Genomic DNA, 288,358 nt, shown 5'->3' with positions numbered 1-288,358 from the left:
AGTTGGTGGTAGGCATATGGACCTCATTGACACAGGAAACCATACATTCTGAAAACGTCAGTGAGTTCAAGAGGATTTAGGGGGCAATGATCCATAATTTGTCTCATCAAACATGACAAACTTTTCCTCTTGTAATCATACAGACCTTTATCTGTATATGTAGATTGTCTAATATATATACATAAATATTTATATATATATATATATGTGTGTGTGTGTGTGTATATACTCGTGTATGTATGTATATGTATGAAAGAAGCAGTGTGGCTCAATGGAAAGAGCACGGGCTTAGGAGTCAGAGGTCATGGGTTCTAATCCTGACTCTGTCGCTTGTCCGCTGTGTGACTTTGGGCAAGGCACTTCACTTGTCTGTGCCTCAGTTACCTCACCTGTAAAATGGGGATTAAGACGGTGAGCCCCACGTGGAACATGCTGATTACCATGTATCTCCCCCAGTGCTTAGAACAGTGCTTGGCAAATAGTAAGCACTTAACAAATACCACCATCACCACATAGTTGTGCTTTGTTTTCAGAGAAGAAGCCACTGACAGTGAAATTCACCCAAGAGTTTGTATGTGTGTGGGGGGGGGGGGGGGGGGGGCGGGGGGGTGAGATGGAAAAAAATCAATGCAGGATTCACAGTCCCTTTGTGTACACAAAATAACTATCCCTTATAATACCATGCTTAATGTTTGCCACACCTGAGGTTGTTCCATATTTTACCTACTTGTTTCTGGTTCCTTATGAGAGGATGGAAGTTGGATGGTACCTTCCTGGACCTTAGGATGAATTTCCAGGAGAGGGGCTTCGCTTCCACAAACATCTTTTTGTCACTGCTGGGGTTGAATGACCTACTGGGTCTGATCCACCGATGACATTTCTGATTTCTTATGCTCTTATTAATTTCCTTCTCTCGAAGTCTTCTAAAATCTCTTTCCCCAGGGGTCTTTAAAATTAGGGTAATTTTCTCTGTTTCTGGAATGGTGTAAGATTAGGGGGGTAGACATGGATGATCTGTTCAGACCACTTCAAACACTGCTATGATGCCATAATTAAGGCATACTAGACAACCCGAAGTCCAGACAATAGGTCATGACTTGTCTAGAATGCTTTTCATCCTGTGGGAGCTCAATAACACTGTGACTGTCCTGATTTGTCTCCAAACCGATCATTAGGATTATGTATTCATAAATTGCTGCTCTTATTTCTTGAATTCCTCCTTCGGAAAAAGTTTCGGGGATTGAGCATTGAACACATAATAATGTCTTAGGATTTCCCGTCCTTTCTTGATTTTCGTGGGTTTAGACACTTCCGCCTATTAGGGTCTCTGTTTCATAAGGCAACAAATGTTAAGTTTCTAGTGGAAGAGATTTCTTTAAATCCTTTTAATAACAAAAGAAGTAACTCAGTCAATTACACACGAACATTTTCATCAGGTTTTCAGAACCCATACTATACCAATTCTGGAAACTGGAATGGAGACAAGGATTACTTCAGCATTCAGTAACCACTGCCATCGGAAATAAGTAGAAGCATAAGGAAAGAAAATAAAAGCCATAATGAAATGGAGTTCCTCTCATTAAAATATGGTGTAGAGCTCATTATGCTCAGCTAGCTTTTGCAGACCTGGGAACAAATGTGAAATTAAAGCTCCTTGTACAGATTTCTGCATCCATTGCTTGACAGTTTCTGGCATACTTTAATATTTGATGAAAGGGCCCAGAGTAACAGAGCAGGAACCCAATTCAGAAATCTCCCATTTCCTTCCATGTCTTAAATGCATACTCTCCTCCAAATAGTCTTTTGTGCTCGTATAAGCTGCCTTGTACAATTAGTCTGTTCGATATACCTCACTATTGAAGAAAGTGAAGGATTTTGCAGAAGATTTTGTTTTTTTGAGTCCTAGAAGCAGAACTTGACCAACAGCAACAAAAAAATCTAAAAAAAGAAATATATGCTCAAAGCAGTGCCCTAAAGTTTAGCCAATAGCTAGCAGGATGGAGTGAAACATGGAAAGGACATTACAAATGTCATGACAGAGCTTCAGAAGGAATAAAAATAGAAACTTTCTTAAATTTTTAACAAGAAACTCAATTCGAAACAGATCAATGAAAGGAAAAAGATGTGAAACTTGCTGAGAACTGGACTTTGATTTTCATCCATTTTCAGTACTTTGTCTACCATACTGAAAATATTTCGCAAACATGAATCGTTTCATAAGATTTGTATCCAACACAAAGTGGGAGTGTCTAATGTAATACATGATTCTGGTACAAAAGATTTCCCAGACCGTAAGTTGAGGAGAATTTTCTGTTTTCTTAGAGGGCAGGTTGTCAGAATGACCTTTGTTTGAAAGACAGCCTGTGCCAGTTATTTTGTCATCCTATTATTGGACTGAATTTTTCCCGAACATTATGTTGCTTTGGGTGTCCTCTGACATGCCACCTGTAAGCAAAGTTGGAAACCAGACATGAAGAATAGAGTGGGTGGAGATGTTTGAAGCTTTTAAACCTGACATCACTTTTCAACTATTAAATCACTTTTTGCTCCCAAATTCACATTTTTCTGAGACAGGGTGTGTGATTGATTGGTTAAAAAGGGCCGACTTGGATTCAAAAGGATTGGGTCAGCAGGCTACTTTCCCAGTAGTGGCCTTGAGCAATGGACTTGGCCTCTCTCTTTGAATCGGTTTCCCCATTTTTAAAACAGGACCCTCTCCCTACCACCCTGACAGGTTTCAGGAAAGAGAGAAGGTTTTACAAACACCTTAAATATGCTGATACTGAAAGGACATTCGATAGCAAATGGGAGAGTTTTGGTATTCGTAGGGAATCTTCTGGAAGAGGAAATAACTGTAATTTGTCCACTTGTTACATCTCAGTCAGGATCCACCAGTAGTGAGCCATTTATGTCTACTGCCAATATGTTATTTGTTCAGCTACAGATGACTATTCTGCATAAATCCCAAATCTAATTAAATTGGCAGTCACTTGAAGTTGAGATCAGCCTACTTCAACATTTCAAAATTTCAAATTGACCCACTGATGTCATACCAATTTAGCGGTAGCAGAAAGAGAAATGACAAGAGCAGAAGTTCAAGTGGCAATCCCCCTAATGGGTTGCAAGAAGAAATCAGTAAAAGGCATTCAATGAAAATATCCATCAGCTATAACAACAAGAGCATGGCCTAATGGAAAAAGCACAGGATGGGGAATCAGAACATCTAAATTATAATCGCAGCTCTGCCACTTCACTGCTGTATGACCTTGGGCAAGTCACTTAACTTCTCTGCCTCAGATTCCTCGTCTGTGAAATGGGGATTAAATGCCTGTTCTCTCTCTCTCCCTTAGATTGTGAGCCCCATGAGTGATAAGGACACTATGTCTGATGTGATTGTACCCACCAATAGCTCTTTATTTGTAACCATAGTAAGTGCCTCACAGCCATTATTATTATTATTTTTATTTTTATTATTATCATCCTCATCCTCCTCATCCTCATCATTGCTGTGGTTGTTAAAAACCATAATGAAAAGGTTTTCAACCTCAGTTAAATAAATATTCCTTATCATCCTTGGTAGCACTCATGGAGTGGCAGTCAACATGTTTCATCTCCAGCAGTAAGCACAGTGCCTGGCACGTAGTAAGTGCTTAACAGCGTGGCTCAGTGGAAAGAGCCCAGGCTTAGGAGTCAGGGGTAATGGGTTTTAATCCTAGCTCTGCCTCTTGTCAGCTGTGTGACTTTGGGCAAGTCACTTAACTTCTCTGTGCCTCAGTTACCTCATCTGCAAAATGGGGATTAAGGCTGTGAGCCCCACGTGGGACAACCTGATGACCTTGTAGAACAGTGCTTTGCACATAGTAAGTGCTTAACAAATACCATCGTAATTATTATTATTATTGACAAATGCCATAATTATTATAACTTTAATTCTCTGGAAATTTACATATGCTGTCACCTCCTTTAAGCCCCTCTTTTGAACATCCCCAGACCATTTTGTACACAAACTTCATATTACTCTGTGGGGAAATCAACCCCATCTTTGCATGTGGCTAATCAATGAATTCAATCATTCATTCAATCAATCATATTTATTGAGCACTTACTGTGTGCAGAGCACTGTACTAAGTGCTCTGGATGGTATTTACTGCACAGTAAGCACTTGGGAAACTACAGTAATAATAATAATAATAATGATAGCATTTGTTAAGCACTTTACTATGTGCCAAGCACTGTTCTAAACACTGGGGGAGATACAAGGTAATCATGTTGTGCCACGTGGGGCTCACAGTCTTCATCCCCATTTTACAGATGAGGGAACTAAGGCACAGAGAAGTTAAGTGACTTGCCCAAAGTCACACAGCTGAAAAGTGACAGAGCTGGGATTAGAACCCATGACCTCTAGCTCCCAAGTCCATGCTCTTTCCTGTTGAGCCATGCTGCTTCAGAGTTGGTAGACGCAATCCCTACCCACAAGGAGCTCACAGCCTAAGGGAGGAACTTACAGTCTACAGGACTAATGGTCATCATCAGTTAGATCAATAAGGACAGACGATCTGCTGAGGCTATCATTTTCCACTCATACGGCCTTTCTGATTACCAAACTGAAACAGAATTTCCTTGTCGGCCTCTGAAATAAACTGAGTAGACCAGAGGGAAATTTTTCAAATTCGTAGGATCCAAGCTGTTGTCTGATACACATAACAATGTAGCAGGAAAAGGAACAGAACACCTGGTGACATCACCAAAGGCTGATCCGATCCCTGTTCGGAACTATGGAGAAGCAGCATGGCTCCGTGGAAAGAGTCCAGGCTTTGGAATTAGAGGTCATGGGTTCAAATCCCACCTCCGCCAATTGTCAGTTGTGTGGCTTTGGGCAAGTCACTTCACTTCTCCGTGCCTCAGTTTCCTCATCTGTAAAATGGGGATAAAGATTGTGAGCCCCACGTGGGACAACCTGATCACATTGTATTCCCCCAGGGCTTAGAACAGTGCTTGGCACATAGTAAGTGCTTAACAAATACCAAAAAAAAAAACTACGGCTGGTAAGTGGAACCATGGAGAAGGGTGGTATGATTCCCTGCTCCAAAGAGCTTTATTACAATCTAATGCAAGATACACAGGTAAGTATGTAACAGACTATTTTAGAAAATGCAAGCATTTCAAGCCCATTGTTTTCCAGAGGGGGATATTTTTGTACCCTAAGCATTCCAGTGCCCTCTCAGGGTCAGATCAAGAGAATTTCCAGTACTCTACCAGTCTCGGCTAAGGGAGGGAGTGTCAAGCGGAAGCCTATCCATTCCATTCCTAGCTTGGGCAGGGGCTAGCAAGTGGAAGGCAATCTGCCACAAGTCAAAACTCCCCCTTGCTGGGCAGTAGCAACATGGGAGAGAGTCAAGGGCAGAGACTCGAGTTGACTGCGTGGCAGGTGGCATTGGTAAGCCACTTCCATATTTTTACAAAGAAAACTTTATGGATATTCTACCAGAACGACTTGCAGATGGAGAGCGGGGCGTTTTGGGAGATATGTGTCCGTGGTGTCCCTGTGAGTCAGAAATGACTCAACGGCATAAGACAAGACAAGTATTTCAGAGGCCAAAAGAACATTTATCTTGAAAGCATAACTTTCACAAGTCAAGACATCTGAACAAGTATTGTCCTCTTGGAGACACACTCACCCGTAATTCAGGATTCCTAGTATTTTAGTCAATCAGGAATTACCCTTCTTGCCCACCTCCAACTATAGTCGATGCTATTCACCTGGGGGTCAAAGCAATGACTAAGCTATTCCCATTTCTCTCCCTGCTATCCTGCAAAGATCTGTTCCATCCCAAACCCTTGGAAGCACATATCTCCATTGTCAGCAGATCCTGAAAATCTGAACCATCTAAGTTAATCTTCTACTGGAGGATCATGAAGAGAAAAAGGTCAGTCTGCTCCCTACCATGGTTTGGACTTCTAAAATGCCCAGTGGTGTTTTAACCTGACAACCTGATCTGCTTTGGGTTGGGGAAAGTTGGGAGGAATATGGAAGCAAGAGAGGAATGGTAAGGGGCAGAAGGGGGAACTATTAGAAGAAAGCTTTTGCTTGGGAAAGTAGGGATGAAAGTTCTCCAAAGAGTCAGTGTGCACCACCAGGATCCAGAAGTGATGGTACCGTAAACTCCTCATGGGTAGGAATCATGTATACCAATGCTATTGTATTCTCTGAAGCATCTAGTACATACAATGCTCTGCACACAGTAATCATTCAATATACTACAGTTAACTGATTGGGAGAGGATCTACCAGGGAATCACAGGCTGGATCAGTGGAGCTGACAAAATCAGTGAAATTTATTGAGTACTGACCAAAGGAGTTGGGAAGAATCAACCCTCACTTGTCACTCCAGGGAGGAGGTGGTAGATCTAACAGCTATTCATTTCATCTTCCTGTAGGAGAGTGGCTCATTACAACAGTGGGACTAAGATAATCCTGTAAAATAAAAGCTTGTTACTGCAATACAAGCCGGTAAGGTCAGGGTTAAATGAAAACAGTGACATAGATAAGCACTGGAAGTGACCAAGACAATCCATTATACAGCTATCTTTTAAAGAAATCATTAGAAATGTTTCCCTGACAAACTAAAGTTTTGAGCTCCTGCATCTCCTTCCTTTTGTTCCGGTTGTAAATTTCAACAAAATTCAAAGCTTCCACAGGACAAGCCCCAGGCTTTTAGACTTTGAATTTTTATGCACTTTAATGGAGCTATGGGAAATGATTATTCTTTCTTTCTACCATCTTTTTACCTGTAGATTGGAGGCAGGCTAAGTACAGTCATAGCTGGACACAAAATAACAAAGTGAGAAGCAATCACTGATACGGAAAACAACGAAGGCTTTACAAATGTTATTTTGGCAAATGTTATTTGCCAAGAATTTGATAAAAAAAAGGATCCTCACAAACCCTTGACTACTCCCAGTTTCGAAAGAAAAAAAAAATTCCACGTAAGCTTCATAAGTTTCAAAGCGACTGCTTGTCCAAACAATGCCATCACTGTCCAAGAAAACATATTTAAAATATTTTCAGGGTAAGGATTTTACATAATAATTTTGCTGTAGGCCACACTGTTGGATGAGTTAAATTAACACATTGTAAGCCTAACAAAGATATTGGCAGGAAATGGAGTGAAGTGTTGTAACTATTCCTAGCGTCTCAGCAACAAATCTTAAGCATTGAATTATTCGAAGGACACCTATTCCAAAAATGACTTTCTCCAGATAAGAAGAGTTATTTGCTTCAAGATGCAGAGAATTTGAGGAACAGTTCGTTTTCAAATTTGAAGGAAGGCCTAGTCCCCTGAAACATCAGTCAATCACTAGGTGTTTCCTGAGCACCCACTGTGTGCAGAGTACTGTACTAAGCTCTTAGGAGTTTGCAGGCCTTCAAGAAATTTATAATTTAGCAAGAAGGCAGGAACTAAAATAAACTACAGAAAGGAGGAGGTATTATCATATATAACTATGTACATAAATGCTGGGGGAGAGCGGTGAGTACAAAAGTGCTTAAGTGATGGAGAGTGATGGTAGTTGCAGGGAATATAGAATAGGGAGGTGCGAAATGAATAAGGGAGGCTTCCTGGAGGAGAAGTAGTTTCAGAACAGCCTTGAAGTTGAAGAAAGCAGTGGGAGAGATGAGACTGAAGTGCAGTGAGTAGGTTGACTTGAGAGGAGCTACGTATATGAAGAGAGAGGCTAAGTAGGAGGGAGAGAATTTGGAGTATCTTAAAACTGATGCTCAGGAGGCTGATACTGTATTCAACCTCTTATATAATTGGCAAGTGGCTCATAGTGGTGGTCATTTGGATAGGAAGTGTCAGATTCAGGAAATGTTGCAAAGGATGAACTAAGAGGATTTGCAACAATACTGGGGGTGAGAGGTAGGAATCAAGAAAAATGTCATGGTTACAGATTTGCGAAATGAGGACTTTTGCAATGTTGTCAATGAAGAGAGGAAAAGGAGGTGGAGCAGAGGAATTGGGATGGAAGATGAAGTGGACTGTACTTAACCTAGGGAATGTGTTTGTTGGTAGACAAATGAGGAGGTGAGATTGCAGGTATACAAACTGCCATACTAGAAGGCTGAGTACAGTCAAAAGAAATCTTTAGACATCTGATCAGAGGAACAGATTAGAAATGTGAAAAAAAGTGTACAGAGAAAGTTGCCCCTGTACAGAAAGACATGAGAGAAATTAGACTGTGAGCCCACTGTTGGGTAGGGACTGTCTCTATGTGTTGCCAATTTGTACTTCCCAAGCGCTTAGTACAGTGCTCTGCACATAGTAAGCGCTCAATAAATACGATTGATTGATTGATTGATTGGATGAAAAATAATAAGCAGAAAAAAACCCCAGCAAGTTCCCTGAAGTATTCACAAAATAATGAGGGTTTTTTTCTTTATAGAGGATGTCCCTTAGTGGGACAGCATATTTAGTGGAATCATAATAATCATGCTATTTAAGCACTTACTATGTGCTAAGTGCTGGGTTAGATCCACGATAGGTCAGATGCAGTCCCTTCCCTCATGGGGCTCACAGTCTAAGTAGGAGGAAGGGCAGGAATTGAATCCCCACTTTGAAGATGAGGAAAGTGGCAACAGAAAAGTTAAAAGGCTTGCCCAGGGTCACACAGAGGGCAGGTATCAGAGTTGGTATTAGAACCCAGGTCATCTGACTCTTAGGCCCATGCTCTTTCTTCTAGGCCACTCTGCTCCTCACAAACGTAAAGAGCAGAGTGATGGAAATAGCAGTTAAATCATTGAAAGTGGCAACAGAAAAGTTAAAAGGCTTGCTCAAAGTCACACAGAGGGCAGGTATCAGAGCTGGTATTAGAACCCAGGTCATCTGACTCTTAGGCCTATGCTCTTTCTTCTAGGCCCCTCTGCTCCTCACAAACGTAAAGAGCAGAGTGATGGAAATAGCAGTTAAATAATTGAATCTTACTTCGTCGATCGGTGGTAACTTCCCCTTGAGGAAACTTGGCCTCTGTTTCTAAATTATCTAAGAGCTGGAGGCAGAGAAAGGTGACTAGACACACAAACACATACCCTTACCCCCCCCCCCCCGACACACACACACATACTTGCATACACACTCTGTTGCTTCACAACATATTGCTAAGGTCTCCCCGCCCGTCTCTTTTTAGAATTATAGAGTGCTAGTGAGCTGTGCTAGCAATTCTAAGAATTGTTCACCTGCAGTTGGCTGTACTTAGTGTCAACCAAATAACCCACGAGGGCATATTAAAACCCCAAAGTCAGGCAGGGGATACCTTATAAATTCTGTGTATGGTATTGACTCAGGAAATTACTTATGTAAGAGTTTACTAAAAGTTTATAACCCATTTCCTTAATTTAAAATACATTTGGGTATGTGTGTTTTTTGCCACAGGAACTATGAGATTGCACTTTAATAGTTTATAATTTAATGGCAATGAAAAAGTTGAATGCGATATCCAAATTTAATATTGAATATACTTTTCTGTTTATTTGAGATACTGTGGAATTATTGGCGCTCTCGGCATTATTACTTAGAGACCATTTATTTCTGCCTTCTAAATTCCTTCAGTTACAGCTGCATGTACCAGTAGAAAGCCACTGTTTTTATATCTTTTGTGAAATGGACTGAAAACTTCCCCAAAATGTTCCTTCTCTGTTGACTAACATCTTCTTTCCCCTAACATACACCCACCCAAAAATGCACACTATCACAAACAAAAAGCAATCAATCAATTAATTCATTAAAAGATATATTGAGTACCTACTGTGTGCAGAGCACTGTACTAAGTGTTTGAGACAGTACTAAGGATTTAGAAGACATGATCTCTGTCCTCAAAGGAATTTACAGACTAAAAAAATAAATGATGGTATTCATTAAGCTCTTAATATATGTCAAGCACTGTTCTAAGCTCTGGGGTAGATAAAATACAATTGGTTCCTGTCCCACATGGGGCTCACAGTCTTAATCCCTATTTGACAGATGAGGTAACCGAGACCCAGAGAAGTGAAGTGACTAGCCCAAGGTCACACAGCAGACATGTGGCAGAGCTGGGTTCAGAACCCAGGTCCTCTGACTCCCAAGTTCATGATCTATCCACTAGGCCATGCTACTTCCTTAGTGGGTAAGATAGTCATAGAAAAGAAATAACAGGAGGAAAAAAGATGAAAAGAGATGAATTTTGGGGTGACTAAGTGGTCAATCAAGCAATCAATGATATTTATTGAGTACTTGCTATGTGCAGAGCACTGTACTAAGCACTTGGGAGAGTACGATAACAATAATAATAATAATAATGGTATTTCATTCATTCATTCAATTGTATTTATTGAGCGTTTACTCTGTGCAGAGCACTGTACTAAACTCTTGGGAAGTACAAGTCGGAAACATGTAGAGACCGTCCCTGCCCAACAATGGGCTCACAGTCTAGAAGGGGAAGACAGAACAAAACAAAACATGTAGACAGGTGTCAAAATTGTCAGAACAAATAGTATTTGTTCAGTGCTTACTCTGTGCCAACCACTGTCCCATTATTCTACTGGGGTAGATACAAGGTTATCAAGTTGGACGTAGTCCCTGTCCCATGTGGGGCTCACAAGTCTTAATCCCCATTTTTACAGATGAGGTAACTGAGGCATAAAGAAGTGAAGTGACTTGCCCAAGGTCACACAGCAGACAAATGGCAGAGCCGGAATTAGAACCCAGGCCCTTCCAACACTCAGGCCCGGGCTCTGTCCACTATGCCACACTGCTTCTTGTACAACAGAACAACAGAATCAGCAGACGTGTTCCCTGCCCACAACCTTACAGTCTAGAGGGGAAGACAAACGTTAATATAAATAAAGTATTTATAATGTATTTATAATGTATAAAGGTATGCACAAAAGTGCTATAGAGGTGAGGGTGAAGCGAATATAAAGTGCCCAAAGGTCACAGATCTAAGTGCAGAGATGATGCAGGATGGATAGGGAGCTGGGGAAAAGAAGGTTTAATCAGGGTAATAATAATAATAATCGCATTTATTAAGCGCTTACTATGTGCAAAGCACTGTTCTAAGTGCTGGGGAGGTTCCAGGGTGATCAGGTTGTCCCACTGGGGGCTCGCTGTCTTAATCCCCATTTTGCAGATGAGGTAACTGAGGCACAGAGAAGCTGTGACCTGCCCAAAGCCACACAGCTGACAATTGGCGGAGAGAGATTTGAACCCATGGCCTCTTACTGCAAAGCCCGTGCTGTTTTCCACTGAGCCACGCTGCTTCAAGAGGCTAGGCCTCTTCGAGGAGATGTGACCTTTAATAATGCTTTGAAGGTGGGGAGAGTGGTGGCCTGGAATATACGGAGGGGGAAGGAGTTTCAAACTAGGGAGAGTACGTGGGAAAGGGGTCAGTGGAAGGATAGTTGAGACTGGAGCTAGAGGAGCAAAGTGGTAAAATATAGAAACTGATATGTATAAAAGTGTTATTGGGAGCCTTCAGCAGCGTGGCTCAGTGGAAAAACACAGGCTTTGGCGTCAGAGGTCATGGGTTCAAATCCCCGCTCCGCCAACTGTCAGCTGTGTGACTTTGGGCAAGTCACTTAACTTCTCTGTGCCTCAGTTACCTCATCTGTAAAATGGGGATTAGGACTGTGAGCCCCCTGTGGGACAACCTGATCACTTCATAACCTCCCTAGCACTTAGGATAGTGCTTTGCATTTCATTCATTCATTCAATCGTATTTATTGAGCACTTACTGTGTGCAGAGCACTGTGCTAAGCACTTGGGAAGTACAAGTTGGCAACATATCGAGACGGTCCCTACCCAACAGTGGGCTTACAGTCTAGAAGGGGGAGACAGAGAACAAAACAAAACAAATTAACAAAATAAAATAATTAGAATAAATATGTACAAATAAAATAAATAGAGTAATAAATCCATACAAACATATATACATATATACAGGTGCTATGGGGAGGGGAAGGAGGTAAGGCAGGGGGGATGGGGAGGGGGCGGAGGGGAGAGGAAGGCGGGGGCTCAGTATAGAGAAGCAGCGTGGCTCAGTGGAAAGAGCACGGGCTTTGGAGTCAAGAGGTTGTGGGTTCAAATCTCGCTCCAACAACTGTCAGCTGTGTGGCTTTGGGCAAGTCACTTAACTTCTCTGTGCCTCAGTTACCTCATCTGGATAATGGGGAAAGTGACTTTGGGCAAGTCACTTAACTTCTCTGGGCCTCAATTCCCTCATCTGGAAAATGGGGATGAAGACTGTAAGCCCCACGTGGGACAACCTGATTACCTTTTATCTACCCCAGCGCTTAGAACAGTGCTTTGCACATAGTAAGTGCTTAACAAATACCAACATTATTATTATTATTATTAGTATGGGAAGGCCTCCTGGAGGAGGAGAGCTCTCAAATGCCATTATTATTATTATTATTATTCATTCAATCATATTTATTGAGTGCTTACTGTGTGCAAAGCACTGTACCAAGTGCTTGGAAAGTACAATTTGGCAACAGATAGAGACATATTATATATTATACATGTATGCTGCTGAAGTCAGGTGCATTGGAAACCTATTCCAAAAAAAAACTGTGCTTTTCCCTATCCATTATTAAGGTCAGAATAGGGGTGCACAAGATATGAAGAGTGCTGCTAAACTTTCCCAGGATTTTGTGGTCTATACTAAGGGGCTGAAACGTTGTGGAACTCAAACTAAGCCTGATCTGGACATGCTCGGAACGACGGGTGAAAATGCAAGCATTTCACGTGAACAAGAACAGTTTGATGGTCAGCGAGCAGTACGCTGACCAGTTTAACAAAGGTTTCACCAATTCCAATTATCAAATTGAGCAGGTCTTCCTCTAAAATTTCAGGATCCAGTTATATGGTGATATAAGGCTCGTGCAGACACATAAACACATTTCAGAGACAGCATTCCGTTACTGAAATATGATTTCTGATGCCCTAGACAAGAGATAAATCCTTTCACATTTATTTGAGAAGAATAAATCCACGGAAAGGTCCTTAATTAACAATGTTATTGTCGTCAGGTGGTAGCACAATTACCGTTAAAAGACTATCTCCATAATGGCAATTAAAAGATATTATAAATTTTCCAAAAGGTTTTCAAAAGAAATCTATAAAATACATCTTGCACTGAGATATTGTCATTTCTTGAGTAATTAACATTTCCAAATGATTATTTAGAGACTATCGGTAAAGAAGTGAACTAAACTCAACCATCAGTTCTAACCCCTCTATGGTGAGACACAACTCCATATTTATGCTAGAGGATACAGGCCCTGATTTGTTAAGTACCTGGCCCTGGATCACAGAATGAGTCAATGGTACAATTCATAGCTCCAACTTCTGCCCTAACCACTTGTTAACCCTGCCAGGAAATCTTAATGTCTGGAAAAAAAATATGAAGCAAATTTGAATTGAGGTTTGATCAGACTCCTCGTGTGTGTGTGTGTGTTTACAACTATCAAATTTCTTCTTAAAGGTTTACCTTCCACCAAAAAGTATCCAATGCTGGGCATAGAAACAATTTAGAATTTAGATAGAAACAATTCCAATAGACAAATCCAGTAAAGGTTTCAAAAAGTAGGATTTACATTATTGAAAATAACAAATATAGTCTTCAAATCCAACTTGGGGAAAATATCTTTTAAGTAATACCCCTTGAAATCATGCCCTCTTACTTACCTTAACTACTATTGCAACCAACATCCTAGTAAGTTCTTCCTTCCTGAAGACAGTTTCTTTGTTCATTTTTGGACTTGGAGGCCCTTTTATTGGATCACATTGCGAAAGCACCAACTGCAAAAACATACAGTATTATTCCATGTGGCACATTGTCTAAATTCATGGGTTTTACTTATCCAAAGAGAAATGTGCAAAAAACAAAAGTAAATTTAATTTTGACTAACTCTGAAATATATTGGAATGGTTAAAGAGAAGACGGTGAGAGCCATCCGAATTCTTAAAAGCCCTCATTATTTCAAAGAGCACGTTACATGCCAGTTATAATACATTTTTAAAAGCCAAATGCTGGATGAGTTTATTGTTCCATACTGGAAACTCATTCTATATCGGGATGGTAAAATTAGAGCTGTGGGAAGGTGGAGGGGCCTTCCCAGAAGGGGCAATATCTCAAATTCTCCAGGCTTCTGTCATTTTCTCTTCTCTGACTGCTTTATTTTCTTTTTATTTGGATTCCACCACAGATGGAGGGCAATGAATATATCACCCTAAATTGGTGGCCACTTTGTTCTGTGCTCCCTCACCCGTAAAGCCTAAACAAAACTGGCTCTTTTCCATTCTTGACACCCAAATGTTCCTATTGCCAGATAAAGAGAGCACTGTCCAATGGAAAGAAGTTACGATCGTTAGAAGATCTGACACCCAGATGCAAAGCAGTTACTATTTACATGGCACTGAGTATATCGTCTCTGGGAAAAGCACTGTTTACTCGTGGAAAGAGCACAGGACTGAGACTCAGTGGACTGGGCTTCTGCCACTTACCTGCTATATGACTTTGGGCAAGTTTATTAATTTCTCTGTTCCTCAGTTTCCCTCTATGCAAAATGGGTTTTAAGTACCTGTTCTCCCACTCCCTTGGACTGTATCCAACTGGATTATTTTGTACATACCTGAGGGTTTAGCACAGTGCTTGACAACTACAAGTTCTTAACTAATACCACAATCGTTATTATTATTGAGTTAAGGCTTCTCAGTGAGTTAACACAGGGTTTGTTGAAATGGTGTGTGAGAGAGATTTGTTTGTCGTAGTCTAATTAGGAAACTTTATGGGCTTTCTTGGACAATTTCAGACAAAATATACATGTATTCTGGAAAGGGTATTTTCTGGCTAAACTGGTTACCTACTTTGCCGTAACTCACAGTTAACTTGGTTCATTTTAAATGCTTAAGATTTCCACATCTGGGCTGGTGTCTGCATATACAATGTTTAGATGAAGCAGCCCTTTGCCAGTTAGAGTAAGGATGAAACAAAATGTCGTGGGAATTATCTTCTCTCTTCTCTTCCTTTGACCCTTTGCCACAAAGTAAGGCAAGATGCACAAGCTAGGGATATCAGATGTCCTGGTTTTCAACTAAAATAGTAAGATCAACATAGCTTAAATATTTTATGCTCCTCAAACTATGGGGCTTATGTCAACATAGACTGAGTTTAAAGAACAAGTGATTTGATTCTCATTTACTTTCCCCAAAAGCTTAGTACAGAACTCTGCATTTAGTAGGAACTCAGTAGATAATGTTGATTGATTTATACATTGTTTTTCCCTGTCCCTATGATTCATGCCCTCAGGAAATCCCATTTACCTTGGGGAACGACTATCCGACTATCCCGACTATCTGACTATCCGACTATAGAAGGGGAAAGAGAAGACAAAAGGGGAGGAGGAGCTCTTAGAGGGCAGAGATCATGTGTAGCAACTCTATTGCACTTTCCCAAGTGCTTCATTCAGTGTTGTGCTCAGAGTAAGCACTCAATAAATACCACTGATTGGTTGAGAGGGGCATCTCCCCATCTTCAAAACCCTCTGAAAACTTCATCCTCTAGAGGTATTTTCCAAGTAATTTCCACCATCCCTGCTCATGTGACATCAGCACCTACCCAAACCACTTAAACGTACATCGATTTACATCCTCTGTTTATTCACTGATTCCATCCTTCCATACTTTTGCTATTACTAAGCCATTTCTATGCTTCTCATCCTACTCCTACTCCTGCTCTATGTGTAGTATTTTTGCCTGTCTTGCCCATTAGGTCTGTAAGTACCTTGAGAGGAGGAACCATGTCTCTATTTTTACTGTACTCACCAAATGTTAATAATAATAATGGCATTATAAGTGCTTACTATGTGTAAAGCACTGTTCTAAGCACTGGGGAGGTTGCAAGGTGATCAGGTTGTCCCACAGGGGGGCTCACAGTCTTCATCCGCATTTTACAGATGGGGTAACTGAGGCACAGAGAAGTTAAGTGACTTGTCCAAAGTCACACAGCTGACAATTGACAGGGCTAGGATTTGAACCCATGACCTCTGACTCCAAAGCCCGTGCTCTTTTCCACTGAAAATGTTCTGCACAAAATAGGTGCTCAATAAATACGAATGACTGGCAAGTGGAGAAGGAGAGGGCAAAGGAGGAAGGGAGAAGAAGTAAAGAAATGAGGAGTACAAATCAACTGGCTCTGTGAATTCTTCCTCTTCCTCTTCCTAATCCTAATCTCAATCCTAATCCTAAACCTCTTCCTTTGCTCTTATCCAGGGGCTCCATCTTCCTGGGGCCACCTCCATCACTGCCACCTACGACACAGTAGCATCGAAAGTGCTGGCCCTAGATCAACTGAACAGCCTCCTACTCCTCTCCACGGCAACTGCTATTGCATTTGTTGCCATCAACACCCCTACCACTGGGGTTCTTCGCAACAACCAGCTTGAAATCAATCATTGGTATTTACTGAGCACTTACTATGTGCAGAGCGCTTAAAAGTCCTGGGACTTCCCAGGGACAGGATTGGGATGGATTTCAAGAGCTTAGTTAAATAAGAGTAATCATAATTATGGCATTAGTTAAGCACTTACTATGTACCAAGCACTATTCTAAGCGCTGGGGTAGATACAAGGTAATCAGGTTGTTCAACGTGGGACTCACAGTCTTAATCCCCATTTTACAGATGAGGTAACTGAGGCCCAGAGAAGTGAAGTGACTTGCCCAAAGTCACACAGCTGACAAGTGGCAGAGCCAGGATTAGAACCCACAACCTCTGACTTCAAAGCCCATGCTCTGATGGTGCTTATTAAGTGCTTATTCTGTACCAAGCACTGGGCCAAACACAAATCAGACACAGTCCCTGTCCCACAGATTCCTTTATTTACTTATATTAATGTGTCACCCCCTCTAGACAGAAAGCTCCTTGTGGGCAGGGAATGTGTCTTTATTGTTGTATTGTACTCTTCCAAGTGCTTAGTACTGTGTTTTGCATGCAGTAAGTGCTCAAAAAATATGACTGAATAAATGAATGAATGCATGAATTAATGGGCTCACAGCTTAAGAGGGCAGACAGGTATTTTCATTTCATTTCAGAGATGAGGAAACTGAGGCAAAGAGAAATGAAATGACTTACCCAGAATCACACAGCAGGCAACTGGTAGAGCTGGGACTGGAACTCATTTCCCTGAATCTCATTCCCGTGTTCTTCCCAGTAAGCTTGTTGCCTCTCATGAGAGAAGGTAAAAATATTTTAGCATTAAATCTTCTAGTTCCTTCCCTCTGGTTAATGTGCACTTCTGTAATTTTAAATATCTCACTTTTTTAGTGCTGCTCAAAAAATGCCCCATGATGTTTCCTTCAAGAATATTAAATGTTTCATTGGGCAGAATACATTCTGAGAACCATTCAGGTTCCAATTTCCTTAGTTACAAACTATATAATAATCCTAATTGCCAAAAGACCACAGCCGTAATAAATGAGAACAAAAAGAAGAAAAGCAGCATGGCTTACTGGAACGAGAAGAGGAATCTATTATGTTGTACTCTCCCTTGCACTTAGTGCAGTGCTCTGCACACAGTAAGCACTCAATAAATACTATCGATTGACTGATAGGAAACTGCCAGCTGTGTGACTATGGACAAGTCACTTGCCCCAGTTTCCTCATCTGTAAAATGGGGATTAAATGTATGTCCTCCATGACCCTTGAATTGCGACCCTTATATGGAACAGGGGCAATGTCTGGTTTGATTGCATTTACCTCAGCATTTAGCTCAGTGCTTGACACACACTAAATTTTTAACTGATATAATAATTACAATTAAGTATATTTATGTCATTAATCACAAAAATGAAAGACTACCATTACCAGCTTTCCATATCAGGCTGAGAAGCAGGATTCCCTAAAAGGCTCAACTTGCATTACAGGAAACTAAATATTAGTAATTAGCAAAAGACATTGGCTGATGTCCTCCTTGAAGACAAACCCCAGAAAGAGAGGATTAGGAACTAGTCCATTTTTTGTGTGTGTAAATTATCACTGTGGTTGCTTGCACTGTGTAGTATTTATGTCTGTATGCTAATCCTAACAGGAATCCCTATTTACCCTGTTGACATTAAACATAATCCCATCCTATAGATGTTTAGACATTTATGAATAACTGCTCCTGCTCCTTTAACTGCATGTAATTTGGCAGTCTTGTTTCCCATAAATGCCACGACCATGTTTTATGAGATTTTAAAAAGGTATAGAGAAAGTATTTGGATGGGGGTCAGCCTACTGTACGAAAGTTGGAAGGGGACCTAAGCAAAGCTTCCGATGCCAAGAGAAAATCAAGAAATGATTCATGGTGTGTTTACACCACGCAGGGGTTGGCAATCTGTGGGAGACAGCTTTCTGCTAGCAGACTGGAACTAAATTCTTAGACATCACTGGCCTGCCAAAAAATTTCATCATGGGGTTTCCTAACGAAACCTTGAATTGAATTCCAGTGTCTTATATCTGAAAAGGGAGGTTGTGTCAGAACCCAGGAGGTCTCCAGTGATACCTTTTTTAATTAAGGAGACTTTTCCTTCCTGTTGCCATTGACACCTACAATGGATTAGATGATTTAGAGCATAGAGAAGATCAGCAGCTGATTATCTCGGCTCAGAATATTGCTGTCTACCTGGCAATGGACAGCTTTTCTCCTTTTAGACTGGCCTATAAATCACCCTCCTTATGGCTCAACATCCCTGCCCCTAGGGCTATTCTTCCCCTCCTCTGACTGACTCCTGCTTCTCCAATGTCCGAGTCAGAACTCCCAGCTAGGTCAGAGGCTGATCTCCTCTCCTTAGTTTTTGAAAGCAGGGTACTTGGTGTTTGTAGGTTGTGGAAGTCTCATCTGGACCACTATCCCTTCTTCCAAATTGAAAATGCATAGCTCTTTTGTCGATGTTATTGGCTCCTGAAACCCTAAGTTAATTTTTATTTTTATATATATATAATATATATTTATTTATTTATATTTATTGAACTCCCACTGGAAACTTGACATTCTACTGGGTCTACCATTTCTCCTGTGAGGAAATATGTAGAGATTTGGATTGAGCTCTTCACCGAACACTCCTGGTTTCTTGAACAGAAGAGGTTACAGTTGATGCTGCTGAAAAAGATTCGCTTGATTTAGAGGACTCTAGACTTGGTTGAATTGACCTTAGGTTTGGCCATAGTAGAGAAGGATTTGTGGCCGTTAAGAATTCAGGATACCGAGAAATAATACAAAATCACACGCCCCTTAAATTTCCTGTCTGCCTGAATGGATTTAGCTAACCTTAGTCTTCTTTTTGTATTTTTTGGCTGGCCTGTCTAGTCCTAATTTTCAGTAATGAGAGGTCAAAAATCAGGGTGAAACATTGTTCATGCTGCTAGATTATAAATTCCTTGAGCGCCCGGATCCTGACTAGTATAAGGCAACTATAGTCTGCGAAGCACTTAGTATTTGCTCTTCACACAACAAGCCCTCAGTAAATGCCATTGGTTGATTGACTGCTCAAGATCAATTCCATCACAGCTATAGCAGCATGGCATAGTTGATAAAGCATGGGACTGGGAGACAGAAGGTAATGGGTTCGAATTATGGCTCTGCCACTTGTTTGCTATGTGACCTTGGCCAAGTCACTTCACTTCTCTGGGCCTCAGTTCCCTCACCTGTACAATGGGGATGAAGACTATGAGCCCTATGTGGGACAGAGACTGTGTCCAACCTGAACTGTACTTTTCAAGTGCTTAGTACAGTGCTCTGCACACAATAGGTGCTCAATAAATTCATTCATTCATTCAATCATATTTACTGAGTGCTTACTGTGTGCAGAGAACTGTACTAAGCGCTTGGGAAGTACAAGTTGGCAACATATAGAGACAGTCCCTACACAACAGTGGGCTCACAATCTAGATAAGATTGAATGAATGAATGAACCCAATTTGCTTGTAACCACCCCAGCATTTCATGCCTGGAACATAGTAAGTGCTTAAAAAATACCATTATTATTATTATCAAATCCATGAGATGCCTGAAATCTCACACACACACAGAATACATATTAGGAATGTACACTTGTTCTAGCCCCTTTCGGTTGTTTTTCATGAACTGTCCCTTGTGACATCTCTGAATGTAACCTGAAGATAATGTGTAGGGATAGAAGGAAGGTCAAATGCAAACGAAAGGTTGGAGATGGCATGTGTAACTTTGAGTGGGGCCAAAACAAATTTTGTAGGAAGCTGAATTTTCAAGTCTAAAGACTACAGTCATCATCATCATCATCAACATTTATTGAGCTAGTTTATCCTAGTCTTAAATGTCTCTAGGGAAGAAAATTACATAGTCATGTTAAAGAGCACATTGTGTGCATTTAAGATACTCTACCTCTGAAGTGAAGCTACTTCTTTGCTTTTTCATCATGGCTCTGGAAATTGTTTCTTTAAAATATGAAATAGTAAGGCAAACAGTTTTGACAGCTTTGAAAGGAAAATATCCAACTTGAGAAAGCCCTAATGAGAATTTCTTCTTTCTTCTCACTAGTCCTCATTCCCATAAATTCAACAAAGATCTATTCTGGGATGCTTTGCAAGAAAAAAAAAAATAGGCTTTAGTACCAGACTTGGAGTGAGATTTAAAGTAGTCAATCTCCTAGGCTACCTCTATACAACTCTGCAGCTGTAGGTGATTAGAAATGGCAAGAGCATCTTGGAGAGGAGAAGTGACAGGCCTTTGTTTAACTGAAAAGTTAGGAGGGCTGTGAAAATCTAAAGGTAGATCCGGGGGCTAGAAATGATGTACTGCTATTACTAATAATAATGATGGCATTTGTCAAGTGCTTACTATGTGCAAAGCACTGTACTAAGCGCTGGGGAGGATAAAAGGTGATCAGGTTGTCCCAAGTGGGGCTCACAGTCTTAATCCCCATTTTACAGATGAGGTAACTGAGGCACAGAGAAGTTAAGTGATTTACCCAAAGTCACACAGCTGACAACTGGTGGAGCCGGGATTAGAACCCATAACCCATGACCCCTAAGCCTGTACTCTTTCCATTGAGCCACGCTTCTTCTCTAATGAGGTTAAGAATGGTAGTATGAATGGTCTGGTGAAATGTTTTGGCAGGCTAGTCGGACTAAAAATTGTCTTCAAGCCTACATTAATAATAATTGATATATGCCACATAACCAAGATGCTTTTAAATGCTGAGACTCAGAAAAGTTTTATTTTTTAGGTGGGGAGGGGAGAGTTGCTCCCTTTATCCAAATTGGTGTGATGTGAGAAAAATTGAAGTTGATGAAGTTTCTTTTTAAAAAAAAAAGCAAAATAGTAACTGCTTTAACAATTAGGGAACCACCCTAGTCATCAGGAGGGATTTTCCAGAGTATGTTAAGTGGTATTCCAGCAATCAAAGTCCAAATCCTCTACATGCTCCTGGCCTCATGAACTATTATGCTTGGGAGCTGAGCTGATTCTCACTATTTGAAGACAAAGTTTTCTTTTAGCATTTCTTCTGAGCTTGGAAACAGTTTTATTTGAATTAGCTCCTTTAAAATGAGCCCCTAGGGATGGTTGTCATAAAATGAATGCTAAGTTTTATTGACTAGTCTGCTCATCTCCTTGCCTAAACTATACTTCCATGCAAACAGAAGTTGAAATTTACTTTAGGTAATGTTAGCTTTTCGGTAAGAAACCCGCTTGCCAGCATCATTGACAGAAAAATTTACTTCACGTAGTGTTAGTTTTTCGGTAAGAAACCCACTTGCCAGCGTCATTGACAGAAAAGAGTTCCATTCTAGGGACGGATCTGAAACTTTGAGTTTCAAAGTCATGGAGAGTCTCACCAATTCCACAATATAAGGGCACAGTTTCCTGACCAGTGAATCCAGATTAACAGTGATTTATTTATATGCTCACCCAGAGTCCCAGCAGGTGAACAGGTAAAGCCCTGCCTCTGAACCAGCTCTCCCCTCTCGGGTCTTGGAAAATTCTATTCCCAGCTCCCGAATCCTTTGAATTCAACCACCTCTCCCTGCAACTCTTTCCTTGGGATCCCAGGGGAGGAAGGAGGCCCTAGAGGGTAGCAGCAATAACCCTCCCTCCATGCTGCTGCTTCCCTTTATTCATTCAATCATATTTATTGAGCACTCACTGTGTGCAGAGCACTGTACTAAGCACTTGACCTTTACCACACCTTTACCACACTTTACCACCCTTACCACACTCTCTCCAGGGAGCTCCTCTACTTAAATGGCTTCAGCTATTACCTCTAGGTGGATAATTCCCAAATCTATCTCTCTAGGCCTGACCTCAAATGTCCTAACCAAAAATCAGTCATTTCTTCTTCTACCTAGGGCATTTCTACTGGAACATCCATTGGCAACTTGAACCTAACGTATCCTAAACTGACCTTCTCATCGTCCCATATTTCCCATCTTTATTGGTAACACTGTCAGCCTCCCTGTTACGAAGCCCGTAATTTTGTTGTCTTCCTCAACTCTTCATTGCCTCAACTCTCACATTCAAGAGACTGCTAAATCCTTCTGCTTCTTTCTACATAACATTTCCTGCATCTGCCCATTCCTAATGATGATTATTATTGCTAATATTTATGAGCCTGAGTCTCCAGTCCAAATTCCTCAAGGGCTTGACAATCCATTTTAGGGTGCAATAGAGGAGGTCACATTTTTTCTCTGTCCCTATCCCTATCTGCATTTCTCAATGAAGGTCTGTTTTTTTGTGGGAGAGTGCAATATTTGTTAAGTGCCAGATAAGGTTCCAAGGCCTGGAGTAATTATGAGGTAATCAGGTTGAACACAGTTCATGTCTCACATGGGGCTCATAGCCTTAATCCCCATTTTAAAATGAGGTAACTGAGGCACAGAGAAGTGAAGTGACTTGACCAAAGTCCCACAGCAGACAAATGGCGGTGCTGGGAATAAAGGCCAGATCCTTCGGACTCCCAGGGCTGTGCTCTCTATTAAGCACTTGGGAAATACAATTCAGCAACAAATAGAGACAACCCCTGCCCACAACATGCTCATAGTCTAGAAGATGGGCTCACAGAGAGTGGTATATTTTGTGATTCGGAGTTTGGGGAGCTGAATTATAGTTTCCCTACGCTTTCAGTGTGCCCTGGATACCAGCAAATAAACCCAGGTTCTGATTAGCTATTTAAATGTCTTTGGTATTTTTCTTTGGTATCTTCATCCTATTAAGCATAACTGGGATTTAGCATTATACACTTCACCACCAGAACTATATAGAAATCCTCAGCCCTCACATGCACAGTGTGAGTGAGATGGACATAATTCTCTAAGGTGTTAGCTGATAAAAGTTAAGCCTTGTAACTTTTTCCTAAGCTTCTTTACCCCACAGTGTCCTTTGTTGCCTTCGAGTCTATGAACAAACTGTTCTTGCGGAAAAGGGAAATAAAATTCATGGAGGTAAAGGAGAGACAAACAAGAAGAAAATCTCATTTCCCCATCTTGAAGTTTGCCGTAAGTAAAACAAAGTAAATTCAAAGAGTGATGTTACTGGAGGGATAAAGGTATTTCTTTAACTCATGTAGAGAACTTCCCTTACAGTGCAATGAAATACAATGGAATGCTTCTTGGAATTTGCGTGGGAATAATGGATTTCAGTTTTAGGACTAGAGGGCACCCTGCAGGCTGATTTCACACCCTCTAAAGAGTAAGATGAGCTTGGGTCATTTTAATAAAAAAGGAAAATGATCATTTCCTTCCTCTCTGATCTTTCCAAGAAAATGGAATAATGCCACAAAGTCATCCAGTAAACTTAAGCCCAGAACCGAGCTTTAGGATCTGCACAAGTCATCATTCTTGGGGTTGTTTTCAAATGATAAAAAGTTCAATAATGCTAAAAATAAGTACGGGAAAATGGGTCACTTAAAAATCTCTGGAAAACCATACTGATCTTCTAAGATTTAATCCAATGCATTTAACACTAAGCATGTTTTTAAGAAACATTACTGTAATGAGATGATAACGTAATGAGAAGCAGCATGGCTCAGTGGAAAGAGCATGGGATTGGGAGTCAGAGGTCATGGGTTCAAATCCCAGGTCCGCCGCTTGTCAGCTGTGTGACTTTGGGCGAATCGCTTCACTTCTCTGTGCCTCAGTTTCCTCATCTGTAAAATATTGGGATGAAGGCTGTGAGCCCCATGTAGGACAACCTTATCATTCATTCATTCATTCAGTTGTATTTATTGTGCACTTACTGTGTGCAGAGCACTGTATTAAGCATTTGGGAAGTACAAGTTGGCAACATATGGTCCCTACCCAACAACGGGCTCAGAGTCTAGAAGGGGGAGACAGAGAACAAAACAAAACATGTGGTCAGGTGTCAAGTCATCAAAATAAATAGAAGTAAAGCTAGATGCACATCATTGACAAAATAAATAGAACAGTAAATATGAAAAAGTAAAATAGAGTAATAAATCTGTACAAACATATATACAGGTGCTGTGGGGAGGGGAAGAAGGTAGGGTGGGGGAAGGGGAGAGGAAAAAGGGGGCTCAGTCTGGGAAGGCCTCCTGGATGAGTTGAGCTCTCAGTAAGGCTTTGAAGAGAGGAAGAGAGCTATCACCTTGTATCCTCCCCAGTGCTTAGAACAGTGTTTTGCACGTAGTAAGTGTTTAACAAAGGCCATCATTTTTATTATTATTATTAATCGATTCTTCTCACACCTAAACTTCACAAGGTAACCTTTCAAAATGTTGACTCTTTATCCTTAATCCCCACTCCTTTAGTATTTAAAACATTTAGAACATAATCATTTAAAATAGGACAGCTGTTAGACCTTAGTACTTTCCTTGAATAACTGTAGAGAAAAAAATTAAAAGTTGTTCATTTTAGAGATGAACGTAGTTGTCTCTACTGCGTGGAACAAATTAACCTTCAAGAGGAGTATCTGAGTAGAATTTCAGGAGATAAAGCCAGATGTGCCTGGAGAAGTCTTCGCAAAAGTCACCACATGAATTTAGGGAAGTTCATGAAGTTCAGGAAGGAGCGATCATCTTTGAACTTCAGGAAACTAGTCTGGGCCTACCTTGGGAACTCTGTCATCAACACATCTTTCTGACTGACAAATGGCCCCCCTCTACTGCCATCAAAGGCTAAGGATGAGAATAATAATAATAATTATGGCATTTATTAAGTGCTTATTTTGTGCAAAGTACTGTTCTAAGCACTGAGGAGGTTACAGGGTAATCAGGTTTTCCAACGGGGGGCTCACAATCTTAATCTGCATTTTACAGATGAGGCACAGAGAAGTGAAGGTAATCACTTCTGAGGCACAGAGAAGTGAAGTGACTTGCCCAAAGACACACAGCTGACAAGTGGTGGAGCCGGGATTTGAACCCATGTCCTCTGACTCCAAAGCCCGGGCTCTTTCCACTGAGCCACGCTGCTTCTCATCACAACTGTCAGCAATACCTGTCAGCTGCTGTCAATAACAGTAATAACAACACTACTTGCTAAGTGCTAACAATGTGCCAAGCACACTGTTAAACACTGGAGTACACCAGGCTGGGAATTAGCAAAATTAGCCTGAGGTGAAATGAAAGGCATGTAAAAGAGTGCAGTCCAATAAAGAAAATACCCTGCTTGTACCACCCCTACACAAGTCTTCATTTGCTGCATTTTAACAGAAGTTTCTAGTAACAGATTCTCCCAATATTAACAGGTTAACACGTGAGATATTTGGAGGCTATAAAGAAACATGTGGATTTTGTATGTTTTTGTCATCTTGTCATTAGATTATCCGGAGAAGACTTGACCGTGGCATGGTAAATCAGGTCCGGTGATTAACCGCTTCGTAACTTATTATACACGGGGTCAAACTTTCTTAGGCTACATAAACCATGGCTATCACAAAGACCATTTGTAAGCATTTTGAAAAAAAAAACCCATGAATGGGCTTTCTTATTTATCAAAAGCTGGAGTTATTTGAATAGCAATCAATTGGAAACGTTTAAATCTACCACTTTCTCATGAGAACAGTGCCTGGCACATATTAAGTACTTGACAAATGCCATTTAAAAAAAGTACACTTAGAAAAATACAACTTACTGAGTGCATAACTGTCCCCCCTCCATCTGCAATTGTTCTGGTAGTGGATCCATAGAGTTTCTCAATAAAAATATGGAAGTGTTTACCATTTCCTCCTTCCGTGCAGTAAATTTGAGTCTTCACTCTTGATTCTCTCCCATGCCACTGCTGTCCAGCACAGGTGAGTTTTGACTTGTAGATTACCTTCTACTCGCTAGCCACTGCCTAAACTAGGAATGGAATGGATATACCTCTGCCCGACTCTCCCTAATATATTCAGGTTTTCAAAAGCCTTTGACAATTGTTCATTTACGTATTCATTAGTACTTAAGCAATTATTCTTCTTTACTGCCCTTGAATGCATACAATTAGATTTTAGTGAGTCAAGAAGGAAATTGGAAGAGAAGCGGAGGCAGTAGGAGTCTACAACTATACAGCGTGGCTTAGTGGAAAGACTACGGGCTTGGGAGTCAGAGGTCATGGGTTCTAATCCCAGCTCCGCCACTTGCCTGCTGTGTGACTTTGGGGAAGTTACTTAACTTCTTGGTGGCTCAGTTACTTCACCTGTAAAATGGGGATTAAGGCTGTTAGACTCATGTGGGACAACTTGATAACCTTGTATCTACCCCAGTGCTTACTTAGAACAGTGCTTGGCACTTAGTAAGTGCCTAGCAAATACCATTATTATTATTAACTCTGGTCAGGAGTTGAAGCAGGAAAGTAGGGCAAGAGCTGGAAGGGTCCGTGGGATGGAGAGAAGACATTTTTAGCTTTCCAGTGGTTCATGTGGGGACAAACTGTGGGACGATTTCACAGCCTTGATGAATGAACATAAAGGGGAAAAGATGTACTTCATTGTGAGCAATTGCAAAGTAATGATTTAGGAAAAAATAATGCAGGCTACCACAAATGATGATGGGCTGTGAGCCCTAAACTATGATTCTTGGGTCAGGAAAGAGACATTGGATTCATTGTCAAATGTTTGCTCTAAATCATCAGTATAATGAGTGATGGAACTTAGAAGCTAACAATATGCTAGACATCTTCTGGAAGAGTATAGGATTTTTTTTTTTTTACTAAAGACATGAGCATCAGTAGGAATGATCTTTCAGGGAAAAAACTCATCTTCTCTGGGCAGAAAATCAAATCTATTACTCAAGGAGGTATTTTGAGATTAAGAATAATGTTTTAGAGACTTGAAAACAAGATTTTCCCAACAAGTTTTATCAAAATGGCTATCAATAATACTGGGGAAACATGTTTCAGAAGAGAGGAAAAAACAAAACAGGTTGTGTAACATATAAAACCATTTTTACCTACTACAGTGAATCAATGCCCAACCTCTATCAAGCAGCTAGTGGCTGAATCCCAAAGCTGGATCTTACTGAAACCATTCTGAAGTCCATTACTGACTTGCTACCCTGCAGAATTCACAGGCCCTGAAAAATGTCAGGCAGCTAATTAAACCCAACTAGTCACTGAAAGCCTACCTGTTCTATTCACAGAGCCTTAATTGTACTAAGCATTGTTGACCTGACCACCTTACTGCTTCAGGGAATATATTCTAATACAATTCTCCACAATATCTATGTGAACTGGAAAGGAGGTAAGTCTCATTATCCCGACTTTACAGATGGGTGAATTCAGAGGTCAAGAAGCAAACTAGCTAAATTATGGATATTTTGTCTAAGTCCCGAGCACCTCAGTGAAGAAAATGAATGTAAAATGTTCACTTCTTGTTCCCGAGCCTCCTGTGTTATCTACTAATTCATATTCAGGCTCAGAAACAGCATGAACTTCAACACTGAGTTGGCAAGAGCTGAATGCAGCACATGGAAGGTGTTCTTTTAGAGAGTTGTCCTCTCTCAACAGCTATCTTTCATAGTCCAAAATGTTGCCACTGATGGTGTCACTATTCATGGGCACTGGCTGACAGTGACCAAGTGTAGCAAGCAGAACCCTTTCCAGAGACTGAAGACCAGCACGTTCTGTTCAATGGGCGGTAAAGCTGAAATTTTCTAAACTCTGTCGAGAAAATGTTTTCCTTAACTGAGGATCGAATATGAAATAGAGGTTTCTTGGTCCTATGGCAAACCACTGTGACTCATGAATGTTCATCTGCGTTTTCACTCTCCCTGAGGAAATGCTACAAGAGGTTATGGACTCTCTCTCTAGTGGGCCCAAAGTCAGCATCTTTAATATCATGCTACATGATACATCAGACAGACCAGGATGACAGGCTCCAGAAGGGGAAGAGATGGAAGACAGTCAAAGGATTTCTTTGGCCAAATGATGCTGGGTAATTGGGAGGAAAGAAAATTGTTGGGAAGGGAGGTGTGACCAAGAAGTTCCCAAGAGTTAAGAGCTCGGAGAGAGGAGTTGCATGGAAGGCTCAGAGGTAATAAATATCTCTATGAAATGCTACACTAAACACGGCACAAATTCTAGGGGGTCACAAGACTGTATTCATAACCACATTTCGATTTATATTTATCTGTCATGTACCGGTATTAGAGAAATGATCTTTCCTAGTCAGTGCCAGCTGTTTCCTAGTTTGTGATTATCTATTTCACTGGTATATTTTTGTTCTTATAATTATCCCAAAACCCCTAATGAAATCAGTGTTCTGATTTATGATCATCATCAAGGAATACCATGCTAGCAAAAAGTAAGTTAGGAAAGCCCATAGTAGTTTCCATCTATCCTGGGGTGAAGAAAGAGGAAGAAAAACTGTTTGAGGAGCATTCTGGAGTAGTTCCAGAGGAAGATTATAAAAGAAAAGAAAACATTTTTTGAGGGTCTCATTTGCAATCTAACTGGGTCTCTGGACTAACTGGACCACATACTTAACAAAAACTATTTCAGTTTCCTGCTGTCCATCGGGGGGGTTTTTCATCCTAACACTGTGAACCAAGTCTAAAGTAAAATTAAAACTGAGTTTGTGTGAGTGATTGGTGAATTGGAATTAGGATGAGATGGTTCCTTACTATAGGCTTTCTTCAGACACTTTCCCATCTTATTGAATTAACCATTTTGAATCCCTGGGTTTCCTGAAAGTATATAGGGATGTAATGTTAGTCTAATGAATCATGTCCCCTAAAATCCTAAGCAATTTTGGCTCCAATCAGAGCTGTAAATAGTTTGACTAAAATGGAAAGACAAAAAATGTCTAAAATGATAATAAACAAACTAGAAGTTTCAAAGCTCTCCAACCAAGTACAAAAGTACAGCTAAGTAAAGGACTTGCATTTGCCAAAGTTGCAGTTTTGAAACCAGTATTAAGAACATTTTTCCATCTTTAGTGGGATTTTACTTAGTCTGAATTACACTGAATCCAGAGTGTTTCACTGCAAGATTCTGAATGCATTTACTTTAATAATGGCCTATCTCTGGGGCTGTGTCAACCCAGGCAAGCTAAAGATTTGAAACAAATAATTGTCTTCATCATTCAAGTAAACTTGATGTTCGAGTAAAGGGTTTTTTGGTATTTATCTTGATAGGTTTATCCAGCTCAAATTCACTGGTTAATTTACTTTCCACTCACTTTCCCTGTGTAATTCAGAACATAAGTAGATTTAAGGAGTTTGCTCTAAAAGAAAGTACCATTTTAGTCTTGTTCAGCTAAACTCTTTTCTTATTTGGTATCATTTTGTGTGGTTTCTTTGACATTGCCTTCCACTCACTGTCTTTTCATGTATTTTTGTTGTTGCAAATCACCCCAGGATTTTAGAATGCAGCAGTGGGCCTAGTGGAAAGAGCTCAGAATTAGGAGTCAAGAGACCTGGGTTGTTGTCGGTGGTGGGTTTTTTTATGGTATTTGTTAAGCACTTACTAGGTGCCAGGCACTGTAATGAGCATTGGGGTAGATATGATCTAATCAAGTTGGATATAGTCCCTGTCCTACACGGGGCTCACAATCCTAATCCCCATTTTACAGTTGAGGTCACTGATGCACAGAGAACTTAAGTGACTTGTCCAAGGTCACACAGCAGAAAAGTGGCAGAGCCAGAATTAGAACTCAGGTCCTGCTGACTCCCAGGTTCATGCTCTATCCACTAGGCCATATTGCTTGTCTGTTGACACTGCCGTAGTCTAGCCCCTTGGAGCAGTATGGCTGAAATTTTATTTTGTTAATATGTTCTGTTTTGTTGTCTGTCTCCCCCTTCTAGACTGTGAGCCCGCCGTTGGGTAGGGACCGTCTCTATATGTTGCCAACTTGTACTTCCCAAGCGCTTAGTACAGTGTTCTGCACAACAGTAAGCACTCTATAAATATGACTGACTGACTGAATGAATGAATGAATGAATGAATGAAATAAAATTTTCTAATAAAAAAAGCGGAGGCTAGAGTAAATCACTTAGTGCTAAGCAATCTCTACTCAGAATAAGAGAAAAAAACCCTCATTCCCCACCTCACTTCACATTCCTGTCTTTCCCGATAATGGAACAAAGGGTAGAGCCCTCACATAGCCTCAGAGTGAGGCTATGGTTAGAATGGTGTTTATTAAGCATGTACTATATGCCAAGTACTATGCTAGATACAGATCCTTCTCTGTGACTCAGTTACCTCATCTGGAAAATGGGGATTAAGACTGTGAGCCCCCCATGGGGCAACCTGATCACCTTGTAACCTCCCCAGCACAGCAGCGTGGCTCAGTGGAAAGAGCCCGGGTTTTGGAGTCACAGGTCATGGGTTCAAATCCTGACTCCGCCAATTGTCAGCTATGTGACTTTGGGCAAGTCACTTAACTTCTCTGGGCCTCAGTCACCTCATATGGAAAATAGGGATTAAGACTGTGAGCCCTCCATGGGACAACCTGATCACCTTGTAACCTCCCCAGTGCTTAGAACAGTGCTTTGCAAATAGTAAGCAATTAATAAATGCCATTATTATTATTATAAAATGGGGATTAAGACTGTGAGCCCTATGTGGGATATGGAGTGTGTCCAACCTGATTATCTTATATCTACTCCCGTGCTTAGTACAGTGCCTGGTACATAGTAAATGCTGAACAGATACCATGAAAAAAAAGCTTACAACGAGAACTCCATTCTCTTGCATCCTGGTTCCATATCCTTTCCACTCAGCCACACTGCGTCTCAAACTTTGTCCCAGTGCTAACAATCTTTCCTGTTGGCTGTTTCTGCTAGTTCACCAGACCTGGAATGAGCTCAGATTGTGTTTCATAAATGTTGCGGTTACTTGCTAACAGGGAACAGGGGTCGGGGAGTGTTCAGATGATTTATTCAGAAGTGCCAGGATCGTCTGCCCAACTGCTTCAAAATGATTTGCTAATGAGAGTTTTCCTTTTTTCCATTGAGAAAATGAAGGTTTGATCTGTACTCCATGCAACTGGATGGTAAAATTTAACCAGCTAATATGCATAAAGTGTAGACAGTCTTTTTTCTAAGAAATGTTGTATTAGAATACTAAACTCACTTGTGAGGCTAACAGGGGCATTTGTCTTGCCTCGGGGCAATGAAAGGGGAAGCCAAAGCCAATATCCCCAGTGTTCAAAACAAAAATAATTTTTGTTTTCTCTCTGGGTTAAGAGTATATTTGTTTTTTGAAAAAAAAAGTGGTTATAAGTTGTTTGAAGAGTAGAATGATTTGACAACTCTGCAGACATTCTAGTGCTATGTACCATCCCCCAGACACTATTGAAACAAAGTCAAAGCCAAAGTAAGACCACAGAAAACTTGTTGGTACAATCTCCTCTTCTGTGCTCAAGACCACCAGAAGCACATAGGGTAGACAAATCGTATATAAAAAGGGGATGTTTTGATAAGGCATTGGCAGTAGAGGAGCAGTGCTATACCTTACATGCATTAAATAGTCAATGTGGCTGGAACTCTATATGTTGCTCTTCACAGCCAACATTGTAGTTGTAATTTTACCACTAAAATTGTAAGTAGCCCTCACAATTTTGGGACCAAATGATGTATATGTCCCAGCTCTGCCAATTGTCAGCTGTGTGACCTTGGGCAAGTCACTTAACTTCTCTGTGCCTCAGTTACCTCATCTGTAAAATGGGGATTAAGACTGTGAGCCCCATATGGGACAACCTGATGACCTTGCATCTTCCCCAGAGCTAAGTGCTTTGCACATAGTAAGCACTTAACAAATGCCATCATTATTTATTATTATTACTATGTCAATGTTTTGGAATAATGAACACTGTTGGGATGGATTCAACCAAAAATCCTCATTTTAAAAATTGGCATGATACTCTCAATGTCCATTTTGGGGCAATATTTTAGTAGAAGAAAATGTGTCAATTTTCTAGACAATTATACAATCAGATTTCAGCTAGTATCCCACTGGAAACTGTACTACCAAACTACAGTGATATTAGTCAGGGAAAGCTTCCTGAAGAAGATATGATTTCAAAGGACTCTGAATAGGAGCAAAGCTGTGGTGTGATGGATTGGAAGAGGGGTTCTACCTGGGGAAAAGCACAGTAAAGATATGTTCAATTGTAGTGGAGATGATAACAGGAGGTACAGAGAGTAGGTTAGCTTGAGAGGAACAAATTAGGTGAACTGGAGTATAGGTGGGAGAAGAGAGTAGGTAACTAAGAGGGGAGAGATGACTGTCTTAAAGCACTTGGAAGTTTCTGCTTACTGCAGAGCGAAATGGACAATCACCGAAGATTTTTGAAGAATACTTTAAGGAATACTCATTGTTGCCTAATGTTATTCAGAGATTTAATGTTTCAGTCCCTACTGACTTCCCTCCTCTAGATTCTGACTTTCCTTACATGGACTCTTATCACACTGTCTTCACTGGCCTCCCTGCTGGATGCTCTTAATCCAGCCATGAAGATCAACGCTGGAATTGTTACTCTTCTCATTTCTAAGCCACCCTGACTTTATTTGATCTATTAAATGTTAGGGCGTAGCTTCTCTTTCTCTATAAATCTCCTTTCGCCTAGTATATTTCAGTGCACCTCGTAAGTGTTAAATAAATACAGTATCAGATGAAGATGGTTTGCCAAATGCCAGTTAGTTTTCATTCCTCTAGGCTGGAAAGTATATCTATTTAATCATTAGTTGGACAATTATTTTTCTAACCTTACTTTGGTTCAATTTTTCTGTTGTCATGTTTAAATAATTAGGAAAATGCAGACCGATTTCCTGATGTTTTTGTCAATAGGTGGAATAATAATAGTAAGAGTAATAATTATGATAATAATAATTGTGGTATCTATAAACTGCATTTACTGTGTGCCAGTCATAGTATTAAGTGCTGGGATAGATTCAAACTAATCAGGTTGAGTACAGCCCATGTCCCACATGGGGTTCATAGTCTTAATCCCCATTTTACAGTTGAGGTAAATGAGGTCCAGAGAATTTAAGTGACTTCCCGAGGTCACACAGCAACAAGTGACAGAGTCAGGATTAAAACCCGGGTCCTTCTGACTCTCAGCCCACTAGGTCATGCTACTTCTCTTGGAATGGAAGGAAGTGATGGTTATCCAGCATGCCAAGGTTATTATTGTCGTCCCACCCAGGAGAAAAAGATGTCTAGTATCAAACTGGGAAAGAAAGCAAAAGTTTGTTTGGCTACTTTAACCTCTGATAAGACAGATGGAGGTAAAGCACAAAAATGAGGAACAGTATCAGTGTGCCCCATTTAAAAACTTCGGGGATTTCATTGCTGCAAAATGAATTATTTAATTTCAGGTCTATTCATGAGTTCCTCACTCAAAGGCTGGTCTATTTGGCAAAGCTTCAACCGGAAGCATGGGAAGCAGTTCTCTGAGGAGCCATGTTCCAGTTTTGATTTGTGAATGGAAAATTGTGCCGCGGGTGGCTCTGGTTTTGAACTTCAGTCATTCTTGAGAAGAAATAACTTAAAAAAGTCTAAAAGTAGACTTAAATTAACTATTCCCATGTTTCCAGTGGGAATGTTTCCACTCTGGAAGTACAGTTAAGATAAATTTAGTTTTACACTGAACTTTAGTTTACAAAATCATTCTAAGTTTCTAAGAGTCACTCTGGGATTCATGTAACTACTAATATAAGCTGAAGGATGGAATCTCATCCTCTAGTGGGTCATCAGGAATGACTACAAGTGTAGCAATGTGCTGAATGAAGGAGGACTGATACATTTATGTAGCTTTGCCTTCAGCCTCAGAATATTTTACTTTGCTGTTGAAATACTGATTGAGAAAGGATTGCTTATACTGGAAGTGTTGGAAAGTTATTAATACATTGAATTGCTTTTGGACAGGGGATGTATTGTAACATGAGTCATCCATTATTGGTTAATCTTTCAGCCCCCTTCCTTTGGCAAGTAGGAGGTAATGGACCAATCTCAATTGCTCTAGACTTCTCAAATAAAACTGTGGAGGTAGAAATCTAGAATTTTGGCCATCCAGGACCAATTTAAATTACTCCTGTTCCCCTGAATCAAACAGGTGATTAAGGGAGAGTTTGAATGAAAGTATTTGAACCACAGTAGACCAAATATGATAGACTCCCCTATAACTCCTAAATCTGGGTTAAATTGGTAATCCATCTTGCTTCCCTGAATTCAGTAAGGAAATATTTTTGTGTGTGTCATTTTGGCCATGGTGTAAATAGTAGCCTTGAGAATGTCTCTTCTATATGTGGAACATATCGTTTTGATTATCTAGAGAAAAGTTAGTGTACTTCTATTGGCCTCTGGTAACTAGAACCCGAGTTTGACTTTTATGAATTAAACACTAACATCACACATTTATATATATATATATATATATATATATATATATATATATATATATATATATATATATATATATATACAGTTCTGACTGTGTCTGACTCCCTGGCTTGCTCTCTCTCTCTCTCTCTCTCTCTCTCTCTCTCTCTCTCTCTCTCTCTCTCTCTCATCCAAGTAAGCTCACATTTTAAATTCCCCATTATCATTCTAACCAAAACGTATAAAGAAGACATGCATTATGGAAGAACTGAGTGAGTGGGTGAAATAACCCTTCTTTTAGTATATTTTGAATTCAGAACATAGCTTGTCATTTTGAGTTCATTTTATATTCCTATTCACAGATCTCAAATTATCATGGACTTGAAAGGACTTAACAATGCAAAGAGCTTTTCCTATAGGTGCTGGAGGACATTCAGGTGGTTGCGAAGGTGTGAAGCTAAGAGGATTCCAAAATGCACACTAAGCATTTGTATGTCTACCCAAGAAAGTGGTTCTGAACTGAGAGTGGTTAATCATTTGTGGACTATTAATGTAGATTGGTGAATAACTTTGCTTTTCTGTTGGCCCCTTCATCCATGTGACTAAGAGAAAACCAACTAACCAACGTGGGTGGATAGAAAAATAGTGACAGATTTTTAAAAACTCCTTTAAAAGAGCGGCTTTGTCCAGCACATTGCCAGTGTTCATGAGGTAAATTACAATCGCCAGCCCATCAGATTTTGGCTTTGAATCAGGACCCAGGCAATTAGTGGGAAGAGAATGGAAGGAATATTCTGTGGTGAATGTTAGTGGGTGGGTTATTTTGTTTGGAAGTGGCTTGTTCTAGAGTGAAGTGGGAATGCCTTGCCATTATGTGGGCATCACATAAATTCTAGTCTTAGACATACAACCAAGTTAAAGCGATTATGATTTATTGATAGGGATGAAGAATACAAAATCTGGCCCTAAAATATTTCTTCAAGCCACAATTTGGGTAAATCCAAAGGGCCAAAGGAATTACTTCATTGGCGATATGAAGAAAGACCACGAGTGGCACTTCAAGGGTTAGAATTGTGACTTGCTCTTTTTTTGTACTCTGCATGGTGACTGACTGAAACAGTAATTTTTACACTGTTAAGTACTCAGTAAGAATCACTGATGCCTCAGTAATTGATAGATTAGGTCTCCCGAGTGACTTCCACATCAGAGCGCAAATGAGTGGTATGGTTTAACAGTGCAAACCAAGTGAGATTACCACAGTTTGAATCTCCATTTAGGCAAAGTATTCTTCTTTGCTTATAAAACTTTCATCCCTAAATTTACTAGCTTTCAGGATGCCTCCCTGCCCAGTCAGCCACATTCTACTGAAATGGGAAGGTGGGCAGAGTCGAGTCCAAATATGAGACTCATTAAAGCAAAATAGTAATTCAGTATTGCGGTGACGTTTGACTCAATCTCTTCATTATACTCAGTTCTGGAGGAAGTCTAAATCCCCCAGGAATGTTCTGATCACTCCTCCAGATCCTGTCTCACCCCTCGCAGAGCAAGCATAGCTTAGTGGAAATAGCACGGGTTTGGGAGTCAGAGGATGTGGGTTCTAATCCTGACTCCGCCACTTGTCTGCTGTGTGACCTTGGGTGAGTCACTTAACTTCTCTGTGCCTCAGTTACCTCATCTGTAAAATGGGGATTAACACTGTGAGCCTCAAGTGGGACAACCTGCTTACCTTGTATCTACCCCACCATTTGGAACAGTGCTTGGTACATAGTAAGCACTTAACAAATACCATAATTAGTATTATTATTATTATCATATTGATAGTTAAGAAAATTATTCAATATAGGGAAATGGGGAACACAAGTCTTCCTTACTACTTCCCACCAGCCTAAGGCACATAAACACACAAGCCATCTCCAGTATTTACTTATACTCAATCTGGGTTACTTAGGTACAAACTTGTAATCAGATATACATTCGATTATTTATATTGATTACTCTGCAGCTACTTTTAAGTTTGTCTTCCCAATTAGCATGTAAGCTCTTTGTGGGCAGAACACGTGTGACTTTCTTCTCAGGACTAAATATACACCACTAGGGCTATGTTGGTGGCCTGAGACGAATAAGAAGTCTATTATAGATTTCTAATCAAGAGCTGCCTCATAGGCTGTGACTGTAGTGGAGTGGAGAAGAACTGGGTGGATTCACTCTCATCCTCTGAAAGAGGTTGGTAGTTTTTAGCTTGGCAGATTTTCTTTGTGATAGTTAAACAGTAGACGATGACTTTACCTTTTTGAGAGCCTAGAGAAACAGGGACCATAGAAACAGTTCTGCTTTGGTGGCTGCCAGAATGCATGAGAGCCTCCACTTTATCTGTCTGTCACTTCGGTCTATCAAGTGACCTGGCGGTTGTAGTTCAGTGAGGATTGGCAGTGTTTGTAGTCCATCGCCTTGGGTTGATTGTCGATGTTTAAATACAGGGGCTGCTTTCATCGGTCTGTTCTCCCTGGCTGCTCCTTTGCTCTGTTTCGGTTGCCAGGGGGAAGATTGCCATAGTAATTCCCGACCTGACTGTATACTGCCCTCTCTTCTTGACTTTCCAATGCTAATGTTTATCTTTTTGCTTTTGCTAATGACACGGATCAGTGGCAGTAATTGAGGAATGGATTTTTTTTCTTAATCCTTTATTAACTGCACTGTAAACAGATAGATGACTTCACCTTGCACAGATGACCTGGTTTTATTTTTTCTTTCAAATAACAAACACTGTTTTGTTTTCTGCTGCTCTTCCTGCTGCTGAAAGCAGTCCCGCCTTACCTGGTTCAAGTCCAAGCACCAGGGACACAGGAAAGCTGGAAGAAGCCTTTAACAAGGTGCTACTTGAATCCTGTTGCCTGACTCATCCTTTGGTCAACTTTGGCATTTCTATGGTCTAAACATCACACACACACAAAAATTGGCTTCTTTTGACAAAGCCTGCTGGATCGAAGACAGGTCTTTGAGTCTTGGGGTAATTCTATATTCTTAAGAATCATAGGTAATGATAGTGATAATAATTGTGATATTTGTTAAGACTTAACTATTTGTCAGGTGCCGTACTAAGCACTGGGGGGATACAAGTAAATAAGATGGGACACGGTTCCTGTCCCATACGGGGCTCACCATCTCAATCACCATTTTACAGATAAGGTAACTGAGGTCCGGAGAAGTGAAATGACTAGCCCAAGGCCTCACAGCAGGCAAGTGGTGAGGTGGAATAAGAAACCATGACCTTCTGATTTCTAGGTCTGTGCTCTATCCACTATGCCATGCCGCTTCCTCAGGTGAGGAGGAAGAGGCAGATTCAGGAGATGTTATTTAGCAAGAATCGGCAGGATTTGGCAGTACATAGAATGTGAGAGTGCAGACAGTGAGAAATTAAGGATGATTCTCAGATTGCAGGATTCTGGGTCACAGAGGATGGTCATAAGTGGGTTTAGGGAGAAAGATGAGCTGTTCTGTTTTAGACATATTCAATCAGGTGACAGTAGTAGTATGTCCAAGTGGAAATGCCCACTTGTCATTTTTTGTCATGTTTTGTTTTGTTTTCTGTCTCCCCCTTCTAGACTGTGAGCCTGTTGTTGGGTAGGGACCGTCTCTGTATGTTGCCGACTTGTACTTCCCAAGTGTTTAGTACAGTGCTCTGCACACAGTAAGTGCTCAGTAAATACGATTGAATGAATGAATGAATTGTCCAGATGAGAAGCAGCATGGCCTAGTGGCTAGAGCATGGACCTGGGAATCAGAAGGACCTAGGTTCTAATCCCGCTCTGTCACTTGTCTGCTGTGTGACCTTGGGAAGGTCACTTAACTTCTCTGTGCCTCAGTTACCTCATCTGTGACATGGGAATTAAGATTGTGAGCCCCATGTGGGACAGTGGGCTCTACCCAACCTGATTAGCTTGTATCTACCCCAGTGCTTAGTACAGTGCTTGGCACATAGTAAGCACTTAACACATAGTATAAAAAAAGTCAAGAGGAAGTTCAGGATTGCAGGTTAGATAAGGGGTCAGCCCTAGAGAGATAGATTTATGAGTTGCCCACATGCAGGTGGTTGTTGAAGCCACTGGAACATGTGAGCTCTCAGAGAAATTGATTACTAATAATAATGATGACATTTATTAAGCACTTACTATGTGCAAAGCACTGTCCTAAGCCCTGTGGGGGGGAATACAAGGTGAACACGTTGTCCCACCTGGGGCTCACAGTCTTAATCCCCATTTTACAGATGAGGTAACTGAGGCACAGAGAAGTTAAGTGACTTGCCCAAGGTGACATAGCAGACACGTGGGGGAGCCGGGATTAGAACCCATGACCTCTGACTCCCAAGCCTGTGCTTTTAATAATAATGATAATGATGGCATTTATTAAGTGCTTACTATGTGCAAAACACTGTTCTAAGCGCTAGAGAGGCTACAAGATGATCAGGTTGTCCCACAGGGGGCTCACAGTCTTAATCCCCATTTTACAGATGAGGTAACTGAGGCACAGAGAAGTGAAGTGACTTGTCCAAAATAACACAGCTGACCAGTGGTGGAGCTGGGATTTGAACCCATGACCTCTGACTCCAAAGCCCGTGCTCTTTCCACTGAGCCATGCTTGATTGAATATAAAGCATAAAGAAAAGCAGATTCAAATCAGAGCCAGACAGAATGGCCACAATAAGAGGATGAGAGGCAGAAAAGGAGTCAGTGAGAAAAACTGAAGAGTGTTAAAAGAGGAGAGAGGAAAAGCAAATTCTAATTGCAACTGCTATTTGGGTTCAGGCAGGAGGCATGGTCTGGAATCATTCAGCCGTCTTTGCCCTGTGCTCTACACTAGAAAGCAGATGTGTCGATGTACATTTTCACTGACTTTGTTGGAATTGAAATGAAATCACTTTTATCTTGAGTAGCTCTGCCCTCTGTGTATTTGCTTTAAATTATTTGAAGGGCTAAATTTCCATTCTATGTTTTGGGAAGAAATTCCAAAACAATTTCATAGCAGGGTGGATATTCCATGTCTGCCTCAGGGAATCCCGTGATAATGGGTAGGGTGTGCTTTGGCCATTAAGAGAGAGAAGTTCCAGTTCCAGTTGCAAACGACACGGTGCATATGTTCTACTCCTCCTTCTTTTAACAGCTGGCACTTCCAACTTGGTTTCCCCCAGTTCCCTGAAAGCAGCCGAGTGATGCACACCCAGTGATTGCTCCATTGAGATCATTGAAAATAGGGTGGATGGAGACGGAAGTTCTGAATGCTGGAAAGCAAACCTTCTGTTAAACATTTTGAACACTTCCTACCCACGCAGAATTTACTGCAAACAGTGGAACAATCAGCACCCGTAGGCCGGTTTTCTAGGGGAGCTCTGGATGGGCAGAGGTAAAAATCTGTGAAAGCATCACTTACCCAGGAATAAGGAAAGGATAATATAAAGGATAAATAACATTGTCAGCAGCAAGGCGGCTCACCCAACCATCTTGTTCTCCGGCCACTGGCAATGGGCTGTTGACAGAGATTCCCCATGTTCTAATCATCAGGAGGCCTTTTGCTAAGAATTTGTGACTGTTTCGAACCTACCATCTGAGAGTGAGTATGCATGAAGGTCTGAAGCATGTAAGATGTGAGATTTAAGATGTATGGCAGATGTGGTTCCACAGTCGCATTCCATTAGCTGAATTTTGCATGGATTTTTCCATTGTGTGATATGTTATGGGAGTTTTATTAAAGTTTGAATAATATTATTGTGTGACCTATTGGAAGAAAATGTCACTGTCCCCTCCCTCTATTCCCCTACTTCTTCCCCCACTCCCATTTTAAAGTAGTTGCCTATTCTCCCCGCAAGCAATTAATGTGGAACTTTTACGGGTTGACAACGAGACCTTGACATCATTAAGCAGCTCCAGATTGTTACAAAGGTGTTGTTCTACTTGTACCATGAAGGGATTATCCTGCTTTGTGTCATCCGCTGACTTTCTAAACAAAAAGTACACTAGGGGTTCTTCTTTCCATGGTCTACTTTATTTTCATGCTTCACTGGCTATCCACTATCATTCCAATATCTATTCTGGCAAAGCTCTTAAAAGCCATCTATCTTGTTCCTACTGAATAGGTCCCAAAAACGTTTTCAACAAATGGATTAACAAGCTTTTTACATGATTAATTTTGAGAGCACATTTACCTACCCTCAAAGGCATTCATACCTCAGAATAGATACGACCTGCACACTTAATTAATGTGCTTTTGGCCTTCCAATTAAAATGTGGAATGAAAAGCTTTCAAGCAACATAAATATCAGCGGAACTTCAGGGGTGGTCTTATAGTAACCCAAGGGAAGTCTGATATTAACCCAAAATGGACATTTAAAGTTCCCGTTTCAATCAGACATACTTTTTTCCGGTCTCCTGTTTAACTCTTCTTTTCTCTGCCCTACTTTACGGAGGAAGGGCTAAGACCCTATATTGTTCTCTTATTATAAGAGTCATTAGAAAACTCTTCTTTCTAGTACTGATGTATAGTCCCCACCACAGAACTAAATTTAGGGTCTAATTATAAAGGGAACTTAACTTTCCTTTTCCTCGGCAGAAATGAATGCAATGACAGGATTTCGATCAATCATATTTGAGTGCTTACTGTGTGCAGAGAACTTTGCTAAGCACTTGGAAAGTTCCAAGTGAATAAGTAGACAGAATCCCTGCCTTCAGAGAAAGACATTAACAGTGGAGACAGACTTTAAAATAAGTTGCAAGTAGTGGAAGTAATTAAGTATAAAGATGTGTATAGTAGTACTGTGAGGATGGGGAATAAGGAAAATAAGGTAAATATTATAAATAATAGAGCTATAAATAAATAATAAGAATAAATAAAGAATAAGAAGAATACTAGAGCTCTAATAAATAATAGAGCTTAGAGATAGGGACTCAAGTGCATGAAGCAGGGCTCATTCTGGGAGTGTGTCTGTTTATTGTTGTATTTTACACTCTGAAGCCCTTACTGCAGTGGTCGGCACACAGTAAGTGCTCATAAATCCAACTGAATGAAAGAATGAATGAATGAAATTAGGGTGGGAAAATGAGAGATTAAGTAGGGAAGGCTTTCTGGCAGTGATTTAATTTTAAGAAAACTTTAAAGATGGGGAGAGTAGTAACCTGTTTTATGTAAAGTTGGAGAGAATTCCGGGCAGGAGCAAGGGTATGAACAAGGGATTGACAGCAAGAGAGACAATAATAATAATCATAATAATAATGATTATGGTATTTGTTAAGCAATTGCTATGTGCCAAGCACTGTTCTAAGCATTGGGGTAGATACAAGGTAACAGGTTGTCCCACGTGGGGCTCACAATCTTAATCCCCATTTTACAGATGAGGTAACTGAGGCACAGAGAAGTTAAGTGACTTGCCCAAGGTCACACAGCAAACACGCGGTGGAGCCAGGATTAGAACCCACGACCTTCTGACTCTCAGGCCCGGGCTCTCTATACACTGGGTCATGCTGCTTCTTTGTGGTAGTCAAGAAAGAATATGAAATGCATGGACCTCTGTGGTGGTGATTTGGATATTGAGGAAGGAATGGGCTCTGGAGTTATTATGAAGGTGGATTAAGACATGACAGATTAAGAGATCAGATTTAAGAGAAGCTTTGTCAAATCAGGGTTTTCCTCCAAATTATGGATTTGAGTGGTGTACCTAAAAGAGCAAAATCATCTATTTATTCGTACCAGTCTAAGAATTCAGCCCCACTTCAACTACTTTTAATTTTTGTTATGAGGTAAAAGAAATTTCCCTTCAGATTTCTCTCAAATCGACTGATGGTTTTCCAATGTCATTTGACTCTTATTGGAAGAAGGAGCAGGGAAGTGAAGTGAAGTAATAAGGATTTTCGTGATTGGTTAACCTATGATTTCCAGTAAGTCTCTCAATTCCACTACATAAGGAAAAAACATATTTTTAAAGTGGTGGAGAGAAGCCACCAAGTGAACCCTGCTGGACAATTATGGCTAAAACTGGCAGAAGAGAGCCAGAGGAAAACTTGAAACAAGCATAATGGTTTCACTGTCAGCATCCACACAGGAGCCAGTCTAGGAAACACACTATTCAATTGAGTGAAGTCATTGGCTTACCATCTGACAGAATGAACAAATTATTACATTCAGATGATTTGTTACACAAAGCCACAATCAATCAGCAACTGCAGCATGGTGCGATTTGACTATTTATTTTAATCATTCATTCATAAGAGAAGCAGCGTGGCTCAGTGGAAAGAGCGCGGGTTTTGGAGTCAGAAGTCATGGGTTCAAATCCTGGCTCCACCAGTTGTCAGCTGTGTGACTGTGTGACTTTGGGCAAGTCACAACTTTTCTGGGCCTCAGTTCCCTCATCTGTAAAATGGGGATTAAGACTGTGAGCCCCCCGTGGACAACCTGATCACCTTGTAACCTCCCCAGCGCTTAGAACAGTGCTTTGCACATAGTAAGCGCTTAATAAATGCCATTATTTTATTATTATTATTATTATATTATTATTATTATTATTATTATTATTATTATTATTATTATTCCAGCAAAACTCAGGTTAAAATTCCCTTTCAGATTTGAAGGTAGATTTTCATTCATGAAAACTTTTTTTTTCTTTGAACCTACTGGAACTTGATGCAGATTTCATGCTGGAGGCACAAGTAAATTACATTAAGCGACAGCTACCTTGTCATTATCTAGGTATTTATTGCCAAGACATTTACTTAAAAATAAAAGAAAAAGCTGTCTCATATAGTTACCTTGACTGACTTCTGAATTTCATGTGGTCCCCCTTTTTTTGTTTATTTTTTTTTTTTGTTTTCAGTAAGGGGCAGGGGCCAGGGAGCTGGGATTGCATAAATGGATTGGACCCAGACAGAGATGTTTGCCAATTCTATGTTACAAAGGTACTCAGTACCATTCATGCTCCACTAATTCCTGTTATGCCTATAGATACACTTCACCCACTGGATAAAGAGAGTCCCTGTTTCCCATTAAAACAGATGGTCTTCAGAATTTCTAATATGGAAGTCAACAGTCTATCATTCCCAACTGGTCTAAAGCAGTAGAATGCCAACTTTTTGAAAGATATAGAGAGATTCTGCTTTCAAAATTCAAATAACTGCTGTCAAGTTAATGGACTGCTGAATTTGGCAACATTGTTCTCCTAGTTCAACCATACACAAGTTTTACAACTCTTATATTTCTAAGAATCTTATATCTTCCATCTTCAGAGAAGGAGAGAGGCATCCAACAAAATAAGCCATTTTCAGATAATATAGAACTTGGAGTTTACACTATCACTCACACATACTAAGGAATTTGTGTCTACTATTTAAAGGGTACATTCTCCTTTCTCACCGCCCCCACAGGAAGAGAGAATAATTCTGCTCAAAACATTCCCTTTTTCTACATGGGAATGACTACCCTGCAGTACCTGAGCTGATTACCTAAAATCCACAGATTAGCATACACACCCATCTTCCCCATTCCTTCCTTCTTTCCTTCCTTACTCTTGTATATACCTCTACGTTTTTCATCACACATATTAGCCAATCATTCTGCTTTGCAATTACCCTAACAAGGAATATAAAAGTGTATAAAAGTTAAAAAAGACTTAGTTTCAAGTTTTACTAAAGGGAAAACTTGTGAAGTCCTATTCCATTTGAACAACTTGGTGATTTCCGTAGATTTGAGATTTAAGTCTTCCCTCTAGAAAAACTTGAAATGAGATCTTAAATCCACCTTCTTGGAAAGCATAGTAAATGCTTTTTTATCTTAATCTCCTCTAAATGTAAAACAACAAATAGCTGCTTGGTGTGTATGCCAATGTTTCTAATGCCCTTTTAGTTCAGAAAAGTATCGTTGTGTTATTTGTAAGAACATCTGAGGTGGCAAAGAAACCTGGCTTGTCCTATGAGTAGGCTTATTAAACCTAGAAACAAGTCAGCCATCCTGTCCACTGCCCTTTGTCCCCAAAGAGCAAATCTAACTTTACTTAAGTTGTGAAATGTCCTCAAGCCAAAGGATGCTGTTTTGTGTTTATAACCTGCAAAATGCCAGCTTGTGTGCTCTGGATATAGGTTTACTTAATTTTTTTATAAGATTTGTTGGTATGTTGACTTTGGTACATGCAGTTGTTCTGCTGGCTAGCCCTTCATGCCTTATTGCCTTCTCTCTCGCTCTCTTATCTGCTCACTTGTGACATCCAGTTCCAGTTTCAACTAATTGAGATCATTGCAAATTCTCAAGTGACATAGGAGAAAAGACTATGACCCAATTTTCTTAATCTAAGAATTTCAGTGTTTTTCACTTTTATATTTTAAGACCTGCAGAGCATATATTTAGAAAATTGTAAAGTGTCTTCCACTGCCTAACTAAGAAATGTAAAGGAATATATAACAATATAACAAAGTTGGGTAGACACATTCACTGACCACAGTGAGCTTACAGTCTACAGGCAGATGCAGACATTAAGATAAATAAATAAATTGTGGATACGAACATTAAGGGCTAAGGGGCTGCTCACAGTATAGTGCTCTGCACAGAATGAGCTCTCCATAAATCCCATGGATTGATTTATCTATTGATTCCAGTACTACACTTTAAACTTCCAAGATTTTTACTTAGAAAAATAGTGGATCCTGAGGACAGCCCTGAATGCCAGGAGATGTGTATCTGCTCTGCAAAAGGTTAGTGGTTCAATGCCAGGCATCAACTCTTGCTCCCTGGAGCCCAAATTAACCTTGAGGAAGAACTTGTTCAAAAGCTCAATTACTAGATTCAAAATGAGTTTCCTCTTTGGTATGGAAGGTGTCTTTGGGGTGGAAGGATTATAACTGACATCCATGTCATGTAGAACAAGAGGAACCTTACCTCTCCATCATCCTCCTGGTTGCATGGGCTGTCCTCCTCAAGGACAGCATGAAGGAGAGGAGATGTGGATTTGGGTACATTTTGGGACAAAGTGCACCAGTTTCTGATTTTAATTCATAAGTTAAACTAATAACGATCCCCCATTCTTGGCCGTTAATTTTTGAGTGAAAGCCATATTAGATGGATACGAGGTGCTCTGCGAAACTAGAAAAAAAGATCTCAAACTAAGTAAATATCACTCCACATTCATTGATTTATCGCCTGCCTTTTTCTGTGAAAGCTCTCCTTCACAGTCATACTGTGTTTTGTTTTCTGTTTGAAGTCCTTCTTTATTTTTTTCCTTCTTTAAAACCTAGTAGTTTCATTCTGGGCTTCCCTATAATTGTGGTTTATCTGATGTCTGCCTTATTACAAGGTTTATCTTGCATCAGTAAGACCTTTAACATCTGAACACCCTGGGTAACGAAAGCCCACTAAATTACTAGTATGTCACACTGTACATACCACCCCCTAACATGATACAAGTCCACCAACCAGATTCAAAGCCCTGAAGGGTACAATCCTGGAAACTGTCATCCAGTGACTTGACTTGGTGGTGGTATGAAATATAGGCAGCCCAAATACTGCAAAAAGGGTGAGTAATGGTGTGATGCTCAAAACATTTTGAGCAACATCAGATGAACAAGGGGCATATTCACTGGAGAGTGCCTCCCTTTACCCAGCCCAGGGTTAAGAGGGATGAGAAATTGAGAGGATTAAAGGCACAGCATATTTGGAGAAGATGGCGGTAGTCCATCACATGAGTAGCAAAACAATTTTTCATTGACCCTGGCCCAGTGGGAAGGGAGTATGATTTTCCCTGTCCTTTTTGAAAAGCAAAAAGTGTTTATCCAGGGTTTTTCTCCATGGAATTGCCACTCTGGGGAAAATCTACAAGCAACAAATACAACTTTTTAATTAATTAAAAAAAGAAAGCTCATGAAGTGCTGCACTTTCTCCAGTTTATCCACAAGCCAAAACATTCAAGGACAATCTCTCCTTCTCTATTCCCCTCTCCCAGAGACTGAATTTTCAAGGACCCTCTTATTTCACACTCATATTTTATCCCAGGTATAGAGTCTGCGTGTAAACTCCTTACATTTGTACTTCAGTATACTGTAGTTTAGCTCTCATTCTTTTTTCTTTTGAGTCTATTCTATTTAATAATATCAGTGGTTAATATTATTTCTCCTCCCCACAGAAAGCAATGGCTTTGAGAATGTTTAGAAAAGGACTCCCATTTTATCTATAAATGGTGAGCATGTTAGAAGAGATGGTTCCAAAGACTATTCAATTTTATTCTGGCTGGTGGATATGTTCCAAGAAAATACCTTGAGCAGTTTCTTAAACTCGCCTGGCAAACAAATAAGGGTACTGAGAACTATAGGTGTTTGAAACACCTAGGCGAGAGAGTAGGCTTCATCACATTTAGGGGGGTTGGGTTAGGATGGGGCTGACAGTGAATAGAGGTGAGCAACTAGGGCATGGGCAAACCTTCTCCCTCAGCCTTCTGAGTCACCCTTGCACTTGGATTTACTCGCTTTTATTCACCCGTCCCTCAGCCCCACAGCACGTATCCCTAATTTATTTTTATTTATATTAATGTTTGTCCCCCCCTCTGGACTGTAAACTCTTTGTGGACAGGAACCCTGTCAACCAACTCTATTGTAGTGTTAAACTTTACTCTCCAATACAGGGCTCTGCACACAGGCAGCATTCAATCGATATGATTGATTAATTGATGGCTAAATCATTCACTGAGTAGTATTTACAGAGCATCTATTGAGTGCAGAACACAGTATTGAGCGCTTATTGTGTGCAGAGCACTGTTCTGAGTGCTTGGGAGCATACAACACAACAGTATAAGAGACACATTCCCTGCCCACATTCGAGATTCTCCTCCATTGCTAAATAAAGAACAACAAGCTAAGTCAATGAAGGAACTTTGAATGATCACAAGGCCATTGGAAGCACTGTGCTACTGTTCAGTTCAATGCTGAAAAGCAAATGGTTTTTGGTATTCATAGTAGCCTATGTTCCTTTTTGATAACAGCTACATAATCAGGAGGACTAATTCTCTGGAGAAGACACTAATGCGGAAAAGTCCAGGGAAAACGTGGAAGAGGCAGACTGTCAACTAGAGGGATAGAGACTATAACAAAAGTAACAGAAGAACCATTAGAAAGGTAGCAGATTATGGAAGAGGACAGGACGTTCTGGAGAAAGTATATCCAAGGAGTTGCTATGAATTGGAAATGACTCGACGGCACTTAATAATAAATAATAAGATTCTTGAGAACCTTAGATCTATATTCCCAAGCACTTAGTACAGTGCTCTGCACACAATAAGCCCACAATAAATACGATTGAATGAATGAGTGAATATTCCAGACAGACTGGCTAACACTGTAGTTAGCACTAATCAGTTTATTTTGTGTGAGCGTTAGCGGACTAAGGCATATGTACTTTAGAATGAAACATTTACTGTCTATTTTCTAAGACTATAAAGGAACTTATGTCCATCTGGCTTCAGAAAGCATTTACCCTTGAGTCCTAATAATAATGATGGCATTTATTAAGCTCTTACTATGTGCAAAGCACTGTTCTAAGCGCTGGGGAGGTTACAAGGTGATCAGCTTGTCCCACGGGGAGCTCACAGTCTTAATCCCCATTTTACAGTTGAGGTAACTGAGGCCCAGAGAAGTTTAGTGACTTGCCCAAAGTCACACAGCTGGCAATTGGAGGAGCTGGCATTTGAACCCCTGACCTCTGACTCCAAAGCCGGGGCTCTTTCTACTGAGCCACGCTGCTTCCCAATCCAGATTGCCTGGGACCTGCTGGAAAACCTTGGGTAAATAAAAACAGCACTTGCCTGAATTAATCATTGTCTGAAGGCAAATTGAATTCCCAACATGTTATCTGGTAATAAGGCACAGCACTCAATGTAGAGGCTTCAGTATGTTTTATGATCAAGCCTGGTTACTCAGTGAGGTGGTCAGTCACCGGAACACTGGGAAAAAAAATCACTTGAAGGTAGAGATAAGTTTATTAAAGAGTAAACTATTAACTGGACCTAGAAAGGAGGTCAGCCAAACAGAGCTTCACCCCGCAACTCAACCTCTTTTATTTCATTAAGACTGAGAAAAAAAAGCACAGGTTCTGTTCACTATAAGTTTAGAGACAGCAAAAACAAAATTTAGGTAAACCTTTTTCCCAGGGTGACAATATTTCTTGCCTCCTATTTAAAAATCCACCCTCTTGGTTCACTTTATATGCATACATATATAGAGTATAAAAATTAGATAATGGTATATTTAAGAAGACATGATATGAGCCAAAGTGATACTTCCCATTAGCTCACCAGTCAGGCATGTTTTGTCCATTTTGCCGTGCAGAATCCATTACGCAAATTCCAGTGCAGAACAAACATCATAACAGGCCTATAAAGAGATTTTTTTCTATTCAAAATGAAAGCTGTTTTATCAATGTATTTTATTGAACTCATGAAATGGATTAATAACGTTTTGATCTTTAACTTGATTCTTTGAGAAGACTGTTTCCTCCTCTATGTGCTTGTACATCACCAACAATTCTCATCTTCTTCTCATTGTGTTTTACATCTTGACAGTTAAACCTTTTTTTCATTACCCTTCCTGTAATTTCAGTTGTGTTCTGCCATCATCCAAGATATTCATGTGAAATTTTGTTGGGCCGTGTCCATGTTTGTGTGACTGTGTGTTTACACACATACGTATACATATATTTAAATGTGTACACACACACACACACACAACACACACAAACACACGCTTGATCCTCACATCCCCGGTGACCCTCACATCCCCGGTGACACTTGGGTACATATCTTTCTACACTACTACTTCTTCCTATCTGTTATTTATTTTAGCATCTGTTTCCCCACTAGATTGCAAATTTAAGGGCAGGGATCATGTCTACTGATTCTGTTGTACTTTTTAAAGTGCTTGAGACAGTGACCTGCATTCTCAATATCGATTGTACATGTTAGCATGGTAGTTTAATTTTAAGCTGCCCAAGAAGTAGGGGATTTTTATTGTTTTCATTTTACCAGTGAGAATATTGATGGTGGTGGTGGTTAAGGTACTAGTCTAGGCAACAAAGAAACATGATTTTGAATTCTCAAACACAAAATTCTCAGCTGTGTTAAACACTTTTTCACATTTCTCTATTGCATAACACTTTGTCATTCACAATTCTATGAAAATCTATGATACTGTAGAAGTGAAACATTATAAGCCCTTAAAGTAAATATTAGAAATGCCATCTGAAGAAATGCAGGCTGTGTTAGGCTAGGAAGGCATCTATAATCCTAGTATTCTCATTTTCATTGCGTTTTCTATTTTGTAAAGCTAATACTTTCCAATTCCCAACTGTTTCTAGGAATTATTCTTGTGTTGTATTATTTTCCCCTGAAACTCTTAATAAATTAAAAGATTAAATTAGAAATTTCCCATCCAATGAAGAGTTTAGAATGCAGCACTGTAATTTCTATAAATCAGTAAGGTGATTTTCCCAATATATGTACAGAGCTTTCAGTTCAAGCCTTTTTATGCAGTTGTGTGATTTTTAGCTACCAGAAGTGGTATTCTGTTACAAAAATCCATACATTAATTAAGCAGGAGTTGTGCACATTAACTCTCTTGAATAAATGCTCGATAAATTCTATTCATTAGATGTCAAAGGAATGTGACGGGTTTCATAGAAGTCTGAGGACAACTGAAATATCATAGCTGTCATTTGCACATGCAGAACACACCCTGTATAGAATTCAGGGGCCCCCTGATTGATTCAAGCCAATCATGTTGTGGTACAGGTCAGTTGTGCAATTTTGAAGAGTTGTGCAAATCAGATATTAGAAAATTAATTATAAACACTCACACTCCTCCAAGCAGCTTTTGGTGCCACTGTCAGAAACATATGAGCTGAGTGGAGTACTGATCTGAACTAATATGGTATTTCTTAAATTATGTTTTTGAAGGATATTGAAGGATTCTAATTATTTGACTAGAACCAGGTGGGAGTCCTGGCCCCATCATAATGGTCCAATTATTTCAGTGACTAGCTGGTTTATCTTTAAAGACTCTTAAAACCATTTTGGAGCTGCTATTTTTCTTTTTATAAGTGCTTTCACCTTTTAGTGTTTTATGGACATTGTTTTGCGAACTGCTGTGTTTGCAGCTCTTTTTCAGTTCCATTTGGCATGGTGTTTGCAGATTTACATGCATTTTTTTAGTGCTGGATGTTCCGTTACTAGATGTCTCTATGGAAAATATACATCTCAGGCCTAATTAAAAATTAATGTTACATTTTCTCAATTGTGTCAGGATGAATAGTCTTTTCTAGATAACTGTGATGATCAGCAAAACAGCAACAACAAGAATTTTTTGGTCTGGCCAGTTAGATTCTAGTGTGGGGATTATCTAGCTCCTTTTTTCCCCCTTTTTTTCCCAGCTATTTCCTACCTCAATCTTTCTTTTGGCCTTTTCCCTGATGCCTGCACATCCACCAGAAGTCAAAGGAAGCGGAGATGATACTCAAAAGTAATAAGTAGCTATTATTACTTGTTAGTATGAATTAGGAAGTTATAAAAGGGGAGGAGAACTGAGAGAACTGAAGGGTTTCAATTATTTAACTTAGATTACTCAGCTCCTTAACTCATTACTACAAAGAATCTCGAGTTAGTTGCATTTAGTTCACAAGGTTCTCCACCCATGATAAATATTCCTAGGAAACAGTTTTATATACTTTGGTTGTGTCTCAAAGAACTGCTCTTAAAATATCACTGGGACCACAGTAGTAAGGGTTTTACCACTCTCACCTCAGACAATGGTTTTAGGCAAACCAGAAAAAAAGGAATGTTAATGGAATCAAAGCGTAGACATCTAGCATATTCAAATATTTCAGAGATTTGTCTTAGGCCCCTATTCCCCTTTTTAAAATTCATAATAATAAAAAAATTCAAGACATGCTAAAAAAGCAGGTTTCATCTCACCTCTTTACAAGTGGAGGCCAGATATTTCTTGAATCTAAATGATTTGACTTCCAAAATATCTGAGTGAACCAAAGGGTAAAATGTTTCCTATTATGCATTTATGTTTGATGTACTTTCTATGAAACATTATGTTTGGATATAGAATGAATCAAATATGAGAAGCAGTGTGACTCAGTGGAAAGAGCACGGGCTTGGGAGTCAGAGGTCATGGGTTCTAATCCCGGCTCTGCCACTTGTCAGCTGTGAGCCCCACGTGGGACAGCCTGATTACCTTGTATCTACCCCAGCACTTTGAACAGTGCTTGGCACATAGTAAGTGCTTAACAAATACCAACATTATTATTATTTTAAGAGACAATGATTTATTCTTAGGTTTCTGGGAGGCCTTCCCAGACTGAGCCCCCTCCTTCCTCTCCCCCTCGTCCCCCTCTCCATTCCCCCTGTCTTACCTCCTTCCCTTCCCCACAGCACCTGTATATATGTATATATGTTTGTACGTATTTATTACTCTATTTATTTATTTTATTTGTACATATTTATTCTATTTATTTTATTTTGTTAATATGTTTGGTTTTGTTCTCTGTCTCCCCCCTTCTAGACTGTGAGCCCACTGTTGGGTAGGGACTGTCTCTATATGTTGCCAACTTGGACTTCCCAAGCGCTTAGTACAGTGCTCTGCGCACAGTAAGTGCTCAATAAATACAATTGATTGATTGATTGATTCAAAATGTCCATATCATTAAAAAGATTTTGAGAAATCCCGTACAGTGTCTCTACTCAAGCCAGAAAGAAAATAACTGGGGCACAGGTCAGACTTGAGTAGGTGAGGTAATCTCCCTTGCCCAAACTTTCCCCTAAACACACACACACACACACACACACACACACACACACACACACACACACACACACACACACACACTTTCAACAATAAACCCAAGAGGGTGTTTTTATTTCTGTTTCAGATATTTTAATGGCAAAATGAAAATCTGTTAAACACATACTGCTGTTGGTTTCCTTGTTTCAGATCGACTCTGTACGCCTCATGTGTACCTCACCAAATTCTTTGGTGTGGAGAAGTGTGAAAGCAGTGGTGAATTCCGAAGAATTCCCTCTGCTTCCTTTGCATGGCTGAGACATTGATTTGTGGAGCTTGTGCAGAAAGCCCCAAGGCACCCCATGAAATAGCACACTGCAGCCTGCTCATCGCGTTAACTGGCAGAACCTCACTGCTGTGCCTGAGAACACTTGGCACCAACGCTGTCCAAAGTACCAAAGGTTTTATATCCACAAGGCCTTCACATCAGAGCACGCAGAGTGAGCATTGGCTATTGCTTTGTCAAGGAGAATATGTTGGCAACATTGTCGTGTCTATGGCTAAAGTCCTGAGGCTATAAATTGTCAAGGGTTTTCACATGAACAGAAGAGTTCTGGAGGAAGCATGCTATTTTTACTCTTTTCAGTGAGAACTGCTACAAAGAATCCCTTTGGCAGCTATCATATCCATAACAACCTTGAAATCCAAATTAAGTTTTCCACTCCAGGTCTTCTTTAATACTGGGATGTTTCCTTTCAGCATGCTAAGTGCTTGTACAAGCAGGCTGGGTTTTTGTCTCTTGGCTTAAAAGTTTTCTATTTTAACATCAATTTACTCAATTTATGTGCCAAGCACTGTTCTAAGCTCTGGGGTAGATTCAAGGCATTTATGTTGGACACAGTCCCTGTCCCACACGGGGCTCACAGTCTTAATTCCCATTTTACAGATGAGGTAACTGAGGCGCAGAGAGGTTAAGTGACTTGCCCAAGGTCGTACAGCAGACATGTGGCAGACCTGGGATTGTCACCCATGTCTTGACTCCCAGTCCCTTGATCTTTCCACTGGGACTTGGTACTTCTCATCTTAGAGAATACTTCAAGGAGGAAGTGTTTCTGACAGGATCAGGGGTAATAATAATGATGGCATTATTAAGTGCTTACTATGTGCAAAGCACTTTTTGCATTTACTTGCAGACTCTGGAGAGTCTTAACCAGGACTTCTCTGTATTGAAGCTAATTAGCATGTTACTGTTTGCAAGAATCTGCCAATAAAAATGCTCATTTAATTCAATTATCAATGTGAGTGAGAACTTGGATAGCAAAAGCAAGCAGTCACATGCTAACATTGTGCCATTGCTATTATCATATAAGTCACAGTAGTGTTCTAAGGGCCCAGGCAAACAGGAAGACAAGTGAGCCTAATCAGTGGCCTTGCAAGCCAAATAAGCCTCAATAAACCCTAACCATTGTTTTTTTGTACTTCAGATTTACATGATAATTGAAGGTCACTCAACCACCGCACTGCTTAGATATTTTTAAAGTCCTCTACTTCCAAAAATGTTTGGATCTTTTCATAAACGCATCAGAATTACTATACGATTGTTCCTCTGTTGTTTATCCCAGGTAAACAAAGATAAAAACTTTTGAACTTCCTTTTGGAACTAACAATAGCTAAGGTGTTTGATAAACACTTACTCTGTGCCAAGTACTGTGATAAATGCTCAGGGTAGATACAATAGTCTTCTGGATTGTGAGCCCACTGTTGGGTAGGGACCATCTCTATATGTTGCCAACTTGTACTTCCCAAGCGCTTAGTACAGTGATCTGCACACAGTAAGCGCTCAATAAATATGATTGAAATATAATATAAACAGATGGAACATAATCCCTGTCCCAGTAGGCCCCTATGTACAAGAGGATGAGAGAAGAGATGTTTTATCCCCATTTAACACATTCTAGTCCTGGCAGACTAGAACTTGGGTTTCTTCATTTCTCGTTCCTTGCTCTTTCTCCCCCTCTTAGCCACACTGCACAACAAGCCAAAAAGCTAAATAAAACATCAATGAATATTTTTTTTAAAAAAGAGGCAAGTGATAGGCAATACAAAGGAGGAGGCTGATGATTTGATTTCCACAATCATTTACAGAGACTAGGAAGCCAAGGATGTCTGCACAAAGGTTCGTTAGAGAATTTCAACTTGCTGCTGACTTTTCTATCTCTTATGATCCTCAGAGGTAGCTGGGAGTAACCACAGCCAATCTTCTACTCTGTGGTCCGGTTTGCACAGAAACAGGGTCAGGTACTTTGAAATTTGAAGATCCATCATAGGACAACTAGAAACGTCTCATGAGATGACCCGTTTGGTCCTTTTCTGAGTCCTTATCTAGCTTATTACAAGGCTTTCTCCTCAAAGATGCATCACTTGTTTCACTTTGCACTTTCACCAGTTCATTTTCCAATGTCTTGTTTCCCCTTTAATCAGATCTTGTTTGGAGTTGTGGTCATTGCAAGTCTCACATTCACCTTTATTAGACTTTTGAAAAGTACAACTTCAAACATGTGTGCTTTGTTGCCTACAATGAGTTGGGCAAAGTGATTCAACATTTCATATATAAATTTAAATTAGTCAAATGTGCCCAGAGAAGTATTCACGTGTGGCCCTGTGGAAGATTATGCAAGCGATTCTCATTGAGTGTGGAGATGAAGTAAACCTTTGGATGTGGTAAAATAAATTCCTATTGTCATGAAGATATGGCAGATGAACCCAAACACTCTAGAAAAACTTCAAACTGTCTACAGAGATGGTTAGTGGGTGGTTCTAATGAAAGGAACAATAGTTCTATTTAGGGCTTCATTTTTCAAGCTAAGTAATCTGAGAATACTGAGGTATGTTCACCTTTTAAACCACCAATCATGGTTAAAAACTTTTAAGTAAGGGCATAACTGTAATCTTTGATGTGGGTATGCATGTGACAAAATGGCTGAATGTGGTTTTTATTTTGGGGGGGTTTAAAATTTATCCATTTAATTACTACAAGTTTCACTCTGCTAAGGTAGTAGGATTAAGAAATATATTTTTTTAAGATGTCAAAACATTCTATTAAGTATTTTTAATGTATATAGAAGATTTATCCTTGGAAATCTTAAATATGCTCTAGAAAAAAATCCAGTAACCTAAGAAAAGTACTGAACCAAGTGGATGATAATAATAATAATAATTATTGTACTTTTTAAGTACTTTCTATGTTCTCTGTGTGTGTAGAGAAACAGAGTGGCTCAGTGGAAAGAGCACAGGCTTGGAAGTCAGAGGTCATGGGTTCAAATCCCGGCTCTGCCAATTGTCAGCTGTGTGACTTTGGGCAAATCACATAAATTCTCTGTGCCTCAGTTACCTCATCTGTAAAATGGGGATGAAGACTGTGAGCCCCTCGTAGGACAACCTGATCACCTCGTAACCTCCCCAGTGCTTAGAACAGTGCTTTGCACATAGTAAGCACTTAATAAATGCCATCATTATTATTATCATTATCAAGCACTTACTAAACACCAGGGTAGATATATGACAATCAGGTTGGACCCTGTCCCTGTCCCATATAGGATTTGCAGTAGGAAGGAGTAAGATTTAATTCCCATTTTACAGATAAGGAAACGGAAGGACAGAGAAGTTCAGTGACTTGCCCAAGGTCACACAGCTGATAAGAGGCCGAGCCGAGTTTAGAACCTAGGTCCTCCGACTCCCAGGCTGTGCTCTTTTCCTTAGGTCATGATGCTTCCCATAGTGAAGTTTTAATCTTGTAAAACCCCCCAAAAAACCTAAAACTAAAGGAGGAAGATAGAGGGTAGTAGGAGGTTGGTGTGATGACTCGAGTAAAGGAAGAACAGAGGTGATAGCATTTATCAGCATGGATTCTCTGTAATTTAGGAGCAAATGCAATGTGCGGTGTGGCTATTCCACTTGTTAGCACCCTCTGTTGCTGTGCATTCATGGCTGCTGTTTTCGAATGGCCTATTTCAGATGCCATTCTCACAGTGTCTTAAATGGTGGCTATGTGGATGGGGGCAGGAGGTGCGCATTTGTCATCTGAAGCAGCAGTGACTCAAGTTGTACATCCCTGGGGGTCATTAAGGGCCCCCCCACTTTAGCCTGGAGCCCAGGGACTACAGCACATAAATCGATACATTTAATCCAGTCCTGGATGAATGGAAGAGGCCTAACAGGAAAATTGAGTCATGAGGAGGGAATTGGCCATCCTTGAGTTCTATTCCATTCCATTTCGTCTGAGGATCTAGGAGAAAAAAGCTTCTGGCAATAGCCCCCGATAATTCTCCCGATGACATACTGCGCAGAGAACAAATACCCCCTCTCTCTAAGACTTTGAGTGTTTTCTTTAGGAAAACAACTCGAAATCTTTCAAACCACATGTGAACCTCACAGTGTAGTTTAAACCTGGCAGTGTGATTAGCCTGCTTTTTCTAGGTATCAACAATTCATAGTTTTGTAGGAGTCGGAAAAGCCTCATCTGCCTGCATTGCTACTTATGAAGTTGTGTGTTATCTCTTTTGAATACTTCACTCTTTTTTTTTGCTGTTTGTTAAGCACTTACTGTCAATCACTGTTCTAAGTGTGGGAATAGATATAACTTAAGTTGGACACAGTCGCTGTCCCACGCGGGGCTTACAGTCTAAGTAGGCAGAACAGGGGAACTGAGGCACAAAGAAGTTAAATGACTTGCCAATGGTCATAAAGCAGGCAATTGGCAGAGCCAGAATTATAATTAGACCCCAGCTCCTCTGACTGCTCCTCCATTATTTATAGTATGTGCTTACTTAGTGCACAGCACTATATTTAGCCCCAGGAAGAAATACACAGCTGAGTTAGACATGGTCCCCGGATCTCCAATCCAAAATAAAGGATGGAAAGAGTTTAGCAGGAAAGATTTCATTTCAGGGTCATTTGTTGGATTATTCACTCACAGAGGATGAGAGTTCCCTTAGTTTATTTTATCACTATGTTCTCAGGGTATTTGTTAATCCCTTACTGTTCTAAGTTCTGGGATAGATACAAGTACAGTCCCTATCCCACATGGGAGCCACAGACTAAGTAGGAGACTCACAGTCTATGCAGTATTCTCTCCCTAAACCAACCTTTCATTTCTGTCTGCAAAATTTATTGACTGACAAAAATTTTCCTACCCTGTCGAGTCATATAATAAATAAGGCATCAAAGCACAGAGAGCATTTGCCACATGAGAAAATACACTTTGCTTTATGGTTTGCATTTGTAGTTGAATTAAGACTCCACTTTTTTTAGATTTACTTTTGAGGCCCAGGGTTAGTTCATTTGGCTAAACTAAGGCATTTGAGACAGCAGCCTGAATAAGTCTGGTGGCCCAATCTGGCTAATGCTTGGAGGGGAAGTTTCCGAGGAATGTCCCAGGACCTGAAGGCTGGGGACCGAGATTGCTGATTTCTTAGGGCCCTTCTAGCTTGACAAATGCTATTTGGAGAACATCTTCTTACAGACCTTCAGAGCAGGTGGTTCTAGAACCTTTTTCTAGGAGTGGAGTAAGATCTTGGAGCCAGAAGGAGGAGAGCAGTCAATGGTGGTTCTTCAAATTTATAATGGGAGTTCCAGCCTCTTGCTGCACCTCCCAAAGTTTTGAACCTGGGATATCTACCCTGGTCTTCCAATCTGCATGAGAAAACTTTCCTCAGCTTCCTTCCAAAACCATTTCTTCATTAGGGAATTTTAGGAAAGGCAGCAATAGCAGAATGATTTCACATCAAAGTCCCTGATGTGTTCTGCCTACATATTTCTGATTATTAGACAGAGCCCAAGGCTCATCGAAAGGCCTTTGGCCATACCTATATTGTCTGGAGAAAAGCAATAATAATAATAACAATAATAATGGCATTTATTAAGTGTTTACTATGTGCAAAGCACTGTTCTAAGCACTGGGGAGGTTACAAGGTGATCAGGTTGTCCCACGGGGGGACTCACAGTCTTAATCCCCATTTTACAGATGAGGGAACTGAGGCCCAGAGAAGTGAAGTGACTTGCCCAAAGTCACACAGCTGACAACTGGCAGAGCTGGGATTTGAACCCATGAGCTCTGACTCCCAAGCCCGTGCTCTTTCCATTGAGTCACGTACAAAGCTTGAGTGGCGTTGTGGTGCAGTTATACAGGTTGAATGCCCTTGTGTTTAACATGGTGCACTGAATTGTGAAAACTCTCTTTTAAGCCACATCAATTGCTATACACAAGCCTATATTTCAGTATCGTTCATAGAAATGAGAAGCAGTGTGGCTTAGTGGAAGGAGCACGGGCTTGGGAATCAGAGGTCATGGGTTCTAATCCCAGCTCTACCTCATCAGCTCTGTGACTTTGGGCAAGTAACTTAACTTCTCTGTGCCTCAGTTACCTCATCTATAAAATGGGGATTAAGACTGTGAACCCTACGTGGGGCAACCTGATTACCTTGTATCTATCCCAGTGCTTAGAACAATGCTTGGCACACAGTAAGTGCTTAACAAATGCCATTATCATTATTACTGTTATCATTATTATTATTAAATTGCTGCTAGTCCATAGGTAATGTCATAGGTAAAACACTGGAATGGGGCAGTAGGTGTTGATTGCCATTAACATGTTAAATTTCATTTATTTAATTTCATTTATTTTCCATACTAGATGAACAACAAAATGCCCGAATACAAGATAATCACTTCACGCATCAGTAGTTCATTTCCTGTGATCTTCATCAAAATTGTCTTTTTATCTTTATGCCTCATTTTGAAATATTAATAAGATTATTTGGGAAGGCTGTATTTATAGTACTTTGAAGCTGTTAAATAGAGATAAACCATTAGATTAACACATATTTTACATATAATTCATTATCCTATAACCATCCCACTGAGTAGAAAGGAGGTATCCTCACAGCTCTAATTTGAAGACTAGTTTGAAATGAACCTGTGGCAAATGTCCCAGAGTAAGTTTTTTGTGATTCTCTTGCTTTCTACCTATGTTTTTTTTTTTTTTTGGTCTCTTTTAGCACGGGACTAAAGCTCTAACTCTATATGCATTGCCTCCCAAATAAGTCTATGCTGAGGTAATATTTTGTACTGTATCCTGTGGCTCTTGCCCCTTAAAAAAAATTGGGAACATGATTAATAAAATAAATTGAAATTACAAGTTTGGATCGAAAGCAGAAATATGTAGGAGGAATAATAAATAGACTGGTAGACCCCTGTGATTCTTTCACAGGCTATTGTGTGTCTCTTCTCCCTGTCTTCCTTCTGGTTTCCCCATGCCAGGAGCACTGATTCTCTGCCCAGCCTCCACTGCAAAGGTCTGGCCTTTCCCAGAATCCGAATCACCCCCTCTCCCCCCTTCACGGCTACGAGGCAATAATCCTATCCCAGTCACCACTTTCAGGCTGTCGGATTCTGACTCTCCTTTGGCAATAACAATTGTATTTATAAAGCGCTTACTGTCGGTTCCATCAGATTCAACACAGTCCCGGCTCTTTCTCCTGTGTTACACAGCCTCAAAACTGTCTCAGGCTGTTATCCTGCATCCTTCTGCTGACTTCCAAGGATCCTCCAATGATCCCTCCCCCTCTTTCTGGTCTCTGTCTCTTATTTAGATCTTCACTATCACTAGACTCCAATTTTTCTGCTCACTATCACCTACACATGCCATGAGAGAAGTGATTCCCAAGATCAACATGCCACATCTTTTATTGAACTCTTCCCCAGGGCTTCATACAGTACATTGCACACAGAAAACTCTCACCAAGCCCCACTGAGTGAATGAATCAACATGCCAAGGGAACGATTTATATAGATTAATGAAGAAAGAATATTGCTGCACAATCTATTGCAACCCGTTCAAACAGAAGGGGAACCCAGGTGGCACAAGTGAAGCCTATTTTCCTCCCACTCTTGTGAGTAACTGAACCAGAAGTGAGGATAGAAATGAAATTGGATAGGAGGGGCACTGATAAGGGGTTTAAAGAAAGGTTCCGCAGAGTCACATAGCAGCAGGTAATTCATAACAGATACCATACACCCAGAGAAAATAACTAAATTTCATCTTCTTCACACATCAGTGAATCAAATACCTCCAGAGGGCAAACCTAATGGTAGGTTATCAAAATTTCACAGGATTCCACCCGTGTCTTCATGGCACTAATGGTTACTGATCATGCACATTTCTAACCCCCGATCATAATAAGCATTGAGCATCTGAAAAATTGGAGTCAGGAAGCCCTAAGGGGTTTTGTCATGCCCCACTTCATGACAACGAGTAAGCTGTATGAGCATATTATGTGTCTTGGTTTCTACTTTCATAATAGAAGGATAACAACCATCTACCTCATAGGGATATTGTGCTGACATGCAAAATTTCGCCAAGAAAATCACTAGGCTTACAATGTGCAATGGGAATACCATATCCAGGAGAAAGATATTTGTTAAGATGTGAATAACAAAACTGATTAAAATACCAAGAATTTGCTGACCAGGTAGAACAGATCATGCTCTACTGGTGTTCTGGAAAGAATTTGATTAATTGCATTTATGGGTAATGTTTATTATTACTGTATTATTCTGCTAAAGTGTAGGAGTCTCCACTATTCTCCTGCAATGAAGACAAGAATTAAAGATTTTAACAGAGACTCTCTTTAAATAGTGCTTGCAGAGCCTAGCTAGTACAGGTGCCATTCCTAAAATTGTGTTGGGACTTGGTCTCCCACTTGAAGTCACGAGGACATTTTTTGAACAAAGAATCAGTCGGGTACATGGCTATGGTTGTTTTTTGATGGTATTTTTTAAGCACATGCTATATGTCAAACACTGTTCTAAGCGCTGGAGTAGATAAAGGTTTCTGAGGGTGAACACAGTCCCCGTCCCCCATGGGACTAATGGACTAAGTGGGAGGTAGTAGGTTTTAATCCCTGTTTTCCAGTCGAGGAAAAGTTAAGTGACTTATCCAAGGTCCCACTGTAAATAACAGGCAGACCTGGGATTAGAACCCAAGTCTTCGGGCTCCCAGGCCCATTCTCTTTCCACTATGCCAGGTTGCTTCTCTATTTTGTCAGCCCCAGCTGATTTCCTGAATATATGTTTCTCAGATGTGTTCGTGAGGGGCTTTCGTGGGAGGGATTTTGCATCCATTCCACTTCCGCTACAACTGCTTAGTACAGTGCTTTGCACACAGTAAGTGTTCAATAAATAGGATTGAATGAATTGCTGCAATCGGGTTGCAGACTGTTGCTTACCCTGAAACTGTGTAGTCCACCTTCCACCCCACTGAGACTGCACTTGGGAGGAAGATCCATCCAACTGGAAAGCAGTGGAACAAAATAAAATGAACAAATGAAGAGAAAATCAATTTGTTACTAGGTCAAGCGTGAGCCTCAGGATAGAGGGAAACACCATAATAACAGGCTTTAAAAACTTTTTTTTTCTCTCCATAAACTTAATTACGCTGATTTTATACACTAATGGAAAGTCATCTGGGAATAATATCTCTCTAGGCGAAGACTGATCCACCCAGGAAAGTGGAGAACAGCTGAGTAAACATCATCTAAAATCCACGTGGCATTTACTGAAGAAACAGATGAGTAACCACGAACAATTACTTCTACTGAATGATGGGACTTGAGTGAACATGGGTCCTTGTTGGACGCAAACAATCAGTGGCCTGAGGGAAATACATTTTGCTTAAGTTTCAGTCAATGATTCCCCCCACCTCCCCACCCAATCCCCCCAGAGATTGAGCCCTGGAAGCCAAGAGTTCCCATTGGTATTGTTTATATCTACTTTATATTCTTCATCTCCAGTTCCTATTGACCCCTCACTGACTAGTTTGGGGAAGAACAAAGAGAGTCCACCATTTTACTTGCTGTTTCCTTAAAGCTAGCTAAAACACTGAGGTCTAGGGCTCCCTTTAGTGATCCACTCCTCTTGATTGTGACTTGCGAAGCCAGAACAGCCCTAAATCATTCCCAATCTCAATCAGCCATTCAATCAATCACATTTTTTGAGTGCTTACTATGTGCAGAGCACTGTACTAAGGTGCTTGGAAGAGCACAGTATAGCAGAGTGGCTTAGTGGATAGACCACAGGCCTAGGAGTCAGAAGGAACTGGGTTCTAATTCTGGTTCAGCCACATATCTGCTGTGTGACCTTGGACAAGTCACATAACTTCTTTAGGCCTCAGTTACCTCATCTATACTATGGGGATTAAGATTGTGAACCCCGTGAAGGCTGGAGACTGTGTCCAACCTGATTAGCTTGATCTACCTCAGTGCTTAGAACAGTGTTTGGCACATAGTAAGCACTTAACAAATGCAATAATAATTATAATAATAATAGTGAGTTTAGTATACAAGGAGTGCGGGATATTAATATATGATTAATACATTAAATTAATTATTAATATTAGGACTTCCCAGACTTAGCCCGCCTTTTCCTCAGCTCCCCCTCCCCTCCCCATCACCCCAACTTGCTCCCTTTTCTCTACCCCCTCAACAGCACTTGTGTATATATGTACATATTTATAATTCTCTTTATTTATATTAATGCATGTTTACTTGTTTTGATGTGTACATATCTATAATTCTATTTATATTAATGCCTGTTTACTTGCTTTGATGTGTATATATCTATAATTCTATTTATTTATATTGATGCTATTGATGCCTGTTTACTTGTTTTGATGCCTGTCTCCCTTCTTCTACACTCTGAGCCCATTGTGGGCGGGGATTGTCTCTCTTTGTTGGTGAAATGTTCTTTCCAAGCACTTAGTACAGTGTTCTGCACATAGTACGTTCTCGGCAAATCAATCAATCAATCAATTGTATTTATTGAGTGCTTACTGTGTGCAGAGCACTGTACTAAGCACTTGGGAAGTACAAGCTGGCAACATATAGAGACAGTCCCTACCCAACAGTGGGCTCACAGTCTAGAAGGGGGAGACAGAGAACAAAACCAAACATATTAACAAAATAAATAGAATAGCTATGTACAAGTAAAATAAATAAATAGAGTAATAAATATGTACAAACATGTATACATATACAAATATGATTGAATGAGTGAATGAATAAAATAAATACATAAATTATGGATATGTACAGAAGCGCTGTGGAGTGGAGGGAGGGGTGAAAAAGGAGAGCAAATCCAAGAGCAAGGACAAAGCAGAAGGGAGTGAGAGAAGAAGAAACAAAGGCTTAATCAGCAAAGGTCTCTTGGAAGAGATGGGACTTCAATAAGACTTTGAAGGAGGATGTATCTCAAAGATACCAGGAAAACTGAATCTTCTGCCCCGATCCAGGTAACTGTTGATGGACTAAGGGAGCTTCTGTGGGCCCAAGACTCATCTGGAATACGGGAACACAAGCAGTAATCACAGAGCCCTGCATCACCACCTCAGGTGCGTTTCTCGGGAAAGGGAGGATAGAGCCATTCCTCTTAATAGGCATCTTAGTGAACTAGAAATGATGAAAGGGGAAAGTGATGGGGAGATAATTTGGAAATTCACTGAAGCTTTCTTTCAGATCAGGGCTGAGAAAATGGAACATGATGATGATGGCATTTGTTAAGCACTTACTATGTGTTGAGCACTATTCTAATCACTGAGGTAGATACAAGGTAATCAGGTTGTCCCACATGGGGCTCACAGTCTTCATCCCCATTTTACAGATGAGATAACTGAGGCACAGAGAAGTCAAGTGACTTGCCCAAAGTCACACGGCTGGTCAGTGGCAGAGCCGGAATTAGAACCCACGACCTCTGACTCCCAAGCCCAGGCTCTTTCCTCTATGTCACGCTGCTTCTCTGATGCTATGAGCATGCCAAACCATCCTAGGGAAAATGTTCCCAATTTGACACGAGTCATGAGAACCTTCAAAACTCTAACTGTTTTCTGAATTCAAAGTTTAGTCTTGTCAATTATAAACACATTGTTATACACGGCTCCAGTAATTCAGAATTTGGGATTAAATCATATAGTGAAAATAGAATGTCAACTTCAAAAAACTGTACAATAGTGAAATATAAATAAGGGAGAACAACACTGATTAGTCATAAATAGCAGAATTTCTCAGTTTGACTCCAATCCAGAATGTTCTCCATAGAGTCAACTGTAAAAATTGTGGCACTGTAGCTGATTTTGTTAACCAGTGAAAAGTGCCCAGACTTTTCCCAGACACTTTTGCAAAGTGTAACACTGGGGAATCTCTTGCTTTAATTCTGTTAACTCTGATTGGCAGTTAGTCAGAGTGTTAGAAATATCTAGAAATGACATGTGATATGGGAAGAATGGATTAAATGTCAGAAAAATTTGCAGTTCTTGGTCTTCTGCCTGTGAGAATGTTAACCCTGACTAAAAGATGCACTCTTTATGTATCTCATGTAACTTGAATTTGGAAATTTTCTCAGAACTCAGTCCTAGAGTTTCACACATTGTACGCACTTGATAAATGGTATTGGTTGATGTTGATTTTCACCTTTGGATTTGGTTCTGTGGCTATGCCAAACATCGCAAGCTCCTTGAGAGCAAGGAAAACACCTCAGAATTCATTTGTACTTTCCCAAATGCCTAGTATAATGCTCTATACTCAGTACATGTTCAATAGCAGGTGAGTTCTGGTAATGGCCAGAATTCACTGAATTACAGTCCATGGTGGTAATGTGATTCATTTGTGAAAATCCTGGCAGGGGAGAAACTGAGAGTACTGAGCAGATGCCAAAGAAGAACTACTTAAGTCCCGGTTGCGATTAATGAGTGCAATATTCTGAAGAACTAAGCTGAAGGACTTTAGTACGTTATACATTCTCTGTTAGACCCCATCTGCTGCTTTAGACAGATGAGTGCAACTAAGAAAAATGTTATTGTTGGAAACCTCGTCTCCCACTATTCTGTTGACAGTCTCTGCTTCAGACAAATGCCCTTGCGATTCCTCCTCTCTGCATTCTTCCCCCACTGCTTCTATGAGGCACTCTCCCATGCCAACTCAAACCTTATGATCTTCGACACTGTGAGTAGTCTATGAACCGTAGGGCTCTCTATTCTCCCGTAACTCACAGGTCACAGAGGAAAATGATAAATCTACTTTCGCTACTGGGTGTTTGCTACTTGTAGGCCATTTATAGTTGAGGCACATATCCAGAGAGATTTCATTTCCCAAGAAAAAGCCATAAGTGGAATAAAAAACTGTTTTATTCTCGAATGTTAAAGGAATATTTACATTTTAAATTTAAAATGGGATTTTAACTGAATCGCAGCATTTAACTCAGGAGGCTGTAGGACAGCTGAATCATCATCAGCATCATCGCAAACTTCTTTGTTGCCTAGAGCACCAGGGGAAAATTGGCAAAATGGGTACTCTAAGAAATCAAAACTCCAGCCCATCAGGTCATTGGTGACCAGTATAATCAGACTGCCTGGATATGGTCTGATCAGCTAGGCCCTGTGAAAGGCAGCAGAGGGGAATGCCTCCAAGTAAGGAGGAAATAAATCTGGATGACCAATAGGTCTAAAAATGACTTTCCCCAGCCTATGTCTGCTTTACTTCCAAGTAATCAATCAACCAATAGTTTCATTGACCATCTGCTCTGGACAGAACTGTCTCATAAATGCCTGGGAGAGGAGAGTAAACATGATTCCTGCCCACAATCAATCATGCCATCGATGGTATTTATTTGAGTCATTAATGTGTGCAGAGCACTGAAGTGCTTGGGAGAGTACAATACAGTAGCATTGGTGGATATGTTTCCTGCCCCAGAGGAGCTTACAGTCCAACGGAGGAGCTAAAAATCCAGAATAGGAGTTATAATAATAATAATGATGGCATTTATTAAGTGCTCACTATGTGCAAAGCACTATTCTAAGCTCTGGGGAGGTTACAAGGTGATCAGGTTGTCCCACAGGGGGGCTCACAGTCTTAATCCCCATTTTACAGATGAGGAAACTGAGGCCCAGAGAAGTTAAGTGACTTGCCCAAAGTCACACAGCTGACAATTGGTGGAGCTGGGATTTGAATGCATGACCTCTGACTCCAAAGCCCTTGACTCCGTGCTCTTTCCACTAAGCCATGCTGCTTCTCTATTACACTCTAATAATAATAATAATGATGATGAAGGTATTTGTTAAACCAAGTATTGTTGCTTAAAATGAGGACATTTGCCCCCCAAAAGGATTCCCCTTGTGTCTCTGACCAAAATATCTAGGTCCTAAATGAAAACTTTGGGAAAGCAGAGAGCCCAACTGCCCCATATTGGGAATCAGCTGATGTAGTCAGCCTCTTCAAAAAAGTTTTACTACATTAATATAGTAAGCCAAAAATGTTTGAATGAAGTGGTCATATGGTCTAATAGTGACTTCGGTGGGGTGGGTAAAGAGGGAGGGTTTTCCAGATTGCTTTAGTCATATGCTGGGCATCAAAATGACAAAATAAGTATCAGCAATTTGGCAGGACTCATTCATTCAGTCAGTCTTATTTATTGAGCCCTTACTGTGTGCAAAGCACTTTACCAAGAGCTTGGGAAGTACAAGTTGGCAACATATGGAGACGGTCCCTACCCAACAAGGGGCTCACAGTCTAGAAGGGGGAGACAAACAACAAAACAAAAAATGTGGACAGGTGTCAAGACATCAGAATAAATAGAAATAGAAATAGAATAAATCAGAATGAATAGAAATAAAGCTAGATGTACATCATTAACAACTCCTGCAGCTGCCACCCTGTCCGGCCTTTTAACAAGTGTTCAGTTCAAGAGACGGTTCCTGATTACTCTGCTAACCATTAGTATTTGCCATATTCCAGGAGCACCAGCAGATCCAAGCATAATAATAATAATAGTACTTGTTAAGCACTTACTATGTGCCAAACACTGTTCTAAGAACTAGGGTAGATACAAGTTTAACAGGCTGGACAAAGTCCCTGTTCCACATGGGGCTCACAGTCTTAATCCCCAATTTACCTAGGTAACTGAGGCACAGAGAAGTGAAGTGACCTGCCTAAGGTCACACAGCAGTCAAGCAGCAGAGCTGGGATTAGAACCCAGGTCCTTCTGGCTCCCAGGCTTGGGCTTTATCCACTAATCCACGTTGCACATGTGCCTTTCCTAGTCCCACTTCCTTACCCACAATCTGTGGAATGGGAAGAGGTATTGAATCCCCATTTTAAGATGAGGAAACTGAGGTACAGCAAAGTTAAGTCACTTGGCCAAGGTCACACAGCAGTCAAGCAGTGGAGCCAGGATTAGAACGCAGATCCTCTGACTTCTGGGCCCAGGTTCTTTACATTTAGGCCACCTGCTTTTCACTCGGAATGAAGGTTTACTATTTATAAAACTATGGGAAGGAGCAAAACAAACCTGTACCTGTACTTAAAAGCAAACAAGGAGCGCTTTCCCTAGTTAGTTTTTCAGTGAGTGTTTTGTATAATATTGTTTCCCATTAAGAACAATGGACTCAGTCCAGAAACAAGGACTTTCGGGCCTCACATCCTCTGCAAAGGAATTGATTATAGGGCTAGAGGTGTTTCACAGGAGCACTTACAATTTCACCCCTGTCAGTTGTTGTTTTGTTGCATTACATCAGATTAGGAAAAATTGGGCATATTCCAAAATCAGAAGTAAGGTCAATGCCTCAAACAACAATGTCCATCAGGAAGATCGCGAGACAATTACAGTTGTTCTCCGGAGATGAGACACATAGGAAACAAAAGGTTAGTTTATGTGACTTCAAACAAATGAAGTTCTGATGATTCATATAGAAGGCAATAAAAAGATCTAGTTGCAAATGTACCTCTTTTATTTGATTGAAATCCAGTTGAAGGGTTAGAGTTTTTTGTTGTTGTCCATGAATGTTGGTTTTAAATTCACCACCTGAAAGCTAGCATTGGGGCATTGTGATAACACTCAGTAACATGTATTTTGCTGCTAAGTGAAATACCAGATGTTTAAACTACTGTAATTTGTTTTGAAAAAAAAATCTAATGGAAAGCTTGGATTTCCTACAACTCCTTGAGAACTGGGAACAAGTTAACACTAAGTGCTGGACTCAAGGGTAGGGTATTTAATAAATGGGCTACTTAAATTCTGAGTCAGAATTAACACATCCATATCCTTTTCCTTGAAAGTGTTTGAGTGATGGCATTAAGGGTGTAATTTGTTGGAATTTCTGCAGTAGGTTCTGATTAGTCATAAATGACCTTAGATTTTCATCCAAACAGGATATGGTGAGCAGAAAGGTCTCGAAAACCTTTGCTTTTGGGTAGGCCCCTTTCCACTAGGAGTAAATAGGATCAAATATAGCTCACCTCCTAATTAGAAAGCATCCACAAGTTTTGTTGAAAACTGCTCCCTTTTCTTCTATTTGATTTCACGGGCTTCAGGAGTCATTCTGAAAAGCAGCATGGCACAGAGGATAGAGCATGGGCCTGGGATTCAGAAGGTCATGGGTTCTAATCCCGGTTCTGCCACTCATCTGCTGTGTGGACTTGGGAAAGTCACTTAACTTCTCTGTGCCTCAGTTACCTCATCTGTAAAATGGGAATGAAGACTGTAAGCCCCACGTGGGACAACCTCATTACCTTGTATCTATCCCAGTGCTTAAAACAGTGCTTGGCACATATTGAGTGCTTAACAAATACTAACATTATTATTATTATTCTGATAATTCTTCTGGGTGGTTCTTGGTCTTGGTCCCAGGGTGGTACAAAATAACTTCATCTATTAAAAGATGCGGGAAAAGAAAATAAAATAATTTTCCACTTCAAGACAAGGGTTGAAAATGGGGAAGGAATAATTTTGAAACACTCAGGAGGCTAGTTCCTTCAAAGAAGCACCCTATCTTCTTGGGCCCAAAAAACCTGAACACTGTTATATGTGTCTTGTTAAATTGGTGGGCAAGAAACTCCCTGCTACAAGAGAAATTTTTTCCACTAGACTGTAAGCTTGTTGTAGGCAGGGAACATATCTACCAACTCTGTTGTACTGTACTCTTTCCCAAGTACCAACTGTGTTATACTGTACTCTTTCCCAAGTGCTCATTACAGTTCTCTGTACATGGTAAGTACTCAATAAGGACAACTGATTGATTTTACATAGTATTTAACGAATGACAAAGTGCAGGAGGGACATTATTTTACTTACCTTATTACTGTATTGAGTAAATGTATAAGGGGTTTAGAGGCGTAGTAAAGTGCTTTATGTAAATGAGTTTCTATATCAAATCAGGACCCCACCCCATTTCTCTAACAGTGGGTTTTTATTGAGACAACAGCTTAAGAAATTCAATAGACAGTGAGCTCGTTGTGGGCAGGGAATGTCACTATTTATTGCTGTATCGTACTGTCCCAAGGGCTTAGTAAAGTGCTTTGTACATACTAACTGCTTAATAAATATGATTGAATGAATGGAGGGGAAGGAAGAGATAGGTTAAACATCCTCCATAAATCAACAGAACTGTTCAACCGTGGGGGCCCTCCCAAATCCCACTGTAAATTTGTGATGTGGCAATGGATACAAGAGATTCCAGTAGGGTTGTAGACATCGGGAGACATTAGGACACAAGCTTGTATTCCCAAGGCTTCTGACATTGCTCCAGGATCACACAGTTATCATCCAACTGTTCTTTGAATCAGAAGACGCTTGCCCAGCCCTGGAGGGGCCGTGACTTGTAGGTACTTTCACACACAGTCGTTCTCCTGGGATTGACCTGGAAACTCTGCCTTTTGAAGAGAGACCTTCTGAGTGACCAGCCGGCCAGTTCATGGGTCACTCAATCAGTCAATCAATCGCATTTATTGAGCATTTACTGTGTGCAGAGCACTGCAGTAAGTGCTTAAGACAGTACAATGTGACAGAGTTGGTAGATACATTTCCTGCCCCCAACAAGAATACAGTCTAGAGCAGGAGACAGGCATTCCTATAAATAAATTACAGATATGCATGTAAGTGCTGCGGGACTAAGGGAGGAGTGAGTAGAGGGTACAAATCCAAGTGCAAGGATAATGCAGAAGGGAGTGGGATAAGAGGAAATCATGGCTTAGAAAGCTTCCAGCAGCATAAGGGACCTTCCATGCACCTCCTTTTCCTGTGGTCCAAATGTGGGAGAGCCCTGATAATCTTCTGCCTTTAAATTGAACTCCAACCAAGGTTTTGAGCACCTTCCCAGGCGGAAACATTTTCTCAAATGGAAAACAAGGAATCTAGAAGACTTCCAGAAGACCCTGACTTCCCATGAAAATGGAAAAGATTAGAGTCACTAATTTTTATTTATGTTAGCCAAGATAGTGCTAAGGACTCTCTGGAGTATGTATATGTGTAATATGAGTGGTATCTTCTTCAAGGGATTCCTTGTTTATATAGTTTTCCATTGCTGTAATCTACACTTTGGGTTAGCAATAAACCTCTTTTAGTTATGTAAGAGGTTAGAGGCGATTTAATACCCAAAATGTAATCCCTCTGTCATACAGCATTATAGTTTATTAATTACACGTATTAGGGATAAAGAGCCTCCTTTGCCTTGGGGTGGAACCCTATTTGAGAAATAAGATATTGTCTAAAACTCAAGTCCTTGAACAGCTCCTTGTCACTTAATGGAAGTGAGGGAGTTGAGGTTGTGGGCATATGACTTTAAACAGTTTGTGTTCTGCTTTACTATCACCCTTCACTTAAAGCCAACCAACTCAGTGGTTGGAGAACACCTGAGAAGTGCCTGACAAGTACTAAAATGCTTAACAAGTACCAAAATTGTATCATATAATTATTATCTAACATATTAACCATAATGTAATATAATAAATTATAACAGTATTCTATTATTATATCATATAATAATATATTAGTTATATAGACATTATATAATTATTAATAACAGTCTCAGCTGCATCACGGTCACTTGAGAAGCAGCTTGGCGTAGTGGAAAGAGCATGGTCCTGGGAGTTAGCGGGTCATAAATTCTAATCCCACCTCTGCCACTTGTCTGCTGTGTGACCTTGGGCATATCACTTCACTTCTCTGTGCCTCAGTTACCTCATCTGTAAAATGGGGATTGAGACAGCGAGCCTCTTGTGGGACAGGGACTGTGTCCAACCTGATTCACTTATATCCACCCCAGCGCTTAGAATAGTAAGCATTTAACAAATACTACTATTATTATTAAACTGCCTGCTACTCTGCAACAGAGTCACCTAAAGATACCAGTGTCAATGTGAGCACGTTATGCCCAAGCATTCTGTCTTGCTTACTTAAATTAGGAATCAACATATTGGGCAAAGTTAAATTTACTCCAGTGTAAGTGATAGCAACCTAAGGTCATTTTAAAGGCAGCCCTATAGTCTAGAGCATTGAAGTGGGAGAAAGGAGACTTTTAGACTGTGACTAACGTAAAATGCAAGATTTTTCCTAGCTCCTTCTTCCTTCTTCCCCTATTACTCTTCCCACTGTCTGGTAGATTGTACGGTCCATGAGAGCAGATCATATTTTAATGTACTCCATGTTTCACTTTCCAGTTTTGAGTAAAGCCTTCTTCACAAAGTAGAAGCTCAGTAAATATTCCTGAAAGAAAGGCCTTCCAGGAGGAAAGGCTCCAAGAATCAGGGGAACGATTTGAACATTTGCTGGTGTGGAGAAAAAGGGCAGGGAGAAAGGAGAAAAGGCAGGGAAGGAAGATGGAGACCAGAGAACACAAGGAAGAAGACAGAAATAGTCAGACTAGAAAGGTACCTGTATGGACTGTGGTTTTACATACCATGCCTCTCCTTTCTTCAGTAAAATATAGCTTCATTACTCACATTCAATTCAACATACACTTCCACTTGGGAATCATCCCTGAACTTTATACACCAATCCTTCCTTTCTCTTCCTACTTCACTCAATCACATTTATTGAATACTGATTGTTGCAGAACACTGTACTGAACGTTTTCCTTCAGAACTCGCCGTGCACATTCCCAATCACTGGATTTGGGGGCTTCAGATTTTACAGATTACCCTTACTTTTCATCTTTTTTTCTTCACACGTGCATGCTCACATGCTCACAAACCACTGAAGCTATTTCATCTGATAGTTTTTGTCAGTTCATATGGTACTTCATTATTATATAGATTTGAGGATTTAAAAAAGACTTGCAGGGTAAAATTACCTTTCGTTTTAAAATAATTTCGTTTAAAATTGGGGTTAGCCTATAAGCTTTTGAGGGTTTAACACAATTTATTTAAAGGGAAAACCAAAGGACATAAACTGGGGGAAATTAGGTTAACCCCTGCCCCCAAAAGGTATATTCATACCTTAATCCAAACCTGTCTCTTTAAAATCCATTTAAATGTTGGAGCCACAGAAAGCTATGCTCAGTGAGTCCTTTATAAAGCTGAAAAGCAGGATAGAAGGGCCATCTCTTTATGAGAACAGTGCTTGGCACATAGTAAGCACTTAAATACCACCATTATTATTAGGAATATGCATTCATGGCTTTGTTATGGATAAAAAGCAAAACATCCAATCTCCATCAGAATCCTACTCCATTAAATACATCCTGCTCCGTTAAATACATTTACTACTAGTAGTACTACCGAAAGGAAAATTGACCTCTCTAAACAGGGCAAACGTCATGTCAATTTGTAATGTTTTCACTTTTACTTTTCCGTGCAAGAAAATCTACTCTGTTTTCACTGTATCCTCAGGAGTGTCACCATTGGTGTTATACAAAACCAAAAAGCCACTAATCCTGATCAAGATATTAAACTGCTTAAATCCTAGGATGCAGCTCCTCCTTGGCGTGCCAGAAATCATAGGATGTGTTTTACCAATTTCTCCTGTCCCAGAAGATCATAGCTTTTTGACAATTGGGCTGAAGGTGAATATGTCTTACTTGGTTTCCTGTCAAGAAACATTTTATTCAGTGGAGACAAGCAATAAAATGTAAAGAGACCCAGAATCTAAGATGGCACCCGGGATTTTCTGAGAACTAGAGACCCCTCAGTCTACTTCATTTCCTCACTTTGGGGATCTAGGAAGTGGTCTGCATGTTTTTGCGCACTTGCATGAAGATTTTAATGTACTGACCCAAAAAATGGATGTAATATATTTTACCCTGAGGTGTTTAATACCAGAAACATTTGTTGGCCAACTATTTCTATAAATTGAATAAAGAAAGATAAAAACAGCTGTTATTTGAAGCAAGGTGGAGTCAAGACAATAATGCTGCCTGTCCCTACTGGTTACTAGTTTTCCTACTCGGCCTCTTTTCCAAAGACATAAAACTCTTTACTGTGTAGAAGGTGCCCAAGTTTGAAAGTAAATCCAGTCTGAGAACCCACAACAGAATCACCATTCAAACCACTGAAGTTATATCATTACTTCTTGGCTATTAAAGTGACATTTTTGGCCTGCAGCCATATTATTTAGTCAGTAATCCTATTAGCTTTGACAAGTTAAGCTGGGTCAGATTTAGCAAGTATTTGGATGGGGGAATCTCCAGAAAAATACAGGATGCTGTTCAGCATGGCTCACCATTCAAAGATGACCGCTCCTCCCTCTTGAGTCTGATTTTAAAGCTGTGATTTGCTTATCTTTGGATGTGATGAAGCTTCGCCATTTGGAGTAACTAGAAATTCTAGGGCACTTTTTTAAACCAAGGATGTGTAAAATTGGTTTCCCTTTGGTCAGTTTGGAGAATTGTAATTTGCCTACTTAAATTGCCCCTTTCTTCTTCTCAGAACTGGAGAATTGCTGAAGACATTTGCTCACACATTATATAGCAATGATCATTAGGTTTTCAAGTGTACAAATCAAATTCTGGAAACATCAATTAATTAATGGTATTAAGTGAGTGATTTTATTTGATGATACGATGAGCATATCGTTATACGTGAACTCCAACTATATTGTTATTCTCCAAAGAAAATGTTGACATGGAACCCTTATAAAAACTTGTATAAAAATGAATAACTAGTGAGCAAAGCCCAAAAAGTAGCAGTTCCTGAATAAGAATATAAAATTTAACTGAAGGTGATTTCCAGGGTTAGACTTGCTTCCCAAATTGCATATAGATCTACTGGGGTTTCTCTCATTACAGCTCACTGTATTAACATAGTAGTCTTATATTGGGCTGAAATTTAATGCATGAATAAACATACCATTTATAATACCTCTGTCTAAGTCTCATAGCCTTTATTAGGCATAAGTTGCATTATCTTACATAGGTTTAAATTGACTATGGCAGGAGCATATTGCTAGCTTTAAACAAAATTTGCGTCCACTACCATTTTGAATTTTTTCTGGTAAAATCCAGTCTGGGGGCCTTTCTAATGACATTTGCATTCACATCTACTTTATGGGAGGTTTTACCAAGGCTAATGCATTTTACTCTTTTATGCCTCAGTTTCCTCATCTGTAAAATGATGTGAGACTGCCACCTAGCTAGCTTATGACATCCTTAGGAGGATTAAAAAGACACTAGTTTGATAGTTTACATTAAACAATCATGGGATTGAAACTTGCAACTTGCAAATTGACTTCAAGAAACAGGAGGAAAGTAAGCAGTCAGCCATTGCACATAATAAATCCTCAGTAAATACCACTGATTGATTGATTGATTGATTGATTGGGGAAGTAGAGTTCTCCCACTCCTTGCTTCCTAGCTGGTGTGGCACAATGCGGGTTTTTATCTTTTTAAAGATGCATCCTCTATTGTTCCTCTCCGTCAGTATCGCCAACTGTCACTTGGGTTTTATACCCATTCAGACCAGAGTGCTCTGTGATGACGATGGTAGACATCATCGAGAGAATCATGTCACTTACAGCACATGGCCTGACTGGATGTGGAGTTGCTCTCACAGCATGGACAGTGCTGTTTAAAGAATCATTTATGGAAATGAGTGATGGATACACTTTTTTGGCAGAGCATTTTCCCACTGGAGGTGAGCAGTTGGGGGTGTTTTCTCAGTCAGGCAATTGGTGGGGACAATCCTTTCCAATCTACCTATAGATAATTACTGATAGTGAAGCAATACTGTTCCCCTGAAACAAGGAAGCAGCATGGCTCAGTGGAAAGAGCCTGGACTTGGGAGTCAGGGGTCATGGGTTCTAATTCCGCTCCGCCACTTGTCTGCTGTGTGACCTTGGGCAAATCATTTAGCTTCTCTGAGCTTCAGCTACCTCATCTGTAAAATGGGGATTAAAATTGTGAGCCCCACAGAGGACATCCCCCTCCAGCGCTTAGAACAGTGCTTGCCACATAGTAAGCGCTTAACAAATGCGCTTGTTTTATTATTATTCAAATTCCTTCTTTGTTGCTCCAGAAACATTTTGTTTTGTACATGGCAATCTCTGCATACAGGTTCATTTTGTTCCATTCGGAGCCTGATCAAAAATGGGTATTTCAAATAGGAAGATCTCTAAAAAATCTACCCCAGCTCTTATAACAGTGCTTGCCACATAGTAAATGCTTAACTACCATTAGAGTAGTACTGCTTTATGTAGTACCAATTGCATTCATGAACCTGCCAGTCACCTTCCCACTAGGTCAGTGGATCAATCAGTGGATGAATCAATGATGTTTATTGATCCTTTACTCTCTGCCATAGAAGACTAGCAACTCAAACGTTCATTCATTCAATTGTATTTATTGAGTGCTTACAGTGTGCAGATCATTGTACTAAGCACTTGGAAAGTACAATTCAGCAACAAAGAGACAATCCCCCCCCACCCCCCAACAACAACGGGCTCACAGTCTAGAAGTTAAAAACGCGAGAGCTGAGCCAAAAGTTGTTTAGGGAGGATTCTAGAGAATCTAGACTGTGAGCCCCACGTGGAACAGGGACTGTAATTATTCATCCAGTCATTCAATTGTATTTATTGAGCGCTTACTGTGTGCAAAAGCACTCTACTAAGCACTTGTAGTTACTTAGTAGCACTTGTGGCTCACAGTCACAAACCTCCTGAAAACCTTAGGAGGTTGAATGAGATTGAAGCGCTAATTGAAGCAACGCTGCAAAAAGAAAAAAAAGTGAAAGGCGGGGGGGAATAGAGATGAACAGACATTCATTGAGCGCTACTGTGTGCAGAGCACTGTACTAAGCGCTTGGGAAGTACAAGTTGGCAACATATAGAGAGGGTCCCATGGAACTTTAAAATTCCCCCCAGTGAAAGTGAATGTTTGAATCAGCTGCCCTCCCAGGTGTTGTGCAGGGGAGGGGGAAATGTCTGCAATTTGGTGTGACATCTTTTGGATTCTTTTGGGGTGGAAAAGTGGTAAGAGGCTGGCTTAGCTCCGTGCATCCTTCTAGGAGCCGGGAGCTGATCCCGCCCTCCCCCTGCCCTGCTGCAGGTACTTTCGTTTGCAATTGGCAGAGTGCAGCTGTCACTCAAAGGGCCCAGCGGCTGTCACTCAAACAGGAGCGTGGGGGGCAGAATTGTTGCTGCCGCTGCTGCAGAAACCCACGTGGGGCGGAGAGGGAGCGTGTGAAGGCGCCTACACTCCTCCCATCTCACTGCTGTGGTCTCCTCCTCCTGTCACCGTGGAGACCCCCAGTCCATCCCACTCCTCCTCCTCCAGCTCTGAGAAGCTCCCTGCTGCTGCTGCTGCTTGCAACATTCAGAAGAATCACCCTGACACCATCCCAGCCAGCCAGCAGGAATCAGCTCTGACCAATAAACCTGAGCATCAGAGTCTGTCCAATGGCCTGAAAATCCTGCAGGCTGCGGGGGGGCATCCGTTGGCAGCCACTCCACAGCTGAAGAAAGACACTCTTGGCCCTTCAGACTTCTCAGATCCAACTGGATAAATAGTTCTGATTAGATCTAATTCACTGAAGCAGGCATCCTAGAGGGGCAGGGGAGGGGTTTTTTTTTGTATTCCACTTTTTGGCAAAGTGGGGAGAACATCATCATGACGTTAAGAAGTTGTGTTTTGCTCTGGCTGTTGCTACTCTTTGAAATAGATTTAAAGGTAAGTTATTTCATGGTTGTTTTTACACGTGTCTAGTAATGCCAGGGCCTGCCTGATTGGGTAAGTGATTTTTTTTTCCCCCTTATCCCCCCCTTTTCCTTTCAAGTCCATCTTATGTGTGTTTGCAAATATTTTCTAGCGTGCACCTGTGTGTTTTGTGGCAACGACAGCTGGAACTCCTGAAAGCCCTAACCCCCATCCCTCCCTGCACCCTGAACTATTGGACTTGCTAGAAAATAGGGGTAAGTCAATAAGGTTTGGGATTCTAATCTGGACAAATCAGCAGCTCGTAAATTATTTTTTTCTCTCCTGAATTGTTGGTGCCATAAATAGGTATAATGGTAAAATAGATGTCTAATCCTAATAACTTACTGATTTTGTTCTTCACACTGCATCACCTTTGTAACCTTATGTAAGTATTGTTAGGGCTTATGAATAAGTGATGCTTGAAAATACAAATAGACACCCAGTGGGAGACCAAAAGAAAGCACAAACTTCTCCATGTCTAAATTAGGTATGGATTTGGGATTATAGCAATTCATAAATTGTTGGACAATTGTATATATATATACATATATAACAATTGAATGTCTCAATTTGAATAACATAGTTTTTGATATTAAAGTTGTACTAATGATGATGTATAGGCACCTAACCTTTTATTCCTATCACAGTGCAAAACTGATAACCATTCCTTAAAGGTTTTGGGTCCATATTTATTATTACTTTTAAGATTCATGAAAACCCAAAGGGCATAAATTTTTCATTTTTGAAATCACAGGTTGTTTTTACCTTAAGCATCATTGGACGTGCTTTTTTCCACTTCAAGGTGTTCTAGATAACGTCGTGAAGTCGCAAATACATGCATGATTTTCTTACAGCCTTTGGTCTAAAATTCATCATCACCTGAGAACAATGGAGCCTAATCCACCAGTCACACCTGTGACTAATCAATGCATCCCGTCAAATACGGGCTAGTTTCTGATTCCGAGGAGTCAACTCTTAAGAAATTAGATTAAGGAAATGTCCCTGGAGATGTCTATAGTATGAATGTTTAGCCGTTATTGTGAAAAAGGGAACTTTATTAAGCTATACAAGATGGATTACATGTAATAAAATTAGAAAAAGTGTTAAGGCTCAAATGGCTGAAGGCTCAAACCACCAGAGGGCGCTATATGTAAGCATTATAGATGACATCGTAGGAAAATTGATTTCAACATGTTTGAATAGACATAGAATTATCCTTACTTTGTATAAAGTTATCAATTATGAGCCTGTTATCATGACTTTCTGCCCTGTAGCTGTGTAATGTATAGCTATCACTTCGCAATGCTTACTTGTTTGAATAGACATAGAATTATCCTTACTTTGTATAAAGTTATCAATTATGAGCCTATTATCATGACTTTCTGCCCTGTAGCAGTGTAATGTATAGCTATCACTTCGCAATGCTTACTCGTTTGAATAGACATAGAATTATCCTTACTTTATATAAAGTTATCAATTGTGAGCCTCTTATTATGACTTTCTGCCCTATAGCTGTGTAATGTATAGCTATCACTTCGCTATGCTTACTATATGCAAACACGGTACCATATGCTTAAATAGATGAAATGTAATAATAATAATGACATTTAAGCGCTTACTATGTGCAAGGCACTGTTCTAAGCGCTGGGAAGGTTACAAGGTGATCAGGCTGTCCCACGTGGGACTCACAGTCTTAATCCCCATTTTACAGATGAGGTAACTGAGGCACGGAGAAGTGAAGTGACTTGCCCAAAGTCACACAGCTGACAGTTGGCGGAGCTGGGATTTGAACCCATGATCTCTGACTCCCAAGCGCTTGCTCTTTCCACTGAGCCACTCTGCTTCTCTAATTAGAAGATTAGGTACTCTCCTTAGTGCTTAGAGTGTTTTTGCACACAGTAAGCGCTCAATAAATACAATTGAATGAATGGATGGATGATTACAGTCCCTGTTCCACATGGGGCTCACAGTCTAAGGGGGCGGGAAAGCATATTTAATCCCCACTTTACAGATGAAATGACTGAGGCCCAGAGAAGTTAAGTAACTTGTCCAAGATCACACAGCTTTGTAGTGACACTTGTATTAGAACCCGGGTTTCCTGACTTCCAGTCCTGTGCACTTTCCACTAGTCCATGTTAATTCCCAGCTTTTTAAAGTTATGATCTTGACATTTATCTAGAACTTAACTGTTTTAGTTGTAATAAAATGTATTTGAATCACTTCAAGTAACAAGAATTCAATTTCCAGGTTCAATGAATGGTACCCTACCTGTATTTGTAGGCATATTGGTATTTCTAAACCCACTGTGATTGGCAAACACTTCGTCATAGAAAACAGCACTCTTTTTCTAAGCACTCAGTGAGGAATGGAGTCATGCATGGGTCTTCCCAAGCACGGATGAGATCCCACCATCCTTACCTTCAACTTCAAATATAATGGAGAGCTCTACCTGGGTGTGTTTTGCATTGCTAAATCAACTCTAAAAGTTAGTCTTTAAACACAAGACATGGCCTAGTCAGAATCTTTAAAGTGACACTACTTCACCTTCTGAAGGATTGTTGTGGTTAAATATCTTTGGAGATAGAAATAGATAATGTAGCCCGAAAAGCAGGGCTTAGTTTCAGTGGTCATGTATTATGATTATTGTTTGATATCTTTGGATGGAATTATAGTCAACAGGAGAAGACTTGATTCTTCTGATACTCTTTTTTATAACAAATGCCGTTATGACAGTTAATAGTAAATCTAGGCATATACATCAATCAGTGGTATTTATTGATTCCCATTAAGGTGTGTGTACACTTTTTTGAATTTTTGGTGCAAAGGGAGCAAGTTGTGGAAAGAGACAGATGTATGCTGACAGAAGCAAGAGAGGTTGAATTAATAGCCTGGCTACACTATTTTCTCTAGTGGCTTTTTAACTTGTTTTGTTGTTGTTTCAAACTGTTGTTACCCTATTTGTGTTAAACGAGGGCTGCAAATAGCCACCGTTTCAAACAACGCAACTCCATTTTTGTCATCACTTCACTACCATTGAATTGATAACATTACAAGGCCAGCGAACTAGAAGAGCTCACAGAAGACTTGGAGGAGGGCAAGTAGGGAGGTGTCAAAATGACCAAAGCAGCCAAATGTCTCTGTCCTTTTAGTCCACAGTGAAGGTCCAGGAAGCAAGAGGGTATAAATTACTTCTGAATGAGGTGCATCAGGGAAAACTCTGATCTGGAGGTACAAAGTCAATGGATGTGTCACTTATTTCCCAATGTGTCACAAGGATTAGCCTTATTTCAGCCAAGATCTGTGATCTTCCAATGGTTAAATCAGATATGTTAATCATTTGAATCTGTAGTTATGCCTTCAGTTCACATGTTACTTGTGCAGCCTTTTGGCTTTTTAACTACTGGATGAAAAATATTCAGGCTAAGGAGTTGGACTTACCTATAGTTACAGGTAAGAAAACTGTGTTCCTGAAGTATAATGATGTACCATTAGACTCTAAACTGTAAGCTTGTTGTGGGCAAGGAAACTCTGTTGTACTGTACTCTCGCAAGCACGTTAGTACAGTGCTCTGCACACAGTAAGTGCTCAATACTATTGATGGATTGACCAACTCAAGTATCAAATGAAACCCTATCGATCAAAACCAGACTTTAAATTGCTTAATTGCCAAAATACACGGGAATTTGAGGAAGTTTTTAAAAGCCAGATAATATTCCATAAGGATCATTGGAATTGTCTATCTTCTGCTTTGCTTTCTGCTAGTTTCTGAAATGCAATACTGTTCAAAAAAGCCTACAGGCCCATTTTTTAAATCCCTGCTCTGACAAATATTTATACACAAACTTTAATAAACTATGCTTCAATGTGTGCTACCTGTGGTTGAGGGAAGAAATTGAATGGTTCCACATGAACCAAAATATGGCAGAGATGGTTGATTCATTGATTTTTATTGAACACTTTTTGTGTGCAAAGCAATGTACTAAGCTCTTAAGCATTGTACTAAGTGCTTGATTATCAAAGGTATCCAGTGTAATCATGTGCCCTTGGCCTGACTGCCCTCCCCCTCCATATATTACAGACTCCAACTCTTCCCACTTTCAAAGCCTTATTAAAATCGCATCTCCTCTCTGAGACCTTCCCAGATTATTTCCTCTCCTTTCTGCATCACCTCTGCACTTAGATCAGTTCTCTTTTAAGCACTTGATAATCACCCACCCTTAGCACTACAGTGCTTATGTACATACCTGTAGCTTATTTATATTAAATTGTGTTTCCCATTTTAGTCTGTAAAATCATTATGGGGAGGGAATATGTCCACCACTTCCATTGTATTGTACTCTTCCTAGCAATTTGTAACAGAACTCTGCACATGGTCAGTGCCTGATAATACTTTTTTATGGTATTTGTTAAACCTTACTATGTGCCAGGCTACGTCCTCCATGCAAGGGTAATGTAGTTGCCTACTTTTAAGGTCATTTGTACCAATGGTCCCCGTCCTAAAAAAAAACAAACCAAAAAACCCTCCCCCTAAAATGAATACTGTTTGCATTAATAATAATAATAATAATAGTGGTGGTATTTAAGTGCTTACTGTATGCCAGGCACTGTACTAAGCACTGGGGTGGATACAAGGTAATCAGGTTGGACACAATCCCTGTCCCCCATGGGGCTCTCAGTCTCAATCCCCATTTTACAGATGAGATAACTGAGGCATAGAGAATTGAAGTGACTTGCCCAAGGTCACACAGCAGACAGATCCCAGAGCCAGGATTAGAACCCACAACCTTCTGTTTCCCAGGCCCATGCTCCATCCCCTATGCCATGCTGCATTACTCAACCTAAAGATTTTTCAGCCATTCTAACCTGAATTGTGTACAAACATCCGAGGAGCAAACCCCCTTTGCATTAGGCAGTAAAATGGTACATTTTGCTGGGATGTAAAATATGGATTTTGTAAAAATATTTTGGAACATAGCATTAGATTTCCCCTTATCTTTTTTGATCATGAGAAACAGATTAGCTCTTTAAAACTCCTACTGTGAATTACCCAAGATTTAAAAGGAGTAATTTGAAGATTCTTACATAATTTGAATTGTTTGGAGACTTCATTAATGCTAAAATAAGATATTCCTGGTTATGTACATAGTGGGCTCCATGGAACCCTTTGATCTATTTGATAACTAGCCCTTTGGCTTATTTTTAAATTCATTTTCATTATGGCCCTTTAAATTCTTCTAAAAGGTCTGAGCATTTTTATTTGTGAGAGAGAGGAAGAGATGGAGAAAATATACAGTTCTTTGCATCACCTGATAGATTGATTCTTATGCTTTAAAATATTATCCTGCCTCTATCTGTGACTCTGTGCTAGAGGAAATATTGGGGTATTTTCTAAACCTTTTTTCTCCATTGACATCAAAAACAACAGTTCTGATTTAAAACCCCAAAAAAAGGTATTAGTTATAATGTCCTGTGAGATCCCACCTTATTTAAGCCTAAGGTCATGGTACAGATGGCAGGAAATCTCATTTACCTTGAAGTTTTTCAGATTCATGATTTATGTTGACATATAATATGTTAGAGCATCGCAATAAGTAATGTGATGTGCGGCATTAAGAAAGGTTATTTGAACTATTCTGTGTTATCTGATCTCATGTAAAGGAAACCAATCTGATAAGAGGTTAACAAATGGTTCAGCATAGGAGCAGATGCATTATATAAACACTTCATAAATTATCAAAAGACAAGCTCAAAAGTATTCCCAGGATTTTCACCGACCAGAATCCATGGTTCAAAAAAAAAAAAAACCTCACATTTCAGTCATTTTATCAAAAGTAAAAAAGAAAAAATCCGTTCAAAATTCTATAAATTGAGAGACAGATAACTGCCCTTCATTTTCAAAAATAGCATTACTGATAGGGAGTTTCTAACAAATTTTGGAATAGAAAAAAATATTGCCTAATCAATCCTCCCAGTAGGCATTCCTGGAATTTAAAGCTAGATCTTTTCAGCATCACAAAAGTTTATCTCATTCGGGTCACACATGGCCTAGTGAACAGAGTATGCCAGGAGTCGAAGGAACTGGGTTTTAATCCAGCTTGGTTTAGTTGATAGAGCCTGGAAGTCAGAAGGACCTGGGTTCTAATCCCAGTTCTGCCCCTTGTCTGCAGTGTGACCTTGGACAAGTCACTTCACTTCTCTCTGCTTCATTTCTCTTAACCATAAAATGGAGATTAAGACAGTTTAGCTCCAAGTGGGACGTGGACTGTTTTCAACCTAATTGACTTGTATCTACCGCAGTGCTTAGAACAGTGCCTGGCACAGAGTAAGCACTTAATAAATACCATTTAAAAAAAAATCCTTACTCCACCACTTGCCTGTGGTGTAGCCCGTTGTCTGGATAGGGATTGTCTCTATGTGCTGCCAAATTGTACTTTCCAAATGCTTAGAACAGTGCTCTGCACACAGTAATTGCTAAATAAATGTGATTGAATGAATGAATAATTCAGCTAACGTCTCTGTGTCTGATTCTTCTTCTATTTATTTTATTTTGTTAGTATGTTTGGTTTTGTTCTCTGTCTCCCCCTTTTAGACTGTGAGCCCACTGTTGGGTAGGGACTGTCTCTATATGTTGCCAACTTGTACTTCCCAAGCGCTTAGTACAGTGCTTTGCACACAGTAAGCGCTCAATAAATACAGTTGATTGATTGATTCCCCATTGGAGTGTGAACCTTGTGTGGGACAGAAACTGTGTCCAATCTGAATATATTGTCTGCCCCAGAGTTCAGTACAATGCTTGGCTCATATTAAATGCTTAACAAATATCCCAATTATTATAGGCTTTTGTCTCTGTTTTTGAGCCTACCTATTAATATCTCAATTTTCATGATATCTTTGATCAGGGAAAAGCAACTTCTCCAGATATTTGTGCCCTGTCAAGCTAATCCATCTCCTGTATGATGGCTATTTTTCTGGCTAGAAGACCAACCAATCTTTTCTATGGTACCTGGCCTCTCTATAGAATGTAATTTATCTAGTCTTCCTAGGTGAAATCTACATTATATAAGCCACTTTTATTTGTGGCCTCATGATTTGTACTCACACAGCTATCACTTCCAAAGTCTCCACCTATTCTTAGTTCTTGATCAGTTTTCCTCTCCTACACATCGGTTGTTTTCTCTCTGTATAACACAGTCACGACAGAGACCATCTTGTTTGTCTTGAGGGATTGTAACTCATGTAATAATAATCACATACTACTCATTATAAATAGGAATTGGAGCTTTCCATTGTAAAACTGAATGGGGAAGTTGAGGTTTTAGAATATAGACTCGTGGAAGAAGCCAACTTTAGGGTTGTGCCTGCATGGGACAATTCTAAAGGCAGTTTGAACAACTTGAAATCCACCTGGGTCTTATTGGTACTAGACTATTCTATCTGAGTTATAGTAAAATGATTTTGTTGCTTTCTACTTGTTTTGACTTTTTTGAACTGCAGAATATGAAATTGTGTCAGCCTATGAAGTAGATGAAAATGGAGATTACAGGTCCCATGAAGTTATGCACCATCAGAGGAGGAAGAGATCAGCTACCCATTTAGGAATTGATTCTCTCCACCTTCGGCTTCATGGATTTGGACATGACTTCCACATGGATCTTAAGACTTCCAATAGCTTAATGGCGCCTGGATTTACAGTACAAACACTTGGGAAGAATGGTACTAAATCTGTACAAACTTACCCACCAGAAGACTTCTGTTTTTATCAAGGCTTCTTACGATCACACCGAAACTCCTCAGTAGCACTTTCAACCTGCCAAGGTTTGGTAAGTTTAAGCAGTTCCTTTTTATATAATTTGAATTTTGAAGGCTTACCTGGTAGTGTCACCTTATCATGGTTCTAGTTTGATATCTAGCCTTGGAGTTGTGCTAATTATTATTTTTATAGCATATGGATCAGGAAGCAAGATTTTTGCACTTTTTTTGTTTTAGGATGGAAATCCAGGTGTTTTCATGTCTCATGAAAGGTATGCACTTTGTTTTTCTTTACCCTCCTTCAGGAATATGAAACAGTTTGGTGGAAGTGGAATATTTTGAGGGGGAATTAGTAGCAAAGAATTGGAAATGCTGTTTTATCTGAAAAAATTAGAAATCCTAACCATACAAAGAATTTTCAGAATTTGACAGGAAAGAGGACCACTTTTTAAACAACAACAAAAAAATCCAGTCCTGGTGTACTTGTATTTTTGTTACTCATGGACCAGAATCTGAAAGGTTTTGTTTGAAAGTGTATTCAAATGCTGTGTTCTATTTTATCTATAAGTCTGTTGCTTGGAAGTCATATTTAAGTGTAGTGTTTCTGAGCTTTAAAAATGAAAGATGACTAATAAATTCCAATCTATCACTTTCATTTTCATAAGTGTTTTAAAGACAATAGGGTAAGCTTTACAATACTCTGAAAAAGAAAATATACAGCTAGCAAAATCTGTGTGCACACATCTTGCAAAGAAAATACTGTGTTTGATCATTTATATTTTTAACTCAGCTGTGGATTCAGGGATTCCCAGTCTCCCTTTATAAAACAACGTAGGGTTTTCATTCACTTATGCTTTAGGTGGTTTCAAGAACTGCAAAGAAATATGAAAGTCAAATATAATTAATTTCTGTCTAATGGGAAGGGCAGTTTCCTCTGCCCATCCAATATAATGTGAATGAATTTGCCTATTATATTATGAACTGAAGTACTTTAAACTGGAATGCAGCCTATTTGTGTTGAGAACTATTTAAGCCCATTTATTTCCAAGAGGTATTTGTTTTGTTCTTTTTTTTTTTTTCTTTTGATTGTCTTGTTGGGGGAAGAAAAAAGATCCTCATTCCCATGCTCTCACTGAAATCATCACTATCAAGACAACTTCGATCCCATGGGGTTGTTGCAGTCTCATGGTGGAACTAATCACTCAGTATTGTCATCAGAAGATGGAGTGATTCTGCTAGTAAAACAAAGAAATCCTAAACAAAGCAAATGCACATCCTTATTTCCCAAAGCCAATAGGAAGCTTGAGTGTATTGTGGGAAAGAGAAGCCTCTGGCTTGCACCATTGCGCTCTATGGTTGGAAGTTAGAGGAAACTTCAGCTCAGAGCCCAGCAGAGGCGAAAGAATCTCTGACAGTTTCTGGGATCTCCAGCCTGCCAACAAGGGGTTAAATGTAATGGCATTTATTAAATGCTTACTATGTGCCAGACACTGTTCTAAGCACAGGGGTGGATACAAGCAAGTCGAGTTGGACACAGTCCCTATCCCATGTGAGGCTCAGCATAGTGGATAGTCAGAAGGATGTGGATTCTAATTTCGGCTCTGCCACTTGTCCGCTGTGTGACCTTGGGCAAGTCACTTCACTGAGCCTCAGTTATTCATCTGTAAAATGGAGATTGAAACTGGGAGCCCCATGTGGGACAGGGACTGTGTCCAACTCAATTTGTTTGTATTCCCCCAGAGCTAAGTACAGTGCCTGGCACACAGTAAGCGCTTAACAGCTACCCAAATATTATTATTAATCCCCATTTTACAGATAAGGTAACTGAGGTGCAGAGAAGTGAAATGACTTGCCCAAGGTCACCCAGCAAAGTGGCGGAGTCAGGATTAGAACCCATGACCTCCTGAATCCCAAGCCTGTGCTCTATGCTGCTATGCCACGCTGCTCCTCGATGTGAGACCAACCTTTTCGTGATGCCATGGAACTGGTGACCACGACTAGAGAACTATGGCTAGAGGATCGTGAACCCAACCTCCCCCTCCTCCCAACCCCTTAATCCGGCCATAGATATTTCACATTAAACTGTCCAGGTGGCTGCTTTGGCCTTCAAGTGTCTACCATGCTGTTAGCTTTCAGATTAGAAATTTTATACCCTCAGCTCTCCTATAGATCTCATCTGTGAACCCCACATGGGGCAGAGTCCGTGTCTAACCTGATTTACTGGTATCCACCCCAGTGCTTAGTTCAGTGCCTGGCACATAGCGCTTAAAAATACCACAATTATTATTATTACTTTTATGATTATAGCATGAAGGTCGTCTTCTAGGAAGCCTGGCATCAAGAGAAGCTTGCCCTGTAGTACTCACCCATTCCTACACTGCATCATTTGGGCATATGCACAAACAGTTTCTTTGATAATGCAACGGAGTACATCCAAAGAGGCCATTTTGGTGAGAAGAATGCTCCCTAATTCCCTCGCTGTGTTCTAGCCAAAAAGAAGAGTGAAAACATGCATTATAGCGATACTGGCCGTACCTTCAAAAGCTTCTCAATAGCTGAAGGACAGACTACAACTCTAAAGTGAACAAATCCAGACTCTTATTTTCTCTTGTTTTGTTAAAATATCAGTTTGATCACGTATTGTATTTAATTCATCTCTGTCCTGACAGCAAAGCTGAAAAACAGCATACAAAGTGTCTGAATGTTTTCCTCGGTAGATACAAGCAGGGAGAGGTGAGCATTTGCCAAATTTAAGATCCATTTAAACCTCCTGAGTCCAGGGATTGAACCAAATCTGAAATTTTGAAGGTTTATGTTTCTTTCTTGGCAAAGTAAGATTTCTTACTCCTAGGGAATACAGCTAATAGTACTTAGTTTCTTGGACATCAAATGTCTCTCTCTGAAAACAATTGATGAGCTAAGTGTTGACTAATCAGAATCATAAGGAAACATAGTTCCCTTAAGTACATATGGGCTTGATAACAAGGGGAAAATGCTGGCAGAACACTTTAGGGTCTGCTGATCTTAACATGATTTTCTGCACCCAAGATGTGATCAGATTTCTCCAGACATAGTCTTCAGCTACCTATTCTCTATTTAGACATTTACATTGTAACTTTTGTATTGATATATACTTGCTGGAGACTCCAGACAGGAAAGCAAGTAACCGTTTTCTGCTTAATAGGGAGTATCTTCAGTAGCATAGACCCCAAAGCGCTTAATAAATGTGATTGATTGATTTGATGATCTTGGCCTTTTCTGAGCTTGTAAACTACTGCCAGCCAGCGAGGTACTGAGAAAACAAACTGTCAATTAATCGTATTTATTGAGAGCTTACTGTGTGCATAGCATTGTGCTAAACACTTTTGAGAGTTAAATGTAACAGCCGGTAGACATGTTCCCCTCCCACAATACAACAAGCATGAGAAGAGCTAAAGGTGGTAACCCACGGCAGGGACTGTAGGAAATGGTGTATCCCAGGATGACAGTGATGAGGGGAAAAACTCAGGCAATGACTAAATTTGCCCTCCCCTCCTTTCAGCCTACCCGAATGCTCCAACCATCCGGGGAACAAATTACAACAATTACTCTCTTCTTGGGAAACATTGCTCATTGTTCATTCATTCAATCATATTTCTTGAGCACTTACTGTATACAGAACACTGTACTAAGTGCTTAAAGGGATAGAGGTTCGTTGTGCTTCCAGTTGGCTTCTTATAATAATAATTATAATTATTATTGTATTTGTTAAGCGCTTACTATAGACCGAGCACTCTTCTAAGGCTGGGGTAGATACAAGGAAATCAGGGTATCCCACATGAGACTCATAGTCTTAATCCCCATTTTACAGATGAGGTAACTGAGGTACAGAGAAGTGAAGTGGCTTGCCCCAGGTCACACTGCAGAGAAGTGGCGGAGTCGGGATTAGAACCCATGTCCTCTGATTTCCAATCCCATTCTCCTCCTTTGAGCCACTCTGCTTCTTATGCAGCCCAAAGACTGGCAGATTCCTTACATTAGATTCTAAGGAAAATAGGTGTCTCATAAAAGTAACAGGGATTGAGAATGCAAGGGGTCACGGCAGGTGAACGCATAAAATTAGAATGCCTCATAGTTGCCTTTCCAAAACACAGACTCATTACTAGAAATAGGAAGCATGTGTCCAGCCACAAAAGGATGGTATCTTTCACTTAACCGCTCCATATTCTTGGATTAGCATTTGGAGAGAAGTAAAAGTGTGCATCATTAAAACCCCAGAGCTATCAACTCATTAGCATCCGCAGTCCTTTGTGAGCTAAGGGTTCTGTGGATAGCACCATGTTGTTAAAGATTTGTCTGTGTATGTAGTCCATGGAAGTAAAGCAGTCCTGGAAGGGCTGCTGAGCGCTTTGATTCCTTTGATCCCAGTGGGAGTTAACAGCTACTGACTAAAATAGTAACTGTGCATCTACATGAAAGACCAGGCAGAGAAAAGGAGAAAAGACTTCTTTCGACAATAAACACTATAATTTACCATTATGGCCTCTGGGATACATCGTCCATTAATCTTATGAATATTTTGGTTCCAGCTTCACTGATGTTTTGTCTGGTGGATGGTCAGTATAAACCTGACATGATCTAGAGTAATGATATTAAACTTGAGGTGATTGTCAAAAGGCTTGTAGAATTAAAGGATTTGAATTTTTTTTGTTCTTTGTGGAATAAAGAGGGAGGGGGGCAAGAGAGAAGCATTCCATCTTATGCCTGGCAATAGAAAATGTTTAAATATATTATCTTTAAATGTTTGACACTCCCGTGTGAGAAATTAGAAATAGAATTATAACTCTCATGCTTTTTGCTTGCTGTAAGTCGAGTCCCAGCTGAAAGAATAATGATTGTGATCTTTAATTGATTTCTGTGCACCAAGTTTTGCAGTGGGTAGGTACAAGAAATGTTCAATAAATACTAATAATTGATATAAGACAATCAGAACACACACAGACTCTGTCCACATGGGGTTCACAGTCTAAAAGAGAGAGTCAGGGGTCAGACTACAATAATAATAATTATAATAATAATAATGGCATTTATTAAGCACTTACTATGTGCAAAGCACTGTTCTAAGTGCTGGGGAGGTTACAAGGTGATCAGGTTGTCCTGTGGGGGGGGGGGGGGAGGGGGGGGAGGGATCACAATCTTAATCCCCATTTTACAGATGAGGTAACTGAGGCACAGAGAAGTTAAGTGACTTGCCCAAAGACACATAGCTGACAATTGGCAGAGCTGGGATTCGAACCCATAACCTCTGACTCCAAAGCCCGTGCTCTTTACTGAGCCACACTGCTTCCCCAAGCAGCCTTCCTACAAGGCTGACGATAGTCCCTTTTCCTTCGCGCTGTCATCCTAAATCCCTGGTCCAGGCCAAGTATGATGATGATGATGGCATTTATTAAGCACTTGCTATGTGCAAAGCACTGTTCTAAGCGCTGGGGAGGTTACAAAGTGATCAGGTTGTCCCACGGGGGGCTCACAGTCTTCATCCCCATTTTCCAGACGAGGGAACTGAGGCCCAGAGAAGTGACTTGCCCAAAGTCACACAGCTGACAAATGGTAGAGCCGGGATTTGAACCCATGACCTCTGACTCCAAAGCCCGTGCTCTTTCCACTGAGCCACGCTGCTTTTCTGCACTATGGACCAAGCTGAGGAAGAACATCACAGCTACTCACTGGGTCTGCCACTAAAGGTAGCCACTGATTGCCAGGTTCTTATCTGTCAGATGATGCCAGGCAAGAGGTACGTGTTAAATCTCACCTCACAGGTCAACAACTTAAGGCGCTGCAGAACCTAAAAGGAGAGGACACTTTGAAGCCAAACACCCTCCAAGGGAAACATTATGAACCCCGGTCCTTTGAAACGCAAAACCTTCAGCTGTTAATAGAAATATTTCTCTTCAATTCTACAAATATTATAGCATTATCATTTTGCTTGCACTATTAGTTTTTTCTTGTTTTATCCCAAATAATGCATCTGAAACGATTTTTCCTGAGCTAACTAGATGCCTTCTTTCCCCCTAAAATACCAGTCTGTCCTTAGCAAGTTGCTTCTACATTCATTTTTTTTTTCTAGGTTCTTTCCATTATTTATTTATGGTATTTGTTAGCGTTTACCATGTGTCAAGCTCTGTTTTGACTGCTGGGGTAGGTATGAGTTGAGTTAATCCAACCTGAATATTGAAGATACGAATGGTTGTGTTGTAGTGGGGAACCTTTGGACTTTTATCATCATCATCATCAATCGTATTTATTGAGCGCTTACTGTGTGCAGAGCACTGTACTAAGCTCTTGGGAAGTACAAGTTGGCAACATATAGAGACAGTCCCTACCCGACAGTGGGCTCACAGTCTAAAACTATCAGGTAGTTTAAGGTACTATGTAGCATATAGACAAAGGGATTTGAATGAAAGTGATTTGAAAGTGTTATTGTAATGCTTTTGTGCCCTTCTCATTCATCTCTAACATTACTTGAGCTCCTTAGTAAAAGTTACCATCTATTTATTATATCTCCTCTTGGAGGGTGGAGATAGACTGGCATGAAATGAAGGTGGCAGGCATTTTGTGGTGTAGTGGAAAGAACATTGGATTAGGACTCAAGAGATTTGGGTCCAGTTCTGCAACATTCCTGCTAGCTGACCTTGGGCAAGATAATTGACCCCTCTGTGCCATAATTTCCTCACGAGGAGTTGTTCTTCCTTCCTCTTAGATTTCACACCCTAGGGAAGCCAGTAATTGTGTGAGTTCTGATTAAATTTATTCCAGTGCCTAGCACGGTGTTTGTACACAGTTTCCACTTAATAGCTCAATGAACTAGTAGTATTTTTAGAGTGCTTACTGTATACAGAGCACTGTACTAAGTGCTGAAAAGAGTACAGAAGGGTTGGTAGACATAATCCCGGCTCTCAAGGAGCTGACTATTGTTATCATGTATTGCATATAAGACCCCAGGTCCAACTGCTTCAGTGAAGGTGGTGTTCGGATTGCCTGGGTGAATAGCCCTCAGAGGGCATGGCCTGGGGGTGGTGATGGAGTGGTGATAGGGGGCTGACCAGTAATTTTATGTGATTGACCACTGTGTTGATGGCACTGAGCTGCCACTCACTCCCTTCCCATATTGGTTTCACTTAAGCTCTTCCGAAGTGCTCCAAAAACGCTTCCACTATACACAACATTGTCAACAGTTGTGGGCACCAGGAGAAGATGTGGGAGGAATGCAAAGGAAGAATTTCTCCCTTCTGGAGGGTTCTGCTAGGGCCAAATTAATAAGAGGGAAAACTAGGTTACCGCAATGTCAGCTTAAATCCAACCTATCGAGGCTAGCCCACATGCAGGACTAAAGTGACAATCTGTAAGATGGTGGCCATAAAAAGCCTCAAGCTAATGTCTAAATTTAATTATTGTGAGGCTTAGATATATATTTAATATAGCTAGCATTCCCTTTCGTTCATCCTTCTATTAAGCTCCTCTTACCGGCTGTATTAAATGAGTGAACACTTTTTAATAATAATGATTTATAGTATTTGTTAAATGTTTACTTTGTGCTACGGGCTGAGGTAGTCACATAAAGTCCATGTCCTATTTAATAATAATAATCATAATGATGGCATTTAAGTGCTCACTATGTGCAAGGCACTGTTATAAGCAGCGTGGCTCAATGGAAAGAGCACGGGCTTTGGAGTCAGTGGTCATGGTTTCAAAGCCGGGCTCCGCCAGTTGCCAGCTGTGTAACCTTGGGCAAGTCACTTAACTTCTCTGTGCCTCAGTTACCTCATCTGTAAAATGGGGATTGACTGTAAGCCCCCCGTGCGGCAACCTGATCACCTTTTATCCCCCCAGCACTTAGAACAGTGCTTTGCACGTAGTAAGCACTTAACAAATGCCATTATTATTATAAGCACTGGGGGAGATACAAGGTGATCAGGTTGTCCCACGTGGGGCTCACAGTCTTAATCCCCATTTGACAGATGAGGGAACTAAGGCTCAGAGAAGTTAAGTGACTTGCCCAAGGTCACACAGCAGACGTGTGGAGGAGTGGGATTCGAATCCATGACCTCTGACTCCCAAGCCCATGCTCTTTCCACTGAGCCACGCTGCTATTTGGAGCTCATAGCCTAGTGGAAGGGAGAACAGGTATTTGATCCCCATTTTTCAAATGCCTGTTTCCTCAACGGGCAAGTGGCGGAGCTGGAATTATAACCCAGGTCTCCTGAATCTGTCCTGTACATAGGCCCTTGGACAGTGCTTGGTACAAAATAAGCGCTGAACAAATACCATCATCATTATTATTTATTATTATTCTCCACTAGGCCATATTTTTAAAAACTGAAGCTGATTAGCATACAATTTCCACTCACAACTTATATAGATCCAAGTCAACAATTTAAATCAAGTAGATTGTACTAGCATTCTCATTTGTTTGATGGGTAACATCATTCCAAATGGAATACTATCCCTATCCTGGCCAGAGGATGAGTAGGAGTAAATTTTAATTCTTCATTCCCTCATGGGAACAATACATAATGTAGGAATTATTTTGGAGATGTAAGGCTTATAAAGTAGAAAGGCATAGAGAATAGGGTGTGGTTTTCACAGGCTGAAATTGGAAAAAACTTCTCTTCAAAGGGTTGATTCTGCACGATCTTCTCTTGCTAGTAGCCAAACTGACTCGCAAAGAGTGCAATTGAGTTCTGCATTCAGACCAGTTCTGGTAGAAAGACAAGCAACAGATTCGATGTCTGTTAATTGTCTGTTACATCCTCTCAAAATGTAGTTTGGCTTTATCCTTAACTATTGTGTGATTTTATTTACTGCACCAAAATGTGTGAGCCATCTGTCTGCCTCCTCTCTCCAGACATGACTGCTGCCTGGATGTTAAAACTGCTGGGGATTTGTCGATGCCGTGAAGAACAACAGACCTTGTAGTGCTACTTACGAATGTCCCAAATGGAATCTTACTCCATTGCCCCAGGATTTAATTGGATTGGGACTTAGTTCCAGGGACCCTCTGGAAACTCCTCTCATAATAGTATTTGAAAGCATCCAATCACACTTGGGATTGCATCTTCGAATGCTGCCAGGGATTGAAAAGGGGTACCTGGGCCAGAAAATTATCTGCAGAAAGGGAGGAAGGTGGAAGAGCTAGGGCTTGACGAGGGCCATGGCTAAAGAACAGATCAATAACTGAAGTAGCAGACGAGGGCAGAGTTCTCTGAGGGCATGTGAGGAAACTGTTGCTGTCATTAGCTTGCAGATTCAAGTATTACACCAGGTGATGGGGGCCAAGTAAAAAGGAGAAAAGAAAATAAAAAGCCCCCTATCTAATTGCCTACTTGAGATAAAAGAATGTGCAATCTTGCTAGTACATAAAGACTTCGACTCATGCATGAATATCTGCTTCCCCTTCAGACATTAATGTAATAGTTTAATGAAGAGAAAATCAGATCCTGTGGCAGATGAGTGGTATAAATTCGGGCTTCAGTTCTAATCCTACCTCCTCCACTTGCAACTGGGTGACCTAAGTAAAGTCACTTAACTTCATTGTGCCGCAGTTTCCTTATCCCTAGCATGTGGAACAGAGACTGTGTCTGACCTGATTATCTTGGCTCTACTCCGGTGCTTAGTACAGTGCTTGACCTGTAGTAAGTGCTTAATACATACCCCTTTCATTATTATTGCTAAAAAGCATTTGGGGGAGCTTTTGCATCCCAGCATTTTTTCCTGTAGAACACACATCCCCAGTGAAGTGTTTTTCCTGAGGGATGTTTCCAGTGTTTTCTGTGAGCCTATTGAGGACCAGGGAAGGATCCAGGTAGATGTCTAGGGAGTTGGCATAACAACATATAGAGCTCAAAGAATAAAGGTAGAGAACAAGATGGAGTTCTGGTCATGCCAACATTCCCCTTTGCTTCCCAGCTGAGGTGGCACAGGAAAAGCTCACACAAGGCATTCACAGCTCCAACTGTAAACTCGTTGTGGACGGGGAATGTGTTTAACAACTCTGTTATATCATACTCTCCCAAGTGCTTAGTAGGTACAAATTAATCAGGTTGGACACAGTCACTGTCTCAAATGAGATGCCCAATCTAAGCAGGGAGTGAGAACAGATATTTAGTCCCCATTTTACAGCTGAGGAAACTGGGGCACAGAGAAGTTAAGTGACTTGCCTAAAGTCACACAGCCGGCAAGTGATTTGAACCCAGATCCTTTTCCAGGCCTGGGCTCTTTCCGCTAGGCCACGTTGCATCGTATTTGCCCAATACCTCATTCATTGATCCTGTCTCTCTGACCTACCTTTGCATGTCAATCCTAATTGCTTTAAAATGACATTTCCTTTGACTGCCCATTGGGATCACAAATTAAGAAGGAAACTATCTGAGGAAGACTGGTGACCAAAATTGGTTTAACATATGTGACAGAGTCCAACCTACTCGAAGCCTTTGTTAAATACATGTATTAAGAAGAAAGATATCTATGCCCTGCTACACCTGGGATATTACTTTGGGCTTATGCGAGCATACTGAATAATTCTGAGGTTTGGGAAAAGGTCCAATAAGGGTAATATCTTGATTTTTATATTCCCTGTTCACCAACCATAAAAAACTTCTCTTCATATGTAGAGATTACACAACTGAAACTGAGGGATTTTGGGCTATTCCCTTTGTGGGTCATCTCTAAGTCGTAAAACCAAAAGCAATAGATTGCAGTGTTTCCTGATTTATCTAGGAGAATAACAAAAGTCAAAAGAGAAGCTAAAATATGGCTTTTCCATTCAGGACTGTGCTAACAGATTCTGGTTTCCATGGGACATTGGAATATACTCCACAACCCAGGACTCCATGCAGCCCTCTTCTTGCCAGAACCAGTGTATAGTTGGTTCTCCTCTAGCGTGTGTTTTCGTTATGTGTTATAGGTAGAATACTATTGAAGAATTGGGGAATATTCTTTTTTTAATCAACTTTTTTGAGCACTTACTGCAAGCAGAGCACTGTACTTAGCACTTGGGAGAGTAACTTGTGGGCAGGGAATGTGTTATCAACTCCTTTTTATTATGTTGCCAACTTGTACTTACCAAGCGCTTAGTACAGTGTTCTGAACACAGTAAGCGCTCAATAAATATGATTGAATGAGTGTATTCTGACAAGCGCATAGTATAGTGTTCTGCACACAGTAAGCGCTCAGTGAATATGATCAATTAAAGTGAAGTTGGAAGATGTCTTCCTTGCTACATAAACATGTTTCTTTCCATAAAATGTATCTGCCAACATAGAACACGATCAAACAGTGCTTTGCACACAGTAAGCGCCTAATAAATACAACTGAATTAATGACAGGTTGGCGTGAGCAAGTGCTGTGAAAGAAGAAATGGTTGTTTGTTGCTTAAGGCATCTGTACTATAGCAGCATGGCTTAGTGGAAAGAGCACGGGTTTAAGAGTCAGAGGTCATGTGTTCTAATCCCTGCTCCGCCACTTGTCCGCTGTGTGACTTCGGGCAAGTCAGTTAACTTTTCTGCACCTCAGTTACCTCATTTGTAAAATGGGGATTTAGAGTGTGAGCCCCACGTGGGACAACCTAATGACCTTGTATCTACCCCATTGCTTAGAACAGTGCTTGGCACATAGTAAGTGCTTAACAAATACCATTATTATTATAACATGGTTTTCTGAAGCATGAAGAATGTGAGGTTCTTCAAGATCGCAGCAATCACAATATAGCAGAACTCAATGATGTGCATCTAGCTTTACTTCTATTTATTCTGATGACTTGACCATTGACAACATGTTTTGTTTTATTGTCTGTCTCCCCCTTCTAGACTGTGAGCCCGTTGTTGGGTAGGGACCATCTCTATATGTTGCCAACTTGTACTTCCCAAGTGCTTAGTACAGTGCTCTGCACACAGTAAGCACTCAATAAATACGATGAATGAAATGAATAATTGAGTTGTGCCAACTAGACACAATTGCCATGCCACAGAAACAGACTTACATGACTGGGGCTTTAAATGATCCTCAGGAGAACTGGGGAAATAAGGGAATGATTGAGGGGAAACAAGGGTCTGCAATTCAGTAGGTTGTTACAGTCCTTAGTAGATGTGGTGATTTCACACTGGGAAGGTTGCCCCCATTTTTTCCCTTTATATATTTCCCCACCTCTTAAGCTTTCTTGATAGTGATGCTTAGAGCTCTTGCCACGTATGTATCAACAGACTGGAAGCAAACTTACTGACTGGCCCCTCAGGCCGATTTTTCTAGAGCCTGGAAGTATGAAATGTTGTTGAAATGGGAATTAAGTAGCCACAGTCAGGAGGAGTGTGCTGTGCATTGAGGACATGAAGAATGGCTTAGCCCGGGGGAGGCTATATATTTTGTTCAGAATGAATATACTGATCAACCTCAGTTCAGAGATGGAATATCACTTTTGACCTGCATTTTAGGCTTTGTGCCTATTTTAACGTAAATGTGACAGCTCAAAATGTATATTTCAACTAATAGTTTTCTTGCTCAAATTCTCTCTTATTACACAGCATAGAAAATGTAAGTGCTTTTATATATGTGTGGAAAAGTGAAGGTTAACAACAGTCAGTTCTTCCCAACACATGTTTTCACTACATATTTTGGGCAGAAGGTAAATTAAGGAACGTTCTCCCCAGAAGGAACAGTGAGGGCTGTTTGACCTAGTGGTTAGAGTTTGAGCCTGGGAGTCAGAAGGGCTTAGGCTCTAATCCTGGCTCAACCACATGTCTGCTCTATGACCTTGGGCAACTCATTTAATGTCCCTGTGCCTCAATTACTTCATCTGTAAAATGGGGATTAAGACTGTAAGCCCTGTTTTAGACATGGACTGTGTCCAACTTGATCATCTGCTATCTACCCCAGTGCTTAGTACAGTGCCTGGCATATAGTAAGCACTTAACAAAGACTATATCAAAAAAAAAAGCAGGGAACTTGTACTTGGTTTCAGGTGTGGGTTATGTACTACCAAGCAAATTTTCTTTATCTCAGGGTACTGTAAGTATGCAACCTCCTGTTAGATGAGAATGGACAGTATATTTGTATATAGGGAAGGCTCCTGTCAGAATACAGTTTCTGGGAAACCAGAGTCAACAGGTTGAGGGTATCAAAGTCTTTGAATCACTAATATAGGAACATCTATCCTCTGATAACTGTGCTCTGGAAGCACATCCCTAAGAGGGGATACAGGTTTAGGACAACCAATACTCTAGTGATGTGGCTTGGCAATGCATCTGAAGAAGACTGAGCTTATGTATGAGCCCACACTCGAAAACTCCACACGTACCCAAGAATCGCCATCATAATGAATCAGGTGTCTGCTACTATTGGATACCGTTCCCTCGAGTGCTCATTGACTGATGAAGCCGAGATAGGCAAAGTAGAAAACCTAAGCCAAAGGACACTAATGTGTCCTTTGGGAGATTCAAAGACAGTGAGGTGCCATTCTAAGCCTCAAAATTTGGCCTAAACTGAGTGTGTTCATATAACTGCCACATCTAATAATCATTACAGCCTTTAGACCTGGTTATGTTGTGGACAGGGAATGTGTCTTTTTATTGTTCTTTTTATAGTTCTACTGTACTCTCCCATGCACCTAGTATAGTGCTTTGCATACAGTAAACCCTCACTAAATACGATTAATTATACCACAAACCTCATATTTGATTTCTAGAGCAGCTCCATCACTGACACCTCAATGCGATTTTTAAAGTTGAGGCGAGACAGGAACACAAACCGTGAAGTCCTGGACCATGGTCATACCACCAGCATTGAAGCAAGGCCATCCCATCCTTTCTCTGGAGAGGACCTGGGAGAAGGATGGATGACAACAGTTTATTCATACCATTGCCTCGTGCTGCATTGAAACTGGGTAGCCATAAACAGGATGATGGGAGAAATGGCTTAGCGAAAAAACATCAGATGTTTGGCATAACAGCTGGTAGATGAGAAAAGACGATCAGCCTGTTAGCCGGTCATCAACTGAAGCAACTGCCTTGAAGCAGGGGTTTGAGGAAGACTGTGAGATGGGGAAGGGGAAGTAAAAACAGCATCAAGAACTATGCATAATGAATGCCTCAGTAATAGTAAGCATAACTGAGGTATTTGTTAAGCACTTACTGGAGTGGATACAAGATAACCGGAGGGACCGAGACCCTTTCCCGTTTGAGGCTCACAGTCTGCACCAAACACACTGCTCAGTGCTGGGGGAGATACCATCAGATCAGGCCCGAGCCCCATCCCTTGTGGGGCTAACAATCTAAAGGAGAAGAAGAATAGTGTCTAATCTCCACTTTGCAGATGTTCAGATGGCAACCTAACCTTTTCCAGCTGCATACCTTTGGCTTAAAAAGCAAGTGGTGAAGGATAAATTCAAGTTTTGCTGATGCTGTGAAAACTTTGGAGTATAAAACAATGCTTTAGCTGCATTTTCTTCATGCCCTCATTTCCTCCTCTCCCACTCCCTTCTGTGTCATCCTTGCACTTGGATTTGTAACTCTTTTCCCACCCTTTCCTGAGCCCCACAGCACTTTTGTACATTTCCATCATTTAAATATTTATATTCCTATCTGTCTCTCCCTCTAGACTGTAAGTTCACTGTGGGCAGAGAATATGCTACAACGTTGTTGTAGCGCACTCTCCCAAATGCTTAGTACCGTGCTGTGCACACAGTAAGTGCTCAATAAACACTACTGATTGAAAAGAGGTTCTGTTATGGCCACTTTAATAGTTGTTTCAGGGTATCTGAAAAATTCCCGGTTCCTAAATTTAAATGATCCAGAGGACAGTTTTGCAGAGGCCTCTTCCTGCTCTTAAAATTTCTCTGAAAGCTACAGAGAAAATTTCTGACTTTGAATCAGAAAAGCAAGATCGCATTTTGAATCGATCTATGTTTATCATGATTACAAAACATAGTACATTTCATAAACTTTAGTATTGATTGATTTCTCCCAATTATCTGACTTATAATTATTAATTTTTGAGTGAGAAAGAAATGAAATGAGCAAGCTATCAAAAGTCACTTAAAATAGCTATGCCACTTTTAAGGAGATGCTAGTTCTCAGGTATGTACCACAGTGATTCTAAATTTGGACATGTTATGAATAATCCACTTTGAAAAGCATGTTTAAAACAAAAAACAGCTGTTATGACCCTCAATATAACATTTTCCAGCTACCTGCTGAGGATTTTACAACCATGTCCATATTGCCAGCAATGCACAATTGAAGGGTAAATGGGACTGAGGTGCAGTTTGACCTCCAATTTCCTGTTCATTTTCTAGTTAGGTATGGACTATGGAATAAATAACAATATAGAAATTTAAATTCCAAGAGGTAGATTCATTTTTTCTATGTTTTAAAAATCCAAAATTCCTAATTTTCACTCATTTGTATTTACATCAGAGGGAAAGAAAGCAATTTGATGGTTAATATTATTCCTTGTGAATGTCAGCATGTAATTCTGTATTCATGATTTAAGTCATTTGGACACCATTTAAATATTTGATTAAAAGGGGTTTCGTATCTGAGGACAGGAATTCTCTGTCAGTCAGATTAAGCACAAATTGGCAGCATTCAACAGATCTAAAAGACCTTTCTTCTCTATGTTATTATTCCCTGAAAATCATCAACCAGGAATAATTGTACTTTGAAATACTTTGTTAATATCCTCATGTGATGAGCAGAAACTTGATTTGACTAATGATGTATTAGAAGAAAATAGTATGTTTGTGTGATTTGATTCCACTCAGAAAATTTGAAACATGGTATTTGAGTAGTGAGCATCTGGAATATGGTATAGAAGTTTAACATGTTGTTAGGACCTTATGTTGTGGTTTTCCTTAGCATTCCTGGCAGACAATAGTTCTAGGGAGGATGGGGAAAGTGAATAAAAAGTACATTGCTCATAATGAGTAGAGTGATAGGATGTTCCCTTTTCAAGAGACTTTTAAACATTTTGCCTTATCGTCATCATGGTCTTTATTGAGTGCTTACTGTGTGCAGAGCATTATACTAAGCACTTGGAAAAGTACAATTCTTGGCCTTAGAATACCAAGAAGTCTCTTGATTAAGAAATGTGTACCTTTTAACTTAGTGAGAAGCAGGATCTCTTTTGAATTGGTATCTATATATGACCTGGTCTGAGAAAATACTCCCTGTAGTTTCCTAGTGAGGTTGGTAAGAGATACTAGCGCTGTCTGGGAAATAATGTCCCGTGGAAATAGAGTACAGAAATAAAAAGGAAGCATTGCCTGGCCTGAATGTCTGAAACAGATTGTGTTTCATTTCATGTTGTCCTACTTGGAAACGAGGGGGAAAAAAATCAGCTGCAGTACTGACCATTTGAGTCCAATAGTCTCACTCTCTCTCAGCTGGTCCTTTTGCTTAATTTGCCTCAAGGTTTCATGGAGCAGATGTGAGATTATCACCCTTTTTCCATTTTGCAAATATTATGAGGATGCTTTCTCCTAAGGAAGTTGCGCCTTTACATTCCAACTCTTGATGGGAAATTCTTGGGAAGACATCTTGAGAGAAAAATGCATAAGGATTCATATATAAACTCTCTATATACTTTTCCGCACTGAATAATGTCAGGGTGCCCTGTCAGAATGCTTGTAGAACTTGAGCTGAATTTCTGGCATTAGGTTTAGTTGTCGTCTTTATATTTCCCCGGGGAATTTCACATCTGTATGAGAACTTATGTAGTCATGCATATAACTAATGTTGGGATTTGTGAAGGGTCTTATTCGGTGTCCATAGTAACGGATGTTTATAATGGCCAGTTGGAAAGATTACATATGAAACCCAAGTACTGTATAACACGTAACGTTTGGTAGAAATGTAGTGTCTGTCTTTTGTTTAGGTGTTAGAGGCCAATACAGAGGCAGTATTTTGAGTACACTTCAGTGGATCTGACCATGGAGGAGTAATCAATCAGTCAAGGGTATTTACTGAGCATTTATTGTATGTAAGGGCCTGTACTGAGCACTTTGGAGAGTACAGAGGAGTTAGTAGACATGGTCTCTGCTCTCAAGGAGCTTACACTCTAGCAAAGGGGCTTACAATCTCCAATTTCTTCCTGGTTTAGGGGACCTCCATTTACCCTGCAGCACACTTCTGGTGCCACGAAGCACTACTGTCTTTGTAGGTGGTGATCCTGTTATTTGGGTATCTCCTCCAAAAGGTCTGTATTAATGGACTCATGTTCAGCCACAGCTTATAGCTTTGAAGCTCCCTATGACCGGGGGTGGAATCCACTAGCTCTGTTATGCTCTGTATAGTGCTCTACATAGAGTGAGTGCTCAATAAATAAACCTGTCTATATGTTTTGTTTTGTTGTCTGTTTCCCCTTTCTACACTGTGAGCCCGTTGTTGGGTAGGGACCGTCTCTATATGTTGCCGACTTGTACTTCCCAAGGGCTTACTTAGCACAGTGCTCTGCACACAGTAAGCGCTCAATAAATGCAATTGAATGAATGAATGAATAACTGCAACTGATCGATGGAAAATATTATTTGATTGCCATATATAAGACAATACCTTTCAGCCCCCCAGAACATCCCTAATTTTGTTAAATTAGAAGCAGCGTGGCTCAGTGGAAAGAGCACGGGCTTTGGAGTCAGAGGTCATGGGTTCAAATTCCGGCTCTGCCAATTGTTAGCTGTGTGACTTTGGGCAAGTCACTTCACTTCTCTGGGCCTAAGTTCCCTCATCTGGAAAATGGGGATGAAGACTGTGAGCCCCCCCATGGGACAACCTGATCACCTTGTAACCTCCCCAGCACTTAGAACAGTGCTCTGCACATAGTAAGTGCATAATAGATGCCATCATTATTATTATTATTAAATAAAGCCTATTTATTTAGCAATCCAGAGTGTAAGCCTCTCCATTAGAGGGTAAGTTCCTTGGGGACAGGGAATGTGTCATTTAGTTTTTCTGTACTTTCCAAATACTGAGTACAATGCTCCACACCAAGTGCCTGCTCAATAAATTTTGCTTCTAATAATAAAGATGGTATTGGTTAAATGCTTAAGCTGTGTGAAGAAGCACTTACTATGTGTTCTAAGCACTGGGGAGGTTACAAGATGATCAGGTTGTCCCACAAGGGGCTCACAGTCTTAATCCCCATTTTACAGATGAGGTCACTGAGGCCCAGAGAAGTTAAGTGACTTGCCCAAAGTCACACAGCTGACAATTAGGCGGAGCTAGGATTTGAACCCATGAGCTCTGACTCCAAAGCCTGTGCTCTTTCCACTGAGCCACGCTGCTTCACATGCACTTAGTACAGTGCTCTGCACACAGTAAGTGCTCAATAAATACGATAGAATGAAATGAATGAATGAATTGGGCACAGTCTCTGTCCCAAGTGGGGCTCATATTCTAAGTGGGAAGGAGAATAAATATTGAAGCCCCATTTTACAAATGAGGGCACTGAGGTCCAGAGAAGTCAAGTGATTTGTCCAAGGTCACACAGCAGGCAAGTGTCAGAACAGGATCAGCACCCAGGTCCTTTGACTCCCAGGGTGCTTTCCACTAGATCATGCTGCTTCTCATACTTCTAAATGTGACTATGATTTAAAAAGAAATTTTTAAATAATAAAGAATTATTTTAGAAAGATGGCACAACATCAGTACACGGTTTAGATTCTTAGATTTAATATTTGCAACATGGACATTGATCTGCAGAGATAGTTTAAATATGCTAATTTCTGTATAGCGAGCTTTCTGTAATTACTGAATTTAAGCTGGGACAAATAAATTTTCATTAGTTGTAATATGGGTTTCCCATTAGCTTTACAGGGCGTTTGTGTCTTCTTTAGGTTTTTTTTAAGGTATTTGTTCATGGTTTACTACGCGCCAAGCACTGTTCAAAGTGCTTTGGTACGTACCAGCCAATCAATTTGGACACAGTCCGTGCCCCACGTGGGGCTTGCAGTCTTAATCCCCATTTTCCAGATGAGGTAACTGAGGCACAGAGAAGTGAAGCGACTTGCCCAGAGTCAGACAGCAAACAAGTGGTGGAGCCGGGATTAGAATCCAGATCCTTCTATCTCCCAGACCCAGGCTTTATCCAGCAGGCCAAGCTGCTTCTCGGCATGCTTTACGTTTGATAGTATAGGTAGTAACATAGGTGGCAAAATCAATATTAGCGGCAAAATCAGTTGAAAGGAGTGACTGTTCAGTGTCAAAATTAAATTGAAAAAGCAGCTGATTCATGAGCTAAGTGTGAGCTCGATGAACTCAACACGGAATTCTGCTCCACAAACTCTCCATGCCAGTAGGGAAGCTGCCATGTGATTGCACACTGTGCAGTGAACTGAACGTGTGCTACAGAGCATGAATGGCATGAAGAGATGGCGTGTTGGTTCAGGTGACAGCCCCCTTGAGGCATATTGCCTGTAATGAGGAACATGTGTGTTCCTGGTTCACATGCCCAGTACCATACAAATAGATGCTATGAGTAGGTAGCACTGGTTTCTGGTCAGGGGCAGTGGAAGACTCGTGGGATCTTGGAAACTGGAAGGCAGAGGATCCTCATGTCAAAAAACTGTCACCTCCCTACATTCCTTTCTGCACGCATATTCCCCTACTCCATGGGTTCCTTCCCTCCCCAACCTCAGCGTTTCACCCCCAAACCCACAGTCTTCTTCCTGAATGGACATTTTGACACATTGAAAACCACGCCTTAATGCAGCCCCCATTTTCTGTCTTTGTTCCAAAATCTGGCATCCGGATTCCATCAGCCTCTGTTTTTCAACCATATTACTATTACAGGTGCAGCATGGCCTAGTGGAAAGAACACGGGCCTGATTGTCAGAAGACCTGGATTCTAATCCTGGCTCTGCCAATTAGCCTGCTCTGTGACCTTGGACAAATGACTTAAATTATCTGTGCCTCAGTTTCCCTATTTGTAAAATAGGGATTCACAGTCATCCTTAGACTATGTGCCCCATGTGGAATAGGGTCTGTGCTTGACTTGATTCTTTTATCTACCCCAATGCTTGGTACATAATAGGTGCTTATTAGACTTCTAGACTGTGAGCCCACTGTTGGGTAGGGATTGTCTCTATATGTTGCCAACTTGTACTTCCCAAGCACTTAGTACAGTGCTCTGCACACAGTAAGTGCTCAATAAATACGATTGAATGAATGCTTAACAAATACTATTATGATGATGATGATGGTATTTGTTAAGCACTTACCATGTGCCCAGCACTGTTCTAAGCCCTGGGGGAGATGCAAGGCAATCAGGTTGTCTCATGTGGGGCTCACAGTCTTCATCCCCATTTTATAGATGAGGGAACTGAGGCCCAGAGAAGTGAAGTGACTTGCCCAAGGTCACACAGCTGACAAGTGGCGGAGCTGGGATTCGGACCCACGGCCTCTGACTCCAAAGCCCGGGCTCTTTCCACTGAGCCACGCTGCTTAAAGACACTGAAGATTAGTCAATCGGATTCCCGGTTCAATGTCCCCTCCAAAATATAAATTGAATCACTTAGGTAACGATAGAGAGATATATAGTATATGTGTATTTGTATCATAGAAGGGTGTGAAGTTTGCAGTGTCCTAAGGCACAAATAGCGATGATTCCGGAGGCCAGGTTTTAATTGGCACGGAGCAACTAACCTGCACTCAGATGATACTGGCTACCAACAAGGTAGAGAGAAGCACTACCTTAACTAAATGATGTGCAATATCCATTTGCTGGTACCTGTTGGAAGGGGACAGTGAGCCCATTGTTGGGTAGAGACCATCTCTATATGTTGCCAGCTTGTAATAATAATAATAATGGCATTTATTAAGTGCTTACTATGTGCAAAGCACTGTTCTAAACTTGTACTTCCCAAGTGTTTAGTCCAGTGCTCTGCACACAGTAATTGCTCAATAAATATGATTGATTGAATGAATGAATGAACAGCTCATTACTCTGAGACCTGAATAAAACATCCCTTTGGTAGGAGAACCGGACTCATTGTTTTCACTGCAGGTCCTGATTACACAGGGAATAAGTTAAAGACAGAGAGCTCAGGAAGTGTGTTTGTATCCGTGTGTTTGCGTGTGTAAGTGCATACATAGATCAATGAACATGTATGATTCAAGGAACTAGGATAACGATGGATTTGATTTTGATGCCTGCACGATTTGGCTGAAGACCAATAGGAATTCCTACTCCATGACGCGTACTCTAAATTTAATTCATGCATACATCCAAATGTTGGACAGCTCTTCAGGGAAACTTTTGCAACATAAGTTAAGTGATTTTAAAGGTCACTTTAGGTAGTAACCATGTATTTACAGGGAGAATTTCTATGGATTCTGCTATTACTCCTGTACTTTTCTCTAATTTGGCTAATGAACTCTCTCATGTTAACTAAGTATCCTACCACTACCTAAGCAGAACTCTATAAAATGACAGCCAAAGATCACATTTACATTATTCCTAATGAAATTTCACAACAGATAGGTAAAGGAAAAGACCGGTTGAGTTTTGCCTTCCTTACTGTGGCATTCAAGGTGTTAATCAAATTGTTTTGATTAAGTAGTTGAAATATATAGCACTTGGGAATTCTGTATGCTGTTTAGTAAGCTTTTGCACAAATGCTACAGAACATTATTACTTTCTAAAATAGTTAAAGCTCGGTGGTATTTATTTGTCAATGGAAATTGGTAAGAACAAAATTACTTCTGAAATATATGACTTTGTCAATGTTTCAAGAGGCCAGAAAAAAAAAAGGAAGCAGCCTTGGTGCTCAAATATTTTGGGTTTGAGTAATAAAACTCCAGGGAATATAAAGGCCAAATAAATTAAGTAGCCAAATCGTTCACCACACCCAGAAAATTAAACAAAGTTTAACTAATGCCCTTTAATAAGGTGTGAAAGTAGGATTAGGCTCTGAGGATTGTTGGAGTCAAGGAAAGAAGGAGGAATCCATCGTCATGCATCAGCTGCCTCTGCAGCTGATTATTCTTTGAATTTCAGTGTGTGGGGATCAACCAAGAGTGCTTTATATGGTGTGAAAACCAAATTGGTCTCTGGGAGATTTTCTGTGGAATTTCCTCAGTATTAGTACAACCTGTTAAAGCAATGTCCCTGCAGAGTATCAAATGTCTTTAGCCATACTGCTTCTCTAAAAGCCCACATTTCTCTTCATAAACATAATGTTTACTTGACTCCTAGTGCTCTCAGAGTTTTAAACAGCCTGGCTGTCAATCAAGCGGAAAATTGGAGAGGAAACGATTGCTACAGTAAACCAAAATTCCCACGTAGTGGCCTGCATGCCTCCCCTCCAAATATGTGAAAATGTGAAAATTGCTTTGACCCCTTCAAAGCTGGCCATGTGGCCACAACAACTACTTCTAGGCAGATCCTCCTTGTTCTGCCAGAATTGTCTGATGGAGGAAATTATTGTTTCCAAGGCACTGCTGATGGTTCCATCTCCATTTTCTTCTCTCATTTCAGTAGTAATTTTTAGTTGTAGCATAGATGAAGTGGCTGCTTGGTGTTGGTGCATTGATCTGGTTGCTTGGGAAGTACAAAATAACAAAGTGACTCATTCCCTGACCGAAAGGAGTTTTTACTCTTTCAGACCTGAAATACTGAAAAAAGTAAAATTCTAGATGTACTTTACCCTTAAGGGTATTCAGTACTTGCTAAATAATAATAACTTAACAAACACCATAATTACATATCAGAAGAAGATTTTTCTTGAACCCAGCTTCCATTGAAAATGACCGTAATTGTTGATGAAGCGTGTTTTTTTATTTTTGCTATTAGGAATTTCATATTTTGAATAATGAATTTTAAATTATGTTTTGTCCTAATCACAATACTATAATACTCTTTCTCCTTCATACTTAGACTGCAAGACCCATGTGAAACAGGGACTGTGTCCAACCTGATTAACATGTATCTCCTCCAGTGCTTAGAACAGTGCTTAACACCTTGTAAGTGCAAAGCAGACACTATCATAATTATAAAATGATTAAAAGCTCTTTGTTCTAAACCAATCCACATCATCTGTCCAACTGCATTCTCAAAACATTTCTCAAAACATCTTCGAGAGATAGGGAGATTGAGGTATCATTATCCTTGTTTTACAGAGGAGGAAGCTAAGACACAAACAGCATCAGTGGAAAAAGAACAGGCTTTGGAGTCAGGGGTCATGGGTTCAAATCCTGGCTCCACCAATTGTCAGCCATGTGACTTTGGGCAAGTCCACTAAACTTCTCTGGGCCTCAGTTCCCTCATCTGTAAAATGGGGATGAAAACTGTGAGCCCCACATGGGACAACCTGATCACCCTGTATCTCCCCAGCGCTTAGAATAGTGTTTTGCACACAGTAAGCGCTTAACAAATACCATCATTATTATTACTATTAATTTTTATTGGACACCAATTGAAGGCAATGCACTGTACTAAGTGCTTGAGGAAGTACGATAGTTGCCCATGCATAATTTCTGCCCACAAGGAGTTTAGACTCTCTAACAGGAGAGAGAGATATACACAATATCCAGCGCTAAACTCTGGCACATAGTAAACACTTAACAACTACCAAAATTATTATTTGCAATCCTGGGAATCAAAGTAAATAGATTGAATGATCAAATATATTTGACACAAGTGCTGTGCATGAGTATAAATAAACACAAAGTTCTAGCAGGGATTGCCAAATTAATATTACTGAAGGTGGTGGTAATTTGTTGGAAAGAGTCACAGAAGTAAGTGACGTGCCCAAGGTCAGGGAATAGGTGTGTGGGAGAGGTGGCTCTCAAACCTAAGTCTCCCGATTTCTGACCTGTACCATTTCACAAAACAGTGCTATTGTTTATGGATAATTATTAAGAGCCAAAGAATATGGTCTCTTGGCTTGTTTGATGATACCCTTAGCTGGATGATGATGGTGATGTAATTTGAGGAAGCACTGACAAATGATGGTGAATCACTTTATGCATAGGAAGTGCTAAAAACTGAAATTGGGACTTCTTCAGGGACCAACTGAAATAATATTTTTATACCATATTACTAAATATAGATGTTGGATTTTTTTATGAAATCATTTAAAATAGCTTGCAAGCAGATTCTTTAGATCTTGGATAACTGGCAATTTTCAATGTGGCATATGAGCTGTGTCAGGTGTTGGAAAATGCTAACTGTTTCTCGAGAAAGAATACAGACAAATCCCCTTACTCTGGTGCATTTACTAGGTATAAGAAAAATATTTTTAATAATGTAAAAACCGGGCCAAATTAAAAGAAACATTAGCCCAATCACTTTTTATTTTTTCAGATTTGAATAAAGCAAATATAAGGGTAATTACAGGTAATTCTGAGAGTGTATGTGAGACCACTCTATCACTTTTGATCGATTCTGACTAGTAGTAGTAGTAACAGTATTTATTAAGCACTTACTGTGTGCAAAACACTGTACTAAGCACTGGGAAAAATGCACATCAAAGACTTTGGTATGCTCTTGAGCCAACAAGGGGCTTACAATCTAACAATAAAGATGGAGACAATTGATGATAGACACTTAAAGACAAAAGAAGGACAAAACAAAAGAACAGCATCAAACTCAGTGACAATGAGAAGTACGCTAAGAGCAATAAAGTGCCATGGCTAGAGAAGTGGAGTTTGAGAATGTGTCTACCAACTCTTGGTCTACACTCTTCAAGCCTGTAGCACAGTGCTCTGCACACAAGTGTTCCATAAAAACCACTGATGGTGATGATGAGTTTGAGATTCTCTGAAGCTCACAATCCCGTGTCACAACAGTCACAGAGGGAGAGAGGGGGACGATGTGATGAAGTTCTAAGCCCTGAAGGATTTGTAGCTTCCAGTCGAGGATTCTGGGGGACTTTATCTCCTCTCATAATAATATTAATAATAATGAAAATAATAGTGATATTTGTTAAGCACTTACTATGTGCCAGCAAATCGAGTTGGACACAGTTCCTGTCCCATGCGGGGCTCACAGTCTCAATCCCTATTTTACAGATGAGGTATCCGAGGTAAAGAGAAGTGAAGTAACTTATCCAAGGTCACACAATCAATCAATCAATCAATCAATCGTATTTATTGAGCGCTTACTATGTGCAGAGCACTGTACTAAGCGTTTGGGAAGTACAAATTGGCAATACATAGAGACAGTCCCTACCCAACAGTGGGCTCACAGTCTAAAAGGGGGAGACAGAGAACAGAACCAAACATACCAACAAAATAAAATAAATAAGATAGAAATGTACAAGTAAAATAAATAAATAAATAGAGTAATAAGTATGTACAACCATATATACATATATACAGGTGCTGTGGGGAAGGGAAGGAGGTAAGATGGGGGGGATGGAGGGGGGACGAGGGGGAGAGGAAGGAAGGGGCTCAGTCTGGGAAGGCCTTCTGGAGGAGGTGAGCAGACAAGCGGTGGAGCCAGGATTAGAATCCATGAATTTCTGACTTCCAAACCCATGCTTTATCTGCCCATGGTCTATTTGCTATACCATGTTGCTTCTTTATGCTGCAGGTGTGGTGGAAGTTCCCAGGGATACGTCTCCTGCTTCCTAGCTGGGCCAGGAGATGTTGGGAAGCCCTTATGGCATGGCAGCTGGGTTCCTTCTCTTCCAGGCTACAGCCTTTGTGGACAGTGCCTTAGTACAGTGGCAATTTAGTGACTTCCCCTTTGTGTGCTTTCTCTTAGGTCCTCTCATCTGCCTTTTATAATCGACAGACTGTGATTATATATATTTAAACTGTGAGCCCACTGTTGGGTAGGGACTGTCTCTATATGTTGCCAATTTGTACTTACCAAGCGCTTAGTACAGTGCTCTGCACATAGTAAGTGCTCAATAAATGTGATTGATGATGATGATGATGACAGTACATTACAGAGTAGATTTTAGGCCAGATCGTTATGAAATTCTCCACAGATAATTCAAGGGAGAAATTGTGTAGGAATATTTTTTAATTCTTTTTTCCTCCATCTACTACATTCCTATGTGGCTTATCAGTGTAGGACTGGATTCTGTTCTGCAGAAGAAAGAAGAAAAAGTTGGATGCAGATTGTCTATTAGAGAATATTGAACAAGTATTGGGCCTCGGGTGTCAGGGCTGAGAGACTGCATGGAAGAATGTATTAGTGGTTTGAACAGTGTCACTCACACTCTAATCCCAGCGAGTCATGTTTTCTCTGGGCCTGGAGTGCGAATGAGTAAATACATGATGATGATGATGATGATAATGGTATTTATTAAGCGCTTACTATGTGCAAAGCACTGTTCTAAGCACTTGGGAGGTTACAAGGTGATCAGGTTGTCCCAGGGGGAGCTCACAGTCTTAATCCCCATTTTACAGATGGGGTAACTGAGGCCCAGGGAAGTTAAGTGACTTGCCCAAAGTCACACAGCTGACAATTGGTGGAGCTGGGATTTGAACCCATGACCTCTGACTCCAAAGCCACTGACTCTTTCCACTGAGCCACGCTGCTTAAAGTGCAACAGAGTGTTTATTTTTGTTGTTTGTTTTTTAATGTACGGGACTCTCTATGGTTGAAATGAGCTCAGTATGGTGTCAATGCTGTGCTGGAGTGACTCTACCTGACTGGCCATTGGAGCAGTAGTGTAGTCTAGTGGAAAGAGCATGTTTTTGGGAGTCAGAGGATCTGGGTTCTAATCCTAGCTCTGCCACTTGCCTCCTGTATGACACTGAGCAAGTCACTTTTAAGTACTCTGTGCTTCGGTTTCCTCATCTGTAAAATGGAGATTAAACATTTGTTCTCCTTCCTCCTTAGACTGAGCTCTTTAGAGAAGCAGCGGAAAGCAGCTTGCTCAGTGGAGAGAGCACAGGCTTTGGAGTCAGAGGTCATGGGTTCAAATCCCGGCTCCTACACCTGTCAGCTGGGTGACTTTGGGCAAGTCACTTTACTTCTCGGTGCCTCAGTTCCCTCATCTGTAAAATGGGGATGAAGACTGTGAGCCCCACGTGGGACAACCTGATCACTTTGCAAGCTCCCCAGGGCTTAGAACAGTGCTTTGCACATAGTAAGCGCTTAATAAATGCCATTATTATTATTATTATTATTATTATTATGGGTTCAAATCCCAGCTCCACCACTTGTCAGCTGTGTGACTTTGGGCAACTCACTTAACTTCTCTGTGCCTCAGTTCCCTCATCTGTAAAATGGGGATGAAGACTGTGAGCCTTCCATGGAACAACCTGATCACCTTGTATCCTCCGCAGAGCTTCAAACAGTGCTTTGCACATAGTAAGTGCTTAATAAATGCCATCATTATTATTATTATTTATTGGTTGTGGATTGTGTCCCACCTGATTATCTTGTACCTACTCCAGCATGTGACGCTTAACAAATACCACAAAATTATTATAATAACCATTATGACTAGGCAGTTTTGTTGGTAGCAGCTGCAGTCTTCACCATTCACACTGGTTATTTTTCAGAATTTCTCCTGGGACTTTCCACTCTGAAGAGACAAACCACCTGTGTAAAGTCTAGAGAGGTCTTCCTAATATGAAATAGGCTCTCTCTGAATCAGCATCCTCTGGCCGAAAAACAGTGCTCCCTTTAAGCAAGCCTCTGGCCAGAAAACCTCAAACCCTAAAGGATCATGGGATTTGTAAACCATATCCTGGACCCGGACTGTGCGGAGAGGAAGGAGTTACCTGAATAAACTTCTTACCTCCTCTGTCACATTTTTGGTCAAAGGATACTGTGACATTCCAAACTGAATATCAATTTAACCAGCCCACACGAAAAAACACCAGTTCTGTTACATTCCAGAGCTCTGCTTTTCTTTCATCCTACCCCCACTGCTCTGTTACTCTAGTCATCCCACACTACACTAGTTAACCCCTGGAAGGTGAATCAGACAGGTTTTTGGGGGGGGTTTAATGGTATTTGTTAAGTGCTTACTTTGTGCCAGGCATTATACAAAGCACTGGAGTCGATACAAGCGAATCAGGTTGGGTATAGTCCCTGTGCCACATAGAGCTCACTGATGTAATTTCCATTTTACTGATGAGGGAACTGAGGCACAGAGAAGTTAGGCGACTTGCCCAAGGCCGCGGAGCTGTGATTAATAATAATAATAATTGTTAAGCGCTTACTATGTGCAAAGCACTGTTCTAAGCACTGATAATAATGATGGTATTTGTTAAACACTTACTGTGTGCAAAGCACTGTTCTAAGCGCTGGGGGGATACAAGGTGATTAGGTTGTCCCACGAGGGGCTCACAGTCTTAATCCCCATTTTACAGATGAGGGAACTGAGGCACAGAGAAGTTAAGTGACTTACCCAAAGTCACACAGCAGACAAGTGGCAGAGGCAGGATTAGAACCCATGACCTCTGGCTCCCAAGCCCAGGCTCTTTCCACTGAGCCATGCTGATTAGAAACCAGGTCCTTCTGACTCCCAGAGCATAGGTCCACTAGGCTACACTGCTTCTCTGGCCATGTTCTTTCTCATAACTAGTCTGGTGTCTTGCCAAACAGCTATACATCAGATGTCTTGGGCACCCATGGATCCTAAAATGATTTTGTAGGGGAAAGGGTAGCCGGCTGTCCGCTAGAAAGCCAAACCAGGAGATCAGAAGCAATTCTCCAGAAACACAAAGGATGGGTCCTGGCAATCTGAGAGCCCAGAAAGCTGGACGGGGATTCAAGGATGTTTCCTGGATGTATCCCAGTCAATAGCATACTAGGTGGCATACAGTGCCTTTGGGCCTGACCCTGATATTCTAGCATTGCTCCCTGATAGTTCCTGGCCAACGTTTTAGCAGTTTAAAAGTAGCAGAGATCATGCTACCCAAGAGCTTGCTACCCCTGAAGCTCAGGTCTCATGCAGGGTTGGATTGCGTGCCAGGCTTTCAGAGGGTATAAATACTACAACTGCAGTACACTATCTTCTTTAGACATCAGGCAACACTTTGGTTTTATTTTTGTTTCATTGGGAGTGGTGAAACTTTTATTAAAACAGTACAGTCTCTGGGCCCACTGGCCTTATTTCATGCTGTCCAGTAAGGAGATCCGAGTGGAAAAGAACAGACTCAGACAACCAGTCCTCTGGGCTTGGATTCAGGTGAATCACCAAACTACTTAAATAGAAGGTTGAAAATAACATGTCCTTATATCTCTTTCAACAGACCTCAGAGTTGCTCTAATGAAATGTCTGGGTCAGTGGTTTATCTGGAAGTCATATTTAAACGCCGATTAATTTTTCCGTCCCTCTACAATGTAAGAGTCTCCTCTACAAAACTCCTTGTGGGCAGAGATCGTGTCTACCAATTCTTGTATTGTACACTCTCAAGGTCTTAGTACAGTGCTTTCCATTAGGCAAGCACTCCGTAATTACCATTGATTGATTGATGAGATCATCTTAATAATAACAATAATATGATTGTGGAATTTCTTAAGTGATCATTACGTGCCAAGCAACATACTAAGCACTGGGGTAAATAAGCAGGTAGTCTAAGGGCAAGGGGAAACAGGTATCTTTAACCCATTTGAACAGATGAGGAAATTGAGGCACGGAGAAGTTAAATGACATACTTGCCTGAGATCACGTAACAGGAGCGGGATTAGACCCTGTTCTCCTGACTCCCAGACATGTGCAGTTTCTACTAGGCATCTCATAATAGAGATTTCTACTCAATTGATTTCTCCTTCCTGTTTCTACCCCTCCTTTCCAGTCGCTTCCAGGATGCTAACATGCTTATGTGATTAAAAAATATATATATTTCGCAAACCATTCTGATGAGGTAGGAGATGAGGTATTTGAAACCCCAAATAAATCACCTATTGTGCAGAAATCTTGGAACCCAGGTATCCTGAACAGCAAGCATAAGGATTCAGATATATCACAGGAATCTAGAATAATGATATCACTGTAGACAGCATGGTTTGGGAAGAAAGTTAGAATCAAACCCCCTTTTATCAGCATCCAACTAGAGTCCCCAGAAATGACTTAGAAGGCTACACTGTGGCAGGAAACTTTATCACCAGTTCAAGTGCCTCAAGTATTCAGTACTTGAAGCCTGAAGAGCAGACAGCTGGCAAGAGGCCATGGAGCTCAGGAGCAGAACTAAAGCCACTTCCCTCCACAGCCAGATTACATGAATCGAGAGCAATCTGTAGTGTGAGAGTGTGCAAGCCGCATTTGAACTGCAAGTGGAAGTGGGTTTGGGAAGATGAAAAAGGAAGGACTTGTTCTGGTCCTGGGTGGAATACTAATAGGACACCTTCAAGAAGGCAGACCAATCATATGGGAGCAAGGAGAGGACAAATACAGACTGAAGAAGACCATTTTAGTAGCTGACATAATCCTCTGGGCAGATATTCACGACAGTTACAGTTTCACTTCAGTGCCCAGGGCACATAACCTAACTGGACGCTATCCCCACCTTCTACTTCCTTGTATGTCCAAACTCAGTGTCTAGTTTGAGTCAAAGGAACACTTAATCAGCAGGAGGGAAAGGACAGGAAGAATAGTTTCCATTTTAAAAAGGTACTGAATACTATCAGGAGATATGGTTAGAAAATCCAAGAAGTATCTATTCTTATGGCTTTTTGCTAGGAGCCAGAAATGTCCTCATGAGCAGGGGATGCGTCTACCGACTCGCTTGTATTCTCCCAAGCACTTAGTACAGTGCTCTGCAACAAGTAAGTGCTCATAAATACAATTGATTGATTCTTATCTCTGATCTTCTCCCACTCCCATACCCTTGCAGCTGTTTACCCCAGTAAACATTTTGTGACTTCTCAAGGTTGTTATGTAATGTATCACATGGGTCATTATAATTTATTTCTCTCTCTATCTGTCTCTTCCCCCCTTCCCCTTCTCTCTTCCCTTCTCTCTTTAATAATATTTGTGCCAGGCAGCAATAGGGTAGATACAAGCTAACAGGTTGGATACATTCTATGTTCCATGTGGACTGTACAGTCTTAATCCCCATTTTAAAGATGAGGCGACTGAGGCATAGTTAAGTGACTTGTGTAAGGTCACAAGTGTGAAGCCGGGATTGGAACCTAGGTCCTCTGACTCCCAGTCACATTCTCTTTCCACTAGGCCTCACTGCTTCTCAACTATGAGCATCTTTCATTCGGTTACTATATTCAGTATTGTGTTGCATTAAAAAATCTTAAGACTCAGATTTTATTCCTTCAATTGCTTGATATGGTCCTGAGATGAGGAAGGAGATGTTTCCAGTGGTAATTTTCTTATTAGCAGGAGAAAGACATGGATGTGTTTTTGAAAAATAATTGCTTTTAATCCATAGTTATTTTGCATTATTGCAGAAGACGTGAATCCCTTAATTATAATCCAATTTACATACCTTAAAGCATTTTCCTTGTATCAGCACATAGAGATCTAGTACTACATCAGTCTCCTCTCTGATCTCCCATCCTCCTGTCTCTTCCCACTTCAATCTATACTTCACACCGATGCCCGGATCATCTTTGTGCAGAAACGCTCTGGGCATGTTACTCCCCTCCTCAAAAATCTCCAGTGGCTACCAGTCAACCTACGCATCAGGCAAAAACTGCTCACCCTGGGCTTCAAGGCTGTCCATCACCTCGCCCCCTCCTACCTCACCTCCCTTCTCTCCTTCTACAGCCCAGCCAGTACCTTCCGCTCCTCTGCCGCTAAACCCCTCACCGTGCCTCGTTCTCTCCTGTCCCGTCGTCGACCCCCGGCCCACGTCCTCCCCATGGTCTGGAATGCCCTCCCTCCGCACATCTGTCAAGCTAGCTCTCTTCCTCCCTTTCTAGACTATGAGCCCACTGTTGGGTAGGGACCGTCTCTGTATGTTGCCAGCTTGTACTTCCCAAGCGCTTAGTACAGTGCTCTGCACACAGTAAGCGCTCAATAAATACGATTGATTGATTGATTCAAAGCCCTTCTGAGAGCTCACCTTCTCCAGGACGTCTTCCCAGACTGAGCCCCCTCCTTCCTCTCCCCCTCCCAATCCCCCGCGCCCTACCTCCTTCCCCTCCCCACAGCACCTGTATATATGTTTGTACAGATTTATTACTATATTTCACTTGCACATATTTACTATTCTATTCGTTTTGTTTTGTTAATATATTTTGTTTTGTTGTCAGTCTCCCCCTTCTAGACTGTGAGCCCGTTGTTGGGTAGGGATCATCTCTATGTGTTGCCAACTTGTACTTCCCAAGCACTTAGTACAGTGCTTGGCACACAGTAAGCACTCAATAAGTACGATTGAATGAATGAATGATGCATTGTTGAATTTTAAATATTGTGCAGTGAACCTTTTAGTTTTTAAAATACATAGAAGCAGCTTAGCTCAGTGGAAAGAGCCCAGGCTTGGGAATCAGAGGTCATGGGTTCTAATCCCAGCTCTGCCACATGTCAGCTGTGTGACTTTGGGCAAGTCATTTAACTTCTCTGTGCCTCAGTTACCTCATCTGTAAAATGGTGATTAAGTCTGTGAGCCCCACATGGGACAGCCTGATCACCTTGTATCCTCCCCAGCAGTGCTTTGCACATAGTAAGCGGTTAACAAATGTCATCATTATTATATTGTCACCCAGGTAAGAGTACCTGTAATGAGTATTGACTCCCGAACCAAAAGAGAAGATGTGGGATACCTAGACCATTTTTCTTCTACTTTAGAAAGTTTATGAATTGGATATGATGAATTGTTCTAAGAAGTGTTTTTTTAGAAAGAGCTTTAAAAATGGGACAATCCTATCTCTTTGAGAGGTTTTTGGTTTTTTTTTCCCCCATGAGTTATATTTTTATTAACAGAGCATTTACCCCAGGGACTTAAACAACATTCTGAAACTTGCCTGAAAACCTCAAGATCCCATGTTGCCCTTATAAGGTTTTCTCTGTTTAGTCATCTAGTAGGCGTTAAATGCATTAAGAATTTAATACCCCAGGTCGCATTCTTCATGCATAATGGCACTTTCTTTAGTATGCCACTGAAGTTATGAGAATAAGATAAACATTAACTAGAACTGTTGAGTTTTCATGACCTTGATTAAATTATCCACTTGGCTGTTGTGTTAATGACTCAAAATGCCACAAATTCCATTCATTTCTTCTAAAGATTTGTTTTTCATTGTAAAAGTAATTGTCAAGGAACATATATTTAGGATACCTCGATCAGAAAACATCCACTATCATTTCCTTAGTTTCCTATGGTTTAATCTATGAAATGTGGAGTTCTTTACGTACGACAATTTCCAGCCAAGATAATTACACAAAATGAAAACAGAAAAATGACAAATTCCATCACTTGTTTGGGAAATTTTCCTCCTACCCGTATCTTATTTCATTTATCACTGCTGCTTTTCAAAGGCAAGAGAGCCAGCACTTGCGCCACGAAACTGACTCCCGAACAGGGCTCACTGGGAGTGACTCAGTGGTTTTTAACACAATCTGCTATAATGCTGTTATAGCCCCGTATAACCTGTAGCAGGCTTAGGGACCAAATATGATCAATTCATTCCTGGGCTCAGTCAGGTAGAGCTAATGTAGGGTGCCACATTGGAAGTTGGCTTTTCCGTGATCCGGGACATAAAAAGCTGGCAATCCGTAATCCAAGTCTCCCGGGGGCATTCTCCCCTGCCAGGTGCTGACCAGTGATGTTGAACAATTTATGGGGCGGGGAGGGTGGCATTTTCACCCTCCCTCCCACAAGCAGCCTCACAACCCCAGAGGTCAGTAACTCTGGATCGCCTCTTCACTGAACCTGAATTGCTTTCCCTTAGAATTTAATTTGGCTCTTCCGCAGAAGCTGGGTAGAAAGCTAACTTCCATTGTATACATGTTTATACATATTTATTACTCTATTTATTTATTTATTTATTTATTTATTTGCTTGTACAAATCTATTCTATTTATTTTATTTTGTTAGTATGTTTGGTTTTGTTCTCTGTCTCCCCCTTTTAGACTGTGAGCCCACTGTAGGGTAGGGACTGTCTCTATATGTTGCCAACTTGTACTTCCCAAGCGCTTAGTACAGTGCTCTGCACAAAGTAAGCGCTCAATAAATGCGACATTGATTGATTGGAACAGCAATGCTTCTCCTTGGGCTACATTTCAGTTAGCACATATCAATGAGCCCAGTTCAGCCACACCTCATCAGCACTGCCCTGAAATACTAGTTGTAGAATCCGGGTTTAAGGAGGCCAAAGTAGTAAGGAGTCAATCCTTACTGCAAGGAGAATATATAGGAGTGTTATTCATTGTACTTCCCAAGTGCTTAGTACAGTGCTCCGCACACAGTAAGCGCTCAATAAATACGATTGAATGAATGAATTGTAAACTGTAGGCAGGGAAAGTGTCTACCAACTCCATTGTATTGTTTTCTTCCAAGGGCTTTGTACGGTGCTCTGCAAACAGTAAATGCTCAATAAATATGGTTGATTATAAGTATGATTGAATAATTGGATAGTGAATAGCCAAAATGATGGAAAGTGTTCACCCTACAGCGGTCACAGTAAGTTAGTTTTAAAAACAGAAATCATAAAATTAATAGTAGTTGTGGTATCTGTTACATGCTATGTGCCAAGCATCATAAGAGAAGCAGCGTGGTTCAGTGGAAAAGAGCAGGGGCTTTGGAGTCAGAGGTCATGGGTTCAAATCCTGGCTCCACCATTTGTCAGCTGTGTGACTTTGAGCAAGTCACTTCACTTCTCTGGGCCTCAGTTATCTCATCTGTAAAACGGGGATTAAGACTGTGAGCCCCCCGTAGGATACCCTGATCACCTTGTAACCTCCCCAGCGCTTAGAACAGTGCTTTGCACATAGTAAGTGCTTAATTAATGCAATCATTATTATTATCATATCTGTCACTGGGGTAGGTAATCAAGCCATGGCAGATGCAATCCTGCATCCACATTTGGGTAAAACCAGTATAGGAGGGAGAACAGTACTATTCAAGTATGAATGAGAGTCCTAACAAGAATCAACAATTGTGTGGTGACCCTTAATGCGATTGTACTCTGAATAACCCACAGACTTTCATGTTACCTTTGTGGTCACACATTTAAACCCTTGGTAGACATAGACATGACATTGTTTCAGCCAATCTAACACATTTTCACTCCTGTATGGAAACAGTTTGGTGGGCCATGGGAGTTTTTGAAAGTTGTTCCATGATTGTTCATCATCAGCATTATCGTCTGTTAAAAAATCCTTGAGGTTCTCCCATCCCCACCAACTTCACGGTATACACCACTGTACTGTAGAAACAGCTGATGGAAGAGCAATAGCGGACATGGTGTTTGGAAAACTAGGTTATGTTGATAAACATATGATTAATTGATAAATTAATTGATAAATATGATTGAATGAATAAACGGTAAAGCGGCTAAAAGTGAAGTGCAATGCAATGAAAAAGGTTTTTGTTGTTTCCCTTCTCTTCTAGTCAGGCCTGATCAGAACCCAGGAAGCAGATTATTTCTTGAAACCGCTACCTCTGCACATAGCACTTAAACATAATTATTCTGCACCTGATGGACGCCACTCCCACATTCTATACAAGAGGTCCTTAGAAACTCAGGCGCCCAGTGATAATGAGATAACATTGATTAAGCGGAAAAGAGAATTGGAAAATCACAACAGACTTTATCGTGAAAATCAACACCTCCACAGTGGCTTTAATCTCAGGCATCTACGAAAGCAGCATTTCTGTGGAAGACGCAAGAAATGTATGTAAGGGCAATTTTTCTTTTTCATTTATAAAGCATATTCATGGTTGCAGAGCCCACGTGTATTTCCATGAACCAATGACAATATTTGTTGGCTTAAGACTGGTCTCACTAGCAAAACATTTCATCTTTTTTTGTGTATTAAAAATGAGCTTTCCAGTAATCATGTGTTTTAAGCATGTTCATTTCCTTCTTTGTTCAATCGCATTTATTGAGCGCTTACAGTGTGCAAAGCATTATACTAAGTGGTTGTTCTCGGGCCAAGCTATGTCACAACAGAGGAAGGTTCAGCTCTCAGCGCTTAGTACAGTGCTCTGCACACAGTAAGCATTCAGTAAATACTATTGAATGAATGTCGAATGGGCTAGCCGCTTGGTAGATTGTCCGCCATGGCCTATACCATACTCTGTCCGCCTATCTCCCAAGAGACAGACTGACCTGGTTTATTCCACTTTGTAGAAGGATTTTCAATGAAGGACTTTTTCATGAATATTTGACAGAGTGGAACTAGTCTAAATGACCTAATTAAGAGCTCTAAGGCTGGGCCAAATCCCCTAGCTCTTTGGCAAGCAGGTACAGTGAATGCTTACTCTCAATAGAGCTATTTTATGGCTGGTTCACTCCATCTGGGATATTCTGTTTCCTGCTGAATGGTAGGTAGTTCTAAGTTCCCTAAAAATGTTATATATAACATGAGGGTTTGAATTATATCAGGAGAAATTGGAAAATCATCTTAAAGAAATGCCAAGAGTAGCAGATTCCCAGAGCAGGGCTGTAATGTTAGGTGAGATTATGTTGCTTTTGTAACAACAATGTATTCGTGTATTCTGCAGAAATGTAGGGTGCATACCTTTGCGAGGTGTGGTATGTCATTTATACACCTATGGGCTATGCAGGTGTGCTTTGTCAAGTATCATTTGATTTTGAATGCGGATTCTTCAGCCTCATTTCCCAATTCCTCTACCAAAATAGTGATTTTACTGTAGAGTGTAGGCATATTTCTCTTTAATGACTGTAAATGCTCAAAAATGTTTTTCAATGCAGTTAATCATCACTTGACAGGCAATAATAATACTCTTTGTTTTATAATTCAGTTCAGTTAATAGTTACTAAAGTTTCCACAGGGTGTCTGGCACTCAGTGGAGCTCAGGGGAGAGAAGAGTTCAGAACCAAGACGAGATATAACTGCAGCCCTTGAGGAGTTAACAGTCTAGCCTAGATAAACAATCAGCATTGAACACAATTAGAAGAAATGCCTGTAACTACAGAATCTTGGATTAAGAGACTTGAGGAAATGATTAAAAAGACCTAGAAGTCTTTTTTTCCTTAAGTTGGAAAATGCATTTTGTTTATTATATCTTTAGTTATATTTTCAGTTGTCCTTCAGTGGTTTCTTCCTCATTAGGCCATATGAGAATAAGAATAATGAGAGTATGGAATATGCCAAATTATAAACCCCCAGAGGGCAAGTGCTTAGTAGGGAGCTCTAAACCAGTAAGTGTTTAATAAATACTATTGACTGATTGAATGACTGATTGATTCATTGATAAGGTTAGCTTTTAGTTCCTGAGAGATTTACTTTTACTCAAGGAAGACTATGAACAGAAGTGTATTAAATATATATGGCAGCCTCTCCAGAAGTCTTGATACAGTTACAGCAATTATTGTCTTGTTCAAATCCACCCACCACCACCCAGTGTTCTTCCACCTTCTTTTACAATTCTGTTAAACCATTTCCTCTCATGTATCCTCTAACAGTATCCTCTAAAACACTCTTTGCTACCACATGGGGATCACAGTCTCAATCGCCATTTTACAAATGAGGTAACAAATAAGAAGTGAAGTGTCTTGCCCAAAGTCACACAGCAGACAAGTGGCGGAGCTGGGATTAGAACCCATGACCTCTGACCTTCCAAGCCCAGGCTCTTGCCACTAGGCCATGCCTCAGTTACCTCATCTGTAAAATGGGGATTAAGACTGTGAGCCCCCCCGTGGGATGACCTGATCACCTTGTAACCTCCTCAGCACTTAGAACAGTGCTCTGCACATAGTAAGCGCTTAATAAATGCCATTTAAAAAAATTAACAGCTTTTGGTCAATCCTCCAAAACAACAATAAATCAGTTGCTCACCACACTTCTGTTTCAATGGAAATGTGACTGCAAGTTTGCCTCTTTAATGTGAATTTAGAACATTTTTGGAAGTGTTCCTTTAGGTTTTGCCTGGTGCAAACTCAATTTAGGTCAGAAAGACCACACATAATTTACTTGCATTCATTTCTTATATGTTTCCTTCTGCAGATATGCCCAAGCCTCCCAAAGAAGATATTTTCATTTTACCAGATGAATATAAATATCCATTAAGGAACAAGCGCTCTCTCCTGAAGGCCCACAAAAATAATGAATTGAATGTGGAGACACTAGTGGTAGTAGACAAAAAGATGATGCAAAACCATGGTCATGAAAATATCACTACTTACGTCTTGACTATACTCAATATGGTAGGATAGCACTTCTTGTTGAGGCCAACTGGGTAATTAAATCTTTTGTAATATCTGTTATTTGTAGCATCTGTCATTCCACTAATGTACACATTGTTTTATTTGTGAGTTAGCATTCAGTTGCAGGTTTCTTCAGTCCTTATAGTAATCGATTAGACATCCAGTGAATGAGAGAAGGGAGGGGGCAGAATTGGTGCACAGATCAGGTTGCTCTCAAGTACAATATCATATTCCAATTTTTCAGTCCTAAATAAAATACCATATCCTACAGTTCCAAAAGGATGCTGCAAATGACATAGATATCTTTGTCCAGCCACTCAACCAGGCAGTATCATGGAAGGGGATTTTGGAATCAGTGTCCTCAGTTTTTCGTTTTTCATGAAGCTCTAGAAATGTGGAGGGAAGCTGCTTTTACTTTTAAAATGAAGTAAAGAGGCAAGATTTTGAAGAATTTATTTCTCCACGTAGATACTCTCAACACCTATTGCCAGAGCAACTACTACTGGATTAGTTTTACACTACCGGTAAAATTGTTGGTATTGCCATCTTCCACTTAAATGGATTGAAATGACTCTACACGGAAAATCTGGTTTGAATTGAACCCTAGCTTGTGTTGAATGGATGGGTTTCATTGTTATTGACTTAGTTTTCATGTTTCCTTTCAGGTCTCTGCTTTGTTCAAAGATGGAACAATAGGGGGTAACATCAATATTGCGATTGTGGGGCTGATTCTTCTGGAAGAAGAACAGGTACAGAATGGCCAAGACTGGTCTTGTATTTTTCGGAGAAATATTGCAGTCTTACTGCTTTGTTTTCATTAATACAATAGGCATATTGATTCCTTACCTCTTTTTCCCCAAGGGCTGAAAGTGTCTTAATCTTTTTTATGTCTGAAGAAATGAGTCTCTCTTCAGTTCATATAATGAAAGTGGTTGATTTCTCTGTGGTTTGGGTGTTTGGGTTTGTATAATGATCGTTTCAGTTGGATTGCAAGAGGATGAAGGACAACATGTAGAAGGGTTGATTTTTTTTTTTTCTAAAGCTCCAAATGAAGACAAAATATGAAAGTTCTCCCCACTTTTCAGAGAGGAAGGACACAAAACACAGTACATGCAGTTGTATAGCAGTAATGACAGAAATGGCTGTCCCTGAGGAAATAGTAATAATGATAATTATGGTATTTGTCTGCACTTACTGTGTGCCAGGCACTGTACTAAGCACTGGGGTGGATGCAAACAAGTCGAGTTGAACACAGTCCCTGTCCCATGTGGGGCTCACTGTCTCAATCCCCATTTTACAGATGAGATAACTGAGGCACAGAGAGGTAAAGTGATGTGCCCATTATGACACAGCAGGAAAGTGGAGGAGCTGGAATTAGAACCCTGGAGATGTTTCAGGAAAAGCCTTCTTTTAATGTTCCCTAGTGAGGAAAGGTTTGTTTTATATGTGTGTGTGTGTGTGTGTGTGTGTGTGTGTGTGTGTGTGTGTATATGTATATATGTATATATATATATATGTACAGTGCTCTGCACACAGTAACTACTCAATAAATATGTGTGTATTCATTCAGTCGTATTTATTGAGCAGTTACTGTGTGCAGAGCACTGTACTAAGTGCTTGGGAAGTGAAAGTTGGCATATATATATATATATTTGCCATAAAACGGTGGCCAGCTTTTACATGCGTGGAGAAAGAATTTGGTCCAGTGGCTTATTTGTGCGCACTGAACCGTCAGTGTCTTTCAAGCAAAGCTTAATTATTTTGTACTTTAAAACCTTTTCACCTTGGAAACCATCCAGCCTGTAGAGAATAGTTAGAGGTTATCGTTTGATCATACACCTGTGTTAACTTTAATTAACGTAATTTTCCTTGAAATCATCAGCAGAAGAATTTAAGGTATGTCATTACCTATCTTTAAGCTTTGACACACTAGCATTTAGTTTAGGTTTTCCTGACACTCACCTGAAACAAAAATTCGGTTTTAAGGCAAAGTCTCAGAATTAGAGCACATGATTCACAGCTCAGTTTTCATCTTAACCATCAAAACTGTTGCCTTCAACACAGGGAAAGCTCGTAAAGTCGAGACATGGAATTTGGTTTTTCTCGGGGAATTTCACAAGGAAATTTAGTGTGCTTAGGTGTGCCTTCATTCTCTCTGTCACATGAACTGCCTTTGGCTTTGTGGGAGTTGTTGTGCGTAATGAAACTCATCAAATAATAATAAGATCCCCCTCTAGACTTTATGCTCCTTGTGGGCAGGGAACGTGTCTACCAAGGTGATTGTATTCTCGCAAGTGCTTAGTGCTCTGGATACAGTAAATATTCAATAAATACCATTGATTGATTAAGATATTTCCTTTTTTATTGGTGTCTTGGTTTCTTTTGAGCAGCCAGGACTTGTCATCAGTCACCATGCTGACCATACACTGAGTAGCTTCTGCCAGTGGCAGTCTGGCTTGATGGGAAAGGATGGAACTCGCCATGATCATGCAGTCTTGCTGACAGGGCTGGACATTTGTTCCTGGAAGAATGAACCATGTGACACACTGGGTAAGATTGCTCTGCCATATTACCAAGGAGGATTGTGTGTTTGAAGGGGTTTGTGTGTGTGTGTGGGCGGGGGTGTTTGTGTAAGAAAGAAAGAGAGAGAAAATGTGTATGTGTGTAGGTGGCCCTTATACTCTCTTACTTGGTGCCTGCTCATTGCTTTCCCACCATGTTCTTAGCCCTTCGGGACATTTGATAGGTGTAGTAGTGAAGAGAACTTAAGTTGACCAAATATCAAAGGATCCATTAAGCTCTTTTGATAACCCATCTAGCCGAACATTGTTCCTCTTAGAACACTATAGGTGTGAGAACTCAAGCCTCTTAATTTAAAACATTTTCGGACTTGGATGTGAGGTAATTTGGAACATGTGTAGAACTTGTTGACGTTTCTGTTTGATTCAAGAAGAAGGTGACTAGGTTCAAGGTTTAGATAGTGAAACAGTCCAGGAAAAATGTTATGAAAAGTTGCAGAGTTTCTTTGGACATATAACATTCTTTAACTTCCCATCTCTCCACAATTAACTCAATTTTAAGAGTAAACCATGAAGCATCCTGGGTTGAGGACATCTCAAAGTTATAGCTCTCTCAGACTTTATCAAAAGGTCAACCTACCTCACTAAGGGCTTCTGGCTAGAACTGTGCCATACAGGCTCTCTCTTTTCCTCTCTTTATTACCAGATGATTTCAGACAAAATTGAACTAATTAAAAATGAAAAGTGACCCACAATTCACAGAACACTTTGACTCAGGATGTTGACTGAAGAAGCATTCATGCATTCATTCAATCGTATTTATTGAGCGCTTACTGTGTGCAGAGCACTGTACTAAGTGCTTGGAAAGTACAAGTTGGCAACATATAGAGACGGTCCCTACCCAACAGTGGGCTCACAGTCTAGAAGCAGTGTGGCTTAGTGGAAAGAGCCCAGACTTGAGAATCAGAGGTCATGGGTTCTAATCCTGGCTCCTGAACATGTCTGCTGTGTGACCGTGGGCAAGTCACTCAACTTATAATGATAATAATAATAATAATAATAATAATGGCATTTATTAAGTGCTTACTATGTGCAAAGCACTGTGTTCTAAGCACTGGGGAGGTTACAAGGTAAACAGGTTGTCCCATGGGGGGGCTCACAGTCTTCATCCCCATTTTACAGATGAAGTAACTGAGGCCCAGAGAAGTAAAGTGACTTGCCCAAAGTCACACAGCAACAATTGGCAGAGCCTGGATTTGAACCCATGATGTCTGACTTCAAAGCCCGGGCTCTTTCCACTGAGCCACGCTGCTTCTCTGGGCCTCAGTTACCTCATCTGTAAAATTGGGATTAAAAGTGTAAGCCCCATGTGGGACAGGGACTGTGTCTAACCTGATTAATTTGTATTCGCCCCAGCACTTAGAACACTGCTTGGCACAGAGTAAGCATTTAAAAAGTACCATAAGTATGATTGTTATTATCATTACTATTACTACTACTACTTTTATTGCTATAACTACTACTACTGCTGATACTGTGCCAAAAAAGCAAATTATAAATATTGCAGGATATAGCTGTTGTTTTTTTAAGTAACCATACAACATTTTTCTGTTGGGTTTTTTTTTCTTTCTTAGGATTTGCTCCAATTAGTGGAATGTGTAGTAAATACCGCAGTTGCACTGTGAATGAAGATACTGGTCTTGGATTGGCTTTCACTATTGCTCATGAGTCTGGACATAAGTAAGTACATACAATGCCAGGAGCAGATATGGAATTACCGTTCATTTGTGTGGCTATGGTAAGGCTTGGTTCTATGACATTTATGTTCTATTTTGAACTGTGTTATTTCTTATTAGTGACTGTTCAGATCAATCAGCACTTGGACTAGTAAGTCAATAAAGCAAGAACATGGAGTGCCTTAAAATTATTATGTATGGACAAAAACATAATTGAATATCTATGTAAAAATACCTACATTAGTACTTAATTGTGGCTCCTATTATTTAGGATCCACACCACTCATACTGTAACAAGGATGGAGCTGATGTTAGATTTAATAATTTGATTAGAAGAAATAGACTTTATCTTGCCAAGTGTCCCTGATCAGGGAGCTAAACATTTCAGGGTGTTAGGGTATCAATATCCTGCAATAATTAATGCAATATTTCTGCATTGTTCAGAGGGAGCCCATAGTGATGTAAAGAGTTAATATCCCTCTACTATATGACTATTTTACTCTCAAGTAGTGACATAGATCCAAGGGAAGAGATGTGGGGAAAGAGAAAGGTCAAGAGTTCTGGCTCATTAAAAATGAAGTAAAGTTATAAGAGCCCTCTGCATCCCGATGAATAGGTCATATTTTATGACTTATGTTGACCCGTATTTGGCCTTTTGAGTCCTGTCCCAAAATAATTGGTGTCTACCTCACTCTAAAGGTAATAAGGGATTACCTTGTCCGTGTTTGGCATCTTTAACCAGCACTTGTCTGTTTTTCAGCAACATGAACTGGTGGCAAATCACTAGGCATTTAAATGCAAAGGAAATAGAGCTTGACTCCTCTGCCCAGTGTGGAAATATTGTCATCAAAGCACAACTTCTTTTGGACTCAGTGGTCAAGAAGGAAAGTGTGTTACTCCTTTCAGACTGTCCAGAGCTTGGGGCAAAAAGTACTTCCAACCTCTGCTTCATTGTCTTCTACCTCCACCTTTTCATGGGACCAAATCTTGAATAACTCCTCTGATTTTAATTAGTAGTGTAGAACATGAACTATAGATTCATTCTCTTAGCATGTTATAGCTGAATTCCTTCTCTTTGTTGGCCTTTTCACCCCATCATTTTCTTAAGTCCTTTTACTGTTTGGACTTCATCATTGTGGTTATTTTTCCCTCTCCACTATCAGCCATCCTTTCTGTAGAAATCTGTTTCTTCCTATGTTTGAAACCAAACCTACCCCCTTTTCACACTCTCCTTCCCTATTCTTCTTTTTTTACCTGCAGACATTCACACACTTACACCTTTATTAGATATGCTGAAAGATGTGCTTGTCATGAACTTAGATTTTATGCCATCTTCCCTCCTTGTCATCTTACCAGCAAAACCGTAACTATCTTAGCTACTTATAGAAGAATCTCATTGTTATTTTGACTTGATCATAGTAAAAAGTCATCTATGTTAAATCTTGGTTTGGTCTCCAAATCTCCCTATGGGTCTCTAGAATGTAAACTCCATTCTATATTTTTCCAAGTGCTTAATACAAGGCTCTGCCCAGAATTAGGTATTCAATAAGTGCTATTGATTTATGGATTTATTCTTTGAATTTTGTAGTCCCTTCAGGATACTGATTTCTACTTCGAATCCTATGGAGCAAAACATTTTAAAATTATTTGAATGGATTTGCTTCTTCACAGGAACTCATCTACTTTGTAATGATTTTAATGTCTAACTCCCCCAGTAGATTTTAAGTTACTTGTGGGCTGGGATCATGTCTACCAGCTCTATTGTACTGTACTCTATCTACCAAGCATTTAGTGCAGTGGTTTGCACAGAGAAAGTGCTCATTAAATGCTATTAATTCATTTTTAAATCTTACAATCAATGTGGATCTTTTTTAACCTTTGAACATGAAGAATCTCGACTTCTGGTTCAGAAAAGTGGTGTAAAAACCAGCATAAGCAATATCCAAACAATCCCTAGTAGGTATGCCAGTGTTTTGCATTTGCTGGGCTGCAAATGTGAATGCAATTTAGTCCAGAAAAAAAAACAATCAGGCAATAAAAAGTAGTTTATTCTCTTTGTTCCTTCTGCTTTTCACTGTTTGCACTGGCAAGAAAGGTAGTCCTAGACATGATGTGTTTTAGTGAAACAGAGCCTTGCTATAAGAAACTGGATTGAGATCACTAATTCATTTCACCCTGAACCATTCAAACAATCCAGAGGCACACAGTGCAGGAGTGTTATTTTTTATTACAAAGTGCTGCAACCTAACTTCCAACATTGGCAGTATGTGACCTGATGACCTCCAAAATACAAAGCTTTATATCCCCATCATCAGTCCCCTCTTCATTATTCATAATGACTGACATACTTTCTCAGTCTCTGGTAAGTTGTGCCTGCATTTGATGACATTTTGAGTTAAATCATAATTATATTTTAAGTGGTTTGCTAGAGTTAAAACTTCAAAAGTTCAAGGTAATTTAGCTTCATTAAGGTATCACTACCCTCTGACCCTTAGCTGACTTTAATTAAATAATCAAACAGAAAAATTGAAATCACCTACTCCATTAGAAGAAGATAGAGGAGAGTAAGCATTTCTGATAAGCAATTAAGATACAAGACTGAGAATATTAGTGCTTTCAGGTACTGGATTAAACTGAAGTTGCCCTGACTTTGAAATGCTGCCCAACATTAAATTTGATAGCCTCATTTATGTTTGCTTTTTTTTCCTCTTAGGGAATGTCTTTAATACCTGCTTTTATCAACTAGTGGCAATATGGATGCTCATGTATGGAAACTATTTGCCAGACATGACTGAGAGAGTTTCTCATTTAACAAGCAGAAGATAGGCACTGTGGGAGGAAATAGTCCAGAAATGAAGATGAGCAGCTTTAGTATGTTGTGGTCCATGTCAGTCAGGAATTGGAAGGCAGCTACCAGCCACTAAAGCTCTCTAGTGAGAACATCTCTCAATCAGCAGTGAGAATCACTTGAGCCAATTTTCCCTTGTAACTGTATGCTCAAGAACCTACACATGTGCCAAAGCATCTTAACTCTCTGAACTTGCTAGAACATGTGATTCCAAACGGATGCATTTTTAGACATGGAATGTTTTGCAGCTTATATGTTGAAAGATTCTTCACGTTCACTATTAGCAGAGTGCATTTTTTGACCACAGAATATAGAATGTAATGTCCAAAACAGTGACTTTAACTATACTCTTTTGTTACTTGTCATCATAAGATCAGAATTGCTCAGAAGAAGAATTTTCATTCATTCAGTTGTATTTATTCAGTGCTTACTGTGTGTAGAGTACTGTACTAAGCACTTGGGAGAGTAGTTTAGAACAATAAACAGTCACACTTCCTGCCCACACCGAGCTTATGGTCTAGTGCACTCTGACCTGGAAGGAATCAATAGAGGAATCAATCAGTGAGTCAGTCGACATTATCTATGGAGTACTTACTCCGATCAGAGTACTCGTTTAAGCTTTTCGGTGAGAACAGTAGAATTAGTAGACATGTTTCCTGCCTTCTGTCTAGCTGTGAAAACTGACACAAAAATAAATTACAGGTAGGAGGAAATAAACAGCTTTAAAGAGCTGTATGTAAGTGCTGTGGAAGGGTAGGTTGGGTACCTAAGTGCTCAGAGGGTAAAGGTTCAAGTGCATAGATGATGTGATATGGGGATGAGTGGGATGGAGATATAAAAGACTAGTTAGGAGGGCTTCCTGGAGGAGATGGGGTTTTAATAGCACTTTGAAGATGGAAAGAGCAGTAGTCTGTTGGGTTGGAAGGAGGACCCACTCAGCTAAGATCTTACCCAACTTGGTATTTCACATCAGAATGGTATTCGTTGCTTGCATGCAATCAGATTAGTAGAAAGTGCTACATAAACCCTGGGTCCCCTGATCTAACAAGCAGAGGTTGCTAAGGATGTATATCTGAGGATTTGTTCTCTTTCTGGTGTTGGGGATGGGAGGAGTTTCCTAAGTGGAGTTGAGTCAAGATTACTTTGTTAGTAGGCATTGAAAAGCAGTTTCCAAATTGTAGTAAATGATTTTGAACAGATCAATGAGGTCTGCTGGATATGGGGGCTGCAGAATTGGCCCGGTATAGTAGTGGTTGAATTGCATGCTTTGGATCATGTGTAATCAGGGCATTAGGCCATTAGAAAAATTCCCTTGCTGAACCATTTGCTGAAGGAAGCTGTATGCTCTGATGGATAGATCCAAGGAAATGTGTGTCTGGAGACCTTCTAGTTCTACCACAGACTTGCTGCGTGACCCCTGGGCTTCTTAATTAATCTCTTCTCAGAACACTTTCCCTTCTGAAAGAAATGTGTAATTTCTGCACGACAATCCGCTTTAAAGGTAGTTTAAAATAGATTATAGCTGTAGAGTCAGAGTTTCCTGGTAGAGAAACTATTCCCTAGAAGCAAGCTTAGCATTATGGAAGCTTCAGTAACTCTTTCACATCATATACGTTGCCGACCTGTACTTCCCAACCGCTTAGTACAGTGTTCTGCACACAGTAAGTGCTCAATAAATACGATTGAATGAATAAGGCCACCATGTAGTAAACCATTCTTGATGTGTAGCATATATAGTACCATAACCATATTTAGAAAGTTGTCCTCTCATTCAAAGACCGCACTGCTAATGATGAGTTAAAAATCTGTTTTTGCCATATTGATAGACTGGGGTTGGATAATATGGTGAAGGCCTTATCTAAGTGTCTGCATAATGGAAATCTAATCAGGGTTAATAATGGAGTTCAACCATGGATTCAAGGTGATATTAGGCGATACCGTGGATGGGGATTGGAGTCCCAGTACATTTCTCACTTAAACTCCCAGGGTACCACAATTCTACCGGGAACTTCTGGTGGCTAGGCAGGCAATGGAGAAAGGCATCTTTGTGAGGTGGAGAATTACACAATTGGCATCTTCAACTCCAATGGCCTTAAAAAATGCCTGACATTCCCAGGCAGTCAATTATGCATTTGGAGATATCGATTCTCTGCAAGTGCACCTTTTAAGATCTCCTATTACAAATCTGAAGCTTACTTGTGCAGGCAATACTGTAACTGTATACTTTTATAGCTCTTGTTTTCATTAGACATTTAGGATAGAAGGCCGTTAGGGAATTAGGGGACATTCTTCCTCCAAAATGTGTCTGCCGAGGTAGAGAGGTTATGCCATTAGCAAGGTATTAGTGTCGAATAATCCATCATTCAAGCATATTTATTGAGCTCTTACTGTGTGCAGAGCACTGTAATAATAATAATAATAATAATAATGGCATTTGTTTAGTGCTTACTATGTGCAAAGCACCGTTCTAAGCACTGTACTAAACACATGGGGAGAATACAATATAACAATAGAACAGGCCCTGCCCACAATGAGCTTTACAGTCTAGTGGGAGAGAGAATACCCTTATGGGATTCCTTCTTATAACGGAGTTCTTCAGAAACAGAATGCCGCCATCATAGGAAGAACCGACTGCGTCTCCTTTCTATTCTTATTTTGTTTCGTCTTCATGGGAGCTATGCGTGCATTGTTGTAAGCAAACATTTGTGTTCTCTTAGGCTATGTTGTTCAAACGATTTGCACAGCTGAAAGAAAATCCCCAACAATCTAGTGAGGTAACTGAGGGTCAAACTTCCGTATGACCATTTTAACAGACATGGTTACAAGGAGAACAAACATTAACAATGATGATTGTGCTATTTGTTAAACACTATGTGTCAGGCACTGTACTAAGGGCTGGGGTAGATACCATATATGCTGTCTCACAGGGAACACAGCAGCAGAAGGGAAAGGGGAAAAAATGTGTTTAATCCCCATTTGACAGATGAGAGAACTGAGGCACAGGGGTGTGAAACAACTTTGCCTGAGGTCGCCCAAAAAGCAAGAGGCGGAACTGGGGTTGGAACCCAGATCTCTTAACTCCCAGCCCTATGCTCTTTCCACTAGGCCAAAGGATTGTCTGGCCAAAAGATTTCCAACACATCACACAAAACCTAGGTGCTAGATTCCTGATGGAGCTTAAAAATGTTTCTGGTTTGGGTCTTTCTCTCTTGCAGTTTCGGCATGGTTCATGATGGAGAAGGAAACATGTGCAAAAAATCTGAAGGAAATATTATGTCCCCAACATTGGCAGGACACAATGGGGTCTTCTCCTGGTCATCTTGCAGTCGTCAGTACCTGCATAAATTTTTAAGGTACGTGCCTTGCCTTTGGAATGAACCATTTTCTCTTCAGTGCCTTTTCATATAGAAATGGATCAGAAGGAAACTTGATGATGGTGATAGTCAACACCAAATTGCCCTCAAGCCTGAACAGCTCTTGGGGCAGATTGCCTAAAGGCTGTTTAGAGAAGTCAGGAGAGAAAACGGGATTAACTGTGTTTTTTGGATAGGAGTTTGTCCGCTTCCTTCTCATAGCAGAGAGCCCCGCTGGCCGATTCTAAACTTGGCTGGATTTCAGACTGAGAGGAAACTATAAAAATTGCTTTTCTTCAGGAAATTCATGTGGAGACCAGAATAACAGAGCGTCGAGCATTTACCCACAAAGGTTAATAAATGAGGAGTCCAAAAAGGCTCAATAGCTGTCTATCTTTAGTGGATGGCTAGCAAGGCCCATAACATTCTGTCCACTGAGAAAAGAGAAACAGAATAGCCTGAGAAGAAATAATCAAAACAATTAAAATAAATTCCTCTGAAATAATTCCAGAAAACCTCCGAAATTGAAACCAAAGTGATTAAAAATGTAGTTGGTAAAAATAAAAAAATCATGGGGGACATGAGTAAAAGTCTTATTTTACTATTTTTTGACATTTATTTTCAGGACCCTTGTGTCCTTAGGCTGATTTTTTTCTGGAGAAGAACTTTTCATGTAAAGTCACAACTTAGATCTAGTGCTTTGTACTGTCAAGAATTTCCTAAAAGAAATAGTTTCTTCCGGTAAAATGGAGACACTGAGATTAACATAAGATTAAGTATAACCATCTTTTGGATTTTGCCCTTTCCCCACTCCATCTTCTCAGCTAACACTTTCATACCTTTTTTAAACTTGGTCAATTCCCCTTGTTTATAAATTGATTTCATTTGTCAGTCTCCACTGCTAGAATCTAAATTCCCTGAGGGCAGGGATCATGCCTATTAACTCTGTTGTATTCTTCCAAATGCTTAGTATAATGCTCTGCACGAATAAGCGCCTAGTAAATTGACTGAAGAGAGAGTTTTCCATGAGTAGCATGTGTTACCAGTCTTATAACATGATTGGTTAAAGAAAGCAGGGGGAAAGTCCTAACAGCCAGTGAGCCAGTAGTGATCATTTTTATTCTTGGAATTTTTGTCGTTATCTTCTGTATATCCTGAAAATGTAGTTTTATTGACTGCTGCAAATTAAGGGAAGATAATTTGAGGCGGTTAAATTGGCTCCACTTTAGATGTTGCAAGCCTATTATCTGGGTTATCGTCATTTCTGGCTTAGTGGCAAATATAAATTGGGGCTTCAGGGGGTGTGTAGAGTGGAGGTGCAGAATTAACCAAGAGGTTTATGGATGTTTAGAGCTGGATGATGATATCTTCATTTCTGCTTCCGACCCTTGTAAATAACTGTCCACATTTCAGTCCAATAAGCATTATGGCATAAACTCTGTAAAACTGCTTTTGCTCAGACTACTGTTGCCAGGGAATGTTATTGATAAACATTACACTTGAGGGAGGCCCTGAACATCTGAGGGCTCCTGTTCACTTATTTAAACATACTGTCAAGATATGCTTACATCTGTAAAATTGTATGACCCCCAAGAATAACATTTGGATTGGCTGTTTCTATGCAGGACAAAGCAAAGTAGAATTTTGGCAATTATCAGGTAAGTGTAATCACCTTGGACAGTTAAACTGGATCACTGAGGCATCCACAACACCATTTTGGTGATATACACAGCTTTAGAGACTCAGTGAATCAGTGCTTATAACCATAATGGGTTTACATTTTGAATTGCCAGCTGCTAGCAGCAAATACTCTATGCGTCTTAAGGAATGGGGCAGGAATCCTGTTCTTTCCCTTAGCCTGAATGGGAGGCAGAACTGGACCAAATGATATTTGAGTATTATTGTTTTTCCTCATGAGGGTAAGGAAAGGGCCTGAGATTTCCCCTATCTTAGTAATAATAATAACATGTATTAAATACTTACTCTATACCAAGAATTGTGCTCAGTTCTGGTAGATACAAGAGAATCAGATCAGACAAACTCCGTGGATATGGACTTGAAATAGTCTGTCATACGGTCCTGGGAGAGGAGGAAGCAAGGTCAGGATTCATTCATTCATGCATTCAGTTGTATTTATTGAGTGCTAACTGTGTGCAGCACACTGTACTAAGCGCTTGGGAAAGTACAATACAGTTAACAGTGACATTCCCTGCGCACAGCAAGTCCAGAGACAAACTTGCTTTTGGATCAGTCTGTCCAAGCTGTTCAATACCTAGGGAGAACAAGCTAGATCCAAATTTTGATTCTGCAAACCCAGATTGGTTCAAGGAGAGAACCAGCTGGTTGACAGCTTTCCTGATCACTGGTCCGATCTCTTAATCCACTTTCTCACATGAGGTTTGGTCTTAATTCTCCTTTTACAGATGAGGTAAGTTAAGCATGGAGACGTTAAGTTACTTGCCCAAAGTCATACAGCAAAGTGGCAGAGCCAGAATTCAAACCCAGGTCCTTCTGACTCCCATTCCTGTGCTTTATCCACTAAGCCACACTGCCTAAGACTTTGGACACCTTCAGGTCCAATCTTCATATTTTGCCACTATGAGTAATAAATATAGCCCTCTTACCTTGACTGGTCACTAATTTCATCCATTAAGATCCAGAAGCACTCTGATGTAAGAGTGAGGGTTTCCAGCATACCCAGAAGCACATATATGTCACACCCGAAAGACGCAGCTTGGGCCATGGTGCTTGGTGACTCCATCATCATCATCATCATCAATCGTATTTATTGAGCGCTTACTGTGTGCAGAGCACTGTACTAAGCGCTTGGGAAGTACAAATTGGCAACATAAGGAGACAGTCCCTACCCAACAGTGGGCTCAAAGTCTAAAAGGGGGAGTCTAAAAGGACTCCAACCTCCTCCTTCTCTGTCTTTTCCACCTTCTTTGTATCTGCCCCTTCCTGTTCTTTTTCTAAATTTCAAATTAATCTGAGGGCTTCAAACACAGAGAACCAGTGACATTCTTTCTAACAGATTCTCATTTAAGACAGAACTTGAATTTGCTACATTCTAAGGGGTCAAAAGCATTAATGTATAGTCAGAAATGGAGGCTCATTGTGCCCTCCTCTTCTCTCATAGAAGAGGATTCATCAAAAGTTGGTTAAACGCAGTGGGCTTGTCATTTTCTTAACATTATAAATGCACATAGCTCTCATCCCTGTTAGTCATGTCAGTGTCTGAGGACTACGGTATTGACAAGTTGTCTGAGGACTACGGCATAGACAAGTTTAGCTCATGAATTTACAAGTAACAGAACACATCATAGTTTCACCTGAAGAATACTTCTTTTTTACTCTATTTCAAACCACATAAGGGTCATCATGTTCAATGAAAGCATTTATATCCAGACTGTCAATATTACTTAATCCTTTATTAATAGTTGTGAAACATGAGCATCTGAGAGTATTGGAAAGTTCAGTGCTTCTCCCTATTCCAGGTACCAAACTGCTCTCTGCCCATTCTCATCTAATAAAATTAGCTCTTGATGATTAGGCTTAGCATTTCAAGCTTGTAAATATGTGCAGTGGAAATTGCCCAGAGTACTCAAAGCCAGCTTTTGCTGTACTTGTAATTTATTCTGAAAGCCAGCATGCCTCCACAAATACCAGGAGGAGTCTGAATATGTTTCCCACACTTCTTCCAATCTGGGCACCGTAGCATGTTAATTTCTCTCTTGGTGTGGTTATACTGAACAGAGGGATTTAGAATGCTCTGTTGTGCCATGCAATTACAAGATTTAAACTGATCATATTTTCCAGGGAAGTTTATTGGCAGTGTGGATCTGGAGTACTAGAGACTAGAAGACTTGTGAGAGTGTTGCTAAGTTACCATTGGCTTCTCAATGGATTTTAATGCTTGACAGCCTCTATCCCATATTTGGCTCTCAGTCCGTACTGACTAATCAGAAAAATATTTTGAACTTTTATATTGCATGTCCTAGGAAAAGCTCAAGGTTCATAAATAACAATATATGATTCACAACACTGTTGATGATAGGGGAAAATGGGAGTAAATCATTTTCCATGGATAACTCGGAAGAGGCTTGAAAGATTTTTCTGAAATGTGCAAAATATTTTGTTTTTGCCTTGATTAAGCACGGTGTATAGAAAACATGCTGTTCAACTTCACTGTGGGCTGAAAATGTCTGCATCATTTGAAGTGGAAAATAATTTAGCTTCAAAGATAGGATACCCATCTCTAAAAGACCTGGAAAAAAAGCATTGAGGGTAGGAGTGAAGTTGGATGATAACGTCTGTTTATCAGTAGGCCCAAATGGCTTGATTTGTCTCACTTGGCATTGATGTGTCCACCTGTGAAATGGGCCTGACAATATTAACTCCTGATTAATTTTATGGTGGGAATGGGAGTAAGGGAGACAGGGGTGGGGTAAAGAAACAATATACAGTGCATGAAATGTTTTGAGCTTCTTGGAAGAAAATTGCCATCTACAGCTAGGGCAGTAACACTGGTATTCCTAAGGTGATTATTAAATTTCATAAAATCGGAGCAGAAATGAGTTGTCAAAACACGCCGGTTATATATCTGCTGCATTCTAAAATGTACATTACACATTCGCTATGTTTCTGCATGATCATGTACCACATATTATTTTCCTGTTACTCTCCCCTGAGGTACACTTATACTTGATTTATCCCCCCTCTGAACTCTTTGGCAACCTTGCAGCGTCTTTTACTAGATTGGATCTCCTTCTTTAGATGCGATTCTCAGGAATTGGCCGGGGGTCAGAATTGCTGGCGGAAATTTTTACTTGGTGCGGCGAAGGTCTAATGGAAGCAGTAAATTCATTGGCCAGGTGGCAGCAACCTTCTGAAAACCATTGAAAAGAACATTCCTCACAGAAAGGCTGTGTTTTGACAGCCGTCACATTCACTTTCACGGCCCTGTCCTTCGATTGTTATGACTATGAACGTCCTCTTACGTCAGGCAGCTTATAGCCCAGAAGGTATCTCTATCAGTCAATGGTATTTACTGCGCACTTATAGTGTGCAGAGCTGTGTACTAAGTGCTTGGGAAAGTAACAACACAACTGAGTTGATAAGCACTATCCTTGCCCACATGGGGCTTACAGCGCACAGGAGGAGACAGACATTAAAGTAGTCATCAAATCTTATTTATCGAGTGCTTACTAGGTGCAGAGCACCATGCTTGGGAGAGTACGCTATAACAATAAACAGTCTCATTGCCTGACCACAGTGAACTAGTTGTGGGCAGGGAACATGTCTGTTAATTCTGTTTTATTGTACTTTCCCAAACACTGAGTACAGTGTCCCACACCTAGTAAATGTGCATTAAAAACCATTGATTGATTGAATAGGGCTAGGGCTTCTAGCAGTGACTTCTAGCCCAAAGAATCCATAGTCTTAGATTATAAGCTCCTTTCGAGCAGGAATCACATCTTTTGTATGCTCCCAAGTGCTTACTTAGTACTCTGTCTTACTGTTACTTAGTACTTAGAGTGTGGATTAGTGGAAATAGCCCAGGTTTAAGATTCACAGGTCGTGGGTTCTAATCTTGCCTCTGCCATTTGTCAGCTGTGTGACTTTGGGCAAGTCACAACTTCTCTGTGCCTCAGTTCCCTCATCTGTCAAATGGGGATGAAGACTGTGAGCCCCAAGTGGGACAACTTGATGACCTTGTATCTACCCCAGCGCTTAGAACAGTGCTTGGCACAGAGTAAGCGCTTAACAAAAACCATCATTGCTCTCAAGTGCTTACTTAGTACAGTGCTCCAAATGGAGTAAGTGTACAGCACACAGAAAGTACTTGCTACATACCACCAATCAACTGATTGATTAGCTCACCATTCCCCACCTTGGGCAAGGCTGGAGACTGAAGTGCCGTTTCATACGATCAAAGGCATCGTGGTATGATTGTACGATTTCTGAAAGTGGGAACACATTGTATGTTTTAGTTGCAGTCTTGGTTAAATGTATGGTTATATCTCGGGAGGAAGAGAAGGGTTTCTTCTGCCCTTTGGTACAGTAACTCATGCTTCATTTTATCACAATGAAAGCAAAACAGCGTGGAAGACTGTCTGTATCTGATTGGCACCAATCTGCCTATCCCCCCTCTCTGTTTCAGCACCGCTCAAGCCATATGCCTTGCTGATCAGCCTAAGCCTGTGAATGAATACAAGTATCCCGAAAAGCTGCCAGGAGAGCTGTACGATGCCAACACACAGTGCAAGTGGCAATTTGGGGAGAAGGCCAAGCTGTGCATGTTGGACTTTAAAAAGGCAAGAAAAAATTGTTAAATCCACTAAATGCAATTTATGTGAAAAATAAAATCTGGTTGAAGAACGAAGGTTTATTAAAGTCAGGACAACCGAGATGTATTTTAGGTTTCTGGATATCTGGATACTAGCCCCCAAATTGAGATGATTTATTTTACTTGTACATATCTATTCTATTTATTTTATTTTGTTAGTATGTTTGGTTTTGTTCTCTGTCTCCCCCTTTTAGACTGTGAGCCCACTGCTGGGTAGGGACTGTCTCTATATGTTGCCATCTTGTACTTCCCAAGCTCTTAGTACAGTGCTCTGCACGCAGTAAGCGCTCAATAAATACGATTGATGATGATGATGATGATGAAAGAGTTTTTTTTGTTTTGATGCCCCCTGTGATCAGATGGCACATGACTCAGTGGAAAGATCCCGGGCTTGGAAGCCAGAGGTCATGGGTTCTAATCCCAGCTCTGCCGCTTGTCAGCTGTGTGACTTTGGGCAAGTCACTTAACTTCTCTGGGCCTCAGTTATCTCATCTGTGAAATGGGGATTAAAACTGTGAGCCCCACGTGGGATAACTTGATCACCTTGTATCACCCAGCACTTAGAACAGTGCTTCGCACATAGCAAGCGCTTAACAAATGCCATTATTATTATTATTATTATTATTATTATTATTATTGAGGCAGCAATGAGTTCTTTGGTTGTTGAAGACAGAGGGCTTCTGGTCTAAGAACCAAGCAAGGGAATGATTCTCAAACTGTGAAGCAGTCAAAAGTTGGAGAGAGGCAGTTTTTCGGGACTGGGTTTTTATCAGGAAATATTTTGCCATTTCATCACAAGTATATTTTGCAAGGATGGGTGGACATTACTTAGTTCAGAGCACACGGTGGAAGCTTAGGAAGCCCAGATTTAAATTGGACCTGAGGAAAGTATTTTTTGTAATTAGTGTAGACATAAACCAGTAGCAGCTCCTCAAACAGGGGTCTTGCTGCCATGGAATTCTTCCATCCTGAAGGAAGTGAGGTCCCACAACAGGAGGTGGGATGATATGCCAGGCAGGTGTATGTCCTTGCTGTCCTTGATTTGGAGCAAACAGGGCACTGAGGTGACATATAGCTTCATCCTCAGGAGCTGCTTACTGTCTATCAATTAGTTTCTTAAGAAATAGAAAATTAAAGGAAGCAACAGTTAATCAGGGAATTAAATGTGGATAATAATCTCTTTCTACCGCTAGCCTGTCATGCTTACTCTACCATATTTTCCAGAGGACCTACCATTTCTACTTGGGGGAAAATATAATCTTTTGCTTATGTACTTGGTGACTGCTCCAACCTTTCAGGTACTTTGCCTGTTGGACCCCACCTCCCACCGAATGGGGTATTTTTCATCTTTATCAGCAATCATGTTAGGCAGCAAAGGATTTACATTTTCGAGTTGAGGTAAAGGCAGCATTATTTAGTAAACATAGGTAGGTTTCAAACAATAAATTCTCCAGCTGCAAAAGCCTTTCAGTAAGTGTGTGCAGAGTATTTGACAGACTGCTTGCATGGGTAAATATTCAGCCACGAGCAGTGGTACTTAGCCTGCTTTGTCAACATGGTTTAGTGGCCTAACCCCAAAGATGTAAACTGCCAAGTGTGTTTTGAAACTTGATCATCAATGTGGCATAGATACTCTTTGCCAACCTCTTCCGTGTGGCCCTCCAGACCCTTCTAACTCCTTGATTTTGGCACCAGATAGAACATATTCACTACCCCATGAGGCTGCAGAAAAGAACTGACAGGTTGTTGAGCTTGTGATGAATGCCAGGAACACCTCCTTGCCTAAAAATGAAATTTCATTTGACTTAATGCTCAGATGTATCTAACATTGGCAGGAGGAAGGTGGCTGGTTAATTCCAATCTCCATCACAACCCTGCTTAGCGTCTAATATCTAGTTAGAGCATGTCTCCGAGAAACCTCATTTGCTTTGAGAAATTTGAGGTGGATTGTGGAATTCAGCAGCAAAAAAGGTTTGAAAAACAACCTCTGAGGAAGGGTTTCAGGGGCTCAAGGGAAAAAGAGATAATAAGGCTGGGAGGGAAATTAATAGTAACCCCGGCATAAATAAAGGAACTGCATTTGGTGACTGATGAATTCATCTCTGTTTACAGTGAGGACAAAGCAGGAAGGAATAGAATTTAACTCTAGAGAAATTTGGGATAGACATTAGGGAAACTGAACAACAGTGACAAGTGTGAGACCTTGGAAAAATGTAAGCATTGGTGTTTGTCGAGTTTCATTCTCTGGAACTTTCTAAACCAGCTATCCTGCTGGGATAGTTTCCATGTCCTCCCGACGGTGAACAGGAAGTGTCCAGTCTCTCTGATTCAACAATTTCCTACCAGAGGTGGATTTTACACACCAGAAATGCACAATTTGAGGCTGCAGAGATCTTGGTATTGTAATAGGTAGTGGAGAAGAATCACACAGTCCTAGAGTCAAAGGTAACTAGTTCCTAAGGATGACTAGATACAGACATTTTGTGACCATTACTTTTGGCCACTGAGCATGTCCCTCTCTCTATGACTGATGCTTTCTGTGGACAGCTATAGTGGAAAACCCCAGTGGTAAGGTGCTTACTTGTATAGCTCTGTTTAAAAAAAGAGAAAGGAGAAATGCTCACAAAAGCTATTACACGTTTGCCAAGAAATATTCATTGGGAGAGTCAATTAACCAATTGATTAAGCCTTTCTACAGGCCACTGAACTAAGTGCTTGAGAGTACAACAGAATTGGTATATAGCCAAAAGAATGAAAATATATCTCCCATTGTTCATCAGTAGAAAAGAAAATCAATAGAGAAGGTACAGTCAGCATTTGATATTGATATAAAGACATTCATTCATTCATTCAATCATATTTATTGAGCACTTACTGTGTGCAGAGCACTGTACTAAGCGCTTGGGAAGTACAAGTCGGCAACATATAGAGGCGGTCCCTACCCAACAATGGGCTCACATTCTAGAAGCGGGAGAGGAACAACAAAACAAAACATGTAGACAGGTGTCAAAATCGTCAGGCCAAATAGAATTAAAGCTATATGCACATCATTAACAAAATAAATAGAATAGTAAATATGTACAAGGAAAATAAATAGTATAATAAATCTGTACAAATATATACAAGTGCTGTGGGGAGGGGAAGGAGGTTGGGGGGGGATGGGGAGGAGGAGAGGAAAAAGGGGGCTCAGTCTGGGAAGGCCTCCTGGAGGAGGTGAGCTCTCAGTAAGGCTTTGAAGGCAGGAAGAGAGCTTGTTGTGTAGTGCATCTCATTAATGTTTAAAAGTTAATACAAGCCATATGCTACTTATGTGGGGAAGTATGGACAGAAATTTTTCTTTCCTGACAAAACAAGATTTAGTGCTCGCTCTCTACATTGGCTAACTTTAGTGAGAATAAGATTCTTCATCGTAAAGAAACTAAAATACAGTAAATCACTTTGAAACCATTTTTGAAAAGACTAATTGAAATCAGTACATAAGACAGGAGAAGGTTCTTGAAGACACGAATCTTATCTTTTTGTTCCACTGTGCTCTTCCAAGCATTTAGTGCTGTCTGCACATGGTAGCTACCCGACATATACTTTGTATACAGTACAGTATTATAAATAAATCGGCCTGGTGTTAGTCCAGTGTAAAAAGCTTGACGGGTGAAGGAACCTGATTTTTAACAGCAGAAAGAACGCTGCATGCAAAAAATAATTGTATTCACTTTGTGATATTTCAAACCACTGCATATTTATTCACTCTTTGTACCTCTGTGCCCAGCAGTAACCCAAATGGAAAGGGCAAGAGTGTGTAAGAGGCTCTAATCAAGCTACTTCCACTCTAAGCAGTTCCTTCACCCAGGTTCTCAGACCCGAAATCTCAGTACTGAAGCTCATTCATCATTGTTGACGGGAGACCCCCCCACCACCACCACCATAAATAAATCATCAGGAAGATATGACTTTTTTCTCTAGAGAAGAATGAGGCAACTATTTAAAAGTTCTTAGGAGCATGGTAAAGTAGTCTAAGAAAAATAAAGTTTTACCCTATCCAACTCAAACTGCAGAAGGAATTTCTTCAGGCAGACGGAACAGTCATCTTGCACTAGTGAACTTTAATGGTAATATGAAATGTTTCTTTGGGTATGTCTGGGTGATGAGAGAGTTGATCATATTGCAATGTTCACCTAATCTATCACAACTAGAAATTCTGTTTTGAGCTGCTCCTCATGCTAATGGTCATTTTCTGTTATTTTCTCTTAGGATATATGTAAAGCGCTCTGGTGCCATCGGATTGGAAGAAAATGTGAGACCAAATTTATGCCAGCTGCAGAAGGCACTATTTGCGGGCATGACATGGTAAGATCTTGGCATGCCAAAATTTTTGGAAAGCCAGTTGATTCATTGGATTTCCTCCTCTCGGCATATCTAATCTGTTTGTCTCATCTTACATACAATTTTTTTTTTAATTCGGCATTTCTTACATAGAAGTTGCAAAGAAGATATTTTCATTTTCTCACTTTAGTATCAATGGCTTTTCCTCTTTAGCTCCATACATGTGATTTTGGTGACATATAGGTGGATATCAGCTTTGAATAAATATAATTGATAGATCGAGTGGCTACATACTAATGTTTCAAGTAGAATGAAATACTAAAACATTCATCAATCAGTGGTATTTATTGAGCTCTTACTGTGTGCAGAGCACTGTACTAAATGATTGGGAGATACAACACTGTTAGTAGACATGTTCCCTGCCCATAGGAGCTTACAATCAAGAAGGGGAGGCAGACAATAAAATAAATTATGGATATGTACGTAAAGGATGTGGGATTGAAGTTGGGGTGACCATCAAGTGCTTAAAGAGTACGGATCCAGATGCATGGACAATGCAGAAGGGAGAGAGTATATTTATACCTGTATATATGTATATATGTTTGTACATATTTATTACTCTATTTATTTATTTATTTATTTTACTTGTACATATCTATTCTATTTATTTTATTTTGTTAGTATGTTTGGTTTTGTCTCCCCCTTTTAGACTGTGATACCACTGTTGGGTAGGGACTGTCTCTATATGTTGCCAATTTGTACTTCCTAAGCACTTAGTACACTGCTCTGCACACAGTGAGCACTCAATAAATACGATTGATGATGATGATGATGAGAGAGAATAGGGGAAATGAGGATTTAGGGAAGCACTCTTGAGAAGATGTGATTTTAATTAGGCTTTGAAGGAGGGGCAATTGATGGTCTGAAGGAGGAAGTAGTTTCAGGCCAGAGGCGGGGTGTAAGCAAGTGTTGGTGGCAAGATGGATGAGGTTGAAGTACAGTAAGTAGGTTGGTGAGCAGCTGGTGACGTTAGTAAGTAGGAGGGAGAGCGGTGCTGCTGATGGTGAGGAGTTTCTGTTTGATGTGAAGGTGGTTGGCCAGCTATTGAAGTTTCTTGCGGGGATGGGGAAATGTGAGCTGAACAGTTTTTTAGAAAAGTGAACGCGGCAGCAAAATATGAACTGGAGTATGGAGAGACAAGAGGCAGGAAGGTCAGCAACGAGGTTGTTGCAGTTGTCAAGGTGAGAGAAGCAGCGTGGCTCAGTGAAAGAGCACGGGCTTTGGAGTTAGACGTCATGGGTTCAAATCCCAGCTCCACCAATTGTCGGCTGTGTGACTTTGGGCAAGTCACTTAACTTCTCTGTGCCTCAGTTACCTCATCTGTAAAAATGGGGATTAAGACTGTGAGCCCCCCATGGGACAACCTGATCACCTTGTAACCTCCCCAGCGCTTAGAACAGAGCTTTGCACAAAGTAAGTGCTTAATAAATGTCATTATTATTATTATTATATAATAAGCTAAAACATTGGCTTACTTTGGAATAGCAGCAATAGACTTAAGCTGGTCATCCATAGAAAGGGTTAAAAATCTAACAAGTCCTGAAAAGTACTAAAAAAGATTATTAATTAGGAAAGCAGTATTCTATATCAGTCACGTTGTTATTAGAGTGTTATGTTCATTTTTAAATGGCCCTATTTAAAAAGACGGCCTGAGATTCAAGGAATCAAAAATCCAACTTGAATGGAATCGTTAAGAAAGATAAAGTTAATTTAGAGAAAGAGAGAGGTAATGGCTGTATTCTTCAAAGTGGGTACAGTAAGCTTTAAGGTATTTACATCATTGTCCACATGTGCTTTTTGATTTAACAGTTACAGTAGTGATGGACGGAAAGAATAGGTGAGGTGCCCATGCTCTGAAACACATACAGGAGCAATTCAGCTCAAGGAAGTGAACTTGACTGCAGATCAAATGTTTTGCATTCTAGGGCACTTATTGATTAATTTAAAAACCTGTAGTCCTGATAATGTATAAATTAGAGAGATTCCTTTGTGAAGTGGTTTAATGCATAATAAAAACAGAAAACGTATCCAGTATCTTTGAAAAGTGAGATCTGAATGCTGGGTACTTTGAAAAATGATATTTTGTGAAGGGGGCATGAGTTTTACATGGAATACTGAGTTTGAGAAGGAATCCTCCCAATGAATCAAAATTTCCTAGCCTCCGCTGACTAAGTTTTATTTTAAAGATTAAGCTCTGCCGAAAAGTTGGCACCTCTTGGGAGGTAGATAGCCCTGTCCTCTCAGTTCATGAATCATGATGCTTCCAAGGCAGAGAGAGGGTGTCTTGGTACTGCTATGCTTCTTGATATGAGTTATTGTTTTCCCAGGTTACTGAGCAGTTGCTGCCATCTGCTTCCAATTTAAAAAGAAGTACAGTAGAACCTCATCCGAGAAATATATTTAACTTGTACTGACCTTCATGGCACTGGGAAGACCAACTTCCTCATAGCACCGTAGCACCTAATTAAGCTTCTCGAGGAATTAAGATTCTGGAATCCAAATACAATTGCCCATGTGTTCTAATGATTTGAAATCATCTGGCCTAGAAGCATCTTGTTTGGAAACGTTCTTAAAAACGCTTGAAACAGATCTCTTGGATTTGAGGAAAACAAATGTGTGGCTTGGGTCCTGTGGGGAATATCATTCAACCTTGTGATGCATCTGACTTTTTGGGGGGAAGACATGGGCGATGCCTTACAAGGGGTTTTTGAGGATGAAGTGAATAAAACAATAATGATAATTGTGGAATTTGCTAAGCGCTCACTATGTGCCAGGCACTGTAATAATAATGATAATAATAATGGCATTTATTAAGCACTTACTATGTGCTAAGCACTGTTCTAAGCACTGGGGAGGTTACAAGGTGATTAGGTTGTCCCATGGGGGGCTCACAGTCTTAATCCCCATTTTACAGTTGAGGCAACTGAGGTGCAGAGAAGTTAAGTGACTTGCCCAAAGTCACACAGCTGACAGTTGGCGGAGCCAGGATTTAAACTCATGACCTCTGACTCCAAAGCCTGTGCTCTTTCCATTGAGCCACGCCGCTTCTGTACAAAGCGCTGAGATGGATAAGCAAATCGGGTTGGACACAGTGACTATCCCACAAGGGGCTCACAATCTCAATACCCATTTTACAGATGAGGTAACTGAGGACCAGAGAATTGAAGTGGCCTCCCCCTCGATCACACAGCAGACGGAGCGGCTGAGCCGGGATTAGAACCCGAGAACTCCCAGTCCGGTGCTCTATCCGCTACACCATGCTGCTTCTCTATAAAACTGAACTATCTTAAGCCTCTTCAGAAAATACCTTCAGCTGTCTAGTTTGGAGTGCTAAGTGTAAATAAGCATTCGAAACTGGAGGGTGGCAGGTGGTTTAAACGGGGGAAATCGTTGGTCCTGAAAACCCTTGAACTGTTGTCACTGAAGATTGCTCCATGCTGAAGGGACGAGAAAGTTGATCCTGATACCATCATCTACTTGCTAAGGATTCTTGTTCTACTATTTCTTAGCACTTCCCTCCTCCCCCTGCCTCCTTATGCTCGACTTTTCCTTGAGTAGTCTGCCTGAACTCTTCAAAGGCTTTGGTGGAAGGCAGGTGCTCTGGCAGTGGAGAGTGCAGACAGGAAGAGCCTCAGGGAAACAGGTGGGGACAGAAAGATTGGCTCCTTGTTTGGGTTTAGAGATTTGCATTTCAGGACTACAGTCATCTTGCCAAATTAGCATGATCATGTGTGCAGTAATTCATAGGAAAGAACAGGAAAAAAAAATCAAGCGAAACAGCCTAAACAGATTTATCTAAAACATCTCCTTAAATATGATGATGTCCTTAAATATTTACTTATAATAAAACCATGCCATGACTAACCACCCTATAAACTTTACAGCACTCTTACACAAATCTTCACTTGATTAGCGGCTTTTTCCAAGTTCCAAATGGAGTTCTCTGTCATATTTAGACCCAGTGCTTTGAATTTGCTTCCCTGCCAGATGGACAAGAGAGGAGTTATTTCCAAAGAGGCTAGTTTTTGAAGACCAATCTAGTAAATAATTTTGATCTCCACATGCCACTTTTAAGATAGAATTAGAGTCATTTTGTCATTACTCCTCTTGCCTTGCAGTTGTGAAAGATTTCTTTTGAACAGAAAACTCTGATAACATCTCAAGTGAGATTTTGGGGTAGGGGGAGCAGATGGAATTCTATCTGAATTGTTTCATCTGCTAGAATGCTGTGTGACCTCAGAAATGCCAACAACTAATAACTTAGGGTCATGGAGACCAGATGTTTTAGAAGCACTGGCCTGTAATTACAAGGTGCTGAACTACATGTTGGAGTTTTCCACTTGCTATTAAGTCTTCACCTAGAAATAAGATTTTAAAAGTGACTGGTAATTCCTTGGCCTAAGCTCATAATAGATGTTACAGTTCACTATGCTCAGAGTTGAGGAGGAGTATTTTACCCCATCATTGCACCTGAATAAAGATATTAGCTTCCCAAGGGCAGGATCTGCATGGACCAGCAAATCTTTGAAGAGATATTTCCCGGAGAACATTTTCCCTTGAGCCTAAAGATGAATGGGGATAATCTAGTATAAACTCCAATCCAGTTTTAGTGGAGATTGTACTGTGCAAAGGGAATCAACCAGAATCATTTATTGATTAATGGTATTTATTGAGCACTTTGTGCATAGCACTGTACCAACCACCTAGCGAAGTACAATACAACAGTTAGCAGACACCATCCCTGCCTATTTACCATTAGCCCTGCTTCTGAGGCTGCTCCAGTTGTCCTGCTGTCAGTGCAATATCTACAAGACAGGTCACATTCTGAGCTTTCCCACTCCTCATCCCTACCCCAGAATCCAGGCCAGCTGATGGCAGTGTGAGGGTGGCAGTGACAAATCCCCATCATCACCAAGCAGCAATTGGGCCTTTGTAGAAGCTGAAATAAGGGTCTAATCTTAAAAAAAAATAAGTAATGCCATTACCAGGCCAGAAGAAATCACTCATCCAATCCAGTATTCATCCTTCAACAGTAGATATACCATTAAACGGGTCCCTATCCTTTTCTTTGGAATCCCTACCCTTGCCCTCTAGTGAATCAATAAGACTGCTCCATGGTGAATGTATCCAGTAACCTCTTGAACCTACTAATAATTTCTGCCTGCACAAATTTCTATGGTAATGAATTCTAAATGCCTTCCACCAGCTGTGTGAAGTGTTTCCTTTGTTTGTATTGAACAAATTACCATTATACTTCATTTCCTCATTCTGGTGGTGTTGCAGAACTGGTTGAACAACAGCTCTATATTCTCCCTGTCCACACCTCTCATGATTTTCTAGACTTTTGTCATGTTCTCTCTCATCCTTTTTCCTTTCCAGATTGGAGAGTTCTAATTCGTTCAGGGTATCCTCATGTGAAAATCAGAATCAGCGTGGTTCAATGGAAAGAGCACAGGGCTGGTATTCAGAAGGAGCTTTGCTCCAATTCTGCTTCACCACTTGCCTGTTATGTGACCTTGGGCAAGTCACTTAATTTCTCTGCACTTCAGTTACCTCATCTGTAAAATGGGGATTAAGACTGTGAGCCCTATGGGGGAACATCCTGATTACCTTGTATCCCCCCCAGCGCTTAGAAGAGTGCTTGGCGTTCAAAAGCCATCATTATTATATGGACGGTGTTCACCCTGTTTATCTTGTATCTGTCCCAGTGCTTAGTACAATGCAGTGCAGTACAGTATAACACATAGCAAGTGCTTAGCAAATACCATTAAAAAAGAAAAAAACCTTCTCCGTTCCTGTAGTTATCACTATTGGCTTTCTCTCCAAATTTTCTGGCTTTATTAGGTCCATTGTAAGAAGTGGTAACCAGAATGGGAGTCAGTATTCCCAGTAACAGCCCCGAAAATTCAATAGATCTTTTCAGCCCTTCTATATTGAGTTGCACTACAAAGTAATGGTGTCAAATCCCCTAAGCATTACCTGCTTAACAAGTCAAGTATTGTTAGGGCTATTAAGCCATAGACAGATGCTGCTAGCCAATGCATGTGATGTCTAAGACATACATATTTGGAAGACATTCCAGTGCTCTAATTTAAAATTTTTGTCCATATAGACTCCTTAAGAGTTAAGACAGAATGGTACCTTATATTCAATAGATGGTTAAAACACGTTAACATATATTTTTTGTTTGTATTTTGTGGCGGAGGGGGATGGAAAATTTGGATGTAAATCAAATGACATTCAAAAATCTCCTTTTGCAGTGGTGCCGAGGTGGTCAATGTGTGAAATATGGTGATGAAGGCCCCAAGCCAACTCACGGCCACTGGTCAGATTGGTCTCATTGGTCTCCATGTTCTAGAACATGTGGAGGAGGAGTGTCTCACAGAGACCGACACTGCACTAATCCAAGGTATATATACATTTTATTCTCCTTTAATCTATTTAAAATATTTAGGCACAGATGGAGCCCAGAAGCATAAATCCTCCTAAAGCATGGAACGGAGTTTGCCAGGTATGTGGGTTACACCGTATATTAGACACTATGGAAAGGAATGTTAACTAAGTTACCAGGGCTGCACAGAGCAAGGTGATCAAATTCTCCTATACTTACATGCAGCAACCATTTTACTCAGCAGGAACTGATGTAGTTTGCTAGTAAATTAAAACTAGGGTTTAAATTGGATGGCAATTGTTGGGAGCTCAGATCTGGTTCATTTCCCGAAGGCCCGCAGTCAATTTTGGAAAGTCCAGCTATTGGTGGCATGAGGTATGTAGAAATCCAGGAATGTAGCCCAGTTTGGAAAGTTTGAAAAGAAACTGGAGATTTCTATTCAAACTAGAGATCCAGCACTATCTCGTTTTACCATGAAAGATCTGATCAAATAACCACGTGAAAAAGCAAAGAATTTCTCTTCGCAATCATCCTTATTTGCTCAACTCCCAAATTGAGTGAAAAGTTTCAGAATTGCACCACAGAAAAACTTTCATTAGTAGGCCAAAGTTTCTGAGTCTGTCAAGTTGATCGATCAAAACCCAGATTGCGCTTCAGCTGCTTAGCATTAGCTCATGTGATAGATATGAATATTTCACAAATCAAAATAAGAAAAATTGATAAAGTGTCTATGTCTAGGCTCATATTCGTACCTTCCAGCCAATGTCAAAACACAACCAGCACAGTCAAGATACTGTATTTGCGACTTTCCGGGTTTCTCTATTATATCTTATGTTTTGTTTTGTTGTCTGTCTGACTGTAAGCCCCCTTGTTGGGTAGGGACCATCTCTATATGTTGCTGACTTGTACTTCCCAAGCACTTAGTACAGTGCTCTGCACACAGTAAGTGCTCAATAAATACGATTGAATGAATTAATATCTTAACAAGAATGGCTCCAAGCTTTTTGTTTTGAAGATTTCAACTTCAGTTGATGAAAAGGGAGATGGTATGAAGAATCTTCATGCTCATTTTCCACTCACAACACTTTGAAGTTCAATATAGAAACATTCCAAAAGAATTCCTTTGGTTAAAAACTGAGCTTTCAATTGAACATTTTCTTGCATTACTGGACATTTTAGCTTTTCATCTTTAGGAGCCTTAATTTAACCTCAAATTTAAAGCAAACCAGGCTCTATTCTTCAGGACAGGCATGAGAATCCTCGGGCTTGAACATCTGTGAGCCCACTGTTGGGTAGGGACTGTCTCTATATGTTGCCAATTTGTACTTCCCAATCGCTTAGTACAGTGCTCTGCACACAGTAAGCGCTCAATAAATACGATTGATGATGATCTGGCCTGATCTTAGATTAGGGGTAAGCATAGCTCCTCCCACAAGCGAAAGCACGGAGACCTTAGACCAGCAGTGCTCCTTTATAACCTCCGAACTCTGCAGCCAGAATGGAAACTTGGCTGGAGAACTGTACGTACTGTATAACTCTGCCCATCACCTCAACTTGGACATCATTAGCCCCTTCTTCTGACATCATCACAGCCTGTTCCTAGGAGAACATTTTTATTCTGACACAATTCGAGATGGGTCAGAGAGAATAGTGGTGTGAGTAAGAGATGTTTAGAAAGAATCAAACGCCTTTCTATGCAAGATATTGCACAACCAACATCCTTTTGAGTCCAGGGCCAGTGAGGTAACAGCTTGTATACACCTTTGAGACTGGGGTGTTTCCATTCTAACCGTATATAGGACGGCTTCTTATTAGAGTTGTTAGATATCTATAAAATTTGTTCTAAATAATACTCTGAAAGAGATCACTTGTGCAGTTTACACTTAATCTGGTAGGTCATTAAGAATCCTAATTCACCATTCAGTAGGACTGGCAGACTAGGTTCTTACTTGGTCATCACTGAAATAAGCCCCCAGTTCAGCTTAATAATAATAATAATAATAATAATAGTAATAATAATAGCATTGGTTAAGCACTTACTATGTGCCAAGCACTGTTCTAAGCACTGGGATAGATACAAGGCAATCAGGTTGCCCCTGAATTGGGCTCAGTCTTAATCCCCATTTTACCGATGAGGTAACTGAGGAACAGAGAAGTTAAGTGACTTGCCCAAAGTCACACAGCTGACAAGTGTCGTAGCTGGAATTAGAACCCACGGCCTCTGACTCCCAAACCCGGGCTCTTTCCACTGAGCCCCGCTGCTTAACACATCCTAAGCCTACTCCTATAATATTCATCAACCAATCAGTAGCATTTATTGAGAGCTATGGAGTGAGGAGCTCTGTACAATCTGTGGGAAAGACAGGCACTAAAATAAATTACAGGTAGAAAGAAGCAATTAATGTATTTATTGAGCTCTTACTGGGTGCGGAATATCATTTTAAGCACCTGGAAGACTACAGTATAACAGAGTTAGTAGACATGTTTCCTGCCCACAAGGAGCTAACAGTCTATAAATGTATATGCATAAGTGCTGGTAGAGAGGAGGGTGACCTTCTAAGTGCTTACGTGATGTGGAAATGGTAAAGTGCTAGTTGAGTGGGGAATTAAGCTCATGTGTATGATTGAAATATATCCAAATCTTTGAAGAGTAACAATCTCATCAACGATCTAAAATTTACTCAAATCCTAAAACTGTATTGCCTTCTGCTAGCGTTCTCTCCCCGTCCTGTCTTAATGTGTAAGTATGTTGGGGTTGTCTGGTATGTGCAAAATGTTATTTTTCCATTCTTTTAAGAAGTAATGATTTGCATCTGCTCATATAACACAGTCATATTAGTACTTGTCTGGATGTGTTTTTGAAACATGTTGTTCTGTGATGTGCATAAGGCACTTCTTTCTTTTTAATACATTCCACTTTGGCACTCTTCTGTATTTCTCCTGCAATTAAAAATATAAAATGCCAGTTCCATCTCTACCCTAAGTGGCGGGAGGAAATTAAATAATTGCTGCTTATAAAACACTTCCATTTATATTCATCTTAAGACCTCAGCCATTGGTTTTGTCAACTGTACAGTTGTAATCTCTAAAGAACTATAATTGCAAAAGTCTGTGTGCATGTAAAACCAATTAACAACACAATAAGCAGTCTTTTAGCTTTTTGAAAATAAAGCAAAATTGTAAATGTCTCTTTCAGACCATCCCATGGGGGAAAATTCTGTGAGGGCTCCACGCGAATGCTAAAACTTTGTAACAGCCAAAATTGTCCTAAAAACAGCATTGACTTTAGAGCCATTCAGTGTGCAGAATACAACAGTAAGCAATTCAGAGGATGGTACTACAAATGGAAACCATATACACAAGTAGAAGGTAAATTTCAAGCCAAACTCTTCTTTATTTTTTAAACGTTTGTTTATTTAGAAGGCTGAAGGCTAGGGCATTTTCATTTTCAAAGAAGTTAGAGAAGGCATGATACTAGGTAGGGTCTTGTCTTTTGTAGTGTCATCTTTGGAAATGAGATTACATATATATATATATATATATATATATATATATATATACACACACATTTAGAAGAGTTGTTTTAATCCATCTAGTCAATGTTTGAAAAGATTAGAAAACTGAGGGAGAAAGAGAAAAATACCATAAAAAATGACTTTATTATGAAACATACCAACGTTTTTTGATATTGAAAATTTAATTTTAGGAAAGCTATTACTCCACCTAAGGGGAATAACTGTAGCTGAAACAATGCATCCTTTTATATGTGCATTTTCTTTTGTGTCTTTAAGATCAGGATTTGTGCAAGCTCTACTGTATTGCAGAAGGATTTGATTTCTTCTTTTCTCTGTCGAACAAAGTCAAAGATGGGACACCGTGCTCAGAGGACAGCCGTAATGTGTGTATAGATGGGATATGTGAGGTAATGACAATGAAAGGGTATTTTATTATGAACTCAAGCCGTTGCCATTTTTTAAAAAAGTAATCATCCTACACTCACGGCCATGGCTCAGGAAGGTTCCAACGGCAAACACTCAAGAACTGCCAGTGCCAAAGAGGGAAATATCACCTTCCCTTTGCTAACTGCTGAGTTGGAACCAAGCTTCATGCCACCGGTAACTAGAAGCCAGCTTGTTCTTCCCAAGCGCTTAGTACAGTGCTCTGCACACAGTAAGCGTTCAATAAATACGAATGATGATGATGAAGCCAGCGTAGCCCATTACTAATAATGGCAGTTTTCTCCGTGAGTTTGAGAAGCTGCATGGCCCAGTGGAAATAGCGCAAGACTCAGGAGACCTGGGTTCTGATTCCAGTTCTGTCATCTGCCTCCTGGGTGACCTTGGGCAAGTCACTTAAGTTCTCTGGGCCTCAGTTTCCTCATCTGTAAAAAGGGGATTCAATGCCTACAGGCTCTCCCACTTGGACTGTGAGTCTCGCATGAGACAGGGACTGTATCTGATATGATTGTAGTGACTCCTCCCCAGTCTTAGCACAGTGTTGGGCACATAGCACTCAACAAATACCACACTAGAAGCAGCATGGCTTTAGTGGCAAGAGCACGGGCTTGAGAGCCCGAGGTTGTGGGTTCTAATCCCCGCTGCTCCGATTGTCAGCTGTGTGACTTTGGGCAAGTCACTTCATTTCTCTGGGCCTCAGTTTCCTCATCTGGAAAATGAGGATTAAGACTGTGAGCCCCTCGTGGGACAACCTGATTGCCTTATGCCTACCCCAGCGCTTAGAACAGTGCTTGGTGCGTAGTAAGCGCTTAACAAATACCATCCTCATCATTACGCAGACATCTATCAGAAGAGAGCAGTTGGCATCAGAGATTTGCTTTAGGGGAATATCAAGGAGTAAGGACTGCCATTCCCACCCCTGACTAACCAAAAGTGGGGCTAGACCGCCAGATGTGTTCTTCTTAGCCCTGCTATTCTGTAACACAGAACCATGCATCCCTTTCCTCCATGAAAACCCCAGGTTTCTTCGGGCTCACTCTACCTTTAACTGCAGCAATAAGTAGATACTTTGCTAACAAGCAAGTCAGAAAAGTGTAAGCGCTTAGTACTGTGGTCTGCACACAGTAAGCGTTCAATAAATACGATTGAATGAATGAAAAGTGTAAGCTTGCTATGGGCAGGGAACGTATCTGCTAATTCTGTTGCATTACACTCTCCCAAGCTCTTAGTATGGTGCTCTGCATATACTAAGCGCTCAGTAAATACAACTGATTGAAAAAAAGAGTGATGGCAGCTGAGCCTTCTGGGAAATAGTGATCCCCCGTGTGACAACACTGGCAATTGATCAATCACTAGTATTTACTGAGCACTTTAGTAAGTGCTTGGAAGAGTACACAGTGTAAGTAGACACAATCCCTTCCCTTAAGAGAAGCAGCATGGCTCAGTGGAAAGAGTTCAAATCCCAGCTCAAATCATGGGTTCAAATCCCAGCTCCGCCCCTTATCAGCTGTGTGACTTTGGGCAAGTCACTTAACTTCTCTGGGCCTCAGTTACCTCATCTGTAAAATGGGGATGAAGACTGTGAGCCCCCCGTGGGACAACCTGATCACCTTGTACCCTCCGCAGTGCTTAGAAAAGTGCTTTTCACATAGTAAGCGCTTAATAAATGCCACTATTATTATTATTATTAAGGAAATTACAATCTAACAGGGGAGACAGATACTAAAATAAATTACAGGAATGGGGAAACAATAGAGTATAAAGATGTGAACATTAAATTCTTCAAGACTCAAGGGTAGATGTGATGTCATGGTGGGGTAGGGAGGTGAGTAGGATGGGGAGGTGAGAGCAGATTTGAGGGGCGCGGCGGGCAGGGGGAAGAAGGGGAACAAGGCAAGAGTAACTACTGCTCCCGCTCTATTCTGAAAAAACACCAATTTTCTGGTCGTGTCCCAGATTTTTGTCCTTGGTTTCTGTCTTTCAATCTTTAACTGTGAAATTAGGATTATACAGTTTTAGTAACCCTTACACACGTTTAACTTTTATCGTTCAGATTTTTCACAGTATATTCTGTATTATGAAACATTCATTCATCAATCGTATTTATTGAGCGCTTACTGTGTGCAGAGCACTGTAGTAAGCGCTTGGGAAGTACAAGTTAGCAACATATAGAGATGATCCCTACCCAACAGCGGGCTCACAGTCTAGAAGGAAACAAATTGTAAACTACTACCATTTAGAGGGATAATGATAGGTCGAGAGTGCAGAATGGTCCTTTGAAATGTAGGAAATAATTCTACATCAATCACGTCATCTACTGGTGAAAATTGTTTCCATGCGGCATCTAGCGAACAAGCTGGATTTTATTTGGGGATTGAAATAATGTTATGAGCGGTGCACTACGTTTTACAAATGTGAGGGTTTTGAATATTCATTTCCTTGGTCACGAAAATTTCTTCCATCTCTTCCGATCCAGTGTTAGTGCAGTTTCTCGTGGGAGATGAGGTTATTTTTTCTGGTGACGTTTGTGAAACTCTTTGGTGTGTTCTGTTTGACTAATGGTTATACGATCTGATGGTTTTGTTCTTCAGACAGTTGGATGTGACCATGTCTTAGGTTCCAGTGCTGTAGAAGATGTCTGTGGGGTTTGCAAAGGGAATAACTCAAGCTGCCGAATTTATAAGGGCCAATACACCAAACACCACTATACAAACCGTGAGTATCTGATAGCCTCACCTAAGGTTTGATCGAAATCTTTAACACTGGAACTAAGTTGGGGAACAAATTTGAAAGGAAAAGGAGTTAAAGATGGGTATGCAGTGTACTGTTATGATTTTTGATACCAGTTCCGTTTTTGTTTTGATCATTAGACTCTTTAAATAAAAGTAATGAGTTGGGTGAGCTGAAAATTGGTAGGATTCTATTTCAGGAATCTTTAAAATGTGATTTGTAAATCCCAAGTGATTAGTTGACAAGCAGATAACCTTTCTGATGCTAATATGGGGAGGTGACCTTATTTACCGATAATGTCAGTGTTCATTCCCTACCTTTTCATCCAAAATGCATTTTTTTTCCTTTATTCTAGAGTACTACCAGGTAGTCACAATTCCTTCTGGTGCCCGGAGCATTCGCATTTATGAAATGAACACGTCCACATCCTATATTTCCATCCGCAATTCTCAGAAAAAATATTATCTAAACGGCTATTGGACGGTTGACTGGTCTGGTCGATACAAATTTTCGGGTGCTGTCTTCGACTACAAACGGTCCTATAATCAATCGGAAATTTTAACATCCACTGGACCTACCAACGAATCTCTGATAGTAGAGGTATTATCCCCTCGGATTGTTCTAGATTTTTGAATCTGTGATACAGCCAACTGATAGAGTTGTGAACATATGTGAGCGGTATCTGGCCATGTAGCAATACTAAATGCCTGGTTTTTTTTATTTCACTTCCCTGAGGTGATGAGAAATGATACATATTTTGTTAGTATAATGAATTTATATTGACAAGAATGTGCTTAGAGACCATTCTGAAGGCTACTTATTACCCCTTGAGCAAGAACTAACTCGCAACAGCATGAAAGATCTCTTCTTTGTTATAATTCCAATAGTATTAAATAGAAGCACAGTGCAAAATTGATGGGCTCTCTTGAGAATAGAGATGAAACAAACTGCTTTGTGGCCAATCACGGGAGCCAATTTTTTTTGTAGTCCACAATGGACTATTGCTGGGTGAAAGTCATTTGTTTTCACGCAGTATGTCACATCCTTAATGAAAATCGTGGAGATAGTTAAAGCAAACACAAGATGGAAACTATTAAAATGTACAGGCAGAATAAGCAGTGTGGAATTCCAGTGCAAATGCTAGGAAGAAGAGTTATAGGAAAACAATGTATTTTCTTTTGGCATTTGAACCAAAAATAGGGATGAATATAGGGATTTTTAATCACACAAAAGAACAGTATGAAAGTAAAATATATATTGTTGCACATACATTTATTGTAGACTGAATAGTAACAGTAGTAAAAATGGTGTTTATTGAATGCCTAAGTGCAATGCATTGTATTAAGTACCTGAAAAATACCAAAGAAGCACACCACATGTTTCCTACCCACAAAGAGCTTACTAGGGAGACATAAATAACTAGGGAGACATAAATCATATGAATTCATATATACTCATACATAAACTAAATCCTGATAAATATAGCTGAGGTGCCTCATGCATTGAAAGTAGAGTCCTGACCAGATTTGGCCTTTCTATACTTGATTGACTTCTAGACTGTGAGCCCATTGTTGGGTAGGGACCGTTTCTATATGGTACCGACTTGTACTTCCCAAGCGCTTAGTACAGTGCTCTGCACACAATAAGGGCTCAATAAATACGATTGAATGAATTGAGACAATGATTAAGTCACTCATTGCCTTTCTCTTGTCCTGACCAGACACACACAACTTTACTACTTTCTCCCTCTCCTCTCTGTGTCCTCTCCTTACCCACTGGAAGATCTCTCCTTTTGTATTCCACTTCCCCGCAGGCAAAATATCCCCTACCATAGTTTTTGAATCCTTAAGGGCATTATCTTGTGCTGCTTTCTATTTAATTCCACCCTGCTTTTGTGGGACAATTTTCCCCATATGTCTAGTATCTTTAAATAGTATTTTTATCTTCCAGAGTGCTATCCACCCTGCTGCACCCATTGCAAATTAGAAAAACATTCTCTAGACTCCTTAATCCACATCATCAGCAAGATTTTGAAAAAAACTAGTTCATCTGGGGCACCGTAAGGCTGTGTCTCCCGGTTGATGCTGCTCACTGACGACTATCCTTTGGGAATGACCAAGAACCACTTGGCATCCCCTAATAGACTGTGCAAAAAAGAAATAAATTCTGAAATTCTTCTTTTTCTACAAACTCTGCCTAAGACCCTGTCCCTTCCTTCGCCCATATTCCCTGCCCCCATCTAGAATAATCATGATCATCATGGTGTTGGATAATGTTAGGCACATAATGAGCACTTGTACTAAGCACTGGGGCAGATGCAAGTTCATCAGATCAGACACAGACACAAATCACAGCCCCAGATTTGGACCCTATACAATTAAAAGCTGACTCTGCAGCTGAAAGAGTGGGAGGGAAGAGGGAAAGTTTGAGGAGAAATTGAATAAATGATCAAGTAGGCTGTGTTTGTGAAATATTCCATATGGGAGATGAGATGGGAAGAGCTGTCCAAGTCTAGCTGAAATGGAAAATTGAATGTCAAAATAAACCAAAAAAAGCCTATCGATGAAAGCTTGAAATCACTGGGAGTAATTGCCTCCCCCTTTTATTTCTTTTTTTTTCCTTTCCCCCCACAATCTTCCTAACAATTGACCATCCTCACTGTGCAGAAAGGGAGATGAAAGAAATGGATCTCAGACTGCCCAACGCAGACTGAAAATGGACAGTTGATGACAAGTTGCCAATTTTCACATGTACTGAAATATTCCTGTGGAACATAAGTGAAGAGAGGGTAGAAAGCATGAAAGTGCAGTTCTGGTATCTCATTGTCTCTCTGATACACAAATTGTTGAAGCTAGGGCATGATTCTATCGAAGGATGGAAGCCGAGGACAGCTGGAGAGACTGGGAAGATATAAAGGGGAGCAGCTTCAGAAATAGTGGAAGAAACACTTCAGTCCAGTAGTATTTCACCGGAAAACCAATGTGCAGCAGCAAGTACAATACAGTCAGTATGATGCAGTTGAAGCTCTGTGCATTAAGAAATACTCGTGTCAGTGCTTATTCTGTATCTGACACTGCATATATAGATGTAAGCATTTCTTCTTGCATTCTAACACTCTATCCAGCCACACACGTACTTTTAAAATTTGGGGATGTTATTATTATTATGGTGTTTGTTAAGGGCTTACTCTGTGCAAGCAGCTGTTCCAAGCGCTAAGGTAGATACAAGCTAATCGAGGAGGTTGAAGTTCCTGTCCCACATTGGGCTCACATTTTAAATAGGAGGGAGGACAGTGATTGCATCCTCATTTTATAGGTGAGGAAACTGAGGCACAGAGAAGTTAAGTACTTGAGCAAAGTCACACAGCAGGCAAGCGGTGCCGCCCCATTTAAAACCCAGGTCTTTGGATTTCTAGGCCCGTGCTCTTTCCTCTAGGCCACTCAGCTTTTCTACTTCTGGTAACAATTACTATCTCTCAATTTATTGAGTAGATGTAATATGAATATAAAAATGGTATTATTGTAAGACAGTTTCTCCAAGTTTGATTTAATCCTAAGGCAAAGTGTTTGCCATTCAACAACTGAACATTGGTCTATATGCTTTCTGTGATGCACTATTGCTGTCTCCTAAAGCAAGTAGTACAGTGTTCTCAAAATGGGTGCTCAGTATTGACTGATGGATATATATGATGTTTCAGACAAAATGAAGGGATGTAATAAGTCTGGGCAGTTTATTAATTTTCTTGCTCCTGGGAGAAAATATTCCCTGGATTCTAGAATACTTGTGAAAGGAGATTAAGGTACAGTGCTCTGCACACAGTAAGCGCTCAATAAATACGATTGAATGAAATAAGGGGCCGGATAACTTGAATTTGGAAAATAAAGACATCAGTTCTCTTAACCTTGCTCACTCTAGCAGTGAACAGTTGTAAATAAATCTTTTTTGTCCAGTGTTATTTTCACTTCACAATGTGCACTGATCACAAGGAAACCTTTTCACATACAGGAACTGCGTTGTTTGAGCACAGTTTTGCGCGTGGTCCCAAAGTGAGGGAACTCCATTATAAACTTTTAATCCTAAATTCTGGGGCTGAATCACTAGGCGTATATCTTGACAATTTATATTCCACATAATATCTGCCAATAGCTTCAAGTGCTGAACACAAGTTAAATCATAGTTAATTGTGGTACTTATAAAGGTCTTATGATGTGCCAAGCACTCTGCTAAGCATTGGGGTAAATACAAACATATGGTATAGGGACTGTGTCCAACCCAATTTGCTGTCCAATCCTAGCGCTTAGTACATTTCCTGGCACATAGTAAGTGCTTAACAAATACCATAATAATTATCATTATTATCCATTATCCATTATCATTATTATCCATTACCCATTACCATTATTATCCATTATCCATTATCATTATTATCCATTATCTTTCTTCTGTGGCCTGGATTTTAAGGGGTGTTCAGAAGATTGCTGCCTACAGAAAGCATGTTGTTACCAGGCTGCTATAGACAATAATAGTGAATAAACAATGACTCAGTCATTTGTTCCGTTGCAGCTGGAGATAGAAGGACAGGAGGAATCTTGGGAAAGGAGTTTCCCAACTTATTTATATGTCTAATATGGAATTTTCCCATTGGCAATTACATGACTTTTCATGAGTCGTAGCCCTCAATTTAACTTATTTCTGACTTCCCACCTACGTAAGTTGGATAAATGGGCTTTTCTCGATGATGTTAGCCCAAGTGTGGTGAGAATAGACTCCTCTAGGGAAATCCCTTATAAATGTTATAAGCCCATGTCAGCTTTCACTACTCTATATATGTGTATCAATCGATTAATGTTTGTGTATTTCTTCCTTTTCTTTCAGCTTCTGTTCCAGGGCCGCAACCCAGGAATTGCCTGGGAATATGCTATTCCTAAGTGGGAAAGTGAAAAAAAACCTGGATCCAAGCACAACTATACATGGGCAGTCATCCGTTCCGAGTGCTCAGCTTCATGCGGTGGAGGTAAAAGGCTTAGAAATTATGCATGTTACCGTGTTTACTAGCTGAATAGCCAGTGGAGCTTCCCTACAGTGAAATAATAGTAATAATAATTGCGGTATTTGTTAAGCACTTACTATGTGCCAAGCAGGGTTCTAAGCACTTGGATAGATGCAAGGTAGTCAAGTTATCAAGAACAGTGCTCTGCACATAGTAAGCGCTTAATAAATGCCATCATTATTATAAATTATCCCACATGGGGCTCACACTCTTAATCCCCATTTTACAAATGAGGTAACTCAGGCACAGAGAAGTTAAGTGGCTTGCCCAAGGTCACACAGCAGACAAGTGGCAGAACTGGGATTAGAACCCAGATCCTTCTGATATCCAGGCCCATGCTCTATCCCCTTGGCCACGCTCCTTCTCCAATACGCTGTGAATCTATTTCAGTAAAGTTAGATTGATGCATTTCCGCTATAAGTTCTTCCACGGGAACTGCAGAGGGAAAATTGTCCATCTACTCTGCTCCCTCATTCTTATGTCTATTTTTGGTGTAAAATCTGTTCCCATGAGTTTTGCTGCTACCCTCATTACAGCTCCAAAAGCATTTCTTTTCTAGAAATGATCAGAGTAGCCAGAAGAACTTCTTAAGCAATGTGCCCTCCCCAAACCTGCCCATAACACTCCTTTGGCATCAAGCGCTTAGTACAGTGCTCTGCACACAGTAAGCACTCAATAAATAGGATTGAATTAGGGCCAAATGTCATTGTTCCGGTAGAGGCCCAGCATCCCCTCAGAGGAGGGCTTAAAGGCCCTGATACAGAGGAATCGATAATAAAATGAAATAAATAAAATTTTATCTATAGCCTGTAGAGGAGAATCACCAAGTACATAACCATTCACTTCTCGAAACACTTGAAAACATACTATTCATGGGCAGAGAACATGTCTACCAACTCTGTTGTACTTTGCACATAGTAAGTGCTTAACAAATGCCATCATCATTATTATTATTATTATTCCTCTCCCAGGCATTTTATACAGTGCTCTGTACACAGTAAGTGTTCAATACATAAGATTGATTAGTTAATAATGATGGCATTTGTTAAGTGCTTACTATGTGCAAAGCACTATTGTAAGCTCTGGGAGGGGGGGCTACAAGGTGATCAGGTTGTCCCACGTGGGGCTCACAGTCTTAATCCCCATTTTACAGATGAGGGAACTGAGGCTCAGAGAAGTGAAGTGACTTGCCTCAGGTCACACAGCAGACGTGGCGGAGACGGGATTAGAACCCATGACCTCTGACTCCCAAGCCCGTGCGCTTTCCACTGAGCCACGCTGCTTCTCAGTTGTTATGTTGGTTGATATGTGTGGTCTAATGAAGGCTCCAAAGGAACTGGGTTAGCTGTTTGTTAGCCCAGAGCTGTGCAGACAGAGTTCTTCCCAGGCAAATGCGTGTACTGGACAAGTGAAACCACTAATCAGCTTGGCTCAGTGGAAAGAGCACAGGCTTTGGAGTCAGAGTTCATGGGTTCAAATCCCCGCTCCGCCAACTGTCAGCTGTGTGACTTTGGGCAAGTCATTTAACTTCTCTGTGCCTCAGTTACCTCATCTGTAAACTGGGGATGAAGACTGTGAGCCCCCCCGTGGGACCACCTGATTACCTTGTAACCTCTCCAGCGCTTAGAACAGTGCTTTACACATAGTAAGCGCTTAATAAATGCCATCATTATTATTATTATTATTAATCAGGAGGCATGTGAGTCTGCCTCGGGATATTGGTCAGAGTGGATTATTGAAATTTTGAATGTCTTGGGGCTGTCCAACAGAGAGCAAATCAATCAATCAATCGTATTGAGCGCTTACTGTGTGCAGAGCACTGTACTAAGCGCTTGGGAAGTACAAGTTAGCAACTTATAGAGACAGTCCCTACCCAACAGTGGGGCTCACAGTCTAAAAGGGGGAGACAGAGAACAAAACCAAACATACTAACAAAATAAAATAAATAGAATAGATATGTACAGGTAAAATAAATAAATAAATAGAGTAATAAATATGTACAAACATATATACATATATACAGGTGCTGTGGGGAAGGAAAGGAGGTAAGATGGGGGGGATGGAGCAAATGGTGGGGAACCTACAGAAGACAACTGTCCATAGGTTTGCATCGGGTGGGAAGATGATTTTTTTCTTCATTACCCCCATCCTCTCATGCAGGGCACATAGATGAAGCGCAGACCTCTGATGTGCACTGTCTGTGAGTGAAGTTAGGGGTGGATGGAATCTAAGGTGGGTGAGGTGGGTAGGTGATGGCTCTGAGAGAAGCATTCATTTCATTCATTCAATTTATTGAGCGCTTACCATGTGCAGAGCACTCTACTAAGTGCTTGGGAAGTACAAGTTGGCAACATATAGAGACGGTCCCTACCCAACAGCGGGCTCTCAGCCTAGAAGGCAGAGACAGACAACAAAACATGTGGACAGGTGTCCGGTCATCAGAATAAATAGAAGTAAAGCTAGATGCACATCATTAACAAAATAAATAGAATAGTAAATATGTATAAGTAAAATAAATAGAGTAATAAATCTGTACAAACATATATACAGGTACTGTGGGGAGGGGAAGGAGGTAGGGCAGGAGGGTGGGGAGGGGGAGAGGAAAAAGGGGGCCCAGTCTGGGAAGGCCTCCTGGAGGAGGTGAGCTCTCAGTAGGGCTTTGAAGCATCATGGTGTAGTGCATAGAGCCCAGGCTTGGGAGGAAGAAGGTCATAATAATAATAATGGCATTTATTAAACACTTACTATGTGCAAAGCACTGTTCTAAGTGCTGGGGAGGTTACAAGGTGATCAGGTTGTCCCACGTGGGGCTCACAGTCTTCATCCCCATTTTACAGATGAGGTAACTGAGGCCCAGAGAAGTGAAGTGACTTGCCCAAAGTCACACAGCTGACAATTGGCGGAGCCGGGATTTGAACCCATGACCTCTGACTCCAAAGACCGGGCTCTTTCCATTGAGCCACGCTGCTTCTCTATGGGTTCTAATACTGGCTCCACCACTTGACAGCTGTGTGACCTTGGGCAAATGACTTCACTTCTCCGGGCCTCAGTAACCTCATCTGTAAAATGGAGATTGAGACCATGAGCTCTACATGGGACAGGAACTGTGCCCAACTCAATTTGTAGCCCCCCAACGCTTAGTACAGTGTCTGATACATAGTAAGCACTTAACCAGTGCCATTACTATCATTAGTAGAAGCTATCATGGAGAAGCATTTTGCAGATGAGGGAACTTGAGGCACAGAGAAGTAAAATGACTTGCCCAAGATCTACAGCAGGTAAAATGGCAAACCCAGGATTAGAATCGAGGGCCTCCACTCTTTCCACTAGGCAGCACTGCCAGTGGAAAGATGAACAGGCAGATGGAAACTTAACAAATGAGAGTAGGCAAAAAAAAATAAAAAATAGGATTCTTCTGCCTGGAAAGTTGAAGTCCTGGAAAGGGACATGATTGAAATATATGAAATCATGAAGGGTTTGTATGGGACAGATATGGAATTGTCCACCAGATTCCACATGAAGATGAGGAGCCACCTTTTGAAGCTTGAAGGTAGAGGATTCACTGTAAACAAAAGGAAACACTTTTTCACCCAGTGGGTGGTAAGCATGTGGAAATCATTATTGCAGGGAATTGTGCAGGCCAAAAACAGCAGATCTAAGAGAAATTCATTCATTCATTCAATCGTATTTATTGAGTGCTTACTGTGTGCTGAACACTGTACTAAGCACTTGGGAAGTATAAGTTGGCAACATATAGAGATGGTCCCAACCCAACAGCGGGCTCACAGACTAGGGAAATGTGGATGAAACCTTGGATTAGTGTTCTATTATGGGTTACAACTAGGAAAGTTAGGGGTGTAGAGGGGTAATGTAGGAGTAACTGAATGATTCTTTAAAGATTTAGATGGATTTCAAGGAGGGCAAGTGTCACATGGCATGTTCCATGCATCCTTTGCCACTATCAGAGATGAATACTGGAGTGACCCAGAAATGGTGGAATTTTTATGTCCTCCTATAATGCTTCCATTACAAGCTACAGTTATATAAATGACTGCTGAAGGGAGGTGGAAAGGTTAAATGAGGGGATTCGGGGTGTGTTTTCCATTTCATTATAGCAGTAGTAGAAATTTTTAATTGCTTTTTGAAAAATTCAATGATTACACAAAGAAAATATAGCCAAGGATCTGTTCTAATGCAGACCGCAAGTTGCATGTCATTAAGCTGTTTCATCAGTCTTTTTATTATAGCTGTCTAATATGTTCCAAAGAATACAACATAAATGGAGGTTTGTGTAATCTGGGAGTGTGTTTACCTTTACGACCATAGTTTGTTGATTTAGTAAATGTTACTATTGAAAGATAGAGGCAAGGCATACACAACTAAATGAAAGTAAGTCAAATGAGATTATAGGAGCGTGTCTTTTTTTTCTCTCTACCCTTGCTTAGAGGAGATCTCTAGTTGGACTTGTCCATTAATTTCCTGGAGGAGTAGAGTTGCAAATTTCAAAACAACCGCAGATTGGATGGTCTATTTTCTATATGGAATGCTTTCCAATATTGCAATGATAATTCAATATTGGATTCAAACATGATGAATAGCAATAGAATGCAACTTTGGGGAGGGTTTTACTAGAGGATAAAAATATAAATAGATGAGTGAAGAAGGAGGAAGTGATAAGTGGAAGGAGTTAAACAGGAAACCCCTATAAAAATAGCTGCTATCCAGCAAAAGACTTTCTTTCTGCAAAAAGAAGCAGAGAAGCAGCGTGGCTCAGTGAAAAGAGCACGGGCTTTGGAGTCAGAGGTCATGAGTTCAAATTCCGACTCCACCAATTGTCAGCTGTGTGACTTCGGGCAAGTCACTTCACTTCTCTGTGCCTCAGTGACCTCATCTGTAAAACGGGGATGAAGACTGTGAGCCCCCCATGAGACAACCTGATCACCTTGTAACCTCCCCAGTGCTTAGAACAGTGCTTTGCACATAGTAAGCGCTTCATAAATACCATTAAAAAAAACCAGGAGGACTGAGTAAAGGTATTTGCTCCTTTCAAGACATTAAATTGGAACTGCTAGCGTGCCTCAAGTAGCCTCAGAGTTAATGATCCTCAATTGTGCATTTCTGCTGTATTCTCCCAAGTACAGAGTACATTGCTCTGCACATAGTAAGCATTCATTAAGTGCCATTGAGTAGTTGATTCTCCCAAGGAACCATGGAAAGGATCTGGTGGGGAAGTTTCCTCTATTTGATTCCCTCTCCTATGATATACCTCAACTCTCTCCTGAACAAATAAGCACATTTGTTTTGTCAGTTTTGATTCAAAATTAAGACTTTATAGACTCTCTGTAATGCTTGATTTGGGGGTATTATAATGTTCAAACCAATCAGTTCTTCATCCTATAGAAGTGGCACATGCTGCTGATTTCCTAGTCAGTAGAAGCTCTCTGTTCTTTACTGATGCAAGTTGTCATCCCATTGGGCTTTGCATTTCCACCTCATGTGGAATCCACATGAACTTGAAAGGAACAAGGCAGAGATGATAACTGGCTAAATGGAAGGGTGTAGATTGAGTCGTGTGTCAGTAATCAGTGAGTTAGCTATTATCAAGTGGTGATCTTACCCAGTTTGACATGGCATCGTTTCCTATGCCTCATAGCATGGAAGTAGAATTTCTGCCTTTAAGAGAGATGAATCCCTGATGGATCCATGGAAAAACAATGCAGGGAATCAAATTCTTCAGCCTGTTCTCTTAGAAGAAAGTATGTGCTCCTGGGTTTCAGGATTTCTCTGCCAAATGGCAGCTCCTGTTCAGAAGAACCCTATGCATTCACTGAACTAATCTTACACAAAGGTCATTGTTCCAGTGTACTGGAAATTGCACCTGATCGTTCCATCTTCGTTAGGTGAGGTATCACTCTTTAATTTCCAAGACCATCTGTGCAGCCAAAATTTAAAATAGGCAAAGTGCCAATTTTAATTTGCAAAAATTAAAAAGCGACATCATAGAAGAGGCCAAGGTGATCATCTAAAGGTCAGAGCTGGTTCTTGTCAGTTCTAATATAAATCGCATCTTTGATCTAACTTTGGAGTCCCTGTCCAAGCTGTAGCAGTTTTAAATCATATCTGGCCTTTCCTGTGTTTTCCTTATGTCTCGTTCTTTGTTTTTCACTTTTGTTTTCCCTTGAATGTATTCATTCAATCATAGATGGTCACTGTAATTACATGCGCTATCAGGATTTATTGCTCAGACCTTCCTAAACTATAGGACACTAAAGGCTTGGTGAGATAAGTGCTTTGAAGATCAAATCTGCAGTTACTCTCAAGTCTACAAGCTGCTTCATTTGATTCCATCCCTCCCAAGTCCTGTCAAATTCAAAAATTTAAGCCAGATTGTTTCATTCTTAGTTGTCCAAAAATGATGTACTAAATTGCCAAAAAGAATATACTGCAAACATTTGAACATGGAAACCAAGTCATAAATTTGTCCTAAAATGACTAAAGAGAATAAAATGTGGGTACTCTCTTCTCCCTTCTAAAAAATGAAAGGTAGAGTAAACATTAACTTTTCTAAGAACATTTGGGGTGTAGCTTAACCTCTGTTGTCTCCGGTCTTATGTGTTAAATTTATTCATTCAGTCGTGTATTTATTGAGCACTTACTGTGTGCAGAGCACTGTACTATGCACTTGGGAGATACAAGTTGGCAACATAGAGACGGTTCCTACCCAACAACGGGCTCACAGTATAGTGACTTTGATATTTGGAGGAAGAGAGAATGATTTAAAACTCTTCCCTTATGCATTGAAAACCTACTTTTCATTTTCAGTGTTCTCGTTATACATTAGATCCTGCCTAGACACTTTTCCAGGGTCATTTTCCAGGATGTTTTCTATCACCCCCAAGTCAGAAATGGACTCACTCCTATCTCTGTATGTAAAGAGTGCCATTTTGAAGATATAGCAGAGAGAAAATGGGAATTGAAACTGCTTGTGCCATTGGAAAATCTTCAGAGATTTTTGTGCTCCTTTCACACTCAATCTGAGTAGGCAGTTCTGGGCAGGTGGCAGTTCTACTGTAGAACTAGTAGAAGTTGAGGGCAATTCCTCTCATAGTCTTTCTCCTACTTTGTTATAATAATAATAATAATAATAATAATAATAATAATAATTGTATTTGTTAAGCGCTTACTATGTGCAAAGCACTGTTCTAAGTGCTGGGGAGGTTATTAGGTGATCAGGTTGTCCCAAGGAGGGCTCACAGTTTTAATCCCTATTTTACAGATGAGGTAACTGAGGCACAGAAAAGTTAAGTGACTTGCCCAAAGTCACACAGCTGACAATTGACAGAGCCAGGATTTGAACCCATGACCTCTTACTCCAAAGCCTGTGCTCTTTCCAGTAAGCCACCCTGCTTCTCCGCTGCTATACTGTAATGCTATACTGGGTCTCCCAGCCCAGAATCCCTGAGAAAATAATTATTAATAGTAATTTTGGTATGTGTTAAGTGCTTACTCTGTGCTGAGCACTGGACTAAGAGCTGGAGTAGAACAAAGATAGTCAGGTTCCACATGGAGCTCTCAGTCTAAGTAGGAGAGAGCACAGGTATTGCTCTGCAGATGAGGAAACTGAGACACAGAGAATTTAAGTGACTTTCCCAAGGTCACACAACAGAGAAGTGGCCTCTTCTCAAACTTAACCTGTCCAAATCAGAGTCCCTTATCTTCCCTCCCAAACTCTGTCCTCCCCCTGACTTTTCCATCACTGTAGACGATCCTCCCCCATGACTTTCCCATCACTGTATACGACACTACCATCCTTCCTGTTTCACTAGCCCGTAACCTAGGCATTACAATGACAATAATAATAATAATAATAATAATAATGGCATTGATTAAGCACTTACTATGTGCAAAGCACTGTTCTAAGCACTGGGGAGGTTACAAGGTGATCAGGTTGTCCCATGGGGGACTCACAGCCTTAATCCCCATTTTACAGATGAGGTAACTGAGGCACAGATAAGTTTGTGACTTGCCCAAAGTCACACAGCTGACAATTGGTGGAGCTGGGATTTGAACCCCTGACCTCTGACTCCAAAGCCCATGCTCTTTCCACTGAGCCATGCTGCTTGTCCAATCATTATCTAAGTCATTATCCTTGACTCCTCTCTCTCATTCAACCCACATATTCAATCTGCCACCAAATCCTGTAGGTCCCACCTTCACAACATCACTGAAATCCACATTAGTGCTGTGGGGATGGGAGAGGGGAAGAGCAAAGGGAACAAGTCAGGGCAGTGCAGAAGGGAATGGGAGGTGAGGAAAAGGGGAGTTTAGTCTGGGAAGGCCTTTTTTTCCTCTCCATCCTCTCCTACTACGTCTCCATCTTCTCCTCTCCATCCAAACTGCTACCACGTCAAAATAATTACTCATCCTATCCTACTCGGATTACAGCATCAGCCTCCTTGCTGACCTCCCAACCTCCTGTTTCTCCCCACTCCAGTCCATTCTTCACTCTGCTGCCCAGATCATTTTTCTACTAAAACATTCAGGACATGTCATCCCCCCAACCCCTTAAAAAAATTCCAGTGGTTGCCGCTCCACCTCCGTATCAAACAAAAACTTCTCACCATTTGCTTTAAAGCAGTCCATCACCTTGCCCCCTCCTACTTCACCTCACTTCTCTCCTTCTACAACTCAGCCTGCAAACTTTGCTCCTCTAGTGCTAACCTTCTTACTGTGCCTCAATCTCTCCTGTGTTGCCGCCGGCCCCTAGCCCACATTCTGCCTCTATCCTGGAACTCCCTTCCTCCTCCAATGCAACAATTACTCTCCCCGTCTTCAAAGCCTTAGCAAAGGCACATCCAAGAGGCCTTCCCAGACTAAACTCCACTTTTCCTCATCTCCCATTCCCTTCTGCATTGCCCTGACTTGTTCCCTTTGCTCTTCCCTGTCCCAGCCCCACAGCACTAATGTACATACCTGTAATTTTATTTATTTTTATCGATGTCTGTCTCCCCCTCTTTAGAATGTAAGCTCGACATAGGCAGGGAATGTCACTGTTTCTTGTTGTATTATTTCCCTAGCACTTAGTACAGTGCTCTGCTTACAGTAAGTGCTCAATAAATATGATTGAATGATTGAATGAATGAAAGTGGCACAATGGGATTAGAACTCAGGCCTTCTGACTCCTAGGCTCATTAATATCTCTGTGGTCCAGGAAGTGACAATGCAAATTTAGCCAGTCAAGTAAAAGTACTGGAAAAGCTAAGATCCACGAGCCCAGCCTTCTAACAGGGTTTGAAAGGTAGGAAGTTACCCAACTGAGCAAACCGAAGTCTTCATTTTTCTTCACCTGGATATATTTATCAGTCAGATTGAACAAGCAGTGAATCAGCCAGTCAGTCAATCAATAGTATTTATTGAGCACGGACCACGACAGTTTTGAAGGTTCTTTAATACTGCGAGGATTGGATGGAATGAAAGACAGATAGAAATCGTGACCACCTTGTTTATATGACGTGGTTTCAATCAATTATGTTGATTGAGCACTTGCTGTGTACAAAGCCCTGTACCAAGCACTTGGGAGAAAACAACACAACAATTTAACAGATGCATTCCCTGCCCACACTGAGTTCTAATTCAAGCAACATCTGTCACTGAATTCTGCTGGACTCTGGTTGTTTTAGTGTGCAATACAACACAATGCCTGCTGTGCCTCCAAGCTAAAAAATGATAAGGGCTTATTGATCTATATAGTGAGTTTCCCCCTCATTGGAAGATTTGCAGTCAGAGCTGTCAAGAGTCTTCTGCAGGTTAATAGGGTTAATCCCAGAACTGGTTTCAAGAGTATGGATTTCTGGGAAATCTTCTGAACCTTTTGATGTAAAGAAGAAAGAGGGGCACCATTGGGGTGCTAGAAAAATACCTTACTCAGCTTCCACACACTCTGGAGTTTCTGGGATTCCCCTTGTCCATGCTATCAATATTACCACGGGGTTTGTGGGCTTAACATAAATAACTTCCCCATCATCGGCCTTGGGTATGTTCCCTCTCTGATCCTATGTCTGCTTTACTGTTCTTCGCATCAGCTCCATGAGTTCAGTATTATTTTAGGCTTTATGCTCTGTTTGAAGTTTTCTCAGGCGTGTGAGGGGATATTTTATAATCCTCTTTCAATATCCTCCACTCTTTTACCTCCTTTTTATTGTGGCATCTTCAAACTCCATTTACTCTTGTTTTTGTGACTCTTAATAGAGATAATAAACAGAATAAAAAAATAAAACTGCAGGTTGGCTGCCCTCTGAAACCAGTCTGGTTTTATGTATAAGCAAATTTATTATCATTGTTTTAGACATTCTCTTGACTTAGGCTATAAGGTCATATATTTATTGTCTTCAAGTATGTGGAAGATGTTGATTATCTTTTCTGTCTCTGTTAGGAGGAGTGTAAAAGAGCTTACATTTCACCAGAAGTGAGTTTATATTGAAGAATACCCCAAGAGGAAGGGCTATTAACACTGAAACAGATTAGGTAAAAAGGTAGACAGCTATGTGTCTGATATGGTTTTGATTCAGACTTCAAACTTTCCTGAATGGATTAGATGAAAGGATTGGAAGACATTCCCAGCATTCCCACTACTAAATCTACATCTAAAAGTCATCTGATTCAAGTGTCAGGTGCCTAGAAAAGTGCTCTGCACATAGCAAGTCCTCCGTAAATACCGTTGCTTAATTGATAGATTGAAGTAGAAAGAGCCCAGGCCTTGGAGTCAGGTGATCTGGGTTCTAATCCCAGCTCCTTCGCTTGTCTGCTGTGTGACTTTGGGCAAGTCACTTAGCTTCTCTGGGCCTCAATTGCTTCATCCATAAAATGGGGCTTAGGACGGTGAGCCCCATGTGGGATCCGGACTGCGTCCAACCCGATTCGCTTATATCTACCCCATTGCTTAGTACAGTGCCTGGTACATAGTAAGTGCTTAGCGAATTGAAAATGCATATAATGTGTAAATCATTTAACATGAGGCACTGGCTGTTGTTGAATTTCTAATCAATCAATCAATCGTATTTATTGAGCTCTTACTATGTGCAGAGCACTGTTCTAATGAACCCATTGTCCAAGGCTAGGTAGTCCCACCATGTATTCCAGAAGAATTTGGCTAAACTCAAAAGTTCAAACTTCAAAGAACATAAAAACTGGAAGACTAATACACTAGCTTACCCTAGTAAGAGGGTGAGGGGATTCCACAGAAAAGAAGCTGCATAACGCCCTGCCAGTAATTCCTTGGGAATCAAGCCCGGGGACCATTAGCAGAAGCTATCCAGCTGATCTTAATCACTGTGATTGCGCATAAGGTGAAAATCAATTTCTATGTTAACTGAGTCCCAAACCATTTGGGTCTTTGTAGATTAAAGTCAACACTTGGAATTGCCCTCGGAAGCCAATAGGAAGTCTGTGTGTATTACGGAGCACAGAGCTAATATACTCCATATGAGCAGGACAGATGTACTGCTTTAGTAGGCCCCAGGCTGTTTTTGAATTGTGAATTAGTGTGGGTGTCTGGACATGTATGTACATGTGCTGGTACACATAAATATGTTTGAATAGCTGTTCTATTTGTGGTCACTAATGCTTTTCTTGAGGAAGCTCAGAGAGCTTTGCGTATATTTCCTTGTAAATCCTTGAGTCCAAGTTGAGCCCTGCAAACACATTGAGCCCGGTGATCCATGTGATCACACTTTCAGATAAATTCCACCCATTTGTTCATTAAGTAATGCTTATCATCCAGGGTTGTACTATGCACTGAATCTAAACCAGTTTTCTCTGTTCCTAGTGTATATATTTATAGTTTGGAATTCTGTGGTGGATTCCAACAAGAAATTGTCCAGAACACCATCCTCCATGCTGGGAAAAGGAGGAAGGCTAATAATTAGACATATTCCTGCCTCCAGGGGACTCCCAGTCTAAAAATGGTGGCGGGAAAGGGTTGGTGGTGATATAGAAGGAAAGATTGAACTGTGAAAAAGAATGTAATAATGACGATGATGATATTCATTAGGTGCTTACTATGTGCCTGACACTGTACTAAGCGCTGGGGTGGATTCCAGCAAATTGAGTTGGACACAGTGCCTGTCCCATATGGGGCTCGCAGTCTCAATCCCCATTCTTGTCTTATGCTGTCGAGTAGTCTCCGACCCTTAATATGTTGGAGGTATCTGCTTATTTCATCGTTTTTGAGGGGTTTTTTTCTCATGGCTTCTGTAGATCATCCTTCATAGCCTGTGATAATGGATATCAGTATGATTGAAACATTGTATCCATTGCTTTCCTATCCAGAAATAAACTATGAAATTACTATAGGAATGACTTCAATATACTATTTATGGCAAGCCTGGGCTGAAGAGCTTTGGGGAGCAGTATTTTGTCTGGCAGAGACACAAAGTAGCATGTGTTTACTTTATGGCCTTGGTTTCTGTGTGGAGGTTTTACAGAATCTGTTATCATTTTAAGGAGTCAAAGTGAATTCCATAGAAAGGACTTCTGAGATGATCAGTTGCACTACCTATTTTCATGGTTTCCTTATCCCTGATGCCTGAGGGACCCAATAGTTAAGAATCATTTGTTCTAATCCTACTCAACCATTAGCTCTCGTCCCCATTTCCCCTATTTAACTAACCACATCCCATCTCGCTATGAAAATAAATGAGGTAATAATTGGTATTTGTTTTATATATAAAACTGTTCTGCCCTACTAATAGGTAACTAGGCTGTGCCTTGAGTATGTCAAGTAATTTGTGAAGTGCACTGAAATTCCTTCAAGTTCCTAGGGTGCATGCATGTGTTACATAAGCTGGGAGAAGATGTACTGCTTAGTTGCCTGCCCTTCCTCAAACTATGAAACACTGAGGAAGTCCTACAAAACTCTGAAGAGGTCATCATTATCAGTAGCGTTGAGATGAATGAAGAGCTGTATGCAGACATTATCATAATGATAATAGTAATAATCATTGTGATGTTTGTTAAACACTTACTGTATGTGCCAGCACAGATAAGAAGATAGGATGCAGTCTCTGTCCCACATGGGACTCATGGTCTAAGTAGGAGGAAAAACAGGTATTGCAACCCCATTTAATCCATGATTAAATGTATAGTATTCTTTCCAAGTAAAAATGACTTTTAATGGAGTCAGGGGTGTATTTTTGATTTCTTTACATAAAACACCGTATGAGAGATGATTTTAAATGAGCCTTTTAGCTTTATGAAGGCAAAAAGCTTGAAGCAACTAGTCCAAAGGAAATAAACCCTCAGGCTGCACAACTTCAGTACTTGTTTCCTTTCTTTGACCTTAAGAGAATCTATCTCCTCCGTGGCACTTTGAAAAATGACTCTCTTGTGGAATGTATCTATTCCCCTGAACTCCCTCCCTTCTGTTGACAAAGCAGAAGTCCTCCTATTCCAAGTCATTTTCCATTGTGTATTTAAGAACCTTTACATAAAAAAGCAAGAATAATAAAGTTTGACTTCATACAGGAACTTGGCTTTAGAGACTTTTGTGTGCATGATGTCTACAGCCCAGCTGCTTTTCTTACCTGCAACTGTCTTTTCAACCAGCTCCCATGTCAGCAAACCTTCCATCATCTGTCAGAGCATGTGAATTCAGCTGTGTTGGTAAATTTAGAAATGTCAGTGTACATTTTTCTGTACCTGGGGAAGGAGAACTGCACAGTTAATTACTATGAAATGGGCCTGAACTGACCCTGGGAGACTAATTCGACCACATGCTTCTCTTACTCTTTGCTGTGAATGAAGTCAGAAAACTGCTTTTTGATCTAAAAATATTTTCAAATGTATATTTTTTGTAAAATAAGTGGGGATCTCATTTTTTTTTCTTTTAATGGAGTGAACCCTGCAAAACCTGGTATTCAGTGTTTGCCCTTTTTCTCTGCATTTAATTGATTGAAACACATGGAGGGTGACAAGGTAAAGACTGAGAATCTTGGAGATTTGTTCTGAGAACTTAATATCTCAGGTTTTATTGAGGCAAGCCCCAAATTTAAACTGTCACCTCTAGATTTATAATGTTGGGGGGTTCTATGACCTATCAGTCAGTGCTATTTATTGAGCGCTTACTATGTGCAGAGCACTGTATTAAGAGCTTGGAAGAGTACAGTGTAGCAGAATTAGTAGTCATGTTCCCTGTCCATAATAAATTTACGGTATACAGTCTATCTCTTCTGCTCAGCTCCATTTACAAGTGGGCCCAATTGTCTCTTCCTCCTCCTCTCCCCTCTCCCCCTCCTCCTCCTCTTACTTCTCCTCTTCTTCCTTCTCCTGCTACCTGGGGATATATTTCTTATATCTGAGCCCAATTCATTTGAAAATTGAGTAGCCTTTCTTCAGTCAACTATGAGTTGTGGGAATATAGTTCCACCTACCTTTAGAGGCCAATAATAGAGCTTTGGCAATCCCATTTTATTTCCAGCCTCCTGGGGAATATCCACCAGCACAGTGTCAATGACTAAAGGATTTGGACTAGCCATCAGGTCTGAAGTGAGGTTGGCCATTTCAGTTCTCAGGAGAGCCCCATGAACTCATTTCTCATTCACATTCCCTCTGTCCCTTCATTGTTCTTTAGGATACCATTTGAAATGCCCTAAACACTGAAAATAAAAATTCAGCTATGAAATTTGGTCCATGCCTCATTTTTCTTCAAAAGAGAAATGCCCAAGAGATGTCTGAAATGGGAGAAAAAAAAGGGATCAGAGGAAGAATTGATCCCTATTCTAGGATAGCCAGTAATTAGACAGTGGTGTAAGTGGTCAAAAAACTGTTACTGAAGATCTTCAGAGTAAATACGATTGAATGAATGAACTCTGACTTCAGGTTGTGGAAGTCATTCTTTGAAATGATATGGACAATATAGTTAATTCCTCCTAAATCCAATATTTTTTTTTCCTCATTGGTTTATTATTTATTTTCCTTCTGTTGCACAGGTCAGATGACCACAAGAGAAGGCTGTTACAGAGACATGCGGGTACAAGTAAATACATCACTTTGCAATCCCAGGACAAGACCAGTCACGGGACTCATCCCTTGCAAAATGCCCGCTTGCCCTCCCAGGTAAGAGGCACATTGTGCACATTCTAAGCACAATTAAGAATGTGTAAATTCAAATTAGAGGAACCGGGCCATGATTGATAGGTATGGAGATGAATGACTGAATGGAAATCAAATTAATTCACTTATTGCAGCTAGTACAAGTCTTCCTGCAACAACTGAAAGCTTTTATATGTCAAACATTCCATAAAGAAATAAAATCTCCCTAACTCATTTTGGAGCAGGAATGCCTAAGGAACATTGAGACGATTATGATTCTGCTGATGCCAAGATGGGGAATGATGAGGTAAAGTGGATAAAGATCGGATAGCAGGCTCATTGGCTATAAGGTCCCAGAGTTGGAGTTTGCAGGTGAACAATTTCAGCCCTGCTTCTGCTATCTCTCCTCTTATGGTCATTTCTTTCCCACTAAACATCTGATAATTCTCTTAATAATGCCAACATCCGACCAGCACTGTAGCTCCATATATGACAGCATGCATAGCTTTTGTCAACAAAAATATCTAGCAGTAGAAAAATCCAGATACATAGAAGTTAAGGAAGCTTTCTCTGACATGAGCACGGGATCAACGGAAATCGTGTTAAGGACTGTAATACTTGGAAATTTTGTGAAACTCCAAGTAGCAAAGATTACCTTAGGATCTTCTGGTTGTCCCACAAAACATACACATCCAAGTAGATGAGGAATTGGTTTAGGACTGTTGCATCATTGGAAACAGTATGCAAAAATGCATGGTTGCCTTTGTAAAATAATTACTCTGTCAAAGGAAAAGGGGAGGGAAAAGTTTCATCTCTCCTTCACATGCCTTGAATAGATTCTGTGGCTAAGGGTACATTTCTTCTCTTTAGAGAAGAAGCAGCATGACTAAGTGGCAAGAGCATGGGCTTGGGAGTTAGAGGTTGTGAGGTTGTGGGTTCTAATCCTGGCTCTGCCACTTATCAGCTATGTGACTTTGGGCAAGTCACTTAACTTCTCTGTGCTTCACTTTCCTCATCTGTAAAATGAGGATTAAGACTGTGAGCCCCACATGGTACAACCTGATTTCTTTGTATCTACCCCAGCCCTTAGAACAGTGCTCGGCACATAGTAAGCACTTAACAAATACCATCATTATTTTTATTTAGTTAGAGTACCATTTGCAGGCCTTTGTCTTCTCTGTTTTTTGCTACCAAATGGGACTTCTTATCATAAGAGAAGTCTGTTAGGATTGTCTTAATTGGTCTACGATCTGTTTTTGAATTCATAGTTGAAGAATTCATTCTGATTTTCTTTCCAAACAACTCCTCCCAATCTGAGATTTTTTTGGTTTGTTTTGTTTTCTTAATAGGCCCTCTTTGAAATAATTCAGTTCCTTAAGGGCAGGGATTATGCCTACCAACTCTATTATATTGTAGTCTCCTAAATGCTTAGTGCAGTGCTCTACACATGGTAAGCACTCAAAGAGAAGCAGTGTGGCCTGGTGAAAAGACCACAGGCCTGGGAATCAGAGGATCTGAGATTTAATCCTGGCTCTGCCACTGGTCTCCTGTGTGATCTTGGGCATGTCATTTAACTTCTCTGTGCCTCAGTTCCTTCATCTGCAAGAGGAATCTCGATAGTCTGTGGTTTGATTCTATTGGAAAAAATACCATTCTTGGTAAAACATTTTTTCAATTAATATTGGCTGTGTTTTTATCCCAATCTTTCCTCGCAAATAAATATGCCCCTTGAGGCTCGTACTAAAAAGAAATATAAGGACTAGAATTCCATTTTGTTGTAAAGCTTCCAGTTGGAAACAGAATAGCTCTTCTGTACCCTGGGTTTCCTTTTAGATAGCGTTACCAAATTGTCCTGGTCATTTCCCTTGTAAGAGCATCATAGATACAACAGACAGAGAAAGAACACTGATTAGGTCACGTAGTCTATTTCCTGTCTGGGCAGCATTGCTCTCTACAGTATCCATCTTCTGCTTGTCCCGTCTAGTTTTAAAAGTCAAGTCATCACTTTTCTTGTGAGACCATTTTAAACTTTATTGAATTTCACTATTAGAATGTTTTTCCTGATGTTCAGCATTCATTTTCCTTATCTGAATTTCAGGCCAACCATCTCATTCTATATCCTCTTTGCCATGTTTAAAAGGCTCTACTTCTCTTTGTCTGGAGTTATACACTTGGATTTTAGAACTGTTGTCAGGGTCTCATTTAGACACTGTTAACAAAGCTAAGCATATTCAGTTCTTTTAACTCCCCCTCATAAATCAGCCTTCTTAGTCCTGTTATCATTTTTATTGCTCCTCTGTGAGCCTCCTGCATATTGTCTCCTTAGAGTACTGCATACTTTTGTGATATTGGTCCTGATCCAGAATGCTGGAACTCAGTCCTTTATACACTTAGCATATCTTCTACTACTGAGGAGGACTTCAGTGGAGTTATAGCATGATATCATGGGTACAGCATCCTAAAGAAAATTACCATAATTCCAAAGGAGAAAAACCAATGTCAGGAATTGGGGGGAGGAGGGGAGGGTGGGCTATGTATGCCAGGCCAGATGGCATGCAGATGAGCTCAACCATTAACCACAAAATGCTATCTGAAAGTGATAGGTCATGACTAGCCCCTTTCAAAACTGGAGATCTTATGGTCTGGCAACCCATCCAAGACTCCCGTTGTGTTGTCTCTTAAAATAGGGTAAGTGGAAACGATCGATGGAAGCCGCAAGTGCAGAAGAGACATTTCCTTTTTTCCTACAGGAATCATCAAGCTGTCAATGGGGAAGTCAATTGTGGTGCCTAAATTGGCTCTGAAACCTGAGTGGGGAATTGGAATGGGGTCTGGGGTAAGATTCCTCAGTAATGTTGGTCCTGGAACTGGATTGGGGCATTCAGAGCAGACAGCCCTCTCTCAAAAATCTCTTTTTTATACTGATTTTCCTCTAGCCCAGGTGTGTGCTGTCCTACTGTGATTGGGTCATTTTTTGAAACCTTGCTGTGTGATTTTCACACACCCCTTTTACCGTGGCCTGAACACTGTATTTCAGTGCATAAGAAAACAAGGTCCAGGAAGAGATTATTTGCCAGGTAGGTGGGTTGGTGACTTAGAGAAAAAAAGATGTGGAGGGAGACAATTGAATGTGCCAGTACTTAACCCAAAAGTCCAATATAATTAAAAATTGCAAAATAGTCCGTGAAACAAGCTATCTCTGTAGGATGAAAGTCATTTCAGTGAAATGTTCTTTTCCTATTTTGTAGTTGAGGATGTTTGGATGCTTTGTAGGAAATCAGATTTTAATCAAGTATTTTTTCCCTTTTTTTTTTTTAATTTTTCTGGGAATTCAAGATTTTGTTCTTTCTCAGTCCAGGCTGCTGACAAAGCTCATAGTTTTCTATTAAACTGGCTGTAAACCAAACATTTATCGAACAATGAAAATGTGGTTATTTTATCAGAACAATTCCCCCTTGGAAGCCTCTGTGGTTAATTTCCAAAGTCATCAGCGATCTGTCACTTTGGTCTTTCGGAACTTACCCAAATGACCGTGGTCAAGTTCACCGAGAACAACCAGATAATCTTTCGGGAATACTTCATGCCCTCGCCAATTCCAAATCAGGTTGATGCAATGGGGTGTTTCATATTCACATTGTCGAAGATTCTCAGAGGGGATGGGATAGTGGAACCAGCAGATCTTCAAAATACTTAAACCACAGCATTCTTGGGTTTTTATCTAAATGGAAAAAAAAATGCTGTGCCGTTTGGAAACCCCAGAGTTGCCTTTGTCCTCTTCCAAAGGCATGTATGTGGTGTGGAAGGTTCACAGTGTTGGATTACTATCAAAATGTGGAGTCATTAGACTAATGAAATCCCCCTAAGTCATAAATCTCTGTAGGGTGCGGAATGTTTTGAGTTCAGGAGTTTTGTTGCAAGATGAAGATGATTTAAAAATGTCTGAAAGTCTTCTGCCAGCAGGAGCATCATAGCTAAATAATGAGGCCTCAGCAATTCCTTGCTACTCCTATGGGATGGAGATAAGCCAACAAGCTTTTATTTCCTCTCCTCCTCCCCCGCATCAAGTCTCACCTTTATACCGGGGCTAAGCTAGGAGGTTAGTCTGGCCCTAACAGTATGCAGCTATCCTACTGGCATGCCAATTCTCATACTTGGGTTTCAGCACAAATCAGGCATTTTTATCACTTACTTTGGAAACACGAGTCATAAATCACGTTAATATTTCTTGGCCTTTTGTCTTGCCTCAACTCGGCTTAATAGAGCCCCCTCTTGTAATTTGTCTGCAGTAACTATCCATTTTGCTACATTTTTCTAATGTAAACATTGGTAACATACCTGCCTGGATGATGAATATGAAAACCAAAGAGAGAAAATACATTCCAAATGGCAGACTGTAAGTTTTTTTTAAAAATGTATTTTTAGCGGTCATCGAGGAGAAGCAGAATAAGAGATTTAAACAATCATTTATGTGGGAAAATGCTTGCTTTCATCTCAGGAATCTTGTTAAAATGTAGCAATGCCTTTGGAGTGGTTTCCATTTCTTTTTTTTTTTTTGCCTTCAGTGAAGTTTTTTTTTTAAACTAGAGTACAATTTTATTTACCATGACACTAAACTTAACAGGCACATTACAGGGCTTGCAGTTGTTTCCTCTAGGGCTGCATACATAATTTAACAAGCAGTAAAATACAATTTTTCCCCAAATGATTTTGTGAACAATTTCAGTTTACAGACTCCTTTTTCACTGAAGGAGAAAATAGGTTTTGGATCCCAGTTCTTTGTTCCTTAGGCAAGTAGAGGTAGATAAGAGGGTGTAGGAATTCCTACCCACATATGGTAGGTTCAATAGACTATTGTTACAGATTATTGCTAATTGCTATAGTCTGTTATGGTGTTATGCTCCTTGTAAGCACTTATAGATGATGAGAAAAGCCACAGATACATTAAAATCAAAGTGAATGGGCTGGCGATGCTGATTTGGGTAAAATTAGGACTTTTCCATTATTGATGATCTTTGCAAAATAAATGAAATACCTATTAAAATATCATTTTTAGCATTTTATGGTCCATAATTAAGTACTAAAATTTAGAATGATTTTTTTATCAGATTTGAAAGTGTCCTAGTGTCTTAAATAGGAGGCTTTGTGTCTAGCCCCTTCAACTAATGGGATGAGATTGCTGACATTTCAGACTATTAGAGACCTTACAAGCTAGGAAAGGGACACACTGCAAGACTGGGGCATTGAAACATTAAAATATCTGAAGTCCATCCCTTCCTTTCAGCCCACCCAGAAATGGCATGGGAGATTTAAGATGTAACCCTTCCTGCCAAAAAAAGCTAGTTGCCTTGGTACGTCATTTATATTAAATTGATATCGACTACTATATTGATAAATATATGTCAATAAATATATGTTTGCATATTTATGTAAATTGAAACCTCGAAGCTGTGCAAGCATATCTTTCAATTTATGAATCTACCTTTCAGTTATTGATTTTTGTTTAAAAAATCATAAAAATCCACCCAAAACATCCATACCTAATTACTGTACAATGCCGGAACCCCAATTTAAAGGTGCAGAGATTCTACAGCTTCAACACAAATCCCACTGGATGGCTAATAGGCCGGGTAACCAAGTTCAGAAATGTCTTAATCTTGATTTCCACGTGTGCAATAATCTAGGTTTTCGGGGGATGGACACAATAAAATATTGAAAGATATGTCTGGTCCCTCCCCAGAAGATAACACAATTATAAAAAAAAAGGAGCGTTTAACATGCACAGCAATGATCAACTGAAAACCCACACATGACCAGCTGTATAAGATAAGATACTTCCCAAGACAGCCAAGTTAGAAAAGCTGTGTAACGGGGCCAAATTAAACAAGACACAATTAAGACTCAATTGGCTCACATCTGTATGGTTCAGAAACTGCTCATGGAAGCCACTGTGGGGTTGGTATGACTGAAGAAGCAATCATTCTTACATTTAACTGTTTTTGGTCTTGACCCTCACACTGATCCCCCCCCCTGGTAGGAAAGCAGTCTCTGGATAGGCCCAGGGCTCTCTTACTCCTTAATAATAATATAATAATAATAATACTATTAAGGTAATCGTTAAGTGCTTACTATGTGCTAAGCACTGTTCTAAGCACTGGAGTAGATACAAGTTAATCAAATTGGACACAGTCCGTGATCCACGTGGGGCTCACACTCTTAATCTCCATTTTACAGATGCGGTAACTGAGACCCAGAGAAGCTAAATAATAATGATGGCATTTATTAAGCGCTTTACTATGTACAAATCACTGTTCTAAGTGCTGGGGAGATTACAAGGTGATCAGATTGTCCCACGGGGGGCTCACAGTCTTAATCCCCATTTTACAGATGAGGTAACTGAGGCTCAGAGAATAATAATAATAATGATAATGGCATTTATTAAGTGCTTACTATTTGCAAAGCACTGTTCTAAGCGCTGGGGACGTTACAAGGTGGTTAGGTTGTCCCACGGGGGGGCTCACAGTCAATCCCCATTTTACAGATGAGGTAACTGAGGCCCAGAGAAGTGAAGTGACTTGCCCGAAGTCGCACAGCCGGCAATTGGCAGAGCTGGGATTTGAACCCATGGCTCCACAGCCCGAGCTCTTTCCACTGAGCCACGCTGCTTCTCTTGACTTGCCCAAGATCACACAGCAGATACATGGTGGAACTGGGATTAGAACCCAGGTCCTTCCGAATCCCAGGTCAATGTTCCTGCCACTAAGTCGTGCTGCCTGCACCCAGGCTACGGCTTGGAAGCTGCCCACAGCTCCTTTCCACTTGTAGTGTGGCTCGAACTTTCTTACTGATTAATAATAATAATAATAATAATGGCATTTGTTAAGCGCTTACTATGTGCAAAGCACTGTTCTAAGTGCTGGGGGGATACAAGTTGATCAGGTTGTCCCATGTGGGGCTCACAGTCTTAATCCCCGTTTACAGATGAGGGAACTGAGACTCAGAGAAGTTAAGTGACTTGCCCAAGGTCACACAGCAGACATGTGGCGGAGCCGGATTATCGCTCCGCAGTTGTGGGCTGAGTGGCATGCTGCTGTCCCAGCCTTTTCAGTAGTGGCACTTCTGGCCATATGACCCCAGCCTCTGCCCTGGCCCATTCCCTTGCTCACCACCTTGTTCAAACCATATAATAATAATAATAATAATGACATTTGTTAAGCACTTACTATGTACAAAGCACTGTTCTGAGCGCTGGAGGAGGATACAAGCTGATCAGGTTGTCCCACGTGGGGCTCACAGTCTTCATCCCCCTTCTAGACTGTGAGCCCACTGTTGGGTAGGGACTGTCTCTGTATGTTGCCAACTTGTACTTCCCAAGCGCTTAGTACAGTGCTCTGCACACAGTAAGCGCTCAATAAATACGATTGAATGAATGAATGAATGAATCCCCATTTTACAGATGAGGTAACTGAGGCTCAGAGAAGTGAAGTGACTTGCCCAAGGTCACACAGCTGACAATTGGTAGAGGTGGGATTTGAACCCACGACCTCTGACTCCCAAGCCCGTGCTTTTTCCTTTGAGCCATATCCCTCCCTCCAGTGCCTGCTCACCATTCTGATTAAAGGGTATTTTTCTGATCTGCAGGTCGTGACCATATGATGTTTTTGGGTTTACAGCTTTTCAGTCCTTGCTCTAGAGCAAAAGGCTATTGGCAGTGGGGCTCGGATTGTTTTCTTGGGCAAATGTCCCAACCTTTTGTTAACTATGTTTTCACTTTTCAGTCCTCTCATGTGCCTGGGTTTGAACATTTTCTCCATCTAACCACTGTATCACATGTTTTGGACAAAAGTAAGCGCTCACCTCAGCCACTGACCTCTTTAACTTTGCTGTCTGTTTTTGGCAGTGGAGAAAACAGGAATCCTCATGTTCCTGTGAGTGTGTTTACATGTATGTAGAATGTAAAACGATTTTTTTCACTTTAAGATGACAAAAGCCCACCGAACGGCTTAGTGTTGACTTAAAATGAGCTCTAGGGAGGCCAGATATGGCTGTTTTAAACCTTTCCAAACTCAAATAAATTGTACAAGTCAAGCGAATGAACCCTGCCCCAAGCTAAACCAGGAGACAAACTTAGCGGCAGCTTTCATTATTCCAGATTCCCATTTTGGAAAATCTTTCGAGTCAGTTGGAGCAATGTAGAGCTCTGAGTCAGAATTTAGATAAATGACACACAAAGGAAAGGGTCTTCCCAGCCTGAAACTGCCAGACTCCTCAATTGCAAGTGCAAACTCTCATAACAAATTCAAGGGAGCTCTGCACCTTGGTTGTGGAATATAGGATGCAGCAAGGACTGCTCTTTGAAACTGGATATTGCCTATCCATATCAGATATCAAAAACAGAATTTTTCTACACTCATTAGGTTGAACCAAACTTTTTTTCCCCTCCGAGTCAATGGAGAATGACAGTACATTATGATGTGCTGGCCTTCACACACAAGCAGATTTTTCAGTAGCAATTTTAGGATTACCACTTCTAGAGACCTGAGACTGCAATTGTAGCCATTTTTTCTCTTCATTCCCCTACCTTCTCCACTTCTATATCTTCCTCAGAACCTTCCTTATCTTTATTTTATCTCACGTCACAAATGCAACATTTTTTTTATTGTCTCTAACTAACCATTCCTTCAGTAATCCTCTTCCACCCTTTCTTCTCTTCCTCTTTTTCCTCCTCCTCTTCCTCCCCCTCTCCCTCTCTCCTCCTCCTCTTCATATATGTTCTTGTCCTCCCCTTGACGAGGGCCGCTAAGTCATAGTCAATCAATAGTGGTATTGATTGAACGCTTACTTTGTGCAGAGCACTGTATTAGACGTTTGGGAGAGTACAGTACAATAGAGTTAGAACACAGGTCTGGGAGACAGAAGACGTGGGTTCTAATCCCTTTTCCGCTATTTGCCTGCTGTGTGACCTTGGCAAATCACTTAACTTCTCTGGGCCTCAGTTTCCTCAGCTGAAAAATGGGGAGTCAATTCCTGTTCTCCGTTCTAGTTGGATTGTGAGCCTCATGTGGGATGACTATATCAGGCCTGATGAATTTGGAGCCACCCCAGGGCTTAGGACCATCCTTGACACATAGTAAGGGTTTAACAAATGCTACAAAAAAATCATTACCCAGTTCTGCTGAAACATAGGATTTCAATACTCTGTGTGGACATAATGATGAACTGAGGAATGTTCTTACCACAGCGTCACTCGGTTCTGATCTGACAATCCACACACGGAAATGAGTACATGGGCTGTAGGAAGCAATAGATGTATTTATGCCTGAAGTCCCAGCCGAGGTTACTCCACTTCGTATCCCTTGTCTCAACCTTACTGCACTGTGACATGTGATATTTTGTTTTTCCCTGGGGTTTTTCAACTTTACAGTATTGAGTACTGTAAAATAACAGCTAGTGGGAAGGATGTAAAGCATTCTCTCTATGCTGGATGTAACAATAAAGTAGGAAATTTCTAGAAAATGTCAGAGTGGAATCTCTGAGCCACTGACCCCCAACCCATTAATTCCCATTGAGTCAATGGTTCCCCTAACACAATTTTCCCAATGTCCCATTTTTCAGAAGAACACTAGGCATTCTGTTTAGTCATCTGGGAACTGGGGCTTCAGCAAATTGCTGCAGATCTCCCACATAGTAAAACAGCTGGCAAGAGTTCTTATTCCAGTCCCCTGGTCAGTCCACTAGACTATAGATCATTCTGTTCCCTCTGTGTCCCAAAACCCACAGTACTTGAATCCATGCAGTATAATGCAGTGGAAAGCTAATTTACAGAAAGATTCAGCCATTTTTACAGGTCTAGCATTTACCACCCGACTGTGTATGCATTAAAAGTACTGTTTGGGATTTCTTTGGAGGTGATCTCCTAGAAGAATCTGTGCACATTCATGTCCTGCTATGAACTCAGTAGCTGCAACAGCATTTATTTAACATCAGGTGGATGTGGGGCATTGCATTAGGCCCTTGAGAACATACAACAGAATTCAAAGAAGTTACCCTCTTGACTGTAAGCTCTTCAAAGGCAGGGATCTTGTCTACCAACTCCGTTATATCGTGCTCTCCCAAGCTCTTAGTACTATGCTGCACAACCCAATAAGCGCTCAATAAGTATGACTGATTTATGGAGTACTATGCTGAGCACCCAGCGCTTAGAACAGTGCTTGGCACATGGTAAGCCCTTAGCAATATCATAATTATTATTATTATTAGGGGAATAGAACAAAATCTATATAAGAATAAACTGACATGATTGAATCCTCCAGTATTTAGCACTATTTCGAATATAGGAAAGTTTAGACCTGTTAGAGGGTAAAATTAGGGCTGTGAGCAGTATTAAGAAGAGTTTAAATGGAAAACAGGTTCATAATGGGTCGTTGCAGAGAAAATGTAGGATTTATACTGCACCGTGACAATGGATGGCAAGGAAGATAACTTCCTCCTGGCATTGTCTGTTGCCAGAGAATCTGAGACAGAATCCCAGCTCTACCACTTGTCTGCTGGGTCATTTTTGGGCCTCAGTGACCTCATCTGTGAAAAGGGAATTGAGACTGGGAGCGCCATGTGGGACAGGAACTGTTTCCAACCCCATTTGCTTTTATCCAAGCCAGCATTTAATACAGTGCTTGGCACATAGTAAGGGCTTAACAAACACCATCATTTCTGCACTAAATATGGCCTTTCCACTGTTATTGTCTTCTCTCTACCCTTTGTTATTGCTATCATACCATACTTCGTACTAAGTTGAAATGATGATTTGAATACATTTTTGGATGGAAGCTCTAACTTCACTGAGGCATTTCACAACACAAAGTGTGTCCTTTTCTCTTTTTGCCACATTTAAATGGTGCAGCAACTCACTGCCTTCCTCCTTCTTTCCAGCACCCCCCCCACCCCAAAATTGAGAGGGCAGAAAAGGGTTGCTAAACTCCCTTTCTGTTCTCTGCTGGAGCCCAGCTTGTCCCCATTCCCGGCAGAATATCACTTGAGGAGCTCGGCCTGAAGATACGGCTGCATATGGCCCACAGCTCCTAAGAATGCCTTTCTCTGATGAGCTTGATTTTTGTTTCAAAGCAAGCAGAAGTTGCAACAGCAAGATTGGGGACAACCATGCCCATCTGTTCCTCATTGTAGGTAGAAGTCATCTAACATGCCCTGACCGCTGATGCGTTATGTGCCGATACTTAACCCAGGGCACAGATTCTTGTCACTGACATTTCAATCCCAGTGTTAAGGTTGGGAAGCATTCTCTCGCCTTCTGATTAGCCCAAGGGATCACTCTGTGAATTTACACAAGCTGTTTTCCCAACTCCAGAGGGAGGGAAAAGGAGCCAAATCTTCCTATTCCTCAACTATTACAGTGCCTAGGACAGAATACACTTCAGCGCATTCACAATCCGACGTGAGGGTTGAGTCACTGCTTTGGGAACGTGATAATTCAAGGCTTGTATTCTTAGATGTCCCACTTAATGAAAGGGCAGTGAAATGCCACTTATTCACTAGAATATCAATTTCAGATTGCCAAACCTCATGGATTCATTTTTCAAACTGAAGGATAAAAAAGCAGAAAGATACTGCTTCAAACATGTCCTTATAACTAAGTGTCTTTAATGTAGGATAAGAAGGACAGAAGAATATCGTATAACACAGACATACTTTATGTTGATTCTTTGGCTTCCGAGACCTCAGGAACCTCAGAAAACAGAAACCAATGGTTTTTACCAGTATTGCTTCTACTATTTTTTTTTAATGGTGTGCTATTCATAGCACAATTTTGTTTTTACATTTTTGTATATGGTGTCAGGAGTTTTTATGTATGAACAACGAGCCTGATTCTCCCAGTTCCACCCCAGAAGGTGCAGCCACAGATAATTATTTTGTGTCTGTCTTCTCCATTACATCATAAGCACCTGGTGAGCAGAGATCTCGTGCCTGTCATGCTCTCCCAGTCATTTAATATAGTGCTGTGCACACAGTGGGTGTTCAGTCAGTCCTATGGATTGGATTGATCGATGGATTGATCCGTGCGGCAGAGCCTAGAACTGCTGTGTTTTCTCCCCAGTACTCCAAATGAAGCAATCCCTTGCTGATCTAGACGGTTCTCGTGCCACAGTCAGCTTGGCTGCATTTCTAGTGATTTCTAGTGAGCCACAGATGCCTGGTAGCCAGAGAGCCCAAACTTGGGATTTCCTGGGCGGGGGCTGAACTGGGCTTAAGGTGGTTTTGGACAGAGTTCCCAAAGTGATTGCCCTCCCCCCAGAATCAGGCTGGGGCAATATTCGTACTTATAGTGTTGAACTCAATGATACTCTGAAGTGAGAGAAAAAAGGGGTAATCTTCAATACCTGGGTTTGTGTATTGTGAATGATCTAAATCCCCTTTCCCTTTTACTAGATGTCACAAACCCACCCTTACTAAAGTGTCTGAAATAAGGGTCTGCTTTGGAATGCTAGACTATCCCTTTCATCTCACATTCCCAGAGGAGCAATATAACTCAATTTGAGCTTGGAAAGTACACAAGAGCATTCATTACTTATGTCTGCCCCAAAGGTAAACATGAATGTAGGAACAGAAGAATTAGAGGATATGTAAGTGAAACGGGTTAGGGGAGGGAGGGAGGGAGGCCTTTTCCTTTACATTTTTGTAATGGCTCTCACAGGGGTCCCAGTGCCCTGATAATCCCGGAAGGCACTGCCCTTGAGACATGACTAATCCCTAGAGTTGCCTCAATCACAGAGTGTCTACAAATGATGAATTTTTCTTTGATTCTTTTCATGGGCAGGGACTGTGTCTCCTAATTCTCTTGTATTGCACTCTCCCAAGCACTTAAAACAGTGCTCTGCACATAGTAAGTGCTCCATGAATACCACTGATTGATTGGTTGATCCAATATTCCCCCTTTTCCCTAAGTTTTGATAAGAATAATAATAGCATTTAAGTGCTTAGTATGTTTCAAGCACGGTACAAAGCACTGGGGTCAAGACACAATCCCTACCCTACCATGCCCCACAGCACTTAAGTATTTAGCCATGATTTTATTTATTTATGTTAATGTCTGTCTTCCCCTGTAGACTGCAGTTTCGTTGGAGAAGCAGTGTGGCTTAGTGGAAAGAGAACGGGTTTAGGAGTCAGAGGTCATGAGTTTGAATCTCAGCTCCGCCATTTGTCTGCTGTGTGACTTTGGGCAAGTCACTTAACTTCTCTGGGCCTCAGTTACCTCATCTGTAAAATGGGGACTAAGACTGTTAGTCCCCATGTGGGACAACCTGATTACCTTGCATTCCCCCCCAGCACTTAGAACAGTGCTTGGCACATAGTAAGCACTTAACTAATGCCATCATTATGATTAGAAGCAGTGTGGCTCAATGGAAAGAACACAGGCTTGGGAGTCAGAGGTCATGGGTTCAAATCCCAGCTCTGCCATTTGTCAGCTGTGTGACTTTGGGCAAGTCACTTCACTTCTCTGGGCCTCAGTTCCCTCATCTGTAAAATGGGGATGAAGACTGTGAGCCGCACGTGGGACAACCCAATCACCTTGTAACCTCCCCAGCGCTGAGAACAGTGCTTTGCACATAGTAAGTGCTTAACAAATGCCATTATTATTATTATTATTATTATTATTATTATTAGCAGAGAAATGTCTGATACTGTTTAATTGCTGTTTCCCAAGCACTTGGTTCAGTGTTCTGCACACACTAAGCTCACAATAAATACAATCAACTGACTGAATCACAGAGTTAGGGGGTGGGAGAAGAGGTATTTACAGATGAGGAAACTGAGTTAAAATGTCTTGTCCATGGGCGCACAGCAGGAACGTAACAGAGCTAGGATGAGAAATCAGGTCCTCCTACTTCCTGGCCCATGATAATTCTTTGGAGGTAACATGGCAAGTGTGAGAGATTAGAAAGCTACCTCAATAAATACTTTAATTAATTGAAACATTTCTTCCTTCCATGCTAGGTTAGGGTAACAAAAACAAAAAACCAAAACCAGTCTTTGCACTCTGGGAAATATGAGCAGTGTGATTTCACGGTGACTGTGAGAATCCTTCATTTTTATAAGAAAAACAAAAATAGTTATTCATTAATGTTTCATTACATGGATTGTTTAGTGCTAAATTCCAGTTTATTATGTTTGGTCACAGAAATATCTAGCACATTTGGGCGATTTTAGTTTCTTTCACTGTCCTATCTGTCTCAGTGAATTATTTGTGCATATTATATGTTCTGTATGTGGTGTACTCAGGGGTTTTTTTTCTTCAGAATCATTGTCTTCCCAGATCAGAGTATTTTTAATTGAAAATACCAGGCTGAAATAGAAGTCACATCCTTCAGGAAAAAGACCTCAACTTGTTAAATAAATCGGGCCCCAGGGGCAAAAGTGTAACCACAAGATAGCTTAAAACATTGTCATGTTCAGCGTGATTTGCTGCCTTACAGGCTTCATGTAGAAAGCTCAGGGCAAACAGAACTCACACACACACACACACAAAAAAAAAAAAAAAAAACCCACAAATTCTTGATATGCTTCTGACTCTAGTAGCCAAGAATGTAACAGCCATAAAGGAAAGACAACATATTCCTAGACTGTTTAGATATGTCTGTTTCCTAAACAAGAAAGGAATCCACCAACCCCCTTCTCATTCCTCCTGCTCTTCACTCCTTGAAGAAACGAATTTTGGTTCAACATCTTAACAAGTAAATCATGGTCTGTTCAGTTACTACTGTCTCACACAGGGGTATGGTGTGATTTCATATTGATGTTGAAAGCAAATTTCAACAGCATGAACTCTGTCAATCAGTGGTATTTATTGGGCATTCACTGTGTGCTGGTGGGAAAGTACAATGAAACAGAGTCGGTAGACATCTTCCCTGCCCACAAGGACCTTACAGTCTAGAGGGGGAGGTGACCATTAAACTAGATGGATAAATAAATAGATAAATTACAGTACATACTTAAATGCTGTGAGGCTGAGGTTGGGTGCTTAGTACAGCGCTCTGCACACAGTAAGCACTCAATAAATACGATTGAATGAAAGTGCTTAAAGGGTACAAATCCAAAGGTTTAGGTGCTGTATTATCTTATTAAAAAGTCTTCTGCACTTCTTTTCCTAAAATTGTTCAAATGTTAAAGGGAGAGTGAATTGAGATATCACCCCTATTTTTTTTTATGATTGTTAATGGGACTCCATGATACTGAAAAGTGGTCATTAGTGAAGGCATTCATGCCCTGCTAGTAAATTAGTTTTTAATACTAGGGATAGTGATATAGTAAATGGCTTTATGATTTTACTTAGGATCTGATTATATTTATTGATGATAACTGTGGTATTTGTTAAGCACTTCCTCTGTGCCAAGCACTGTAATGAACACAGGGGAAAATACAAAATAATCAGGTCTGCCCCTCAAGGATTTTTCAGTCAAAATGGGGAGGAAGAATAGGTATTTAACCCCCATTTTCCAGATGAGGAAACTGAGGCTCAAAGAAGTTAAGTGACTTGCCCAAAGTCACATAGCAGCCGAGTGGCAGAGCCAGGATCGGAACAAAGCTACCCAGACTTTTGTTACCCTGAATTTTTGTTACTCTTGGGGAACTGTGTGCTTCGCAGGAAAGAGCTGCAGTCAATTTTTTTTTTTCAAGAGTAACCAACCACTGAAATAGTGAGTATGGAGAAATCACTCATAAACATCAGTTTCACTAAAATCAGCAACTGTTAAGAATTTTACCAAGAAGAATCTTGAAGGGTTGAGGGGTACTTTTAGCAGCTATATAAATGATATGGGGACAACAACTATTGGCTTAGCTTTCTTGACAAATGAAATCAGTACTCCTGTCTCCGCTTATCGGTTTATTTGTGTTTGTTCTATTTTGTTTGTTTTTCAGCTGACAGTGTCTGCCTCCCATCATGTCTGCTAATTATATATAAGGGTAATCTATCAATCTGTGGTATTTATTTAAGTGTGTGCAGAACACCTTACTAAGTAAATGTTTGGGAGAGTACAATAGAGTTAGGAGACAAAGTCCCCGACTTCGAGGAGGTGTGAGCCTACTGTTTGGAGAGCACCGTACTGAACATTTGGGAGAGTCCAGTGCGGTTAGTAGACATGATCCCTGCCTTCAGGGAGATTACAGGGAGCCAGACGTTTTTCATCCTTCTCACACCCTTCATTCGTGCTTGTGGATTAAGTGTCAAGTTGCTTTTTCCTTGTTTGGCTCACTCATTTCCTTGTGAGTAGGGAACACATGTTTTGCTTCTGCTGTACCTTCCCAAGAGTTCAGTGCAGTGCTTTGTACAGAGTAAGTGTTCGTTAAATTCCACTGATTGATTTTTTCAAAACTGATTAGGATTAGTAGTACAGCAATGTGTTTCCTGACTTTGCTAATGATAAGGTGGTATTTGTTAGTAATCGTGAGATTTATTCACCAAACAGTGCTATTTACTAAGTGCATACTTTGTCCAGAGCACTGTACTAAAGTCTGGGTTGGATATAGTCCCTGTCAGTCCCCCATGAGACTCAAAGTCAAAAAGAGAAGGCGAGCAGGTCCTTAATTCCCATTTTACATCTGAGGAAACTGATGCACAGAGTGGTTAAGTGATTTGCCCAAGGTCACACTGCAGACAAGGGGCAGAACGAGGGTTAGAACCCAGGTCCGCTGACCGCCAGCCCCGTTAGCTTTCCGCTAGGCCAAGCCGCTTCCCTGCTTCACCCTTAAAAAGGTTAGAGTGTAGCACACTGCCTCAGTGCCACTGTAAAGTCATTTTCATACCTCACTTTTCATTGCGAATAAACAGCAGGTGAGGAAGAGCCTCAAGAGGAAACAGTTTGGCCACCCTTGACCTCTGATTTTCCAAAAATCAATCAGTTACCTTCTGAGCTCATAGTTGCTGCGCTGTACTAATCTTGAAGTTTTACCTCTTGCACATTTTTGTCTTTATCTTTAAGAACACCCTTTATGTAGTTCTGGGGTGTAGCGATCCTACGTCTCTGCAGTTCTGAAGTGAGCACATATGCTAAGGCCATATGATCAAGCATATCATGGATACTTGTGCATTCACAGTATCTTACATCACTCCCGTGAATGCTCTCCAGTTCAAGAAAGACATCATAGTACTGTCTAAACTATCCAGACAGCATTTCTGGGTTTCTGCATATGATATCTTGGAATAAATTATCATAAGCCCTGCAGGGTTTGGCGGCAGTCCCAACGTGAAACATTTAAACCAGCTGAGCTAGTGGATGAGGGCTATAAATATTGATTTCCCTCTTTATCCAGGCCAGGCTGTTAGGCTGTTGAGCATATGTGAAACTTGTTAAACATAAATTATGGTGTTTATACTATTCTACTGGAGGACACAAATCCTGCTGAATAATTACACTCATTTATAGCATTAACCGTTCATAATACTAATTATTCTGAAATAAATGGTATCGTGTGGAGGCCGACCAAATATATTTCTTGTTCTCATCTTGCAATTAAAGAAAAACTGGCCAATATTCTGAAGAATTGAAGGCTACAAGCACAGAAATAATGTCAGTAACATTACTCCGCAGGTCAAAGGTAATCTCCCCACTACCATATTAAACAGCTCAGTTAGAAAGTTGGTCACAAGGGATAAAGCAGCAAGGGAAAACCCAGGATATTGAGGGGAGATATTCTGAAATATTCTAATATTGAACCTCATCCATTTAATGAAACTGCATTAGATTTCACGTACCAACTTGCTTAAGATTTTGAAGCACTCGCATATGTTATCTCATTTGGTTTTATCATTATTACCAAAATGTATTAAACAGTTCCTATGTGCAAAGCATTGTACTAAGTCCTGAGGTAATGCAAGATATCGAATGAAAACATGGTCCTCAAAAACCTCGATTGGTTGCCCTTCCACCTCCACATCAAACAGAAACTCCTTACCATTGGCTTTAATAGCACCCAAGAAGCTCTCTCCCGTCTATCTTACTTACCTCGCTGATTTTCTACTACGACCCAGCCCATCAGTCTTTGCTCCTCCAATGCCAACCTACTCACTATATCTCATTCTCCTCTACCTTTCTGTCAACCCTTTACCCATGTCCTCCCTCTGACTTGGAACTCCTACCCGCTTAATATATGAAAGCTACCACTCTCCTCACCTTGAAAGCCTTATTAAATTCCCATCTCTCCCAGGAGTCCTTCCCTGATTAGTTCATTTCCTCTACTCCCTCTCCCTTCTTCGTCATCGGAGAAGCAGCATGGCTCAGTGGAAAGAGCCCGGGCTTTGGAGTCAGAGGTCATGGGTTGAAATCCCGGCTCCGCCAATTGTCAGCTGTGTGGCTTTGGGCAAGCCACTTAAATTCTTTGTACCTCAGTTCCCTCATCTGTAAAATGAGGATTAAAACTGTGAGCCCCCCATGGGACAACCTGATCACCTTGTAACCTCCCAAGAGCTTAGAACAGTGCTTTGCACATAGTAAGTGCTTATTAAATGCCATCATTGTTATTATTTTTTTATTTATTCATTTGGATTTGTCCCTCTTAAGCCATTGCTATTCACCCTGCCCTCAACCTCACAACACTCATCCATAGATCCATAATTAATTTTAATGTCTGTCTCACCCTATAGACCTTAAGCCCCTGGTGGGCAAGGGAATGTGTCTCCCAACTCTGTTGAAAGTGCTTTCCCAAACACTTAGTCCAGAGTGTAGCACACAAGTCAGCACTTAATAAATACCATTGATCTATTGGTCACTCTTCCACAGTTTAAGTAGAGAAAGGCAGGTGATGATGATGATGATGATGATGGCATTTGTTAAGCGCTTACTATGTGCAAAGCACTGTTCTAAGCACTGGGGGGGCTACAAGCTCACCTCCTCCAGGAGGCCTTCCCAGACTGGGCCCTCTCCTTCCTCTCCCCTTCCTCCCCCTCCCCATCTCCCCTGTCTTACCTCCTTACCCTCCCCATAGCACCTGTATATATGTATATATGTTTGTATGTATTTATTACTCTATTTATTTATTTTATTTATTTATTTATTTCTTTGTACATATTTAATCTATTTATTTTATTTTGTTAATATGTTTTGTTTTGTTGTCTGTCTCCCCCTTCTAGACTGTGAGCCCACTGTTGGGTAGGGACTGTCTCTATATGTTGCCAACTTGTACTTCCCAAGTGCTTAGTACAGTGCTCTGCACACAGTAAGCGCTCAATAAATATGATTGAATGAATGAATGAATGAATCAGATTGTCCCACGTGGGGCTCACAGTCTTAATCCCCATTTTACAGATGAGGTAACTGAGGCACAGAGAAGTTAAGTGACTTGCCCAAAGTCACACAGCTCAGTGGCAGAGTCGGGATTAGAACCCATGACCTCTGGCTCCCACACCCGTGCTCTTTCCACTGAGCCGCACTACAGGTCCATAAAACAGACTACAATAGAATCAACAGAATAAGGTAAAATTCAGCGGTCCGGAAATAGAAACCATAAAATATGTAAGTCAAAATCCTCGCAGTGGACAGTCAGTCCGTGAGTATCTCACCACTCCAGACAACAGTCCTGGGTTGTAAAATGCCATTTTCTGAGGCCTTCTCCTATGATTTTGAGCAGGAGGATGAAAGCCCCTTGACCTTTCCGCAGTGGACCCAGGGAGATTGTGCCCAGCCCCAATTCCCACAAGCATTATCCCAGAAGACATGAGAACCCAGGCCTCCTGACTCCCAGCTCAGTCCTGTTACTGTAGCAGGCCGAGTCACCTCATTTGCTCCATGGCAACAGAGTAGTTGTGATTCAGAAGAGTTGTGCACAACACATCCTCTGGATACCTTGAAGCAGGGCAGGAGTTTAAGAAAAGTTAGTGTCTCTGGGACTGGAGCCAGGAAGATAGGTAATTTTTTTTTTTTTAACTGTGAAATCTCAATAGTGATTTTTTGGCTCTTCTCCTCCAATAGCACCCTCAGATCCCTTTCCTACTGTGGTTGAAATTGGGTTGTAGTTCTAGTGAAAGATGATGTGGCAACCCGTTGTTGGGTAGGGATTGTCTCTATCTGTTGCCGAATTGTACTTTCCAAGCGCTTAGTACAGTGCTGTGCACACAGTAAGCACTCAATAAATACGATTGAATGAATGAATGAACCACTTATTACATGGACTCAAGTTAAGCAGAAAGCTCAAAAGAATCACGCTCCAGAAACATGGATGTTCTTCACAATGGTCAGTCGATTAATTGATAGTACATTTTGAGTGACAACTCTGGTCAGAGAACAACACTAAGAGCCTGGGAGAGCTCAGTGGCATTAGTAAACACAATCCCAAGGACTTTATAATCTAGCAGATGCATTTTCATTTCTCCTTCCCTCATTTCAAAGAAGAACAATTCATTAAGTCTAAAATTTAAATCGGGGATTGTGATATATACTCAAGGACTCTGATGATTCCCCACCACCAGCTCCACAACACTTATGTACACAAACCTATTCTTTTCTGCTCCTCTATCTCTGTCTCCCTCGCTAGATTGTAAGCATTTTATGGGCAAGAGAATCATGTCTACCAACTCTATTGTATTGCGCTCTCACAAGCACTTAGCACAGTGCTCTGTCACCCACAGTAAGTGCTCAGTAAATACCATTGATTGATCAATGAAAAGGATTTTTCAAATTTTTCTTCCTTGGCTGTCACATGAGTTAGAGTTTGATCTAGGCATTTCATAGATCAAATGTACACCCTTCCCTATTGATCTTAATAAGCAATTCCCCTAGTTTAAATTTGTGCTTTACCTAGTCCTAGTTTTAACCTTAAAGGAATGATTGTATAGAATATGTTTCCGTCACTTGTGCTTTCTGCCAAAAACTGGCAACTGATACAGTGAACCAGGATCCAGCCATCCGCCTTGTCAGAAATAATGTATTTTGTGCACTGTGTTTGCCATGTTTAGAAGGCTGATTTAATCCATCTTTGTCGGCTCTCTCTCCTGGAGCATTGAGTTTGTGGGAATTTCTAGTGAGACTGCTCATTCTCTCTTCAGTGCACAACCCTATAATAAAGGATTTAACACTGCCCTGTTCTTCACCTTTCTCTTCCCCTGCTGATGCCAGAATTATAAAAGTTTAGAAGACCTAGAGACAGACAACTGGGAAGCATTCTTACTGACTTTGTGCTCCCAGGAGAAATCATCTCTGGGATTATTTACCTCAGAGTATGACTGCAAGAAGCACAAACCCAAAGTTGTGAGAAAAAACTCAAGTGTGAAGTAGTGGGTCATGTCATAATATTCAAGTTTGTATCATAAAATATAAAAGAGACATCAGGGACTATTAAACCACTGTAACAGAATGTGAAATTCCCCATTAAGTCATCAATATGCACTGAAAATTAGAAATAGGTGTGAATTTTTTCTACTTGATCTTTAGGATTCATTTTATATCCTGCACTCTGAGAGGTGGATTTAACCTGAGCACATTACCAATGGGAAGTGTAGTTTTATAAAGAATAAGCAACACACATAGATCAAATTGAATTTTGAAACTCTTGAAAGACACTCAAATTTCTCTCAGAACTGCCCATAATTGGCTCTCCTGAGAGACTGGAGAAGACATTTCAGATGCTAGCACTTTTCAACTTGCATAATGACTAGCTGAAAGGATTATGAAAATAGTGCCTCCTTAAGCAGGTATTTTGACATTGATCTATATTAAATTATTTAGGCATCTTCCAAACAGTGCACAGAGAATACCAAACTACAGCAGAACAAAGCGTACTCATTTTATTATTTCTATTATCATTACTATTGTATTTGTTAAGCACTTACTGTGTGTCAAGCACTGTCCTAAACTCTGGGGTTGATACAAATTAACAGGTCAGACGTACTCTCTCTCCCACGTGAGACTTGCAGTCTAAGTAGTTCAGTTGCATATTGATTTTTCTCCCCCTCACCATTTTTACAGTTCTCAAGCAATGTTAAGATGCACATTGCTGCCTGAATTTCTTGTCAGGCTGCAATTTATCTAGGCCCCTTGAATCCAATCAAATTAAGAAATAATTTGATAAAAGCCGGGAAGGAGATCTGATTTTTTTTTTCAGCTGTAAAGTGCCATTAAGCCATCTTCGCTGAAAGGTGAGTAGTAGGCGGAGGATCTCTTTAGACATTGGAAAAAGGCCAGCATTCTTGGATTCACCAGGCCCAAACACACCTAGGTGGGAGGTGGACTGTATCTCTGATGATCTTGCATCTGCCCCAGTGCTTAGCCCATAGTAAGTGGTCGGAGCAGGGAGAGAAATCTTTATATGGCCCTGTATGACTACGATATAATCTCTGAATTGTGGGGCTGGCAAGAATAAAACCACCATGGAAGTATAAATAAGAAAGTATTGAAAGTATTTTCCTATAATCATCTTATATATCTTTATATATGAGGCTATTGCTTTTTCTCTCTCTTTCTCTGAAACGGATGAATACTCTAATACATGTTTCTATCAGTCATGCGTTTCATTTTGTCCCTTAAGGTTTGCAATCTGGATGTTTCTCTAGACCCGCAAGTTCTACCATGTGGTTTTCTTTACTTCAAGTATCTCACACAATGGGGCAGTTTGTCATTTTTCCTTGATCTGTTTCTGTTTTACTTCAAAATGAGAATGAAGCTCTGAGACATCTATTTGGTAGAAAAATAATATGTCAAGTTTACAGATATCACTTCCAGGGTTAAGCATTTGCATTCAGCCTTGTAATCCATGAACCCAATTAGGAGTTTGATGGTGAATCTAAATGTGCCTTTCGGCATTGCAACAATGTCATTGTGCTATTGAAAATGGATTGAATTTGTAGTATTGTTTTCAAAGGCAATGTCTACCAACTCATTGCTTTAAAAAGCAGCACTTTTGTTTAGCTCCTGTAGACATGTCCAAAGCAACACCACTGCAGGCTCCTAAAAGATCTGGTTCTACTAACTTCTTCAGGCAATCCCCCACTTGCCACAGCAGGCAGAGTGTCTAAAGGGAAGCCCAAGAGGCGGAGGGTTTATGTTACCAATGTGCTTTCCCAATAGTTGAGTGGAGCAGAGATGTTGAAAAAGAGTAGGTAGGTGACAGCAACTGCCTTGGATCTTCTCCCAAGCAAGAGCCTTTTGAATTACATAGAAAGGCTTTGCCGTTTTGTTAGCGGTCTTTGTATTTTGGGCCATTTAGTATTTCGTTGAAACTTAAAGTGCTCATTCCTCTCCAGTTTCATAGCCTGGGGGAGGTATCTTGGGTTCTGGGAGGGTCATGCCAGGAATGAAAATCTCGCCTGAACCCGAGTCAGGATGTGAGGAGATGAGCTCATGGTCATTTTTCCTCCTTAATGGAACAAGAGAGGAAAATAAAGTCAAGAGAGTTCTCTTCTTCCCCTCTTTTCTCTTCATTTCACTCATTCTTACTGAGGCATTCAGATGTAGAAATTCCAAATCCCTTTTTTCTGAAGTCCAGCCTCTGTCTTCTTTTAGAGTTCTTGGAAAAAATGCCACTGAAAAAAGTTATCATCTTTATTTTTCTGATGATGTAGATTGTTAAGAAAGAAAGAAAGAAATGCCATTACGATTTGACTAGAATCGTACTCTTACTCTTATATTTTTATTTCCCCAGCCAGGGGGTTCATGGTGGCTGATGTTATTTTTTAGCGATAAAATGACTAGATGACCCACTGTTTCCTAGCATTTGGTCAAGATGATTCTTAACTATGCAACATTCCATCCAGTGCCCAGTTAGGCAGGGACTCGACAGTCTGATACCTCTGGGATTGGTGGCTCCAACTTCTCTGGGCTCAAAGTGCTTAATCCCAGCAATGGCATCATCACTGCATTTTCAGAATCATTCCCAATATGAAATGATCTGAATGCTGGAGTCCTGCCATTTAACAAAAAAGCATCTTTAATTCTACATGATTTGATGTTAATCACTTGCCCAGCTAGATCATTTGAAGTTATGGAGACATTTTCATTGCTTATATACTTTCGTAAGATATCCATCTAAATAAAGAGAATGGTGAGATAACTAGGGAAAATAGAGCTTTCTGTAGGGCACTTGTATTTTTCCAAAGGTTTTTAACATTACCAATCTCATTTTATCCTCGCTGTGAAGCAGAAGAGAGATATTATTATATCATCATGTTAGAGATAATTGCATTAGGCAGAGAGACTTGCTCAATGTTACATAAAAGATCAGTAGCAGAACAGGTCTCCCGATTCTCAAACCTGCCACTAAACCAAGCTAAATCCCAGAAGCTGGCCTTAGAGGTAATTTTGTAATAGTTGGAGCAATACGAATGAACATCCTCCTGACTCTCTAGTGTAAACATTCTTTCTCAAGTTAAATGAGGGGTCTTCTCCCTAATTTCTTTGTTTAATTGATATATCTCCTATTTTTTAATGAAAAAAGAAATGTCAAGGATGTAAAAGAAAACGATTGTTTATGTCATATTTAGGTTTTGGGGTACAGTGTGTTTGCAGATGGTCATTATAGGCTTAGCCTGTAGTAATGCCATTCTGGGACAAGACAATTGCCGTGCATTTAGTTTCCTGCCCCGTTCCTCCCCCCATTAATGAGAAATGGGGTGAATAATGTTTTCACAGTGGTGCTGATTAGCGAATGGGCCGAAGAAACATTGATAAAAATGTAAAATGTCTTTGTGGTAACATTTCAGCAGCTCATAATTCCTTTCTTTACCTCCCATAGTAAAAGTATCCAACCCAGCTCTCCTCAACATATAATCTAATGTGTAAAACCTTGGGATGGGAAGAGAAAAATCAGTTTTTCTACTCTAGCACATTCACGGAGGACTCTTCCTCCTCTTGTGCATTTAAAATTTCCTTCGCCTTTTTCCTCACGAGAGTCTTTTTTCCCTGAGACAAATGTGGCAAAGGAACAAGGAAGGGTGATACTGGAAGGAGGACTGCTGTTTCTGCAAGGAGTTTTCAAGCTGTTCCTTAGTGTCATTTCCTCCCTATTCCCTATGATTAACAGTTTGGATTGTCAGCAAAATGTCCAGTATTCCCAGCTTGGTTTTCGCCACCTCTACAGCTGAGGCAAATTGGTAGGATTTACCCAGTTCACTGGGACCTGTGGGAAGTTTGCTTGGCAAATCCTGAAGATTTGCAGTGTGTGGTCCCAGATGTTATATTTATAAGGGTCATACTGGGCTTTTAGGGGAACAGAATAAAAGCCCCATCTGCTCTAGTGCATTAGTGTGCAAATAGAAAATCAGGTGATTGTTATTCTATTAGGGCAAAGGGCATCAGAGCAACAGACAAGATCCTCCTGTCTTTAAGCTTGTGAAATGGAAATGAGGGCACCTCAGAGAGTGCCAGAGCTTAAGGTCCTCTTAATGCCTGTGGGTTTTGCTTTCATCTCTTCCAAGCTGAGATTTTTTGTTGTTGTTGAAGCTAATGGAAAGGAGGCTATCTCAATGCTGCTAAGAGAAATCTTGGGAGAATGGTTTGTGCAGAGACAGAGGAGTCATAAGACCATTTAGAATAGTGAGGTGGGTTTCTGAATTCAACTTATGGCTCACGTGATTGCATGTTCTCCATCCTTTCCCCTGTAAATATGTGTGCTAAATTATGTGGCACCTTTTAAAGATAAGCTCTGATGACAGCTCTGGAACAGGCTGATCAGCTAAAAATAATATCTCATCCCCAAATACTGGGAATTCTCACTTCATCTGACTTCTGGCGGGTCATAAAATTAACTGCCGTGACTTTTTGTTCCCGATCAGCATTTGATGCTGCATGGTTTTTTTAACTGTAGAGAAGAGGAACTTGAATTTGAAGATTAGAATAATAAAAATAATAAAATAAAATGCCATAGCTCATCAACAGGAGTGCTTGTTAAGCGCTTACTATGTACCAAGCAATGTAATAAGCACTGAGGTAGATACAAGATAATCAGGGGCTCACAGTCAAGGAAGGGAGAACAAGTATTGACTCTCCTTTTTACATATGAGGTAATCAATGCACAAAAACTTAAGTGACTTGCCATGGTCACACAGCAGACAAGTAGTGGAATCGGAATTAGAAACCAGGTCTAGTTCTACCAGGCCCAGGCTCTACCCATTAGGCCATACTGCTTCTCATGCTCACTTCATTACTGTAGGCTTAATCCAGTGAGTCCCTTTGAAGGTTTCAGGGTAATAAAGGGACTGTGAAACTGAAAGACCAGAAGTGTTGCTGGGCAGGGTTTTTGGTTCAGGGCCTTGTGGTCCAGGTTTAGATTTCCTTCTTTCTTCACTTCAGGCCACTGCTCTTTGCCGACTAGCTGCTGGCTACAAACTCCTATTTCATTGCTGAGGAGAGAAGGGGCTATGGGGTCAGGCAGTAAATCTGGGAAAGGGGACTTGGTGTCAGGAAGTGAACCCCTCTTTTCTGGTAAGCCCTCATTTCCTCTTCTCCCACTCCCTTCTGCATCACCCTTGCCCCTAGGCCTTTTATCCCCCCATCCTTCAACCCCTCTGCACTTTTGTACATATCTGTAATTCATTTATATTAATGTCTGTATCCCGCTCTGAGCTTTAGGGCTCACTGTGGGCAGAAAACTTACCTACCAATTCTGTTATGTTATACTCTCCCAAGTGCAAAGTTCAGTTCCCTGCACACAGTAAGCATTAAATATCATCGATTGATTGATTGAATCTGGAGAAGAGGCTGTGGAATCAAGTAGTGAGTCTGAAGAAGAGGCTGTTTGAGCAGAAAGCTAGTCCATACCGTAGGGAAAAGTGTGACTGTGAATATTTTGCAGGTTGATTTTCAATGATTTTTTTCATTTGTTTGTCAACATACTTGCTCATTTCTGGGACTTGATCTCTTTAGTTTTGTGCTAACTAGGGCCCAGTCCATTGTCACGTGCATCTGGATGCTCTTTAGATGTCATGTGAGAATCTAGAGATTTAATAAGAATATCCTAGTGGAGAGGAAAATAAGTAAAAGAAAGCTTAAAATGATATTCCCAAAGACCCCGAGTAAACAAGTGATGTGTTTGGGTTAGAAAGCAGACACCAAAAACCACTGCTTAGCACATCAGTTTATGTGAGTTTTTATTGCCTTTCTGTTTCTAGTTTTTTTTCTGCGCAAGGAACAAATGTATCATTCCAGTGTCTTACGAAATTTAATTTAAGCACTTATGTACATAACAATGTATTCTATAACTTCCCCAATCTATAAGGTATTTTAATCAGTCAAAGGTATTTATTAAAGCAAGCACTGTATTTACCATTTGGGAAAATACAGTACAATAGAATTGGTAGACATGACCCCTGCCTACACAGAATTGAGGGTCTACAGAAGGAGACAGACATTAAAATAGATGATAGATTGGGGAAGTCATAAAGCACATGGAGATGTGCGTAAGTACTAAGTGCTAAAACTATTTTAATGTCTTCCCTCAAAGATGGTAAACTTCTTATGGGCAGGGATCAAGTCTACTAACTCTAATGTATTGTATTTTCCCAAATGCATGCAGTAAGCACTCAATAAATACCACGATTAATCAATTGATTACTTCTCTTCACATTAGACCATTTAGGGGAGACCAGTCGTCAGCACAGGTACAGACCTTTTGTTGTGGGATTGTGGGCAAGACTCGATCTACAATCATTTTAATTTATTCATCAATCGTATTTACTGAGCACTTACTGCGTGCAGAGCACTGTACTAAGTGCTTGGGAAGTACAAGTTGGCAACATATAGAGATGGTCCCTACCCAACAATGGGCTCACAGTGTAGAAGAGGGAGACAGACAACAAAACAAAACATGTTTTTAATGTTTGACCCCTGGTGCGGGCAAATCACCCTCCTGTACAGTAAGGAAGAGATCTGCACCCCAGAAAAGATTTACAATCATGAAAATCACTAAGAACATTTTTAGGATTTAAAGGGAATGAATAATTTCTTATCAATAAGTTATGAAGATAAATGGTTTCCGTTCTTTGCAAATGTTTTCTGTTCTTTGCAAATACAAAATTGGCCCTAGTTTGTGTACCTGTGCACTACACTGAGGTCCAAATGAGTATCAAAAGGCAGAAATATGCCTGAAGAAGCAAAAGCCAATTTTAACTGTAGGTCTGTGCATTAAAACCAACCTTCCCTTGAAGTCAGATTGAGTATTTAGACTGGCAAGAGAGGCTCGCATTGAGTTTCAGAAATCCTTGCTGTTTTGTTCACGGTCTCTCATATCCTTTCAGCTCTTTCCTCACTGCCTCATGTCTTAGTGATGTTACATCATAGGGCACAATGCAACACCAGCCTGCAGTAGTAAAACAACCACACTGCAAATCATGTTTTAAATTAACGATATTTTAATTAATATGTTACTTGGTCTCCATCCAATTTCCTTTAGGCCCTCCGTGTGTGGACAGATCTGTGCTGATCATTTCCCCTCTTTTGGCGTTCATTCCAGATGTAAAGAACAGAGACCTTCAGGCCCCAGTTTCTTTCTAGGAATTCAGTTATGTATGGTGTCTGTAACTAAGGAGATAGGGAATATTTTGAGACATCTGGTTTCAGCCCAGCATTCCTAAATCTTTGAAAATTTCACTGTCATGGTGCTGGCAATATTGTGGTAGAATATGGAGGCTGTCACTACTCCCCTGTGAAATTAAAGCATCAAATGACCCTGTTCTGCATTTGATTTTAACCATAGTCTGCTTTCACAGGCCCTCCAACAGTCTCTTCAGTTGTTTTAGTTTCAAATGCCTTCATCCTTGCAAAAGCAGCAAAAAGGCCAGTTTTGGGGGGTTTTAGAAATCTTCACTCCTTCAAAGTTGTCCCTTGGCTATCTTGGAAAAAAAAATTGATATAACCAAATAGCCATCTGCTGCCAATATACGTAAGTAAAATGTACCTTTGTAAGGAGCTACCATTTGAATGTGATAGTTCTAAAAGGAGAAAGAAAATTTTCTACTGAATGAGATGCTGTAATTCCCCTCTTAATGAGCGAACCAGTGAGGGAAAAGTAGTCTTCATTTTTGCCTTCAGATCATAACCTTCAGAGAGTTTGCTCTTTAAGATTCCATCCACAGGGCAGTAATCTGTGCCGGTCACAGCTTCTCGTCGGGTTTACGCAGCTCAAACGCCAGTGTAGAAACTTTGCATCCTGAAAGGAAACCACACAGCTACTCGGGTGGTTAGAGCCAAACCATTCTGGACAGTAAAAAAGAATGAAAATGGTAATTAGCTGACCTAAGCAACAATTGGTGAATATTGATAAGATGGAACATTGAAAAGGAAACAAACATGTTGGGAAGTGTGGCTCTTAAAGCTCTCAGGCAGAGGGAGCAGCAGTGTGTGGGTGGGTGGGGTTTGGGAGTGGAAAAGGGGGCTTCTATTAACAGAAATATATTAGCCGTGAATGGTACAATCCCCTTGCAGCAGAATTTTGTACCGTGACTACAACCTGACACTTGCAACCCCTGCCTGGTATACTCAAAGAAGCAATCCAAACGGGAGCCAGGGCTGCAGTTGGTGTGCTACCGTATGCCTCCAGCTTTCAGTAATTACCACCGCCTGGACCAAATGGAAGCGACAGAAATATAAGATGTTAAGGGGCAAGATCGCATGTTGACTTTGACTGTTTCATGAGCTGAAATCGAGCAGTATCCCCACGGCTCGGCCCGTGACATAGAACAGACACTCTGAGTTTACAGCTCCAGTATGAATGGGTTTTCTTCAGGAGAAAGATTTCTTAATGATGTGCAGCCAAGAGAGGAAGGGAAGAGGATGGATCAACACAGTTGGAATGGCTTAAGACAGTGGAGACAGAAGGACTTAACAAGATGGTGTGAAAAGCCTTGAAGCTGCCAAGATGTCTGTTGCAACCCCTGGATGGACGCACCAATTATAATTTATAAGCCTGAAGGAATGAGAGAGCAAATGTAGAAATGAAAGAGAAAGTCAAAGCCACCATAAATGTGGAGGAACAGGGAGAGAGAGACATTTCAGTAGTTTAAAAATCAGAGTGCTTGTTATGGGACTGGCTTACATGATAAGAATGTAGAGTTAATATTTTTAAAATTGTAGTTAAATTTTTAGTAGCCTGGCTATGGTGATGCTGGAAAACTGAAACCTTTCCACAATTGAAATGGGAGAAAATTCATAAAGATTGTTTTTCTCTTTTGGGTACAAAAGTTCATATCACAGCCCTTCCTTAATTTTATTGGAAACCTAATGGAATCTGCCCAGGTAATACAGTTAGTATACATTATTTCATGACCATATAGGAAAAGATGGACTTAAAAATACACTGTGGTTTCTGTTTTACATCGATGACACATACGAAATCCTTTTTTTTCTTCATTACTCTCCAGTTCTTTCACAGAAGATAGAAACTGGAAAAAATGAGATGTTTAGGATTCTTCCATAGGGTTATGGGTAAGGTTTGTATTTGTGCTTGGTTCCTTGGCGAGGCAATGAGGTTATCAACTCAGAAACCATGAATTCTCTTTTGGGCCATGCTAGGAATGTGCTCTGTGGTTTGAACCTCTGTTTTCTTGGATGGAAAATCCTTTTCTGCAAGGTGCTCAAACTCACCTTGGAGAATCCAGTTTGCCCACCTGGCAAACAATAATAATAATAATAATAATAATAATAATAGTATTTGTTAAGTGCTTACTAGACTTAGGAGATTTTCAGAAGACTTAGGTTCTGGTCCCAACCCTGCTGTTAACCTGCTGTGTGACCTTGGGTGAGTCACTTTCCGCATATGTAGAATGGAGATGATACCTGCTCTTCCTCCCTCTTCAACTGTGAGCTCCTTTGAAGACCAAGACATGTCTGATCTAATTGCCTTATGTCTACCCCAGCACATAGCACAATGCTATTCGCATAGTGTACGCTTAATAAATACGATAATGTGGATATTTTTAATAACGATGATGCCTTCCCTTTCTCCCACTTTCATCGTTACAAAGAGGGAATCATAGAAGGGCCCATGGAAGGGGCCTGGTCGTCAATAAATACAACACAGTCAGCTTGTTGTAGAGTTGCAGTGGTGAATCCTGAAAAGCGTGTATCCTTTTATTTTTTTAAAGGTGAATGCTAAAACCAGTGAACCGGCCACTTGGCAATAAGAAGAAGGAATGATCTTGCCTTGTCTCTGTCCTCTCGTAGCTGGTCAGTGGGTAACTGGAGCATCTGTAGCCGGACCTGCGGCCTGGGGGAACAGTTCAGACTCATCCACTGCGTGCAGAGAATTCACTACAAGCCCGAGCCTGTCTCCGCCTCCCTCTGCTCACTTCCCATCCCAGCCAGCCGTCAGACCTGCAATCCCCATAGCTGCCCACCTGCATGGAGTTTAGGGTCCTGGTCAGAGGTGAGTTTACTGGAGTTCAAGCTGAAGGGAAATACGTATGTGCCGACTTCTTTTCACTGTTTTATGAGAAGCAGCATGGCCCAGTGGAAAGAGGGCGGGCCTGGGATTCAGAGAACCTGGGTGCTAATCTCAGTCCTGCCATATACCTGCTTGGTGACCTTGGGCTAGTGACTTAACTTCTCTGTGCCTCCGTTCCCTCATCTGCAAAAGTGGAGATTCAATCCCTGATCTCCCTTCTACTTGGACTGAGAGTAGATTGTTTGTTGCTATTTGTTTGTTGTTTGATGATTGTTGCTATTACTATTATTATTTGAATACTGGTCTGAGAACTCACCTTGGCTCATTTGGTTGCTCCTATCTTAAGGCTCTAAGACGAGCTTAGTAATACATTGAAGGTTCATCAGCACTTGATTCCTCACGTTCTTGTATTGATAAGTGCTTAATAAATGCCATCATCATTATTATTATTGGTAACTTGCCCATTTTGGCACCTCAGCAATAGTTGAGATTTTTTAATCATAATAATTGTGGTTTTTGTTATGCACTTACTGTGGGACAACCAGTGTACTAAGCTCTGGGGTAGATAGTAAATAATCAGGTCCCACGTGGGGCTCACAGGCTAAGTAGGAGAGAGAACAGGTTTGAATCCCCATTTTGCAGATTAGGGAACTGAGGCCAGAGAAGGTAAGAGATGTACCCAAGATCACAAAGCAGACAAGTGGAAGAGCCAGGATTAGAACCCATATCCTCTGTCTCTCAGGCCCATGCTCTTCCCACCAGTCTAAAGGGGAGGGACAACAGGTACTTAATCCTAAATTTCCAGGTGAGGAAATTGAGGCACAGAAAAATCAAGTGAATTGCCCAAGGTCACACATCAGGCAAATGGCATAGGCGGGATTTGAACCCAGGTCCCCTGACTCCTCTTCTCAAGGACAGCTCCCCAGAGTAGCACAGTCACTCAGTGGCCTCTGCATGACCTTCAGCCCCCAGTATTGAGTTGGCATCACCACCACCATCACTTTAAAAGAATATTTCTTGTGCCTCCTGCAGATAACACTCAAAAGACACAATAAATAGTAGTAGTACTGTTGGATGATTAAAAGCAGAACATTGCAAGCATTGACAACGGCCTTTTCAAGAGACGTATCAGGCAATGAATTTCTGTTGTTTCAGCTTCCCCATCTGCAAAAATACAATAATGGTGAATATGTAACAAAGCCAAGTAATACCAGATGCCTCCTCACCTTGCAGAACCATGAGTGCAAAATAATGGCTAGTAAGAGGTGAACTGGAATGTAAGCTCCTGGGGACTGCCTCTCTTACTAGCCAATATTGCTTTGCAGAACCCAAGTGACAAGGAATGTTTAAAGATTGAGCCAAACTCTTCAGTAGTTCTCAGGGGTCTGTATGTTCAGGTACTTTGCATGGGGAAAAGTGGCTGAAAAGTAGATCGGAGCGGTGATTTTTATGTGTTTACACTACAGTGCTCTCTAAAATATGGGCGATTTCAGCCCATCATCAGGTGATGATAATGATTGTCCTTTCAGGAGTAAGAGACCATTTAGTGTGCTGGAAGAGGTGATTTTCAAAACACCCCAGAAGCTTGATGGAATCAAAGCACGAACCTCTTTTAAATGCTTCTTTCTCTGTGTACTATGAAAATACGCACGGGGATCCCTCACTCCTTCGCTCTCCTTTTTCAGTGTTCACGAACATGTGGCAAAGGGTGGAAAAAAAGAATGGTTGTCTGCAAGGGTACCAATCCCTCAGCCCGGGCCCAGATTCTGCCTGACAGTGCCTGCATCACAGAACTGAAGCCCAAAACTCAAGAAGCTTGTGTCCTCAGGCGCTGCCATAAGCCCAAGAAGTTACAGTGGTTCGTGTCTGCCTGGTCAGAGGTAAGGACCCGGGACTCTCATAAGATAGAAAGGATTTGAAGGATGATAGGAGTCTGGGTTAAACCAGTCTACTCTTTACAAAAGTTGAGCACTGACTCACAAAGCTCAGCTTTTCCTCTTGTGAGTTTTAAAAGTACTGCATTCTGCTCGGTCATTTTTCAATTCATGATAAAAATTGATTCTACAAAGTCTCCAAATCAGTTTTCAAATCTTCTGAAAACTCCTACTTTGCCAAGCCCTTTCTACTCCTCCCCAAGAATCTTCCCACCACCCGTCCCAGCTTAATTGTCCTTAATAAGAATTAAGGTGCTGAAACCATATTCAATATTATTATTAATAATATTGAGGGTGAGTGTTGCAATTTTGAATGCACCCTCCTGTCCACCCTGGGTTGGCTGGGTTATTTAGCACCCTAGGGTTCCTGCTACTCATAAGCAAGATGGACAGGAGAAATGTGCTTAGACTCCAATGAAGCAAAACCACAAACCGTGCCCTGTGGCAGTGGATAGTCGAAAGTGGTAGAGGGAATGTTAGCCTGGCTCACAAACTGTATGAGGAAGCTTCTGGAGGACCAAAATTCTAAGAAAAAAATGAAAGCACTGCAAAACCCTTTGGGTAAGAAATGGGACAGTGCAACACGGACTGTCAATCATGCTCACAATGTGGAAGGTGTATTTTTTAGTCACACATTAAGTTTTATCAACCACCCTCATCAGTAGACATTTCACCATTAATAGCATCTTCAAACCCAAAAGACAGTTGTAGTGTACAGTAATATTAATAGCATTACACTCAACACAAATGCCTTTTTCCAGATATGATAAGGTTCCTTATTTTTTCAGGACTGCATTAATTTCAAGGTGTTTAATTGGTAGTTATTTTAGAATTTGGGCCATCCAAACGTAAGTAGTTTTGAAAAGACTTTCACCACTATGGTCTTTTGAGGCTTTATCTCTCTTTCTCTATCTCTCTCTCTCTAGTGTTCAGTGACTTGTGAAAAAGGAGTCCAGAGAAGATTGTTAAAATGTGCAGAAAAATACGTTTCTGGCAAATACAGAGAGCTTGCTTCAAAGAAATGTTCCCATCTGCTGAAACCAAATCTGGAGTTGGAAAAAGAATGCACCTTGTCTTCCTGTCCAAAGCATCGGATCTTCCCTGCAGTGAGCCAGGCTCACGGGAGTTGGTATTCCTCTCCATGGTCTCAGGTATGTGGGCCCCTTTGGATTCCCAGAGGATTCATAAGCACATTTATTGGACTGTTTTGTGGTTGGTAAAAGCTATGCAGTTTCCTCAAACTTACAGTCCCCAGTAGCCCGTTATACTATTTTACAACATTTCCCACAAGTTTGTGTCTATGTGTGTGGGGAGGGGAGGGGGGATTTAGAGGGAGGGAGAGAACAATTAGGGGAATGTAAATCTAGTATTTAAAAGTCACCCAATTAAGGAGAAGAAAACATGATGCAGTTAGGAGCTGTGCTTCTACAGAATAGGTCTTGAAAGAAAAACAAAGAAATGATGACTCAAAAATGAATGTGGAGGCTAGAAACCAGCTAGACGGATCCCTAACAGGAGCTAGCTAGAACGGGAATGTGGTGGCCCTCAAGCAGAGGCAAATTTGGGGAAAGAGAAGAGAGGAAGCGGGGTAGGAGCCCATCTTTCCGTAGATTTTTTTGTTTGTTGTTGCTTCTTGAGTGTTTTCCCCAAGGAACTGTTCCCCCTGACCAAAAGATTAGAAAGCCTGGGTGACATACTGCTATCCCTCTTGAATTAGCAAAATGTTTTGCCGATAAAATGGATAGAATCTACATCATCTGGCTCATGATGTGCGCAGGACTCATGAATTAGGACACAGCGTGGCCTAATGGATAGAGCAAGGGCATGGGAGTCAGAGCACCTGGATTCTAATTTCTACTCTACTAAAAGCAGTGTGGCTCAGTGGAAAGAGTCCAGGTTTGGGAGTCAGAGGTCATGGGTTCTAATCATCATCATCAATCGTATTTACTGAGCGCTTACTATGTGCAGAGCACTGTACTAAGCGCTTGGGAAGTACAAATTGGCAACATATAGAGACAGTCCCTACCCAACAGTGGGCTCACTAATCCCGGCTCTGCCACATATCTGCAGTGTGACCTTGGGCAAGTCACTTCAGTTCTCTGAGCCTCAGTTCCCTCATCTGTAAAATGGGGATTAAGACTGTGAGCCCCACATGGGACAACCTGATCACCTTGCATCCCCCCAGAGCTTAGAACAGTGTTTTGCACATAGTAAGCACTTAACAAATGCCATTATTGTTATTATTATTATTATTACTCCACCCCTTGACTTAACTTCTCTGTGCCTCAGTTTCCTCCAACTGCCAAATGGGGACTCACACTTAGACTGTGAACACCATGTGGGACAGGAACAATATCCGGCCTGATTAACTTGTATCTAGCCCTGTTTTTAGACCAGTGCTTGACACATAAGCACTTAACAAATGCCATAAAAAAATTTCTGGAATTCTCTCCTGACCACTTGTTACTTGAAGTGCATCTCAGGCACTAAGATGAGCGCCAATGTGCTCACCCGGAGAACATGAAGTCTCTGGGTGAGCACACAGGTTATTTATATTATCTGCTTCCCCCTTTAGACTGTGAGCTCATTGCAGGCAGGGAATGTGTCTGCTTATTGTTCTATTGTATTCTCCCAAGCGCTCAGTACAATGCTCGGCACACAGTAAGCTCTCAATAAATATGATTGAATGAATCCACTGGGCTTGTGTCTGATCCGAAGCCCTCTGCCGTGTCCAGCCTCGAACTCAGATCCATCCCATCCCTCCAGCCCCAGTTTCGCTAGAGTTAGCATAACTCCCATAGCCTTTCCAGAACTCTGTTATCAATGAGGAAGGCAGTGGGGAATCAGGATGGCACAGGAAATCCAAGCAGGAATGGAAGGGAAGTAAGGAGTCATTGACAAGGGACCTCATAGTGGCCTCCCTAGCTCTGCAGGGACCAGAGCGAAAATTCCACAGTCTTTCCCTCCCATCTGCTTAGATCCCCTCTGCCTTTCCTTAACCTTCCCAAGAAAAATAGTTAAACATAATAATTGTGGTATTTGTTAAGCACTTATTATGTGCCAGGCACTGTATTGAGCTTTGGGGTGGATACAAGCAAATAATAATAATAATAATGGCATTTATTAAGTGCTTACTATATGCGAAGCACTGTTCTAAGCACTGGGGAGGTTACAAGGTGACAAGGTTGTCCTACGGGTGGCTCACAGTCTTAATCCCCGTTTTACAGATGAGGTAACTGAGGCACAGAGAAAATAAGTGACTTGCCCAAAGTCACACAGCTGACTAGTGGTGGAGCTAGGATTTGAACCCATGACCTCTGACTCCAAAGCCCATGCTCTTTCCACTGAGCTGGGGTTTGACACAGTCCCTGTCCCATATGGGGCTCACCATCTCAATCCACACTTTACAGATGAGGTAACTAAGGCACAGAGAAATGAAGCAATGTAGCCAAGGCCACGTAGCAGATAAAGAGATAGAGAAGCAGCGTGGCTCAGTGGAAAGAGCCCGGGCTTTGGAGTCAGAGGTCATGGGTTCAAATCCCAGCTCCGCCACTTGTCAGCTGTGTGACTTTGGGCAAGTCACTTAACTTCTCTGTGCGTCAGTTACCTCATCTGTAAAATGGGGATGAAGACTGTGAGCCCACCATGGGACAACCCGATCACCTTGTAACCTCCCTAGCACTTAGAACAGTGCTTTGCACATAGTAAGCGCTTAATAAATGCCATTATTGTTGTTATTATTTTTATAAAGGGCAGAGTCGGGATTAAAACCCACGACCTTCTTACTCTCAGGCCCATGCTCTTTCTGTATCCACTATGCCATACGTCCACCCAGCTCCCATAGGCTCCCCTCTGCAACTGTCCAGAGAGCCACACCGCTAAACCCTCCTTGCTGTCAGGAGAGAATGACAGGTGTCAGCAGCACCCTTATCGAAAATGCATTTTCTTCCCTAATGGCACAGCGTCACTCTGCACCTGATGTCGAGGGCTCGGAAGGTGGCAACTGCAGCACTTCCAACTCCTACGGAAGCCTACCCCTTTGTGGTGGTGTTGGTAGTAGTAGTAGTAGTGGTAGCAGCAGCCCTAGTTATCATCATCATCATCATCAATCGTATTTATTGAGCACTTACTGTGTGCAGAGCACTGTACTAAGTGCTTGGGAAGTACAAATTGGCCAATTAGTACCAATTGGAAGTACCAATTAGTTATGGTACTTATTGATTACCTTCCATGTACAGTGCACTATCCTAAGAATTTGGAAAGAACAAGAGAAGCACGAGGCTTGATCCTTACTCACAAGGAGTTTGTAAAAAAAAAAAAAAAAGAAAGTCAATAATGAATCTGGCTGGGTGGAAAGGCTGATTTATCAAGCTGCTCTAAACTTCTCCTTTGGTATGCCTCTATGGTGTACCTGTCAACTTAATGCCAGCATTCTGGAGGAAAGATATCAAATCTGTGAGGAAAAAGCCCTTCAGAGCTGGTTTATGCTGTGCCAGTAAAACACTCTTTTAGTCTCCCAAACTACTCTTTGGACATTTTGTCTCCAAGCCATTGACAGGTGGTAAAAACAATACCTGAGTATCGCCTTCAAATCTTGCTGAGACATTGTTTTCTGAAACTTATCATACGGGGACCAACTTTTGGTCTTTTCCATCCACCGAGAAATCACAAAAGATAAAGTAAAACGTACCATTTTTCTCCCCCTTGGAGAACTTAAAGTACTCCAATTTTAATGCTCCAAGTACTAAAATTCTTAAAATCTAGGAGGGAGAAAGAGAAGAGAAAGACCCAGAGGGGAGAAAGAAAATCCATTCACCTAAGTCTCTATTACATCATGTATTTGCTCAGAGACATTTGTTGATTGACTAACTGATCCCATTTCTATGGCTCTCCGGGTGCCACCAAAGAAACAATTCAAGCCCTGCAAGAGTTTCTCAGTATACCCCAGTGATTTTGAAACCCAGATTTGGGGATGGGAAGTTCAAACTGTCATCATGCTTTGCCCAACATTTCTTGTGCTCCAGAGGGGGGAAAAAAAGCAACTCCATAGAGAGCTTCCTCCTACATAAGTTACTTGACCATCACATTTTGATCTACAGTCTCTCCACAATTTAGAACATGGCTTGCTAGCAAGGCTAGCAACCAGGATATCAAAGACTAATGCAACTTATCCACTGATTCTGGAATGAAAATATGTTTTTTTCCCTCACATATGCCTTTTGTTCTTTTGAGCAGAAACTGGATCCTATTTTTTCTCTGTTTCTTTTCATTTGAATACGAGCAGGGCAGCGTTGCTATTATCTCTTCTGATTTCAGAGAACGTGGAAATAGATTAGGTGGCATTAAATGATATTTTCCTCCAAATGTTATTGGTCAACCAACACACAAAGAGACCTTTGGGGAATTTGCAGGAGGGGGGAAAAAGTCATCTTTGCATTTAATTTGAACCATTCTTTGCAGCTTAGCGAAGAGTAAAATATATCTCCATAGCCTTCACAAGCCTGAAGATAATCAATTGTCTGATAAGTCCTTTTCTTCATGAGGTGGCTGTAAGTTTTCTGGCAAATGCTCTTCATTTAACATATCATTTTTTATGGGACTTCAGGGCAATAAATTATTTTGGTGTAAGAACATAAACCGATGTGTTTGCCATAAGCACTTTCACCCAATACTCTGGGATCAAGACTGTGGAAAATTGTCAAGATGTAATGGCTGTATGCCCAGTTGCCCTTTGCACTAGTGAGGTTTATTCATGTAGCAGTTTTAAAATCTCCAGCTCTATCACTGGGGCCATAGACGTTCTATTGATTTAATAGCTTTATTCATCATTTCTTCTGGTGGGGAAACCACTGAGTTAGGCCTTTCTTAAATCGTTCAGCTAGAAGACGTGGCAGAGATTCATATGGTTCACACGCTAATTTGGTCTGGGTATGCCCTACTAAGTGCAAACACCTGCCTGACTGTCCGAATGAATCAGCATGACGAAAACAGGGGTGTGAAATCACAGTCTGAGCGGTGTGAGGGACTGTAGCTCATTCCACACATTCTTCACCATGACTATGCACAAGATCAGTGGGAATCATGGATTTGAGGGGGAAAGGAACCATGTAACACATGAGCCATTACACTTTCCACTGTGACAATTGAACCGGCTCTACTGGAGCAAGAGTGAAAATCCCGTGAATACAGCAGACCTTGACAGCATGAAGGCAATTCAGACCATTTAGAGTTCCTGACCTGTGGCACACACTTGTTGTTCTAGATCCCCTGGATCCTACTCTCAGTTTTGACAATGGGGTTGATGTTGTCCCCTGCCAGAATGGTGGCTTGTGGAGAGGAGAGCCGGAGGGTGACACACTGACCGTGTCAGCCTAATGAATAATGATGAGACCAAGGTGCAGGGGGAACTGAGGCAATTCACTGGAGTCAGAATGGCTGTACTGAGTTGGGGAGGATTTGTGTCATTGTGTCGATCCTCAAAAGCATTTGCTCCATTTTGGATTCGGTAACGGAAGCTTAACTAGATGACATTAGATCGTCTCAAGAATATACTAGGAGAGGAAACAGAAATAACTCGGTGAACCCCTGCTGGAGAGACAGCGGGGCCTAGTGGGAAGAGCACAGGACTGGAAGTCGGGAATCAGGAAGCCTGCCCCTTAGCTGCAGTGTGACCTTGAATGAGTTACTTAAACAGCTCTTGGTCTCCATTTCTTCAGTTGGAAAATGGGGATTAAATACCTAATTTCCCTCCTACTCAGACTGTCAGCCCCATGTGGGACAGGGACTTCATCTGACCCCGTGACCTTATATATACTCCGACAATTAACACAGTGCTTGGCACACAGTAAATGCTTCACGGTGAAGATTCCAATAAGTAGAAATAGGGAGGCTTAGTGGAAAGAGCCCGGGCTTGGGAGTCAGAGGATGTGGGTTCTAATTCTGGCTCCGCCACTTGTTTGCTGTGTGACCTTGGGCAGGTTGCTTAACTTCTCTGTGCCTCAGTTACCTCATCTGTAAAATGGGGATTAAAAGTGTGAGTCCCACATTGGAAAACCTGATTATCGTATATGTACTCCAGTGCTTAGAACTGTGCTTAGCACACAGCACTTAACAAATACCATCATTATTATTATTATTATTACTAGAGCTTCTCTCTCCACTCACTAGAATGGAAAACCTGTCCTGGACGTATGTAATGCTCAGGTCCTTTTGTCAAATCTAATTGATCCACAAAGTAAACTATCCAATCCATGTGCCCAGTACATGTCAACAAACATAAAATGTATTTTTTGCCTTTGTTACATTAATTCTTAAAGATCGTGAAATATTTTTCAACACTTTAACCGTAATAATGAAATTCGTACTCACTGTAAATTAGTGATGAAATGCGTAGAGAATGGTAGGTATTCAGAAGAAAATGATCACATTACATTTTTTCAACATTCTGGTGTTCTGGCAGAGTGGTTGCTCTAAACGTCTTGATGAGGCTGGAAAAGGGAATAAGCAGTAAGTTAATGAAATCAACAGATGTCACTTAGCTGGGTAAATATCAGGAAAATAAAGAAAGCTTCGTCAGTCAGGACATTTCAGCTGGATTGGAAAATACCACTAATTGCCATACCACAGGGAGACATCTCCTCCAGGATAACATATTGGCCTTTTCCACCTCTAATTTCAGTGAGTCGACGAGGTCTTGGAAAGTGGTCTCTCGGGCTCTAACTCTAAACTTGTTTCAGGACTATGTACAATGGGGATTAAATGAGCCAGACAGTGTTGAATTAAACACCGACAAAAGCACTTCGGAGCAAAATCAGACCTTGGAAGAGGGAGACTCTGAAAGATCTCTGCCCAGTCTCTCCATCATTTGCCAGAAGCAGTTGAATTGGAGGCAGCCGCTGGAGGACATTGAATCTTCCCATCGACAAAATCAGTCAGTTCAGCCCAGAGCACTGGGTTTCAGTCGAATCACTCTTTCAACAAGTAGCTTGTGTTCAGAGAGTTCTGCAAGTCCCCCACTGGGAGATTTCAGGAACCAAAACCTCTCCCCCAAAGTACCAAGGGGATAAAAACAAATTCTCTAGATGGAAAGCTCATTTTGGGCAGGGGATGTGTCTACTAGTTCTGTTGTACTTTCCCAGACACTTAGTACAGTGCTTTGTATCCAGTAAGCATTCAATCCCATTGACTGATTGATTGCTTGAAAAATTAATCCCTGGGAAGCAACAAGATGGCCAAGACAGAAACAGATTCTTAGAGTGGTGACCAAAGTCTGATAGATACAGTTCGAAATGAAGCAAAGTTGGTAGTTAACTAGATTAATTAGGCAAAGCCTCCTTCTATTGCCTCCGTTACTCAGTGAACTGGGGCCAAAGCAACATGCTTTGTCTGAATTATTCAAGTTATTACCTCCAGAAACGCCTGATGTTTCCAGGAAAACATCACCTCTGATCTAGTTTCAGCCCAAATTAAACTACCTTCGAAACCCCAGAGTTCAATTCAAGAACTTGGTTGCTATTTATGGGGCCCTATACTGAGTGAGCTCTCATTATATTCAAGGACGTTACTGTCTCCCTGGCCCTCACCTGATCTAGTAAGGAGAGTCTAGGAGTCAGAGAACCTGGATTCTAGCATCAGTTTGGCCACTGACCTACTGGCTAACCTCAGGCAAGGCTCTTAATCTCTCAGGATACAGCTCTTTCTTCAACAGTAGTCTATGCCTCTGTCTCCTCATCTGTAAAATGGGGTTAATAACCCCGACTCTCCTTGCCTCACAGGAGTGCTGTGAGGAAAAAATGAGCTCGCTGATATGAAGACACATTGGAAACATAAGAACAAACAAGTTCAGAATATCCTTGTTATTCACCATTGCTATTGTTGTCCTTTGTAGCATCAAGCTGATTACCTGTTCAGGTGTAGGGAAAAATGTCGGTCTTTGACATTCTCTTTCCCTGGGTTATGATCCCAGTTGATTTACTTCCCAGGGGACCAATCCCATCAGCAGCCCCAGGATCAAGGGCTCCTGAGGAGACTGCATCACCGTTTTCTGGCCTCCACACACTCCAAGAGAGAAAAAACAGCCAAATGCTATTTGGTAATTTTCACTCCTAGAAGGGAGAAATATGAGATTTATTAGAGATTTTGGAAACTAACAGCTTGGATCTGTTAAGGGTTAATCTGCCTTTTTATGGATTACGATGTTTCTAAATATGATGATGATGGTATTATATCAACAACAAATTAATGTCTAATTTTCCATTGTTCCTGAATTTAGCTTATCAGCTGACTGATGTTTCATTTTATATTCAAGTGAAACAAATTAGGGAGGCTTAAAAATGAAATATAAATATGGCTCCTGATATTTTTTACTGTCTTTCTAGCCCCAATAATATTGGGATCCTGATCAGTAGTACTGTAAGGATTCCGATTTAGCTCAGGAGCCTTCATTTTAGGTGAGGAGCAAGAGATTTTCCCTGAAATATTGCTACTTTCACTTACGCACATTATAGCCTATGGTGCTGATTACTAAGGAAATTTATTACTTAGTGAACTTTGCTCAGCAATGACCGACCGGCGTGTTGAGTTTTGATTGAGGTAAAACTCCATTAGAAAAAATATGATTAGGTCTGAGTGTTGATTTGAGGAGAGTTGAACTGCGGGGTCAGAGATTGGAAGTCTGCAGATGTTTATGTGACATCTGAATCAAATTACTATTTTAACAGCACAGCAAACACACTTCCTTAATTTTTTCAGCACACAATATGAACTTGGAGAATGTCTGAAATGCATCATCCAAAGAACAAAGGCCATCTCTCTCTCCAATGCAGAATTGTAATTATGCCAAAATTTATGGAAATAAGTAGTATTTGATGGAAAACAGCTGAATCAATTGTATGTGACCCTGATAATTTGGAAATTAAGCATTTGTGTGCCCACATAATTAATTTTCCCCGGTTTCTTACAGTCATACATTAAGATTAGCTTTTCGAGGAATTTTGCTGAGCTGTGTTAAAAAGGGAAGGGAGTGGATGTGAGTGAAAACCTTACAGAAATGTGAGAGACATGCTGTACTTCTCAGCGGGAGTCACAAGTGCTGGACTGAAATCTCTCAGGAGATCAGCCTTTCGGCTAACCATAAAGGAAAACCGAAAATGTTCCCAGCTTGTCGGGTTTACCCGTGTCCTTTCCATTTTGGGTCCTCATGGCCAAGAAAGGGCTCCCCCAAGGATGACAATTGTTATCTTGTGTTCTTCAGGCCATCCCCGTGATGCTGATGTTGGCAGCAGTGGCCCACAGAGCTACTCTCCAACCAGGGGAAAGCAGGTGGGATTCCCTTTGCCTAGGAACAGATTAAAAAGAAGCATTTTTTTTTTCTAATTTCCAGGAGGCAAAGCATCCAAAATAGGCCACAGTGCCTGTCTTTGTGTAGGGTATTCTTTTAATTTCTAGTTCAGGTGTAGGTTTTAAGCTGATAATTTGGGTTTAGAGCTCGGAGTTGAAACATTTTCGTACCTGGGACTGCTTTCCAAAGTGGAGTTTTCACAGTGCGCTTTTTAGGATGGGTTGATTGGGGGCCTCTCCCATTCCATCCTTTAACAAGTTCAGAGCTTCCTCCCATTATATCTTTTACCTCACAATATCCACTTCTGAAGCTGATTAATCTCTCCTTTCCTTTTCTGCTCTTTCTTCCCAGGTAATCCCCTTTTCCCCCAGCAGTATTTATGTAGGAATCATTATATACTTCACTGCTTTCCCCTACCTGTAGCTTATTTTTATGTCCATCTCCAGCATGAGAGTTTAAGCTGATTGATGGTAGGGAGTGTGTTGTCTATTACAGAAGCAGCATGTTTTAGTGGATAGACCCCGGGCTTTGGAGTCGGAGGTCATGGGTTCTAATCCCGGTTCTGCCACTTGTTAGCTGTGTGACTTTGGACATCACTTAACTTCTCTGTGCCTCAGTTCCCTCATTTGTAAAATGGGGATCAAGACTGTGAGCCCCGCGTGGGGCAACCTGATAACCTTGTATCTACTCCAGCGCTTAGAACAGTGCTTGGCACATAGTAAGTGCTTAACAGATACCGTTATTATGATTATACTCCCCCAAATGCTTAGTATGGTTCTCGGCCCCAAATAAGTGGTCAATAAATATGAGTAATTTAATGGATGATTGGGTAAAAGCCAGCCAAAGGAGAGAGATCCCAGATTAATTTCATGGGGCAGCTACTCAAGGGCAGTGTAATGGCCTCTTGACCTCCCAAGGCCCTAGTGTTTCAGCTCAAAGTGATTCGAGAGCTCCAAAAGTCTATCGGGAGAATATTAACTGCATTGCCCACATACACACCAAAGGGCAATTGCCACTATCACTGCTCACTCCAAAGGCTCATCCAGCTTCAGGCCAGCCTAGACAGCAGCCTCAGTTCAGGTCAACTCTTCGACTTGGAATCTTGGTTATCTTGGAATCTTAAGCGCTTAGTACAGTGCTCTGCATTCAGTAAGCACTCAATAAATATAATTGAATGAATGGTTGACCACACGACCTCTCCTAGCCTGCCTCGGATCTAGAACAATCATGGAATCTGGATCTGCTCTAGAGTGGGTCTGGCCTTTAAGTTCAGTCTAAGAACCCTCAGTCAACCTAGAAGCCCTGGAACATCCCTGCCTTCAATGATTAGGTAGGTCAATGGTTAGGTACTCCAGTCACATCCAGGGAAGGTTAGGAATCGGGGAGGAGTGTCCAGAATCCCAGCCCAGGAGAATAAGAGGAATTCAGGTGGCAGATTCAGCCCAAGGAACCATGCCTACAAACCAACATCATAATCTCCCTTCTCCCTATCCTTCACTGTCAAGCCATGAATTAGGAAAGTGGGGTGAGCCAGTGAATGGAACTGGTGAATTCAAGCTCTTATACACCCCCTCCCATCCCATGTAGGTTTCTAGCCCCCAGTTCACCTTGTCATGATTGCCTCCACTTACCCCCTAACAATTATTCTTCTTGCCTACCGTCTGTGCATTTCACCAGGCACTATGGTCTCTGCATCGTCAATGCCGTTATTTATCTCAACTGTTGAGCAGTTGCATCATTCTAACCCAGCCTTGGGGAGGTGTGGCATCCATATGGTTTTCCTGCCTTTGCTGTTGTGAAAAATCACCTGATGCCTGTCAAATGCCTTTGAAACCTAGGTGAAGGAGTCATAAGAAGTACGACCAGTGTTGTAATTTTTCCATTCATATGACTGTTCCAGTTCCCTAATCCACCATGGGAGGATACAGGGAATGCAGCATAAATGTGCTCTGTACCTCCTAAGCAGAGGAAATACAGTCTATATAGTACAGATTGGAAAATGGGTTTTAAAATGTCAGGAAAGTTAGCAGCCAACTCTTATTTGCAAGGCTGGTGGTTACTAACTTAAATCAAGTTGGAACAGTGACAAGTGAACTGCCTCATCTACAATCCCGCCCACTATTCCTGGCTCTGCTCCTCTTAAGCATCTAGACCTAAAACCAAAGCCTCCAACTTCAAAAAGGAAGATGCTATTCCCCACATTGTTTCCTCAGTTACAGATTATGGCAGAAGACAGGATATTCTGGAGAAAATATTTCCATAGAGTCGCTATGAATCGGAAACGACTCAACGGCACTTGGTAATAATAATAGTGTTTCCTCAGGCATCTTCAAAGTTCCTTCTCCTTTGTTCCAGTGAATAATTAGAATTTCAGGGAAGCATTAGTCTTAAAAAGTGTTTTCTTTGTTTTTCAGAGAACACCACCAGATCCCAAACCAATGTAAATAAGTTGCATTTTGCTATTTTAGAGCAACTTCAGTCTCACAATTGCATTGATGTCATCAGAAATTGTCCTTGTATAAAGCTTTCCAGGCCACTGGGGAGGTGTGCCTGTGTGTGTGTGTTTGTGTCTTCCTAGGATATTATGGGTACAGCTAGTGATAGTGGGAGGAGGCTAGCAGAACATTAAGGATGCCATGGTGGCAGAAGTCAGCAGGGCTGGGAGCAAGCATCCGTAGGAAAAGGAAAGAAAGTCATGATGGAGAATTTGGTGGTGGTCATCGTGTGATTTGAGGGAGGGAAAGCAATGACAGAAGTCTTGACAAGTCTCAGGAAGAGGGCAGCAGCAAGAGCTCTGGTGGGATCAGCTCAGAGGAGGCCGGACAGGCTGGTGAAGGAGGAGAAGGGCCCATAAAAGTCTTGCTCCTCCACCACATCTCCCCTTAACTTACTAATCATAATACTTAGTGTGGTATTTGTTGAGGACTTACTGTGTCCCAAGCCCTGTGCTAAGCACTGGGGTAGATTTGCCACAGTAAGACACAGCCCCTGTCCCACGTGGGGCTCGGAGGGGCTGGATTTTCTCAGTCCGGAATCACAGGATCTGGATTGGTCAGAACCCCCGACCCATGCTGTGTTTCATCTATGAAATGATCTCATAGACCTCGAACAGCTCTTTCACGCTTTGGGTGTTGGGGGGATTTGACAAGAGAGGAATATGACCTGTTGAATGCTTTGTTTTCCCAGTGCACGGCGACCTGCGGCGGTGGGGTTCAGGTGCGATCGGTGCAATGCTTAGCAAGCGGCAGGCCTGCGATCGGCTGCTTTCTGCACCAGAAGCCGATCTCCTCCCAAGCTTGCCACACCCACTTCTGCCCCATCCCAGAGAAAAAAGGTAAACCCGATGGAGGCCGCCCGGCATTTCAGTGGAAAGATACAGGCAGTTTCCTCAGCAAATTCTAATCCTGCTTCCGAAGCTGTTGAAAGTAGGAATCTCTAAGGGTCGTGAGTTAGATATAGAGCATTTGGGGTGCTCTGAGTTTCAAGGGAGCCTCCATGTGAACCACTCTTCTACCTTCCCCACTATGTTCCTTCTCCAGATACCCCTCTCAAGGCTCTCTCTCTCTGAGAGTCCCTCTGGAATGGGGATGTTCGGAAGTATCCAGGCAGACACTGTGGACGCTTCCCTAAAACCTCACTGAAATGGATGATTATTGGTGGAAAATGTCTATAATGAGCAAGGAGAAGCGTCTTCCACACCTCTGTTGTTCCTTAAGAATAACTCAGCCTGTTGACAAATCGACTTCCTTTCTTCTGACTCACTACATCCTCCCAGAGGAAACCTGAGCGTGTCCTCAAATGAATCCCGAAAGCACTCAAGGGCAAGTTAGTTTGTCTGAGTTGTTCTAAGAAGAAATACAGGTAGTGGGCAATCAGTCAGTATGGTTAACCTGGAGGATTAAACTAATTGAGATCCAGGCACAGAGGCACCAGCATTTAGGTGAGTGTGTTGTGTTCTTTAAAAAAGCTGGAGAAACCCCCAACTTTGGGAGGGGGGAAACTGCCAAGGAAGTTGTCCTGGATGTGAAAAGGCACTGCTATCAGAGCGGAGCCATATCCAGGCCTTGAAGCCTCGTCATCAAAAGCCCGTGTGCTACTAGGCCAGCATAATTTAACTTCGAGGATGGGTGTCTGTCACTGCCTTGGGTAAGATTGGCTAAAAATCACCCTTCCTCTTTCAGACGCCTTCTGCCGAGACTACTTCAACTGGTGCTATCTGGTTCCTCAGCACGGCATGTGCAACCACAGGTTTTATGGCAAACAATGCTGCAAATCTTGTTCCAAATCTAACTTGTAAAGGAGAACTGGTTCCCGCGGTGGGGAAAATATATATTTTCAGTACAAAATGATCTGCACATTCTGAACTGGGCTGTGCCCAAAGAAGAGAAAAAATCCCAAGAATAACTTGATTTGGTTGTCTGACTTCTGATTTGCTTTTTGTCTTGACCGGAATACCCTCACCCCCCTCCAGGCGCGCACACACACACACACACACGAACACACACAGTATTGTGCTATTTAAACATGGAAGCCTTATAAAACTATTTTGCAGTATTGTAGCAGAAGGCAAGCCTAGGAACACTGCGATCCTGCTCCAAAGGAGAAAACGAAAGGAGCAGCACCACGGAAGGATGAAGTTTGTTAAAAAAAAAAAAAAAAAGGACTCTCTCTCTCTCCCCCTGACTCCCAACCCCAAACCTTCCCCACCTCCCCATTCTGTCCATGTTGAACTCAAACAGGCAGAGTTTTCTTCAGAAGCAAAAATACACCAAAAGGAGAAAGTCAAATCCCTCTACCACGGGAATATCCTTCCACATCTCATCCCACTGAGATGGAGGTGATGCTTCAGAGAGACATGGGTCTCGCTCAGGAACAAATGTCCTTAACACTCCAGCATTGAGAAGCAATTTCTTCCACGGCTATTTGCTGACTGCCCCCGTATACCTGTCAGTGGCCATGTCTGTATTTTATCTTCTGAGGACCTTTAAACTACCACCAGCACACTGGAGTCCCTTCTGCCAGAGAAGAATTGGACTTAGCAGCTCGTTGTCTCGTTCTTACTTTGTGGATGTGGGAAGAGAAAAACGAACTTTCTTTGAAGGTGCTTTCTTCCCTTCCAGACTCATGAGCCAGACAAGAGTTTTCTTCTAGTTTACTTTTTATAATCTATCTGTTATTCACGAATGAATGTTCTATTTAAACCTGTTTCTTTATGCTTTGCCACGACTATAAAAAATGTTTTGTTTTGTGTCAGTTTTATTTTCTAACTGCTGGTTATTCCAAAATCATGCTGTTCTTATTAAAAGTTATGGTACTACTACAATAGATTTCAGCTAAATAACCAACATTATAGTTCTAAAACCTGTGTTTTGTGCGTGAGTGTGGGGAGGTTCTTTTTTTAAATACCCATTCAGAATGAAAACCAACGTTTTATGAATGAAAAAAGCACACGTCATGAAACTTCATCATACTGCAATTCAATATTGGAGCTGCCTCAAATTGAATTTTTATTTTGTGCAGTTCCATTCTAAATGAGCACCTGAATATTTATGTTTTTTGAAATTTTATAATAAATTTTTTATTATATTTGTTTTTGTACTCTCTTCATTTCTTCGACCCTCATCCCCCCCAGTATATTTTCTGCTAGGTTATTTTGATTCAATCCTTCAACTTCCTGTATTTGCATGATTTGTTTTTGATCCTAACTCTTTGCTGGTCTGATTTTTTCCATCCCACCTTTAGAAAGCCAGGCAACACTTGCCTGATTTAAAATGACATGCTAATGTGATGAGCACGCTATTGATTTCATCCAGGTTATCAGAATGCAAGCAGTAGAGCAGTTCCAGGAGTGAGTACTTTCCCAAGTGCTTAGTACAGTGCTCTGCACACAGTACATGCTCGAAAAGTATAATCGATGATGATGTTGGAGAGATACTGAGTCATTAAAAATGTTGCTGCTGCTGTTTTTTGGCCTGTCCCAAGTTCCCGGTTGACATAGATCCAGAAAGGAGCACAACTTTAGCCCTGCTCTCCAACCCCCTTATATACACGAGGCATTTTTTTGCCGAACATAGGTTTTGTGAAGGCAGCTTAGGGTTGGAGACACAACAAGAAGTCCCTGGAGGTATGATTTGTCTCTATTTGACTGGAAACCTGAGACACAGAACAACTTTAGTCTGATTTTTTTAAGACTCAGTTAATGGATAGTGTGTCTGGTCAGCGAAATGATACAGTAGCAGACAGACAGGCACTCCTGCACTGCTCTGGGCTACGTTAGCAACAGAAAGCTTCCCAGGCATGATTTATCTCCGAGCCCCAGCCCTTTTCTGGAGCTGACAGAATGGCTCTGTGACATCACAGCAGCACTTCAGTGGGGGTGAGAGAAGAAAAGACACCCACACTTTCACGCCAGGCATTACAATCTAAGGGAATTTCCCTATTCTTGGAATCCATTTCTGTGAAACTTATTAAGCAGTTATAATAATAATAGTAATGATAGCATTTGTTAAGCGCTTACTATGTGCAAAGCACTGTTCTAGGCACTGGGGGGGATACAAGGTGATCAGGTTGTCCCACGTAGGGCTCACGGTCTTAATCCCCATTTTACAGATGAGGTAACTGAGGCTCAGAGAAGTTAAGTGACTTGCCCAAAGTCACACAGCTGACATGTAGCGGAGCTGGGATTAGAACCCATGACCTCTGGCTCCCAAGCCCATGCTCTTTCCACTGCGCTATGCTGTTTCTCTGTGCCAGCATTGGGTGGAAACAAGATAATCATATCTGACAGTGTTGCTATCCCACACAGGCCTCAAGCTTTATTCCCATTTTCCAGGTGTGGAAGCTGAGGGATGGAGAAGTTAAATGTCCAATCCCAGGTCACATAGCAGACAAGTGTCTGAATGAACGTGGCATCTCTTTTCTTCAGTGTGCTAGGTGACACTGCCTTCCTGTGATGACTGTTATTGACCAAATATTATGGGTAAAATGTAAGTTTCAAACTCTAATTGATTTGAGTCCCAATGAAGGAGATTGGTAAATCCTACTTTAGGCCCTCTGATGGATGGGGAAGTAACATCAGCCACCTAAAGGTTGGTCTGCCCCAGCTGCCACAAACTTCCATCAGCCATTGTTGAAGCAGCGTGCTTAGTGGAAAGAGCACGGACTTGGGTTCTAATCCTGCTCCACCACTTGTCAGCTGTGTGACTTTGGGCAAGTCACTTAACTTCTCTGTGCCTCACTTCCCTCATCTGTAAATCTGGGGATTAAGACTGTGAGCCCCATATGAGACAACCTGATCACCTTGTATCTACCCCAGTGCTTGGAACAGTGCTTGGCACATAGTGAGCGCTTAACAAATACCATTATTATTATTATTATTATTTAGTGATTTATTCAATCTGTTGAACACCTGCTATGTGCAGAGCATTGGACTGGGAGCTTGAGATATGTTGACCTTGTGATCTAGTGGAAAGAGAACAGGACTAGGAGTCAAGAGACAAGAGTGTTAATAATAATAATAATGATAATGGTATTTGTTAAGTGCTTACTATGTGTCAAACACCGTTCTAAGCATTGGGGTAGATACAAGTTAATCAGGCTGGACACAGTCCCACATGGGACTTACACTCTCAATCTCTATTTTGCAGATGAGTTAACTGAGGCCCAGAGAAGTTCAGTGACTTGCCCAAGGTCACCTAGCAGATATGTGGCAGAGAAGGGATTAGAACCCAGTCCTTGAGGGCAGGGAACGTGTCCACCAACATTGTCATATTGTACTCTCCCAAACTCTTAGTAGAGTGCTCTACACCCAGTAAGCGCTCAATAAATATGACTGGTAGAGCATTATTAAAAATTTTAAAATAACGCGACTCACATAGAAGAAAAGGAGATAGCTTTGTTGTTACAGCCTAAATGCATATAAAGATAGCAGTGTTGGCTTTTAAGCCAAACTGTAGATCTCTCACAATACATTATCTTAAAATGTTACATACATTAATTTCTGCTTTCTGTGCTTTCTCTGAACAGGGCAATTCTTGTAACGAGATTTTAATATTTAAAACGAGATCAAATTTCCCTACAAGTTATTCTGCTTCTCGTTTTCACCCGGTATCACCTGATTCCCTTGTGGTAAGTGACTTTTATGTGTTTATTTAGCTCAGGAGGACTATTAGGAATTTAACTTTGAAACCAGATGTGGGCGATTCCCAGCATGCCTGCCAGATGGATAGAGCACTGTGCTTCCTGGCCGGCATGGCCACCTTTGGTTGCCTTAGGTTTATTCTGATACCACTTGTAGATGCCCACTACATCTAGATTTCCCTGCCACCACTTCTACCATTCCAGGGTTGTCTATGTTGCCGTCCCGGGCTCCCTGCTTGCTCCATTGGCCTCTACCTTTGCTCAGGCATCAGTAATTCTGTGGAAGACCCTGGAATGGCACACATTAATTGCATCTGCAGTTGGGCTATCTCACACTTGGGGTAATCAGTCAATCAATTAATCATATTGTGTGCAGAGCACTGCACTAAGCTGTTAGAAGAGTATCGATATAATAGAGTTGCTGGACATGTTCCCTGTCCGCAAGGAGCTTGCTGTCTAGAGGTGAAGAAAGACATTAAAGTAAATTACAGATGTGCATAGGTGCTGTGGGGCTGAGGGTGGGGTGAGTAAATGGTAAAAATTCAACTGCAAAGGCAATAAAGAAGGGAGTGGGAATAGGGAAAATGAAGTCTAAGTATTAAGTACTTCCTTTATATCATCAAACTCACACTCTGAAATCATTCATGCTCCAGTGGTCTTTCCAGGAACCTGTATTTTAAGAATAAATGATAACAGTTCTTCCCTTTCTAGAGACATATATAGCTAAGTCGACCATGTCTTTGAAAATCAAGACAGCTCGGTGCCCATGAGAGCAAGGAAAGGGGAATGGAGAGAGAAATCACACAACGAGTGGAGATAAATTTTCCCAGCATTTTGAGATGTCCAAACCACAAATTACAGAATTTTTTGCAGCCCAATTGGGCATATGAGGACTAATGCTTCAGTTAAAGAGGAGTCCAAAAGTAGGTAAAAGCAATACGGGGGTGGCATTGCAAAAGTGGTTGTCAAGTTTACCTGGGACAGACCCAATATTTGAACATTCATATATTTTTCAAACATACTCCTGGACAGCGCACAAAACCTGAAACAGTCCTTGTTACCCTGGCTTGTCAAATCATATAAAATATAAAATATGTAGACAACCATGTGTTCATGCTTCAAAGCATCGCTTTTCTCCACTTTGTCCTTGCTTTCACATGGGACATTCTAATGGTTCAGGGAGTTGTCTGCTAGTAGGCTCCTCTCTCATCTCTTCCTAGTCTTAAAGCGAGTCAATAAGTCTCAGAAAGGGCAGGTTTATGAGGGCAGAACTTCTCTGTAATTCACAGCTGATGGGAATAGCTTGCCCAGAACCAGAGCTAAAGGTGGGTGGAATTGATGGGTCCTCCGCATCTCATCCTCTGTTTCAGTAAATTCAATACATGGCTCTGGGATATTTGTTAAGAGCTTACTCTATGTTGAGCACTGTGGTAAACCAGGCTAGATGCAATACGGTCATATCAGATGCAGTCCCTGTCCCACATGAGGCTCACATTCTAAAGGGGAGGGAGAACAGGTGTGTAATTTCCATTTAACTGATGAAAAAACTGAGGCACAAGAAAGTTGAGTGACTTTCCCAAGGTCACAAGGCAGGTGAATGGTGAAGGATTGGAACCCATTTCCCTTGAAATTCTGCTCTTTCTGTTAAACAGTGCTGCTTTGCGGAACTACCTAGGCTCAGGTGTGTCATTTGCTCCGTTCTCATGTAGCTGGGCACTGAAATCTCAGTGAGAGGGTGGTTCCTCTCAAATTGATTGGCATCTGAGTTATGCCAGCATAGCAGAGGAGTGGACACTAATGGAACTCAACCCAGCTTGATGTAAAAGTCTAGCAGCTTCTCCCCCACCCTTAGACGAGGGTCTTTGTTCCCTAGAGCAGTCCTTGAGTTGCTAAATTCTGCCTTTCCTGCACTGTGAGCAAAGGGCTAAAAGGAGGTTACACAATAATTTTACAATCTTGATAACACACACCAAAATGGATTTATATGTTGACACTCAGATGCCACTACCTGATTTAAAAGACACATGTCTTGTAATGCCACAGTAGGCTTTTTGTTGGTCTTTTTCCCCCTTGTTTCTCAATTACCATCAAAGGTAATGACAGCCTTCTACAGAAGGTCTTTTGTCCTCAGTCACACTTTACTTCACAAGAATTTCACCAGGTGCTACTTAAATCTGAAGGGAAGGGGGTGGATGGTGGGGGCTTTATCGCTTAGCTCAGACCGAGTAATGCTTTCCACATTTGCCAGTAACCACAATAGGTTACGGACTCAATACAGGCCCCAGAAATTCCAAGCTGAGGAAAGGAGTCCAGACAAAACAAAGCTGTGGTGAAAAGGCAGAGGGAAGGAAAAAAATTGCTAGATAAGACTGAAAATCTAGCAGCCTCACAGTCTGCTGACATACCTGCTGATGGGAAGCAACGTGGCCTAGTGGAAAGAGCACGGGCCTGAGATTCAGAGGAATGGAGTCTAATCCCAGCTCTCCCACATGTCTGCTGTGTGAACTTGGACAAGTCACTTAACTTCTCTGTGCCTCAGTTACTTCACCTGGAAAATGGGATTATCTCGTACCTACCCTGGTGCTTAGAATAGTGTTTGGCACATAGTAGCACTTAACAAAAACCACTATCGTTATTATTATTATACCTCTTCCCTGAGCATGTAAAGATGGTCTTCAAAGGAAAATGGAAACATCTTTGGCTTTGGTCTAGCAGACTGTCAGCTGTTTGCTAAGACAAGCACACACCTTCAGAGTGTGACTTTGACCTTAGTAGAATGAGGGTAGAAACGTTACAGAAGGGAACAATGGTCTTATTTGGGTGGGAGAAATGGTAAGTGTCGGGGGAAATGAAGGGGGAGGTGAAGAGGGAGAAGTGATAAATGTATTGGATGCACAAATGATTTAAATCCATCAGGCTCAAGTGTTTAGTCTTTGCTGAGTGCTGAAGCCACTTAGGCCATAAAACTGTTTGGCGGCTGTCACAGTGGGATTCTGGATTATGAGTCCTGGAATAGCCTTTTGCCAGCAATGGAAGAAAAGCTGAAATGAGACAGGGAGAAATGTTTCAATAGAAGCAGAGGGCTTAAGGCACGAGGAAACCAAAGCAGGGAGGAGAGAAAGGTTGAGGAGGGAGGCTGGGAAAAGACAAGGGGAAATAGAAATACATTAGGGACAAGGTAAAAATACTGGCAAGGAAGCTGCGGTTCAACTATTTAGAGCTGCAAGTCAGACACCAGAAAATTCAAGAACAGTAGAATACAGTGGATTTCATATGGGGAGAAATTTTGCATCAGTTTGGGACTAGGTAAATTAAAAGCAATTCAGAGTGGTAGGTGTGTGGAAGAGGAATTTATGATTCTGTTTTGGTAATTTCTGTTGTTTAGGAATAATATAATCATATTAGATCCAGGACCTCTCAGGGTCGTACCTGGAGAGTTTCCAGTACTCTACCAGTCTTGGCTATGGGAGGAAGAGTCAAGCAGAGGCCTACCCATTCCATTCCTAGTTTGGGCAGTGGCAAGCGAATGGAAGGCAATCTGCTACAAGTCAAAACTCACCCATTCTGGGCAGCAGCAGCATGGGAGAGAGTCGAGGGAGGAGACTCGAATTTACTGCGTAGAAGGCAGCAATGGTAAGCCACTTCCATATTTTAACCAAGAAAACTGTATGGATACACTGCCAGAATTATTGCAGATGAAGAGGGGGGCATTCTGGATCCGTAGTGTCGCTATGGGTCGGAAACGACTCGACGGTATAAGACAAGACAATTAGATCCAGGGTATGAAAACAAGAGAGCTCTTCAGGAAAATGCCTTTTTTTCTACTACCTAACTCATTTCATCTGAGTATCTTAATAATAATAATAATGGTTTTTGTTAAATTCCTACTATATGCCCAAAGACTGTCCTGAGCTCTGGAGTAGATACAAGATAATCAGATCGGATACAGTCCCTATCCCACATAAGACTCACAGCCTAAACTAGGAGGAACAACATCCCTCTTTTGTTGCTGAGGGCTGAGGTACATCGCTGCTAAGTGGCTCACCCAAGATCACATAGCGGGGAAATGTCAGAGCCGGAGTTAGAACCCAGGTCTTTGGATTCTGAAGTCCGTGTGCTCTCCACTAGGCTAACCTACTTCTCTAAACTAAAGGGTGCTGGTGGAGTGCCTTAAAACCAACTGTCAGGAAATTAAGCTCTTAGTAAATATGACAGATTGATTAATTGATGTGAAGAGGAATGATTAACCATTGAGCGTATATGAGTGAAGAGAAATGATCCAGAGTTAAGTATGGACTGGAGAGGGAGAGCCTGAAAGCAAGAAGACCAGTGAGGGATCTGACAAGCAATCTAGCCAGGGAATGACAAGTGCTTGGACCAGAGTAGCAGCTATTTAGTCGGAGAGGAACGGGTGGATCCGGGAAACGCCACGAAGGAAAAACAGCCGGATTTAGCGAAAGACTGAATGTGGGAGTTGAAGGAAAGTGTGGAATCAAGACTAATAGGAAATTTGCAGGCCTCAGGGGCAGGGAGGTCAGTGGTGGTTTTGACGGTGATGAAAAAGTAAGTTTGGCATTGAAGTGAATTGGATCATCCCAAAGCTTTATCTCAAAGATGGTAACTCTGCCTAGGCTATGGTGAAAACCTGAAAATCTTAACTGGTACTCATCGGACAGGTGTGATCACTACTGTTTTCTTCCAACCATCCACTGCTATAACCTATTTTAATGTCTCTCTCCCTCAGTAGACTACCTGGGGCAAAGGATTGTGTCTACCAATTCTGTTGTACTTTCATAAGCGCTTAGTAGTGTTCAGCACACAGTAAGCATTTAACAAATTCCATTGGTTATATCTTTAATGCATTTGTCCTGCCATCCCTGCATATACTTTATGAAATAGCAGCTGCCACAATAGTATCCTGCCACAGTCCATTTTTCTCATTAAACCTAATGCTTTGCCTCAGTGTTAGTGACCTCATTGTTGACCACTTTTCTGTTTGATGTTGGGAATGGATCTTGATGTTGAGGTAGCAGAACAAGAAGTCAAGCCATCTTACTATCCATTGTCCCAACCAGGGCCCAAGCTCCACCTCAAAACATGAAATAAACAAATACAAGATGGGAATGTCTGTACTCACTATCGCCATGCTTGGGGTTGAGTTCCTTCCTAATAAGGACTGATATCATTTGAGTGGAATACTGTATTCAGTTGGGTGATTGGTGAAATTAAACTCTAAAGTACAGCTCAAAAATTAGTCAAGGTTACTTCCCACTAGTACCAGATCACTTTGTATTGCATAATCTGAAATTAACCCTAAGGAATATAGTAAATACAGATGTCTCCAAAATTTTAACTGCCAAATAATAATAATAATAACATTGGTATTTGTTAAGCACTTACTATGTGCCAAGCACCGTTCTAAGCACTGGGGAGGATACAAGGTAATCAAGTTGTCCCCCGTGGGGCTCACATTTTCATCCCCATTTTACAGATGAGGAAACTGAGGCACAGAGAAGTTAAGTGACTTGCCCAAAGTCACACAGCTGACAGTTGGCAGAGCTGGTATTAGAACCCATGACCTTTGACTCCCAAGCCCAGGCTCTTTCCACTGAGATACGCTGCTTCTCAACTGAAACTGATAACCTTTAGAAATCCAAGCTCCTAGGCCTGCTGAAGTTCTTTTTTTTTTCTTCTTATCTTGAGCCCTTGGCTCTGGCAAAGACTATTCTGAGGCTAAGGAAAAGCTTCTATGGAAGGAAGAAAAAAAAACCTTTTAGATAAGATCTATGGAAGATGAAAGATGCCTTAAAGGTGTTAAAGATTATCGGTAAGGCAAAAAATGCCTGGCCTATCCTTTAAGCACTCGATATTCACCCCACCCTCATCCCCACAGCACTCATGTGCATATCTGTAATTCATTTATATTGCTGTCTGTCTCCCTCTCTAGACTGTAAGCTCCTTGTAGGCAGGGGGCATGTCTACCAACTCTGTTGTATTCTCCCAGTTACTTAGTACAGTGCTCCTTCTGCACAAAGGAAGTGCTCAATAAATACCATTCATTGATCGATTACAGCATTTTAATCAAGTCACAATACAGTGAAATCTAGGCTCAAGGAAAGGGACTTCTTCTAGTCCACTTGTGGAGTCTACAGCAGGTGCGAAGAGATCGGGTTCCAGCAAGGGCAGAAACTTTCACAATTGGTTTCCTCTTGGGTCATCTGCCAGGGGATTTTAAATGGAATTTGGGGCCGGGTAGTGGAGCTCTTAGTAGTTGGATAGGAGGCTGGAACGAAACATTCTACATTAACTCTTTTCAAAGATAAAGAAGCTTCTGTGGGGTTTTCAAAGACCGCTTTGGCTCTGGCTCAGAAATTAATGTCAAACTCCTTCAGATATCTAAAGATTTCTGGACCATGGGCAGCGTAGGAGCTACCCATGAGTCTCCAACAAGTTGTGCCGAAGTGGCAGCAGAAATGTCTCATCATCACGGGCTGGGAAGCCATATATAAACGCTCTGGAGAATGCTGTCTTTTCTGACCGATTATGAAGCAGGAACCTCAGAAAAATTCCAGGAACAACCCAAATTTCAGAAAGATGGTTGGCTTTTTTCAAAGATCCAGCTACTGAGGGACTGAGAGCTCCTAGCTGATCCACATAGTCAGTCCAGTGACTAGGGGCTATGATGGTTTTCTCCTTTTTCAATCAATCAATCGTATTTATTGACTAAATAATAATAGTAATAATAATGGTACTTCTTAAGCTCTCACTATGTGCCAAGCACTGTTCTAAGCGCTGGTGTAGATGCAAGTTAATCAAGTTGGACACAGTTCCTGTCCCATATGGAGCTCACAGTCTTAATCCCCATTTTACAGATGAGGTACCTAAGGCCCAGAGAAGTTAAGTGTCTTGCCCACACAGCAGACATGTGGTGGAGCTGGAATTAGAACTCAGGTCCACTGATTTCCAGGCCCGTGCTCAATTCACTAAGCCAAACTGCTTCTCTACATACATGTGCAGAGTACTGTACTAAGTGCTTGGGAGAATGCAGTATAACAATGTAACAGACATTTTCCTGCCCACATGAGCTTACAGTCTAGAGGGGGACCCTTTGGACCTTTGGTTTTGATGACGGCCAAGGCCCCTGAGGCTCCAGCTGTAGGGTGGAAAATCAGTCTATGGTAAATTTGTGAATGTCAAGAGCTCTAGTTTGAAGTCTGCACTTGAGCATATAAAGAACTGTATTAGCTCAAGGGTAAGATCAAAGTGTTCAGCACTGGTTAGATCAAATAGGACAACCTAATTAGTCAAGGACAGGTATGACAAACAGAAGTCAGAGGGAGATTATGACTGAATCCATTTCTTCCTGCTTCTTCCTTCACAGCTATTAGTCATTGTCGTTGTTTTAAGAGTACAAAGATGTGCTATTGATTCAACCAAGAAATAAGCGGCTAAAGAATATCGAGATAAATTTGCAGTCAACATTTGGCTCTCTAGTCAATCAGTCACTTGTATTTATTGAGTGCTTACCATGTGCAGAGCATTGTACTAAGCAGTTGGGAGAGTACACTATAACAATAAAACAGACAAATTTCTTGCCTACAGTGAGCTTACAGTCTAAGTGCACAGTTGTTCTAACTTTCTCTAATTTATTTTTATTAGAGTTTTCAGCTTGGGGAGCCATTAGCCATGAAACTTCTCCATCAGCTCTGTTGCGTTACAGGTATACTACAGTGCTCTGCAAACAGTAAGTGCTCATTAAATACAACTGATTGATTGATCGATTGCTTGATTAGTTCCTGTTTTCTTGTTCAAGCTTAAATCCTGATTTCCCAGTTGAGATTTCAGCCTGGGAAGAGAGAAATATTCCAGAGACATAAGGCATGTAAAATCCAGAATGTGTCCTCTGAAACCCACTTATTTCCTATTACTATGTAATGCTGTCCTTTGTGTTTAAAGATGAGGCTACTGATGGTAGGTCTTATCTGTACAAGTGAATGAAGCTGATTGCACACTGTGTATGGGTAAAGAGGATCTTTTCCTTCTATCTGGCTTTGAATCTACCTATTGGTTTCTGGATCTTCCTGAAACCTCTTCACCCAATGCCTAAGACTATGAGTCCAGAGACTGAGCTCTCCATGTAGAACAGGGCAGTCCAGTGTGACTGTCTTGAATTTTCTCCAGCACCTAGCAAGAAGTCAACAAACACCACGATTATCACTATTATGAGCAGGGGCCGTGGACTTACTTTCATAGTTGATGCAGAAGGGAGGGAAAATAGGATGGGAACATTCATCAGGGAAGGTTTTCTGGAGAAGATGTGGTTTTAGTAGTGTTTTGAAGATGGAAAGAGAGTGCTGGTCTGCAGTTTATAAAGAGGGAGGTGATTCCAGGCAAGAGGGAGGATTCATTCAATTGTATTTATTGAACGCTTACTGTGTGCAGAGCATTGTACTAAGCACTAATTCATTCATTCATTCAATCATATTTATTGAGCGCTTACTGTGTGCAGAATGCTGTACTAAGCGCTTGGGAAGTACAAGTCGGCAACATATAGAGACAGTCCCTACCCAACAACGGGCTCACAGTCTAGAAGGGGGAGACAGACAACAAAACAAAACAGATTAACAAAATAAAATAAATAGAATAGTAAATATGTACAGGTAAAATAGGCCGGGCAACTAGCGAAGAAATCTGGACCGCTAACGGAAGTGAAGAAATAGCCTAGTGAATCAGGTTCTAATCCTGGCTCTGCTACCTAATAATAATGATGGCATTTATTAAACACTTACTATGTACAAAGCACTGTTCTAAGCGCTGGGGAGGTTACAAGGTGATCAGGTTGTCCCACGTGGGGGTCACAGTCTTCATCCCCATTTTACAGATGAGGTCACTGATGTGAGCAAGGGGTTGATGGTGAGGTAACAGGAAGGCTGGTTTTCCTTTTCCTCCTCCTCTTCCTTCTCCTCCTCCTTCTCTTCCTCATTCTTCTCCTTCTCCTCTTGCTCTTCCTCCTGATAGGAATGACTTGCAGTACAGATGGTCAGAGTTAAGGGCACAGTCTCTAAAATACTCATTCTGCCCTCTTTGCTTGCCTATGTGCCATTTCAATTCACCACACACCAATAATTTATGAGGAATTTGAACCTATTATTATGCTTTGAATCCATGTTGGAGGTTTTTTCTATTATTCTGTTGCCATTCTTAAATAGCTACATGGCTCACCCACAAAAATAATCAGCCCTTGGCAAATTAAAATAATATTCTACTAAAAACTCTCCGGCAACTGAGGAATTTTGCTGCAATCAACAGACTGTGGTTGCAGAATTTCTTTAAGTCCAGGCACTTATTACTCACTATAGAAAGTTCTGCCATCCCAGAAACTCTAACAGTAATGTCTAAGGAAAAAAAACCCACCAGTTATTTTTGTTTAATAAATATTTCAGTATATTCCCCCCAATTCAAAGTATAAATATTTAATATATTATTATAAATGTATTTCAAACCAGAAACTTGCCTTTTTCATGTCAATTGAACATATATACTATGCTTAAGAATTAGAACTTCCATTTCTATCTCTCCTAGTATGAGCTAAAAATTCAATGTGTTACATCTTGTACCTAGAGAATTGAAGGTACTGTTAAAGAGAAGAGGAAACTTAACTTTATACTAGAACATCAAGAATCATAAGAACAAATTCCTGTGCTTGTTCAGGAGATTACAATAATGTCATTGTATTCATTAATATCAATGCATATTTGCACTCTTGCTCATTTTTCCATGAAAACTTAGAAAAATGGCCCATCAAAGGTTGAAGTACAATAAGGTTATATGCCATGGGCATTAAGACCAAAATATGTATTATATGGAAATGTCAGAAAAAAACCAATCAGCCATAGTAGATCACGGTTGAGTTTGTGTGAGTTCCACTCTTTTAAAAATAACATAATAACTGAATTGCTTAATGAGATGTGTCATTGGTTCTTTGAATTTGTGATATCTGAAGGATACCTCAAAAAAACCCTCCAGATTAGGAATAGGAAAGAAAACATTTTTATGTTATTTTATTTCAAAACAATACTGGAAATCTATGGGTGGATTCATAACAGGAACAAAATAGATTTGGAATGGAGAGTGATGAAATAAATGTTACTGTTGATAAATTTATTTTCATTGAAATCTTATCTAGGTAAGCAAGGGTTCAAACCTGCAAACTATCTTCTTTTAAGAACAGTTGGATCTTAAAACACCCTTCTTTTCCATGATTGAATCTCTGGCCCTCTCTTGAGCTTTAGAAAAGTGATGTGGAAGTAGATGAACTAACATCCTCTGGAATATCCCACAAGTTTCATAATATACAGCCTGGGCTTGGGATTCAGAGGTCGTGGGTTCTAATTCCGGCTCTGCCACTCGTCAGCTGTGCAACTTTGGGCAAGTCACTTAACTTCTCTGTGCCTCAGTTCCCTCATTTGGAAAATGGGGATTAAGATTGTGCACTCCATGTGGGACAACATGGTATCTTGTATCCCCCCCGCACCCCCAGCACTTAGAACAGTGCTTGGCACATAGTAAGCGCTTAACAAATGCCACCATTATAATGAAATGAAAAAGGTTTTAGTCTGACTGCCTGAACCACTCAGTGATTTTGGGAGTAACAAAATGCAGAACATCCTTCTAAAACACAAACTGAGGCAGCTTGGAAGTAAGAACACCTGCTCAGATTGTGTATGGATGGTCAACAAATGCTACTCTTTAATGACATTAGAATCTCCTTCCAATGGGCTGAGGACCACCAGGGAATATGGTTTGCCTTTATGAAGAAAAACAGTTGTTGGACTTAGAGAATACAGGTAAGAATGAGCAGGGGTCACCATTTCTGGAATTACCCAGGCACAACTAGGGAATGACTGAACATTAACCACATAGGACCCATTAACCACATCAGGTAACTTCCGGCTTTCACGTTATCCCGTCAAAGTTAACACATGTGCCAACGATGGGGCACAAGCACTGCTACCATGGTAACCAAAATAATAAACATGGAGCTTATTCCCAGAGCCAAACAACTGTGAGAAATAGGAATGTTTTCACATCCACTGACTTCTTAGTTCAGCAAATGAGGAATCCTTACAGCTGGTGCAGTTCCCCATCTCCCAGCGTGGATCTACCAAGCATAAATAGGTCCCTTGGAAGAGATGAACTAGTTCTAGAAAAAAAGATTGTCTGTGAGAAGATGCAATAAGGATAGAGCCAAAGCCTCCTTTTCGCTATGGAGGTGACTCAGATTTAAATACTAAAAATTACAGCTCGATACTGGGAAATGATTCAGGGTGGTGATTCCATGTCTGTCAACAGTGATCAGCAAAGCTAAGTTTCACAAGCCCAAACCCAGCCAAAGCCACTTCATTGTGGAACTAGTTCATTGGTGATCTTGAATATTTTTAGTTTGCTTTGGCTTCCTAAGTTACCAAAGGTTTGTCATGGTCTAAGGTAACCAATCATCATCATCGTCATCATCAATCGTATTTATTGAGCGCTTACTATGTGCAGAGCACTGTACTAAGCGCTTGGGAAGCACAAATTGGCAACATATAGAGACAGTCCCTACCCAACAGTGGGCTCACAGTCTAAAAGGGGGAGACAGAGAACAAAACCAAACATACTAACAAAATAAAATAAATAGAATAGATATGTACAAGTAAAATAAATAAATAAATAGAGTAATAAATATGTACAAACATATATACATATATACAGGTGCTGTGGGGAAGGGAAGGAGGTAAGATGGGGGCGATGGAGAGGGGGATCAATCAATTGTATTTATTGAGTGCATACTGTGTGGAGAGCACTGGGCTAAGCGCTCGGAAGAGTACAGTCTAACAGCAGCGTTTGGGGACTGGTGCCACTGCTAACTTTTTATTTTATAATTTTATGGTATTCATTAAGCACCTACTGTGTGTCAAGCACTGTTCTAAGCTCTAACTTTCATCAATTAGTGGTATTTATGGAGCACATATTGTGTGCAGAGCACTGCACTAAGTTATTGGGAGAGTACAGTGCAACAGAATTGATAGACACGTTCCTGGCCCACAAGGAGCTTAGAGTCTAGAGGGGAGACAGACACATTAATGTAAATAAATAAATTATGAATATGGACATAAGTGCTATAGGGTAAAATGGTACTGCACCCTGGGAATTGAGCATTTTGGGTTAGCTGACTATATTGTTTTTGAAAAGCAGGACTTCAATGCCTCACCCAACCAAATGTGTTTAGCCCTTTCCTCCATGGCCCCCTGACTTAACGTTTCAAAAACATGGCCCACATCTTGCCATTTAGATTAACTGTATTATCTTTGTTGAAAGCCTTGGGACACTTCAGCGCATAAAGCCAGGAATAATAATAATGATGGCATTTATTAAGCACTTACTATGTGCAAAGCACTGTTCTAAGCGCTGGGGAGGTTACAAGGTGATCAGGTTGTCCCACAGGGGGCTCACAGTCTTCATCCCCATTTTACAGATGAGATAACTGAGACCCAGAGAAGTTAAGTGGCTTGCCCAGAGTCACACAGCTGAAAATTGTCGGAGCCGGGGTTTGAACTCATGACCTCTGACTCCAAAGCCCTTGCTGTTTCCACTGAGCCACGCTGCTTCTCTAGGGAGAGTCAGGACCAGGGAGAGAAAAGGGGAAGCAAAGCAAGTGAACTGCTGCGCTAAAACCCTTTTTAAGAGTCTCTAGCCAGAATTCGGCCTCACACACTGAGTGAGGTCAGTGGTTCTGAGAAGATCCACATTTTCTATCTGAATACACCCACGCAGAAACTTATCTGATAGTGTTTTCATCATATTATCATTATTATTTTGGCAGGTAAACTCCTCTGATTATTCATATTTACTGCAAACCCAACTCAGCCAAAGACCAGTATATGATCTGCCTTTAGTAGTACTGCCAGAGAGAATATCTGTTCTATAACACATTCTTAACATGGAAGACTCAGCAGGGAAGGTCAGCGGCAAAGAAACAAATAGGTCTGTCTTTTGGGCAAGGTTACGAAACTGAAGGAGAGATGCCGTTCGATGATCTAGGGGCATTTGAGCGTTCTGAGCAAACGGTCATGAATTGATTAAGGTTTTTTGATCTGAGCTTTGGTATCAAGTCAGGGCAATAGAGTGAGCTTTTCATCTGAGGTGCATGGCAAATGACACTGAGCAATCACTTTAATGTGTTTGAACGTTTTGAAGACAGTCAAAATGATTTTCAAATGTGAAAAGTAACAGATACTGAACTGTTTTGTGCCAACAATGAGGAATTACTGTACACTGGCAATCGCATAGTAATTCAGAGTTGCAAAATGTTTCAAAATATTTAGTTACTTTCTCCATAAAGCCCTATTGAGTTGGAACTGTGTTTGTCTCTCAGGGAAAGAGCATGTTTCCCTATTCCTTCTTACGTAATTATTCAATTTATTGGTCAGTTTTTTCTTGGTTAAATTTTTCATCTCTTTTGTTCAAAGGTGGAAAATTTAAAGGGTTACTTACAATGTCATCTTCAATCAATCAGTCGATCAGTGTATTTACTGAGCACTTACTGTGTACTGTGTGCTTAGGCACCTGAAAGACACATTCCCTGCTCACAGTAAGTTCGAGCTGGGTGCTTGCTACATTCATTCATTCAATCATATTTATTGAGCACTTACTGTGTGCAGAGCACTGTACATCCTTCCATTATAGCCAAGAGGTAAGTCAGTGGACCAGATTAAATTTCAAACCCAGTGCTTAGCAGTGAGGGGGTTAAAGACATGGAGACCCCTCAAAAGGAACTTTACATTGCCCACAATATGCTCTTTAAACTCAGTTACTGTAGACTGGAGTCTGCTGCCGCAGAGGGAACCAACATCTGCTACAAAAGTCATTTCTGAATTTCACAATAATTGGGTTGTATAGGGAAAACATCTTTTCCTAGCATTGAGTGAATGCCCTAAATGACAAAATATGGGCAGGGCCATTCAACAGATGGTAGAGAAAAAGATATTATCTTTCAACTATATCCTAGTTTATTTGCAATTTGGGGGGGTAAATGTATGTGTTTAAGTCACATTCCCATGTAAATGCTATTGCTAATGTGTGTATAACTAACTACACAGATAGATTGCATATTTGTGCCTGATAAGGTACTCCAGGATTCTGTCGTGATCAATTACCAGTTACATTTTTGAATTAATAGGTTTCAGATATCCTTAAATGACATAGCAGTGACTCTTTGCCTACAAAGAATAAAATAAAATTAATAAAGCAAATAAGAACTCTCCTTCCAACCCTCACTCCCGGTCTCTCCTTCCCTCTCACTGCTCCCTTTCGAAATTCAAGTTAACTGCCTCCAGCCTACTATAAGAAGGTACTGAATTTATCCAAGAGACATGAGAAAATGGAGGGAGAGAAATTCTCCAAGTAGCTACTGTTAGAAATTCGGACCTGATTCCTTCCCAAACGTTTACCCAAAGTTTTTCTTGAAATTACTACAGCATGTGGCATCAGAAAGCGCTTAGAACAGTGCTCTGCACATAGTAAGTGCTTAATAAATGACATCGAAAAAAAGTAATCCCCCATGAAATCCCCAGCAGCTCAATAATGTGGGTCCAAGTTATTGGCAAACTGTGTCTTTCCAGTGGGAAGTGAACAGGTTCTGGATTGTCTGGCCAACAGTTTCTTTGTGGATTAATCAACGATTACCCTGGGTTTCTAACTCTTAGCAAATGATGAGATTCCTTTGAGGGAATTTGGATCATTGGATCAATATAGGGAAAATTAGCTCCTGTCGTAAAATGATTAATTAATACATTCCAATATTTTAAGATGCTATATAACAATAATAATATTAATGGTACATGTTAAATGCTTACCATGTGCCAAGCACTTTTCTAAGCGCTGAGGTAGATACAAGTTAATCAGGTTGGACACAGCCCCTGTCCCAGTTTAGGCTCACACTCAATCCCCAGGTTTTTTTTTTACAGGTGAGGTAAATGAGGCACAGAGAAGTTAAGTGACTTGCCCAGGGTCACACAGCAGATAAGAGGTAGAACGAGTATTAGAACTATTATTAGTATTAGAACCAGTAGTACAGACCTTTGGACTCTCGGGCCCGAGTTTTATCCACTGCTCCATGCTGCTTCTCTATGAATACAATATTCAGATATTATCCATGTGTGCAAGACCAAAAAAGGCTCCTTGTTTAAAATTGATTGAAAAATATATAGCCAACTGGCTTGTGAAATACTTCTGAATGTATACTCAGAACTGAACTGTAGCCTTCACTTTTATATCCTTGCTTGGAAAACTTTTGCCAGGATGAAAGTTTTTGGTGGCCACATCCAGTCACCCAAACCCTCCTTGGAACCCATTCTGCCTTCTCAGTTGCAGAGATCTGCCTGGTGACATCTCCCAAGTCGACTACCTTCTGGTTTTATTGTCTTCACTGATGAGAAGAACCATGGCCTAGTGGCAAAATCATGGGCTTGGGAGTTAGAGGTTGTGGGTTCTGGTGCCGGATTTGTCACTTGTCTAGTGTGTGACCTTGGGAAGTCACTTCACTTCTTTGGGCCTCAGTTACCTCATCTGTAAAGTGGGGATTGAGATTGTGAGCCCCATGTGGGACAGGGACTGTGTCCAACCTGATTGCCCTGTATCTACCCTACCCAATGCTTGGCACGAAGCAATTAACAGATACCATCGTTATTATAATTGTTTATTATTATTATTATTAATAATATTTTGTGGAGGTCAGGCCCAGCAAATGACTTATCATTTGGAAATCCCAAACCAGGATCTGAGTGGATCTCTAGAATAAGAGCTCTAATTCCCCAACCTTATCAACACGTTACACGGTAGAAATCATAGCAAATAGATCTGCCTTCAAGCTGAGATTCCTGACTCGTATTCAGGGGACATATCTACCAACTCTGTGGTATTGTGATAATAATAATGAGTGAATATCAATCAATCAATCAATCATATTTATTGAGCGCTTACTATGTGCAGAGCACTGTACTAAGCGCTTGGGAAGTACAAATTGGCAACATATAGAGACAGTCCCTACCCAACATTGGGCTCACAGTCTAAAAGGGGGAGACAGAGAAAAAAAACCAAACATACTAACAAAATAAAATGAATAGAATAGATATGTACAAGTAAAATAAATAAATAAATAAATAAATAAATAGAGTAATAAATATGTACAAACATATATACATATATACAGGTATGTTAAGTAGTTACTATGCACCAGGCACTGTACTAAGCACTAGGGTGCATACAAGCAAATCGAGTTGGTCACAGCCCCTGTCCCATGTGAGACTCACAGTCTCAATTCCCATTTTCCAGATGAGGTAACAAAAGCCCAGAGAAGTGAAATGACTTTCTCAAGGTCACACAGCAGACAAATGGTGGAGCTGGGAACAGAATCCATGACCTTCTGACTCCCGGGCCTGTGGTCTATCCACTGCACCGCATTGCTTACTTTCCCAAGTGCTTATTACCGTGTTCTGCAACAGTAAGCAATAAATATGATGATGTGATTGATTTTTACAGAACATATATTTGAATATCATCTTTACATACAATGAAAAACACTTTTTAAAAGAGTGATCTGAAAGTTACTTTAGCTTTATTTTGCAAGAAATATCAAGACTTGAGTCCTCATCTAGTTTACTGAATTGGAAATGTGGGGTGATGGTTATGAGACAGGGAATCATTGAGAGTCTTTAACTACACAGTGTTTTCCATGGTTTTCCATTGTTTTTCTTCCTCTAAGAATGCATCTACTGCTAGGGAACACTGTTTCTTTTATTCCGATATAGATCAAATATCACATCCCCTTTCCCAGCTCTCACCTCTCATCTCTTATACTTAGAAGTGACCCTGAAATCTTCCGAAGAGATCAGATAAAGCATTTATTTCATTCTTGTGTCCAAAACTGAAATCCACTCCATCCAACTGCAAGGTGAGCTGCTTCTACCAAAATTTCTGTCTAGGAATTTTGCACAATCCAGATGTTTCTATCAGTTCAAAATAAACATCTGAAATGTGGCAGATGTATTTTTGATTGCACCTGAATAACAAGTTCCCATTACTCCTTATTCAATATCCTCCTTTTCTTTTCTTTCCCTCCATTCCTAACAACTATTGAGCAGAATGAATTCGTTTGGATAAAATTAGAATTGACCTTCACGGAAAACTGAAACCTTAAACTGCTTTGAAATTTGGATGTTGAATAATATCCTGTTGGATATTTTTATGATCGTTACTGTTATTATTGAGTGTCAACAGAAATACAAGTTTGGTTCATGGCTTGGCAGAAACCACCCTTTAGAAAAGCAAAATTCTAGTTTCTTATGAGTGATTTAAGATGCGATCCTACAGAAAATACCAAGTAAAAAAGAATCATTGATTAGCTAATTATAGGCCTGGATTTCCGTTAGCTTCAGAATGAGAATTGCAGGAAGTAAAGCTCTGTCCAATTAAGATTATGAAAAGGGTAAACAAAATATGTTTAAAAAAGGACCCAGATAGTCTATTTTTGTGGTTTGGCCATATGCTCAGAAGAGCATAAAGTATCCAGACCAGGACAACGTTTAGTACAGTGCTTTGCAAATAGTAAGTGCCTAATAAATACCATCATTATTATTATAGCAGGAGGTCAATCAGGAAACTGAGATCCTTCCCTTCCCCACAGCACCTGTATATATGTATATATGTTTGTACATATTTATTACTCTAGTTATTTATTTTACTTGTACCTATCTATTCTATTTATTTTATTTTGTTAGTATGTTTGGTTTTGTTCTCTGTCTCCCCCTTCTAGACTGTGAGCTCACTGTTGGATAGGGACTGTCTCTATATGTTGCCAGCTTGTACTTCCCAAGTGCTTAGTACAGTGCTCTGCACACAGTAAGCGCTCAATAAATACGATTGACTGATTGATCCTGATCACCTAATTTTCAGCTTGTGGGCAATCCTAGCCAATAAGATTCCCATTTTATGCAGTTTGAATGGCGTGCTTCCATAATAATAATAATGATGGTATTTGTTAAGTGTTTACTTTATGTCAAGCACTGTTCTAAGCACTGGGGGAGATACAAGGTAATGAGGTTGTCCCCCGTAGGGCTCACAGTTTTAATCTCCATTTTACAGATGAGGTAACTGGGGAACAGAGAAGTGAAGTGACTTATCCAAAGTCACACAGCTGACAAGTGGCAGAGCCGGGATTAGAACCCATGACCTCTGACTCCATGTGACCAGGGCTACACTACCCAGTGGGCATTTGGCCATATTTGCTTAGTAGTCCAGAAGGTAAGCCTCACTTTTCCAGAAATTGAGGCAGCAGTGGCCTCCCCCAAGCCCTGTCCAGGTCTTTAAGCTGTTTCTAGTGACATGGGAGGAAGTCACAACTCCCAGAACTCCTACTTTACATCATAAGCAGAAAAGCAATTTGGCCTGGTGGAAAGAGAACAAGTCTGGGACTCAGAGGGTGTGAGTTCTAATCCTGACTCTTCCATTTACCTGCTCTTGGTGACCTTGGACAAGTCACTTAACTTCTCTGTGCCTCAATTCTGTCACCTGTTAGTTCCCTATAGGACAGGGATTGTTTAGGACCTGATTCTCTTGTATCTACTCCACTGTTTAGGACAGTACTTGACATGTAGTATTTTGGCATATACTTGGCCTGAGAAGCATCGTGGCTCAGTGGAAAAGAGCATGGGCTTTGGAGTCAGAGGTCATAGGTTCAAATCCCGGCTCTGCCAACTGTCAGCTGTGTGACTTTGGGCAAGTCACTTCACTTCTCTGTGCCACAGTTCCCTCATCTGGAAAATGGGGATGAAGACTGTGAGCCCCCGTGGGACAATCTGATCACCTTGTAACCTCCCCAGTGCTTAGAACAGTGCTTCACACATAGTAAGTGCTCAATAAATGCCACCATTATTATTATTATTATACAGTAGGAATTTAACAAAGGCCGCAATGATTTTTTTGTTGTTGTTACTGGGTAGAGGAAGTCTAACTAGGGCTCTCCTTTAGAATATTTGACCAGGATCTATAAGAATACCATTGTTATACTTCAATTTAGCCTTTCCCTTTAGTCAAATGTGTATTTGAGCTATGAAGCCCTCATACACCCACAGTCTTGGAAAACTGTGTATCTTCTTCCGGTAAAATGTGGGAAAAAAGAGAAATCACTTAATTTGGAAATCACGGTAGCAGTCAAGGTGGAGGTAGAGGTGAGTTTGGGCCACAAATATGCCATTGTTAGAGTAATCTAAGGAAAGGCTAATTACAAGACTTAGCTGGCTGAGTCTACATGATATAACAGTGAGGCAACCACAAAGCCAATTTTCAGTGAATTTGGACCCTGTAGATATTTGGTAGTTGTTCTGAATTGTCCAGATAGTATTTTCACAGATTAATTGTCAACACTCCACTTGCCATTCTTGCCACAAAGTCTTGGCCTTAGGTGTGGTGACATTAAAATAAGGTTCATTATCCTCCAGGAAAGGGTGATAGAGGTGCCTTGCTATGCATTCATTTATTTTCTTTTCTGTGAGTCTTAGGGTCCAGCTCAAAAAAGCCACAAAAGACAGAGGGAACAGGGACCTCACTCATGGATTAAACCGTAAGGATTTATGGCACATGAAGGGAAAAAACCGAGGAAGCATTTTATCTGCCAATCAGTTGAGAGGGAAAAAATACTACTGGTGATGGGATAAAAGATGTTAATCTGAGATGAGGGAATAGCAGGGAGGATAATATACGGAAGACTAATCTTCCTTCCCCAGACCTCCCACCCCTTCTACATTATATCCCACCAGCACCTGGCCATTCTGCCTGTGTGGAATTCCACTTATATTTTTGCTTTCTCGGGTTAGAAATTGCTCATCTGCTGGTTAGAATTCACTTTGCCATGGCATGGGACTGAAATCTCCCAGACCATGATCAGCTCTTCTCCTTTCCATTCTTTTAAAACTGAAATTGGATCCATCTGCCCTTTGAGAGCATTTTAAATAAATTGCTTTGGGGTGGAACTAAAACCATCTACCTTCTTCCTGTCATTTCTCCTGCTGAAACAGTGCCAAGTACTCACAAGTGAAATAGAAGGTTAGAAATCCTGGATGGCATTTCATGCTCTTGAATAGGTCGTTAGCCAATTCAACGTTTATTTTTTATAATTATTTCAAGTTTATGAGGTACCTTTCTGGTTAGGCATTCAGTTCCTAAATTTGGAACTGAATTGGAAAACCTAACATATGCTTAAGAGCAGTGTAAATTCAATCAACTCCAGAAGATGTACAGGCTAACTACCCAGTCTGTGGACAACCTAGACATTTTCTTTCCTGTTTCTTCATCTTGTCATGCTTGACAGTGGATGGAAAGGAGGGAATCCTCAAGTCATACAGTTCAGCTACTTGGGAGAAGGTTTGTTAAAAGACTGGGTGAGAAAGAAAGTTAAAGCTATTTGCTAAAACGAGCTTTTAAATCTAATTCGTGCATTCACTTCCCCAGAGGCAGCTTGGTTCAGTGGAAAGAGCACGGGCTTTGGACTCAGAGGTCACGGGTTCAAATCCCAGCTCCGCCACTTGTCAGCTGTGTGACTTTGGGTAAGTCACTTCACTTCTCTGTGCCTCAGTTACCTCATCTGTAAAATGGGGATTAAAGACTGTGAGCCCCCCGTGGGACAACCTGATCACCTTGTAACCTCCCCAGTGCTTAGAACAGTGCTTTGCACATAGTAAGCACTTAATAAATGCCATCATTATTATTAACATGTGGTATTTGTTAAGGGTTTACTATGTGCCAAGCACTGTGCTAAGAACTGGGGGAGATGCACATATCAGACCACAGTTCCTGTCTCCACATGGAATGCAAGTGTAAGGCAAACTAAGCTCTCTATGGGCAGAGAATGTGTCTGTTGTTATATTGTATGCTCCCAAGCACTTTGTTCAGTGCTTTGCACACAGTAACTGCTCAATAAATATGAATGAATGGAAACCATGTGGCCTAGTGGAATGAGCACAGGCTTGAGAGTGATGAGACCTGAGTTAAAATCCCAGCTCTGTCACTTGACTGCTGTGTGAACTTGAGCAAGTCACTTAACTTCTCTGGGCCTCAGTTTCTCATCTGTAAAATAGGGCTTAAATACCTCTTTTACTCCTTCAATTTAGACCAAGTGCTCCATGTCTGTGTCTGACTGTATACCCTTGTATCTACACCAATACTTGGCACATATTCAGTGGTCAACAAATATTGCAATTATTATTATTAAAATATCTCTTCAGTGCAGTAGTCCCGTCAAAAAATTTCCCAAACTGTTGATGCAGAAAGAAGATGACTAATTGACTAATTTTGCAAATAACCAGATATTGGCTGACTGTTGAAATGCACCATTCCTCTGTCCTTTTCCCCAGATTCCTTCCAATCTCTTCCCTTTCCTCTCCCTCCCTGCATCTGTCTTTGTTACTTTCAGCCCTGCTCAGCCAGTAGAATTTCCAATGGAGAACAACATCAATCCCTCCTTAAAGGCAGGGATACCATCTATCGATTCTATTGTACTCTCTGAGTGCTTAGTACATGCTCTGCACACAGTAAGCACTTAATAAATACCAGTGATCGATTAATTGATAAGCCTCAGCTCTGAAACTTCAGGACCAAGAATGTGCATGAAGGAATCAGTGATTGAGATGATGGTTTGCTTAGTGCCATTCTCACTTTGGAATGTTCCTTCCAGCCATATTCCCTCAGAGACACGGAATATAGTGAGCCAATAGGCAGGCATGGCTGGGGTGCTCAATATTGGAAAAATGACTGATTAATTTCTGCCTGAGGGCACCTGGTCATAATAACAACAACAACAATAATAATAATAATGATTGTGGCATTTGTTAAGCGCTTACTATGTGCCAGTCACTGTACTAAGCGCTGAAATGGGTTCAAGCAAATTGGGCTGGACACAGTCCCTGTCCCACATGGGGCTCACACTCTTAATCCCCATTTTACAGCTGAGTCCACTGAGGCCCAGAGAAGTTAAGTGATTTGCCCAAGGTCACACAGCAGACAACTGGCAGAGCCGGGATTAGAACCCAGGCGCTTCCGACCCCCAGGCTTGTTCTCTAGGCCATGCTGCTTCTCTTGATTGTCTTGATTGCAAGTCTTGATTCAAGTCTTAACTACTGCAAACAAAGTGGCTTTAAATGTTTGTGAAATGGCCTTGGAGAGTACTTGCCTGAAGCTGAAGCCTGGCCAGCCTTTTTATATTTGGAATATAATGAAAGTGTGGGTGGGCTGCCTGCAGGAAGCTGTACAAATCTCTAAATCTTCTGAGAAAGCTTTACCCAAAGCCCCAGCGGTGTGCACAGCCATTGATATCACTGGACAAATAAAAGGCCTTCTTTTCCTCATTCTGGCTGTGACTTTATTCTTGTTTCACTTTCTAAGAGCAGAAATAAAAGACTGAGCACAAAACCCCTATTAAGTGAAAGAAAACCATGTTGGCTTCAATTTTCTCAGTTAGCCAATTTGTATCATCATGCTGAGAGAAAGCAAAGAAAGCTGAGAAGGCTGTCATAAAGGACGAATTGGCTCATTTTCAACCAGTAACTATTGAAATTATATTGTTCCTGAGCTGGGGGAAGTGCACCTCTAGACTTTGTGAATTATTTGATTGAGTCCCAAAATTGAGAGTCCACAATATTCATCTATAATTCTCCACAGTTTCTTGGTGGAACCAGTACATCTGAGAAAAGCAGAAGGAGGCAGGTCCATCTCTCCTTTTGAAGCAAATGACTCTTTACAGACACCAAGTATCGTCCTGGTTTTCTTACTCAATAGTAGCTCTGTCCCTCTTGATCCCAGCTTTTGGGTGGGGTAACTTACTTTTGGTGCTCAAGACACCAACCCAGAAATCTTGAAAGATTTTTCCAATTCCACCGACCCAGAGGTTATCCCGGCATCTTAAAAAGAGTAAAAAAAAAGCATCACTTAAGATGAAAAGGTCAATCTTCAACTGCAACTCTGAAACAAAACAAAAGAAACAAAAGTCCCCAATGTTTCAACTAAGTGCCTTCTTTAGTTTTCTGTCACATTTGTTTCTTTTAGCAGAGACTGAAGCTTGCCATGCCTCAGGCCCAATCCATCACAGGAAAGCTCAGCCTTATTCAGATTTACAACTAAGGAAATGCAATTCCTTACACAAACGTCTCATTTCAGGAGTTTCTTCAGGGCTGTGGACATGCCACTGAGCTAAAACATTTGCTGACACTACTTACTTCCTTTTGTTTTATGAAGAGAGGTGCACAGAGTTGCAGTTCTTCAGGGGATATAAAGTTCTAAAAGGAAAAGAACAGATTAAGCCTTGGTAAACTGTGAAGAAAATAAATCCTTAATCATCCAGGAACACAGTGTGAAGTTCAGAAAAGCACTAGCAGTTCAAGCAGAATTGTCTTTGCCCAGTAGGTAGCAGAGCCCAGCAGGAAGAGTTGAAGCAGAGACAAATAACAAATGAAGGAGCTGGGAAAGGAATGGGCAGCAGATTGTCAGGCGTGAAGAATGGAGTTATCTTCCCTGCAACATTAGAAGACAATTGCCATGAGGTTATCCAGGTTCTGAGTCCAACCCAATCCCCGGCTTCTGAAAACTCCTCATTCGTTCATTCATTCAATCATATTTCTTGAGCGCTTGCTGTGTGCAGAGCACTGTACTAAGCGCTTGGGAAGTACAAGTCGGCAACACATAGAGATGGTCCCTACCCAACAACGGGCTCACAGTCTAGAAGGGGGAGACAGACAACAAAACAAAACATGTAGACAGGTGTCAAAATCGTCAGAACAAATAGAACCTGATTTGGGGGGCTGTTGATACTGGTACTATTTCCAGAGGACAAGGATAAAGACATGTGGGAGCCCGGAGAATGATGAAACCTGAAGTGTCGCATTATAAGAATAAAACATTTTATATGTGCAAAGTGAGTGAGGCTCACTGGTTCCTTAGCTCTCTAATGTCTCACAATTTGTAGATGAGGAAACTGAGAAAAGGATTTAAAGAGCCTTATTCAAGCCCTCACGCAAACTTAGAAACAGCAGCTCGATTCATTATCTACTGACATTGCAGCGGAAAATCAACGAACAACCATCCTTCTGATCAACCCCGGTCACTCATGGTATGCATTGTTATCTTTAGCACTTACATACGTTCAATTATACATTCAATTATTTAATCAGATTTTCGGATTTTTCACTCGACATTTTCCCTCTACAATCCATTTTCCTTTGTGCTAACTCCCATTCTACATTTTACAAATAATTTTGCCTCCCCCGTCGATTGTAAACTCCTTGTTAGTACAGTGTTTTGCACTCAGTAGATGCTCAATAAGTATGGATTGGTGGGTTGATTTTTTTGAATTTTACGCATTGGCTATGGAGCTCTGCTAGGCTTGTTGACTTCCACTTTATTAAACTAACAAAAGAGTCCTTTTGGAACATATTCCTCCCCATTCTTTAAGTAACATGTAAAGGATGGGAAATGACAAGGGAAAACATAGCAATCAGAGCGAGAGTGAAAAGGAAAAGGATGAGAAGGTAGGAAATAAGTGGTAAAATACATGGTGTTAAAGGAACACTTTCCATTTCTCAAATTTCATCTCTCTCTAGGGTCTACTTTCTCCATAGCATTCTTTTTTTGCCTCTTCCCTTACAAAAGTGGAGGGGTTTTGATTAGCTTCGGAGGTGGTCTCTTACAAGATCCCCCCTCAGATCATGAAATTTCTGATCCCTATGGGTTCATCCATCTGAATGATTAAATGGGCTGGGCTTAGGTTACTTCAACAGGATCTGGTAGTGTTGTTCACATCATTGCCATGCCGACTCCAGAATTGGTGTGCCACCAATGTCATCTGCAAAGGGAAATAGGGACTCAGAAAGCCACCCAGATCAGGTTGGGGTGCATATCTTGGATTATGGAGTATTTGACAAAGATCATGTTTAACTGGAGTATTTGTTCCCTGACATGTTCCCTGCCCACAGTGAGCTTAAAGTCTAGAAGAACGTGCCAGTTACTTGCTTAGCTTTTTTGGGAAAAAAACTGTCTTGTTCTACCCACATGTGAAATGGTTTCTATGGTTGTAGTGAAAATGCATCCTGTGAAGAGAATAATTAAATTGCTTCAGATTATTTAAAGCTTTTTATGTCAAGGCAACTGCACTCAGCACTTGGGGGAGAGCAGTATAACAGAGTTGGCAGATACATTCCCTGCCCACAGAGAGTTTACGGTCTAGATTGGGAGAAGATGGATTGATTAACAATGGACAGAAAGATGGTTTGATCATTAATATTAAGGACTATCTTTATTTGCTTGCTTTGATGACCTCACATAGCATCATAGCATATAAAAATGAAACCATTAACATAATGATCCATGAACCACAGATTGGAAATCATTTATTGCATGCATTAGCCAGAATCAGGAAATGAAGGTTTTCTATTGGCCTAGCCATGGCAGACAGGCTCTATGATTTCTACAAATCATTTCTCTTCTTTGTGCTGTGTGATTTATACAAATCATGTGTGCTTCAGCATCCTCATCTGAGAAATAGGGGCTTTATATAAAGTACCTAACACTCTCAGGAACCCTGGGAAGGTTGATTAAATCCATCCAGAAAAAAATTAAGGGATACTGTGATCGTTTCTAAATTTATTCAGGTTTTTCTTGAAAAACATTTCACTAATCAGAAACATAATAAAATTCCATTACTGGGACTAATAGTCCACCAAGGCCACAGTCTGTCTCTGACATTGACAACAAAATAGTTGGAAGAATGAATACTGTGACAGTTCTCTTTGTGCGTTCTTGATAGATGCACTGTAAAAAAAAGTATCTTTTAAGGTTTCCAAATTTCCGATTATGGCCTGCTTGTCCGTGAATTCATCCAAACCTCCCTTGAGCTTACTGATCGCGTTTTGACCTGCACAACTTCTTGTGGTGACAAATTGAATACGCTTACAAACGACTATGTGAAAAAGTGCTTCTTTTTGCTCGTTTTCAACCTACAGCCATCAAATTTCAATGAGTGTCTCCTTATCTTGGGCTTGTGATTTCTGTGGAATGGTTTGGCCTGATTCCTAAGTATATTGGTGACTTCTTTCCATTTGTCTGTACAGCAGTGTCAATCAGAGAGCTTCATCTTGCCATACTCATTCCTGGAACACTATCATGAAAATGATTAAGAGCTTTATCTCTGAATGAATGCAAATTTAGGACTAACAGGGATATATACTCTGGGTGCACTGGAATGTTTTTCTTTTAGACTCTTTTTGCCTAAAGATCTATTTGCTGATTTGTGAACTTATTCTACGCTGTCAGGAAAATGATGATTTTAGTATTACACCCCTTTGTTATGTTACCCGAAAACTGCCCTCCAGATCTCACCATTGCCTGTCTGCCTTTTCAGTGTACTGTATTTTTAGAATAAACTAGATATAAAGATAAAAAGAGAAGCAGTGTGGCCTACTGGATAGAGCACGGGCCTGGGAATCGAAAGAAACTGGGTTCCAGTGCCGGCTCTGCCACTTGCCTGCTGTATGACCTAGGCCAGGTCACTTAACTTCTCTGTGCCTCAATTACTTCATCTGGAAAATGGGGATTAAGACCATAAGCCCCATGTGGGACTGGACTGCGTCCAACCCGATTACCTTGTATCTACCCCAGTGCTTAAAACAGTGCCTGGCACACTGGATACCAGAAAAAGAAGGGTAAAGGGGGAGAGCTGTGAAAAAATACAGGAGAGCCTGTTTTGGGGGCTTTTTGTTTGGATTTTAATGTTCTGGAGAAAGGTGAACCCGGGAGGATCACAGGACTTTCAAAATACATTAGTGGAGCTGTATAAGCAGGCTAAAATCATTTGGGGAAAACCTTAGGTTTATGTCATTTACATTGTTTTTGACGGTCTCTTTCTGCTATCTAGCAGAGGCAATTCATCCCTCTTAACATCAATATTTAGTTATCATTTAGAGTTACCAACAGGAAGCCCACTTGAACCATCTTGTAGTCACAGCCAACCTTAAACCATCTTCATAATCCTAACTCCTTGCTCATTTCTATTCTTATTCCTAACCCCTAACCAGATATCAGATTCCTCCTTAATAAAGAGACAAATTGTTCTGAGATCCTGGACAAGAGATGTAGTCATTATCAGTTAAGTGATAAAATGACTTGCTGGTCTGACATGTTATTTATAATAAGTCACCAATAAATAGCTCTGTCTGACCTATAACAATGTCAAACCAATTCTGTTTCAAGAGAAATGTAAATGGTATTTATATATTTGCCTTTCCATTACCTCAATGGAGCAGATTTTTGATAGCAGGTTGGTATTTAGGTAGGGAGGGCCCAGTCTGAGAAGTGGAATGTTTTTGGTGCCTTTTCTTTCTCCCCTCATCCCATCCAAGCATACGTTTGTCTCAATGACTCATCCCCAACCAGATCTTGGAGAAGATCTCCTTTCATCCTGGAAGACATTCAGACGACAAGCGGCTCTCTTCCCGTGTGTATGATAACCCTTTACAAGTCCAGTAAGGGGACAGAGGGGCATGTATGACTCCCCGTCTTCAAAACAGCCCAGTGATGACGTCAGCTGTCTCCTGCTGAAAATACATCCGCATTTTAATCATTGCTGGAGGATAATCTCATTGAATGCAGCATCTCCTCTCCTCTGGAAACCCCAAAATGGGACAGTCCTCACTGGAGGAATCTCTTGGCTGGACTTCGACAGACAGCAGGTCTCCACCTCTGTGGTGTCCCCAGCCTCAACTGTAGGTGGTTCTCTCTCTCTTTTCAGGGTCGTATTTCCATTCAAATTCTGAAAATGAAACATAGACTAGGCCCGATAGATGTTGTAATAGTAGTACTTATTAAGCACTTGCTGTGAGCAGAGCACTGTTCTAAGCACTGGGAGAGACTATACAGCATTGCCTAGTGGATAGAGCACAGTTCTGGGAGTCATAAGGGCCTGGGTTCTAATACCAGCTCCGCCACTCGGCTGCTGTGTGCACTTGGGCAAGTCACTTAATTTGTCTGTGCCTCAGTTACCTCATCTGCAAAATGTAGATTAAACTGTGATGAGCTCCATGGGAGAAGGAAGCTATGTACAACTTGATTAGCTTGTATCTATCCCAGTGCTAAGAGCAGTGCTTGACATATAGTAAGTGCTTAACAACTACCATTATTATTATAATTATTATTAATTTAACATAGTCCTTGTCCCTCAGAAAGCTCACAATCTGATCAAAAGTACTCATTTGCGGCAGGAATCATGTCTGACTATAGTGTACTCTCCCAAGTGGTTAGTACAGTGCTCTGCACAAAGTAAGCATTCAACAAGTGCCATTTATTGATTGACAGATAAATGCTTATTTTACTTCAACAAAAAGCAAAATTAGGGAGAATGTGAGCATAAAAGCTTTGATGTAATATTAATTGTGGTATCTGTTAAGCACTTACTATAATAAAATAATAATAATGATAATGGTATTTGTTAAGTGCTTACTTTGTGCCAGGCATTGTACTATGTGCTGGGGCAGATACCAGCAAATCAGGTTGAACCCAGTCCCTGCCTCACATGGGGTTAATAGTCTTAATCCACATTTTACAGATGAGGAAACTGAGGCACTAAGAAGTGAAGTGAGTTGCCTAAGGTCATACAGCAGGCACGTGGCAGAGCCAGGATTAGAACCTAGGTCCTCTGAGTCCCAGACTAGTGCTCTGTCACATGGACACATGGCATGTTTGGAAATCCAGTCCTGAGATTTTCAATCTTTCCATCACTGTTTGCTAGAAAGTGGTCGGTGTGTCCATTGGACCAGAATAAGGACATTGCTGGCTATCTTTTCAAATACTTGACTTCCAAACCAAAGAGTGGAAGAGAACTAAAGAGAAGCCGCATGGCCTAGAGAAGCAGCGTGGCTCAGTGGAAAGAGCCCGGGCTTTGGAGTCAGAGGTCATGGGTTCAAATCCCGGCTCTGCCACTTGTCAGCTGTGTGACTTTGGGCAAGTGACTTCACTTCTCTGGGCCTCAGTTACCTCAACTGTAAAATGGGCATTAAGACTGTGAGCCCCACGTGGGACAACCTGATCACCTTGTATCCTCCCCAATGCTTAGAACAGTGCTTTGCACATAGTAAGCACTTAAAAATGCCATCATTATTATTAGTAGTAGTAGTAGAGAAAGCCCTAGGAGTCCTGGGAGGCAGAAGGATCTGGGTTCTAATCCCAGCCCTGCCAATTGTTTGCCGTGGGGCCTTGACCAAGTCACTTAACTTCTCTGTGCCTCAGTTTCCTCAACTGTAAAATGGGGATACCTTTTCTCCCTCCTACATAGTCTGTAAGCCCCATGCAGGACAGGGACTGTGTCTGATCTAATTAATTTGTACCTTCCCCAGCACTTAGAAGGGTATTGGGCACATAGTAAGCATTTAACAAATATGATAAAAAAAAACCTTAAAGTCCTTAACCCCTAACCAGGTTGTACAGAAGGGAAAATCTACTCAATAGTGAATACAGACCCGCTGCCTCCAGTCCAAACTGCCATTCCAGCCCTTTCCCATGTTTTCCTACCTTTGGGACCTTTCACTCTAGCATCTGGTTAGCAACTTTCTGCTCTTTCCTCTTCAGGAGTGGCTATGTGGTGGAGGAGGAGAAAGTCTGACTACTCTCTTTTCCTCTCTCTCTTCTTTCTTTCTCTCCTTCCCTCTCTTCCCTCTGTCTCCCTCCTCTGTCTCTGTCTCTTTGTCTCTTTTTCTCTCCCTCTCTCCCTTCCTCTTCCCTTTCTCATTCCCTCCCTGCCTCCCTCCTTCCTCCCCAAGACATCTCAGCTCCCAGTATTCTGCCCAGTCCCTGACTTGAAGAATTCTTGGAAGAGGAGGCTGCATTTTTGGATATGTGTTTCCAACCTCCCTGTCTGTGAGATTCCCCCTCCCTCATTAGAAGATCAAGAACCAAAAATCATGTGAGGACACATCTCGTTTCAGGGCCTGCTGAACAGCAGGGGAAAGGGAATAAAGGAATTGCTTAATTCAGATATCCCTGGATTCATGAATGCAGCTAAAAGAGCCCCACTGGGACAAAGGTTCATAATTAGTGGCAAGATTTCAGAACGAAGGACACATACAACAAAATAAGGCAAGATAAAATCCTGAGGGTGAGACTCTCCAGTAAATGCATGCAACCATATAGCTTTGCACAAGGGTCAGGATTTAAGGTTAGTGAAAGATGGTAGGAAATGGAGCTACCATCCAGGCCCTTCTTTCTTAAATCTCATTGAATCTGACCCGCTTGCTGTGACCAGAATGCCTCTGTAGTGTATTGCTTTAAGTTCTCAACAGTTTTTTTTTTTCTTTTTCATTTAAGGCTAGGATGAGAACTCATATCCTCAAGGTCCTAAGACAACATGACCAAGCAATGAATCAGCTGCTTCTTTTTAGAGTAAATCTAGAGCTTTATTCATATTCCAGCACTTAGAACAGTGCTTCGCATAGTAAGCGCTTAATGAATGCCCTTATTATTGTATTGGGAGAGGGATCCAGATTCTGAATTTCTGCATCTTTTACAGTCTCCATTTTAAAGGAACTTTCCTCCCTCAGCCTCACCCATACCTAAGCCCTTATCTCCACATCGCTTATCTACATACTTCTATTTTCTGTGGCTTCCCCTACCTGCATTTTATTTTTATGTCTGTCTTCCTCACTAGAATGTAAACCCCTTGAAGGCAGGGAATCATGTCTTCTTACTATCCTATATTCTCCCCAGCTCTTAGTATAGTGCTCTGCACACAGTAAGCACTCTATGAATGTCACTGTTGGCTTGCTTGATTGATTGTCTCTTCCTGACAAAGCATGTGTGTGGTTGGAGGTGGGGGAAGAGAGGAAAGGAGATTTACTTCAGGGCCTAAGAGCTAGAGTCTCAGATTTACCTTGTTCTCTCTCAACTGGTGTAAAGCTGAATTGTGTAAAGTGAGATAGGGATTTTTGTATTTCCTTTCTGCGTCAATTTACTCCCTCCTGCTTCCAGGGTTCTTCCTGCAGACTCCAACCTTCCCTCACGGGCCCTATTACCAAAACCCTGAAAGCCCCAGTGCAAATTATGCACTAAGGAAATCAATCAATCTATAAACTCAATAGTGAAAACCCCAGATGTCAGTTCACAAATAAGGGTTTTTGTGAATTTCTAATGCTCCTATTATTGTTCCCAGGAAATAATAAGGGTAACTCAGAGATACCCTCCCTCTTCAATTATATCTTCTAGTAATCTCCTACTTAAACTATGTGGCTTTTCATATTTATTCCTCCTTATCAAATGTGTCTTCAAACAGAGCTCCGTGTCACGTGACACACTCAAGCTTGCATAAACCTCCAAGTAGATGTGGCAACACATTTCATCTTAAGAGCTCTAGCAGGCATTTCAAGGAAAACCCAGAGGCTCTGTTTTGGGCTTTTTGACAGGAAATAAAAATTAAGCTTCTTTTTTTCTCCTCACCAAAAGCCTCCTCTGAGGTACATCAGAAAACCGTCTGGGCCATCACCGGACTGTGCAGTAGTGATATTTGGTGGGGAATCAATATGGTAAAGCAATTTAGAATCTTTTGTAAAGAACTGAAAACATGATACTTCACACGGTAATTGATGATGAGTGACGCTGATCAAATGAATGACTGTTGGTCCAGTATCATAGGATTTGGGAATTTAAAAATTCCTCTAGTGCTCAGAGAAGTGTCTAATGCTTATTTCACACATCTCTCCAGTGCACAGATGGCAATAGTGAACACGTGATGTTTAACGGCACTGGTGTTTCCCTCAGCCATGCAAATTTCGACTCCAGTTTCACCGCACTCCAAACCTAACTGCAGGAGGAAAAGAGAAAGATGTGGTTAGAAGCAAGTCCTAAAAGTCTTCTCTCTAGTTGTTCGGGACCACACTTGAACGTACTTGGAAAAGATGGTGAAGGTGTTCCACCATTTTCCTAATTTTTCAAGTTTGGGTGGAATTGATTTTTTTTTAAGGAATTAACTGTCTTCTAGACCATACGCTTCCTGTAGGCAGGGAATGTGTCTACCGACTCCATTAAACTGTATTCTCCCAACAATTTAATATAGAGCTCTGACCACAATAAGTGCTCAGCAGATACAATTGATTGATTGATTGATTCAAAGCCACAAAAATTGCTTAGGTCTCCCCAGCTGTATTTAACAAGTTTTCTTTTTTCCCCCTTATTAGTTGCAATTCTATTATTTACCTCTAAGATACAAAAATAGTAGTCCTAGATTTTCCTCCTTGTAAAATAAGGCTGAGGGGAGAAAAGGTGTTCTTTCTTTGCTAATTGCAGGTGGTCATGGAAGGTGAGACATTGGTAAAGTAAGCAAGGAGAGATGTGAGCAGATTTTAAAGTTCATGGATTTTTTTTAAGTTGGTGATTGTGCCTAGAAACAATATGACTGTGGTACCAATATGATCATTCTTTTGTCATTCCAAATTTGGTGTAGGGTGGAACAGAAATTGGTAAGGTCCATTCTTATTACTGCAATTGCTATGCACTCTTGGCTCCAACTTCACATTTTCCACTGTGCAAAAGCTTTCTTTTCTATTGCTTCTTGTGTCCACCATCAGATCAGTTTCTAGAATGTCAGTATCTTCACCTTCATGTCTTTCTGCAGCTGTCATTTCCTCTTCTTCCACCTCCTCCTACATCACCCTAGCACTAGGATTTGCACCCTTAGTTCACCTCTCCCTCAGCCCCATAGCACTTATGTACATATCTGCAATTTAATTTATTTCTTTATGTCTTCCCCTCCAGACTGTAAGCCTGCTGTGGGCAGGGAACATGCCTACCAACTCTGTTAAATTCCACTCTCAATGTGCTCAGTACAGTGTACTACACACAGTGAGCATCCAATAAATACCACTGATTGAGTGATTTTTTTTTCACAAAACGGACTTTACACTTTGTGAGTATGCTTTTAAAGCGGTCTTTGAACTGCTTGGGGTAGCCACCTCCAAAACATGAAACAACAGGTTACAAGCTTGGTATATAGAAATCTTATAGGTAGCCTGGAATCTTCCAGATGGTAGACATGACCAGTTCAGGGTAGACGAATCTTTGCAAGCTTTGCCTAATACAGTAAAATCCAGTTCTCCCAAGGATCTCAGTGTTGGGAACCTTGTCTTGCCTTTCAGTGGATCCGTAAGGTTTTTCTTAAGCCTTTGAAATGTGTCCAGCTGCCCACACTAGAGAATCCAGTCCAGTTGTGGAGAAACAGAACTGTGATAGCTGCAGCTTTGTAAACCTTTAGCTTCATGGTTTTGAGGTGCTCTTGATTTCTAGTTTTCCCTTAATTAGTCATGCAGGCATCCAAAAGATGTTACCTCTTTCTGGATCCTAGTGGTTATTTCCTCATCATTGAGAGAATCATCCCTGAGCTTGCTGCCAAGATAGAGAATTCTTTACTTGTTTCGAGCTTTTCTCCAGCTAGGGCCATGTTGAGATTTTCTGCATTGAATAATAGTGGATATCTGTCTTAGATCATACTTCTTCATTGCTGCTAAATATTTGTCTAAGTCTGTAGTTCTTCTACACCATTGGCAATTTTGTATTTCTAAATAGATGACATGATGAGTATAGAGAAAGCTAGAGAAATGGATGGATAGATGTTCCCTCAGTAATTTTTGTGGCTGTTTCTTTGATGGTCAGGGTTTAGAACAGAATCAGAAGTTGTTGGGACCCAGCCTTGCTTCATTCTTAATTGTTAAAAGCTTTTAATAACAGACTATTGGTCCATCAAGGAGTTATAAAATGGTTACAAATTCAGGTGATCAGCTGTTTTCCTATTGAAGTCCATTGCCTAGGTTATTCATGTCAGAAGCGTTAGATAAAATTTCACCTAATCTAGTGTTTTTCCTTTAGTTTACTCTGCAGTTGCCTTGTACAGATCTTGGCATCCGTACTTTCGTTCGCTTGATAGTCCAACCAAAATTCTAAGAGTTGTCAGCAATACTGATAAAGATATAGCTCAGTGTGGTACAGGCTTGTATCACTCTGGATTTGACTAGCAATTATATTCCATGGTAGTAGTCACAGATGGTTAAATCCCTGTTCCTCTTAAAGTTCAAGTTTATCTATGCATCTTTCATGTATGTGGATGACAGCAGGTCTTCAGTGTGCAGCAAAAATTGGATACTGTTTATCATCTGGAGTAGTGCTGTAACTTTGTTGAACTCATTTGGCCAAACATCTTGTCCTCAGTCTTTCCACACCAACTGGAAAATGGAGGGATGGACTTCAGTTCTACCTGGTTCTGTATTTACATGGTTGATGGTGGGGGGGGGAGGGTTGTGTGGTTTTGCTGTTGTTGTTGATTTTTGTGGAAGATGATCAAGAGTTCATTAATCTACTATTAATGGTCTTTTAGGTAGATCACAAAAGTGTTCATCCCACCTACCAAGGATGTCTTTAACATCTTTCAACTGGGTGGCAGCAATATATATCTGCAACTGGGCTTTAAGGCCACATACTGCATACAATGCTCTTGTAATCATGTCTATCTTCAGAGAATCGCATTTCATCTGCAGAATGATCCCACCGGCTGTTTTCTATGGTTCTGATATGAACTGAACTGTTCTCTGAGCTTGGCAAAATCCCAGTGATTAAAATTGATACTTATAAATAGATTCAACCAAAACACTCCTTTCGACTCTGATTTTAAAACAAATACATTCCCTAGGCATAGCCATAGCACTAACAGGTAGTACCTAATAGCTTAACAGTCATATCTCTGCCTAAACACTCCTCTTCAGTAACAAATCTCATGAACAGGAGGTGATACAGAGAGAAAGAATCCTGTAAGGAGGTTAGGTTACCTCAGATCTCTGTTTATATTTTAAGCAGAAGTTTCTTACATGACTAAACTTTTATCATTTTTTAAACCATCCCTCCCTTAAAATTGTAGTCATAGAGAAATAACACAAAAGTAACATTGTATTATCAGTTCTAGTCTAGTAAAATCCTGCAGAAGAATGAGAAACTATGGTGGCACAATTCTTGATGGTGTAAATGATTCAGTAGGTTGTTAGCTTTGTTTAATCTTCAGTGGTTTCTTGGACACCAATCAAAATCTAACCAACAGAGTGTCATCTCAGAACCTGAAGTACAGCTCTGTAAGCAATGTAAATAATATTCATCCCATTTGACTGTAAACTCTTGTAGGCAGGAGGAAATGTGTCTACCAACTCTGTTGTAGTCTAAGCTCCCGAGCACTTAGCATTGTTCTTTACACACAGTGAGTACTCAATATACTATTGATTGGTTGATTATATGCATAGATTATTTAGTATAGAAAAGAATATCATCATTGTTCACAGAAGGGTCGCTTTGGATATTAATACTCATTATCCCATTTTGATGCACATTTACAATATAATAATAACTCTTCTCCCGCTCCTTTCTGCATCATCCTGACTTGCTTCCTTTATTCATCCCCCCTCCCACTCCACAGCACAGTTCTATAAGTTATTTATTTATATCAATATCTGTCTCCCCCTCTAGCCTGAAAGTTCATTGTGGGCAGGGAATGTGTCCGTTTATTGTTATATTGTCCTCTCCCAAGCACCTAGTACAGTGTTCTGCACACAGTAATCACTCAATAAATATGATTGAATGAATAATTACGCCTTTTGTGAAATGCTCTCTATGGGTAGAGCACTGGAATAGATACAAGGTAATCAGGTCAGGTTCAGTTCCTGTCCCATATGGGACTCTCGTTCTAAGGAAGAAGAGGTATTGAATCCCCATTTTACAGGTGAAGAAACTGAGGCATAGAAAAATTAAGTCGCTTGCCCAGGGTCACAGAGCAGGTAAGCAGTGGAGCCAGAATTCAAATCCAGTCCTCTGATTCCTAGGCCAGTGTTCTTTCCACTAGGCCACACTGTGTATGTTTTTATAAAATAAAATGAAACTGTATATATTTTTTTTACAGTTTGAGGCGCTGTGGGGGAGGAGGGAAGAGGAGTAGCCAACAGCTCCATGTTGTACTGAGGCATTGTTACCAAAACATCCACAAGTGATTAACTCGATTATCAAGATGCTAACAGTAATGAGTGAGGATTGCATTCACATTTCTGTCATTATCTGGCACCAACCCATTGTGAAAACAAGGACTGCACTCATAATCCCAAAGACAATGTCATTATATATCAATTAGGAAAATGTTTCCTCCAGGGTTTGTTTGGTTTTTTTTTACTATCAAAGTGTTGCCAACTTGCTATTTATCTTGGACACCACTAAACTAAATAAAAGATATGTTTTTTAAAATAGAATTCAACAGAAACTCCTTGCCTCAGCAGAGATGGCTTGGTTGCACCAGACACCTCTCAATTTAGCATTTGGCAGTCGGAGGAGAATCTTTCTTGAAACAACCTACTCATTTTTTTCTTTCTAAAATCAAGCAATCCAACATACTGCACATGCTCCAGTATATTTCAATCAAGGCCCTCTGTTTGAAAATTCATTAAATTCATAACTGCTCATTAGACATTCTCCTTCTCACAATGAAGAAATACAGTGGTTATTTTTTAAAAAAGCTATCTGGTTTACAAAATATTAGCTCTGATACTGGTTCTAGGAACTACCATTCATCATTCAGAATAGCAAGATTGAAGACTTAAACTACATCAATCATATTTCCTAAGTGATTGCTATGTGCTGATCACTGTACTAAGTGCTTGGGAGAATACAACATAACAGAGTTGGAAGACACATTCCCTAAGCTTAATGTGGGTTCCTTTTAGATTTTTCCTGAATTTTTTCAAGAACCAGAGTCACTGTTTCGTTCTTCATTATCTTTCTTACTTTCTCTAGTTACCTTGTAAGTACCTTGCATTGTAAGTATGCAATTTTCATCAAAACTAATTGCTCCGTGATTCAGATGGAGGAGAATCTGTTGTCTTTGAAAAACTGGATAAAAGATAGTTTGCTCTGAGCTGGGTCTTACTTAAAAAACACTTGTTTTTTAATAGCATTTGTTAAGTGCATGCTATGAGCCAACAACTATACTAAGTGCTGGAATAGATACAAGCTAATGAGGTTGGACACGGTTCCTGTCGCCCATGAGGTTCACAGTCTGAATCCCCATTTTACAGATGAGGTAACTGAGGTCCAGAGAAGTGAAGTGGCTTGCCCAAAGTCACACAACTGACAAGTGGTGGAGCTGGGATTTGAACCCATGACCTCTGACTCCAAAGCCCGGGCTCTTTCCACTGAGCCACGTTGCTTCTCTAAAGAGAGTCATTCTTTCTCTCTGTGTCAGGATGAACTGTCTTCTGTTGGTTTTTTCCAACTTTCTGTTAAATTTCCACAATGTCTGAGATATTGCCTACTGAATCTTTTGGATCTTTCAAAGTTTCAGTCTTCCCTGTCTATGTCTCCCACTCCCCACCTACTACAACTCACTAGAAAGCAAGTATTTGAGTATTTTGCTATCATCCTGTTGTAGTCACCCAAGCACTTAGTACAGTGCTCTGCATATAGCAAGTACTCAATAGGTACCATTGGTTAATTGATTGATTAATCCATTCCATTGATCCAAAGGCATAATGCCGAAAGCCTTGATTCCATATTGGTAGACTGCCTTTGTTCCCCAACCTCATTGCTTGGGATCTTGCCTTGCCTTTTAATGTTCAGCCTGGCTCTAAGAGGCTGATATCATGCCTGAAGTAGGCCCAGATTTCAGAAATGATGGCCCAATCTCCAAGGGGCATTCATTTGGTTAGCAAGTTGGTGGCTTGAATCTAGCCATGGACAACAGTTCCTTTTTCAAACTGGGGAATGCAAATGGTGGATTCCAGTTTTTAACAACAGAAGCAGATTCCAACTTTTACCCATGAGAAGACTGGGAAACACCTAGCTGAATATTAGCGTCTGCCACCAGTCAGTGACTGAAGCCTATGTATCCCAATGTGACAGCAAAGTACTCCCATGAAGTATTCAAGGGAACACAGGACAAATGTGATTGAAAAAACAGAAGGAAAAGAGACCCTAATTCACCTGAAGGTATCGTGACCTCAATGAACAACACCCACAAGCTTTAGTGTTAAAATGTTTGACCCATTTAATTCATAATGTGATAGTTAAAGCCATTTTCCAAGATTTGCACTGTGGTATTTTGAACGGCTTTTGGGGAATTCTTCAATTTCCCTTCTCCTGACTCCCCAGTACTTTTGCAAGCCAAGACTTTTTGCATATCCTGAAGACCAAGTATTCAGTAATGCCTCCAAAGGTTTTAAAAATGTTAAAACATTAAAAAAAATCCCTTTTGCTTCAATAGATTAGTTGAAAAGGATTCTGAATATTTTCCCAATCTGAGAATTATTTGACCATTTGTTTTTAAATCACTTGAGTAGAAATTAAGAAAAATAGATTCTATTTCCAATTCTTGTGACCCAGGGCAATAGCACTAACATACCTTTTTTCTAGTTCCTCTTATTTTAAATAAGTAAACAATAGCATTTGACTCTCTACTAGCTCACTGGGTAGGCTATATGGTAGATAAATGTAGAAAGTTCATTGAACTCGGCAGGAAAAAGCATCAAAATAAGCACATGGATTTATTATATTGTCATGATTTCTCACAGATAGTTATTTTCTGAACAAAATTCTTCTAAACCCAAGAGTAGCTCACTGAATCTGTGCATGCAGACAGAATCATCAAGTGTTTACTGCACACCCAAGACCACAAAGCACAGTTTCATTATCAGCCTAATGAGCAGAAACTTTTCAGAACACAAAGATATTCTTGCTTCTGCCCAAGTGCATTTGTTAGGCATCACTGTACCAGCAATGGAAAAGAATGGTTGGTTTTACCCAGGGTCATAATATGACACAAAGCACTTAAGCTCTTGACTAAGAAATAGTGGATTCTAACATAGCATTTCGTATGTAATTAATATGTCATTCATTCCATGGCCACTTCACAGAAATCTCTGCATTTCTCATTTCCACAATGCAGACTCCTTATTTCCCCCCATTTCCTCCAAGCCCTGCTGGGTCAGGTTGGACTGATGCAAATTGAAAAATATATTGGTTTGGTTTTCCCCTGGGCTTCCCCGGTTCTAACTACAGACCTGGGTACAATTGCACTGGAATGTGTCTTTCAAAAATAAGACCACAGGGATTTCCTTCTATTTAATGTTTTAATGAGTAATAAACAGAGCCCTATATTTTCTGGTATTTAGTGCTGTCTAGGATAGAAGGGATATGGAGAGGATATTTTGTCCAGCCTGAAACCTTCAGAACAGATGGCACATAATAGATACAAAATAATCAGGTCAAACACAGTCCCTGTCCCACATGGGTCTCACAGTCTAAGGTGGGGAGGGGGTTTAAGGAACACTGTTTCACGTGCTTCTGTTCAACACTTCAAGTGAGGTGCTCACTAGATACCATTACTACTACCCTATACCTCTCCACTAATTTTCTACAAAAGCATTCAGTCCATGTTTTCCCACTCCATTTGCTTCCCATCCACCTCCACATCAAACAGAAACTTCTTATCATTGGCTTTGAAGCATTCCTTTACCTTGCTCCCTCCAACTTCATCTCACTGATTTTCTATCCACCCCACACAATTCGTTCCTCTAATGCTGACTTACAAACTCTACCTCGATATAATTTATCTTGATGGTGACTTTTCATCCATGTCCTCCCAGAGGTCCTCCCTCTTCATGTCCAACAGGCAAACACCCTCCCCACCTTCAAAGCTTTATTGAAGTCACATCTTCTCCAAGAAGCCTTCCCTAAGTTGGCCCTCTTTTCCTTTCCTCCCACTCCCTTCTGTGTCACCCTTGGGCTTGGGTTAGCCCCTTTTATTCACCCCTTGCTTAGCCCTAAAACAATTATGTTCATTTCTTCTAGACTGTGAGCCCATTGTTGGGCAGGGATTGCCTCTATTTGTTGCTGAATTGTACTTTCTAAGCACTTTGTATAGTGCTGTTCACTCAGTAAGTGCTCAATAAGTACGATTGAATGAATGAATCCATAATTTATTTATTTATATTTTTGTCTGTCTCCTCTCTAGACTATAAGCTCTTTGTGGGCAGGGAACATGTCTACTGACTCTGTTGTAAATTTCTTAGTTCAGTGCTCTCTATGCACACAGTAAGCAAGAAAAAAGTGTTGCTTAGTAGCTGCCTGTCTGCTGCATGATCTTGGGCAAGTCACTTCACTTCTCTTTGCCTCATTTGTGTCATCTGTAAAATGGGGGTTAAGACTGTGAGCCCCATAAGGGACATGGACAGTGTCCAAACTGATTACCTTGTATCTATGCTGATACTTAGAACAATGCCTGACACTTAGTAAGTGCTTAAGAAATACCATTAAAAAAACCCAACTAAACACTCAGTAAATACACTTGATTGATTGATTGATAAATCAGAGGAATAGGGTGGTAGTGTACAGAAAAATTGGTGAGGTACTTAAAATGCTGTGAAATATACTGTCTCTGTCTCTCTAGGATATCAAAGTAAAAAAAGAACTCCTCTTTTCTCTCTTCCAAGTCACGTCTCATATCTCCCCACATCCACTCAGCAGGAACTAGTTTTCAGGACCTGTGAGATCCCACGCACCGTAAGACATTCAGAAGTAAGTCTTCCTGCATTGCTCTGCTTCCTTTCTCGGGTTATAAACACTGATGTTGAACAATGTAATACGACTACCACGCCTAGTTGGTTTTAGTCTTTGAAAATCTAGACTTCAGACTGATTGAGGATTTCTCTATTGAATTCTTTCAAGCTTAGAAAAATATAAACATGAAATGTCTAAACCCAGGTCTCCAGTGATGAGCAAGGAGAAAGCAATGCAAACCACAGCTACGCGGTCATGAACCTTAATGGCTCAAGTTCATTCATTCCACGGTATTTATTGTGTGACCAATGTTTGGGGCTGCATAGGGCAATGCACCTTTTGGGAAAGGATTTCTGCATGATAAATCTTCTTTTCTAGCCGGAATCTTCATGGTACCCAACATGAGTTTACAGAAAGAGCTCAATGCAATAAGCGCTCCGTTTGTAATCAAGAAGCAGTAGTTTCGTGTAATGGCCCTATGTAGCAGTATGTCTGCAGGTTGACAGAGAGCACGGTGGGCTTTTCAGGCCCAAGCTCATCCTTTCATCCGTCTGAGCCCACTGTTGAGTAGGGACTGTCTCTATATGTTTCCAACTTGGACTTCCCAAGTGCTTAGTACAGTGCTCTGCACACAGTAAGCGCTCAATAAATACGATTAATTGATTGATTGATTCTGCTGTTCTGGGAAGCCACAAGGTTGTCTCCGGAATCCAAGCTGTCTGAGAGTGAGAGTAGAAGGGTAATCTGGAGTCCCAGTTTACTCCCAGCCATCAGCTGCCAGTCAGATGGATTAATTAATTAATTCAATCATATTTATTGAGCGCTTACTGTGTGCTTTGCAAAGTATACTAAGCATTTGGGAGAGTATTCCTGAGGCAAAGTAGAGGATTGTACGAGCACTCATTCACAGTGCCCAAAATGTAGGCCAGCTTCTCAGCTCATATGGACATGATGAATGGTTCAACATCCCCTTTTGATTTGAGAAAGCTCCTTGAGGGCTCTGTTATCAGATTGGGGAGAGTCCCAATATCACAAGGGACCCACAGCCTATTTTTTCCCCATTATACAGATAAGGAAACTAAGGGGTGATATGATTTGCCCAAAATGAATTAATTAATTATGGTATTTGCTAAACTCTATATGCCAAGCACTGTACTAAGTGCTGGAGTAGATACAATCAATTATTCCATCAATCAGTGATATTTATTGGGCATTTAATGTGTGCAGGGCACTGTACTGAGCACTTGGGAGAGTACAATATAACGAAGTTGGTAGATATTTTTCCTGCCCACAAGGAGTCACAATCTAGAAGGAAAGACATACATTAATATCAATAAATAAATTACAGATATGTAAATAAGTTTTGTGTTGCTGAGCATTGGGGTGAATATCAAGTGCTTAAAGGTACAAATCCAAGTACCAACGTAATATGGAAGGGAAGAGAAGTAGGGGAAGTGCGGGCTTAGTCAGGGAAGGCCTCTTGGAGTAGGTGGGATTTTAGGAGGGCTTTGAGGGTAAGGAGAGTAGTGGTCTGTCAGATATGAAGAGGAGGGAGTTCCGGGCCAGAGGTAGGACATGGACAATCAGGTTGGTCACGGACCCTGTCCCACAAGATTACACCCATTGTGCCAATATCAGAGCGGGAACTCGAACCCTGATTTCCAATTCTGTGATCTTTTCACTGAGTCCCCAGGAACACTTCAAGATGTCACGAAATATTTTCTTTCATTCAGTTAACTGCCCTGTGTTTCAGAATGTCTCTTGAGAAAGTATTCCCCAATGAAAACTCTGCAAGTTTCAACTTGAAAGCTGAAGCCCTTTTTCTTCCCACCCTTTAAGAGAAATGGGTCTTGTGATTGTTGTGATCTTTATTTTTGTAAGTTTCCAGCTCGCATTCACTAGTTCCCTTGGGGACCTTTTGGAGAGACTCTGGTGCCGAGGGTTGGATGCCAGAGATGGCGTAAACCATTGGAAGTTGAGGAGCAATTCCGCTCTCTGGCCTTTAGTTGGAGGGAAGATTTCGATGGAGTTGAAGGAGATAGTTTTCACTCCTCTGAGTCCCAGAGGGTGAGCTTTATAGCTTATTTTTCTGAAGAACAAAACCTATCCAGATAGCATTCACTTTCAGCCCAAGAATAAGGCTGTTTTGCCACATCACAGGCTACCTGTTGGGAATGTCTGCAAAAACAAAGCTTTTAGACCTCTCTAAACTCAGAGCAAATGGAGGTTAGGGAAAAAGAAATCAGATGCCATTTTCGGAGAATGAAATGAGCTATCTTTGTGGCGATCCTAAACCTTGCACAAAGCAGAGTTTCTCCTTGGGATAATATTTCCACACCCAAAATCTAAATAAACTTCCAAAAAGACACACAAACCAAAAGGAAGAGAGGTCAAAGTAACCAAGGAGAAGACCACAAGGCTCCTTATCCTGCTCCAGATCATAAAAGAAATGGCCAGGTATTTACATACAAAAGTATTTGCATTAGAACACCATGAAACAGTTAATAGCTTTGAAATGCTAAGGAAGTCAAAATATAACAAATTGAATTAACCCCTGCCTGTGAGACTTGGAGAATCAGAGTAGATTCTTCAGTAAGGTTTTCTACTTAAAAATTCCCAAGAAACCTCACTATGAACTGGACTCATTACAAAGTTCTACTTAAAAAGAAATGTTTCAGAAGAGGTCATAAGCATGTGGCTAGAGGGGAACTAGAAGACAAAATATATTCAATCAATCATATTTATTGAGCACTTTCTGTGTGCAGAGTACTGTACTAGGTGTTTGGGAAAGTATAACAGAGTTGATATGTATGTTCCCTGCCCACAATGAGTTTACAGTCTAGAGGGGAGACAGACATTAATATAGCTACATAAATTGTGGATATGTACATGAGTGTTTTGTGCTGAGAGGGGGTGAATAAAGGGTGCAAATCAGTGCTTAGAGCAGTGCTTTGCACATAGTAAGCGCTTAATAAATGCCATTAAAAAAAAGTGCAAGGGTGACACAGAAAGGAGCGGGAGAAGAGGAAATAAGGAAGGCCCCTTGGAGGAGATACACTGTCAGTAAGATTTTGAAACAACACGGCCTAATGGGTAGAGCATGGGACTGGAGTCAGAGGACTTGGGTCCCAATCCTTAATCTGCCAATTGTCTACTATGTGACCTTGGGCAAGTCACTTCAGTTCTTTGTGCCTCGGTTTCCTCAACTGTAAAATGGGGGTGATGGACATGATACTGGATATGGCTGGATATGTCCATTCCAGCCCTAAGCTCGCCTAGAAAAATCTAACTCAAAATCTGTCAGGCAATGTGGGATTGGGAAGTTTCTTCTCCGTATTTTTTGTTTTGTCACTTCCTTCCTCGCTTTTCCCCTGTGACAAACACATTTTAAATAGAAACCTAAGTAGTTCTGTGAAGCAAGCACCTAAGGTAATAAAGTTGATTTACACGGCTTGGTGATTTATGATTGACTGATTTAACTAAATGAAAATGTCCTACATCTCCAGCTTCCTTGTGTGCTTCCAGACTGAGGTACAGCATGTACTCCTGGACGAAGGGATTGCTCTCTATCGAAATGAACCCTTCTTTTAAATTTGACAGCAACTGGCTGGTGGGAAGCCTGAGAGACATAACCTTTTTAGAAGCCAGTCTTCATGGGAAAGGTTTTTGTGGATTCTTTCTGACTGGACTGAAATATCTTTCCCACAATTTCACTTCTGTGCTCAAAAATGATGAGTGTTAAATTTCTTAATGAATAGTCTCTGACTTTTTGCCAGAGGAAGGAAAAATAACAGCTTCAGGAGACCACATACAAAAAAAAACCCATAAAACAAAATGAAACAAAAAAAAACCATACAGGAAAACACTTTCTAATCTCAGTTGAAGAAATGTGAGGTGTTTTGAAAAATGTATTCACCTCAATCAGCTACATTTGTGTGATCCTGGGAGCCTGGGAAATCATTAGAGCTCAGTCAGCCCGTTTTAGTCATTACCGCCTATTGACCTCTGGATATTTCATTTCCAATACCTCTTCCACTTTTTACTGAAGACAATAGTCATCACCATGGAAACTAGGGGAGTTTGGTAAACATATCGGGCCAGAATCTTGGAAGATACCTTCCCTCAAAACTTTACTTCTGTTCATTTGTCAGGAATGATCAAGATAAATGGACATAACAGATATTTTATCCTAGGTGCACTGAAAAAGGGGTACAGTTCTTAAACCTGGTGTCCTAAGACCCATGTTAATGAATTAAGATAAAGTTGCCTACAGTGTTTAAGCCTGCCATTCACACCATTCATCACAGGGCAAAGATTTTGCTCTCAAGATTTATGATGATTAAAGGGTTGCCATCAAGACAATACTCATTTATGATAATAATAATAATAATGATGGCATTTGTTAAGCACTTACTATGTGCAAAGCACTGTTCTAAGTGCTGGGGAGGATACAAGGTGATCAGATTGTACCACGTGGGACTCACATCCCCATTTTACAGACAAGGTAGTGGAGGCACAGAGAAGTTGAGTGACTTGCCCAAAGTCACACAGCGGACAATTGGCGGAGCGGGATTTGAACCCATCACCTCTGACTCCCAAGCCCGGGCTCTTTCCATTGACCCACACTGCTTCTTAATACTTGGTATTTCAGAGACCCATTTATCATGGGAGTTCAACAAGCCTTAATTCTTTGAGCCGCCTAGCACCATGTCACAGAGAATTCTTTAAAAAAAGAAAGAAAACATTCTTAGCTCGGAATTAGCTGACACACAGCTGACAAGTGGCAGAGTCAGGATTAGAACCCATGACCTCTGACTCCAAAGCCCGGGATCTTTCCACTGAGCCACCCTGCTTCTCAACAAGAGAATTTATCCAACCTCCTAGACTGTAAACTCATTAGGGGCAGGGAATGTGTCAGCGAATTCTCTTGTATTGTACTCTTCCAAGTGCTCAGTACATAGTAAACAGAGTAAGCACTCAGTAAATACCATGGATTGATCGACTGATTGATTGATTTGGTTACCACCCTTGGTCAAGAGGCAGGTAGAAAATGCCTACAAAATGACTAGGCTAATGGAGCCATTACCTCACCTGACTCATTTATTAGGAGAGGGTGGATCTGTAATTGACCCAGGTCAAACTCACTTTGGTTAAGCAAAAGTTATGGTTGTATTCTTGGTGCATAATAAAAACTGTAGCTGCTTTACCTTTGCATCAAGAAGAGATTTGGGGGTGAATTACAGACGGGGGGAGAAACAGACAAAAATTATGTCTCAGGATAGTGGTTTGCTACCATGTTCAACATTGTATCCTAATTTCAAACAATAGTTCATGGTTTTGTTATTGTTCTAAAATGAACTTTCTGAGTCAAGAAATAGATCCTTAAATTGAATCATCCAATAAGACCTAGAAAAAGATAATTAGCATTATTCCTTTTGATAGAGGAAAGTATTCAAGCTTCAATTCTGTTTTAATGCACTTTTATGTTATATTCTTTAAGGAAAATAATGTGGTTCTTCCCCTCTTTTTTCATTCAAGAAAGAGAATTTTTTAAAAAATATTCACTGTATTGCCTAGCACTCTATTAAGGGCTGGGGAAGATACAAGCTAATCGTATTGGACACAGTCCATATCCTACGTGGGGCTCACAGTCTTAATCCCCAATTTACAGATGAGGTAACTGAGGCACCAAAAAGCCCAGACTGAGCACCCTTTTTCCTCTCCTCCTCCGCATCCCCCCGGCCCTACCTCATTCCCCTCCCCACAGCACCTGTATATATGTTTGTACAGATTTATTACTATATTTATTTTACTTGTACATATTTACTATTCTATTTATTTTGTTAATGATGTGCATCTAGCTTTATTTCTGTTTGTTCTGACGACTTGACACCTGTCCACATGCTTTGTTTTGTCGTCTGTCTCCCTCCTCTAGACTACGAGCCTGTTGTTGGGTAGGGACCGTCTCTAGATGTTGCCGACTTGTACTTCCCAAGCGCTTAGTACAGTGCTCTGCACACAGTAAGCGCTCAATAAATACGATTGAATGAATGAATCATTCTGACTCCCAAGCCCATGCAATATCCACTAGATTTCGCTTCTTCCACTAAACAACACTGCTTCTAATGTATAAGATAATCAGATCCAACACAGTCATTCTAAGGAGAGAGAACTGGTATTTTATCCCCATTTTACAAAGCGGGAAAATGCGAAACAAAGTGGTAAAATCGATCAATCAATCATATTTATTGAGCATTTACTGTGTGCAGTGCACTGTTCAAAGTGCTTGGGAGAGTACAACAGAGCAGAGTTGATAGACCCTTTCCCTGCCAACAGTGAGCTTACAGTCTTGCGAATGTCATACTTCAGTCTCCTCTCTAGATTGTGAGCTTGAATTGGGCAGGGAATAACAATAATAATGATAATGGCATTTTGGCTATAATAATTAATAATAATCAATTAATAATAATTAATTAATAATAATTAATGACATTTATTAAGCATTTACTATGTGCAAAGCACTGTTCTAAATGCTGGGGAGGTTACAAGGTGATTAGGTTGTCCCACGTGGGGCTCACAGTCTTCATCCCCATTTTACAGATGAGGGAACTGAGGCCCGGAGAAGTAGAGTGACTTGCCCAAAGTCACACAGCTGACAATTGGCGGAGCCAGGATTTGAACCTATGACCTCTGACTCCCAAGCCCGGGCTCTTTCCACTGAGCCATGCTGCTTCTCCAATGTGTCTGTCTATTGTTATATTGTACTCTCCCAAGTGCTTAGTACAGTAAGCACAGTAAGGACTCATTAAATATAACTGAATGAATGAATAATAATAATAATAATGGCATTTGTTAAGTGCTTACTATGTGCCAGGCACCGAACTAAGCACCATGGTGGATACAAGCAAATTGGGCTGGACCTAGTCTCTGTCCCATGTGGGGCTTTCACAGTTTCAATCCTCATTTTATAGATGAGGGAACTGAGGCCCAGAGAAGTGAAGCCACTTGTTCAAGGTCACACAGCAGACAAGTGGCGGAGCCAGCATTAGAACTCATGAACTTCTGATTCCCAGGCCTGTGGTCTATCCTCTACGCCATGCTGCTTGAATGAATGAATGAATGAATGAATGGCAGAGCTGGCACTAAAATCTGGGTCTCCTGACTCTTGAGCCCCTGCTCTTTCCACTAGGCCACAGTGCCTTCGGGTATCATATTTCCCCTCTCTATTAGGTGCTCCAGGGAAACCAGGAAAACCCTAAGTAGGTGAGATTATTGTTCTTTGAGGTATGACACACAAAACTGTTCTTACTACCCTACTGAGAACTCACAGAACTCACCTCCTCCAAGAAGCCTTCCCAGACTGAGCCCCCTTTTTCCTCTCCTCCTCCCCATCCCACCCGCCCTACCTCCTTCCCCTCCCCACAGCACCTGGATATATATATATATTTGTACAGATTTATTACTCTATTTTACTTGTACATATTTACTATTCCATTTATTTTGTTAATGATGTGCATATAGCTTCAATTCTATTTGTTCTGGCAACTTTGACACCTGTCTCCATGTTTTGCTTTGTTGTCTGTCTCCCCCTTCTAGACTGTGAGCCCGTTGTTGGGTAGGGACCGTCTCTATATGTTACCGACTTGTACTTCCCAAGTGCTTAGTACAGTGCTCTGCACACAGTAAGTGCTCAATAAATACGATTGACTGAATAAATGAATGAATGAATATAGCTTTAATTCTGTTTGTTCTGATGACTTTGACACCTGTCTCCATGTTTTGTTTTGTTGTCTGCCTCCCCCTTCAAGACTGTGAGCCCATTGTTGGGTAGGGACTATCTCTATATGTTGCCTACTTGTACTTTCTAAGCACTTAGTACAGTGCTCTGCACACAGTAAGTGCTCAATAAATATGATTGCATGAATGAATGAATATAGCTTTAATTCTATTTGTTCTGATGACTTTGACACCCGTCTCCATGTTTTGTTTTGTTGTCTGTCTCCCCCTTCAAGACTGTGAGCCCGTTGTTGGGTAGGGACCATCTCTATATGTTGCCGACTTGTACTTCCCAAGTGCTTAGTACAGTGCTCTGCACACAGTAAGCGCTCAATAAATACGATTGAATGAAGGAATGAGTTACTTTAAAATCTTTCCCACGTCACTGGGATACAGGCCTTAGTTTTCAGTTTTGCTGTAACATCTAGAGAGTCTTTAAGCCATCTGAGCCCAAACTGAGACCACATACAGGGAAACTGCCAGCTCCACCATCTGGTGTGATCTTTAAAAAAAGTCCTGGCTTCCTGAGAAATTGAATGTCCCAAGAGGAGCCAAGGCACAGGGACAACTTGTGAACCTCAAATAGACATTGCACTTATTTTATTATATAACCCATGGCATGGCATTTAATGGGAGACGAGTTCTGACCTCACTACTGTTTTAGTTTCAGGCTGTGGTTCAAAAAAAATTGCTTCCCTCTGAATTGATTTGAGTTCAGACCGTGCTACATTACCTCCCTCACATCCTCTGTACTCACCAAGTTCACAAGGACATCTATGATGTTCAAAAAAAATTCTTTTGTTTGAAACATCCTGAAATAGTTGACCAGCCCTTCCCCACATCAAATGCAATCCCCTGTTTTTATTTATTATTTTTTTAGGAAGTATGGTAGTCAACCTCATGGCTGGCACATTGATAGGATTCTTTTTTTCCTTTTTAATTATCCACGGGGTGATTTTGCCCAACACCCACATCCTGAAGAGAATAAAATGTTTTAATTCCTGAGCAGGACTGTTTCCAGCTTCAGTGCTCACTTCTTCCCTTTTAAGGTTACTCTGATGAAATATCTGAAGGGGATTCTAGTATGTTACACTGAGAAATAGCATGGCCTAGTGGATAAAGCCCAGGCCTGGGTGTCAGAAGGACTGGGTTCTAATCCTGGCTCTGCCACTTGTCTGCTGTGTGACCTTAGGCAAGTCACTTACCATCTCCGTATCTCAGTTTCCTCATCTGAAAATTGAGATGAAATTTCAGTTCTACCTCCCGTTTAACAGGGAGCCCCAGGTGGGACAGGGACTGTTTCTGACCTGATTATCTTATACCTACCCCAGTGCTTAATATCATCATCATCAATCATATTTATTGAGCGCTTACTGTGTGCAGAGCACTGTACTAAGCGCTTGGGAAGTACAAGTTGGCAACATATAGAGACAGTCCCTACCCAACAGTGGGCTCACAGTCTAAAAGGTTAATACAAAATTAAGCTTTTACCAAATACTCCAGGTGAGGGGGAAAGGGGTGGGGTGGGGAATGAATAAAGAAATGGATCCAGAAGGTGAACTTTTAGGAGGAATTTGAAGAATAAAAATGACATTGTACTGGGGAAGCCAATTTTAAGGGGAAGTACCAGACAGCATCGGGGGAAGCGTGAACAATGGGTTGGAGACATATCAATTAATCAATCAATCAATCAATCATATTTATTGAGAGCTTACTGTGGGCAGAGCACTGTACTAAGTGCTTGGGAGAATATAATATAACAGACACATTCCCTGCCCACATGAACGATTGGATGTGTAATTTGCGTTTGAAAATTTTCAGCTGAGCCATCGACTGGCTTTTAGTCTTGGCAGTTTGGCATAGCTTCTTTTCACCTGAGTGGAAGGTAAAGTACTTATTCACTCTGAAAATAGAGTGCTTATATTGGCTCATTTCCAAGGAGCAAGATAATTACAAAATTATATCCTGATATATTAAGCTATTGCTGATTTTTTAATATTGCTTAATTCTTAAAGGTTCTTCCATTCACTGACAATTACTCTGTTGTTGCTTTCTATGAGTCAATTCATTGTGCAGACTTCTGACATCAGTACAACCAGTAGATTTCGCAAAGTGATACAAGCAGTACTGATGCAGAATGTTTTTAAATAGCTAGTAAATAATGGTTGCTAAAATAAACAAAACATTTACTATATTTGGACAGTTTTGGGATTATTTTAGGGAGATGTAAAGTCCCTGAGCAGAACAGACTCCTCCTCTTCATCCTGAAAAATGCTTCCCGTTCAGATTCTGCACACGCAAAACTCACATTTTCAACCTCCAGCATCCTCTGAGACCTTCAGGATGAAGTAGCCTTGTTGGCAGTAGTATATTGTTTGGTAAATGAAAATATAGGAGATGAGTTTATTAAGTATAGCGTTCTATCAATCCTTACAGGAATGACATGATTTTTGGACCTACAGCTCTGAAAGCTACAAGAAAATGTCACTGATGATAGAGATCTGAATTCAAGCATTCTGGGTGGGTGGAAAAGGGATTCCTTTCAATAAAATAGGAAAGGAGTCCCCTGAAAATTGTATTTTTCCTATTTCATAATAATAATAATAATAATGGAGTTTATTAAGCACTTACTATGGGCAAAGCACTGTTCTAAATCAATCAATCATATTTATTGAGCTCTTACTGTGTGCAGAGCACTGTACTAAGCACTTGGAAAGTGCAAGTTGGCAACACATAGAGACGGTCCCTACCCAACAGTGGGCTAAATGCTGGGGAGATTACATGGTGATCAGGTTGTCCCACGTGGGGCTCACAGTCTTAATCCCCATTTTACAGATGAGGTCACTGAGGCACAGAGAAGTTAAGTGATTTGCCCAAAGTCACACAGCTGGCAACTGGCAGAGCCGGATTTGAAACCCCTCCAAATATAGTCCTATTTATTTATATTCCATACACAGGTTTTACATATCCAAGAGGAGTGTGGGCTTGTCATGTTACCCATCCTGCTTGAAAAGTTGTGGCAGTGGTGGAACCCCTGCAGTAATGCCAAGGTGTGGGCACCTACATTGAAATTAACCACCGCAGGACTGACATAGTGTTCCCTAAATCAAGTTGCAAGGAAAAAATGGCAATCCCTAAAATCTATTTAATGTTCACAAGTGAGTTTCTTTCTTCTGCCAAGTGAACAGTCACACGTAACGCTGAAAATTAATTGCATTTTCATGGATTAAATGATCTTCTCCTTTCCCAGTCCTGCATGAGCTTCTTGTGAAGTCACACGAGCTCTGTTTGTGGAGAGGGCAAATGAGGATATGTGAACAGGCCATGTGGGTTCAATTCATTAGTAATTGGTTTTTAGGGGAGCAAGCGATGGGAAATACCCAAAATACCCTCCTGGGAGGCAATCAGTGGATCAGACATCCAAGAAAATCAGAGTCTGAAGGGTTTGACCAAGACTAACTCATTATCCAGAATGTTTACACCAATCTCTTGTATCTGGAGCCCTGAAGTCACTTTTTTGAATCTTTACCGAAGGAAATACTCATTAGAGCATGTGAAACATCCCCAGAGTAAACCAATGTACATTATTGCAAGGATTCTTAGCCCACTTCTAAATGACATGTCTTACCTTCTTTAGTCTACTTGAGCCTTTGATGGGTCCATTCAGGACTCAGGCCCAGGGTTATCGACTTTATAGATAAATGAGTTCAGTTTTATTTGAGAATTATGACAATGGTAGTAATAATGATCATGGTTTTTATTAAGCACTTAGTACAGTGCTGGGAAAGGTACAATGCAATTGGATCAGACAGTCCCAGTTCCACAGAGGGCTCACAGTCTAAGGGAGAGGGAGAATGGGTATTTAATCAACATTTTACGGATGAGGGAATTGAAGTCCAGAGACGTTAAGTGGTTTGCCCAAAGTCACACAGCAGGCGAGTGACAGAGCCAGGATTAGAACCCAGGTTCTCTGACAGCTGGGCCCACGTTCAGTAAGTCAATCGTATTTATTGAGCACTTACCGTGTGCAGAGCACTGTCCTCAATGCTTGGGAGAGGACAACATAACCATGTAACACAGCCCCTGCCCATAATCTCTCCATTAACCACACTGCATCTCTGACTCACACTAATTTCATTTGGCTTGGATTTGTATTATTCATTTTATTTTCTCTGAGCCTGATCCTCCTTTTAACACCCTGGCCATATAAGCAAGGGGACCACTGGTGGCTTAAAGGACCCAGACTTGAATTATATCACCTTGGTGCAGTCCAAACCAAATACAGTGAATGTTTTGGAAGTGAACTGGGAAAGAATACAAGTTATATCTGCAGCGAAAGACAAGGCTCTTGTCTGGAATCAGAATTGGCCATCTGCAAAGCCATGAGATGAGCCACCACATCTTCGCCAAGGGCAATTTAGAAAAAGACAGTTTCTAAGGGGGAAAGCTCATTCAGGCTGCTAGGCAAAAATGACAAATTATTTTCCCGGGTTAGATTCACAAACACCAGCAAAAATCTGAGGTTTCTCATGCAGATCAGTTTAAACAAATCAAAAAGAGTTCACAGAGGTCCAGACCCAAACCATTTGAAATTTCAAGCCTAGAACTTGATCGCGAATCCAGTTGGAGAAATGTTGAGTTAGGTCACTGCCTATGCTAAGCTGCCAGGCTAAAGGAAAGTAAAAAAGGAGTAAGAGAAAGCAAGCAGACTCAAGATCCAATAACATGAAATAGATTTCTTTTCTTGACATACTGTTTTTCCCCTTATCCCTGTCTGATATCTTGCCTTGTAATTGAACCTTTTTAGAGAAAAAATACAGACATGAGGAAAAGATAAAAAAAAAAAAAGATAAAACTTGGTTTCCAGAATGAGATCTAATCTAGGGCTGGATTGAGTCCAATTTGACATTATTATTTCAAAGAATTCACTGGCATCTGAGCCTGAAATGTCCTGCGCTGCTCTGCTTTTCTCAGTTCCTTTCCCTTGCAACAGCTCAAGGGGTTTCCGAAGCAGCCAAGCTCAACGGAGACTGCCGTGAAAAAACAAAAACAAAAACAAAAAAACTGCTCCTTTTATTTAAAGTCTCATTTTTATTGTACTCCAGAAAAACAAAAAAAAAACATTTCCAGGTTGAAAAAGGTTAAACTGACGAGCTGAGAGTCTTCAAATTGGCCACACTGACAAGCCTCTAGAAAACCTGAGGATGCACCTGAGAAAATAAAGATAGATCTTTTATACCAACAAAGGAAAACCCTTGCAAAAAATAATCCTAGCTTTATTAAAGTCGCTAATTTGCGTCGAGTTAACCAGTACAGGAAAAGAGTTGGGAAAGGGAACTACTTAACCATAGGTTATGAACCTGCTGCCCGTTTCAATTAGATGCTTCCTATTCCTGTTCCAGCAATTGGAGAAAACCACCAACCATTCCAACGATGAGGATCAGATCTCAATTCACTGAATCCTCTTTCTGCTTCCCCTTCTCAGGCAGAGGATTGTGGCCAAGGTGGACGAAACAAAGAGGTCCCCAGGAATAATAAACTGTACCAACAGTTGAGGTCTGAAGGAGAAAAGAAAATATTTTAGCTTTAAGGTAAATAGGACATTTCCTCCCTAATGTAATAAACTTAAACTTACTCCATAAATACAATTTGGTTATCTGGACAATTTTCTGTCGTAACCTACAGTAGAAATATGTATAACATATGTGGAACTTTGCACAAATTGCACAGATTGGAAGGCAGCACTTACCATTGGATCTTTATTGATTCTTAGTGCTGTCTGCCATTTTTCTCATTTTTTTCCTAAAATGACCCAAATCACTCCCCTGTGATCACGTTTGAAATTGGAAGGGGAAATGGGTTATCTTGCGCTATATAAATAGATTTCAATTCTCCCTTTCCAGGCTAGCCTTCCTGAGCAGAGAGGAGAAATGAATCTTCTTCTGTCACTCCTGAATTCTCTCATTTCCCCAACCATCACCTGAAGCCTTAAGTTAAAGAGATGACCCCCTCTGGGAGGAAGAGGAGGGGTCTCATATGTATACTCAAGGGACAGGGATAAGTGGTCCAGGGGAGTGAAAAATGAGCCAGTGTGTGCCGTCTGTAACCTCCAAGTAGCTCCTTCACTTTTCTTTGTCAAACCAGGACCCCTTTAGGGTCTGTGCACGACTCATATGATAAAAATAATAATAATTGTGGTATTTGTTAAGCACTTACTATGTGTCGGGCGCCTAAGTGCTGGGGTGGATACAAGCAAATCACGTTGGAAACAGTCCCCTGTCGTGAGGGGCTTACCGTCTCCATCCCTATTTTACAGATGAGGGAACTGAAGCCCAGAGAAGTGAAGTGACTTGTCTAAGGTCACTCCCACACCCATGTTCTATCCACTATGCTGTGCTGCTTCTCCGGATGCAGATCCAAGTGGATAGGCGACACAGAAGAGAGAGGGAATAGGGGGAAAATGACTTAATCATGCAAGGCCTCTTTAATAAATTAAGACTTTAAAGGTGTGGAGAGTGGAGGTCAGAGAGGGAGTTCCAAGTCAGAGGGAGGAAGTGGGAAAAGGCTCTTTGTACTTCAATCTCAACTATCTCTAAGGTGACAAAGTTGACATGAGCAGTGAAGTGCGTGGGCTGGGTGGTAATAGAAAAACATGGAGGTAAGATGGGGGGTGAGTCATTTAAGTGTTTGTAAGCTGATAGTAAGGAGTTTCTGTCTGATGTGGAGGTGGATGGGCAACCACTGGAGGGTCTTGAGGAGTTGGGCGTCGTAGATGGAACGGTTTTTAAGAAAAATGATCCGGGCAGCAGAATGAAGTAAGGACTGGAGTGGGAAGAGACAGGAGGCAGGGAGGTCAGCAAAGAGGCTGATCTAGTAGACAAAGCAGGTTAGGGTAAGAGCTTGAATCATCAGTGTAGCAGTTTAGATGGAGAGGGAACGGTGGAATTTCTTATGTCGTAAAGGTACAGCCGACGAGACTCGATGACAGATTCATTCATTCGGTCGTATTTAATAATAATAATAATAGCATTTATTAAGCGCTTACTATGTACAAAGCACTGTTCTAAGTGCTGGGGAGGTTACAAGGTGATCAGGTTGTCCCACGGAAGGCTCACAGTCTTAATCCCCATTTTGCAGATGAGGTAACTGAGGCACAGAGAAGTTAAGTGACTTGCCCAATGTCACACAGCTGACAACTGGCAGAGCCAGGATTTGAACCCATGACCTCTGACTCCAAAGCCCATGCTCTTTTCCACTGAGCCACGCTGCTTCTTTGAGTGATTTATTGAGTGCTTACTGTGTGCAGAGCACTGTTGAATCTGTGAATTGAATCAAACAGGCTTCTCCCGATTCCTCCCACAAGTCCCTGTCTAATTCAACCCTTTGCAGGACGGAAAACGTGTCTAAGGAGAAGAAGCAGTATGGCTTCGCATAAAGAGCATAGGCCCAGGACTCAGAGACCTGGCTCCAAATCCTGGCTCCATCGCTTGTCTGCTGTATGACCTTGGGCAAGTCACTTTACTCCAGTGGACCCCGGTTTCCTCATCTTTCAAATGGGTAAATAATTAATCAAGAATTAATATTGTTATGGGTAAAAGTCCTAATGAAAAGTATCCAGGTCTGGAAGACAGAGGACCTGGGTTCTGAATAATAATAATAATAATGATGGCATTTGTTAAGAGCTTACTACGTGCAAAGCACTTTTCTAAGTGCTGGGGGATACAAGGTGATCAGGTTGTCCCATGTGGGGCTCACAGTCTTAATCCCCATTTTATAGATGAGGTAACTGAGGCTCAGAGAAGTTAAACTAGGGTCACACAGCAGACATGTGGCAGAGCCGGAATTAGAACTCATGACCTCTGACTCCCAAGCCTGTGCTCTTTCCACTGAGCCACAGTGAATCTGGCTCTGCCATTTTCCTGCTGGGTGACCCTGGGCAAGGCACATAGCTTCTCTGTACCTCAGTTTCCTCATCACTTAGTGAAACTTCACTATCTTTCCTCCCTCCCTTCATAGACTGGAAGCCCCCTGTGGACAAAATCTGCTTCCAATGTGATTATCTTATGCCTACCCCGGTGCTTAGTAAAGTGTTTGGCATATAGTTAGAACTTAACAAATGCCACAATTATTATTATTATTATTATCATTATTATTATTATTATTATTATTCATAAATGCCTTTTGTCCAAAGATCACAAAGGGCTAGACATAAAGATTGTTTTTACTCATTCTCTGGATGAGTGTTACTGTTAAAGTGTGTTTTTGTGAGGGTTCCTTTTTTTTCCAGGGGGATACTAAAGATTTGATTGTAAACCACTACTAATGGCATCTCTATCTGCAGCCCTAAAAGTGTTGACACAGATGTTGGGCTAATCATTCACAGCAGAGAGCTAGTTATTCCCATCAAGGCTAAGATTAGTCTGAATTGGCATTCATTTCTTTCTTCTGTGAGTCTAGTTTGATTATAGATGATGTTTTGTTAGAGTGTAACCATGCAACCTTATAGATGATGTAAAACCCAAGAAAAACACAGATTCTGTGCCAAAATCAAATTAAGTACGCATCAGAAAAATGTGAGCTTAATTCAGGTTCAGGTACCATGAAGCTTGTACTACTCCATTGTTGTTAATGCCCTCAGGAACACTATAAAAAGCGACCTTGACATTAATATCAATTTAAAGTTGGTGAGCATGCCAGCATTTTTTCAACACCAACACTCAACTGGTTGTATCATCTCTATCGCAACCTTTAGTGGCAGGCCTATTCAACCTCTGGAAAGCTATGAAAAATTGACTGTGCACACTGAGCTGCTAAAGACCTCCTTATCTATTTTTAAAGCAGTGAATCTGTCACCATTTCTCTTTAGGTCTGTGGAGACCCGTGAGGGAGGCCAACATAAAGGTGCTTTATTCTTTGCCTTCTTTCCCTCTCGAGTGTGTTCTTTCTCTCTCGCTCTCTTTTTAATGGGATTCATAAAGCACTTCCCATGTGCTGGACACCGAACTAAGTGCTGGGGTAGATGCAAGATAATCAGGCTGGACACAGCCCCTGTCCCACATAAGGTTCACGGTCTCCAACTCCATTTTACAGATGAGGTAACTGAGGCACAGGGAAGTTAAGAGGGCTTCGGTTACACAACAGACGAGTGGCAGAGCTGGGATTAGAAGCCAGGTCTTCGGATTCCCAGACTCATTCTTTTTCCCACCTGGCCATGCTGCTGCTCCTCCTCTCTCTCTTTCTCTCTTCCTCTTCCCCTCCCAAATTTTCCCAATCTGAAGAGGCTTTTCAACCTGTGACTTAGTGGTAAGAGTGGAAGACTGGCTCTCAAGTCAGGAGAGACACTTCTGTGTGGCTCAGTTTCCTCATCTATAAAATGGAGATTAAGTATCTGTTCTCTTTTACCCTTAAACTATGAGCCTCATTGAATCTACCCAAGTTCATGGCACATATTAGACACTTAACAAATACGACTTTTACTGTTTCATAAAATATCTTGGAGCTATGGAGATGGGAATCTAGTAAGCGGAATAACGACTTAAAGCAGAACTTTCTGCAGAGATATTTTCCTATTATCGCCTTTATTATCTTCCTCCCTTCCTTTTCCCATCCCTCTCCATCCCAACCTTAGAAGATATGACCTGACTTGATTATGTTTTCAAATTATTTTGAAGGTTTCTTGAAGTCACCTTCTCCTTCTGGTTTCTGTACTCTTTCTAACCTCATGCTTCGGTCACCTCTGTTTTCTTCCTTCTCCTCCAGTGCATCCTGAATTCTTATATGCTTGGCACATAATGAGCTCTTAACAGATGTGATTGTGATTATTTTTATCATCATTGTTATTAATGTTATTATCGTTGTTATCATTAGTCCACGAATGAATGAATCTTATTCAAAATATTTCTCAGTAGCCAGTCTGGAAGCTTGTCTGAAATTAAAAGCAGAAACTGGAAGTATAGAAACCTGACTAGTTACTGAGAATAAGATTCTGCAGCAAAAGCAGCATGGCGTAATGAATAGAGCACTGGTCTGAGAGTAAGAAGTGCAAGGGTTCTAATCCCAGCTCTGCCACCTGTCTGATGTGTGACCTCGAGCAAGTCATTTCACTTCTCTAGGCCTCAGTTACCTTATCTGTAAAACGGGAATTG

The 288,358-nt window shown here is 40.8% G+C and overlaps 1 protein-coding gene and 1 non-coding gene across 2 annotated transcripts; both read left to right on the top strand.

Annotated features, from left to right (window-relative positions):
* The first annotated feature begins 77,504 nt into the window (after window positions 1-77,504).
* Window positions 77,505-225,906, top strand: ADAMTS16 (ADAM metallopeptidase with thrombospondin type 1 motif 16). Its single transcript, XM_038770410.1, has 23 exons — window positions 77,505-77,564; window positions 77,704-77,806; window positions 85,086-85,411; window positions 120,788-121,070; window positions 123,370-123,569; window positions 124,235-124,318; window positions 125,960-126,119; window positions 127,723-127,828; window positions 133,888-134,025; window positions 140,189-140,342; window positions 144,623-144,718; window positions 151,015-151,163; window positions 154,342-154,514; window positions 154,937-155,067; window positions 157,693-157,816; window positions 158,187-158,431; window positions 162,707-162,845; window positions 177,866-177,992; window positions 209,117-209,318; window positions 211,022-211,216; window positions 212,197-212,421; window positions 224,796-224,943; window positions 225,791-225,906. Exons 1-23 carry the CDS (start codon window positions 77,505-77,507, stop codon window positions 225,904-225,906), a joined length of 3,684 nt encoding a protein of 1,227 aa, XP_038626338.1.
* A 7,253-nt stretch (window positions 225,907-233,159) lies between these two features.
* LOC119949026 lies at window positions 233,160-233,297 on the top strand. The gene has a single exon (XR_005457124.1). It is a non-coding gene; the product is annotated as a small nucleolar RNA SNORA7 (small nucleolar RNA).
* The last annotated feature ends 55,061 nt before the right edge of the window (window positions 233,298-288,358 follow it).

This window comes from Tachyglossus aculeatus, chromosome X3 (assembly GCF_015852505.1).
Source record: "Tachyglossus aculeatus isolate mTacAcu1 chromosome X3, mTacAcu1.pri, whole genome shotgun sequence".
In the NCBI taxonomy this organism is placed as follows: domain Eukaryota; kingdom Metazoa; phylum Chordata; class Mammalia; order Monotremata; family Tachyglossidae; genus Tachyglossus; species Tachyglossus aculeatus.
Note: the sequence above shows the minus strand (reverse complement) of the source record. Positions and strands in the feature narration are given on the sequence as shown.

Bases quoted from the DNA above. Each gene is read 5' to 3' on its own strand.
- ADAMTS16 (XM_038770410.1), top strand. From the start codon at position 77,505: ATGACGTTAAGAAGTTGTGTTTTGCTCTGGCTGTTGCTACTCTTTGAA. The intron at 155,068-157,692 runs GTAATGACAATG...TTTGTTCTTCAG, and splicing joins GTATAGATGGGATATGTGAG to ACAGTTGGATGTGACCATGT. The intron at 212,422-224,795 runs GTATGTGGGCCC...TTGTTTTCCCAG, and splicing joins ATTCCTCTCCATGGTCTCAG to TGCACGGCGACCTGCGGCGG.